This window comes from Plutella xylostella, chromosome 3 (genome assembly GCF_932276165.1).
Source record: "Plutella xylostella chromosome 3, ilPluXylo3.1, whole genome shotgun sequence".
Classification (NCBI taxonomy): domain Eukaryota; kingdom Metazoa; phylum Arthropoda; class Insecta; order Lepidoptera; family Plutellidae; genus Plutella; species Plutella xylostella.
Genome location: NC_063983.1, coordinates 5,690,162 through 5,978,519, shown reverse-complemented (window position 1 = coordinate 5,978,519; position 288,358 = coordinate 5,690,162). Strand labels below are relative to the sequence as shown.

The 288,358-nt window shown below is 38.8% G+C and overlaps 23 protein-coding genes and 3 long non-coding RNA genes across 39 annotated transcripts; 15 read left to right on the top strand and 11 right to left on the bottom strand.

Annotated features, from left to right (window-relative positions):
- Positions 1-3,175: 3,175 nt before the first annotated feature.
- LOC105383238 (protein 5NUC) lies at positions 3,176-33,188 on the top strand. 4 transcript variants are annotated; one of them, XM_011553265.3, is made up of 4 exons: positions 3,176-3,391; positions 17,851-18,059; positions 21,913-22,066; positions 30,957-33,188. In XM_011553265.3, the coding sequence occupies exons 1-4, from the start codon at positions 3,389-3,391 to the stop codon at positions 32,376-32,378; spliced, it is 1,788 nt and encodes a 595-aa protein (XP_011551567.3). In that variant the 5' UTR covers positions 3,176-3,388; the 3' UTR covers positions 32,379-33,188. The 4 variants fall into 4 exon arrangements, with proteins under 4 accessions (XP_011551567.3, XP_048479673.1, XP_048479671.1 ...); XM_048623716.1 differs by lacking the exon at positions 30,957-33,188 and adding an exon at positions 29,013-30,788 and having other exon boundaries at positions 3,235-3,391; XM_048623714.1 differs by lacking the exon at positions 30,957-33,188 and adding an exon at positions 26,142-27,746 and having other exon boundaries at positions 3,235-3,391.
- On the bottom strand, positions 12,043-28,560 carry LOC125489130. Its single transcript, XR_007266760.1, has 3 exons — positions 28,550-28,560; positions 25,665-25,668; positions 12,043-12,326 (listed from the first exon to the last, which is right to left on the bottom strand). It is a non-coding gene; the product is annotated as an uncharacterized LOC125489130 (long non-coding RNA).
- A 215-nt stretch (positions 33,189-33,403) lies between the features above and the next one.
- On the bottom strand, positions 33,404-37,510 carry LOC105383239 (SET and MYND domain-containing protein 4). Of its 2 annotated transcripts, none has more exons than XM_011553267.3 (3): positions 37,382-37,510; positions 34,834-36,317; positions 33,404-34,679 (listed from the first exon to the last, which is right to left on the bottom strand). In XM_011553267.3, exons 2-3 carry the CDS (start codon positions 36,252-36,254, stop codon positions 34,286-34,288), a joined length of 1,815 nt encoding a protein of 604 aa, XP_011551569.3. In that variant the 5' UTR covers positions 36,255-36,317; positions 37,382-37,510; the 3' UTR covers positions 33,404-34,285. The 2 variants fall into 2 exon arrangements, with proteins under 2 accessions (XP_011551569.3, XP_037972966.2); XM_038117038.2 differs by lacking the exon at positions 37,382-37,510 and adding an exon at positions 37,131-37,316.
- A 195-nt stretch (positions 37,511-37,705) lies between these two features.
- LOC105383240 (SET and MYND domain-containing protein 4-like) lies at positions 37,706-40,100 on the bottom strand. The gene is made up of 2 exons (XM_011553268.3): positions 38,325-40,100; positions 37,706-38,102 (listed from the first exon to the last, which is right to left on the bottom strand). Exons 1-2 carry the CDS (start codon positions 39,737-39,739, stop codon positions 37,712-37,714), a joined length of 1,806 nt encoding a protein of 601 aa, XP_011551570.3. The 5' UTR covers positions 39,740-40,100; the 3' UTR covers positions 37,706-37,711.
- Positions 40,101-40,339: 239 nt separating this feature from the next.
- Positions 40,340-41,966, top strand: LOC105383242 (protein OSCP1). The gene is made up of 2 exons (XM_011553269.3): positions 40,340-40,872; positions 41,036-41,966. Exons 1-2 carry the CDS (start codon positions 40,761-40,763, stop codon positions 41,839-41,841), a joined length of 918 nt encoding a protein of 305 aa, XP_011551571.3. The 5' UTR covers positions 40,340-40,760; the 3' UTR covers positions 41,842-41,966.
- A 472-nt stretch (positions 41,967-42,438) lies between these two features.
- On the top strand, positions 42,439-43,453 carry LOC119693678. Its single transcript, XR_007266759.1, has 2 exons — positions 42,439-43,062; positions 43,207-43,453. It is a non-coding gene; the product is annotated as an uncharacterized LOC119693678 (long non-coding RNA).
- A 1,200-nt stretch (positions 43,454-44,653) lies between these two features.
- On the bottom strand, positions 44,654-63,145 carry LOC105383243 (nuclear pore membrane glycoprotein 210). Its single transcript, XM_048623877.1, has 30 exons — positions 62,862-63,145; positions 62,632-62,782; positions 62,431-62,551; positions 62,185-62,272; positions 61,754-61,853; positions 59,921-60,051; positions 59,193-59,664; positions 58,906-58,991; positions 58,418-58,600; positions 57,982-58,113; positions 57,554-57,639; positions 56,946-57,109; positions 56,216-56,344; positions 55,702-55,838; positions 55,042-55,249; positions 54,567-54,686; positions 54,069-54,269; positions 53,389-53,479; positions 53,035-53,186; positions 51,868-52,011; positions 51,276-51,386; positions 50,725-50,911; positions 50,252-50,352; positions 49,746-50,033; positions 49,269-49,444; positions 48,168-48,307; positions 46,613-46,785; positions 46,114-46,306; positions 45,531-45,998; positions 44,654-45,422 (listed from the first exon to the last, which is right to left on the bottom strand). Exons 1-30 carry the CDS (start codon positions 63,023-63,025, stop codon positions 45,202-45,204), a joined length of 5,118 nt encoding a protein of 1,705 aa, XP_048479834.1. The 5' UTR covers positions 63,026-63,145; the 3' UTR covers positions 44,654-45,201.
- Positions 63,146-63,240: 95 nt separating this feature from the next.
- LOC105388863 lies at positions 63,241-71,711 on the top strand. Its single transcript, XR_007266754.1, has 4 exons — positions 63,241-63,687; positions 63,933-64,803; positions 64,899-65,090; positions 71,508-71,711. It is a non-coding gene; the product is annotated as an uncharacterized LOC105388863 (long non-coding RNA).
- Positions 71,712-73,294: 1,583 nt separating this feature from the next.
- On the top strand, positions 73,295-90,167 carry LOC105386069. 3 transcript variants are annotated; one of them, XM_048623682.1, is made up of 9 exons: positions 73,295-76,023; positions 76,419-76,580; positions 77,946-78,164; positions 83,213-83,367; positions 84,941-85,166; positions 85,426-85,600; positions 86,903-87,009; positions 87,471-87,587; positions 89,535-90,167. In XM_048623682.1, the coding sequence occupies exons 1-9, from the start codon at positions 73,471-73,473 to the stop codon at positions 89,637-89,639; spliced, it is 3,819 nt and encodes a 1,272-aa protein (XP_048479639.1). In that variant the 5' UTR covers positions 73,295-73,470; the 3' UTR covers positions 89,640-90,167. The 3 variants fall into 3 exon arrangements, with proteins under 3 accessions (XP_048479639.1, XP_048479636.1, XP_048479631.1); XM_048623679.1 differs by lacking the exons at positions 86,903-87,009; positions 87,471-87,587; positions 89,535-90,167 and adding an exon at positions 85,635-85,880 and having other exon boundaries at positions 85,426-85,494; XM_048623674.1 differs by lacking the exons at positions 86,903-87,009; positions 87,471-87,587; positions 89,535-90,167 and adding an exon at positions 83,587-83,662 and having other exon boundaries at positions 73,296-76,023; positions 83,213-83,291; positions 85,426-85,620.
- A 3,925-nt stretch (positions 90,168-94,092) lies between these two features.
- On the top strand, positions 94,093-101,374 carry LOC105386070 (homogentisate 1,2-dioxygenase). Its single transcript, XM_048623780.1, has 10 exons — positions 94,093-94,237; positions 94,635-94,807; positions 95,883-95,979; positions 96,285-96,462; positions 96,832-96,952; positions 97,322-97,452; positions 97,849-98,003; positions 99,334-99,460; positions 99,834-100,015; positions 101,125-101,374. Exons 1-10 carry the CDS (start codon positions 94,226-94,228, stop codon positions 101,257-101,259), a joined length of 1,311 nt encoding a protein of 436 aa, XP_048479737.1. The 5' UTR covers positions 94,093-94,225; the 3' UTR covers positions 101,260-101,374.
- A 1,523-nt stretch (positions 101,375-102,897) lies between these two features.
- On the bottom strand, positions 102,898-109,911 carry LOC105386071 (chromatin assembly factor 1 p55 subunit). The gene is made up of 10 exons (XM_038117198.2): positions 109,725-109,911; positions 109,426-109,603; positions 109,233-109,348; positions 108,735-108,939; positions 108,466-108,540; positions 107,659-107,841; positions 107,126-107,243; positions 106,604-106,734; positions 105,966-106,143; positions 102,898-105,139 (listed from the first exon to the last, which is right to left on the bottom strand). The coding sequence occupies exons 1-10, from the start codon at positions 109,744-109,746 to the stop codon at positions 105,047-105,049; spliced, it is 1,299 nt and encodes a 432-aa protein (XP_037973126.1). The 5' UTR covers positions 109,747-109,911; the 3' UTR covers positions 102,898-105,046.
- Positions 109,912-110,181: 270 nt separating this feature from the next.
- On the top strand, positions 110,182-111,939 carry LOC119693502. Its single transcript, XM_038117202.2, has 2 exons — positions 110,182-110,332; positions 110,412-111,939. The coding sequence occupies exons 1-2, from the start codon at positions 110,221-110,223 to the stop codon at positions 110,996-110,998; spliced, it is 699 nt and encodes a 232-aa protein (XP_037973130.2). The 5' UTR covers positions 110,182-110,220; the 3' UTR covers positions 110,999-111,939.
- A 598-nt stretch (positions 111,940-112,537) lies between these two features.
- Positions 112,538-114,542, bottom strand: LOC119693501 (transcription factor A, mitochondrial). Its single transcript, XM_038117201.2, has 5 exons — positions 114,371-114,542; positions 114,061-114,268; positions 113,700-113,858; positions 113,328-113,521; positions 112,538-113,235 (listed from the first exon to the last, which is right to left on the bottom strand). Exons 1-5 carry the CDS (start codon positions 114,442-114,444, stop codon positions 113,124-113,126), a joined length of 747 nt encoding a protein of 248 aa, XP_037973129.1. The 5' UTR covers positions 114,445-114,542; the 3' UTR covers positions 112,538-113,123.
- A 2,341-nt stretch (positions 114,543-116,883) lies between these two features.
- LOC119693500 (frizzled-4) lies at positions 116,884-145,389 on the bottom strand. The gene is made up of 3 exons (XM_038117197.2): positions 144,305-145,389; positions 120,691-120,866; positions 116,884-117,874 (listed from the first exon to the last, which is right to left on the bottom strand). The coding sequence occupies exons 1-3, from the start codon at positions 145,210-145,212 to the stop codon at positions 117,255-117,257; spliced, it is 1,704 nt and encodes a 567-aa protein (XP_037973125.2). The 5' UTR covers positions 145,213-145,389; the 3' UTR covers positions 116,884-117,254.
- Positions 145,390-147,779: 2,390 nt separating this feature from the next.
- Positions 147,780-152,724, bottom strand: LOC105388183 (ralBP1-associated Eps domain-containing protein 1). Its single transcript, XM_038117027.2, has 5 exons — positions 152,366-152,724; positions 151,737-152,144; positions 150,339-150,492; positions 148,929-149,115; positions 147,780-148,794 (listed from the first exon to the last, which is right to left on the bottom strand). The coding sequence occupies exons 1-5, from the start codon at positions 152,513-152,515 to the stop codon at positions 147,816-147,818; spliced, it is 1,878 nt and encodes a 625-aa protein (XP_037972955.2). The 5' UTR covers positions 152,516-152,724; the 3' UTR covers positions 147,780-147,815.
- Positions 152,725-153,584: 860 nt separating this feature from the next.
- Positions 153,585-155,818, bottom strand: Gapdh (glyceraldehyde-3-phosphate dehydrogenase). The gene is given in 2 exon segments (NM_001309122.1): positions 153,585-154,794; positions 155,755-155,818. A coding segment is annotated over 1 exon segment (999 nt). The 5' UTR covers positions 154,790-154,794; positions 155,755-155,818; the 3' UTR covers positions 153,585-153,790.
- A 574-nt stretch (positions 155,819-156,392) lies between these two features.
- On the top strand, positions 156,393-161,409 carry LOC105388171. The gene is made up of 7 exons (XM_048623686.1): positions 156,393-156,566; positions 156,732-156,855; positions 157,074-157,189; positions 157,680-157,782; positions 158,151-158,311; positions 158,566-158,726; positions 158,802-161,409. Exons 1-7 carry the CDS (start codon positions 156,483-156,485, stop codon positions 161,332-161,334), a joined length of 3,282 nt encoding a protein of 1,093 aa, XP_048479643.1. The 5' UTR covers positions 156,393-156,482; the 3' UTR covers positions 161,335-161,409.
- An 858-nt stretch (positions 161,410-162,267) lies between these two features.
- Positions 162,268-166,117, bottom strand: LOC105388170 (PI-PLC X domain-containing protein 3). Its single transcript, XM_011559036.3, has 7 exons — positions 165,899-166,117; positions 165,538-165,651; positions 165,119-165,281; positions 164,745-164,874; positions 164,478-164,636; positions 164,012-164,208; positions 162,268-162,640 (listed from the first exon to the last, which is right to left on the bottom strand). Exons 1-7 carry the CDS (start codon positions 165,978-165,980, stop codon positions 162,391-162,393), a joined length of 1,095 nt encoding a protein of 364 aa, XP_011557338.3. The 5' UTR covers positions 165,981-166,117; the 3' UTR covers positions 162,268-162,390.
- Positions 166,118-170,221: 4,104 nt separating this feature from the next.
- LOC105388169 (6-phosphofructo-2-kinase/fructose-2,6-bisphosphatase) lies at positions 170,222-192,631 on the top strand. Its single transcript, XM_011559034.3, has 9 exons — positions 170,222-170,721; positions 175,556-175,902; positions 184,050-184,184; positions 186,026-186,186; positions 186,914-187,303; positions 187,791-188,009; positions 189,193-189,427; positions 189,790-189,917; positions 190,868-192,631. Exons 2-9 carry the CDS (start codon positions 175,566-175,568, stop codon positions 190,973-190,975), a joined length of 1,713 nt encoding a protein of 570 aa, XP_011557336.3. The 5' UTR covers positions 170,222-170,721; positions 175,556-175,565; the 3' UTR covers positions 190,976-192,631.
- A 5,513-nt stretch (positions 192,632-198,144) lies between these two features.
- Positions 198,145-223,165, top strand: LOC105388166 (NAD kinase). 8 transcript variants are annotated; one of them, XM_048623756.1, is made up of 9 exons: positions 198,145-198,282; positions 213,186-213,269; positions 214,425-214,554; positions 215,971-216,165; positions 216,667-216,769; positions 219,932-220,129; positions 220,636-220,793; positions 221,099-221,181; positions 222,267-223,165. In XM_048623756.1, the coding sequence occupies exons 1-9, from the start codon at positions 198,149-198,151 to the stop codon at positions 222,475-222,477; spliced, it is 1,296 nt and encodes a 431-aa protein (XP_048479713.1). In that variant the 5' UTR covers positions 198,145-198,148; the 3' UTR covers positions 222,478-223,165. The 8 variants fall into 8 exon arrangements, with proteins under 8 accessions (XP_048479713.1, XP_048479717.1, XP_048479724.1 ...); XM_048623760.1 differs by lacking the exon at positions 198,145-198,282 and adding an exon at positions 198,995-199,262; XM_048623767.1 differs by lacking the exons at positions 198,145-198,282; positions 222,267-223,165 and adding exons at positions 202,449-202,891; positions 221,577-221,661.
- Positions 223,166-225,974: 2,809 nt separating this feature from the next.
- Positions 225,975-226,637, top strand: LOC119693552 (39S ribosomal protein L41, mitochondrial). The gene has a single exon (XM_038117363.2). The coding sequence runs from the start codon at positions 226,056-226,058 to the stop codon at positions 226,545-226,547; it is 492 nt and encodes a 163-aa protein (XP_037973291.2). The 5' UTR covers positions 225,975-226,055; the 3' UTR covers positions 226,548-226,637.
- Positions 226,638-227,888: 1,251 nt separating this feature from the next.
- On the top strand, positions 227,889-233,831 carry LOC105388164 (1,4-alpha-glucan-branching enzyme). Its single transcript, XM_011559025.3, has 14 exons — positions 227,889-228,122; positions 228,888-229,057; positions 229,364-229,581; positions 229,802-229,946; positions 230,037-230,127; positions 230,204-230,413; positions 230,525-230,596; positions 230,785-230,956; positions 231,237-231,446; positions 231,724-231,895; positions 232,160-232,344; positions 232,626-232,763; positions 233,103-233,216; positions 233,544-233,831. The coding sequence occupies exons 1-14, from the start codon at positions 228,010-228,012 to the stop codon at positions 233,586-233,588; spliced, it is 2,055 nt and encodes a 684-aa protein (XP_011557327.3). The 5' UTR covers positions 227,889-228,009; the 3' UTR covers positions 233,589-233,831.
- LOC105388165 (glutathione S-transferase C-terminal domain-containing protein homolog) lies at positions 233,822-235,721 on the bottom strand. Its single transcript, XM_038117040.2, has one exon. The coding sequence runs from the start codon at positions 235,658-235,660 to the stop codon at positions 233,849-233,851; it is 1,812 nt and encodes a 603-aa protein (XP_037972968.2). The 5' UTR covers positions 235,661-235,721; the 3' UTR covers positions 233,822-233,848.
- Positions 235,722-237,330: 1,609 nt separating this feature from the next.
- LOC105388163 (vesicular glutamate transporter 1) lies at positions 237,331-252,789 on the top strand. Its single transcript, XM_048623738.1, has 8 exons — positions 237,331-237,572; positions 245,591-245,717; positions 249,012-249,114; positions 249,621-249,863; positions 250,133-250,438; positions 250,620-251,141; positions 251,430-251,657; positions 251,699-252,789. The coding sequence occupies exons 1-7, from the start codon at positions 237,545-237,547 to the stop codon at positions 251,622-251,624; spliced, it is 1,524 nt and encodes a 507-aa protein (XP_048479695.1). The 5' UTR covers positions 237,331-237,544; the 3' UTR covers positions 251,625-251,657; positions 251,699-252,789.
- Positions 252,790-257,268: 4,479 nt separating this feature from the next.
- On the top strand, positions 257,269-262,026 carry LOC105388162 (arginyl-tRNA--protein transferase 1). The gene is made up of 8 exons (XM_011559022.3): positions 257,269-257,461; positions 257,558-257,684; positions 257,873-258,162; positions 258,492-258,566; positions 258,697-258,890; positions 259,252-259,407; positions 260,023-260,204; positions 260,444-262,026. Exons 1-8 carry the CDS (start codon positions 257,365-257,367, stop codon positions 260,850-260,852), a joined length of 1,530 nt encoding a protein of 509 aa, XP_011557324.3. The 5' UTR covers positions 257,269-257,364; the 3' UTR covers positions 260,853-262,026.
- A 1,288-nt stretch (positions 262,027-263,314) lies between these two features.
- Positions 263,315-288,089, top strand: LOC105388161 (uncharacterized transporter slc-17.2). Its single transcript, XM_048623727.1, has 9 exons — positions 263,315-263,524; positions 268,589-268,718; positions 282,102-282,186; positions 282,977-283,219; positions 284,482-284,653; positions 284,985-285,130; positions 285,452-285,672; positions 286,200-286,500; positions 286,923-288,089. Exons 1-9 carry the CDS (start codon positions 263,500-263,502, stop codon positions 287,139-287,141), a joined length of 1,542 nt encoding a protein of 513 aa, XP_048479684.1. The 5' UTR covers positions 263,315-263,499; the 3' UTR covers positions 287,142-288,089.
- The last annotated feature ends 269 nt before the right edge of the window (positions 288,090-288,358 follow it).

The following is a 288,358-nucleotide window of genomic DNA, read 5'->3' as shown; positions in this document are numbered from 1 at the left end:
GGTGGTAACAGTCATTGAGTATGGGTACGAGTCCGCGTTGTTCTATGGTAACAGTATACATTGGAGCATCATGAAACTGGAGATATTGTAGGGTTACCACCACCGAACATTAGCAATTAACATTCCCTTAGCAGCGTCGCTCGTTTGTCAAATCTGACTTAACTTGTATGGATCTGCATAGTTATCACAAGTGCTGAGGCAAGTCTCTGAAATGCGTTTCATTAGTTTCTAACGTTACCGACAGGGGCGCTAATCAAGATGTCATACAAATTTCTATCGAATTACGCTATTTTGATGGTGGTACAGTAAGGGGCAGATAAATCTGACCCCCCTCAGAAGCATTGTTAGTATGAGAGGGGGGCTAGGTTTCTTTGCACCTGACCGTACGGTAGCAGGTGGTTTTCAGGAAGTTGTTTTCGCGATTTTAAAGTTTGTCCTGTACGTTGATTGAAAGCCACTCTGTAGGTTTTGTACATTAACCAAACGACAGGAATTGGTACTTACACTATTAACATTACGTAATCCTGTAACTATATCCATATTTCCATATATGTATACATATATGTATTTCCATATATGTATACATATATGGAAGTAGGTAGGTACGTATCTATGTCTTGTGAAGGCACCACAATCACAAGTATCACACATAGCTGATCTTGCTGTAAAAATATGAAAACTTTTTATAAGTACCTATTCACGTAGGAATAAAATGTAAGTTTATTCCATTACAATGGATCAGCCTGTATCGCACATTTTTCCGCGTATTCCTTGATCCCGTGTGATCAATACTGTCGGAAACTAATTTAGGAAATGGAATAGCCTTTTACGCGCCTGAAATGTCTTTTATGTTGGGTAGTAATCGAGCAGTTACTTAGGTACAAGGTTTTATTCTATCGATTGGGTTATTTGTTTATTAATTTAAGTTTTTTTTTTTTAATTCACTCTCTAGCAATGAAAAAGTTCCATCTGCCATTGCCGTTCCATATGACCTTCATATGACACTGGAACTTTTTCATTGCTCGTGAGCTTCTCGTGAGTGTATTTTTATAGACAAAGATGAGATTCAACTTATTTTGTAAGTTAAGTTCAATTTACACACCCAGAACGGTAGTGGCATTGAGGTGTTATTTCACTAAATATCACACAAATGCCACTTTTGTTTTGAGCCACTGCTCATATCTAAATTTGCAAAGTAGGGTTACTAACACCGACCGAATGGCGTAGTGGTTAGTGACCCTGACTACTGAGCCGATGGTCCCGGGTTCGATTCCCGGATGGAGCAGATATTTGTATAAACACAGATATTTGTTCTCAGGTCTTGGATGTGCCCGTAAAATGGCAATAGGCCCGCTCACTATTACATTGGGACTAACATAACACTCTGGCGAAAAGTGGGTGCAGCAATGCACCTCTGCCTACCCCGCAAGGGAGTACATTAGTACAAGGCGTGAGTGCGTGTGGTTACTAACAGAATTACAAAAAAAGTACGGGTTTTATTTGTGTGTCGTATCGTACCTATGACCTAGACAAGCATAGACATTAGACAGCTCGCTGAATAATCTAAATCGTGTCTAAATCGGACTGCCACGCCGCCGCCGGTGGGGTGAACGATCTCCAGTTGAATCGAAACAGATCGACAGTAAAAAAGGGGAAAAAGTAGTTCATCAAAGTGATGTGATGACAGAGATCCTGTGTGTCCACCACGTGTTTTATTATAATTATTATTAGGTATTACAGCAGCTTGTGTGCACACTCCACATAGTATACCTCTACTATTGAGTAATATATTTTTTAAGAAACACCGTTACTTTCAATTTTAATCGAAGTTTATGGAAGTAAGTAAATGACAATCTCTGATAGGCCGTAAAACTTTTTTTTAACAGAGTCGCAATCATTTCAAGAATATTCGACCCACTCGTTGCCGTTGATCTCTTTATTTGAACAATTGGTCTAAGAAATGCTATTTTTACCTCCGTTTTTACCACTTCTTAATGAAGTTGAATAATGAACACTGCTGCTGTTGGTTAGAGAAGCAAATAATAAAATATGCACCGTTTAAATATTTACATTATATACTACAACGATAATGTTTACATATAACATTACATAGGTGTCCCTAAACTCCCGAATGTCATTGTCAGAGCAGATATTGGGATCAGCCCAGGAGTGAACAGCAGAATATCGACAACCGAATGGTGTAGTGGTTAGTGACCCTGACTGATATATAATTAATAATGATAACATATAATAGTAGAGACGTAAGCGGTGGTAGCTCAGTCGGGTAAGCGACCGCTCTCACGCCAGAGATGCGGGTTCGAATCCCGGCGCTGACATGTACCAATGAGTTCTTTTAACTTAAGTACCTACAATGTATACCATCGCTCTTACGGTGAAGGAAAACATCGTGAGGAAACCTACATATCCAGATTAAGCACATCAAGATATGTGAACCCACCAACGCCCACTGCGCACCAGCGTGGTGGGAAATGGTCCAAGCTTAGGAAGGCAGTTTAGACCTCGGGGATATGCACAACGGTTCCACTCGAGAGAGCCAGGTGCAGGTACTTACACCCCCACAGAGAATAGAATAACATATAATAGAAACATTATACATATAAATATGTATCTATCTGTAGATATAATAAGCTTACCGATACCCATATTACAGGAAGGAGTTTCAGGAAATTAATAAAAGAGTCGTGCTGGTGTAATGTATAAGGCTTCGTCTTCATATTTGAAAAGCTTTATGTTCCAATCTTGTTCACCAATGAAATGAACCAAATTTTAAGTACCTATAAGTGTCATAATCACACCACGAAAGTACTCTTACGTTGAATAAAAACTGAAATCTTTTATCCCATTTAATTATTACCCCCTATTAAAATACTTATTCCGTATTACATCGATCATACATTAGCCGGTCTTCCCAGTTTATCTAAGTCTGCTCCGCATAGTCAGGGTAATGTATAATTATAAATCTTATATACTTACTTAATTTATAATCCTTAATCTCAGGGTTAGCCGGCTAATCTTAAGTTTATCAGGAGACCTAACAAAAGTGGCCAAATACAGGGTGAGTCTATCGTAGACGCACCACCATGCACGCATGGCAATGGCAAGTGAAGTAACTCACAATCACAAAGTAACACGACCAAACAACAAACGAGCCTGACCGGCCCGCGGCGCGCAGCCAGCGGCAGCGGGCAGCAGCGGTTTCTTGTCTTATCATTATTATCACATTATCATCAGGACTGCGCCGGCGCAGGTCTTTCCTCAAGAGTTCTGCAGTCGCGTGCCGACCGCCGTCGCAGACGCACGTGTCGACGTCACGAACAACACCGCTCATGATAAACCCTCGTGCCAATCCGCGTGTTTTTCAATAACAATGGTGAGTTTTTCCTCCTTCTAAAACCGTTTTTAGTGCCATTTTGTGATTTTTTGCAGTGTTTATAAATTTAGGTTCTAGTCTACGTAGTTTTTTGTCGATTTCGCTAATCGCTTTTGAAGGAATTGATTATACGTATTTTTAATGATAAGTAGGTATAGTAATATTAATTCATATCTATAATTGTCACGTGCAATAAAATTGTTAATTAATCAAATTTACTTGCAATTTGAAACAGGTATTAAATTTATGATTATGCAGAACAAAATTCCTTAATTCGGACATTGCAAGATTTGCAAGTGCGTCATAACATCATAGAACACTTTATAATAAGTAGATAGATAGAATATTCTTTATTTTTGTTAAGTACTTACTTACTTATAACTTTGTAATAAATTGTATGTACTTATGACCAAAACAACAGCACATAGGTATAAATTGTACCTAAAGTAAATATCTACCTAATTAGGTAATTAAGGCTTAACTATTTTAGTAGTGTGTTTTTGACGCAATCTCCAAGCTAAAAGAACAGACTTGTCTAAGAACAGGTTGGAGATAAGAAAATAATCTAAACGTGCAAATACATGCCCATTAGGTACACCATGCTAGCTGTACAATTGTATTGTATTATTTAAATCTATAATTACCGATGCAGTCTCAAGGCTTGAAGATTTACGAAGAAAAGTGTGAAAACCATGCCTATTACACTTGCGAGCACTGAAAAAGTTCCAGTGAGAAAAGCACCAAATTACTCGTAATCGAAAAAGGCAACCTTAATAAAGCTGTTTGCAATATTGAAGTAAGTACATTTAACGGCGCATCAGAATATTTACAACTAAAAACGTAAATCATTGTGTTCAATTTATACTTAAATGTTTTTAAAAATTAAGGCTATTTGGTTTCGGCATTTTGTAAATTGGACTTTTTCATTGCTCGTGAGTAATTGAGTATACAAGTTGCCTATCCATAAACCTATCCATCACTGCAAGCCCAGCAAAAGCAAGGAGCCAATTCTCAAAATCCGCCACACGCATTTAGGGGCGTGTGTCACAGTCATTGCAAAATGATAATTATTGTCATGGCATCATGAATTTTATGAATATCACCTAATGGTTATGATATTTTTAATAATTCTACCTAGAATCATAGTTTCCATAAATTCTTGAGTATTATTAAGTCTGAATACAAAAAAAAACTTATTCTGAAAATAGTGAAAACAAATGGTATCGCATGAGGCTCTTACATCTGAGGGCTTTGCACTGTGACCAAATTGTATTTTTTTTCATTTAGACCACAAAAATACGAGAGGTTTTGAGGTTCCGTTAAAAAAACTTTCAGTAGAACTAATGCGTTCGCTAGTAATCTGTTGCTGTTTGCAAGTTAACGTTTTTAATATACTTAATACGCCTTTTATTAGCGTTATTTAAATATTCGATATTGATAATTACACAATCAGGCTTTATTCGCTATGAAATGGCGTGAGCGTCGCGTTCGTCGGAATTAATCCTGTTAAAGGTCAAAACGTCCATTTGACTGTTTTCATTATGTCCCGACTGTCCCGAGAATGATCTTCTATTGCTGAAATCCAATTCTGTCGGCCTAGTACAGGTTTGATAGTTTGTCGAAAACAATAAAAGTTTAAGTTTTCTCGCATTTTCTCTAATGGAAACTATCATGAAACCTTTGACTGATAATGTATGCAGACAGGAGAAAACGTAAACTTTTTTCGTTTTCAGAAATAGCAAAACCCGTACTTGGGGGTCTGTACGAGTTTTGTCAAACATACCAGTCCACCATTATAGTGCCTTCGGGAATCCCACAGCTTAATACTAAAATAATCTTTGCTAATGAAAAGGAAACCAACTCAGCTTTGAAAGTCAAATGTAGTTCACGAATCATAAAACAATAAGTAGGCAAATAATAAATTACACCTAACTAATAAAACAATTACGCAAATATAATAACAATGCAAGTTTTGACAGCCTTAGATAACGAGGTATATGATACTTAGGCTTATTTGGTATAACAACACATTTTTTTTCTCTATACGTAAGTGTTGTAGTCTCTAATTAATTAAAGACAATTTGTTTTATGATAAGAGCATTTGGAAATTGCTAATAATTCAGGGGCTAATTTGTGCACAATATTGACAGCCAACAAGTATGCATACAGTGAAATACAGTCATTAAATTTCTATTCAAATCATATGAGAATGAATAATATGGATCGTAGACTTTAAATGGTTGAATTTGTTGACTTCACACGTTCCCGAGTTATCCCGGAGTCAGTGTTTGGTCCGGGAACCTAAAACGGAACAATCCAGCTCATCATCCTTAACAATTTGTATTCTAACCCCCTTATTCATAGAAAAGTTACAAGACGTTTTAACTAATAAACTGTTTTGTCCCTCTCTGTCAAAGAACAAATTGTTCTTTGTCGGAGAGGGACAAAACAGTTTATTAGTTAAAACGTTCTGTAACTTCTCTATGAATAAGGGGGATTGTCTTTGGATGATAAGCAAAATACCTTCAATAACTTTTTAAAACTTATATCATCATCCCAGGGTGTAGTAGTAGTTACCATCTATAAAAATATAAATGATTAATTTATGATTTTGTAACTTGGCACAAGATAATTATTAAACCTATATGTATGTAATATGGGTCTTTGTAATGGAAAGTGTAAGTACTACGATTTTTTGTAAGCCAGTGTAAATACATATGCACTCACGACTGTAATCCCCGAAGGGGTGGTCAGAGGTGGCTCACAAGCGAGCCACCCACTTTTCGCAGCACATTTGTACTCACGTGATAGGTTGCGATTGCGAACCATATCGCCGTTTTGGAATAAGTACAATGCACTTAGGTTAGGATACACATTACACATCTATATGTGTAAATAATTGTTCAAAAAAAAGCTATTCATGCAAATTTGAATCGTTACAGATAAACTGTTTATTGTTGAAAATAATGTGACATAGCCCGACTGCTATAATAATTATTACGATAAGATAAGCACAGGATTACCGGAAAGATTAAAAAAACGAGACCAAATATTGAGTAAAAATTATACGAACAATCAAAAAGCTATCTCTTATTAAGGTTATCTATCAACGGGAGTAAACTTACGTCATAAAACTGTTCATGACCATTTGATCATGATCAATATACTTAATTATTCTTTATCAAACTGCTGCAGAGATCACGCGGAATGATTCGGCCTTGGCCCAGTTGACGATGACAATCATCAACATCATCCACTGACTCTAGAGGACTACATTTTTATTTCCCCCATTACGTGCCACAGTAATGAATGGCTATAAAACTAAAACCCACTAATACTGGTCAAGGTCCATGTGAATTAATTTTGAAACAAGAAGCCTAAAATTAAGACAAATTTCTACTGCCTATAGGATCAAGTTTCTTTTATTTCGTTCTATTGTACAATTTTAATTTATCACTCACATAGACACTCGACTCTCGTGAGCAAAATGTACAAATGCTGTATTAAATTTTAAATTGAATGTTTGAATAAATTAGATCATTTGGTGTCGGTATTATGTGGATGGAACTTTTTCATTGCTCGTGAGTATTGACAATGATAACCTAACTAACATTAACAACATTTGAAATTCAACACGGTGCATAATTTTGAAATGGCTAAGTCGATTTTGATAAAATATGCCTACAAACACTCGTGGTAAACTTTATCTATAATCCGAAAAAATCTAAACGAAAATCGGTTCAGCCGTTTGGGAGCAGCTACGTTATCATAGACAGATACACACTTATACAGATAAAAGTACATTAAACTTAACTTAACTTTCCGTCGTGGGTTAAAAATGAAGCTGACTGTGACAAAAATTGTGAAATTAGTAGGTATACTTGATTAACGGTACGATTCAGCCAGGTAGGTACTTATTTAATAATCATAATTTAAAAAAACTGAAACATTTTGCATTTAAATAAACTTGGAAGTAGATATGTCTTTAGTCTTTACCAAACAGAAGATAAGAAACTATGTACGTTACCATAAAACTAGGGTAAGATTAATCCAAATAAAACTGCTCAGAGCACAAAAGATTACTTTTAAATGACGCCATTACGTAGAGTCCGTTAATTTGGTCAATAAACGTGGACTTTTCCTTACAAAAATATGTAAATTCTTCTTCAATCATAACATTGAAATTTTAATTAAAGTGTAGATAAAACCTACATTGAATTTGGTATTTGGTATCATCAAAATTGGAGAGAGAATGCGTATGTAAATTAATTATAGTTCGCTGAAATTAATAAATGAAAGCCAATGAATCCGTGTACAGTTTCACACTTTTACAGCTACCATCAAACACGTATAAACCACGTTTAACGGGTTTTTAGAACGAAGCTTGAAATCCTATTAAAAGTGTTATGTACCTACCGTGTACCTTATGTACCTGTACCGATGTGTGAAGTACTTACCTATGTTACTTTTTCAGAGGTAAGAGCTGGTACAATTTTGGATTTTCTTTTTTTTATCCCAGAATTTCCACAGGAAAACTCTTGTAAAAGCTAGATATTTATAAGGCATTTAAACTTGACAAGTGTTTCGAATATGCCCCACAAGAACCTATCTACCAAAATGTTTCAACAACAACCAAAATTTTGTTACTTAAAATTAGTATTTAAGTATATATTTTGTGTCGTTAAATATGTGTTAGCTGTAAATGAAGAATGGTTCGTTGAAGACCTGTCAACAATCTAGCAAAGTCCTAATTGCACTGACTCTGCATAACAATTTCTTCTAGGCATTGACTTATCGCTTCTAGGTCGTAGCGTTACATAATACTAAAGTGCCTCTTTATGCGAATCAATCAGCTGTCGAACGGTCGTTGCAATTTGAAACATAAACCCCTGCAGTTAGACTATAAATATGAGTCGTTAGTCCCAATGATAGAAAATAGAATAGTGAGATGGTCGTCTCAAACCAACAAAGGGTACAATAGCACGCAATCCGCCTCATTTACTGAAGGGAATATCTTATTTAGTAGGTAATAATAATCTTGATGGGATCTAACAGAAGAAACCCTCATTGGGACAAAATGAGTGGCAGTACAAGTATAAATTTTGAAACGGTTGTTCTGAATTTGATACTAGGTAGTTATATACAGGGTGTTGCAAAATTGGTATACTAAGCCGAATCCTACGTGTGCACCATGTTATATCTAAGCCCGAAACTGAAATCAGAATTTGGCAATTCGCGAAAAAGAAATATTTTTTTCCATAGTAACAGTCACGTGACCAACAAAGTTTCTATGGAAAATGATATTTTTGAAAAATTATTATATAATTATTTTTCAGAAATGGTATACTAAGCCGAAACCTACATGTGCAGCATGGTATATCTAAGCCCGAAACTGAAATCTGAATTTGAAAATTTGCGAAAAAAAAATATCATTTTTCTTGTGAGGTGCTTATAGCCGTATCAAAAATCCATCCCCTTCCCAATGTAATATACCTTCTAGTAAAGTAGATAATAATGAAGGTGGGCAGTTTTTCTTTTTAACCTACATAATGGATAAAAAATTATCCCGAATTTGAAAAAAATAACTTTAGCTTTTTGGTGAACTCTTATAATTTTTATGATAGCTACATTTCTATTCTATCGAAAAAGGTGGTTGGCCGCGAAGTTTAAGTATTTTTTCAAGATTTTCAGAACATAATACGTGGGTAAGGCAAAGAAAATTACACCTTCGTCACAGAATCTTTTATTTTATTTTAACGAAATAGTCTCCGTCGATTAAAATGAAACTTTTTTGATACGTTAATAAACAAAATACCATTTTAGAAAATATATGAAAGAATGGATTTTTAGTAATAACAAAATATTTATTAAGTAGTTATTACCACTCTGTCACAATTTCAGCTAAAATGGACCTTGTTTTTGCTATAAATATTTTTTCGCTACTAATTACAGTCAAAAATTAACAGCATAGACGTTAACATCAATGACTAAATAAAATATGATTTTTCCAAAGTTGCACTATTTATAACATAACATATAAACGACCAAAAATAAGTTGTCTACCAGGAGACACCAATCGTTACAGAGTGGTAAACGATGTGACATAGTTGTTATTCTATTAAATATGCGGCAGAGTTTTGGAATAAAACAGTTTTATTTAAAAATAATAATTTAGTAACTTACTTATAAATCATTATGGTTTCAAGTTAGTCAAAAAATTTACTGGAGATATCTTTATTATTAGTATAACTAATGAAATCACACTTGAGAACCTCTGGAGAGTGAAATATCCGTATTTCAGGAACTTAAAGGACAAATTTGTTCCAACTACATAAAATAATGTTTATCTGCACAAATAATGTTTTCGGCAACCTAAAATTTAAGTAACATAATGAAAAATTACGTAATTTGTTAAAGTTTTAATCAGCCATATTTCGAAAATACAGCAGTGGCTCTTAGAACTTGAAAAAAATACTCTTTCCTTTTTTAATTACCTTAGAAGCTGGAAGGACTTTAATGTTATCATCAAACATCCGATAAATCATTCTCCACTATATTAAACAGTCTACCACATTCATCGTCTGTTCTTGAGAACAATAGCACGAAATTACCTTTTTCACTAACGAAACTTTTTATTAATGCAGCGCAAGTGTATTGGACGTTCCTTTCGCTTCTTACTTTAACCAAAACGTGCAGTTTCTCTTAAATTTTTCTTTGATGAATATCCTCAGGTTGGAGTGTTTGGTAAGAATGTGACAGATTTGTCGTGTGACAGAGGGGTAAAATGTGTTGCAAAGTCGATTAGCATTTAAACAGTAACATAAAGTGTAATATTCACATGTTGATTGCAAAGTAATTGTTATTACCAATGAGTAAATAACAAAATAATAATTTAATTGTATTTTATTTTAACAATTACCTACGTGACGAAGCTGTCGCCGAATAAACACACGCACCTCCTGTCACACTTTGCGGGTGGCCGATACGCGATGTCTGGATCTCAAAGGGGAAATCTTACCAAGGGGAAAAGGAGACCTTAAACTCTGATCGATGGCAATAAGGACGAGTGGCTCAAACAAATATTTTAAATGGCAACCTACGTGACAGAATGTAACTACTAAAACATAAGGTAGTAAGAGACAAATTTTCAAGATTTTTTTTAAATATTTCATAAATTATTTAAAAATATATATTTTGTTTTACTAAATAGGTAATATCTTCTGGAGTTTAAATAAATTTTTATATTTTATGTCGACATATATATTTTTTGTAACACTATCGAATATGCGCAGGATGAAGTGGCGGGAGACAGCCAAGATTCGTATGAAATACACCTCTGTCACGCGGATTAACCACTCTGTAACGTAATTTTAAATACAAAAATATAAATTTATATTTTTGTAAACGTGCACAGCCGTTGTGTTTTTAGTACAATGTACGCTGAAATATAAATACATAAATAAATATTTGTAAAACTCATGATTTTTTCTTCACAACTGATGGAGACTAAGTTATGTAGGTTAAAAAGAAGAACTGCCCAGGTACGATTCGCACCTTTTACGGCGTTTTTTTTTCATCTAATAATATCCCAATCAACAATGGGCACTAGGGACGTACCCACCTGATAGAGATCCGATCACAGATCACGCACTCGTCAACCATTCGATGCGATTAGCGATAAGATACCGCTCAGGATATCGACACGCCGTATTAGGAATACTCATATCCTATGTGCTCCCATACATAGCTGTGCTGTATTACTTATTCGCGGTACATAGCCTATTGCTGCATTCTTGAGACACGGACTTTGACTAGCATTGGTTCTGAACGTGCCCTTAATGGGAATCTAATCTTCAATCTACAAAAATAACAAAGGGAGGGGAGTGTCCTGCGCGTCCAATATAATAACGCATTCAGGATGCTGCTGGGGCTGCGTTGGCGGTGCAGCGCGTCAGGAACGTTTGCGGAAGCGCGTAGGGGAGACCGGGGACAAAAGTAACAGTTTGTAGATTCTGTCTGATTTCTCGTAATTATTAACATTTACGATAAAATAAATATAGTCACATAAAACTTTCGTATATAGTCTACAAAAATCCATTATTACTTTACTTAATACATCTCGAGTTTTAGCATTTCAGAAGCCTCAAAAAAAAAAGGGAAATCGTTACTTTCGACCCCATGGTCAGGACGAAAGTAACAAGGCATGGGTCGAAAGTAACAACCCATTAATTCTGCCCAATGTTATAAATACGATACAAAAGAAAGAACAAAAAAAACAAGCAAATTATTTAGTTAAGAAAACTTCTTAAAAAACTATCTAAACTAAAAAAACTTATGACTTATTGACAAAACTAAAAAAAACTTCTTAATATAAACTTTAAATGAGATCCATCATTTAAACTGACTAACTGATAAGAAGTTGTTTTATTTGTGCCATAATATACAATATTATGACACAAATATCTAATAAAAACAACAAAAAATTAAAATTTATAATGTGACATGGCAAACTTACGTAAGTAATTCGTTACTTTTGTCCTGCCGCGAGCTGTTACTTTTGTACCCATCCCCATTTTTGAAATATCAGGCGACATAACTTTAAAACAGCACGTGTTATTCGAAAACAATTTATGACATGCTACAGGCAATCTTATAATGAATCAATGAACAAATAGTCATATGGTTCTTGGCATCTTAATTCTACGTAAACACTAAATGAATAAACACCAAAAAACTTACTTTGGGTGTGTAAAATCACGAAATGCTCACTAAAACAACCTTGCACCGCGGCACGGGCGCGGAAAATGATATCATGCGTGGGGGGCATCGCATGCTGACTACCAGCTGTCGCTTGGGACGTTAAGGCTATTGGGGAAGTCCACAGAGTCTTTGTTACTTTCTACCCGCTGTTACTTTTGTCCCCGGTCTCCCCTACCTCCGATCACTATGGCATCATGAGGGCCAGAGCCGCGTCGCTGCTGCACCGCGTGAGATCCACCTCCAGCATCATCCTGAGCACGGTTGTAGACAGAATGGATAACCCTTTTATTTAACATTGGGTGCGGTTATCAATTCTGCATAATTGTAAATTATACTAAATATTTTTCAAAAAATCTCATTAGTTAAGGTAAGGACTAACATTAGAAATAAGGTAAATTGTATACTAACACGTTGGATGACTTCCCAAATAAACAGTTTATTATTATTATTATATAAAACCTATACGAGTAGGTGCGGTCAGCTTCTTAAGTAGATAGTTATATGCTTTTGTACCTCGTCACACTGGGTAACTAAACAGTAACTAACCGCCAATGTTTGAATGAATAAATTGCGGATGGTTCCTGAAACGGTCTCATCGGTCAACATTCAATCTTTGTTTCCGAGAACTAAGAACTATCACGATCACGCATGTCCATTTGGCCTATCAACTACATAATTATGGGCGTGAGCGTCTGAGGGGTCACTCTAGCTTATGGAAATCATAGTTTCTGAGTGCTGCCGAAGCCGATCGAAATCCCACTGCTGAGGAGCGCTCTCTCGTTGACAGTAGGGCATGCAATACCGGTAATATTTTCAATACCGGTATTGAGTTCCGGTATTAGAACTCAATACCGGGATCCCGGTATTAATATCGGTTTTTGACTTCCTTGTTATAAATGGCATTATATTTTGTTTAAAGGTCGTATAGGGCCAAATAAAACAAGAAAAAGCAATCAAATTCTGTCTTATGTAATATTTTTCTACGAGAATTGAGTATTACAGTTATAATTTTATAACGCATGGACAAATAGCAGGTTTCCAAAGGCCAAAAGCCGCATGTAACGGTTGAAAACAAGTGCACTTTCATAGTATATAGCTTTCATAGTAGGAGCACAAGGCTAACTATATCTTAATCGCTTGATTTATAGCCTAAAAAATTACCGATTCCGGTATTGCTTCAATACCGGTATTAACTTTAAATACCGGTATTGAAAAAAGCGTGGATTTTGTCAGGGATCCCGGTATTACGCCATACCGGTATTGCATGCCCTAGTTGACAGCTCATTCGTTTGTAGCTAGAGAAACCCCACGAATTGAGACTATCAAAAACGCTTTTTAACATTCGTTGTTATCGTCTGTGCAATTACTGTAGATTAAGGTACTAATCTATGTTTGAAGATTTAGATAGGAGATAAGGAACATTAACTCTGCTATTATACATAGATAACTACCGTGAACATGGAATGGCTTGTGCCTGTTGACCACTATCAAGTGCATGTAAATAGATTGCTAAAAAATATATTGTTTACTCGCATTGATAAGATCACCTTTGTACCTATACCTAAATATTTACATATTTGCAAAATGTTGGTGTTTGATTGACACAACTTTTTTATGTAACATTCTTATTTCTTACTGTACACTTCATAATTATGACTAAATAGGTACATAGAATAACGAGTACTTGTGATTCTATGCTAAGTAGTAGTCAGCATTCGTTCAATGTTGAAGAACCATTCAAGGAGTTTTCGAAGAGGCTTGCGGAGCGTGGGGCGCCCTCCGTCCTGCTGGGCCGACGACCTTACATAAGTGTTAGAGCTGTGGACTCTGCCGGGCTGATGATGAAAGAATATCATCAATGTGAAGAATATTTTAGTATATAATAATTTGCGGGATGGCACTGTTGCCTATAATATAGCTTAGGCATCAGTAACCAAACCAGAATTTTATGTTTTCTTTTGTTCAGTAAATCCAATTGTTAATTACTTTTACTGTTTACACGATGTAAAATTCTTTGTTGCAATTTTTTTATGGCCAATAAATAAATTATTATTATTAAAAATATTTTATAGAATTCACTATCACATACAATCTTTGGTTGGCAATATATTTTCCCTCTCATCATCAGATCATACAGTTTTAAAGTTCCCCATAAATACAGGTTTGGTTGAGATATTCGTTAATAGTTTCTTCCTTACATGCAGGTTCCCCTGTATAATTTGCCCCTGTGTTTTTTGGCGAGGGCATCGGACGGCTAAGTGGCAAATTTGCCTGCTTGTGGCCTGTGGGAATGCGAATTAAAGGTTCAACATGTTCAAAAAACTTTATAAAGAATAATTATTAAAATGTTGTTGTGTCAGTACTTTAAAAATAAAACTACATACTATAATTATGTACTTACTACGTAGTAACTAACATACTTACTAGGTGTACCTAAACCGAAATTAAATGTTTTTTTGTGATTGAGTCAAAGTACTTATTGTTACGTTCAATCGCAAAGAGTGAAATTCTTTATTCTAAAATAATTTACACTGCTGAAGTTCTGATAAGTAAACGTTAACATCGATAAATGTTTGTGACGAATTAATGATCATGCTGATATTCATTGATTAGCTAAGTATTAAAATACACGTAAACACCTCAAAAATTATGAAACTTACACTATGAACGCCGCGCCTGCTGAACTAATCCTTATGATTGTGATGAATGAAACATTACTAATTAAGGGCCCGTTGTCCTACTGATATTCCCATGGTGGGACTACTCATATAGCAAGGAAAATATACCTATGTATACGATTCGGTCCAGCGTGTTTTGAAACTAAACAAGGCCAGAACGCAGAGGGTGGGACTGCTCACGTATAGTTTCAAATTAAAATGGTGCCATAATTTACTTGAAAGTATACAAGGCCATTACGCACTAATCGCGTATATTTTCAAGTAAGTTGGGCCAAAATTATGGCTTGAAAATATACTGCAGCAGTTACCACTGCGTACTAATCGTGTATATTTTCAAGTGCCAAGCGGCAATGCGAGCACTTGAAACTATACATGATTAGTTACCAGGCAGTTATTTTGAATTGTTGCTCTCTCTTTCTTTCATGCGAAATAGTAGTAGGTATAAGTCTATTGCTTTTTAAATATTGCATCATCATTCCGCACTTGGCATTGTTTTCGTAACGTGTTTTTTGTTTACATCGTACAGTTAAAAAATAAATTGATTTAAATTAAACTGTAGAACTGTTGTAAATAGTAAAAATTATCTCAGAAGAGGGTGTAGAACAGTTCATAAAAGACAATTACGGTGAATGCAAAACTTGATGAAAAATATGTCTGTAATAGGTCTATAGGGCAATACCTATCACACTCACGAGCAATGAATAAGTCTAAAAAGCAAAAAGTTAGTTGACACCAAATGACCCCATTTAGAATTTGATTGAAATTTACGCTTTTAGTTAGTTATAATAATATTTTGATGCGCTGTTAAATGTACTTTAATATTGCCGACAGCGTCACTAAGTTAGTTTTAATTCATTTTATCATTCAAATTAGAGCTTGTTCATCTTTATTTATCAACATTCTATAGGTATGACAGGCAAAACAAGCAAATTGTAGTCATGTACTAGATGTACCGAAATAGTTCAGTAAATCAGAATTAGCATGTATGTAGGTATAAATTATTTGCGACAAGAACGCCAAATCAAATCAAATCAAATATGCCAATCAAGCAATGTGCGTAATGGCAATGTATATTTTCAAGAACGATTCAGTAAATCCCAACTTGAAAGTATACGCGATTAGTACGCACAAATCGTGTATATTTTCAAGTAAAATATATATTTTTTTCACTTGAAACTATACAGTGCTAGTACACTATGGGTGCGTTCTGGCCTTGTATAGTTTCAAAACACGCTTCGGTCCACCTATTTGGATCTACACGGCCAGAGATAGACACACATAAAACTTATTAGACGCTTTTTCCGTCAGGTGATAAAAACGTAGGAAGAATAGGAAGACAGGTAGGTAGTTAGGTACTCGTATACATAAACGACAAGCAAACTTGAATACCAAGTGGGCACACAAAAGGGCGGCAATGATCCGATTCTACTCTCAATAAATTCGGGAATGCGATAATAAAACCTACGGCGAAGATGTGACGAGAATGAAACCCAACTCCGATCCACCGGCGATTGATAAAAAAACATGCCTTGACTTTGACTTTGTGCGCGAGACGAACCAAATACCAATGCCATCACAATGTAGTGCTTTTTTCTGAATTTGTTATGGATAGATAGTTATTGAAGGTTGATTCACTGTAGGTATTGTATGGAGTAATTATTTATTTTTTGGTCTAAGGTCTATTACAGATTTAAAAATACGTTTCGTGATCAAAACTCGTGAACAACGGCAACGCCCAAAAAACACTTGTAATAGGCAGGTAGGTACCTACTTACACAGATATAGCTCAGGCTTTGCTTTACACCCTGTTGAACCTTAATTTATCTCAGGTATTTTAACGGGAATCAATCAATAGCAGATACGATGGTTTCATGAATCTTTACGAGACACCGACATACCGACAACGATAAATGAACGGGAACGAGCAAAAAAGCGTCTATTGAAAGACTGGAGGTCGTAAAATTCATAAAAATCTCTAAGAACCGTCCAGCCATAAAAATACAGCACCTTTGAAGAAGCGCATCACTTAGGTAATGAATTTATTGGAAGAGAGGCTTTGTGAGCCCATTCACTTATTCACAATAGATCTAGGAAGGTACTTACTTCATTCATTGGAGTCTCATTCTTTGCATAATTTAAGATATGAATGACCCACCGAAAGCGTCGGGTATTTAAATTTAACTTGTTTATTTTTTCCATTTACCTACTAATATACAAGTTGTTGTGAAAGTGATATGCCTACTAAGCCGAAAAGGGGTGACTCAGGGGGTCATTCTAAACAATGAGAGTAAGTATATAGATAGAAATGCGTGGCACGACGATAGTATTTCGTCGCGATTTCCTCGCTAATTAATTTTAAAACACGTTTTTGCTAATGTTTACCGAATGTCAGCCGGCTAGTCGCTATTTTTAGGTGTTTATTTATTTATTACCTATTATCTACATAGTAAGTCTACCTATACCTAGTAAGCAGACCAGAGTCAGCGTTGTTATACCTATGTATTAAGCTAATATCGAATGAGTATACCTATCTACTGTCACATTCATCGGTTCATTTTAAATTATTCTTAGCCACCTGTATGTCCACCAACCCGCACTTGGCCAGCGTGGTGGACTAGGCCTAAACCCTTCCTTCATTGGAAGGAGACCCGTGCCCCAGCAGTGGGGACGTAATGGGTCGTCATGATGTATGTGAAATTACCTAGTGTATCCTGGGTCACTGTATGAAGGGCGGCCGTGGAATTGGCTGATGGAAGGCCGACAGAGAGTTGTGGCGCTCTTTGGGAGACGCCATGTCCAGCAGTTGACGTTTACTAGCTGATGATGATGATCATCAAGGCCCTGATAAACCCTCAGTTGATTTCCTTATACCTTAATTAGATTTATATACCTACTTACATTCTCGAAAGCTTTTCGCTAGTATCGGATAATTCTATAGAAGAGATAGACGAAAAACCTCATTTCCTCTCTTCCTCAGAAGTCAAAAGCAACTGCTCACAACCACCCCCCTTTACCTTCCAGGCGCTCCTCCTCACCATCCTGTCTCTGACCACACTGGTGACCAGCAGCGTGGTGCACCCGTCCCCCGGAGACAGCTTCGAGCTGCTGATCCTGCACAACAACGACATGCACGCGCGCTTCGAGCAGACCTCGCAGCTGAGCGGCATCTGCACGCCGGCCGACCGCCAGGCGGGGAGGTGCTACGGAGGGTTCCCGAGGGTGGCGCATGTGTGAGTATTGTTTCTGCTTCTGTCTGTACCTGAGCCCCATGCGTGGTATATTCCTACAATGCATAATGGTGTAGGTCCTACGAATCATTCATACACCAGCTGCCGCTGCACGGGTTAGTTATCGACGTCGATAAACTCTTCGCCAATCACAGCATCGTATTTATGACAAATCGCGATATAGTGAAATTTATCTACGTCGATAAAGAACCCGTGTATCGGCGGCAGTTCGTAGTTTTATTTAATTAATATCAACAACTATGATATATTTTTTATGAAATTATTTAAGGCAACATCCTTTACTATCAGTTCCAGCCTATTAGCAATATCTACATAGGTAGTTGCTGGAAGCAATTAATTAGTTTTTGGTACCTAGTTGGCCTAGTCACCTAGCTATAGTTTCATATTGGCATTAATTAATCCGTACTTGCATTTCCGACTATCCATTTAATTACGAATCACGATCACAAACAATAAAACGACATAATTAGGTACACTACACTAGTTGCCTGTGGTGACGATGACATCAGTAGATCTAACAAGTAGGTACTTAAAATCTATTTTATCCATCTCCACTCCACTGCTGAACATAGGTCTGCACTAATGTTTTCCACCTTGTCCGATCGAAGGCGGCGCGCATCCAGCGCTTCCCCGCGGACTTGACTAGATTGTCCATCCACGATCTAGTCAAATCCGCGGCCTGTACAAGACTTTCTACAAGTTTTACAGATCGAGGCATTTATTACCAGGAACCAGAATGAACATTGCAGTTATACCTAATTCTGCTGATTTCGCTTAAGTTGGTAAAAGACTCTGCTATGTGTTCTAAAGCTGCAGGAATTTTATGGAATTCTTGGTATTACGGAAACTAAGTATTGCTCTCGGAATAACTAGAATGACAAAGTCAAACTTAAAATAGCCTGAATGGAAAACTCAAGCTTATTACATAATTATATTTATTCTAATGATCACGCTGAAATTTAAATAACCGCATTACAAGCGTAAAATTTAATGCGTTGCTTTATAAATAAACAAAATAACTATTTATAATTTATGCTAAGCCAAAAATTACAATACTTTTATACAAAGACACCATCTTAAACAAAATCTTAGGCTTTGTACAAAATCAATAAATAAATGAATTATGTAGTTATTCATAAATATCTATATTCCATTATAAAGGTAAGTTTTAGGTAAAATAAATTCTAAGCATTAGCAAGTATGAAGTATTTACCTAGTTAGTACAAAAAGACTGTCACTGCAGACTATTATTTATGTTCTTACGGAAAATCACCACTTGGTGTTTTTCCATAGCTAGGCTGAAGGTAAGCGGATGGATGTGTGTTAAATTTGCAGCTTCTCTTGTTTAGAGACGTAGAGTAATCATCCTTGTTTCAGCTTTACAACTCCTCCCCTAGATTATCAAGATGCGTTCTTATATTTCAATCTAAGACTCCACCTAAAACCCAATTTACGTGACGTTCATAAAAAGAAATACGATGAATAAACTTAATTAATTTACTGGCTCAATGATACTAGGTTCGGAAATCCGGTCTTAGATTTCCATACTCCCCAGCCACCTACCTTCCCTTCTAGTTAAACGATGAACAAGACGCATCTTTCATTAATTGGACAACGACGATGAATAAAAGTGATCAGTAGGGTTAAGACCGGCAGCGATCACCGACTCGTAAGAGGCACTTTGAATATAAACTGCAAAATAGAACGCTCCCGTCTAATGAAGTCCACGCTCCGTCCTACTCCTGCTCAAATCCAGGATCCCGAAAGCTTTCAGTCTGAGCTTTGCGACCGCCTGATATGTTTAGAGAATTGCGTTACAGTTGACGATTTAAATAATAGGTTTGTGGAAACTGTCCGAGAGGTAGGATCGAAATATTTTTCGTCCCGAACCAACCGAGGACCTCAAAAACTCTCAGATGGGACTCTGAGTCTCATAAGAGAACGGAGAGAAATGAGGTTGCAGTCTTCAGTTGATATGGTCGAATACAGACGTCTAAACAGACAGATCGCCAAAGCAAGACGTTGCGATATGAGACGCTACAATTGCAAGCGCATTCAAGACGCAATAGAGCAAAACAAGGGCTCCAAAGTCTTTGCTAGAGATCGACCTGTTCGGCAGACTCTGTTGACCCAACTGAAGACCGACACTGGCAACACCGTTTCATCAGTGCCCGAAATTCTGGGAGAAATTGAGAGATTCTACGGACAGTTATACACCACAACACAAAACCCTATTACCAGCGGTGCTCACGACAGCCGAGCGCCACTCACCCGACACTATACCGAAGATATTCCGGACGTCAGTCTAGACGAGATTAGTATAGCTCTCAAACAGCTAAAAAACAACAAAGCTCCGGGAGATGATGGAATAACGACAGAACTTCTGAAAGCCGGCGGTAGACCGATTTTAATAGCACTTCGGAGGCTGTTTAATTCCGTCATACTCGAAGGCACAAGCCCGGAGGCATGGAGCAGAAGTGTAGTGACTTTGTTCTTCAAGAAAGGCAACAAAGCCCTATTGAAGAATTATAGACCCATTGCACTTCTGAGCCATGTGTACAAGCTGTTTTCGAGAGTTATTACGAATCGTCTCGAGCAAAGACTCGACGACTTCCAGCCACCCGAACAAGCCGGGTTCCGAAAAGGCTATAGTACCATAGATCATATACACACGCTTCGGCAGGTTATACAGAAGACCGAGGAGTATAATCTACCTTTATGTCTAGCGTTTGTGGACTATGAGAAAGCCTTTGATTCTATTGAGCTCTGGGCGATGCTTCAATCCCTTCAGCGGTGCCATATAGACTATCGCTATATCGAGGTGTTGAGATGTATGTACAATGCTGCCACAATGTCAGTTCGATTACACGAACATAGCACAAAACCGATCCAGTTGCAAAGGGGCGTGAGACAGGGAGATGTTATTTCTCCGAAACTGTTCACCTGTGCACTGGAAGATGTTTTTAAGCTTGTAGAGTGGAAAAGACTGGGCATTAACGTCAATGGCGAATATATCTCTCATCTACGATTTGCTGATGACATAGTTATTATGGCGGAAACGCTGGAGAAGTTAGGCGAAATGCTCACAGACCTCAATGATGCCTCTAAACAAGTTGGGCTGAAAATGAACATGGACAAGACAAAGGTCATGTCGAACGAACATGTTTCATCATCGCCCGTAACTGTAGGAGGTGTCACCATCGAAGTTGTCGATCAGTATCCCTACCTAGGACAAGTGATCCGATTAGGTAAATCCAACTTCGATAAAGAGGTAGCTCGTAGAATCCAACTCGGATGGGCAGCGTTCGGGAAATTACGACACATCTTCACTGAAAACATACCTCAGTGTCTGAAAACAAACGTTTTCAATCAGTGCGTGTTGCCAGTGATGACTTACGGAGCCGAGACGTGGTGCTTCACCAAAGGGCTTATCCACAAGCTCAGAGTTGCTCAGCGTGCTATGGAAAGGGCTATGTTAGGCGTGTCCCTGCGAGATAGGATTCGTAATGAAGAAATCCGCAGGAGAACTAAAGTTACCGACATAGCCAAAAGGATTAGCACGCTGAAGTGGCAATGGGCTGGCCACGTAGCCCGCAGAGCCGATGACCGCTGGAGTAGAAAGGTTCTGGAGTGGAGACCCCGTGTCGGCAAACGGCGTGTCGGTCGCCCCCCAACCCGTTGGTCTGATGATCTGCGGAAGGTAGCGGGAAGCCGCTGGATGCAGATGGCGGGTGACCGTTTGGGGTGGCGATCGTTAGGAGAGGCCTATGTCCAACAGTGGACTACAGAAGGCTGAGAGAGAGATGAATAAAACGTGACTCTCATTATTTTCCAGTGTGAAGGAGGCGCGCCGGGCCGCGGCTTCAGGCGAGGGTCCGCCGGTGCTGTACCTGAACGCCGGAGACACGTACACCGGCACCGCCTGGTTCACCATCTACAAGTGGAGGATCGCCGCGGAATTCCTCAACGCTTTGCAGCCTGATGCTGTTGTAAGTAGTTGTTTTATTCTGTTGTGTGTCATCTGTTGTGATGTCAGTGTCTGTGGCTCTCTCGAGTGGAAGCATTGTGCAAAGGGATATACCCTTAAGGTCCAAACTGCCTACCTAAGCTGACCATGTCCATCCACGCTGGTCCACTGTGGTGCGTTCTGCGTCTGGTGCGTTCACAGGTAGACGTGCTTCCTCACGATGTTTTCCTTCACCGTAACAGCACGTGTTATAAACACAGCCTCTCGAATCTTATCCGGCCACGGTTCCGAACATAAGTGATGTGTGTTGCTTTTAGATGTTGCTGTTCCTTGCTTGTTTGTGTGTGAAATAAAAATTACGACACTGTTATGTGTGAATAAACTGTGAAATGTCAGCGACTCTTGTGCTGAATGTTTCAGGTCTTGCTTTGTGGCGTGTGTTTTTTCATGTCTCGTGACTGTAAAAGTATTCGTTACGATCCTACTTATACAATTTAAAAAACTCTTATTTTATAACTGAGAGCTTCGCGTCGCTTTTAAGTACTTACATGGCTGATTTTCTGGACGAAACAAAAAAACCAAATCCGCTACGTGGCCACCCGGCCACAAATAGAATTGAGACTCTTCAGGAATTATTGTTCATTGAGACAAGTTTTTAAGATTTAGTAGGTATTATGCTTTTTAGTTTCCAACTTGAACCGACTTTACCGAACAACTGCCGAACCATGTTTTTAAGCTCTCTGGCGGCGGTATCGTGCGGTTGTGTTCACTGGAAATAGGCAGCCGGTTTCAATTTGCAGTAGCTATACTACCTAGGTCTAGCTAGATAGTAATGTCCAATAACGATTTATAGCTGCATATGTTGTACCTACCTACAAACGTATGTGATGGTTTATAACCGAAGGTAACAGTAAAGTGGTAACAGACAATATGGTTATCATCATATTGATGAACATTCATACATTTTTGTTATGTAATAGGAAATACTAAAAAAGCCACTTTAAATCAAGAGGTAGATCTACTTCAAAAACGGTATTGTAAACCTTATAAGTAGGTACACCGAGAAGCGGATAGCTACCGTGAGAGTCACTTCAGATTTTTCAACCTTCCAGGCATAACAGTCTTGTGTTGAAATATAAGAGTAATCGTAAGTGTTATTTACAGTAAATTTTATACTAACGAATTTTAATTTGTACTAACACCATTACCTACTAACATAACATGAAAATCTAACTAACAAATTAATAACTACCGCCGCACTGCTTCAAATTCAATTAAGTGTTAGAGCTAACCAACTACTTTTCAATTCAAATAAAAAAATTTAAAGAGTTTTAAAATTGCTTATAAAAATTCGAAATTAATAACCCATACATTTTGACGGTCGAATGGCGTAGTGGTTAGTGGCCCTGACTGCTATGCCGAAGGTCCCGGGTTCGATTCCCGGCTGGGGCAGGTATTTGTTTAAAGACAGATATTTGTACTCGGGTCTTGATATTTATATTTAGTACCTATCTATCTATGTATTTGTGTAGATATATCAGCTGTCCGACACCCATAACACAGGTTCTGCCTAGCTTGGGGTCGGATGGCCGTGTGTGAGATGTCCCCACATATTTATTTATTTATTTATTTTATACATATAATAGGTGATTTTGAGTGGGGCCTAAAATGGTACCTTCAATATTCTACATACACCTTGATGTCAAGGTTTTTGTTGACTTCTACTACCTACTTACCCATATACATAGAGACTATGATGGAGTATCCGGCAATAGAGGAGGCTCATATCAAACAGTGACTTAGGGGTGTGATTGCGACATTTTGTCATTGCAAAGCTTAATTTCATGCTGGTGCTTTTCGAAATGTTTCTATGTAGCAAGCCTTTGTTTGCAAACGCTTAAATGTTATTTTATAAAAGCATATCATAAATTTATTAACAGCGCTTTCTAATGTATCAATATAGTTTTTTATTTAGTTTTTTTACATCTTAACATATATTACAGTCCACTTAGTAGTATTATATTTGTGCTATAAATAAATATATTTTTACCTCACTAATACTCATATACCTATAAGAATGCATTTTAACACCTATGCAACCAACAAAATTTTAATGTTGTACTTACAGACTTTAACTTATTTTTTGGATCATTTCAGGCACTGGGAAACCACGAGATAGACCCAGACACTCATGAGCTATCGCCTTTTGTTGAACATCTCAACTCAACAATCCTGGCATCCAATATAGTCCTCAACACAGATGTTGGACTTGCGAAAATACACAAATCCGCCATATTTGACATAAACGGTGTCAAAGTAGGGATCGTGGGTTTTCTGCAATTAGAAAGCAAAGCTCTCGACAAGACTGGAACTTTAGATTACATTGATGCAGTCATCGGCGTTAAAGAGGAAGTAGATAAACTAAAATCTGAAGGAGTTAACATTATACTAGCGTTAGGACACAGTGATGATAGCAAAAATGAGGAAATAGCAAAAGAAGTAGACGGCATTGATTTAATTATCTCAGGGAATAATAACAATTTCTCCTGGAGTGGCCGAAGTAATTATGCTAAAACTAGTAATCAAACTTCGGAAATATCTCAGACCTCTGGAAAACGTGTCCCTATTGTTAAGTCATTTGACTACTCAGAATACTTGGGACAGTTAACTATTCGATTTAACTCAAACGGAGATATTACTGAATATGACAATAACCAAATAGTCCTTGATGATCATATCCCACAGGAATCAGATATTACAGACATCATCAAGAAATATAAAAATGAGATAGCCAGCTATGCTGAGACAACCGTAGGTGCTACTTCCGTAGTACTTGACGGCGATTCCTGCGGCTCAGAAGAGTGTAATTTAGGCAATTTGGTTGCCGATGCGTTCACGTACAATTATGCCCTCAACTTTGACGGAGACAGATGGACAGACGCTCCGATTGCCTTGGTCCCATCTGGGAATATTAAGGCTTCCATCGCGCCAAGTAATAGACCAGCTGCTGTAACTACACGCGATTTACTAACTGCACTCCCTTCAGGAGACAATATTGTAGCCGTCAACATGACTGGCGATATTCTTCTGAAGGTACTTGAACACGCAGTTTCAGACTTTAAGTCTAAAGCTAAAAACGACAAGTTTCTGCAACTGTCTGGAATAAGAATCGTTTACGATTTGTCTCAACCTGCTGGGTCTAGAGTCCAAAGCGCAGTAGCTAGGTGTGGGTCTTGCTTCGTGCCTGACTTTTTTGATATTGAAAGCCAGGGGTTCTATAAGGTATTGATGCCAAGGTCTATGGCTGCAGGTGAATTTGGTTATACAATGTTGTCAAGCTTAACGGCGCAAGTGACTGGAAATGATGAAGTGACAAGTGTATCTCAGTATATTACCAAACGTAGTCCTGTATACCCTGAAGTAGCAGAGCGTGTAATTTTGCTGAATTCTGCTGTTGCACTAAGCAGCGCATTCACTATTGTAATTATGGCATTTGTAACTCTTAACCTTATGTAATTTATTAGTTTTAATAGATTTAGAATTATACTTTTTTATTTTTTTACATAGGTATGTTGTTTTATTTTTGAGTAAACTATTCCTTTAGATATTAGGATACTTACTAGGCTATGATACCGAGCTTGAGCACCGACCATCGTTAAAACAAAGAAAAATATGAAAAATGGTCTAAAGTAAGTTACACAATTGAATTGTTATGCATGAAAAATTTCGATGATGTGTGGAAATTATGAATACCTATATACATAATATATAACTTTATTCGCATGCTGTTTATCATAATAACATTGTACCGTTTATAGGTGTATAAATATGATAAAAAAAACTTTATATTATGTATTTATAAATAATACTTATTAACAATTCCTTTATCTAAAGATTATGCATGGTAAAATATCTGATAAATGATTCTTTTTTATCTACACGTAATAATATTTATCTAGAACCTTATCTTTTTTATTCACTTAATGCATGTTTTTCTCAATTACCAATCATTGCATACGATTTACTTGATCATCTCTGCATGCAACATAATGCACCTATTTGTTGCTGTACTGACTTTTTGAAATTATTTGTTTCAGTCTTTGGGAAATCACGAGTTTGACAATGGCGTGTCTGGACTAACTCCATTCATTGAAAATTTAACGTGCCCAGTCCTCGCTGCCAACCTGGTCCTCAACAAGGAGCCCGCCCTGCAAGCCGAGACCAATCTGAGGAACTCCGTCATTTTCCAAATAAACAGCACTAAAGTTGGCGTAATCGGATATCTCACTCCCGAAACGAAGGTTCTAGCCATCGGAAACAATGTCGAATACATTGACGAAACTATAGCGATACGAAAAGAAATTGTCGAACTAAAAAAACAAAACGTTAGCATATTTATTGCGCTTGGCCATTCCGGATTTGCTAAAGATCTGGAAATAGCGAGGGATGTAGAAGACATCGATCTAGTCATAGGCGGACACACAAATACTTTCCTATGGAACGGAACAAGTCCAGATACCGAAAAACCTACGGGACCCTATCCTCGTATAGTCAATCAAACTTCTGGTCGTCTGGTACCGGTGGTACAAGCGTATGCTTACACAAAATACTTGGGTAAACTCCATCTTGTCTTCAACTCTGCAGGTGAACTTGTTAGTTACGATGGAAACCCTATCCTTCTTGACAAAACTATTCCACAAGACCCTGAAGTTTTATTGATTATAAACAAATATCGAGATTCTGTATTGAAAGTATCCGAAGTTCCCGTTGGTAACACATCAGTTGTATTAGACGCTAACCCTTGCCGATACAAAGAATGTAATCTAGGGAACATGATCACTGATGCTATGGTGTTTAGGTACGCTTCCGAATACGTTGGAGATGGTTGGACTGATTCTCCTATTGCCATAATCCAGCGAGGAGGAATCAGAGCGTCTATTTCACATATACATTTACCGGCACAGGTGACGTATGGGGATCTACTGAATGTGTTGCCGTTCGATGGCAGCATGATGCGAGTGAGCATCAACGGGTCAGACGTGATGAGGATGTTCGAGCACGCGGTGGAGCGGTACAATCCGCAGCGCGCGCCCGGAGAGTTCCTCCACATGTCCGGGATTAAAGTCATATACGATTTTAAAAAGCGTCCAGGCTCAAGAGTCACTAAAGTATCCGTATTATGCGGTAAATGCAAAATACCGGAGTATTTCCCTTTGAATAAAACAAAGGAGTACATGATACTCATGTCGTCGTTTATTCAAATGGGCGGTGATGGCTACGCACTGTTCAAAACTTTGCCCGCAGTGAAATTAGAATACAACGAGTTAGACTCCTTGACTGACTACGTTCAAAAGCACAGTCCTATATACCCGGCCGTGGAGGACAGAATCACAATGCTCCACATAGATAAAATTAGGAATTCAGCCGGTTTCCTCACAGTTTCACCACTAGTTGTGATAATTTTCCTTGTGACCTTTATTAGCAAGTAAGCATGTTTTTTATTGCCATTGATCAAAGAATCTACTACCAACGCAGTATTATTTTATTATGTTACTTATACAAGATAAATATTTATATTAAGGATGTTACTTATAAGTGAATCTGTTGTACTTAAATGTGATATATTGTAATTTGCCCAGTAAGCGTTTTAATTGTTGTATTTTATTTAAAGTACCTACTTATAATATAATTATGAATTGTTACATTTCTATGTTTCTTACCCCTTTTACCCTTTCTACTTTGAGTCATTAGTAATCTATCAGAAAAGTAACCAACCAACTCATACAGCTAATTATTAGAATGGCAAGAAGAGACGGTTATCTACGCCCTGATGCGAAACCGGTTACCAATACCAATTGACAGGTAGGTATATCTAGATCACTGCAATAGTGGCGTGACTTCTGGGGAAAATATTGATTTTAGTTAGTTACCGGATCAGGCTAGGGCCTAGCCGCTAGGCTGATGCTTTCACCACGGAAACCTTTTGCTGACATACCTACCTAACCGATAATAAATACGGATCCCTGCTTGTACCTGTATCTATACATTTGATGGACAAACGTACATTTTACTATCCTGTATATTATGTACTTGTATTTTGTGAAAACAAAACAACTCGAATTTATTAAGTAACAAAAGACAGCAGATGTGTGTAATGTGGAGTTGTAAACACATGAACACGCTAGTATTTCCGTTTGTGTAAATTATCACATAGTGCCTGTTTCACAATTGAGTGAGTGCTCGGTAGTTTACAAAGTCTGTCAAATCTCTTTGCATTTATTCAATGGCCATCGCTATTCAATGAATTTGAAACGCAATAAAAGCTTGTGCGACAGGTTGGTTACCTGACATTTATGCAGACGAGTGAAACTGGCCATTACAATCAGCATACCTAATGTGTGTCACAAATTCGAATCAGTTATTAATTCACATTTGAAGAATTTTGATTTACTGATAACTATGAAAGAATGTGTTTTATGCTAGGGTTTCAGATTTAAAATAAAACTTATAGGTAACTAACTAGCTGTTCCCGCGCGCTTCGCTTCGCCTTAAAAAGTTTTCCCGTGGGATTTCCGGGATAAAAAGTAGCCTATGTTCTTTCCAAGGGTCTAGCTAGACCATATGTATACCAAATTCCACCCGTTCAGTGGTTTTGGCGTGAAAGAGTAACAGACAGACAGACAGACAGACAGACACAGTTACTTTCGCATTTATAATATTAGTTAGGATTACAACAAATAGAAGTAGGCGAACTAGGTTGAATGAAACAGATCAATTAATCAAGATAAATTATAGACGAGCGTCACTGACTTTATAGAAGCATACACAATTACACAGATGGTTAGTTATAATTATAACATAGTAAAATGATAGGTGAATTTTTAAAACCAAGTGATGTCGTTAAATTAAGATAAGTAGTTGCTGAAGTGGACAAAATGCAACTATTAGGTATATATTTTTTGTTTCAGTCGCTGGGGAATCACGAGTTCGACCAAGGCGTCATGGGCGTCACTCCGTTTATACAGAATTTAACTTGCCCTGTGCTAGCTGCGAACCTCATACTCACCAAAGTACCAGAATTAGAAAAAGAGAGAAACTTAAAGAAATCCATAGTTATAATGGTCCATGGAGTCAAAATTGGTATCGTTGGATATTTAACACCAGACACCAAAACAACAGCGAGACCGAATGACGTAGAATATATGAGAGAAGTCGATGCCATAAATGATGAAGTTAAAGTCCTCAACAGCAAAGGTGTTAAAATTATTATTGCACTAGGACACTCTGGCTATGTGACTGATATGGAAATTGCCAGAGAAGTCGAAGGAGTAGATTTAGTTGTTGGTGGCCATACAAATACCTTTTTATGGAATGGCACGACCCCTGATTCTGAAGAGATTATTGGCCCCTATCCAACGTATGTCAAACAAAAGTCTGGTAGGATGGTTCCAGTAGTTCAAGCTTATGCTTATACAAAATACCTTGGCAAATTGCTTATAAAATTCGATCATCGAGGAGAAGTACTCAATATTAAAGGAAATCCCATCCTACTCGATAACACTATACCTCAAGACCCGGAAGTATTGACAATTATTGAACGGTACCGAACAAAAACATTAGCATACGACGAAGTTATTGGAAACACTTCAGTCATACTTGACGGACGATCTTGCAATCAGCGGGAATGCAATTTGGGCAATATGATTACAGATGCAATAATTGATCACTATGCTAAACAGTATACAGGGGAACACTGGACTGATACTCCGATTGCCATTATGCAGGCAGGAGCCATAAGGAGTTCCATTGCAAACACTAAACTACCACATGCTATCACAAAAGGTGATATTTTACAAGCAATGCCTTTTGATAAACCGTTAGCATTGATGACAGTGAACGCGTCAGTTCTGTTAAAAATGCTCGAGCATGCTGTTGCTGACTATCACAACATAGACGGGCCTAGAGAGTTTCTGCAGTTCTCTGGATTAAAAGTAGTCTATAATGTGAAACACCCACCCGGTGACAGAGTGGTATCGGCCATGGCTAGGTGTTGGAACTGTGATATTCCAGCTTACCGACCGATAAAAATGGGAGAAATTTACAAAGTAATAATGCCAGATATCGTAGCGTTAGGCGGAGATGGCTATGACATGTTGCCGGGATTACCTACGGAGATATTAAATTATAACGAGCTAATTTGCACGGAGCGGTATGTGAGGCGCCACAGCCCCGTATATCCCGAGATAGAGGGCCGAATTATTATAATAAATGAAGATCTCCACAAGGACACGGGAACTAATATCTACCCGTCCTTACATTATTTGATGTTAATTAAGTTAGTGATGTATTTTGTTTAGACTATTAGTGCATGCAGCTATAAATCATCCTAATCTTAATTGAAGACGCTTTTAGAATTATTCTTAGGTAATTAATAAATTGTCTCTCTTTTTAATGCATTTAAAAGTATTTTAGGTATATGTTAGCTTGAATTAGTTAGTACATTGAAGTCATTAGTTATACAGTATGTATCATGGTCAAGATGGCTCTACCTCTCCCTGTTTCACTAAAGTATTTTATCCTGTTTTTACACCTAACCGTAATTAGTATTCAGTATAACTTAATTATAATATCTATAATATGCACATTGTAGTGGTGGGTGTAGCTAGACTGTCAGTAGTTTCTAAGATGAAAATGTTTTATAAGTACTTATAGAATTTTAAATAAAAACCTTCAGTAAAATGTAACCATTTTCCTTCTGTATACCTCTATTATTTTAATACAGTTTACTGCTATTTACCAATCCTTCGGTAGTACCTATTTTCTTCTCTCAAGGTAATTTATTTATCTGTGATTTAATTAGAATATTATCGTTAACGCTTAAAATGTTTTTTACTATACACTTTTATTTGCAGTCACTTGGCAACCATGAATTCGACGAGCGGGTGGGCGGGCTAGTTCCCTTCCTGCGCAACGTGACAACCCCCGTGCTGGCTGCCAACCTCGTGCTGGACCGAGTGCCCGAGCTGCTACACGAACCCAACTTGAAGAAATCCATAGTCCTAACAGTAAAGGACACCAAAATTGGCATCATCGGCTACCTGACACCTGAAACCAAGATCCTAGCGCCAAACAACGACGTCGAATATGAGGATGAAGTTGTAGCTCTCAAAAGAGAAGTCAAAGTTCTACAGGAACAAGGAGTGAAGATTTTAATCGCCCTCGGACATTCTGGGTTTTTGGAAGACATGGAAATTGCGAAAGAAGTCGAAGGCCTAGACCTGGTTATTGGAGGTCATTCGAACACCTTCCTGTGGAATGGTGAAACTTCGGAGCAACCGGAGCAAGTGGAAGGCCCGTACCCCACTATGGTTCAGCAAGCGTCAGGCAAAATGGTGCCGGTGGTACAAGCTTACGCCTACACCAAATACATGGGGAAACTTCATTTAATATTCGATGCTGAAGGGGAAATTGCTCACTTCGATGGGAATCCCATTGTTCTAAGCCAAGATGTACCGAGAGATCCCGAAGTGTTGGACTTAGTGTTACGATATCATGAAGACATAGAACGTACAAACAGCGAAGTGGTCGGCACTTCTATGAATGCTTTAGATGGGCTATCCTGCCGCATCAAACAGTGCAACATAGGTAACCTGATAACAGATTCTATAGTACACTACAGCAAGGACCAAGGAATGTGTACTAATATAGCTATCGTTCAAGGGGGAAGGATCCGAGCTTCTATCAGACACGAACAGGGGCCGATAGATTTGACTAAAGGTGATTGGTTCACAGTTTTACCGTTTTCGGATACTTTAACTGTAGTAACTATGAATGGATCGACATTATTGCGGGCTTTAGAGCATTCAGTGGATACTTGGCGTACGGTGGATAGCACGGGCCAGTTCCTTCAGTTTTCCGGAATGCAAGTAATTTATGATTTAGCAAAACCTCCAGGGTCTAGAGTAGTGTCAGCAAAAGCAGTGGAGAGTCGGAATACATGTGAAGTGTCTGAATTGCAAGATATAAAAGAGTCCGGAGAATACAAAGTGATAATGCCTACTTTCTTGGCAGAAGGTGGTGACGGCTATGCTAATTTTGTGGGACAACCGCGAGAAATGCTATCTTATAATGAGCTAACGGCAGTCTTCGATTACTTAAGAAAAAATAGTCCCGTTAACCCGCTGATAACTGACCGCTTGATTGTTCGCAATGTGGATAGAATTCAGAAAACTGCTAGAAAAGGAAAACATTTGCCGTCAAGCGCGCATACCTTAAGCATCTATTACGAAGTAATATTTATATTCAACAGTTTTTTAATATTAAGTTTATGGTAGATAGTTATAGTTTTTAGTATAATTTAAATGATGATAACGTAAATATATCTTGACTTGATGCAGTGTCCGGAAATGAGTCGAGACTCGAGAGGTCGAGATCGAATCCTGGCCGGGGCAGATATTTGTTTGCAGATATGTAGGTACTGTTTATTTTACTTATGAAAAGGGGTCCTCGTCTTCAATGTTCCTACTTTCATTCAAACATTTTCTCATCATCAGCCAACAGATGACTGTTGTCTAGTACTTAGAAGATGACTTCTAAGTACTAGACATTAGCCTCTCTAAGCGTGCTTACATAGAGAATCGGGTTGCTGTATCTACCTGTACCGGTAACCTGATTATGCGAAAGGCGCGAAAGCCCTCATGACATTAAAAAATCAGGGAAATGCTCCGTGAGTGAGCGCTTTCGCATAATCAGGTTACCGCTACAGGTAGATACAGGGAACCCGATTCTCTATGTAAGCACCCTAAGGCACTATTGTCTTAAATAGGTACACGCATTAGTTCAGAACAGAATAAGTACATACAATTTAAATTACATAATTATAATGTATTCATAAGTATTCCTCAAGTATGCATTCCTTTACTTGTTTAATTTAGATAGGGATTTTTGAACCTTAATAATTAAGGTTTTTATTTTACCAGTACGTATTTATTTTTACTGATAATATGGAACTAACGCTTGTTTTTAATATTGATTTCATTGTAATTATTATAAGTATTGTAAGTTATAACAAATAGGAACATATAATAATGTGTGATTGTGAGTCACAGGAGAAGTTTTTTTTTTAAATACATTGTTTTAATAATGTTGCTGTTATTAATTTTGCATATTCTCTTATAACATAATTGCTATTTATTTAACGAGATCTATATTCCTAGATAAATTGGCAATCTTTGTCAACCAAAAATAAACTATGTCCTCGGGTTGCTATGATGGTAATGTACTAAAGTTCGTTAGTGCAAAATTATATTCATTTTTTTATAACTACATGTTAAGGTTTTAAAGAAAGCAACATTTAAAATAGTTATAAGCAAACATTTTTTATTTTTATTTTGAAAAAATACAAAACTTAATAATTTATAATATATAATTATGTTTAACCCTATATGTTTAGTAAGGCACTATATTGGTTAATTTTACGTAAACAGTATATTAGTCCAACTAAATAACGGAAAGTTACTTTTTTCATCTGAAATTCAGTCAGTGATATAAAAAATATAATAATTGTAACGTCTTACGCTACCTATAACTTAATAAACTTATAGGAACATTCAATACAATAATATAGGTTCATATCTGAATTTAAATAAAATTGTAGTAAAGTAATAAAATCCTCAATTTAATTAACCCAAGAACCGTCACCAATGCTATTTGACGGCAGTTGCCATCGGTAAACGTAGTGTTCAGCAGTGGCCTGAGGGCAAGAGCACACGATGCGTTGCGGCGGCGGTGCGGCGCCGGAGCGGTGTCGCTGCGTCATTTTACATAGAAATATCTGTGGCGTGCACACGATGCGCCCCGGCGCCGCACCGGACTTGCAGCTACCAAGACGAAGCGGAGGGGGGCGGGTGAATGCGTTGCGACGTCGGAGCGGCACCGCTCAGTTCTTTTGCGTCACGAGGAACGACACACGGAGCGGTATAACAACGTTGCGACGCCGCTGCGGCAAAACAACGTTGCGGCGCCGCACCGCCGCCGCAACGCACTGTGTGCTCTTGCTCTGACTGGGCTATTTGTTTCACCAATAACGAATGCAATAAATATATTTTTAAACTTTTAAAGAGTAATTAATTACTTAATTTCTCTTTTTAGGGTGGCGGTAAATGGGTTAACCTTAAGCCTCTATAAAAATTAAAATCAATTTAGATGTCAATAAGTTGAGTAAAACAAATATAATACCTGTTTAACTCAAGGATGGGATTGCATCCCACTGGATCTCCCTGTTGTACCCGTAGGGAGTGACGCCACTGAATATAGACAGGCACTGCTTGAGGCACTCCTGGCACTCCGCCAGCTCCATGCATGGGGCATACGACTCCAGTAGTTCCGCTAGTGTACACAACGGCTTATACAACTCTATGGCAGTCTTCTTATCGCCTTTCTGGAGCTGCTCCATAGAGTCGCCGTTCAGGAGAGATTCTTTAAACTCCTTCAGGGTGGATGTCATGGATTCGGCAGGCTTGAGGTGCGAGAACAGAGGCCAGTTGTTGACGCAAGCCTCGCACATGCAAGTGAATTTGTACTGTTTCTTCAGTGCCTCCTGCCGAGATTTACGGTCTTCGACCGCATGGTGGCATCTGGAAATGGAAAGAGTAAGTTAATTAATAATTAAAAAGGTGGTATGTGGAATGTAATTTAATTTAATACTCATTACAAGATGAAGTGTCTGTTCAGCTTACTCTTTTCATACCTGCTGCCTGAACAGGCACTTCATCTTGTAATGTTACTTACCCATAGTTATCAAACAGTTGCTGTCCTTTCTTTATAGGTCTAAGTGCTAATAGCACCATAGTTCCAGTGCCTAACTTGCTGTATCGGACCACATTCGGTGAGCATGAGTGGTTCAAGAGACTTAGAAATGGGTATGGTGCACTTCCAATGCACAGCTCATCAACAAAGTCCCCTTCCTTGGACTGCACATTGGTGTCAATATTGTGCATGTTGGTCGGGCTTGTCATTCCGTGCAGCAGGAGAAGACCAGCAATTGTTTCACGAATTTTCTGTGAACTGACTACGCCATCAGTTTTGAGGAAAGGGGTCATATTAGACAACAAGTGAATGAATGCAGCAGCTGTCACACATTTCTGGAAGATATCAGATATGTTTCGTTTCTCAATATTAGTGGCCAGCGTATGGACAGATGCATAGTGTGTGGAATCATAAACCCACTTGCCAGGCTCCACCTCCACATGGCCCCTAAGTTCAGAATTCACCAGTGACTCTGTGACTTCAATTGTTTTAAACAGACTAGTCCAGTCTGGATGATCAGTTCTTGCTTTAATTGCGGTTCTCAATGAAAGTAACTCCAGCTTGGAAAAGCTTTGGTATATCAAAGTGGCCATCATAGGACATTCAACAGAATGATAGGAATTCCATGCTGCTTGCTTGCATTCTTGGCTGCAATACAGGACATAGCAACAGTTCTCACATGGATACAGGTTCTCTGATCTTGACAGGCAGTGTGCACATGTAAATAGAGACTGGTTTCTCAACGCCAATTTGAAATATGGCTTTTCTTTAACTATAACTTCTCCAACTTTTATGTCATCTTTGGCCACAACATGCCTTCCCATTTTTTCAGTACACTCCACTTCTAATTTCCTGCTGGCACACAGATATCTAGGATGCCTTTGCCCAAACAGGCAAAGAGCCAATGTTACATTGTAATCCTCTTTTTCATCTTCTTTCTCAGTGGATAGTATATCTTGACATTGCATTTTGCGGGACATTAGCTTTTCTTTTACCTTAGGAGGGTAGTTCATGGTGAATATCAGTTCTATATCTTTGAGACATTTCTTATATTTTTTTAAGGCATAGAACACTGCTGATCTGTTAGCTAGAGCCACAATATAGCTCTCAGAGTATAATGGGGCATGTAATAAGGAGAGATTGTAGTACTGCCATGCCTCATAATCTTGTTTCTTCTGAAAACATTTGTTACCCTGATTGCGGTAGTCGTCAGCCACCTTCTCACACTTAGCAACTTGTTTAACATTTGGAAATATATTCAAAGATTCCATAACACCATAAACATACAATACTCTCTCATCATTTGCATTCAATGAGTTCAATTTTGATGAAACTCCTTTAATCTTTTCCTGGCTGACGAGGTTTTCAATTACAGAATCATAAACTAAATCAATTGAACTCATTTTGAATTTGTAGTTTGTACTCAGCCGAAAGTTATAGGTTGTATTTGTATAGCCGAATCTTGGCTGTGGAAAACAGTAGAAGTAAATTAATTAATAGGAAAATATACAAGAAAAAAAGTTTGATTGAACTTTACAGAAAGACTGTAAGGTGAGGTGCTAGGTGCTATATATTCTATTCTATTCTATTCTCATAGGGGGTGAAGTTCCTGTACGTGGCTCTCTCGAGTGGAACCTTTGTACATATCCCCTTGGTTTCAGCTCATCCAGCCTAGCTCCCGGGTAAACTGGAGTAGCAGGCCTGGGTGTTGTAATAGCTGAGGTAGGCGCTCTGTTGGTCCAAGAATAGATAATCTTGTTTCTGTAGTAGGTGGACAAGCTAACAGAATATGTTCAACCGTCTCATCTACTTCCTTACATGTCCTACATAAGGGACTAGTTGAGTTACCTATGGTATATAAGTGTTTATTCACGCAACAATGTCCTGTTATTAGTCCTACCATTAATGATATATTACTACGGGACAGGTTGAGTAAGTAGCGTGTAAGTTTGTGGTTGTGTGATACAATAAACGCTTTAGTTTGTCTGCAATCTACACGATTTTTCCACTCCTGATTGTGTTCAGATAGTGTTTTATCGGTGAGACATTGCCTTATTGCCTTTGATGACAGACTAATAAATGGTTCTGGCCCTATTGGTAGGGTATTTGATCCCATTCTTGCTAGTCGGTCAGCCTCGAAATTTCCTATGTTGTCGTTATGACTTTTAATCCACTGTACTGTTACATTATTTGAAATGCTTAGGTTTTCCAGTGTTCTGTGACATTCTAAAATTAATTTAGATTTTGTTACAGTTCTGCCGGTGCTATATATAAAATACCTATTGAGATTTGAGCGAAAAAAATTAACGCAGCATCTTCGGTGATATTTGAGCAGATGTTTTGAGCTAGCAACATGGCAATTTATAAATAACTTCTATTTCAAGCTCCTATCCAGTGGAACTAGAAGTCGAATAGGTTATGTTTATATCACATCCAGTATCCATGGGCAAATAGGTAATATAAATAATAACTGGGTCCGGTTCCACTACAATTTTATTGTATGTATGAATAATAATCATGAATAATTTACCTGTATTTATTGTATTTCACATAATTTTAGAAGAATGAAAAATAAACAAAACAAAACAAAATGCTATTGTCAATGTCAAAGACAAAGGCATGAATTTGACAGTTGACTTTCACTGACAGGAGGCTCAATGAAACAGCCACCAACACTATTCATTGTTCCGAGGTTCAACGCCGATTCTTGGTCCGAAAGGTTCCGGGCTATTAAAGCGATATTAAGTATATTAATACTGCAGTCAATTTCGATAAATAGGTAAAATACAAGACAAGGCCCGTACACGTAGGTAACTACTCGACGAAACAAGCATGCTATTCCAGACACGCTTCCATTTAGTTACATAGACGGCACAGCATCCCACTGAATTTCTTTATTGTATCCTTCAGGCATAAATCCATTAAATATGCTCAAACAGTGCTTGATACACTCCTGACAATCATCAAACTCCAAGCTCGGTGCATATTGCTCTAAAAGCTCTGCTAAGTCGCAAATCATTTTGTAAAAAGCACTGGCAGTTTTTTTGTCGCCCTTTTCCAACTTTCTCATGGTCTCTTTACTGAGGAGAAGCTTTTTGTATTTCAGTAATGGCTTGGGGATGTTTTTGGAAGGTTTAAGGCGGGTGAAATGCGGCCAGTCGTTGACGCATGCGGCACAGTTGCATGTGAACATGTACTGGTTCAATAAGGTAGCTTGACGTGATGTCCTGCTGTCTACTGCGTGGTGGAATCTGTAGGAAGTAAAATGATCTTTTAAATTTTGATTTACAGTGGTCCTAGCTAAGTCTATTCTTCTAAACTAACAAGGCAGTTTTGTAGACGCATTATACTTAGTAGGTAGGTACTAAGACTACTAAGCAAACGCCTTATGGAATACATAAATGGTAGGTACTTATAGGTTTTGCTTAAGTTGAGAAATATTATGTATAAGTACCTACGCACAAGGTACGCACCCATATGTATCAAACAGCTGCTCGCCTTTCTTAATAGGTCTGACTGCTAACAGCGTGATTTCCCCTGAGCTGAGCCGGTTGTATCTGGTGACGTTCTGAGAGCAGGAGTGGTTGCAGAGGCTCAGCACTGGGAAAAAGGCGCTGCCGATGCGCAATTCTTCCTCAAAGTATCCGTCCCGGGTTTGAATGTACGTGTCAATAGTATGTGCATTTGTGGGGCTCGTCATGCAATGCAAACAAAGCAGCTCAGCGACAGTTTGACGGACTTTATCAATGTTTTGCATGTCTTCGGATTTAAAGAATGTGGTCATATTTGTTAGCATGTAGAGAAACACTGCAGCCGTAACACACTTGTCCATCATATCTAGGACGTCGCGCTTCTCTATGTTAGTACACAAAGCATGCACGGAAGCGTAGTGCTTGGCATCATAAACCCACTTTCCCGGTTCAACTTCCACATGACCCCGAAGTTTCGTATCTGTTAAAGCCTCCGTGTCTTCTATTGTTTTAATTAAACTACTCCAGTCCTTATGATCGGTTCGAGCCTTGATTACTGTTCGGAGAGCTAGCAACTCAATATTATTAAATTGTAGGTCCACCAACGAGGCCGTTATAGGGCACTCAACAGAGTGAAAAGCGTCCCAAGCGGCAGTTTTGCATTCACGACTACAGTAGAGATCAAAACAACAGTAGTCGCACGGGCTTATGTTATCCGCCGTTGCGAGACAGTAACTACAGCAAAATAATCTCTGATTTCTCAATACAATCTTACAGTATGGTTTTTCTGTGATAAGAACTTCTCCTGCTTTGATATCTTCTGATGCCACAAGATGCCTACCCATTTCTTTACTACACTGTACATGAACTTTTTCGCTAGCACATGGATATCTAGTATTCCGTTGGCACAACAACCGGAAAATATGAGAATAATCCTCTTCTTTATATTGATTTTCCGAAGGTAGCATCTTCTGACATTGCAATTTTCGATTAATTAATATTTCTTTCACTTCCTTAGGGCAATTCATTGAGAATATGACTTCTATATCTTCGAGACAAGATTTATATTTCTTCAACGCACAAAATACGGCAGATCTATTAGCTAAAGCAAGGATATAGCTTTTCGACTCTAATGGAGCATGGAGCAGAGAAAGGTTATAGTACTGCCACGCCTCATAATGTTTTTTATTCTGTAAGCATATATTTCCTTTATTTCGATAGTCATCAGATACTTTGGAATTCTTTTTAACTTCACGTATAGGTGGAAAAGCTTGTATTGACTCCATCAAGTCATAAACATACATGACTTTCTCATAAAGTGGTGTTGTAGACATCAATTTCAATGTTGCATCAGCCAAATTATCGTCATTAATAACTTTTTCCGTTACTATGCTATAGCATGCCATGATTGTAGTCATTTTCAACTTGTTCTTGAGTTTTTGTATACCGTTTAGAAGATCGTTAAGATTGGTATTATTAAACTGTCTTGCTGGGACCTCACAGTAAATAAGGAATACAATTAACTACTATTCTGAAATCATTACACGAAGGCACAGAAAGAAGGTAAGTTCGTTGTTTCCTTCGGTCGTTACATATAATATAAGTATACCTACGTCGAACCAGCTCGTCGTTGAATCTTTATTTTTATGTTGAGGATAGCTTTATTGTGTAGGTAGTCGAGTTGAGGCCAGTGGAATAATTATATTGGTGTTTCCTCTATGAATTCGTGAAGGTTTTGAGCGAGTAGCCTCAATGCTGCTCATAGACTGATTAAAATATTGTGTTTAGTTTAGATATAGGTAGTTTAGATTCATGGTTTTGTTTACTGTGGGTGCTGTGGTTTGAAAATGTCTAAACATTCTTTGACAAACACGCAGGTTCATTGAGTATAGCTTATAGCACAGAGAAAAAAAAACAAGAGTATAATTTTTTCCTCGGAATAAATTCCCCATTCGCGGAACAAAAACTCGAGGGAAAGGTGGAAAGATCGAAACTTTAATCATCATCAGTCCTCATTGAGGAAGAAATTTAAGCAAAAATCAGTCTGCTCTATGTATCGTCCACTAATAAACAGGATAGGCAGCGCTACAAAAACTGGATTAATATTGTACCTATACACATAAGTACAGGTAAGATCAGTATAATTAACTACCCCTTCTAATACTTTCACCCACCCTTCCCTCGCGCCTCGTCCATTGATGGTGGTTACTAAACACTAGTTGCCTTGGTTACGAAAGCCTACCCCATTCTTTCTTGGCCACTGGGCAAAGACGAATAACTAACTTAGAACTTATGAAATATTTGTTTAAATATTGTTTTGTTTTCATAGACGGATAATCTAGAACAAGACCATTACAAGATTATCGGTAGATCTAGCACATGTAGACTCTGACCTTGTGTGTAAGTTATCGATTTACTTTGGAGTGCAAATCCATCAACATGTCTCACTTTGCCACTCCATTTATAGTGGTAAATCTTGGATGTGAAATGATTTATGTGGTCGAACAGAGATTAAAAGCTCAAGATATAGCCCCTGATAAATCCGACCGAGGTAAGAAAAATACTGAAATGTTTTTAATATATAATCTATCCTCTTCTTCTACTGATCTTTCTATCTATCTATTGAAATAAGCCAGAAATTAAAGTCTGTCAGTCTGTCTACTGCGTCTTACTGCTCATATTACTAACTTTAATATTTTCCATTATCTTTTCAGTGCTTACAGACATAACCACAGTGCTTCTTCATCCCAAACTACTGGACGAATTGTTTGTTCCACAACCTGTGGCTACCCACGCCGTCATCAAGCAATTACTACGAGAGATTTCCGCCACCTCCATCATGAAACTAGACGACTATTCAATGAGCAAACTATGGGATTTGATGACTATGATTTTTAAATGGCAGATGTCTATAACGACGAACCAAAATATGTTCGACATCACACAACGACACTTGAAAAATGTTTCGTTGTTATTACCGCAATATTTTCCGAAACCGATCATCGAGCAAGCGATGAGGAGGTTTGAGGCACTGTCTCAACAGTTCTCCGATGCCGACTACAACTGCCTCCGCAACACCATGATATTATGGTTTTCGGAATACCATACAAAAATATCGGTGCTACTGCGATTAGGCCTGCAGAGGAAAGACGGCACTTTCAACTTACCAGCTTCTATAAATCCACGAATTTTAGAAAATCTAGGCGAAAATATCTACAAATATGATAACAAGAAGAATCCAGTTGAGGAGTACGCTAGTAAATGTACCGACACCCAGGAAATAAGTTGTCTTCTAGCCGCCATAGAGAGCGTAGCTACTGACAAAAAAGTTATAGAACTACAGCTTCCTATTGAGCTGGGAAATTCTAAGAAAAAAGTATTGGAGATTAGCAGGAACACCCAGTTCGCGAACATCAGTACGAGTGTGAAAGCCAGAAATAGCGATCTCACGTTCACTCCTGAAATAACAAAGTCTCCACAGGAAGACCTCTTAGATTTATTAGATAAAGAAATTGAATAAACATTTAAACTACTAAAAACTATACCCTTTTCGTCTGATCCTTTAAAAACGTCTGTACGATTGTTTTATCTGGTCGTAAAGCACCAAATTCTTTAATTTAGAGGTTTTAAAACCTTACCTTTAAATTTCCTGGGTCAGCAAGTTGAAAAGAAGTCATTGTCGCTGCCGATGCGCCCCTAGAACATAAAAAACGAGCTTTACAAAACATGTAAATAAAAACTGAAATAAATACTTTTTTTATTAATTTACTTACCTACTTATTGTCTTCTACACTTCTTCTTCTTCTTCTTCTTAAATAAATCAGTAAAATAATATTTGTTGAGTTGATTAAGTAGGAATAAAATAAAGGGTTGTATCACAAAAGTGATTTTGTTTTCAAGTGAAAAAAGTTCTTTGAATTTACGGACAGAGATCTTATAATACCACTACCACTTTCGGATCACATTGTATTTTGTTAAAATTAATAATAATTACTTTAGTCATTATGTATGCCAACATCTGTTTTATTGTTACCAAACCTTCTCTTCCTCTATACCTATTATTTACAAAAATAGAAAGGCTAACACAATATTTTCTCATGACAATAAGGGCGGCTTGCAGAAAAGAACCCCTAAGCATAGCTTTATTAAACGTTTCTTAAGACTAAACTGATTTTTATTTAAAACGACTTAAAACTGTCTTGCGCCATGGTTTTTCTAAAGCGATTTAACAAAACCTAGTTTATGATATCATTCAATTTCTCATTCGGTCTATACGATTCGTTATACACTATTTGATTTAAAATTTGATAGTTTCCAATGAAGTGGGCTAATATTTTGGGTGAAATGAAATATACTTGTCGTCACATGTCAGTCCAGTCACCGAGTGTTACTGTCACTTGATAAACAAACAACCGTGTGCAGTTACCGAAATATAAATACCTAATTGATAAATTATAAAAATGGAAGGTAAAAAACACCAACGGGCACCCAATTTTACATGTGACGAAAGTATGCTTTTATGTAACCTCGTAGACACATATAATTTCATAATTGAAAATAAAAAAAAACTGATGGTTAGACCGTAGCCGAAAAACAGAAGGCTTGGAAGATGCTGAGGAAAGAATAATATAACGACAACACCACTTATGTACCCAGAACTACTGAGAATTTACTGGTAGGTACAAAAACCTGAAAACAAAGACGAAAAAACAGCACTCAAGTGAAAAAATGCAGATCTCAAGTAAGTTCTATTATTATATCTAGCCATATGGCTACTTACAAAATAAAATTGGCAATAAATTGTATAATAGTAGGTAATAAAGTATGTAGGTAGCTAGAGTATTGTGATTTACTCAAATTATTATTTGGATTTTTATGTTTGCAGATATACCTACCTAGATAGCAAAGTTTTAAACGCGTCTGTAGTTCAGACAGTGGAGCTCCATGGACAAGACTGGGAAACGGTGTCGGCTGATGTTAATCTCCCCCCAGAGGAATGCCAAAACAACATTCAATATTTTAAGTAAAGAAGCGAAACAATCATCAAGCAAAATAAAACAACAAGCCATATTTTAAGATTTAGATATAATATACAGTGGTAATTAATAATAATAAACATGTTTTTAAATCAACTGGTGTTTGGTACTGGTGACGCTATAACCTTGCAAAATAGTTATTGATCAGCAAAGTTCTTGCATTGTTCCCAGACTGTAAGGCACGAGGAGGTTGGTCTATATAGATTGTTGTGGTATTTTTTGTAAGACGAAAGCTTTATAAATTCATCATCTCGATAAGCACAAAACAAATCTGTTATTTTGGTAGTTAACCCTCCTATAAAAGTAAGGGGTATTCAAATATTCAATCATTTCTTTATCGTCGTCTGAATAATGTTGTCCTAAGGTACCCCAGTGGTACAGAGGGCCTTCACGAGAGTGCGCCACGCCGTCCTGTCCTCAGCAACCGCTCTGGCCTCCGTCCAGCTCAAGCCTTGCGCTCGCAGCTCGCCGTCCACTGTGCGTCGCCATGTGTGCACAGGGCGACCGCGTCTCCGATGGCCTCCTAGCGGTTTCCACTCGAAAGCGATGCTTGCCATGTTATCGGCTCCCCTTCTTATAGTGTGACCGATCCATCTCCATTTTCGCAATGCGATTTCTTGCTCTATGGGCGACTGTTTGCACACTTTCCACAGGTCAGCGTTCCGGATTGTGTTCGGCCAGAAGATGCGGAGGATCGACCTCAGGGATTTGTTGACGAACACTTGTATTTGGTTCATCAATCCCTTAGTCACTCTCCACGTTTCACAACCGAACAGCAGAACCGACTTCACCACGGAGTTGAAGAGGGAGATTTTCACGCGACGCTTGAGTACGTTGGAGTCCCACACCGATCTTAAGTGTGCGAAGGCAGCTTTCGCCTTATTTATTCTAGCTGCGACATCTTCGTCTGCCCCACCCTGGCTTGTGATCGTGCTGCCAAGGTACACAAAGCGAGGAACAGACTGCAGGCTCTCGTTATCCAGTACAAGTGGATCGGTCTCGGTCTGAATAATACATTTTTGATATTACCGAGTAAGTTAACTAGAAATTCTAATTACTAACAACAAAACAACCAAAAATAATACTTCAAACATTGCTTTTGACATTTGACAAAGAAGTTAAATCTCGATTTACGCGTAAAACCGAGATTTTGCCGGTTTAATTTTGACGTTTCTCTAAATCGAGATTTGACACTAAATCGAGATCGTGCAAGAGGATTTTGCTGATTTACGCTTAAACTGAGCTTAAATTGAACAAAATCGAGTTTTAAGACGTTCTTGCAAGCCGCCCTAAGACGAATAAGCACTTATGTACCTACTCGCGATTAAAATCTAATGCAAAAAAGAAACTTAGCTTTTTTAAAATGGTATATGCTTTTCCTTATACACAGTTTATTTATTAACAAAGCACGGAAGTATTAATAAGTACCTACTTATTATATTAAGATCAGGATTATGGACTAGAATAATTAGTAAAAGTTACATCGTCAAATGAAAAATGCAATTAATACTCTTTATAGACTTCCGCGAAATGGTGAAAGACGCTATAAACAAATGAAGATTTAAATTGAGTCCATAAGTATTTTATCAGTAGGTCAACATTATAATTATTAGAAAGAATTTAAGACAAAGCCTAACCTTATGTCCAAACTTGATAACGTTAGTATCACTTTATGTCCCTTACTTATACCTACTAGCAACAATGAAAATGAACATTAACAAAAACACACACAAAAGTTCCTTGAACCGTTATTAACTAACACTTTGAACTTCGATTAACCTAACACAACACTGTTTTGTCCATAACGAATAGACAAAAAGTCATATTTATCACGAAAAGAGTCGCTACAAGAATCTGGAATTTGTTCTTGAGTTGGTAGGAGAGAAACTGCTATCGGGTAGCATACTGGCATCGCCGTATATGGGCGCCGCCGGGCCGCTTGCGTAGGGGCTTCTCGACCACGTTGATTGGTGGAGAGGCGTCGACGTGTTGGCTGGCGGCAACACTGATTGGCTGGGCGGCATGGGCATCTTTATCGTCGCTTTTCTCTCCAATTTTGATTGGACTGAAAAAGAAGAGGAATAAATGAAGTTTAGTTTTACGTTATTTTGCTAATCAAGTGATTTAGTATTAGGAGTTAGTATAATAACGATATGTGAAAAACAATACTCACTAAACAAATAAGTTGCAAACACCAATCCAATGGTGACCAGCGTTGACAGATACGGCTTGATCAGCGAAAACAGGGCGCCTAGCAGTGTCCCGCACGCCACGTCGCACTCTTTCTCCACCTCCACCCGTAACTCTTGTCCCGTCAGCTTAGAGACCACATTCACCCACCCGAAGCCGCAGGTTAAATCCTCACTTTTCACTTCCACTCTTATATCTCCCGATTGTGCAGTAGTTTCAAGCTTCAGGCCGGGAGATGGCGTTACTTTCACATGTTTCAACGCGCGCGGGTGCCCAGAGATAGAAAACTCTGTTGGAGGGTTCAGTAGCGATACTTTGTGCGTGGAGACGGATATTTGCGGTAGTAGAGTGACTCGGGTGCACGTTTTTGCGGCGCCCGATTCTGCGCATAGTTCGACGTCTGCGGCGTCGAGAATTGGGAATCCGGGGATTATGGTGCAGCCGACTTGTCCTGTGAATAGAATACGTCTTTTTAATACATATAACGACAGTTTTTTCATGTTTTTGTGGTTAAAACCGCTATGTACACATATAATATATAATTATGTGAATGTACGACCACTAACCTTTAACAAAATCAACGATAGGCTCAGCGGTGTGCGGCGCGTGCGTGCGACACGTGATCGGTAGCTCTGGAGTTAGCTCCTCGGCCGATAGCCGCTGTTGTTCAGTACACACTAGCAGGTCTGGAGATAGGCCTTGCGCGCGGGTGGTCAGCGGCACTAGGGTTGAAGGCCAATCGCCAGGCTGGAACTCCAGCTGAGGAAGAAACGGGGGATGAGTATGCAAAAAGACCAGCAATTAAATTAATAGTGGACTATTTTATATAGCTTCATCTTGCACTAACCTATAGTCAGGATCTCAGGTAGTCGGTAGCAGTGGTAGTAGTTGGATGAGAAAGAGTTTAAAGCTAGTCTACCATAAGAGCCACACACTAGCATTTTCCAAAACAACCGACTCCGTTACCTACTACACCAATCAGAATAATGTTACAAACCAGCCATCCAACTTCACACAAATAGCAATTTGCAAACCAACCACCCAACTTCACAACACAATACTCACATTAGCCGGCACAACCCTCAAGCTAACCGCTCGCGAGGGTCTATCAGCCCTCAGAGCCATCACTCCGCTGGCCCGAGGTACGGATGCACTGACTGCGGACCCCGGTAGGACTCCGGCTGAAGCGGGCCCGCGCCACCCGGCTCCTTCTAGGCAGATTACTGAGCCTACTGATGCTGTGAATGGGAATAAAAAGACGAAGGTGAGTGAAAGTTGCGGTATTGTGACAGTAGGTGGCGTTTGGGAAACCAGGAGTGCCATGATAAAGATCTATAAATATAGTGGACCAAACACGGCGCTCGCTTGTATATAGGTACACAATAAAACATAGATTGTTGAAGTATATAAGTATGTAGGCCCTCAATGCCGAGGCACCGCCGCGCTGACGGCGGAGCCAGCGAGGACCCCGGCTGATGCGGGCCCGCGCCACCCGGCCCCTTCTAGGCAGATTACTGAGCCTACTGACGCTGTGAAGAAAGGAAATGACGTTGTGAATGTTGCGAGGTTTTGACACTAGATGGCGTTTGGGAAACCAGGAGTGCCATGATAAAGATCTATAAATATAGTGCACCGAACACGGCGCTCGCTTGTAGGTACACAATAAAACATAAATTGTAGCCCGGGAGGACCCCGGCTGATGCGGGCCCGCTCCACCCGGCTCCTTCTAGGCAGATTACTGATCCTACTGACGCTGCGAAGAAAGGAAATTACGTTGTGAATGTTGCGAGATTTTGACACTAGATGGCGTTTGGGAAACTAGGGATACCTACAGATAAAGTACATAATAGATTTAGCTAGTCGCTGCGGAGAAAGTAAATGACGCTGTGAATGAGAGGTTAATAGTGAAAGTTGCGGAATTGTGACACTAGATAGCATTTGTGAAACTAGGGCCATCATAGCAACGTATCTATAAAGTGGACCAAACGCGACGCTCGCTTGTCGGCACACCAGGCTGACTAATAAAACATAGATTGATGATGAAGGTATATAAGGTCGGCGGATTAACAAAACATAGATTGTTGAAGGTATATAAGCCCTCAATGCCGAGGCACCGCCGCGCTGACGGCGGAGCCCGGGAGGACCCCGGCTGATGCGGGCCCGCGCCACCCGGCCCCTTCTAGGCAGATTACTGAGCCTACTGATGCTGCGGATGGGGTATAAAGAGAAGGTCAGTGAAAGTTGCGGAATCGTCGTGACACTAGATGTAAAGTAAAAGTAAAAATCATTTATTTGCGTAATAGTGGTAATAATATGGCGTTTGTTATACTAGGGACACCTAAAATGAATAATCGATTTAGCTAGTCGCTGCGTAGAAAGGAAATGACGTTGTGGATGAGGGGTAAGTGAAAGTAGCAGAATGGTGGCACTAGATTGTGTTTGCAAACTAGGGCATCATAAAGATCTTTTGCTATATAATAGTTAGTCAATCACAGCGCTCGCTTTAAGGCAGACCTGTCTGCCTAACAAAAGATGGATTGATGCAGATGAGGGGGTATATCAGTCAAAGATGGATTCTTGAAGATAATGGGTATATCAGTCCTCAAGATGAATGTCTCACCAACAATCCGTTCAGTCTGCTGGTCCGGGCCGGCGACCCACACCTCGTCCTTCACCGTGACTCCGCTGACGGAGCTCTCGAACGTCATATACGTGCCGCCGGCTTCTACGTTTGTGAGGATTATTTCACTTCCGAGGGCACTGTCAACAATATACAGGGTATTGGTATAAGGAAAAGTATACAGCATTTAAGGTATTCCATACATTTGTCTGCTGTCCTCAAGAAAGTATAGTTTAAAACTATATGAAAATGGCGGCTCTTCTAAAAGTGGTTGTAGGAAGGAGTATGGGCAGGGCTACAAATAGCATAAGACATGACGCTATAGCATGAGTCTGTCCGCCATTTTCATATTGTTTCTTTATCTGGGCTCTTCATAACAATCAGTAGTTAAATACAATACCTATGTTGAGCTCGCTTCACTATCCCGACGGGCGGGTACACAGACACATTGGCATCAGGAGCCAGCAGCTCGCGTCCCACAGAGTCGCGTAACACGACGCGTATCACATGCTACTATAGTATACCTAACCTTGGCTGTAGCTATGTATCATACCTATGTTGAGCTCGCTTCACTATCCCGACGGGCGGATATACAGACACATTAGCGTCAGGAGCCAGTAGCTCGCGTCCGACAGAGTCGCGTAACACGACGCGTATCACATGCTACTATTGACTCACTATAGTATACCTAATCATCACTAGCTGTAGCTATGTTATTCTATTAGCTCACTATGGTCATTGGTATACCTAACTATCACTATTCACTATCTGTAGCTAAGTATCATACCTGTGTTGAGCTCGCTTCACAATCCCGACGGGCGGGTAGACAGACACATTGGCGTCGGGAGCCAATAGTTCACGTCCCACTGAGTCGCGTAACACGACGCGTATCACATGCTACTATAGTATACCTAACCATCACTAGCTGTAGCTATGTGTCATACCTGTGTTGAGCTCGCTTCACTATCCCGACGGGCGGGTAGACAGACACATTGGCGTCAGGAGCCAGCAGCTCTCGTCCCACCGAGTCACGCAACACCAGGCGTATCACATGATACTATAGTACACATAACCAGTACTAGCTCTAGCTATGTATCATACCTATGTTGAGCTCGCTTCACTATCCCAACAGGCGGGTAGACAGACACATTGGCGTCAGGAGCCAGCAGCTCGCGTCCGACAGAGTCGCGTAACACGACGCGTATCGCATGTTCGTCGTCCGAGGTGGACGGTTGCGCGGTCGAGTAGTGCGGGACGGATACTTGCACTTGGATCACCTGGGGGAGTTAGATAGACATATAGTTATACGGAATTGATTACACACAAATGGCGGACTTTTTAGATAACTGTGCATCGTAATTTTAGAAGCAAAAATGAGAAACATACAAAAAATATCCTTTGTAGGTATAGTGTCAAAAACAAACAGCTCTCCATTCGTTGAAAAGGTTCTTAAAATCAACGGGAAAAAACTGGGGAAATAACGTTAAAACGAATTAAGAAACATTAATGAGGTCCGTTGTTTTAAGATTAGGCATTAGTATTCTCAAAAATGATACAAACAACGAAACAAAATCATACCTGCTGCCGATTAATATCATTCCTTTCGTCTCGATTCTGCGCGACTGCTATTCCAAACCCTGGCTGCAAAGCTCTCAGCTCCCCGCTCGGAGACAGTTCAAACACCCCTTCGTTATTATAAGCACTCCATTCACTCCTCGGTGTGGCCTTCAGTCGGATTGTCGACCCTACTGCTACGTCAATACGGTCCCCTGGCGCCAGGCTTTGTGGTGATCCTTCGACTGCGGCTGAGATCTCGGATATGGCGAGGATTTCGATTGTGCTGTCCCATATTCGGGTTTCCGACCACTGCGAAAAAGGTCACTCGTAAATATTTAGTTTTGCAATAAATCTCACTATATTTATAGGCACCTACATAATGAGCAACTTTCATAATGGGACCAACTCATAAATCGCAAAACAAATTGCAACGTATTTAAATATATCTTGACGCAGAATGTCAACTCCCAGTGCAAGTGGCATAATTTTTATCGAACCCTGAGATAAAGACGCAATATATAACATACCTGTCCCATATTCCGCACCCGACAGTTGATGGTGATGAGTCCCGGCTTCAGTGCCACTACACGCATCGTCAGCCCCTCCGCTGCAGATCGCTCGATATGATCTGAAATTCATCAAGAATATGAGTAAAAAGGGCATGATGTACTTATTTCGTTTGTTTGGTACTTGTTGTAGGCAATATTCAACTTATTGTGCATTGTGCAACTGTGATAAATTTGTCATCTGCTCTGTGGTCGCAATAAGTGAGCTGTCACATACCACTGCAAGGATGCTTAGGCCACTAGTCACGTATGCAGAGGGCAGTCTTGACAAAGCCATTGCAATATAAACCTTTTTACGCGCGTTGTTCAATTGGAGCCACACAATGCAGCGCCTTCTCACGCTACGTTATGCAGCGCTTTCTCACGCTACGGTGTAGGCTATTATCTAAGTAGGTATTAGTATCTTTTGTGATACAGTAGGTTTGTGCTATTACCGTCTCTATGTGTAAGATGCAGCGTGGCGTGGGCGGCGGGCGCGAGCGTGCAGGCTAGGGCGGGCGGCGGCCGCAGCCCGCTGAGCGCCGCGCCGCCCGCCTCGGCCGACACTCGCAGCGGGCAGGGAGCGCCGACTAATAGGCGGTCTGAACAGGCTAGCACGCGGAGCGATGATATTGCTACCACCTGGAAGGGTTGGAAATGTTCGGTTTCAATAACCTTGATTGTTGACAACTGGCGAATAACCATCGTGGTTGAAAACTGACGGACACTCTATTGTAGAACATGGGCCACCTGCTAGATTGGAGGATTAACGCCATAAAAATCGAGTTCAATCTTACAAAAATATTGAATAAAATAAAGTGTGTGTACAGTACACAAAAGCCTAGACTAGTATATGTTCTATTGCTATTATAAGTTAGGTATAACCAAATGTGTCTTTATGGGACAGCAGAAGTGAAGTACGATTGGTGATAAAAAATCCCAATAACTCGTTCTCATAATCATCCCAAAACTTTTTATTTAAGTCGTTAAACAAACGGGCACTAACCTCGACCACAGCTTCAGCACTGGTCATGTCGATGTTGTTGATGTCCCTCGCGGTCAACACTATCTTAGCTGTCCCGATGCTCAATCCGTGGACTACGCCGGATGGTGAAACCTGGGAAATACAATCATAATTATTATAAGAACAACCGGCTATGGCGTGGCATGTACTTTTATGATCGAAATATAAGAGAGCAGTTGAAAAGCATCAATGCCACAATAGCCGAAAAGCCGAGAGGCAAAGCCTAGCGGAGGGAACACCAGCATCTCTAGTAGACTAGTACCTTGACATGCTGGTCCTGTGTGACGTCATAGTAGTAGCCACCGCCTAGCGGAGGGAACACTAGCATCTCTAGTAGACTAGTACCTTGACATGCTGGTCCTGTGTGACGTCATAGTAGTAGCCACCGCCTAGCGGAGGGAACACTAGCATCTCTAGTAGACTAGTACCTTGACATGCTGGTCCTGTGTGACGTCATAGTGCCTAGTGGAGGGAACACTAGCATCTCTAGTGGACTAGTACCTTGACATGTTGGTCCTGTGTGACGTCATAGTGCCTAGTGGAGGGAACACTAGCATCTCTAGTGGACTAGTACCTTGACATGCTGGTCCTGTGTGACGTCATAGTGGAAGGTGGCGAGATGGGCGGGCGGCCCGCCCAGCCGCCGCGTCTGCACGCGCCCGCCCACCGCCACCACTAGCGGCGAGGGCAGGATGCCCAGCGGAGGGAATACCAGCATCTGGGGATAATATTAAGGGTTATTAAAGCTTTTGCACACGAAAGTACAAGATTTGTCTTCAGCTTCGGTAAATCGAAGTGAATCCAGATAAAAGACAATGGGCAGATTGGGACCACCCTCCAATAGCATTAAGACTAACATCGTTGGATAGGTCTTGTCAATAGGAATAACTTTTACTATGACAGCTTTGTTGTCACAGTTGTCCGTTCAGAGATATATGACTTATAAGTTCCGATACTCGTCAGTTCATCTTACTGCTATTGGATGCTGGACCACCCTTCAATAGCAGTAAGACTAACGTCGTTGGATAGGTCTTGTCAATAGGAATAACTTTTGCTTTGACAGCTTTGTTGTCACAGTTTTCCGTTCAGAGATACATGACTTATAAGTTCCGATACTCGTCAGTTCATCTTACTGCTATTGGAGGCTGGACCACCCTCCAATAGCAGTAACACTAACGTCGTTGGATAGGTCTTGTCAATAGGAATAACTTTTGCTTTGACAGATTTGTTGTCACAGTTGTTGTTGGAGGGTGGTCCATCCTCCAATAGCAGTAAGATGAACTGACGAGTATCGGAACTTATAAGTCATATATCTCTGAATGGACAACTGTGACAACAAAGCTGTCAAAGCAAAAGTTATTCCTATTGACAAGACCTATCCAACGACGTTAGTCTTACTGCTATTGAAGGGTGGTCCCAGCTCCCATATATTTTTGCCCATCCTCTTTTATAATAAATTAATCAAGAATGTATTCAATGCTGCGGATCAGCAACATACGTTAATGTTATTAAAGCAATCAAAATTTAAAGGCAATCTTTATAGAAGTGCTTCCAGTTCCTGGCTTGCGGTGGAAGCACTTGTATGAAGTTCCGTTCGATCCGCTCTCAATCAAATTTTAAATCGCAGTCATCATCTAAAATGTATCATAAGGTCTCTTATAACTAAATCTCTAGGCCAAATAGATGGAGCGTGGTATGTATTCTAAAACAAACCTTTTATCTACAACTCCAAAGTGTATACCTCAATCTGTTCGCTCCACACGTTGGCTTGTCCGGCGGCGACCCTCCCCGCGCCCTCGCGCACCCCGCACGCCTTGTCGCCCTTGATGATGACGTCACCGCTCGCCCGCCATTCCGTTGTGGGTGACGTGCGCAGGTAGCGGTGTGATGTGCCTGTGTTAACAAATACATGTTCAATTCAGTATCATGACAATCGCAAAAACATGTTTCGTCATTATATTATTATGATTAGAGCAAAGCATTTTGAAATAATGTAAAATACACAACACACCTCAAAATCTCTGAGCGAATAGTAATGTAGTATTTACTTTTTGGCTGCTTATAGTAGATTCAAGGTAATAAATGTTAGTTTTACCTTTGACGAGGGCTGTTATTGGCACGCAGCTGCCGACGCAGACTGCTCGCGGCGCCGACACTTCCACGCTCAGGATCTCTTCTATGTTCACCTGAGAATTAATATTAAGAATATTATAACTATGCTAATAAGCAATTATCTATTAAATTTGCAAAAAATATACTGTTTTTTCCAGTTAAAATTGAAATTTCAATGTTTTCCGATGTAACAGGTACTTTTGTGGTTCGCAAATATTGCACGACTATGAGAGCTATTGAATTGTATCACAGTATATTCTGCAGCTCTCCTATCTATCTATATATATATAATCTACCAAAACCGCCTGCCCTGTTTTCAAGGCCTATAAATATAATCAATGGTTTCCTCTCCTCAGGCACGCACAGAATGCTGACAACTACATCAAGAATACGCAACTTCCCTCACCTCAATATAAACCTTCTCCTCTGGCACGCACAAGTCACTGACAACTATGTCATACGTGCCCGGGCCGGGTACAGTCGCGTGTAGTTTCCCCTCATCCACTCGCAGCGCGACTCCCGGTAACCGCGGTATGTTATATTATGGAAAAACAGTAGCAACAAACAGCTCTACGCCGGGAATCGCTTCAGCATTCCATTCAACGTGACTAACCTACGAAACAATAATTAATCGAAGAATACCTTCTAAGTTATTTTCCTCACCTCAATATAAACCTTCTCCTCAGGCACGCACAGATCGCTGACAACAATATCATACGTCCCCGGGCCGGGTACAGTCGCGTGCAGTTTCCCCGCATCCACTCGGGCCGTGACGCCGGTGGGCGCGGCGGCGGCGTAGCGCCCGCTGCCGCCGGTTATTGTGGCTATGTTTGTGACTGTCTCGCCTTCGAACGCTAGGTTCACCTGCGGAAGGATTGGGGGTAAAAAGTAAAGTAAAGGTCAGTAGTAGTTTGTTCCGTTAGTAGCTATCGATTCGATACGTTTGATTAGGTACAAAACTGTATGTACATTTCTAACAATGAAGGTGACGAACGTTACATATACATTTATAAGATATAAAATGCATATATTATTCCACATGTTTTCATAACTTCTGAAGAAAAATCATTCATGATAAACTTTACACAACAACACCAACAACGGCACAACAGTAATAAAATAAGACACATCACACACATTAATTCAGATTTGAGTAAATACCTTGAGTGAATCGCTCATCAGTGGCGCAACAACTTTGGCCTGAATGCTGGCTGTGGCGTCGGGAATGGACGCCTTCAGGGTACCCGACCACCCCACCGCTTGCTCACTCGCCACCGCTATCTAAAATGTACAAATATCATGTAGTTAGTTACATACATAAGCATACATTTCCTTGCGCAATCAATTTTTATTTATTAATACACTGCACGTATATATCGAAAACGCGCTGTAAATAAACGATACTAAATTAGCAGCACTAAATAAATTATCTCCTTATACTCACACAACATATTAGGACTATCTAATACTACAATAATTCTGTTTCACAGACACCCCGAACTTTATTTACATGGCAGGTGTGACGAACCGTTATTTTAGATTCACCTAAATACATGCCATTACCGATATTTGCAACTGTCTGTATGCAACAAATTTTGGGTCATACATTCTTTAAACATAATTATTTTAGCCTCACCTGATAATAACTCAAAGGCACTGGAACGGGGGCATATTCCGGGTGCGTTTCAATGAGCAATCTGTCGACGGCTCTGTACTCTATGGCGACGTGTGTAGGGCTAAGTTCCCATGACACTTTCGGTCCCCTTTCGTCTAACAACTCTCGGCCTACCGCGTCAAAGAGCGATACTTTCAGCTTCGCTTCTTGTCCTGGACGAAGCCATAATCTAGAAAGGAACAGTTTATAATTTTGTATTAGATACAATAATAGCCAAATGCATGATAGTGGAACGATAAAATTATGATTTTTATCATGTCAACAGTGCATTATTGCACCGCCACGAAACTGCCTAAATGGCATCATTTACATGTATCACAAATATGTGTTGCGTATATTCATAACCGCTACTAGTTTGAGGCATTATTTATTGAAATATGAAATACTGGTATCCAAATTAGCGATCATGATATGCGCCGCAACGAAGATCTGATAGAGGTAAATGATACAAATGTGGACCAAGGTTTAGATCCCTCTCGTGGAGAGAGGACTTGCGCGGGGTAGTATAGCTAAAATAAGGCACCTATGTCATGAGGTTTACGTATGAAGAAAAAATTCGTGACAGGAATAAAGTTTGACTGAGGCTGCATGTATAGGTAGTTATAAATATCAGTAACATACCTGGGTCCCCCGGAGCAGTTCCCGCTAGGCACAGGCTCGAGACGTATCTTGGCGACCTGCGCGGCGCAAACCGTCTCTAGAACCGCTGACTCTTCATCCTCCACTTGAGAGCTTATTGACACCTTCGTCTCGCCTTTCTGTTGAGTAAGGTTAGTGTTGAAATGCTTTTCTAATATGATATTAGTTAGAACAAAAAAATATATTATAATTTGGTTAAAATAATATAAAGTATTACTTTCATTGTATTATAAATTGTTATTTGTGTCCTGTTTAGACAATAAAGTACTATTCTATTCTATTGTACTTTATTTATAAAACAAAACACTTATATTTAAATTGTATACAGTTGGAATAACATATAAACGACTTCATACCGACAACTCATGGATGGCTCAATGACTTGTACGCGGCATGTATTGTAAGTAAATATAGAAATTCAATTCTACCTTTATCATCAAAATTAGTACTTACAGCAAAGTAGCTCTTAAGTGAGGTCATAACATTGTAAATTTACCTTCTGGCACTTGACAGTGAACAGCTGCAAGTCGGGGTGTCGGTGCGGAGGCATCCCGTCTCTGTACATCAAGTCTGCGGTGCGGTGGTCGTTAGATTGAGCGACTAGCGACTCCCCTTGGGCTAGCACCTGAAATATTTGCATATTTAGGTTTATTCGCATGTCAATGTGTGATCGAGGACTATATGACTGTATAACATTTGCTAAGCAGTAAGGAATATTCTTATGCTGTAGGTACAGTGACTATTTATGCACTGAGATTTTTCTCCGGTTTTCTCTTAAATTTGCCAACAATTCATGGTGCATAATTATTTACCTACTCATTTGAGCAAACTAATCCTAACTAATATTATAAATGCGAAAGTAACTGTGTGTGTCTGATATTCTTTCACGCCAAAACTACTGAACGGATTTGAATCAAATTTGGTATACATATGGTCTAGACTCTGAGAAAGAACATAGGCTACTTTTTATCCCGGAATTCCCACGGGAAATCTTTTTAAAGCCGCGTACACACCGGCCCAACGAACGCCAACGAACGTTTTTCGTTGGCCTTTGTTTCTGCAATCTGCCCTGTATTATGTATGTTAATATCCATCGTTGGGATAACCGTTGGCGTTCGTTGGGCGTTCGTTGGCCCGGTGTGTACGCAGCTTTAGGCGAAGCGAAGCTCGCGGAAACAGCTATATGTTATAAATCTCTCAAAGAACAGCTTTAACTAAACACTCACCGGTAAACTAGCGCCAACCAGCATGGCGGCTCGTACGGGCCACACGACACTCGGCGCCTCGCGCACCACCACGCGCGCCGTGTCGCCCGAGCGGCCGCGCCACACCCGCGCCACAGACACGCCGCGCGCGCTGAACGACACCTGCAGCACGCAGCACGCGCCCTCTACAGGCAGAGACTAGCATTAGTTCACTAGAGCCATGTCGCCCGAGCGGCCGCGCCACACCCGCGCCACAGACACGCCGCGCGCGCTGAACGACACCTGCAGCACGCAGCACGCGCCCTCTACAGGGAGAGACTAGCATTAGTTCACTAGAGCCGTGTCGCCCGAGCGGCCGCGCCACACCCGCGCCACAGACATGCTAGAGCCACGCCGTAGTCGTGTCGCTTATTGCCCTCGTTAAAAATGGGCGTTCCTCAAGGAACTATTTTCGGCCCTTTCTTGTTTCTTATTTATGTTAATAATCATCATCCTTTCTTAGTTTATGTGTCCTCTATAGGGTAATTACGTTACAGTTCAATTCATACACAGGGGCACTTTTACTTTCTTTGGAAGTGAGTGAGTTAAATAACACCCATAGGAAGTAATCGTGCAATCGTAGCACTCACCAACTGGCTGGATCCAAGTGGCGGCGGTCACATTCTGTGGCTCGGGACCCTCCAGTAACGTCACCGAGAAGGAGGCGCAATCACATCTGGAGTGTATATAGATAAAAGTTATATTTAAAACTATGAATACTATGCCTAAGAGCGCAGTAGGCAGAATTTTTTAAGGTGATATAACAGGTTACAGTAGACCATGAGTATGACAGAAAATTAGAGGTATACGGCCATATAGCTGCTACGGGCATAAAACTTAATACACACATGCCAGCGGCAATGCGGCCGTGCCGCCGGCACTGTGTGTAGCAACCTTAAGAGCTGGGTTTTGTGGCGCTTCGTGAATTATAGATGATAGTCATAGTAAGTAGTCAAGTAGTCATATAATTATAGACGATAGGCCTATTTCTAGTAATAGATGATAGTTACAAACTCGCCTGTGAAAGTTGAACAGCTCCCCTGTCTCGGGGTGCGTGCCGGTGAGCGCCACGTGCAGGGGGTGGGGGGCGGCGACGCGCGCGCGCCCCGAGCCCGACACCTGCATGTATTCTGCTACTGCTGATAATACCCTGTAATAATATTATTACCATTAGACGTAACAAACTTGGGACGTGGAATGTTTAGGCTGCCTTCTAAGTTTGCAAAGTTTCGTAGAGTGAGCTCTAAACTAACAAAATGTGAAACTGTTTGCCTTCTGATATCGTACCCTTATCACGATTGAGTAAAAAAAATATACCAACTGATGACCTCTTTTAATAGGCAGTGGTGCATTTCTGCACCCACTTCATTAAAATATCACATTTCACACAAAACTTCACTTCCATGACTAATGGCTATTACAACTCTTCATGTTCAATATATGGTATATCTTACCGTCCATAAGCCTTCACATAAGGGTACTGCTTCAAGTGCACTTTGACTCCAATATGGCCGACACCGCGCACGGTCACCAGCCCGTCGTTAGACAGAGACAGAGCGTGCTGTGTTGTCTGCTCGTCGCTCTCGCTCCAACTCACTGCCTCGTCGCCTCCCCCGCGGTGTTTGAGGGCTACGTCTCTGGGGGAAAAGAAGGGAAGAAGGGGATAGATTACTTCATGGAAGTGTGAAATGTGAGTGGTATATTTTACGTGAACTTTCGAAATCGCAGATATTTATTTGGCAACTACTTGTGTTAAAAGTATTAAGTAATGCACAGTCAAGAATTCGGTAATGCACGTATAATTATGCAGACGCGGTAGCAGTTACATAATTTATGTTCTTTGGTCGCGGAAAAATGTATGGTCAGATGAATTGGCGTGAAAGAAGTTAATAATAATGGAGAAAATCATTCAGAGAAAATAAATGTTTAGGTATCGACTTACTGTGTGGCTTCTGTCCAAGCAACATATATTTCTGGGGGAACGACCGCTAGAGGTTCGACTGCTACACCGGACACGTGACCTTCCACCTGAAAAGTAAAACATTTTACTAAATATACATATACAGTTTGGAGCGAAAAGTGAAAGGAGACAGGAGGAAAATATCCTAAGGCTCTTCATACTCACGATATGACGTACAATATGCTTTTTTTTTGTATAAGAGGGGAAAGAGGCTATGCGATGACACTACCAATAGCACTATTCGTAATAAAAACGCAATAAATTCTCACCTTACGCGACAAAGACTTCCCAGCCACAGAAAACAGTTTAGCGTTGACCAATAGCGGGCCAGCATTTCGGGCCACCGCCTCCGTAATCGTCCCATTCTCCGTAGACCTCAACAAGTCCACATTAGCTTCGCCGCCGACCGTCAATCGGATCAGCATCTCATCACCAGCCGTGAACATATGTCCATCCTTGTCTAACACCACACAGTGTATGGTGAAAACTTCCCCACTGATCACTAGATTCGACGGTCGTAGCGTCACTCTTATGCTATGAGGCTCGGCCACAACTAAGACTGCTGATGCGACTTCAGTGACTCCAGAGTAGAGCATGACTTGAGTGGTTCCTAGAGCGCTGCCTCGGACCAGGCTGATGGTGTCTTCAAGGGAGGCGATGGAGGTGGAAGGTAATTTGATGTTGTATAGAGTGTCGGCTACGTCTTGAACAGTCAGGCGGCCTGCTTTTGCTCGTACAACCCTGGAATTATAGTCCAATGAATGGAAGTACAATGAAGGTAAGTATTATTGATTGTTCTATTCTGTTCTCTGGGGGGGTGTAAGTACCTACACCTGGATCTCAGGAATGGATTCAAACCAAAAATCTAAACTCCCTTCCAGCTTCCAGTACTAGGACCCAGGCTTGGGGCAGATATTGGCAAGAGTTCTGGGGACTTGTTACCATTTTTATATCCTCCTCCTCTCATTGAAAATTATACATATACTGAAGTATTTACCTATAGCGCAAGGTGTCCCCAGGAGCGATGGTGGCGACTGCAGGGGTTAGCACCACACTGGCCACCACATGCAGGTTGAAGTCAGTGCAGACATCCTCGAGGCAAACATGCACTCGGCACTCACCCATTGCCTGGAAAAATTTATAGTATTTATATGGTTTTAGGGAGTGTTTCCGCATATGCATTGCACAGATATTAAAGATTTATTGTAGATTGATACAAATATGAATTTTCTTTATAAATAATACTAAAATCCATGTAATTGTGTACTCTGCTGATACACCATTAGCAGAACTTTTGTTATAAAGTCACATTGAGTCGTTCGTCAAGTCGCGCGCCTTAGACTCGCGCGCCACGCGAGTTGGCATCTTCTGTTTTTTTATATCGTCAACTCGCGTGCCCATGTAAAGTACGGTCAGATGCAAACGAATTGAAACTAAAAAATATAGTTAAATATTGTCTCCCTGGCTGATTAGCACAAGAAGGTACTTTAATGACGACTAGACCGTCATCATTAAAGTAGATGCTTTGATTTTGGGATAAAGGTACAATAAAGCCTATGTTGGAAGTGCGGAATGAGACAAAAGGGGATGTGACCTATGACGCATGATACCCAAGTTTGCTATCTCTCTCATCCCGTGCGCAAATTTTACCTGTCATAGTCCTTCAAGTTTTTGTTGCAAAAACCGGTTTAAAGGGTTAAAACGTCATTGTTTTACTGACGTCGTTTTAGTGTTACTCCTAATTCGAAGCAGGGATGTACAATGCATTACTTAAAGTCTAAAGTACAGGGCAAAAATATTAAAATGTGGCAGTTTTTACTGATTTTGATGTGGGGGTAAGCCTATAATAAATTAACTTTACTATATTACCAAGTCTACTTTGCCGTAATATAAACACAGTGTTACGTTTTACGTAATAAAACTGCACATGAAATCATAACATCCCAGCGAGGAAAGTCGGTACTGCTTCGTGCAGGTTATAAATATAACAAAGACCGAACAAATAAAAATGGTTCCTGTGTTTGGGAGCGAGATTAATTACTGATTTTATTTTGAAGTAAAGTCCTATAAAATACCCTATACATTTTAAGTAGTTACCTTAAGTATAATAAATTATAACTTTTGTGGCTGACTTTACATATTTTCACAGTCGAGCGAGTTGACGACAAAAAAAGTAGGTAAATACGGGAGGGGCAACTCGCGCGTGGCACGCGAGTCTAAGGCGCGCGACTTGACGAATGACTCGTCACATTACAATAAAGCTATACTATATCTTTTGACTATACTGTAGGGCATGCAATACCGCAATACCGGTATTGCGTAATACCGGGATCCCGGACAAAATCTACGCTTTTTTCAATACCGGTATTGAAAAGTTAATACCGGTATTGAAGTAATACCGGAATCGGACATTTTTTAGGCTATAAATCAAGTGATTAAGATATAGTTAGCCTTGTGCTCCTATATACTATGAAAGTGCACTTGTTTTCAACCGTCACATGCGGTTTTTGGCCTTAAGAAACCTACTTGTTGTCCATACGTTCTAAAATTCTAACTCTAATACTCAATTCTCGTAAAAAAAATACATAATGCAGAGTTTGATTGCTTTTTCTTGTTGTATATTGCCCTATACGACCTTTAAACAAAATATATGCCATTTACAACAAGGAAATCTAATACCGGGATCCCGGTATTGAGTTCTAATACCGGTATTGAAACTATTACCGGTATTGCATGCCCTACTATACTGCAATAGAAGGGTAACATAATTAGTGGTTTGGTTATAAATAGCATAACATAAAATAAAATCAATAAACACTGCAAAAAATACCTGTCCATAAAGCAGGGTTGTGTATGACCTGAAGCCTTTACTCTCCAGCTCCGTCACTCCTTGTGGGGCTTCATAGTCTGTGTCACTCCACTTCACCAGCCTGAGGAAAAGAAAAGTATGGATCTATCAATAAATGGGTAGTTGATGTACACAATCATGGTGATGACATAAAATTCATCACACTCTATCACATTATGATGAGTATTCACATGTATTTGAAATGGCAATATGGGCTAGCAAACTGGCACAGTGTGTGATAGTTAATACAAAAATGTATTGGTGTGACTATTGCACAGCTTCAGCTTCAGCTTCAGCCCCACATAGTTTTTAACTTATCATCATGTTCATGTCAACCCACAGCAGGGTATATGCCTCCTCCATGTTATGCTAAGTTTTTACTATTCTTTTAATATTTAAATGTCACAACTTACATGACCAAGGGCTCCTCTCCAACATGTTTACCAGTATTCTCAATAGTCCACTTAAAACTAAGACCTTCCAATGTTGAGAAAGTATTACCTGAAAAAGGAATGTTTTTTATTAATTGATCCTAATAGTTGCTTCAGAAGTCAATATAACAGTTTGAACCTTACATTACCAGTCTGTAAAAAACTCAAATAGGTAACGTTTTTGAAAATTTGACTGATGAGAAAAGTGAACCTGAATATTTATCTTACCCTGATCATCATAAGCCACCACTTCAAAAGCTTCAGGTGCCTCCTCCAAATAGAGCTTCCATGTTGTGCTCATGACTTTCAAGGAGCTGATCACATCTATATCAACATCACCGCGCAGCACCTACAAACAATAATAATGATAAACAATCAACCATAGTCCATTCCCGCCATTTTTTGTTTACAAACAAAAATAGTTGTTACCTCCCCTGTGTTGGTCTCTTCGGCCAGGATGATGACCGAGCCGGGGGGCACGCATGTCTTGGAGACCGACACGCGTGCCGCCCGTGAACAATGACCCCACGAATCTTCGTAAAGAGGCTCAATATCGATGATGTCATCGCGAGACAAACTCCTAAAATAGAACAATAAATAAAGGTGAATTTTGATTCAATCGCACTCCAGTCTACTAGAATGAAAAGAAGTGGACTTACCAGGTATAACAACCACCTTCATTTATTTCAAACGTGAAATTAACGTACAAATTCGGGAACCATGGTAGTAACACTCTTGGCGTGTTAATTTTGGCACCATCACAAGAGTTAAAGTAAAGGTAAAGTATAAGAGCTAAGCATAGTTTATTCCGTAATGGAAACATAGTCACAGTTTATTATTTACATAGGAAAATACACAAATATTCATTGAAAACGAGTTATAACCTCAAAACAAGCCAAACCAAATTATTGCGGTTAAAAAAACTGTCACTTTATGACAGTAACACTGACATAAGTCAGAGACAACAGATTATCGTCTAGAAATTTTAAGAGTGGGAGTGAAATCTCAGTACAATAACTAAAATTATCCAGTCTTCGTCTCCGAGATTTATATTATTTTTAACCATGTAGTAGCTCTGCTGCTGCACACAAATATCGCACGTAGTTTTTAGCGCCCTCTAGTGTATAACTCCGAAACTAAAAGTTTCGTCACACCGGAGCGCCCCGCCCCGCGGCTCCCCCTGCCGGCAGCCTCATTCTGTTCTGTGCGCGCACGGCGCACGCACGTAGTCTGGAGGGACTAGACCGAATAATTTGAAATAAATCATATTTAAGTAATAGTGCTACCTTAATATAGTAGGCAGTTAAAAGTGTAAGTGAAGTTTTTTGTTAATAATGCCGAAACGCAAGAAAAATCATAAGGAATCAAGGGAAGAACGTTGGAGGCGGAAATTACAAAAATATGAAGGTAGATTGGAACACAGAATACGTAGCACAGTAACAGCGGTGGTGTATCCCACTGATGACGAAGATATTCAAGTTCAAGGTTAGTAATTTGAGGTTAACTTAGTGCACATGGCACAGAAAAATTTGTTTTTGTTTTTTCTTTAGGTAGTATCTACCTAACAATACTTTACCTCGGAATTATAATACCCAGCAAGGCTTTATTACGCCATTTATTGTAAGCTCCCGCATTGACACCCAGTTTCATTTGCATATTGCATTTGTTGGTTGATGGTTACTATGTAACCTTTATTATTCTTTTATTTATTAGTTGTATGATGGTTTCAGATATATTACCTGAATCATCGCAATACCCCGTAGACAATCCGGTGGAAAATCCAATCGAATCTCAATCAGTGGAAGGCTCACAAACAGAAATTCCGCCGTTACCGCCCCCGTCCTCCGGGGAACCTAACAGTGGATCCCAACCAGTAGAAACCCAGATATTAGAAAACGGGATCACAACGGAAATCAGACCGGAACAAAACAATAATAATGAGGATTTGTTTGATACTGAATTACTCAACATCTTGGGGGACTTTGAAGTAACATCAGAAGAATGGGGTGACGATCTTCAAGAAGGCGTAAGCAAGAGATTTCAACAAATCTTACAAGAAGGCCTTAAAAAAGAGGTGAAAGAGGAACTTAACAAGAAGTACTTGTTTCCAAAGAATACACCTTTTTGTAAGGCGCCAACTCTAAACCCGGAGATTAATACTATGCAGGCCATGACTGAATCCTTTAAGCAAAGAGACAAACACATGATGTCTAAGCAAAATCAACTCGGAAAAGCATTATCCGTGTTAGGAGGGGCACTAACTGCTGTTTTGAAAAAAAACCCAAACATTTCAGACGTGGTTCGTATTCTTAATGATTGCGGCAAACTTATCGCCGATTCACATTATATGGAGACATATACTCGCCGATCAATGGTTATACCATTGTTAGATAAATCACTTGTCGAACCGTTTAAAGAGAGGAAACGGGACCAATTTTTATTTGGTGATAACTTAATGGACATTGTAAAGACGTCCAATACTATGAAGAAGACAGGCACTATGATTCAATCACAAAATACCCCCACAACGAGTGGTTTAAACTTCCAAGGACCACCATTGCGGGGCCGTCAGCGCTATTACCAGTCTACTCCATACACAAGGTAATATTTACCTAAATGATGTAAATACTTCTATAATAATTATGTTTACGATATTCGTAGCACATACATTATATGTACAAATATTATCATTTCAGGACTGGGGTGCAGCGGGGCCAGCACATGAACAGTGGACGGCGCCGGGGACATCCTCTGCCAGCGCAATTACCGCAAACACGGCGCCCGCTGCAACCGCCGCCGCCGCCACTGCGGCGCCAACAGGCTCAAGCGATGACGACGCGTTACCGCTCGCAGAACGAACATGTGCGACGTTAAACCCCCACGAGCAGGTACATGCTGGACGCTTAAAGCATTTTGTTAATAAGTGGAAAACCATTACAAATGATGAATTTATTTTATCCACCATATCAGGCTATATCATTCCGCTTTTAGAGAAACCGAATCAACCATTAAACTACCGACCTTATAAGAAATTTACCAGCCAAGAATACATCGACCTAGACAGGGAAATATCCCATTTATTGAATATAGGAGCTATTGAAATATGTAACCCCGTGACTGATCAGTTTATCTCTGATATCTTTTTGATACCAAAAAGCGATGGAAGCCGCCGATTTATAATTAATCTTAAAAAATTTAATCAGTTTGTTCAAGTAAAGCACTTTAAAATGGAAGATATCAGAACGGCTATAAAACTAGTTAAAGAGGATGATTATATGTGTAATATCGATTTAAAAGAAGCATATTTATTACAACCAATACACGAAGACAGCCAAAAATATTTAAGATTTTATTACAATAATTTTCTGTTTCAATTTAAAGCATTACCTTTCGGATTATGTTCAGCTCCTTTCATATTTACTAAAATTCTTCAGCCAGTGTTTACATACTTGAGGTCACGTGGTTTAAGGTCGACTAGATTTCTTGACGACGCCTTGTGTATAGGGAGTTCAAAAGAGAGCTGTTTGCATAACACTAAACAAACAATAGCATGCCTGGAAAACCTTGGATTTATAATCAATTACAAAAAAAGTATATTAATTCCTCAGAAATCTTGTAGATATCTTGGCTTTATTATAAATTCAGAACAAATGACTTTAGAACTCCCTGAAGAAAAGCGACAAAAAATATATGGTTGTGTTTTAGATATGCTTAGCCAAAAAGTCATAAAAATTAGAGAATTAGCCCGATTTCTTGGATCTCTCACCGCAGCTTGCCCGGCATTAACCTATGGATGGTCTCATACAAAATCATTAGAAAGGGCTAAATATTTAGCTCTTCTAAAGAATGATGACTGTTATGAGAAAAACATGACACTTCCATCCTACATAAAAAGTGATTTAATATGGTGGAAAAATAATATTTTGACCGCAAAAAGATCTATAAAACCAAACAATTTTGTTTTAGAGATATTTACAGACTCTTCAACTACCGGTTGGGGTGCGGCATGCGGCGGTGAGAGAACTGGAGGTCAGTGGACACAGGTTGAGAGAGACAACCACATAAATTACCTAGAACTACTGGCGGTCTTTTTCGGCTTAAAATCTTTCGCAAAAAATTTTACTTGTTGTGATATATTGCTTCGTGTAGATAATACTACAGCTATCTCATCAAGGGCGTACCCAGGATTTCAGCTAGGGGGGGGCAGCTCTTGAGATGATGGTCGGTCGGGTATATTGAAACAAAAATCATGAAAATTGTCTTTTATTAAGGTCAACTAGGCCAATTGCGTCTACGGGCCAAATTAATCTTTTCGATCCTATTTGAAAACGGCTTTATCAATATTGAAAAATGCCATCTAGTTACGGTGGCTTAAACTAAATACTTTACATGAACTGCAGACAGATGGTGTTGTAGTCAACATAATATATCCAAGTATTCAGTTATTTTGTGATTTGCACATTTTTTTGAAAGTTTGGTACTGTGACAGGTGATTGAAAATGTGAATCTAAAGTTTTCTTTATCAATTGATTTTATTCAGGAGGTATTCTAAACAATAGTCATTGGGCTACTTATATAGACACAAATTTTCAATGAAATAGCTTTATTTGATGGATTAATGCTGTTATTTTTTTTATGTTTGATAAAAAAATTAACATCATCTTGGGGTAAATGCGTTAGGCGTAATGGGGCTATTGCGATTGTTGCAACGTATTGCCTCAAAACAGAAATCGTCAACCTTTTAATACATACATAATTATGCTCACGACTGTATTCACCCGCTTTTTGCTGTAAATTTGTATCGCCCTTTTTTTTTGAGTACAATGCACTAAAGTTGTCGGGTAAGTGTAAGTGTACAACCCGACTGTCAGATTTTTTCAAGCTGCCCGAAGGCTTCTGACTAGGCTTAACAACTGCTGCCGAAGCAGCAACCGGGACCCACGGCTTAACGTGCCATCCAAAGCACGGAAGCGTCCAGAAAAGAACAATCCAAGGCTGACCGTGCCATGTGTTAACCTCAGTGATCAGTTACGATCACTGAAACCAGCTCGATAAGGATTTTTACTATTTATGAACACTAAACTTATTGAAGAGTATGGGTTTTGCCATGCACATATTTTAATTGATATGTAAGTTTAATACCCGTATTTGATCCAATCTTACTATTTTTCTAAAGAATATAAATGAGAGGATGTATGGATGTTACTTTATTTTATTCACAACTGTCACTCACCACTATTAAGGGCCCGTACAGGGTGACGTGCCGCGCCAATTTTGGGTTTTCAATGCTCTTCACACAGCACACGCAGTGACACGCACACATGTAAGTTTGCACAGTGGGTCGATAAACTTTTACTCGCCAACTTTATTGACAATTATGTTCAAGTACATTTTGGGTGATTTTAGGGTAAGTAAGTAGGTATAATTCTTACTTACACTGGTAGGCACCAGGAAAGAGTAGAAATTAATAGGGGTGCCACTTTACTCTATACTCGGAACCCGATTAGCTTTCTCAAACAAATGTGGTATTTACTTATAGAAAGGTAACTACAAGTATTAAAGTGTAGATAATAAGTTTCGGGCATCCTCCAGCCAACTGAACCCCGACGACAAAGCAAAGTAAATACATAGTGTCGCAAAAGGGCTATACTAAGCCAAAAGGGGATGACTCAAGGGGTCATTCTGAACAACTTTTGTTCTACGAGATTTGCAAATTCGCGAAAAAAAATATTCGTTTTCCATGGTAAAAAGTCACATGTCCAACAAAGTTTCTATGAAAAAGGTTTTTTTTTGTTAATTTCCAAAACTCGTAGAGCAAAAGTTCAGAATGACCCCCTGTCTTACTCCTTTTTACCCGACTGCCGAAGGAGGAGGGTAATGTTTTTTGATTGTATGTATGTATATATGTATGTTTGTCTGTTTCTTTGTTCCCTCCTGTAGCCTAAACGGCTTGATAGATTTTGATGTATGAGGTATTGTTAGAAGCGTATTGATGGCGCGATGGCTATAGGCTATGTGACGTTCCATTAAAATGTACATAGCGCCCTCTTGAGGACATAACGTGATGATCGAAAAAATAATAATTCAACTTTGCCGTGTAAGGTATCAAATGAAAGGACTTGATTTTCACATTACAAAAATATGCATATTGAAGGTATTTAAATAACAACACCAAAATTATTGAAATAAAAAATGATCATGAACTACCTACCGACGTAAAATTTCATAAAATAAAAACAACTAAAAGTTACAAATAAAAAAATACAATTATAAAAAACTAAAAACCTGACTGTACGCTAAAAACATGAAAACGAGTCCCAATGTTAATGGAAAGTATCGCAGGCGGGGACCAACTTGACCGCCACTCAAGGCCGTTTTCTAAGTAACATTCAGCTAAATGGTGAACCCTCTGCTGGTATAATTTGTTTATATACCGCTTTTTCAATACCTGTAAGTACATTTTTTGGCAGCATAATATTTTTACTTAATTTTAGGGTTTCGAACGTCAAAAGAAAAAAAGCAACCGTTATAGGATCTCTTTGTTGTCCGTCTGTCTGACTGACTGTCTGTCACCGCCCTTTTTCTCAGAAACGGGTAAAGATATCAAGCTTATATTATATATAGATAGGGAGTACCCCAAAAAAAATATTATGGTACTCCCTGTCCCACACAAGTAAATTGGGGCTTATATTTTTTCCAGTTATTTTGATGTGTATCCTTTTTTTTCTTTGTTGTTTTGTATAAGTACCTATGTGTTTCTTTTCTTTAAATCTGTATTTTTTTGTTGTTGCTGTCTATGTGTCGAAAAAATGTATCTTTATCTTCAAATCACGCCATCTATCGTTTGTTTTTTTTGTGGCTACTGTCTATAGAAGAAATTCCGTCATTGACAATTTTACGTTACGAATTTATTTTTATTTATTTTATTTTTATTTTTACATTTTCGTGGAGAATCAACAGCATTTTGTTAATAAATAATTATTACTTATGAACACATAACAACTTGATGCCATTAATAGAATGAACTTAGTAAACCCAGTAAACCTAACACATCCAGAGGAAAAACAAAATCTCTTTCTCTCTCTCTGAAAAACATACTTAATAGCCCAAACTCGATGCTTTTAGCTATTAACATCTTTGAAATAAAATTGAGCCACCACCGTGTTACTGCCCTCATCAGATCCTCACGAGACCATACCTCAACCAGCACCAAGAGACTGTATTTTTGATCCCTAACCTAATGTTCGTGCGTATTGTCATCACTTAGATCCATTCGCTATATTCGTGCTCCCTATCAGACCTTTACGAGACTGTAATGTCACGAGAATATTGCACACTATCTAATTTAATTTAATGTATTGAATATACTGGAAGAATTATGCTTCCTCAATTTCAAATCAAATTATGTTGGTGTCATAAAAGTTGAAAAAGTGCAATGATAACCAATGTGCAGTGATTTTGTATCTGTACACGATAAGATCGCGAGCTGTCAGTGCTGCCTAAACCGACGTGACCCTTCTTTGGAGGCCAGCGGCCAACTGAGTCAAACGTCACTTGTGTTTATGATTTTATAACACAGAAAGCCGCCATAGATATTTGTATGAAGATTTGAGGGAAAAAAATTGCTCAAGTTTGGGATTAATTTACACAAAATAAGTGTGTGTTTATTAAAAAACAAGGTATTTAGCGCCTAGTCCAAGCCTTTAACTTTATAATATGATAAAAATCATATGAAAATTCTTAATAATTACGACACAGTTGTTACAATACGGGAGTGTGATTGACTGGTTTTTCTTGATATTCTGAAATTAATTTACAGTTATCCATAATCATTTACTTAAATTCGAATGATTCAGCACCTAGCTAGACTCTTCAACTACCTGTGTGATTTTTTTCAAGGCTGTAGAGCATCATTTACTACATAATTCTATGACAATGCCAACCCTCGATTCCCTATTGCAGACCCTTAAATCTACATTCTTACTCACTTTACAGGAGTACTTAGGTAGTTCTTTTTTCATAAAAATGTTATTTGGATTTATCATGGGGTAAATGCGTCCATGAAAATTAGACGCATTTTCCTGATTTCTACTAAATCATCTGTGAATTCGTCAATAGTTTCTTTTGGCTAAATTAACTGCCTAATGCCGAGTTGCAGAAAGGGACTTTAAGCTAATGTGGACATTAAATCTATGTCTGTCTCTTTCTGTCCGTATACTGTCAAAGCAAGGCAACAATACATTTAATGCCGACATTAACTTAAAGATCTTTTCTGCAACTCAGTGATACTATTGCACAAAAAAATTAACTGGATAAAACTCTCTTATTTTTTTCACGGAAAGCTTACCTATTGAATATTTACATATTAAAAACACATTTGCCTCAAACCTGGAAAATGCGTTCAAAATCACGATTTTTTTTAGACACTAAATAAGAAACTTTTATAAAATTCCAGCAAAGAAATCAATGCTTTAAATTTGTTAAGAAATAGTTGTTCAATAGTCGTTAGTTTCTTAAAGTAAATATCTCACTTTTACATTAAATTTTTCACACCTTTGCTCCCATTATTCCGAAAACTTTTAGTGATCTAAAAATACAACGTAACCCCAGTTGGCCTTAATTAGTTTGATTAAGATACAAAACACAAATAGGTAGGTAGGTAAGAGTAGATAACACGTTTTTAATTCCGACTTAGCAGGAAAATTTACGTTTATTTTATCTTCTAGGGGGGGGCAGCTGCCCCCCCCTGCCCCTACCTGGGTACGCCCTTGAATCTCATATGTCAATAGAATGGGAGGAGTTCAGTTTGAACACCTCAATTCGGTTGCCAAAAATATTTGGGACTGGTGTGAGGAAAAGCATATCTTTATTTTTGCAAGCTACATTAAGTCATCATTAAACGTAGAAGCTGACTCGGAATCCAGAAGAATTAATCTAGACACAGAGTGGGAATTAAATACTATCGAATATCTTAGTATCGTGCGAAGATTTGGAAATCCCGAAATTGATCTTTTCGCATCTCGAGTTAACGCAAAATGTTCCAAGTATATATCTTGGAAAAGAGACCCATCTGCCTACGATATCGATGCTTTCACAGTTAACTGGAACCATTTTTTCTTCTACGCCTTTCCTCCTTTCTCTTTAATTTTAAAGGTGCTTAATAAGATAATAGCCGACAAAGCAACAGGTATAATAGTAGTTCCAAATTGGCCCTCTCAACCTTGGTATCCACTCTTCAGATCATTATGTATTGACGAAGTAATTATATTAAAACCGGATAAAAATCTCCTTTCATCATCATTCAGGTCGACACACCCGCTACATGCCCACCTTTCCTTGGCAGCGAGCATATTATGCGGGAAGCATTTATCAGACAAGGAGTACCGGAAACGGCGTTAGACGTCATGATCTCTTCTATAACATCAAGTACCAAAGCTCAATATACTTCTAGTTGGAAATTATGGTGGAAGTACTGTCACGAAAAAGCTTTTGATTTTTATAATGCTAATGTAAATAATATTCTTGATTTTTTATCTAACTGTTATCGTTTAGGATCATCTTATGGGACGCTAAATTCTCACCGTTCTGCTATAGCATTAATTAACACCAATAACGTTTCTGAAGACGAAAGATTAAAAAGATTTTTTTAGGGGTATATTTAAATTAAGACCTACATTTCCAAAATATAACGTTACTTGGAATCCTAACATCGTGCTAGATTACCTAAGCGGATTGTGTAACGAAACAATTAACTTAGAACTTCTCACTAAAAAGACTGTAATGCTATTAGCATTAGCCTCAGGGCAAAGAATACAGACTTTGTCATTAGTAAAAACTCATAATATTAAGGTATATAGTGATAAGATAATAATAATAATTGATGATTTAGTTAAGACATCGGGGATTGGTCGTGCCCAGCCTGTTTTGAATTTGCCATTTTTTGTACAAAACCCTAACATATGCCCAGCAACCACCTTACAAGCTTATTTAAATAGGACCACAGACCATAGAACTGGTAACAAAGTATTATTTACTTATAAGAAACCATTTAGACCAGCATCGACACAAACTATCGGCCGATGGCTAAAGGAGACGCTGTCGGCAAGCGGTATAGACACTACAATATTCAGTGCCCATAGCACTCGGCATGCAGCCACTTCATCTGCAGCTCGAGCAGGTGTTAGCTTTGATATAATTCGTAAATCAGCAGGCTGGACCGAACATTCTTCAATTTTTGCCAATTTTTATAATAGGCCTATTGTTGATTCTGATTCTAACTTGTTGAGTAACAGTCAATTTGTTGAGCAATCATAAGTAAATAAAAATACATATTTTCAATATTCATCAAGACTTTTTATTTTATTTAGCAACATTGTTAATATTTAAATACTCCAAACATCTACATGGTTAAAAATAATATAAATCTCGGAGACGAAGACTGGATAATTGAAAGATCAAACGAACTTACCTGAAGTGAAGTTCGATCACAATTATCCTGTCTTCGTCGAAGAGATTTAAGGTCCCTCCCTTCCCATTATATAGTTCCCTTTACAGTACAATGTTGCTGGATCCTCTAAAAAGAATGAGGCTGCCGGCAGGGGGAGCCGCGGGGCGGGGCGCTCCGGTGTGACGAAACTTTTAGTTTCGGAGTTATACACTAGAGGGCGCTAAAAACTACGTGCGATATTTGTGTGCAGCAGCAGAGCTACTACATGGTTAAAAATAATATAAATCTCTTCGACGAAGACAGGATAATTGTGATCGAACTTCACTTCAGGTAAGTTCGTTTGATCTTTCAATTATAGGCAAGATCCATGAAATAGATAAAATTAATAAATGATGATATAAAATCTAATCTAGATAAGATAAAAAAAAAACTTTATCTTTAATCTACACTTTGAGGATTTTGAGACCGTTTCATAGAGTAAAAATTTTAATAAATCTAGTCAACTTTCTTCTCAAACCAATGAGCTCATCATTATTATTCTGAGAGTCAATGAATTATTCCCAGTTATTCCATAGACCATCAACGACTAATTTACTTCTGGCAAGGATAAAAAAAGAACAACTAAGACTGGCAACAAAAATTAAAAACATGTACTGTCAAATTTGTCAATAAAAAAAATGGCTGCTCATTCATGCATTGTTGTGAATTTTGCAAATTATTTGTTTTTAACTCAAGATGGGTGATTTGACCGCATTATTATAATTAAATAGATTTTTACCGCAAACATATTTTACAGAAGAAGTCATTGGCTTCATAATAAAATGTCTGCTGACAAGATTGATTCTAGGAGCTACGAGATCGATAAAAGTAAACGTCGTCAGAGAGCTGAGGACAGTGTTGCGACAGCGGCAATGACCAGCACTGAAGATACGTTACAGTGCGCGAAGATGGAGAACGCAAGCGAAAGTGCGGGCAAGCCAACCGAGCTGTGTTTACAAGCCAGTGCACACTTGATGTCGAGCACTACGAGTAGTTTAGCGGACACCCCTGGCGACTCTGGAGTGTTGTGCTTGGATAGTGAGGACTCTGAAGTGACGAGCCAGGCGCTGATGACGCACAGCCTGGTTGGCGCCGAGGAGCTGGCGTGCGACAGCCAGTGCGAGCCCGCGCCCGCCGCCGCGCACGACATGACCAAGAGCAGCACCAGCAGCCTCATGACTCGCAGTGACATCGACAACCAGAACATCGCAATACCCGACGAAATGGTCCCTGAACTAGTTGAAACACACAGCAAGTCACCAGTGTACGAAAACCTACCGGATGTAGTATTGAAGGCATTGGAAAGCGAAAAAGGATCTCCAAAAGATACAGATAAGTTGCCAAGGAGCTGTGAGCCCAAGAAATCCCTGTCTGAAGATATTGTGTACAGGCGGAGGTGCCGTAAAAAGTCACAAAATGCTGCCGGGTCACAAAAGAAACGAGTTTCATTCCATGAAGACATATTAAATAATACAAGGACTGACAATATTCACATAGAAAGAGGCTTTGTGTCATATGGCCCTGATAGCTCATACTGTGATAGATTTAGGCAGAAGAATAACATCCAAACAGACAGGTTTTCATGGTGTGCCTCCGGAGACAGAACACCCAAGTATGCTGCAGATGTGGCCCAGCAGACCATGTCTGACATACTCACATATGGAGACTCCAGCCATGACAGAAGTGGGGTGTTTGAATACTCGCAAGAGAGTGATCTCAAACGTTCAGAACAAAATGAACAAATAGACCAAGATAACAACAATGAATCTAGGCCACAGAGAAAGTTGTATGGGTGTGATTCTAATAGCTCAGATTCCAACTTTAGTTGTGATTCAGAAACTTCTTCCAGTGATTCCTCTTCTTCTCATTCCAACAAAACTGAAGCTTCTCCAGTGCACAGGAAGGATAAAGCTCAAAAGTCATACTCTTGTGACTTTGAGAATAATCTTGTGCCTTTTATGAGAAAAACTTATTTTTCTGAAGCAGATATTGATCAATCCCATGACAGGACTAAGGTACCACTAGAGGTGACACAGAGCCCAACCAGAGTAAAATCAGTTTTGAAAAAGAACAGATACATCACAACCAACATTGTTGAGGAAACAAAAAACAAAAACAAAGTTCTCAACATTTTGGACACCAACAACATAATAGGATCACTGAAAAGTTTCTACAAAAATTTCAACTTTAATTTTACAGCTGAAAAAGGGTTACCAGAAACTAGTTTAGATATGAACAATGTTGTAGAAGCTCTGCCCTGTGATGTTAATCAGAACAGCAAGGCTTTATCAAAGAGTCTGGACTCTGGTTTTCAAATTGAAGATGAAGATGACTTTGTTGAAATCAACCTGAATGATCAACCCACTGAGACTGATAAGCCAAAGGAAATGACAACTTCCCTGTGTTCTGTGGCAGGAGACAGAACTCCAAATGAAGGCTCACCAAGGCACAAACTCTCACTTAACATGAAAAGCCAACATGACAAGAAGACTCCAGAAATATTTCCTACAGTCAACAAATTTGTGGTTAACTGTGAGAGCACAGTCTATGAACACAAGGGTGTATCCTACAGCTATGTACATGACACATTCCAGACTGCATTTGATGCACCCAAGCAGAGCTTTGTGCCAATACCTGAATCAACACCTAACCAGGAAATGCCAAGCAGTAGCAAACTAGAGACACCTTCGAGAGCAGATGATGACACTTCTAGCAAAACATCTACACCAAAGAGACAATTTAATAAAAATGTGCAAGATGAGAAAGACTGCAAGAATGGTATCCCAAAGCACTTGTGTTCCCCTAAGAAACAGAATGTGAACAGATACAGCAGAAAGTCATCTTCAACTTCACAGAAGACCAATGAAGAAGTCCCAAAACCCCAGGGCAACAGTGATAACTGCTCCAACACTGACAACTCCACTGTAAAGGGGGATGACTTCAATGACGACTTTTTCGACAGCCCTTCTAGTCAGAAACTACAGTCAAACAAATCAGCTTTACTCAACAGATATCTGAAGAATGTATGTCAAAGGAAAGACCTTGAACAGAAAATAAAGAATAACAAGTTCTTTCAAACTAAACTTATATTGGAGAAGAGGTTCCCTAGCATCCTATTCCCCATGAAAGATGTATCTGATACATTCCAATCATCAGCAGCGAAGATGTCTCGCTTGATAGACAAAGAAGTAATAGAGAATAAGAGGTTATCAGTGAGACTGCTGACTGCTGATGAGCCATCCTACTTTGACAGCTTTGAGGACAATGTGGCTATTGAATGTTCTGAAAAGTTGAGGCTGCAAATATTCTCCTATCCCAATGAGAAACTAAACAGGGTAAGTAGATACAAAACAATAATTTGTAAAAACTAGAAGGCCATAATTGCAACAGTTGTTGTTTCTAGGTCAACTGAGTATGGCAGGCTACAAATGTACTTTGTTTAAGAAATAACTTATATTTTAGGCCACAAAGTAAGAAAAAACCTATAAGGAAGTTAGATTCATATTGCAACAACCATGCAAAGAAGTACCTTACTAAAGACATTTTACTTTAAACTCTTAATATTAATATGTAATGTTTGCAATAACACTGGTTCACTTACTTGATTTGTGTTTAATTGACCAATTAGGTGAAAGTGAATACATAAATGTCTCGTATATTTTTACAATTAATGTAGGTACAACATACTTAATTAAATCTCAATAATTACATAATGAAATCTTGGTTACAGATGATGAAAGTCCAATCCCCTTACTCAATGGAAGATGGGTCTTGGGCGCCTCTGCTGGTTTTCATCACCGACTACGCTCTATATGTCGCAGGGGTCAAGTCAGGGGGCACAGAGTATGATATTCTATGCAGACTACCCCACGATGAACTGGATGCTATAGCTGTAAGTATTCTCTATTGAATCATTCTATGAATACAGTCCTTGATATCCATTGTAACTTGGCGTAATTATTATAAAAATTATGTACATTATAATATAATAATTATTGCCAATGCCTTAAAATATCACCTTGTTTACTCATTTGTACCTATAAATGATAAGATAAATAATAGCTGAGAATGAATGAGGATTATGAACTCATGAACCAATTTATCATTTCAAATGACCTATCATTGCATTTGTCACTAACTTCTTATCATAAATGCACAGTTAAATCATCCATGAATACACAGAAAGACATCCTAAGTGTAAGTGCAGGGTTGGCATACTGCACACACCCAGCAAAGGTTATAAACCTTAGACTAGGTCAGTGTTCTAGGTTAGAGGTTTAACATTCATACATCATACATAGGTTTCAAAGAATTTGTCTGTTTATAAACATACAGATTATGTCTAGATTTGAAGAGTAGACTATCTCTGAAGCCCGTGAGACATATTATTATCATAATGATTAGGATTCATAAATTTCTTACTCTTTACTTTCTTTGTGAGTAAACTAAGTAAGATGTTTGTTAATGCTAAAAAGAAAGTGTATATTAAATATTTGAATAATTTAACAGACTCTTATTAGCGTACTTGAAAAATATGTAATACTACATTTTACTACGATACCGTACCGTACCGTCTATGACCGACGTTTTCACACTATTGAATGTTACTTTACCAAGATATTTGCAACTTAAGTATATCATTATGAGGTTGATTAATGATACTGTATTATGTTTATCAGTCAACTCAAAGGTATTGTAAGATTATGCAAAGTTCACCGTAATCATAATAAGAATCATACACGCTACAAGTTAAAGTTCACTTTGCATTGAATAACTATAGTACTTAAGCTATACTAAGCACGCAATACAGTACCATTGCATATGTTCGATGCAAATAGTATTAAATACCTGAGTTCTTACAAACTAGCTTGTCCCATAACTAGTTGACCTGAGTAAACTAGGTAGAAATGTAATTCGTGCATAAATCACTACGATTTAATACCTACTGTTGATGCTCAAGTTAAAAATGATTAATTCTGACGCAAACATTCTATTTGATTTTTAAGTCACGAAAAATAGCGCATAGACCAATAGAAGATCCGCAGCAAGGACTAAAACTAGAATAGAATGGAATAGAATATTGATAGCAGTATTGTATGCCTGTCTGATTGGGCCATAAAACTAGAATACTGCTACCAACAGCAGTATTCATCGCGTGTCTAATTTAGGCCATACCCATATTCATTACGCATTCCATTCCATCCCCAACTATCGTCCTTCAAAACCTTCCCTACACTAACCACCAACCCTTTACCAGGTGGGCCCAGAAGCGCAGTACATCCAAGTGCTAGACATGTCCGGCAACATGGCGTGTTCAGTGGTGACCTGTGAGTCGTCGCTCGGGGCGCGACTGGCATCCTCACTGGAATGGTCGGCCCGTACGTCGCCTCTACGCATCCAGAGACCACCGGCTATATTGCCGCTGCAGTGCAGGCAGCTAGCGGCCGCCGTGGCCAGGCTGCAGCATGAGAAACGGGTATGTTTGTGTATTGTAGTGTAGGTATTTGTAGCAGATATCCTGTGTAGGTAGAACAATTAGCCATTGGACGTCATCAATGCGACGTTTGAATCGCTGGGCTTATACGTCTTAGGGTGAATTCGACGAGAATAACTATACCGGAATTAAAATTATACGCGAGTAAATATCTAGGATAAGTACATTTGCATTCTACCAAGTTATACCATGATTAAATTGAATGAACGAAACTGTAATGCAACTAAAATAAAAATAGCTGCGTTTCAAAGCATGTAATAGAAATGACATGCCAACTTAGTTTGAATGGATTATAAAAGTATGAAATTGTTTATGTTTTAGGGCGGATTCGACCAACGTCGAGTAACTTTTTACTCACGAGTAAAGTACCAGTTACTCGCGAGTAAGCAGATTTTGCATTCTACCAAACCTGAAACCAAGATAACTAGCTTATCCCAAGAATAAAATGTTATACCGCCAAAATTGACCGTGTAACGAGCTTGTTGCAGTCCTATGGCACCCCAGAGGTGCAGAGGGTCTCCACTAACGTCCGCCACTTCCGCCTATCTTCGGCTGTACTTTTGGCCTCACTCCAGCTTAGTCCAGCGGCTCGCAGCTCGTTTTCGACGCTTCGGCGCCATGTTTGGACAGGGCGTCCCCGGGAGCGCTTGCCATTTGGTGGCCTCCAGTCAAAGGCTATAGTTGCGGCATTCGTAGCTCCTCTCCGTACAGTGTGCCCAATCCATCTCCACTTTCGCTTCGCAATTTCCTTGCCGATGGGAGATTGTCGGCACAGCTTCCACAGATCTTCGTTACGTATTGTCTTCGGCCAGAAAACGCGTAGGATCGACCTGAGGGACTTATTGACGAACACTTGCAGTTTGTTCGTCAGCCCTTTCGTCACTCTCCACGTTTCGCAACCAAAGAGCAATACGGACTTCACGATGGAGTCGAAGAGGGAGATTTTTATCCGCCTTGTGAGCACATTCGAGTCCCAAACAGGTTTGAGCTGGGCAAACGCAGCCTTCGCCTTCTTGATCCTGCTCTCTATATCCTCATCTGCTCCTCCCTGACAGGTGACCGTGCTTCCGAGGTAAGTAAATGCATCGACCGAGTCCAGGCGTTGGTCATCGAGTGTTAAGGCGTCCGAGGTTTTAGCCTTGATACGCATATCGACTGTTTTGCGTCGGTTTATTCGCAGACCCATTACTCTGGCTTCCTCCTGCAGGTGTGCGAGTTTCTCTTGTAATAGGTCGAGAGTTGGCGAAATCAGCACGATGTCGTCCGCGTAGTCTAGGTCCTCTAGGACACCTGAAGCCCAGCTTATACCTCTCGGGATAGTAACCACGTTCCTCATCACATCGTCAAGGAGAATAACAAATAGGAGCGGTGACAGGAGACATCCCTGCTTGACGCCAGCTGAAATGCGTATTGGGGCCCCAAGCTCTTTTTCGTGTACGACCCTACATGTACTGCCCTCGTATAGCGAGCGTATCACTTGGATGATGCAGGCTGGTATGCCTCTGCGTTGTAGACTTGACCACAACGCGGTCCACTTCACGGTGTCGAAGGCTTTTTCGAAGTCTACAAAGGCCAGAAATAGCTCCGACTGCCATTCGACACATTGCTCAATAAGGACCCGTAGGGTGTTGGTGTGGTCAGTGCAGGAGCGTCCAGGGCGAAAGCCAGCCTGCTCATCTCTGAGGGTCACTGCTACTTTCGGCGCGATGCGGTTTAGCAGGATCTTAGCTAAGACTTTGGCGGCAGCGGGCAGTAGCGTGATGCCGCGCCAGTTGTCGCATCGCGATGGGTCCCCCTTTTTTGGAACTTTCACCAGGAGTCCTTGTTTCCACTCAGCGGGTACTTGTCCGGCTTCCCAAATACGGGTCAAAAGGGGGAACAGTAAAGTAGCAGACATTGGAGCATCAGCCCTCAGCATATCTACATGTATATTGTCGATACCTGGCGCCTTCCCCGGCTTCAGTGACTTCACAGCCGCAACTACTTCTTCGAAAGAGGGTGGCGCTGTTGGTATATCCAGAAGAATGCTGTCGTTTTCCATGCTGGTGGGCTCTTGTAGGTCTGTGCCCTGGGCTTGCTCTAGGAGACTTGAAAAGTGCTCTGTCCATCGCAGCAGCTGCTCGCTCTGGGTGCACAATAGACTGCCATCGCTGGCTCTGAGTGGCTTCCTCGCAGGTCGTGTGCGTCTTCCACTGAGGCGTCGCGTCACGTCGTATAGCGCACGCATGTCTTTGTGGCGCGCGGCTACGTTGGCACGGTCCGCCAACTCGTCTGCGGCTCTTCGGCGGTCTCGACGTGCGGTCCTCTTAATTTGTGAGCGGAGGTTGGCGTATCGGCTTCTTAGGCAAGATGCGTCCGGCTCCACTGCAGACAGTAGTTGGCCCTTGACTTGGTGCCGATCTTCAATTGCCTGCCACAGTTCTTGCGACATCCAGTTCTCTCTTTGAGGCTTGGAGTAGCCGAGCACCTCTTCCCCTGCGTTTGTGTAGGCGTTCCTTATGCGCGTCCAAGATCCGTCCATTTCCTCGTCCTCGAGTTCTTCTAGAAGTTCGTACTGATTCCGAAGGGATATGCGGAATTTCTCCCGCCATTCCGGGTCGCGGAGTTTTCGTACTTCGAAGCTTCTAGACGTCTGCTCAGGTTTACGGCTTGGGGTACACAACTTGAGGCGCACTTCTGCTACTACAAGGTGGTGGTCGCTATCCACGTCAGCACCGCGTCGGTTCCTCACATCCAGCAACGAGGATCTCCAGGAACGACTGATCGCAACATGGTCTATTTGGTTGCGGGTAACACCATCAGGGGATATCCATGTGACCTTATGACACTCCTTATGTTTAAAAAGAGTGCCACCCACAACCAAATTCTGTGATGAACAGAGCTCGCCGAAAAGTTCTCCGTTCTCGTTCATATTTCCGGCAGCTCCTTCGGAGCCCATAAACTGTTCGCGATTGGAATTGTCATTACCCAGTTTTGCGTTGAAGTCTCCCATCAAGATGACGATGTCCTGCCTGGGGATGCTTCTGAGGGTGTGCTCAAGCTGCTCATAGAACGCCGTCTTAGCATCGTCTTTAGCAGAGTTAGTTGGAGCGTAGCATTGGACGATGCTAATTTTACGAGCGCGGGAGTCGAAACGTGCCGTGATTATGCGTTCCGAAACTGGCTTCCAACTCAACAGGCTCATCTTGGCACTGCGGCTTAAAAGTAGGCCAACTCCGAATTCACGGCTCGCATCCTCGTCTTCTTTGCCGCTGTACAATAGTGTGGTACTGTAATCTGCTGTATCTTCACCAAACCCATTCCATCTCGTCTCACTTAGTCCAAGTATGTGGATGCCGTAGTCGTTCATGACTTTTGCTACTTGGGGTAGCCTTTCAGGTCGAGCCATGGTCCTGACATTCCAGCACCCAATTCGTGTCCGTTTTCGAAAGCCAAAAGTCGTCGTATAAGTGGTCCGGTTATTATTGTTAAATGGAGAATTCTCAATCATCAAATGTTTTAAGGGTGTGCAGGTGATTAGCCCACAGCACCCCGATCACGACGATGGGGCTGCCATCTGTGCGTCCGTGCCCGCAGAGCCAGTCTGTTTAGGGGGTACCCCAAGGCTTCTGGCAGCCTGAGTGGTTTCATACGGAGTGTCCCTCTCCGGCCTGTTGGTCCGCGGGAACTATTTTATTTCATTCCTACCCTGCTACAGAAGTAGACGGGCGTGCCCCTATCCGCCACCTGGGGACGCGTCTCCTAGGAGTGAGGCTCTCCCGAAGACCTGTCGTTGGCATGTCATTTCTATTGCATGCTTTGAAACGCAGCTATTTTTATTTTAGTTGCATTACAGTTTCGTTCCTCGTTCATTCAATTTAATCATGGTATAACTTGGTAGAATGCAAATGTACTTATCCTAGATATTTACTCGCGTATAATTTTAATTCCGGTATAGTTATTCTCGTGTAACGTGATGTTTGGACGAATTCACCCTTAATATTTTATTCGCTGTTGTTATTCTGAGACTTTGCCTTTTAACGTACTTTTGTTTATGTTTTGACAGATGTGTTTATATGTCATTATGACGGTTTTCTAATCAGCTGATGTGCTGCCGCCATTACAAAATTACTCTCGGATAAGCTCGTTACACGGTCAATTTTAGCGGTATAACATTTTATTCTTGGGATAAGCTAGTTATCTTGGTTTCAGGTTTGGTAGAATGCAAAATCTGCTTACTCGCGAGTAACTGGTACTTTACTCGTGAGTAAAAAGTTACTCGACGTTGGTCGAATCCGCCCTCATTCTACTTTATTAATTTTTGGCAAACAGTTACAGATAAAAATGAACATTGTTTTATGCGTTGCAAAGTTAGCGTCGCGTCAAACTATAGATATATCAGCTGTCCGACACCCATAACACAGGTTCTGCCTAGCTTGGGGTCGGATGGCCGTGTGTGAGATGTCCCCACATATTTATTTATTATTATTATTATATAAACTAACGTATAACTACATTAAAAATACAGTAAGATTATTTCATTCACCCTCAATTAGACGGTTAAAATAATTACTGGAAATAAAAACCATTGGCTTTATAAAGGGGTCAATTCGTAAGGGTTGAAAATCCGCTGACTCATAAGTGTATTATTCATGTATGCATTGCACGCTAGTTGAGTGTTATAAGTGGGTAATTACTTTCTTCGTAACTTTCCCGAGACAATAAATCTAATTAGGCCTAGAAATTATACTATCCTATTATAATAATTACTGAGTTAGCTATATAAAATGTTCAAATGAACCAATATCCTACATCACGTAAATATCACAGTATCATCCTGCGTGCATCGTCTTTCATATTATAGGCTCTGCCTCTTTCTCCTCATTTACCTATTTATTATTTCTTTACCTACTTATTCATTATTTATGTATCTATTTATAACAACTATTTCAGAGTGAATTTCTGTCATAACTAATCTCGCTCAGTACGTCCGGTACACTCACACACTAACAAAAACCCCACCTGTATAAACCTTACTTTTCCACCCCCAGATCCCGGAGCTCCTATTCTACGGGCGAGTCTGCTCGGGCGACGCGTGCGACCGCCTCATCGACGCGCCCGGCGCCTTCGCCCCGCCTCTGGAAGGATACCTGATGTGCCGCACGGAGCGGGCTAAGCGCTTCGAGCCCTACTACTTCTTGTTGCGGTTAGTGATTAATATGGCTCTATTTGTAAGGCTGTTTTTAACAGCATGCGGATTTCATCAGCAACACGAGACGGCACGTCATTTTCCATGCGTGATGAATCCCGCACGCTGTTAAAAACAGCCTTAGTCAGTGGATTAGAAGTCTATAAAGATTAGCGATAGATAGATAGAATAGGTATGTGGTGGTTATGGTCTGATGGACGCGCCCGGCGCCTTCGCCCCCCCCGCTCGAGGGGTACCTGATGTGCCGCACCGAGCGAGCCAGGCGCTTCGAGCCCTACTACTTCTTGTTACGGTTAGTGATGAATAATTTTTAAGGCGCCATTTTTAAGGCAGTTTCTAACAGCATGGAGGTTTCATCACACAAGCGGGATGGCACGCCATTTTCCCGCGTCTCGCGAGCGGGTCTTACGTATGACCGCGTGCTCAGCAATCCCGTGTTGCTGATGAATCCCGCACGCTGTTAAAAACAGCTTTAGTCATCTTTATTGACTTCTAATCCACTGGGATTAGAATTCAATAAAGGTAAGTCACAGGTACATGGAGTAGGTGTGTGGGTGGTGGTTATGGTCTCATCGACGCGCCCGGCGCCTTCGCCCCCCCGCTCGAGGGGTACCTGATGTGCCGCACCGAGCGAGCCAGGCGCTTCGAGCCCTACTACTTCTTGTTACGGTCAGTGATGAATATGGCTCTATTTGTTAGGCTGTTTTTAACAGCATGCGGATTTCATCAGCAACACGGGACGGCACGTCATTTTCCATGCGTGATGAATCCCGCACGCTGTTAAAAACAGCCTTAGTCAGTGGATTAGAAGTCAATAAAGATTAGAGATAGATAGATATAGTAGGTATGTGGTGCTGATGGCCTCATCGACGCGCCCGGCGCCTTCGCCCCCCCGCTGGAGGGGTACCTGATGTGTCGCACCGAGCGGGCCAGGCGCTTCGAGCCGTATTACTTCTTGTTACGGTTAGTGCTGGATAACGGGCTCTATTTCTAAGGATGTTTCTAACAGCGTGCGGTATTCATCACGCACGCGGGATGGCACCCCATTTTCCCGCGTCTCGCGAGCGTATTCGTAATTCGTATTCTTTCATGCGTATGACCGCGTGCGGGGCAATCCCGCATGCGTGATGAATCCCGCACACTGTTAAAAACAGCCTTAGTCAGTGGATTAGAAGTCATACATAGAGTAGGTATGTGATAAAATGAACTTGAGGTTGTGGTGGTTATGGCCTCATCGACGCGCCGTGCGCCTTAGCCCCGCCGCTCTAGGGGTATCTGATGTGCCGCACCGAGCGGGCCAAGCGAAACTGAAAAACGAGCTCAATGTCAGTGGATTAGAGCAAACCAGCATGGTGTTCAATGACAAAATCATTAATTTTTATTGGCAGCGTTAAATTAAAATGTATCATTTCAAAATGAAATATCATATTGAAGCATAGTGTACGCTGTACCTTATATATTGAAGTCTTTCGATCATTCATTCATTCATAAATTTCTGTCTTCAATCAATCGTATAAGTACCAGGTAAATGGTCAGTTTCCAAACTAATCCTCCTATTTTCCTCCCACAGAGCGGGAGTCCTCCACTGGGGCGCACACTCACCAGACGGCTCATCCCCTCTGCCCAACAACATCAACCTACGCACAGTATTAGGAGTCAGACGACACGTAGACTCGTCCAACCGACCGCATTGCTTCGAGATTGCGCCAAGAGACTCTAGTAGACTGTTGCTAGCGGCCCCTGATGAGCCGACCGCTTCGTCGTGGCTGCAGTCGCTTCTGTTGCATGCTGCGCAGGTACTGAGGAATATTTTAGTATTTTACTTTGTTAGATGTTCAGTTGTCCTATAAATGGTGTAAGGCGTCACATGGGCGCGTTCAGTTGTCCTATAAATGGCGTAAGGCGTCACATGAGCGTGTTCAAACGCTTTGAGATAGGCCCCGGGGTGCTATTAAAGTTCCAGCTTACTTTTAATAAGCACTAATTAAAATATGGTTGATTCAGAAGCCCCAATAGCCAAAAATAACTCTACACTTACCCATCCCTCTCCCGCAGGCACTAGAAGAGAAGGACGGCGTGAAAGCCGCGAAGCTGACCGGCCCCCCGCCCGCGTGCTCCGTGCTGGTGACGTCACGCCTCGTGCTGAGCGTGCGCGAGACGCCGGACCTGCCGCTAGTGGCCGCCGCCGCGCCCTATCTACGAGACAAGGGCGCCGAGACACTGCTCACAGGTACCCCACTGTTGTGACGTCACTGTGCGTGCTGGTGACGTCACGCCTCGTGCTGAGCGTGCGCGAGACGCCGGACCTGCCGCTAGTGGCCGCCGCCGCGCCCTATCTACGAGACAAGGGCGCCGAGACACTGCTCACAGGTACCCCACTGTTGTGACGTCACTGTGCGTGCTGGTGACGTCACGCCTCGTGCTGAGCGTGCGCGAGACGCCGGACCTGCCGCTAGTGGCCGCCGCCGCGCCCTATCTACGAGACAAGGGCGCCGAGACACTGCTCACAGGTACCCCACTGTTGTGACGTCACTGTGCGTGCTGGTGACGTCACGCCTCGTGCTGAGCGTGCAAGAGGTAGACTGCGATTCACGAAAGATGATAAAAAATTGCGACCTAGTTAAATTCTCATCGAACTCTAGCCCGCTGTAGTGAGATGACTCTATTTGTTAGTGCGTGCGTCACGATGCGTGCACCTATATTTGATGGATTTTCAATGTTGAGGACGTCAAATTCAGATTCAGATTCATTTATTTGCTAGAAACATGGGTACAATAATTAGGTCTTACATTAATAAAATAGTGTCAGGCAAGTTTCACCGATTGTTCGGTATGCAAATTATAGGTAAGTATACTTACAAAACATAATATTTTCATAAAATTAGATTAAACAGGCAGGTATATAAATCAACAACAAAACATGCAGAAACATGCAACCATTAATAAAAAAATTGTAAGAAAGATTTGTGCAATTATAAAAATTATTATAAATATGTCAATCGTGCATTAACAATAGCAATGAATAAATAATAAAAATTATGATAATTTCAATTCAATTTTGGCATTAAAATTTAGTACTAAGATATTATTTATGCATAAAGAATTCGTCTAATGTATAGAAAACTTTTTGAATAAGCCAGTTCTTAAGTTTGAACTTAAAGTGTTCAACAGGTACTTGTTTAATGTCCATTGGTATTTGGTTGAATACTTTGATTGCCATAATGTGGCAGTTTTTCCTGTATAAGGCACTTTTATTAATTGGCATTACAAGTCTATTTTTATTTCGTATGTTAAAATCTACTACGTTTCCTACTTGTTTATATATGTCCGGGTTATTTTTAACATGTATTCCAATTTCTAGTATGTACATCCCTGTTAGCGTTAAAATATTAAATTTCTTAAATAATAGTCTACAAGAATCTGTGGGTTTCCTACCACAGATTGCTCGTACACATTTCTCAATGTCAATCAATGCAATACGTCATGGGATAGCAATTAAATATTTTTTATGATAATATTTAATTTTGTTACAGAATACATAGCGGAGATGAACACGGATGTGGAGATATTGGCGTGCGGCTCCATCAAGAACTTGACTGCGTTTAAAATACCCGACACGGATGAAAACTGGTGTTGTCTGGTGAGCGGTTGTTTTTTATTTTTTTCTGTTCTATAAGTGACGCTCCAGATATATTTTCTTGCGTGGTTATCATAATTACCCTTTCGTTCTATATGTGTTCATATGGTGTGTGTTTTAGCAGCTACAAAACTATTGGGGCTGCCATACATAATAACTGCGAATTCGCATCGCATCGCAAACACGTCTCCCTCCAACTTGCAAGTGTTCCATAGGAGAGAGCAAGACGTCGCGCGTGTTGCGAGCTCGTATCGCGCCAATAGGGAAGGAAACCAAGTGGAACTTTGGCAGCACAATCAATGATTCGGAGAAAAAATGGCCACTAAACCAAATTGGGCACAGTCGCCTAAGCCGCCATCTGTGTCAAGCTGTTATTTTTTCCCCATTCACAGTTTTGTGTATAACCTTTAAAACACTATATTTATGGAGATGACAGTACCTAAAACTGACTACATTTCTTCCAGGAGTGGAGCGTGTGCGAGGCGCGCGAGCGCGGCGCGGGGCTGGCGCTGGTGTTCGCGAGCGGCGCCGAGCTCGAGCGGTTCATCGCCGCCGTCGAGAAGGCGTTCTGCGCTCTCACTGTGAGTACATAAGAGTTATTGTCCTTTAGTGTCGCCACGGATTACCTAGAGATAGATCATCATCATCATTTTATATGAAAAAAAAACTACTCCGCCAGTGCATCCACCGTGTGTCCGCTCTGTGTGTGTGTAGGCCCTACTCATCAACAGCAGAAGCAATCTGTAAATGATGGACTAATGCTGTCTTTCCTAATCAGTGTTCCACTTATGTATCGGTCGCCTTTCCGTGTTGTTTCTATCTACACTGCTATCTCGCCCTGTCCTTCATACTCCTACTTATGAATCGGCCGCCTTGTTCATACAGCATATTAGTTTGCGGGCGTTATAAGACCTGCCCTAGTAACAACATAAAGTTAACTATAATAAATATAGCTGTCAAATTCATACAAGTTATTTCACTGGTTACAACAATAAAACAAAACAAAAACAAGGTCAACCGGGGCCATTGCGCCACAATACTTTGACTTTCATATTCATTTGATCATAACAAACAGACTATACCGCCCTATTAGGCTATAACTTGTGATACATAATATTAGGAAATTTTATCTAGTTTCATATTTTGATGCAATTTTGTAGAATTTTAAATATCTTCTACGTGTAAACGACGTTTCTACAAAAAATGACATTTTTAGGCGCATTAGCCCCTAGTAGGGCTAATGCCTCTTTCACTAGTTTTGTGTGCTTGGAAGAGGTTTTTACTAGTTTAAGTAGATATAATTTATAGAATTACTATTAACGTAGCTAATTATTAGCTTGTAAGCTAAATACTGCGCTTAGTTAAGGAGAATCAGTTGATCAAAAATTTTTGGGGCTATGGCGCCTACGTAGCCTAATTTCTTGCAGTGGCATTTACCCCACCCAAGATTCTAGGGGTGCTCAACATTTTATTAATGAAAATTTTATAGGACTTAAAAAAGTATAAATACTTACGTGACAAATTAAAATACAGTATAAAAGCATACAAGGGCATATTTTTTATAATTTGCAATCAAACCACAACTTTAAATTAGTAAGTATACCATTTTTAGAGTCTGACGTAATTTTAATCATTACAAAACTATTTAGAGTTTTAAAAACAAGTGAGATCATTCTGTTAAAATGACTATTTTTTATTTATTATATGATTATCTTTTATAAACCGTGTTAACAACATTATAATGTCGACACCAAATGACGCCAATTGTTTAAAATATTTAGTTTATTATATATTAAAATTATTTACGTTTTAGTTGGATTACCAATCTAAGAATGTTAATTCTGATACGCCGTTAAATGTTCTTCAATATTGCAGAAGGCGTCATTAACCTAGTATTTTTCGTTTAGGAGTAATTTGGTGCTAATGTCACTGGAACTTTTTCATTGCTCGTGAGTGTATTAAATACATTTATCATAACATAAAATGTTTAGAACCTCTGAAAATGGGGCTATTGCTCCGCAATAGAGGCAATAACCCCATCAGCCCAGAGGCATTTACCCCAAAATAAAAGCAAAACCTACAATTTTGTAATTACATATTGTGTCCGAATCTTACGTTATTTCAATAAAATAATCAAAACAATATATAAAGCAACAAAACAATAACAGTATTTACAGTTAGGAAACATAGATTCTTTTAAACAAACACACATTTGGAACGATTCAAAAAAAAGGTGTCAGGAAACCTAAGGTGGCCGAAAGAGGTGAAAAAATTAAAATGGCAGATTTTTTAAGAAAATTAACCCGGATACGACATCTATTGGTCAGAGGTAAAAGTTTCAGTTACAAAGATAGATAACAGATGACTCCAGTAGTTCTAAAGTATGTGGTTCGGAAGATAAATGGATTCGAGGCATTAGCCCCGTAGGCGACTTGGCCCCGGTTGACCTCATCTCAAGATTTTAAGAAATTAATTTTTTTAATTAATAATATTTGTCAAGTTAACAAAGATTGTAATGTTATTTCCAGAGCGAGCCCTTCCCTCTGAGCGTGGTGGATGGGTCGAAGTCAGCTTGCAGCGCCGCGCACGCCAAGTATGAAGCCGCCTGGTCGCACATGCTGCCCAATCAGTAGATTTTCTGCCCAATCAGTAAATTTGCTGCCCAATCAGTGAATGTGCTGCCCAAACAGTACCTGTATCGCAAGCTAACTACTCTAGGTATCAGGTATACGGCGTTATAGCGTAACTACGATTATGTAGATGTAGGGATAAAAGGTCACCAAAGGCTTCACTAGATATACTTAATGCTAAAAAAGTAGCACATATAACATGGCCGCATGCGTAATACCTAAGTACATATACTCTTTTGCATTCTGTTCAATAATTTTCTGATATAATTCCATCTAGTTTAGTCTATTTGGTACCCAGACATTTTGCCACATTCTTCATAATCGTTGTAGAGCTATGATGTTCGCTAAATATCTTGCCGTTTAATATAAATATACGATAGATGAATGATTGAATTTTATTCAAAACTTCATTCGTTCATTTTAGCTGAACTTAATTAAGATTTAGATTCAGGGCGGGTACCGGAATAAGTAGATATGAAATGGAAATAATTCTGATTCCACAGATGTGGTCTTATTATAGACAAGTTTTCCACAATACTTACTTACTCCGCTGGCTCAGCGACCCGAAGTAGATCTTGGCCTCAGACACAAGAAGTCGCCACTGGTCTCTATCCTGCGCAGTCGCTCTCCAGTCGCCTGCCTGTAGTTGGCGCAGGTCCTTGCCGACTTCATCGCTCCAGCGATATTTGGGACGGCCAACTGGTCTACGACCGCTTGGTACTCCAAGGTAGGCCCTCTTGGCAGCCCGATCCTCCCCCATCCTTTGCAGATGACCAAGCCAACGGAGTCGCTGGGATTTAATTTGACCAAGGATGTTTGGCTCGGAAATCAGGTCTTCGATTTCCTGGTTCTTCCGTACTCTCCAGCTACCATCTTCCCTCCTCGTTGGTTTCCACAATAATACTCAATATTAGCTGCATGCGAATAACTTAATGTATTTAGTCGAAAAATGTATCACGTAAGTAGTTAATTCATACTTATCCATTGTGGATGATATTCTATGATACATAATTATTAGATATTCATCTAGTAGTCCTATTACTATATAAGCATAAGATTCAAAAAAACATTTAAATATTTGCCACATGTAAAGTATTTGACACACTTTCCATGGGAAGTGATAGACATAGCATAAGCCTCGAATATTGTAATGAATTAATGATATGACAAGCGTTGGTATTAAAAGCAAGGAATAATATTATCCCCTGGTTCGAAGAGAACAGAGTGCATAATTTAGATACGAGTTTCAAATTTATAACTTAAAATTTGAATGTAAATATTTTCCCTATTCAATCCGTTATATAACTGTGGTAAATTCAAGATAAATTAGATTATCAATAATGCCATGCTTACATGCATTGTAGTATATTTGTCGGTCGGTATAGTTATGTGAACGACTATATCTCATTGGAAACATTTTAAACTATGTACTAAATCGAGTTGATTTGTCTAATTATTTATCTATTTTTTGTGTACTTAATATAAAATTCTACATACATAATATCGAAATATATTTATCTAATTAAAATGAGGACAATCTTGTTATTATACTATACTGAGAATATAGCAATGGTAGATATATTCCAATGTTACCTATAAAATTTGAATAAATCTTTCCAATATGTATCTATAAGAATAATACTACATATTACTATGATGATTATCTATATTTACTTATGTGCTTTGATTATATTTTAATATTTAAAGTAGCAGTTGTATTCAATTAAGTATTTTACAAATATATACTAACTTGCATAGAAAGTTCTTTAAATAGGAGAAGACAAAGTGCATTTTTGTATGGTATTTGTATTGGCTTTTTATAAAATAAGAAAAATACTTGTTGCTATGAACGGATGTGGCCGGTGGCAAACAGATACTTAGGAAACGTGACTGTTGCAGCTATTCTGAGTTTAACAACATAAAACTTAAGGGTGTTGTGCACCAACATTTAAATACTTAAAAATTAAACCAATTGCTGTCACTTATTGTATCCTATCACAAGTGACAAAAAAATATTTAATCTCGTTTTAAATGTTGGTGCACGCCGTATTGATAAAAAATGATTTTGCATGATAAATCAAATGCTCGATAAATAATCGTTCACCAGCAGAACATAAAGATTGTTGCTACAAAATTATTCTGGTGTTAAGCACAGAATACGTTAGCTTATTCTGAGGCGCGATGCTTTGTTGTTTTTATACTATTCAAAAGTTATGCAGCGGACCTTTTGTAGCTTTATGTGTTTTAAAGCTAATTTTAATGGTTACGTTCTTTTTGGTCTTCTAAATTCGGAAAGATTTTGATTTTAATTGAGATTTAATAGAGTTGGCAATTATCTTACACTATCTTTACCAGTTAAGTTTAAGTTTATTCAGTCATTATTTATATTCATAATTTAATTTAATAAAATCAATATTTTGCGTACTAATGAATTATTGTTTTCAGCAGGTCTCAAATGTTATATTTTTTTTACATGAATTACTAATTATTTTTGTTACATATTTTTAGAACAAGCTATTGTCCCAGTGGTTGTTTTGCATAATAGTTTAATTCGTTATTATTATTAAGCATAATATCAATATATAATAATATCAATGTAAATGCATATTGTAGGCCGTTGTAAGGGCCGTGTGATATTAAATATATTAAGGGTAGGGGATAGTGGAATTTTGTGTAGTTATTTACTGTATAAAGGAAAAAAAACTGTTGCTTCTCTAATATTTCTGTGGATATTCACAAGTAATTTTACATAGAAACAAGTTACAATCCACTATAGATAATCATTCCCTCTTTGGTCTCATACTGTGGATTTAATAATTATAATAATATACTCAATAAACATTATGGATAACTAACGCTTTTAGAGGTTTACAATAGCATGAAACTACAAGCTGTAAAATATTATCAAAACCAAATTATTCTGTCGTTTTGTAACCTACGGCTGCGCTTAAAACATACGTGACTGTGATTTTCGTTATTTATCATTAAGTTTGAAATGTTATAAGGCATTATATAGTTACTGAATGTTTTTGGCTTATAAATGTTTCAATTTTAAAATTGTATTAGCGACTTGGTGAACATCCTGTATCTGTGTGCAATGAAAAATGATTATTTTCTTCATTTGATTAGTTCTTTAGGTTAATAATTACTGATTTTACCAAGTTGTTCGCTTATATTAAGCTAAATATTTTAATGGAAATTATCCTAATCAGCTATGTTCATTTATTGGTTCTCGTTTACTGTGAAATTGTATGACAATATCTTCCGTTCACATAACTTCTATAACTATAGTAAGAGTTATTTTAACAGCTGATATCCGATACATCCATGTTGCTATGACAAGAGGCTAAGACAAAATATGATCATGTTAGTGCTGGCGTGTTTCAGATATCAACTGTAAAAACTCTAAAAGTATTATAAGAACAATAATAATGTTAGTATACTGTGTATTTTGTCACTGTAATAATTTTAACCATCACCATGATGTGGCATTGTCATTCATTCATCATTAGATTCATTAGTTATGTGTACCTATAACAGTTAAAAGTGCCTATCGTTATCCTAACTAATGTTACTGAACTTAGTTGGTCTAAAAGTAGGTAAAGTACTGTAAATTCTTGATATTTCTGTAGAATAGTACCTTGATCATTGAAACCATTGCTTCACAGTACAGTTTATGTAAACGATATATTAATAAATTTTGCGAACGTAATTTATGTATTTTCTTGAAAATGCCATTTTACTCGATGTAGTTGGACCAAATTTAAAGCACTTATTCACAATAAAATAGAATAGTTATTATTAGGAAAGAGTGATATTTATGGTAGTGGTATTTTGATATGTTGTGTTCAATCAGAATTTGTGAGGAACAGGAATGTAGTAAACAGATAGGAAGGTACGAATGTTATCTATTAATATATTATGTAGAGTGGCAACTAGTAGGTTACTTCACAAACAGGCTAGATTAGTGATTACCATACCGGTGACCGCGCCTCCCCCTACTAAAACCGGCTACACAAAGATACAACGTAAAATATATTGATCGTATGGACATGTTTACTTATATTGCTTAATATGGCGTAATAATTATTATTTCTGTAATAAAAAGTTAAAACCGTAAACGTAAGCAAGTTAAAAATATATATAACATAAATCGTTTTTCATCTTTCAGTAAAATTCTTGGCTGAAAAGAAAAATAATTGACGCTATAGGATTGGACTAGGCTCTCTCCAGTCGAATCCTTTAATATTTAATAACATCCGTCCGTCATCGTCGTTATGATTATGAGAGTAATTTAAAAGGTAGGGTATACTGGACCACCTTTAACTAAGGTAGCTCGCTGCTCTTATCAAGCAACGAAGAGAGGCGATAGTTTACCACTTCCTAGATGCAACCGAATGACATTGTGATTCAATGATACTAACAAAAAACAAGTTGATCCACAAATAAAATTCCAGTAATTTCTGTATAAACAAACCGGCTCCATAATTTGAATAGATAATGAAGCTGACTGCGGCCGCCGCTGTAAACAAGGGCTTACTTCTGTTACATCAGTGCCGTGAGATAAACGTGGCAGTCATTCAACTAAGATGACTTTGAAGGTAAGTTCAACATGACATAATTATTTATCATTGATATGATATGCACCGATCACATATATTGTGTTGTAAATACGCGACATTACTCTACGAGTGTTCCATAGTCTGCAGGCACAATATACCTAATCATAAAATGTAGATATGCATAGTTATGTACCTAACTAGATAGATACATAATATATGCAGGAAAGGTATATTATTATAGTCGTAAAATCTCCATTAAAACAAGTGCATCTATGTACATATAATAATATGGTGCAACTCAGCATATCTCCAAATGTTACACCTATTTCATTTAAATTAAAATTTAAATAATTATACCTTCTGGGTTTGGAAGTGCAGCCTAAGTTTCAATGCATAAAGATTCTTGACACCTCTCATAAAACCCCTCCCCTCCCAGTACCTGTCAGGTTTCGGCTCCGAGTTCGCCTCCGAAGACCCGCGGAGGCCGGGCGCGCTGCCGCCCGCGCAGAACAGCCCGCAGCGCTGCCCGTACGGACTGTACGCCGAGCAGCTGTCTGGTTCCGCATTTACTGCTCCCCGGGCAGATAACAAGAGGACATGGTTTTATAGGTGAGCTATGTAGGTTCCACCACATATAGCAGAACAGCCCGCAGCGCTGCCCGTACGGACTGTACGCCGAGCAGCTGTCTGGTTCCGCATTTACTGCTCCCCGGGCAGATAACAAGAGGACATGGTTTTATAGGTGAGCTATGTAGGTTCCACCACATATAGCAGAACAGCCCGCAGCGCTGCCCGTACGGACTGTACGCCGAGCAGCTGTCTGGTTCCGCATTTACTGCTCCCCGGGCAGATAACAAGAGGACATGGTTTTATAGGTGAGCTATGTAGGTTCCACCACATATAGCAGAACAGCCCGCAGCGCTGCCCGTACGGACTGTACGCCGAGCAGCTGTCCGGTTCCGCATTTACTGCTCCGCGGGCAGATAACAAGAGGACGTGGTTTTATAGGTGAGCTATGTAGAATAGTCAGGAAGCACAAGTTTGTATGCTCTAGCTGGCTCTTCTAAGGGTGTCTTAATTCATGAGGTGCAGTATACAAATACATATGGTACGGAACAGCCCGCAGCGCTGCCCGTACGGCCTGTACGCCGAACAGCTGTCTGGTTCCGCATTTACTGCTCCGCGGGCAGATAACAAGAAGACGTGGTTTTATAGGTGAGATATGTAGAATAGTCTGGAAGCACAGAGCTAAGAGGCCGCTTCCACCGTTTCTATGCTCTAGTATAGTTGAGTCTTCTCATGGATGTCGATTAGATGCATTAGGTCTCTACAAATAAAGGGCAGATCAGCCCGCAGCGCTGCCTGTACGGCCTGTACGCCGAGCAGCTGTCTGGTTCCGCATTTACTGCTCCGCGGGCGGATAACAAGAGGAGCTGTTTTTTAGGTGAGCTATGTAGGTTCCACCACATATAGCAGAACACCGCCTTCACTGGGCCCCGGGCAGATAACAAGAGGAGCTGGCTTTATAGGTGAGCTAGAAGTAGAGGGACTTATTAAAGCCTTATACAAATTTAAGTCCACGATACGATATTGGAAAGTGAAAACTGGGTTAAAACTACACAGCTAGTTTTCTATGAGTTATAAGTAGAACATGATCCTACTAACAAGTTGGTTTATTTTACAGGATTCGTCCATCGGTGATACATAAACCATTCCAACGTTACAATGAGGTCAAATACTTGACCCATAAATGGGATGAAGAGGACCCAGATCCCAACCAGGTATGCCTTGACAAGCTGTTTGGCCTTCTCTATAAATCTTAATGTCCTGGGTTCGTTCAGACTTTGTTGTTACTACTTGCCTTGTAAGACCAGCGATAAGGGAGTGCAGCAATGCACCCCTGTCTCCCAGCAAGAGAGTAGGGAGTGTAACATCTTTGAAATTTTCATATACTTACCATATTGAATAACCAGTACTTATAGTAAGGAAGTAAGTTAAACCGAGCTAGGAAAATAAGATCCTTTCTAAGTAACTATATTTTCCTCATGTAAACTGTATCGTACAAACATATTTTTTTTCTGACCAGTCCCGCTGGCTACCCTTCGACATCCCCTCGTCTCCCACGGACTTCGTCTCCGGCCTGCACACGGTGTGCGGCGCCGGCGACCCCCGAGCGAGACACGGCATCGCCGTGCACGTGTTTACGTGTAACGCTGACATGGTTAATAGCGCTATGTATAATAGCGACGGCGACTTTCTTATTGGTGAGTTGGTTTTTTTTTTGTTATTTAGGGGTACCTAATCAGTCTGGACAGTATGAAATGAGAACAAGTTTTCTAAGTAGGTGTACATAGGGTAGGAACAATCAGGCATGCAAGTATCAAGTAATCAGGCAGGCAAGTAGCTATACACTTTTTTACCTTGTCAATCTGAATCCGCTACACTCATGTACCTGTATAGCTACTTATGCCGCATACTGACCGTACGTAGGTACCTACGCAGTAGTGCTAATAGGGCTGGCGATTCAGCAAAAACGCATTTTCATTACTATGCAAGCTATAGCAACAGTCTAAAAAAGTCAAATCTCCCCATTTTCCATTATTTGTTATTAACTTACAATTTGTCGGTTGCAGTCCCTCAACAAGGCACGTTGAAGATCACGACAGAGTTCGGCCTGATGGAAGTGGCTCCCAACGAGATCGCAGTCGTGCAGCAGGGCATGCGGTTCTCAGTTGCCGTCAGTGGACCGACCAGGTAAACTGTCACTCAGCTTTATAAAGCCGTATACTGAGGAAGACGGTTATTCGCATTCACCGACTATTTTCATAGATTTGGTTGCTCTTACGGTAGAAAGCCTATAATGATATGATGTTTTTCGTCGCTTATATTGTCAGAGCTAGCGCTTGATTCGGCATAAGCTAGCTAGCATATTATCCTACCTAGCTAGGGCCGGGTAGAAACAAGCCAGCTGTCAACCTTAACTACCCCCCAGAAGCCATGAAAGCATTTCCTTAGATGAGTCTTTGTATATTTAACAAGTAAGTACCTAGTCCATCAATCAATATTATCTGAACACATCAAACAAACAGCACCTCATTTACCTACTAACTTGTCTATGGTCAGGGGCTACATCCTGGAAGTGTTCGACGGTCACTTCAAGCTACCGGACCTCGGGCCCATCGGCGCCAACGGACTCGCCAACCCGAGGGACTTCCTCACTCCTGTCGCGCACTACCATGATGAGGAGATACCTGGTAACATACAGCTCACACAAATGCACATGCATAGATCTTGACAATAGACCACTGCTGCAGGATATGGAACCTAGTAAAAAATATATAAGTAGGTACTCTATGCGTGGAACTCCTCAAAGACTGGACGGCTATTATTTCTTCCTTCGGCATTTGGCAGGTTGTAGAGATGATAGATAGGAGGTAGAGAGACAACACAACACAATTTGTCGGCATCACCCATAAATTCCTAACAACTCCCCTTCTGACGAGGCTATCTTATTACAAACACCTTTCCTCTACCTATATCAACTGTTCCATCACGATAACCCACGAATACCACTAAAAACTCTCAACTGAATGATTACACCTTCTACATAACTTAGCTACGAAGATCAACCATATTATTACCCTTCTCAGGCTTCAAGATAATCAACAAGTACCAGGGCGCGCTATTCGTGGCGGAGCAGGGCCACTCTCCGTTCGACGTGGTGGCGTGGCACGGCAACTATGTGCCCTACAAGTATGACCTCAGCAAGTTCATGGTCATCAACTCCGTGTCTTTTGATCACTGTGTAAGTGAACTGCTTGTTTTGTGTCTTGCCTTGTGTTATGTTAGATCGCGGCCCTATTGGTGCGTTCGTGTCGACGCACGCAGCGCAACGCACCAGATGGGGCCTCACCCTTAGGTAGGTCATACATATTATGAAGTCATGGGCTAGCATAGGCATGGTCTTAAAAGCGGCCTGAATACTTATTCATACGTAAGTACCTACATAGTTAAGTGTAGTTCCCAACACCTTACATAAATAACAATTGTTTGCTTTGTTTAAATAAAATTTTGTGTAGTTACAGTATACTGAAAGCCTAAAATAATACATAAGTATATAGGGGGTTACATTGTCCATAAATATCTTATTTGTTCAGTCCTAACGCGTTGTTTGTTCGTTAAACGCGACATGTCAAGTAGCGAATCGATAATCCCTTACTTATTAATGTGACATACATCATAGGATTCATAGGTCACAGAGGTGACTATAGTGAGGTAGGTTGGTAGGTACGGCTACTTAAATATTAATTGTAAAACATAAGTAGGTAACTGCATGGCTCCTTAAATATTAATTGTAAAATATCAGGAAGGAATAAAGGAAGGAAATTACAAGTAGGGTCTACCTGTGTAATTAAAATAAATTAATCAGTAGTTGTTAGTAGTTTAGTACCTACCTAGCTGAGTTAGGTAAATTCCTAATATGTTTATTTACCTACTGATAACAGAAAATTAATTCACAAAATGAGTATAAGTAACGTCGTTCAGCACGTCCAGCACAAAAAAATAACTTCGATTTGTAATCATCGTCCTATCTAGAATCATTAAGAACGCTTCCGTTTCACGACTTCCGCTCACGAAAAGTGAATTTTGCGTGAGGGCCAAGGCTAACGCCCTCGCGTGCGTAGATAGGGTTGGTCAACGTCTACTACCCTCCGCTCCGATAACTTAACTACTAAGTCAAAGTCAAAAATTTTTATTCATCGTACAAATATAAAATTTTCTGATGAACGTCAACGTTTGGACATTAACTAAGCTGCTAATAAGTGTAAAAGGTAGGTACCTAACTACCTACCTACCTAGATAATGTTATTTAAAATGTATTTTGTTAAGGTAGTGTTAGGGTGCTTACATAGACAATCGCATAATCAGGTTACCGGTACAGGTCAGTACAGGGAATCTGCCTCTCTATGTAAGCACCCTTAGTTTTAGCTATTTAGGTTTTGGGATTTCGGGTGACAATCCCAAAGATGACTCATTCATAGCATATCTATCTTAACTTACCTGATAACAATATTACATTTAACATGGTAAGGAAAGCACCCCTCTAACCCCCTATCCAACCTCCCTGTCTCCAGGACCCATCAATTTTCACGGTGCTCACATGTCCGTCGGTGCGGCCCGGCGTGGCCATCGCCGACTTCGTGATCTTCCCGCCGCGCTGGTCCGTGCAGGAGGACACCTTCCGGCCGCCCTACTATCACAGTTAGTGGACAATTGTTGTTTTTACGGCTAAAGAACAAGAGGATAGGTATTTAATAGGTTTATAATCATTTTAACGCAGTCTGTCTCATCATGATGCAGATTTTATCAACGTTAATTTTATTTCTGATTCACCCTTTTAATTACGAAGTAATGATCGACCCTGCTCAATTACTCATGTAGGTATTCTTCGTCGAAATCGGTAGGACCAATAAATGATTTGTCGGTATAATCTCAACAGATTGGAAGAAATCATTTTTAATCCTGATAAATAAAAACTACTCCCCATTCGCAAAGACAAAGGGCTCTTATAAATAAGTCTTCTAAACCACTCATGTTTCAAAACAACCTCATCACACCCCTACCCGTCCACCAGGGAACTGCATGAGCGAGTTCATGGGCCTGATCCTGGGCGCATACGAGGCGAAGGAGGGCGGGTTCCTGCCGGGCGGCGCCTCACTTCACTCCATGATGACGCCGCACGGGCCCGACGCCGCCTGCTTCGCTGCTGCGTCGACGCAAGAACTGACGCCGCAGAAGATCGCTGTTGGGACGCAGGTAATGTACCACCATCTTTATCGTCCACTGCTGGATGGCTGCACATACTTCTAGGAAGCAGCGCCAAAACACTCTTGGTCTCGGATTTCCTGATACAGGCACAAGCGGCGGCCAGGTCTAGGTCTTTGAGACTTCATGCAAGTAGTAGTGTCAAACCCTCAGGTACCTACAATAAAGCCGATTGAAACTGCTATAAGATTAATTTGTGCTCTTACAGTATCGTTGAGACGGTTCTGATACACTGGGTAATGAACTGAATGAACTTTCGAATACCCCAATTTTTCATAGCTACACACTACTAGATACTAAACGGGTCACTGTTAAAGTTATTTTATTAGTTACGTGCAAGATAAGTAGAAAACAGAAGTAAATATTTTGTTTACGGAATTCGTTTGTATACTATTCACGTACAATCACGGAAAGTTGTTTTGATGAATTGATTATCACCCCCAAACACTTATGCCCGTTTTAATAAACCATCAATCTCTTTTCCTGAATACGTAAGTCCATTTATATTCCATTAGATAATGAGTTTTAGCTATCCTGAGAGGTGTGTAGATACCTACATTTAAAATAATGAATTGCCACCGAACTACTGTATGTTTTCACGGAAACAAAGGAATCTGTGTTATGAAAACTCGGATACTCAAAGGAAAGGTTAATCTATCAATTATTATTAATAGATTCCTAGCAACGTCTTGCTACCTGCAACTTGCAAACTAATAGCAATACAGCGGCCAGAAAACTTTATAATGCACCGACTTGGAAACAAATAATTGGACCGATTCCCGGCAAGGGGTTGGGTCGTGCGATCTATGCCAAGCTACAACTGTGGTATACACGCACTTAGCCTTATGGGGCAGACTCTATGTCGCCTGTCGCTTCTATCGACGTTCCTTACATCATTACCCTGATTTTTTCCCAGCTTTTAACTTTTATACGCCAGACAAGAACCACGTTAAATTTTATGGTATTATGGATTACTGACTTGTGTAGTGGAAGGATGTCTTTTGTCCGACGGAAGAAGAGATGTTATACGTTGGGTGTGGTTGTTTGAAATTTCATGTCAATACGGGGACATTATTAAAGGCTGAAATATTAATTTTCAGGCTTTCATGTTCGAGTCTTCCCTGAGCATGGCCATCACCAAGTGGGGCGCGGAGACGTGCCAGAAGCTGGACCCCAAATACTACGAGTGTTGGCAGAACCTGCCCAAACTCTTCTCTGATAAAATTAATGTTTAATTTTGTACTTCTTTGTTTATGTATAAGTTACGTGCCGTCCATAGGTGCTCCAGTTGAATTATTAACGTGCCATGTTTTATATTTTCTAATAAATGTTTACTTTCATATAAATTAATAAATATTTTATTATTAGAATACGTACACACTAACAAAATAACTTGTGAGTAAAATTTCAAACGGTAGATAAAAACAAAACACGTACACTTAAAACATTTAAGTGCGATAAAAACGTTAAAAAGCTTGTAAAACGAATAAAGGTCATCACATTCTTCCAATTCCATCACATTTTAAAGCGTAGGCAATTTTGACCACACAGCCAATTACTATTCTTAATTAGTGCTGTAAAAGTTAGCTACAAACAAGTGAACGATGAGTGGGAATAGGATTTCCCCGTAGGGCTTCAGTCGGGGCGCGCTGTTGCGTCGTAGTGAACTTCGCTCGTAGGTTCGTAGCAGGCCACACTCCACCTCCTTGCGCCGCGTGGACGACCGCGTCATGTGGATGATGAAGCAGTGCGTGTTCGGAGTCAACTGGATCTCCGGGCCTTTTAACTCTAGCGCATCCACAGTCTTATTCGCCGCGGGGACGGTACTGTTGTCAGCGCCCCCTTCTAGCGTCACGACAGAAGTGTCGACAGGCTTGGACGCGGCGTCTGCCACTACCGGCGACTGCGGTCGCGTCGGCGGCGCGCTATCCATGTCGAAGAGGAAACTAGTCATGAGCTGGCAGTCCACGCGGGTCTCCTCATAGTCTCCGTTATCCTTCTTCACAGCGAACATGCATTTCTCCCCGGGATTGGGTCGGTAATCGCGGTGATGCGAGCCGCCGGCAGTCATGCGGCCGAGGTTGTACAGCGCCAGCCCCGCCAGGAGAGTGCCGAAGGGGCTGCCCGACTCGCGGTACTGGTACACGTAGTTCGGCGGCTGTCCGTGGTACACGGGGTGCGAGGCCGAGCCGTAGCGCACCTGCTGCGGCGGACTGTAGTGGTAGTGGTGGTGGTGGACCGTGTTGCCGCCGTAGTTGCCCCCGCCGTAGCCAGTACCAGACTTCCCTGACGACGGTGGGTATCCGTGCCCGGTGCCGGTCCCGGACTTGCCCCCGCTCGCGGGGTAGCTATGTCCGCCGCCCGAGCCCGAATACCCCGTGTTGCTATGAGGGTAACTGTGGTCGGTGCGCGGAGGACTCCCACCGCCATATTTTTTCGCAATAGTTTGCGTGACTAACACTAGAACCAGGCAGAGCGCGGGTCGCGTCGTCATGTCCGCGGGCGTCGCGTGGGACTGCCGCCGCCGCGACTACTCACTTGTAGCTTCATATCTACATCTACACGCGGGGACGGTTTTTTCAGCGCACTTATTACTGTGTAACACGATTCTGATGCTTTGTGTGCGGCTAGCTTTTACGGTAAATAGTAGGTACTCACTAATCCATTAAAAGATGACGTCATGGAGGGAAGGGGTGACAATGTAAACATGATAAGTGGCAAGGGGCGGAAAGGGCATTGTGTTATAAAGAGAACCTACGTATGTTCTAGTTTATTTAATCCTATTAACTTTCGAGTACTAGATTACTCATGGATTGCAAATAATTAGATTATGTTTGTATTGAAAAGTCATGCTATAAGGAATAAGACAGAAATACGTTCAATGTTTTTTATTGTAATAATTAGCAGAGCTTAAAATTACATTCCATTACTGCATTAACATTATAAAATAACTCTCAGTCGCGTCTCCTTACCAACCTACATACATACAGAATTGATGAAAATAACATTAATGGTTTCCTGTCGAATAAAATAATAAATTACACCGCGATTTTTGGAATTTCGTTAACTCTAGGTAATCGAGAAATAACGTTGAACAGACGATAATTATTCTGTATGTATCTCGATCCTACGCCTTCACACATCAATCTGGGATTCATTTGGTTTATATGCATGCGTTACTAAATACAGATATAAAAAATAAACATAGCATCTATGACTTTGTTCGTAAAATACAGCGAAAATAACGTCTTGGAATAGGTACCCTAAAATAGTAATATAATACTTAATTTTGATTGGCATGCATATAAACCAGTGTGACCTCCGTATTCTTAGTCCTCCGGGCAAGAACATTGAGAAGTATTTTAATTAAAATGGAAAAGTTTTTAATTACTATTGTATATTTTACATTCATTACGGACTTCACATTAATTTAACGTTAACACAAAACCCCCTGTAGTTCATAACTGAGCTAGATTTTGAAATTTAAGATCATTTTGAGATCGTTTTGAAAATATTCCATTTTATTTTCAACGTCAAATGCATAAATTACCATTACTTTGCAATACTCATGCTTTCGCTTTTGAGGTGGTTATTACAGCCCGAGTAACGTGACTTCATAAAAAATTGAGGCAAAAAATACAAGCTTTCGTGCACACAAACTTAGTTTTAACACGGCATGGCCGAGGGAGCTACTGCGACACAGTCACGATACTACCTTATTTTATAGTTTATGTACTTCCAAGCAGGGGGGCTTGACCGCTAGTATATTACACGTTACAATGACACACTTACATACAAATCTGCAAATAAACTTGCATTTCATCAAGAAATCTTCCTCGAGGTGGTGGGGGCAGGCTTAATTTCAAACATATACAACTAAATATAAAACTGCCGATCACAATATAGATTATACTGGATTAGTTTCAACTCTAAGAAATACTTGCAAGATCTTATCGCATTTGTATTTATGCCGTTTTCAAATAGCAGTCTTGTGAGTTATGTCTATTGTGAAACAGTATGTCAGAATACTAGAAAATTTGCTATGCAGAGTGTAAAATGTATGAGAGCTTATTATTATGCTATGAAATACTTAACTATGGGATAAATACATCAATATTATAGACACAGAAATGATTAATACTTCACAACGCTTTCTTAGGTAGTACACTCAGTAACTATTTAGAATGTAATTCGGTAAACAATTAATATTGCTATTTCGGATATTTTAGCCGCCGTGGCTTGAGCAGAAAGTGGCTTGTTACAAATTGTTTTATAATGATTTTACACTCCGTATAACTTTAGTTGATTTCGTGTGGTTTAATTAAATTTGTGCAATTGTTTTAATGCTGGCATATAGTGGATAAACGTACAAAATATTCATTGGTAGAAAACTAGGAACCATAACTTGACCAATAGTATTTTGAGAAAAACATTCAGATACATTTTAAATTATATAAGAATAAAATCTCGTGTAGTGGAAAATTCATACTTGCAACATTAGTCAGATACACTATATACCAGCTCAGATAGACTCGTTACCGAAACAAACACTTATTTATCATCCATGAATGAGGCTGAATTTGATGGAAAGGTCTTGAAAGATTCGAAGTAAGCTATACAGATGAGCTCACTTCGACTCGATCTAACATCCTTAGCATACAGTGGTACGATCACAAAATAAATAAGTGTTCAATTATATTTTAGTGTAAAAAATAAAACACATTTCCAATACATTTATAAGATCGCACCACTGAACGTTATATCAAAACATAGAAATTGAAAAACAACCAAACGAGAGTTATGATGCAATCAGCACGCTTAGTACAACGATATTGAGTCGCAGTTACCGTAGCGGTCCGAAGTTTGCAGCCCTGCTTTGTCAACCACGACTCTGTATCGTTGTTTTAAACATGCCGATTGCATAACAGCTCTCTTAGTATATTTTTCGATGTCTACAGTTTACCTCTCTATCAAGCAATGTGTGTGGGCGGTGACAGTGTGCATGTGCGTGTGTGTGTGTGTTCAGCCGTGGTTGACGTTGACGCCGGACTCGAGCTCGCCCGCCGGCGTCTCCGGCTCCTCGTCGTTGTAGATGTTCTCCGCCATCTGCCATACCTGCGGGGAGATTACATATTGTTTAGTGCTTGTTCCTTCCCGCAGGTTTTCCATAGGAGAGAGGGAGAGAGCGTCGTGTTGCGAGCTGGCATCTCGACATGCCGATTCTAAGTTTTGTGTACGCGCCCAGTATTACCAGGCTACAATCGTCAACTGATGAAAATAGCACATCCGAATATACTCTGTCCTGTTATACCTTCTTTATCTAACCACTACCCATCTAAAATCGTCGGTCCGGCAAGCCGGAGAGCACTCCATCCAACACTTTCCATAGAATATAACGTTATTGATAAAACACATAACATAAAAGGTAGTCATCATCATCAGCCTATAGCAGTCCACTGCTGGACGTAGGGCAACATAAAGGTAGTACATTTTTTAAATTATGATAAAGGTGGGTACTGATCAACATTACTAGGTGTAATGTAACATGTTGTACAGCGAGCATTCGTGCACTCAGTACGTAGTGTTACGGGGAAAACAGCGAGGAACGAGCCTCATCTTAGAACCCAGCATAATACAACAATAGGTCTAATCATGGCAACCCTACCCAACCCGTACCTGCATAATATTGTCCTCGGACACGGAGCAGATGACCCACGGCTCGTTGGGGTTCCACGAGAAGTCGGATATCTTGGCCGTGTGGCCGCCGTGGATGAACAGCGACAGAGACGGAGATAGAGACGTGACAGAGTGCAATAGAAGATTTCCCCCCCTGCCTCGCCGCTCGCTTACCTCACGAAGTGCACAGCACTGATGGTCACACCATAGTATATTTTGTTAATTTGCGATATTAGGTACAATAAGCCGAATTTCCAACCCGTACCTGCATAATATTATCCTCGGACACGGAGCAGATGACCCAGGGCTCGTTGGGGTTCCACGAGAAGTCGGAGATCTTGGCCGTGTGGCCGCCGTGGATGAACAGCAGCTCGGGCGGGCCGTCCTCCGCGTCCTCCGCCGACTGCTCCTCGCCGATCTTGGATAAGTCCCACACGTGCAGTCTGGTGAAGGGGAATGACAGTTATATGAGTGGGGCGTATAGGGCGTAGTAAGATATAAGTAGAACTATTTCTTTAATCAACTTCAAAGTATTGTAAGATCAAAGTTGTAGAGTAGTTTGTAAAAAATTTGCGTACATCAGAAAAAAATATATTTATACGATGAATAAAAGTATTTGACTATGAGCTGTGCCGGAATGATAAGAATAATGCTTGCGAACTGTGCTATTTGAAGATAATTCGGAAAGGACATCTTAGCGTGTTAGTTACAGAGAGTACAGTAGGAGTACACTGAGTGGAACGAGCGTCACCGTGGTGAAAGGATTAGCCAAATATATTGGTTTTCACTCACTGACTGCCAAGGGTCATCAATAGCCTGCTTTTAACTGTCTTCGTTTCGACACTGTCAGGGGGAAAGTTATATTAAATGCTTCTTATATTCATAGAAATAAGGTCGACATACCTGCGGTCGGTGCCGCTGCTGGCCAGGATGGTCTCGTTGTGCGGCGACCACTGCACCTGGAAGATCTCGTCCTTGTGCGACTCGAACGAGTGCAGCTTCAGCTTCAGGTTGCGCAGGTCCCACAGCGCCACCTGTCGGGAAAACACGAGAGTTTAGTCAATGATGCATGGAAATAAACATAGTGGGGATGGCGGTCAGTATACAAAGCTTTGATTCAGTATTACATAGGAGTGGAGGCAGTAGCATGATCTCATATTACACATCATATCACGACCCATCACATCCCCACTAATGGGGCATGGGTCTCCTTCCAATGAAGAATGAATGAATGCATGATCTCATTCTGGATAAAACAGTTGGGATGGGTACAGATGCGGGGGATCGCGGTAAATGGAAAAAGCCTGTGTTTTATAGACAAACAATACATCGTTTGTAATCCACATAGATGGAGACTAGTGATGACGATGGAGTAGTTAGAAGTCTTGTTTTGGAGAAGTGTGTACTCAAGAAGGGTATACTCACAGTTTTGTCAGCGCTGCCGGTGGCGAGGATGAACTCGGAGTAGGGGTTGAAGCTGAGGCAGTTCACCTCCGCCGTGTGCGCGTCCACCGTGTGCGACGGCTTCGACGTGTTGTTGGACCTGCAGGACACACATACACAGTTTTATACAATATCACTTTATTGATTAAACACACAACATATAAGTAAGTATTTCTATTTAAAAAGTTGAAATAGACAATCGTATCACTAAAAGTGGTCTCCTCCAGGCAATCTTTGGGTGAATGACTTGTGGAATTAATGAAGAGTACTGGGTATTGTATCTGAGTGACAATGTTATCCACTGTAGGATGATTGACATGAGAGTTGGCTAGGTGGCACTGGCTGGCTAGAGTATATTGATCACCACTTGACATGACATCTGGTAGAGTCTACATGGTAATCCTATCCCAGCAATTGTCAACAATTGTAAAAACCAAGTATAGGTAACAAGTGATTTGTCTGTTTCTACTCCTCCCCTCTTTGACAATATCAAAGTAGCCTTGTAGCAAACTCACCTTGTGTCCCAGATCATCAGCTTCTGGTCATCAGCGACAGATCCGAACAGCGACTCGTGCAGCAGGTGCCAGGCCACGTCCTCCACCACGGCCGTGTGTCCCGTGAACACGGACTTGGCCTCGATCACGCGGCCCTCCTTCGGCGTCGCGTTGATGTCCCACAGGCAGATCGTGTGGTCGTCACTGGGTTATAAAATGTGTTTGTCGAAAATCTCTGTCAGTTTATGATGATCTCACTAGGTTACCTGAACCTCATTAGGTTATCCTTAGTAAGTATTTTTACATCTAGCTCTGAAAATTTGTGGTGATATGAGCTCAATAAAAGCTTAGCTTAGAGTATTGAAAACTTCCACAGTGTATGGCTCCAAATAGGCTCATCATAAGCTAAGCTTAGCTAATATTTTTATTTTGAAAGTTCAATAGCTTTTTAGGTACCTTACATAAGTTAAGTTGAATAAAGATGATAAGGGGCCGTCCATTAATCATAAAATTTGAACGATTTGTAGTTTGACCTTGATTGACTCGCCCGCTATATTTTTCGTTATACTTTCTCTAGTCGAAAATGGCCTTTACATAGAATTCCAAAAAAATACACGTGATCCAGTGGGGGGGAGGGGGGGTTGATCCCAAACCTCACCAAATATCACCAGGGGGTAGGGGGGGGGGGTCAAAAAATGAGAAAAACGACCTCACTTGATTAATGGACGGCCCCTAAGACGATTGAAGATTTTTTAAATTCTATTTTTGGCAAGACCTATTAGAGTTAATATTTTCAAAGAAATAGGAAAAAATTAATAGAATATTTACCTGGCTGATAGAAGGTATCCATTGAGATTAGGATTCCATGATAAACCATAACCTTCTTTTTGGTGTCCTCGCAATCTGGGAAATGAAGCATTTCATTAGAATATGTACAAAATAAACTACTTTGTAGTCAGTGTTTAATATGGGCTTATAAAGGTCTATATCCTAATTACTTCATCTATCTATCTACTTCAGATTCTACCATGCTGAGTACAATGTAGATTTTTTTTGACTTTCCAGTATCTAGACAAGTGTACACAATGTTTACTAACCTGAGATCTGGATGGCACTCCCCAGAGGACTCTGGCTTAGACGGATGTTTGGTGTAGTCAAACACCAGCACATCTGAAGATGGGGTCTTGGTGGCGATGACGCAGGGGTTCTGTGGCATGTAGCGAGCTCTGTTCACCTCTCCCTCGTGGTTGATCTTGATCTCTATGTCTATCTTGCCAGATACAGACCCGAAACCACCAAATTCTGTAATTTGAAAAAGGTGTTACAGCATGTGGGACCTCCTGCCTAATTAGTGGCTTTAGTTTAACAGCTTTTCTATACATATGTATTCTCATCTCTACAGTGGTAATCATGCTCTAGCAATAACAATTCCATGTAATCAGTTGAGCTAAGGCCTACCACATACAAATTATAATTAAAATATGATGCATGATCAACAAATTTTGTTGTTCTTCTTGAAGGCAGATTAACATCACTGTCCATAAAATAAAAGCTGAATATTTGCAAATTTATTAAAAAAAGAAACATTTACTTACCACCTTTGTCATTATCATAATGACTGGCATCAAACTGTGCATCTTCATTCGGGAGCTGGACGCTCGCGATGAGGAGGTGATTCTGCTCATCTGATGTGTGGGTCCCCAGGATTAGCCTGGAGGTGGGAACAAAGAGGTCAGATATGGCCTGGGCATAAGTAGAGGTAGGTAGTGAGGTGGGCAGTTGTGGTACCTGTGCACGGAGTAGTCCTTGCCCTCAGGCCGCGTGACGTCGGGCAGCCACTGCGCCGTCAGCGAGGGCCACTCCAGGGCATGGGTCATCACCAAGTCGTACAGGAACGGAGTGTTCTTCTTCCAAATCTTGTACTCCTCGTTGATAACCCTCTCCTCCACCGCATCATCGAAGGTTTCTGAGGACAATAAGCAACTTACAGCAAAAACAATAAGTCACATTCGATAACCAAAAAGGCCGTGACACTTTTAACTAGACGGGCGTTAGATGAACTGAAAATCAATCTAATATACAATTACCTCCATCGCCTTTGTCACCCATTTTGTCAGCAGATCACGAATTAACTTTTCAATAGCAAATAAACGACGAATTTATGATAAAAACCGGCCCCGCAAAGGCGCCAAACAATAATTCTTCGTATCGTTGCGTTGCTTTTTCGACAGCTCGCATACAAACTTCCGGTTAAGCTATTTATTAATTTTCAGTGTTAAATGCGAAAGAGAATGTGAATCAGAAAATATATTTAGCCTCAGAACATATTTTACATGATTAAATATATTTAAATGTATACTTAAAAAGGCATAACTGACGAAATAAACTGAATATTACAAAAAATTAAACGCCAATTTGAACGGAAATGCTTTAGCTTTTAATTTTATGTTGCCATACAAAAGTATAATAGCCAAATACCGGTTTGTTTTTGGTAGACACATCACTATTTATATGTATTTTCTAATAGCAACACTTTCTGGTAAATGTCAAAATCATAAAAAAAAATAATGTCAAATTGCTAATATGGCTGATGCTGCAGCAGCCCGTCGTGAGGCCAGGAGAAGAAGAATATTGGAAAACTCTAACAATAGATTGCAATTAATTGCGGGGAAAAGCGGCGACGAAAGCGCCCGAGGTACAGCATAATGCAGTTTCGGGAAAATAACCTCAATGTTCAATGACACGAATAAATTTTAATGTTGTTTTCATTTCAGCTTCTCCAGTCAAACCATTTTTTTTGGAAGAGAACAGCAGCAACAATACTCCGGCACCAGAATTAGTACCTGACAGTCGGTGTTCCAGTAGATCCTCTGTGGCCAATGGTGTTCCCGGTTTAGAGGCAGAGTTGATTGGATTACTGTCGACTTTCAATGCACCCATAGGAGCAGGTGACACTGAGGTAGACAATGACTTGGCAGCTTTCACAGCTCCTACGCCGGAGCCAGTCAAAAACCCTACACTGTGGGAGAAGCTTGTCACATACAAATATGATGTGGTCATACTAGCCATAGTGTTGCAAGTCCTGTACAATGTAGCGTCTGTCCAGTATGACAATGTTTATATCTTTTTGCCAGTAGTTGTTTATGTTCTCACAAAGCTCCTTTGGGCGCCTGAAAAGCAACAATCAAGTATAGCAAATGCACTGTTATTAATGAATGGTCTATCACCGGACAAAGTACAAAAAATTATGTTTGTCTCACAGTTAGCCATGATGGTCACACAAGACATTTCATTGTTTCTATTCACAACCATTTGCATACAATCACTTTATGTGACAATATCAGATAATATTTATTCATAGTGAATTGTTATTTTACACACTTTCACTAGTTATGGCATACAGACTGAAATGTTTTCCATATAGCTGGCTAGGCATTTACTAATATATTTTATTGCTTGTGCCTTTACATAAGTGAGATAATGTAAAATGTGTGCGTTTTAGTCACATATTGCCATTTTAGTTGATAAAATAAGAGTGACCATTTGTACATAGAATTCAACATTATCCTTTCAGATTGCTATTGAATATTAGGTAACATTTCATTCTATTATGCATTTAAATTTTTAAACTCAGCATTTGTACTTTAATGTTATGCTTTTACATACTATGACATAAAAAAATATTTTTTTAGACCACAACAAAATGTTTTGTAAGAGGTCTTGGTTTGCCAGCTTTAATTTAATTTCTACTTTATTTTGCCCTTATTAACGAAGGCTGATGCTATTTAAAATTTGGTACCCATGCCTAATGCACTCATTTGTAAATCAGAATACCTACTATGTTTTCTATGGCCTAACATTGCCTTTTATTTGGTTGTAGAAGTTATACATATTACATACTTCTTAACATATTATATTGTACCTTTTGTTCTACTTCAATGATTGTATATTTATTTTTTATTTATAATTCAACTTTGTAGAAGTTTAGTTGTTCATTTATATTTTAAATTGTTACCTTCAACTAATAAACGAAACAATTCAAATTATCGTGCAGATATTGAGTGGTGCTAAAAATGTTAAAAGTACCTATTATCTCAGCTCTGCATGACTACAGTATAATAAATTTGATCTTTAAATATCTAGAAGAATCTATTTTTAATTTAGAAAATTAAGGAAGTATATTTTAGTCCAGCCCATTATTTCTGTTGATAAAAATAGCAAGAAACAAAGGATCAGATGAATTTATTCTTTTAAATTTTTGTAAGTATGTTAATGTTGGGGATTAAAAAACGGATTCAGTAATGATGTTGTTTTATTTGTTTCTGTAATGAATGAGCAACCTTTGAATAGTGTATGTAGTTGTGCCCCAGATGTTGAAAGAAACTGTAAAAAATAAATATAAGTTTATTGACATTGAGATATCTGTAGGTAAAGCACCTATCTTCTGTTCATCAAACAGGCTCATTGAGAGCTAACTGGGCCTCGAGTGCGTCCATTGATAGCAAACTTCCTCTGGTTGTGCCTGTTAGTGCACAATGCACATCCTAAAGGTGATCACCAACTCCTGTTTGTGGTCCAACTAGGTACACCCGGTATAAAGGCTGGTTCACTCACTGCACCAGATCTTTCATGTTGTTGATGTTGAGCTGATAGATTAGGAACAACTGGTACATAGGGGTCGCATCCCCCATAACTAATTTTCTTCGATAAATTTCGAGAGCTGAAGCAGTTGATACATACTTACCTTTGATAAAGATGGTGCTAATTTGATGATCATGAACTCATAGAAACGAATGATGGTAAAGATATATTGCAAGATAGTGTGCTTATTCATCTCAAGTAATATGCAGAATAACAAAAAAGAGGAAGACCTGTGCAAATAAATAAAAAATTCGGTAGGTACATTATGAAATCTTTATGTTACTAAAATGGAATATACACTGAATGCTTTGTGTAAATCTATGGCATCAAAATATCCCATACATACATCAGTCATGTAAAGTAAACGCGACAAAAACATTAGCAAAGAAATGCATACAAGCTAAACAAAACTATGTCAAGATTATGAATCTACTGTACAAGAAAAGGAGACAACATCTAAAGCAAAACTTAATTCGAGATAAAACTACTTAGAACTTAAAAAAGCCTTTAATACTACTAAAGATTGTCTTACTTTTATCCACGTTTTTGGTGTTATTTTTATCAAAAGGATCAGTCACTTTCGGCTGAGCTTGTTCACTCGTGCTCTGATAATTTTCTGACTCTTTCACAACATTTTCCTTAACAGCTGCATGTTCTTTATTACCTACTTTCTGGACTTTAGGATATTTTTTCGTAATCTGTGCAACATCCTGAGATGCTTGTGAGGTAGATACAGGTTTGGTTTTATCTTCAATTGGTTGTTGAACAAATACTTTGGATATTTCTGTTTGTGATGTGTGAACTTTTACATCTGAGTCAGCAAATTCATCAGAGCACCCGAGTTCCTATTGTTTAGTCTTCTGGATGCGGGGTTTAGGCTCGCGTAAGGTTTTGCTGCGAACTAAATCTGATCTGCCCAGTGATATCATCTTAAGCTCCCACGTCTCCATGTCTTTCCTGAAATTTAATTTAAATTTATTTATAACAATTTTTTACTCAAAAAAAAAGTTTTATTTTACACAATGTTTAGTTCTACAAAAGAATCTTACTTGTATTTGGCAAGGAGATCTTGGGCTTGCTTCTCAAACTTCACTTTCTCGGCAGCCGGTAGACTTGACCACTCTTTTTTTAGTTTCTCCTGAAGTTCTTTCAAATTCTTCACCTGAAATGTTTCTTTCCTGGACTGCATGAACAGGAAATATGAAGACATTGGTTTCTTGGGCCGGCCCATTTCTTTGTATTCCTGAAAATGAGATGATTTGATTGATTAATTTATTTATTCAAATGTAATGTGCTAACAGTTTTTAAATGATGGTAACTTTTTGATCTGATGATATTTATGGGACAGTCACGCAATTATTAATATGAGTGATGTTCTAAAGAATATAATATGCTAGTCATCAGGATTTAAATCTACTCACTGCTTTAATTTTCCTCTTTTCTTTTGCTTCAGCCATTTCTTCTTTAAGTTGTTTAATTTCTATTTTCTGTTGATCTGTGAGTGAGGCTTCATAGATAGCTTTGATCTTCTTGTAATCCTCCCGGTCCTTTTCATATTCTTTGGCCATTTGAGCTTTGGTCTAAAATGTTGCAGTAAGTTTATATTGTGAGTCTTATCTTGCTAAATGAGTAAATACTTGAGTCAATGAATTTAATTATTTAATTACTGTATTAATTTTAGCTGGTTCTGTCAGAAATGAGTCCAAATATTTCTATAAAACTTTCATTGTCAACACTAACAACTCAAAAAGTAAGTGTATGTATAATATAAATAAGGTTTACCTCAGCATCGAGCTGCTGCCAGTGCTTGCTGCTCCAGGCGATGGCCTCCTTGGCGCTGATGCCGGGCTGCTTGGCGAGCAGCGCCGGCCGCATCTGGGTCATGAACTTGAAGAACGGGCTCAGCGGACGCTTCGGCTTGTCGATACCCAGCTTCTGTTCCGCCGATTTCCTCGTGTAATTGCATACTGAAGACGGCTGCCAGTTCACCCTTGAAATATATTTTAGTGAGAATTGCACGAATTGCTAGTAAATAGTGGATGCGAAATAGATAAGCATTGTGTTTGCGTAGCGTCATAACCTAGAAGCTCACCTTCCCTGAAACACTGTTTTGTATCCGCCGATTACACTATTACCTATTCTACATAATTGAGTAATTGACGCCATTATTAATAATGTAAAATAATGGCCAGAAGCTATAAAAAACAATGGATTATTTTATAAATAGGGTATAAATAGCTCCGCGCCTCCGCGGTGTTTGACAGTTTGTCGTTTGTCAACAAACCACAGACTATACAAAAACACAGATCTTCGTTGGCTGTCAGATGAAAAATTAACCCATTAAAATTTAATCTGTGAACTATTTAATCCTCAGAATAGTGATTCATTCTTATAAATAATAATCTCAATAAGGTGAATCATCATCATCATCATCAGCCTCTAGCAGTCCACTGCTGGACGTAGGCCTCTCCTAAAGCACACCACTGGATGCGATCTTTAGCTTTCGCAAGTCGTCACCCCATCTAGCCGGAGGGCGTCCCACACTACGTTTGCTTAGTCGCGGCCTCCACTCCAGAACACGTTTACCCCATCGGTCATCGGTTCTTCGACAGATGTGACCAGCCCCCTGCCACTTAAGCTTACTAACACGGTGAACTATGTCGGTGACTTTAGTTTTTCTGTCGGATTACTTCGTTCCGGATACGATCTTTCACAGAGACTCCAAGCATAGCTCTTTCCATAGCTCGCTGTGACCTTCAGTTTGTGAACCAGTCCCACTGTAAGTGTCCATGTTGAAAACGTATGTTTAACTGTTTATTGTCTTGGTCCACCAGCTATGACTGGATAATCCTTTCTCCACGAAGAAAACCCGCTAGTCCATTTATAGCTCTAGCTCTTGAAGATGATGACCTTATCCCATATTCTACCCTCAGTCTACCATAGGGTCTGAATGGTCTTATAGGGTAATAGTGTTTAGCTAGATTTATGGTAACTCCATAACTCATCTGGCTGAGTCGAGTGAAAAAGATGCGGGCTTGAATCCCGGCGCTGACTAATTGTACTAATTAGTTCTTTGGAAATTCATACATAACTACAATGTATACCATCGCTCTTACGCTGAAGGAAAATATCGTGAGGAAACTCAAGGAAGAAAATTTCCCTGTTTTATCGGTTTACGAATGGGTGTAGGTGTAATAAAAAATAATCTAGTATTTTATGGGTAAAGTCGTTTTATTACTAGAACATTTTGTGTACCTACATCACTAGAATAGTAAGTGCCTATGTAGGGTACAGATATACCAATGGATAGACCAATGAATATAAGTACTTATCTTAGTATAAACCGTTGAACTTGTTTAAATTACCTACTTACATTTTATTTTACAATACAAGATAGTGTATTACATAGGTTTTTACAGTTTCGTTGATACAGTAATTTGTATTTCCATAATATTACTTCAAGGCAATGCCACTCCCAGGTGTAATAACATCTCTGTAGATGCAATAAACTAACATTCACACCCAAAGCCATAGGAGTAGTCAGTAGGTTCCCACAACTTCACTTGGCAGTGTCAGTCAAGTCAAGCTTGGCCACAGTCAATAACTAAGAAAGGGTTTCAAACCTTTCTCGTTTAATTATGTAATGTCATCAATGATGTAAGTAACTAGTTACTTAGTTAAGTATTTAAGGAGTAGGCAGGTCATACACAGCATTTCACTATAGTTAATCGAAGTAAAATAATTTATTTACAATTATTTACAAATTAGAATTAATAGGTCAATGTTACTCTTTTTACATAGATGCGGTAATTACATTATGTAGGTGCAGTTTATACAGGATCTTGCAAAAGTGGTAGACATATTTAGCTGATAGATCAAATCATTTTATTTATTTTATTAGGTTCTACCTTTTTTGGCATAAGATTTATTTGCCTAATCTCGTATTGCATAGTAACGTTTGGTCAAAGTCTCGTTACGCCGAAAATCGTATGGCATAAATCTCGTTTAGTAAAAAGTTATTTCGCATAATTTTGTTTAGCCTAATAATAGTATGGCCAAATCTTGAATAGTCTAATAATGCTATGACATAGGTTATATAAAGTAATATAATATTCGGGCTTTAACTTGGATGGGGCGTCTTAGCGCAACTGGTACCTTGTATTGTTTCCAAGTTTTGACGAAAATGTGCACCTAACACGCTCCTCCTCGCTTTGCTCGTCGTCGCACCTATCTTTAGTTTTCGATCCCATGGGGTTTAATGGCGTTTGTAATAATTATAATGGTCATTAACTTTCAATATTTTGATAATTCAATATCGTGATTTTCGGGATGTAGGAGAAAAATACCACAATTTGTACATTTACAACATACTTAATATATTATTTATTAAGATAATATTAGAAGAAACAAGATTATACCTATACGAATAATTTGAGCAAACGAGACTTACGTGTTTCAAGATTGTGCCAAAAGGGTTTTAGGCGAAACGAGCCCTATGCCACGTAAGACTTGGCAAAGTGATGATTCGACCAAAAAAGTTTAGACCTTACGAGTTATGCGAAACGAGTTTTGGGCAATAAAGATTAGGCGAGATGAGGGGAACCGATTTTATTATTATGTCCCTCTTTAGTAGCACCCTGTGTAAATGTTATCTGTGAGGTAAATATACATTAATGCAGTCTAGGTCTAGTTATTTCGTTTTCTGATCATAAAATTTAAACAGTTGATTTTTACACGGTCATAAAAAATAAGGCAAAACAGCAGGCAAAAACTTATCAGTTATTTATAATTCAGTCTTAATAACCATACCTTATCCTAGATAAACCCTCGAACAATGGCACACGTTAGGTCGGTAGGTATGTAGTCCATATAATCAGTCCACTTGAACACTTTTTCAAGTCGAGTCGAGCAAACTATCTAAATGCAGTCTGGAGGCAGACGTAAATTGAACTCCGTATTGTAGCTTATGTCTGCGGTCATAGTATGGTCTCCCCGGCGGAGTAGTGGTAGTGGCGCGGCTTGCGGTACGAGTAGTGGTGCGAGGGCGGGCGGTACGTGCTGTACTTGTGCGTGTGGCGCGGCAGCGTGTGCGCGTGCGCGTAGCAGTGCGCGGGCAGCGCGAGCGGCGCGGGCGGCGGCTTCACGGGCTTGCGCGGGCCCACGGCGCGCCGCCACAGCGCCTTGAGCCGCGGCGTGCCGATCCACACGGCCACCATCACGCCCAGGATCTGCGACGCGAAGATGCGGAACAGGAACACCCAGAAGGCGGGCTGCGGGCCCGACCCCTGCGCGCCCGGCGCCGCCAGCCACGCGTCGCGCCACAGGTACTCGTACACGTAGGTGGCGAGGATGCAGGCGGACGGCGCGGCGTACAGCGCGGCGAAGGCCCCCAGCCGCAGCACGCTCTGGTCGGGGCGCGGCGCGGGCGCGGGCGCGGGGGCGAGCAGCGCGGGGGGCGGGGGCGGCGGCGCGCGGCGCAGCACGGCCCGCAGCCCCGACGCCAGGAACACGCCGCCCAGCAGCAGGCAGATCGCCTCGGGCACGATCACCAGCGCCAGCAGCGACTTGCTCGACTGGTTGCCCACGAAGCACGTTCCTGGGGACAAACAATAACAAGCGGTCATTATTATAATTCTTTTTATGATTTCGAGAGAAGAAGACGTATGGTCCTTGATCCACTGTCTAGGTTTATTAACGAGGCAGCAGTTCCTATGTAACATGAATTGAATGACATTCCAATTTCCAATGTTCTAAGTATTCTCAGCGCTCAAAGGGACACCTACACAAACAGACGTAGTCGTGCAGTAAAAAGGATTGCATTAATAAGGCAGCGGTTAAAAGAGCCGATTTAAAATTGAAATACGAGCGTGCGAGTGTGAAGAGGAAAGGTGTCGTATTTAACGGCTCGCATAATGGTCGCGCATTTCTTTCGCCCGCCATGCCATAATGGAAGTGGGAATAATAAAAATAAAGGGCATTATAGTGCTCAAGGTATGATTGAAAGTGCACCAGCCTGAGAATCTGGCCGGCTGCCGGCACTTCGCTCGCTGCGGTTGGAAATAAAACAAAAAAAGCTCAACGGCGCAACTGATTGATTGGCTTTACGCCGGTAGGATTATAGCTCTACAGTTTTTAGTCGGACTCATTTTAATCCACACCTTAAACCAGTTAGGCAAACGAAGTATTAAGGTGGGTTACTTAATCCGAGTCACGATAAAGTACCGTGTCGAAGATAAAAGTCGCTAACAAGCCAATGTGAGGTACGATAATTGTTGGAAACCGGACACGTGGGTCGTGCACCGTACCCCGTACCTACATGGCCGCAGCGGCCATAGCGTGCAGCGGCGAAAAAAAACCCCATAGTCCAAGGGAATAAAATTTTATGGGGAAGCTTTATTTAAATAACGTTCCACTCTTTCGTTGCCGGAGCGGCGGTGGTCATGTTGCGAAAGTCGCTGCAAATCCGAATACGAAATTCACACATTTGCACGAAGCTATAAATTTTACTCGAGAGACAATTTACTGGAAGGATATTTAAATTAACCTGGGGTTTTTGTTGGAGTTCCACCTTTATGTACAGTCTATCTACTAGTCAGTCTACCTGCTTAGTTCTAAGTAACTAAACTAGGAGTCCGAAAATAATTTAAAAAGCTTTCCAAAGATACGGGCAGCGGGCACTCTCGGTAACTCAGAAGTAACGCGTTACGTAGGTAAATATCAGCGAGTGCGCGGTCGGTCGGTGGTTCAAAGCCCAATTATTCGGCTCGTTCTCCAAACAAGGTAAGCTTTGTTGAACAATTAATTTATATATCAAACAAACCTAGCTAAGTAGGTAGCTACCTATAAGAGTGCGGTGCGACAGAGCTACTGGTATTAGTGCCGACAACACATTCATAATACTTATATCTTATCGTACACTTGCTTTCATGATAATACGTAGCGGCAGTAGTAGAAAGACCCATCACAAAATAAGCACCACTGTTATTTGACCTGTCACTACAGAGCGGTCTTCCTCCACAATGAATAAGCTGTGTTAACACTCGGAGACCGCCATAATTTGGCTTAATCATAATTCTTTGATTAATTAGGCATTCCTGTTACATTATCAGTGCGGCTTCCTTTAAACTAACATCTGTCGGTTCATAAGCATTAAAAGCTAACGTTACTACTTAAGGCTATAATATTTTACTGATAGCGGAATTTTCTGATATCCTTACGTTTTACTTAGGTATTTTAGGATGTTATTTGTCATTGTTTTGATTGTAAATTTGTGTAGGTAACTTGTAATGTTTTTTGTTGGTTCAGAGGTTTACCTCAGTCGGTAGAAAGAAGTACAGTCCCACACAAGTCAGATGTAGCTGGAGCATATCGCGAGGTGAGTGCAACAATGGGCGGCGCGCGGCACAAAGACTGCGTTCCATTATCACGGGCTCAATGCGTGCTCCTGCGCACTTGGGCCAGATTTAATCACTTTGAAAACGCCGCCGCGATCAAACAACGATGAAAGGACTATTAAGAGACGAAGAATTGCCAGCATTATTATACCTTTCCGATTATTTCGATACGGATATTGGCATTGATTGCATCTAAGGCCTAAACAATGGCTCTTTTCTTGGTGTAATGCTTCAAGCGTACGATTTTTTTAATGGAACCCTAACCATTTATTTTTATTGGAGTAGTAACAAGTACACTGGCGTACCTATAAGGAGTCAAGGAGTGGTAGTGGCCCTTTATGGGCTGGCTCCTTAGTAGCAGAACCTGTTGTTTGGCTCGTTAAAATGATCTATAGGCCTATGACAAGTTCTTGCTGGTAGTTCACTCGATTTGGCGCCGTAATGTTAATTATTCTTGTAACTTGCGAGTCAGAGTACTTTAGACGAAACATGTACGAGTAGGAGGATAAAAACTGAAAACCTACGCTTGAGGTAATTGTAGTGACTTATTTGAAATGTAAATGATTGTTACGATGTACTCAATTACTCAATAAGGTGTTGAATGTAGTTGATTGGTTCATGGAAATAATGAAGTCGTGAATAATGTATGAGTAGCAAAAAACTATGGAACACCCTTTTACATCCAGGACAGCTCTCATTAGCCAGAAACCAGTGAACCAGGTGACGCTAGTTTCTTTTTAAAACCAACTTCAATAAGGGCGGTTTTTGGTCTTGTTATATTCGACATTATTTTACCATAATATGATTACTGCGCTTATGGTGAGGAATTAGACCGGCTCCTAACTACACCGGCTTACGGAGTAGCTATGGGCCTCTCGTAGTACCAACAACGTATATATAGGCACCTATACATCAATCTTCAAGTGCGTTATATGGTGCAACTCCGTTCACTGCCACCTCTATCCACCTATACCTATACTCTCTCCACAAAGCCCACCAGCCTATCCTCTCCTCTCACCTGTAAGTTCATCAGCGTCCACATCCCGGGTGACGAGCACGGCTGCGGCCAGGGCAGCCGGGACGCCCCAGGCCGCGAGCTGCAGCAGCGAGGAGTGCCGGTCGCGCCGCGGGGCCCCCGGCAGCGAGGCCGGACGCAGGACCGCGGCCCGCCACGCGCCCGCTACTACCACCCACCTGGAATAGAGGGAGATGGTTAGGTGTGGACGGTAAGGATGCAAGAGTCTCTCTCTCTCTCTCAGCCTTCTGTAGTCCACTGTTGGACATAGGCCTCTCCTAACGATCGCCACCCCAAACGGTCACCCGCCATCTGCATCCAGTGGCTTCCCGCTACCTTCCGCAGATCATCAGACCAACGGGTTGGGGGGCAATGCAAGAGTAAGTTTTGGAAATTAGGTGTAGAGTAAATGGGTAAAAAATGACAATATTGTTTTGTTTGAAAATTAATTAATAAATTTAAATGAAAATATATAAATGAACAAAAAGTAAGTTATGGTCGGCTTTCGCCATCCTGCGTCATGCGTAACATCACGTTCAAAATAAGCGAACAAGAGCTTTCAAACAGAACAATATTGTCTCTTTACTTTAATCAACTTGGTAACTTCTTAGAAAGTCTAGATGGTGGATTTGGTCCGATATATGAGAGGAATAGCCTAGTTAGAGCTTTTTTTCTTTGGCGATTATCAGCAATGGCGTACTGCAGTCATTGATATCCATGCCATTGCCCAACGCATTAATAATACTCAAGGGTGTGCAGTAGTGCACAGTACACTCTTTGTTCCATTCACTCACTCTCATTACTAATAAGTAAGTCAACATAATCCAACGGGTCCGATGACCGACAAGTGACCGACATGACTGAATTCATTGCTAATATTTGCCTGATCGAGGTGGTAACTCAAGTGTATTTTCTGACAGCTTATTTCCGTCGTCTGCCTCAAATGTTGTTCTTCCAACTATGGTAGTCCTGTGAGAATGCTTTGTTTGGGACAATGTAGCCTATGTAGCTCATGATGCACCTGTACAGATTAAGTACCTACAAGTCATGTACCTAGTGATCAAGTGTACAAGGGGGCGTCTTCTCGACTCGCATAACTACTTTAATCATCGCATTTGCGAACACGCCACGCATTTTCACGTAACTAAATGTTAAGTTGTTGATGTGCAGTTAACGTAAGTATATGTTTTAGTTCCATAAAAAATTAACTACTTAGGGGAACCCGGGGTAAGATGGGGTCGCGAGGTAAGACGGGGCCACCCACATATATGCAAAACTATACATCTTAGGAATCTGAGTAATTTGCCAAAAGAAAGGCTTAAATGACCTTTAGTGCGCCAGTGACTGCAGGTGTGAGCGCGTGTGTTTTTTGTGATAGCTCAATTGTTTGTTTTTGCGTAGTGTCCATGTTATTTTTGACCAGTAGAAACAACGTCACAACTCAGTAAGTAAAACAGTGGCATTTTTGGTAATTGTATGTTTTTATTTAAGGTTTGGTACGCTTTGTTTAGATATGTGCAAAATCACTTTAACATTGAAAGTTTTTTTTTTAATGAATTATTTTTTTAAAAATATAACGTGGGGCAAGACGGGGTAATTTTGGAGGGGCAAGATGGTGTATGGATCAAGCTTGGTGAAGTTTTTTTTTTCTCCAACCCGACATTTGGCATTGGAAAAGGGCTCTAAAAGGGCTACAGGGAAGTTGGCTAAAAACACAAAGCAGATTCTGCCTACGAAAAGAATAACAACGAAGATAACTGTGTCTACCTCTGCTGTGAGGATATCAACAGTCCTACTTTAAATCTAAGGAAAACTGGGTCGGATGTCAAAGGTGCAGGCGTTGGGCTCACACTGCAGGTGCTGGTGTTGACGATAAAAACACAGAAGAAGCGTTGTTTATATGTTTTGTGCCCCACATAGTATACTTACCCCATCTTACCCCGTACACCGGGCAAGATGGTTTATTTCCCATTTTTGACATTTATTAAAATAAGTCAATTGTAATCATTACTTTTTTGGCAAAAGCTGTGCCAAAGTGTTCGTCTTTAAGTTCCTAATGAGCCATAAAAAATTGATAACGTTGTGGTTATAAATACCTGTTGTTTTTTTAATTTTCCCTTAGCGACCCCGTCTTACCCCGGGTTCCCCTATAGGTACAATAAGTTACCAGCTATATTAGGGCATAAGTATGTGGATATTAAGTTATAAACCTTATATAGGTACCTACATATTTAAATTATTTTAACAAGAGTCTACGATGTTCTACAGTATAGGTTGTTGAATGTGTCTAATATATTTATTTTTATCTATCTATAGGAGGCAGTCCTTATAAACATACCTACGTAGCTGAGGAATTGTAAATTAATTAATCTATTAAAATATTTTAATATACGAAATATAAAATATGTGGCAAAAGCAAATTTCATCACGGAACTCTATTTTTACTAAGTTCAAACAACTTATCAGCTGTAACTGTAAGTATTGGCAGGTGACTCAAAGACAAATTGGACTGTAGTTAAACACCGTTGAAACTTAATTAAGTAATGTCAATAAATAACTGTTATAACTACATTATTATTACTCAACATATTAAAGGATATATTGGTGAAGTGGCTATAATAAAACTATTCAATATGAAAACTAATAACTATTTTAGGTAAGTATTCTGAAGTACACCTACCTGAGTTGGTATGCTATCATTTTTTAATACACTTTTAGGAAGTTTAAATATTATCTGATGCGGGATTAATCCGGAAATCCAAACCTAAACCACAGGCTCACCACGAAAGTTGTAATACGACCCGCGGTAATGAACTTAAACACCAAACTTCCATAAAATTTAGATCCTTGAGTCCTTCTTTGACCTGTGAAATATAATCCCTGGCTCTGGTTGTCCGCGCCTGCCACCCTCCGTTAAACCTTCTTGTTTTAACCTCCGCTGACAGGTAAATCTTACGACACACCATAAATGGTGTCAGCTTTTAAAATGGCGGCGGCGGGAATCACCATTGTCCCGGAGTTTGCCTAACTCTTAAACAGGATACGTGAGTTGAGCCACTATTTCAATCGCTGTAAGGTCTTCTTTGGCGTTTTCTTGCACTGTGTAAACTGTAAACTATCCTCGGCTTTCTGAGACCAGGGAGGTCACTCTATATGACGAAAAAGGAAGTTTCGGAGCGCTGCTGCGTGAGCCACGACACTATCTGGTTGTATTAAACGTACCGATTGCACGGCAGATCTTGTTCGTTCGTTTTTCGTCAGTATAGAGTAACCCTCCTGAACCGGGTTACAGAGGTAAAGACAACAGACGCGGACACCGCAGTGGCGCGGCTACAGTTGTACAAACATGGCCAAAGTCCACACTGGGAGAAGTGGCGATAGTTCAAACACCGCCTTGTGTTTGCTCACTTGCCCCAATGTTTGATCCAACTACCGACATGTGTTGGTCTATTGACTAACATGGCTAGCTATGTTTATACGATTTGCATTCTGGTGATTAGGTGCTACTTCTCATGATGCAGCGGTAATTACTGTTTGTCTTTGAAAGCCGCGTTTCGTTGTATCATTTGAATTGCTAATAGGCGTTTGCGTTTATATGGCGGCTATTCTATTGAGGAGGTAGGTACCAAGGTATTTTTATAGTTGCCTGTCGTATCTATGTGTATATGTACCATAGAATAAGGAGTACAGTAGTATCATTATTCAATGACCTGTACATAGATTTAGACATTTTCGCAATTAATATTTCAATTACATTAAAAAATGTTTTTGGCTTTTTGTATGACTAGAGCCAGATGACTATTGAAAGCATGTGATTTACCTACATAAATATAATATAACAGTGAGTTAGCCTAGGTAATTTTTATTACTTATATGCTGGGAAAATATTTCTCTTAAAAAAAGCTACGTCGTCAAGATGCAAATGTTATTCTTGTACGAATGTGCAGACGCTTTTAAGCTCGTTTTATTGAAGTCTAAAGTGGCCATTAAAAGGATAGGCTTATCTCTGTTGGAACGATTGGTTTCACACGAACCTTGTCAGGCTTGTCACTGCTAAAACGTTTTTTTAAATAGTTTTTGTAAAAAAAAAAAAATTCACAATATTGTGGCTGTAGCTTATGAAAACCAACTAAGTACTCCTTAATCGCGATAGTTATAAGGCTAATGTTAAAATTAACTCTAGTTTAATGGGTTTGTCAATAAAATTGTTGTTTTATTAGCAAACCGGTCGGCGGGACCACACATGTAGTTGGCTAATACAAATTGTATTCTTATTTCAAATCATAAACGTCAAGTTGACATGACGTGCGCTCCAAGGCGGGCGGGGCAGCGGGCGTTTACAAGAGAAGACATTTTACATTGTTGCTGACTGTACAATTTGTCGATCTACCTTGTCCTGCTTATATGAATTATGCATCTTGTAGATTCATAACTGTTTATGGACTACATAATATATCTCAATGCGGTTAAAGTCACATGGCACTTCTCAACAACACATTGCGTATTTTTACCTAAGTACGATCAGTATACTCGAATTCACACCATTAATACATATAAGTAAGTACTGATAGTTATCATACGTTACTTTACAAAAAACGCCGTGTTTTTTTTTTAAAAAAGCTTTTTTGTTTTGTTGACGGTACGCGCGCGAGAGTCCATTACGCCGAGAATTTACGTCGTCGACATACTTCTCGCATGATTTGGATCTTGTCTCGCAAAACGGTTTATATTTGTTTTAATTTAAAATAAATGAGGTGCGATATTATTGAGCTGAGTGGAATGAGAACATTTTACGATCTTCAGTTATTTATCAAATTCTCATGAAATCCTTTATGAAAAATACATACAGACGAGTTGAGAACATTCAATTTTTTAAAATCGGTTAAAAACTAACTAGGTATACCAATGATTTCAAAAGGAAGGATACACCCGTCAGAACGTTTTGTCAAAAGAAAATGGCACCCGCGCGCTGGCCCTAAATTCATACAAATTATGACAGATTTATGAGGTTTTAGGGCCAACGCGAGGGTGTCATTTTCTAGAGCGGTTGGGCCTGTCCTTACGCTAGTAATATATAAGTCAATGAGGTATACTCATACTCTGTCCATTATATTATTGGTTTTTTGACATTCGAAATCTCATAAATATTTGACGACTGCAAAGGAAAACCAACTTTACTTACCAGACTTAAGGAAACGTCTAAAATACAATAACAACCTCTATAGACGTTTTTTAAGACAAAATGAGAGCCATTGGGCAGGGTGGTCGAAAGGTATTAACAATGCCATAGATTATCCAGTGCAATGCAATGCAATGGTGCGTTTACCTATATGGTCTCTCAGATCGGTGGCTACAAATGCTACAAGGCGGCTTGTTAAAGTCGTAACAATAAAAGCTGGTATCAACCCACACCCACAGCCTGGACTATTTAGGTGAATGGCCCCATTTATCGCTTCAACCGCAGTGTACCCGGAATATAGAGGGATTAAAATTAACAAAACATCTTTTATCGAATTAATATCGAGCATAAATTCGTTAGTTCGACTCTTTGTCTTAGTATCATAAGAAGCTTACTATACACAGCGCTAAAAAACGTACATTCCGTTATTGTAATAGGGGGCGTTCCGTTATTGTATTGCCATTTTACGGGCACATCCAAGACCCGAGAACAAATATCTGTGTTTAAACAAATATCTGCCCCAGCCGGGAATCGGACCCGGGACCTTCGGCTCAGTAGTCAGGGTCACTAACCACTGCGCCAATCGGTCGTCTTACTATTAACCAGTTTTGTTGAATTCTGTCCTTTGCAGTTTTTTTTAATTTAAATCAATGCCAGGATTGATTTAAAAGGCCTGGCTACAAATTGTATTAGTAAAATTAATACGGAAGCAACAGAACTTGCATGACTAATGTTTAGTTCTATATTGACCTACTAGATCTGCCATTAGCTTTCGTAAACTATAAAATATATTTATAGCCCTCACTGTCTTGCACAATACTCGCTGCTACAGGCGAGAGATTCTGTTCCATACAAAGTGTGAACGTGTTACATATAAACCGTATAAATTACACTTCAGATCAAACGTAACGGGTCCTGTATTGCATTCGATTATCTACTCGATATAAGATAACGTGTTATGCCTATAAATAATATGTATAAAAGCTGAAACCTGCAGTGCAGTAGGTAGGTACTCAAGAAATGACATTTATGCGAATAATAGGATATTTATTTAGGTATGTATACCTAAGAATTCTTCTTCTTATCGTGTCGACGACAAACAAACAAAGTCGCTAAATAATACATGCCCAGAACCTAAGTATGAATAATGTTATTCGTCACAAAATCGACGTAATCTTTTGGGAAAGACTTTCATAAGATATTGTTAAAACATATCAGAAAGTCAGTTATGTTATAAGTCAGTTATGTATAGTATAGTCGTATAATAGGTATAAGTAGGTATTTAATTGATACACTAGTATTGCTCTACCTCATGGAGTTACGATTCTACTAACAGACGGATTGCTGAGGTGCTTGATAGCTTGAGACATTTTTAACCTCGATGAATTCCAAGTAACAACTCCTATGGTTGAAAAACTAGCAGATAGGTATTATACGATATTAAAGTTTCTATAAAATTGTCGCGGCGATGAAATGTTGCAACCAAGACATTTAGACATTCAATAATAAGCTGCGACTCAAAAGCACGTACACTGTAATTGGTGTAAAGGTTGTAGTTCCTACATCGACGGTACCGCAGTCGTTCGTGAGGCCATCTGCCGCAGATTATCTCCGAAGAATCATTAAATTTCACAATAATCTAAATAACATCAATATGACTTGTAACTTGTTACTCTGTACTTGTACTTACAGGTACTTTTGTCGATTGCAGTTTCTACTTGTAAGTACTATCAGTTGTTTCTAACAGGACTATAGGCCCTATCGTGGTTGAGTTTGGTAGTTTTGATAAGTCGGTATTGTATAGTCTCCTTTTTTGCCTAAAATCATTTTATACTTCTTATAGTGTTTTTCCTGTAGACCTATGGAGGTAGAGGTGATCGCACCGTCTTTTGGAACCCGTAATATACCTTCCAAAATGAAACACACTATAGCGGATTCTCGTTAAATAAAAAGGGATATTTCGACAAACGCAGAACTCAGTGAGGACTGTGTATTGATGCATGTTGCTGAAGGGACGCGAGTTATTTCGGGAGTTCGTAAAATCGATTATCCGGTCGATTCATGCGAACGCTCGATCCGAGGACTTCTCCAGTCTGCCTCCAACGCGGCATCATTTGTCCTTCTCACGGCCTTGTTGTTAGAGCGTGACGGACAAAGTGGTACGATATAAGAGTGAGTGCTAAATCGGGTGTGGCGCTCAGACGGTCGGGAGGAGCTGCATTCGGCGTCTGCGCTCGCGCATCGAAACAGGATGCACTATTTTTGTTACGCGCCATTTCCAGTCCTCTGTTTATTTGTTGTGCCAGTGGAGATAAACGAGCCGTATAGATCGGGAATATATCTAATCATATTTATTTTATAACATCATTGATGATTATGCTCCGTTCCTAGAGTCATATTATTATAGTGGTCATGGGTAGAAGCTGTTATAGCAGTACCTCTAGATATAGCGGTTTTAAAACTAGTTTATGATCTATTCTAGGGAATAACGTGTCCAATTAGGTATATGTCACCCCTTATAAGTGACGTTGAGTTCTGCAAAATTGCAGCTTTAGCTCGCACTCCGAAAATGGCGAACTCGCTCGCCGCAGGTGTCTAAATACGGAGCTAAAGTTGAACGGACTTTAACACTAACACCACTACAATTTGAGCTACCCTCCAGTTTTGATCTCCTGCAATCCTCGACGTCAAAGGGGCAACTTGATGTATTATGACGGGTCATGATATATCGGTCCTCGTTATGATTAAGGGATTGGTAAATGTCTGGAGTGTTGAGATCATGTCTGATTGATGTTTCGAGCTTGAATATAAATGAGGGAGAACCTGACAAGGTGATATTAGAGCTTACTGAGATTTAAACTGCTGTTGTGAATAAAACTGTAATATCAGAATATACATTCGTAAACATAAACAAAATTTTGCGTTTCTAAGCTTAACGATCGCTAATGACATAAAATGATATCTAATAATATGTTTCTTCGATGTAACTATCAGAGCAATAAAGCTGTTGACAACAATTTCTATGTGAAACTAGTCTATCCTGTATCTAAGTTGCTAATAAATATTGATCACATCCATTCTGCTGGCGGAACCTTCTGTCATGCTAGCTACGTAATGAGTAGTAATAACTGCTTGAACCATTAGTGGATTTACATATTTTCTCTACAAATACCTATATACAATTCTACTAAACAAATCCGTCGTCGGAGTGACAGTGAAGTGCTCTTGTTCGAGATGAGTCGACAGTTTCATTGTGGCGAGTAAACGTCGCTTTAAAAAGCCTTTCCGAACGTTTTACTGTCCGCCTCGTTTAGAAATATTTATAAAGTACATGCTGAGAGAGTACTTAGATTGAGGAATGAGGAATCTAAATCGTTGCCGCGTAGGAGTTTGTCTATCGCTTTCCGAGTCTCAACAAGCGTTCTGAAATGTGATTAACAGTTTGACGGATTGATGCATCGACGCAGCGCGTGTTTATTTTATTTTTGTACTCACTGACCTTTAGACGCACGTATTATACAGGGTGTTGCAAAAAAGTTATTGTATGCAATATGCCCAATATTAGCTAGACGCAGTACAAAGTATTACTTTGAAAGTAACATTAATTTGAAAAAGTATTTAACAGAAAGAAGCAACTGGAATTATTATTCAGACAATAACCTGACCAGTTTACCAAGAACGGAGCAAATAAAAAGTTTGATCGACTGGCCATAACGAGGCTTCGATCAGGCGGTCGTTTTCCTAAGAAAAGTGACTTTTTTCTCGACCGCCAGTATTTTTATTGAAGATCGGCGCGGGAGCAATGGTCGATATAAACCTGTAGGGTTAGTAGGGTGACTATTATGTGGTGGCGTTATAAGGGACTACAAAATATTTTTCTTTGGTAATCCCGAAAACCCGAATAAAGCAAGTTCATAAATATTTTTGTTTACATGATAACAGACAGAAAGGAAACATTAAATATTTATTGAAAAAATCTACAGGATGGATTTTTTCAGTGAGCTACCCTTCAGTGGGTAAATGAACCATAATAATGAGCCTTCTTCAGGCCAACTCGGAAAACGCGACGAAAAAAACAAATACACTGAATACTCGTAGATGGTGTTTCTACACCATGATATTAAAGTTCCGTGAGAGGGAGACAGCTATAGCTGCGCATGCGCAGGTGTGAACGAGACACGCGCGGAACATATCTCACAAGCCTCCGGTACAGTTTCTCAAACTTTATGATAATATAAATATAGGTAACTTTTAGAATTCACTTAATATACTTAATTATTAATTTTAAAATATATTGTTTAAACTGGTTTATGTACTTTTCGATGTTAGAAGAAAAAGCGTGAATATTTGACACGTAAACTTACGTTAGTACTAGCAAGTTGCATTATCATTACGAATACCTCTCTAGGAAAAGTGATGTAGGCGTGGTCGTCAGGATATAGTATGGGATCTACTCCAGAATTTTAGAAAAAGGCGACTACTAACAAATAAACGCAAACAATAGTCGTATAACATTTGAGAAGCTTAAGCAACGAGCTTTTCCTGCACCTCTCGTTAAAGAACTTTTAACAAGCCAAGTCCGACCTTGCTCTTACGAGTAGAGCGAGACAACAAGACTCCGCAAGCTATTCCACCATAAGCCAGACAAGGACAGACCATCACACGGCCAACAATAAGCTTACTAACAAGACGAAGATCCAAACCAAAATGCTGTAACCGCCTCAATTACTTACTGAATTATATGACCTGATGCTAACAAGGTAGGGTGTAATTTTCTTTATACAAACACGAGCGCTTGTTTGACAGCAATCAATTGACGTTGTAAAGTTAACGAGAATGATTCAGGCACACTCCGGCGCTGTTTTTTTGTTGCCTTTCAAATATAAGCCTTTATTGTGGATGGGAGGGCTTAAATTTGATTGGTGGGTGGAAAGTAGTTATGACAGTTACAAATCTAAATGCGTTTAGGGGTTCTGGTGATAATATACTGAAACGGTGCTAGAAACTTTTGATTTTATTTGATAATAGTTTTAATACTATTTACATGTATGATATGGCTCTATCTTTGAGAATGCAATCGCTCAAGGGTTAGTTACAAACATATTGTTACGTAAATAATTGAAAACTACAGAACCACGGACGTATCATGCGTTCACACTTGACCACGTTTCGTTTAAATTTATTCAAATTGGATTTTCGTTGCAGCAGGAGGCTTTAGCTATAAAAATACAAGTTCGTTACGAGTATGCCTTACTATAATATCTTATACCATCTCATTATATTCCTAGGCAGAATGTTATTATTATAATTATGACGATTAAGTGTGTGTATAAAATAACTTTAAACCACTTTAAATATCACATTTTCTAAAGTTTACTTAGTTACATAGGAAGAAAGTACATTCATTTAAGATTTTGTAATTGACATTGGAAGATACACACAATACCAATAAATAACATAATCCACATAACTTAGTATTTAGTTTATTGAATTAAAGCGGTTGCCGGGTCGTCCGGTCGAAGTGAACACTGATTGTCGCTCGCTACGCGCTACGAGCGAGCGGTAGCGCCATACAAAAGAGTTCAACGCGCACGCAAATTGTATGCGCTGAACTGAAAAGTTCTTCACATCTATTAATTAACTTACTGAATGTTATGCTGTTCGTATTCACATTTTTTATATAAATTAATTTTATAAGTAAACAATGAAAATGTTTTTCAATTAATATTTTTTAAGTATCATGTAATTAACAACATTTACTTGGGGCGTGCTCTGAAAAGTTTAGAGGAGAGTGAAAATTATGAGGGTAACTGTAAGTGATGGAGTTTCAAACAATAATTTCGTATCACTCTTTGGATACCCTCTTCAGACTTTAAGTTTTTACATCCGTTAGAAGCTTCGCCTCTTGTTATGAGACTGACGTGAGGCAGCTATGATTACATACTCTTTGAGAGTACCGAATGCCGATGCAAAATAGAGATCAAAGGGGCCGCCTCGTTACCGCGGTATTGGCCACGTCTTATTTTGACGTTTCTCGCCACGACTCGCGCGCGAGACACAACTCCACTCACTTGTATTGACAGGGCCGGAAGGTTTCAGTTTTTAAGCGCTTCTGCACTAACCACGATTCTATCTTGTTTTATTATAAACACAGATTGCATGCATGTATTTGTCTGTTCCATTTTTGTAAACTCTCGTGCACTTCTAACTATCGGACAGCCTTTAGAGGTCTTGAACTCATGATAAAATAAAATGTAAGTATAGGTTAATTTTACCTCCTGGATCTTAAATTAGATATCCATTCGAATAAAGATGGTCTAATATATAGTTAAAGAATTGGTACATAATAATATTACTGATTCACGTAAGAAAATATCTTATAACACTTATACCTTCAACTACACAGCGTGGATAATTCATGAATCGTTTGAGTAATATAGAATTTTACAATTAATAAATAACTAGTAAGTAATAATAAAACGGACACCTTGCCAGCTACGGCGGCCATTTGTTATGGTCATCCAATTTAACGCGTCCGCCTCACACGATTTAACGCTCGACGCCGCACATTGAATTATTCACTATACACACATTAATTTATCTCAGCAAATTGCAAATTACTGCACGCAGCGCCACCATTTTGTTTTGCATGAACTGTCAAAATTTTCCCGCCCGATTTTCAACAGAACCGTCAAAATGTGAGGCCGCTCGCTCGTCAAAGCAATTTCAGCCAATTCATTTCAGACTCGGGTAATTTACACAGCTGATAAGGGATACGATATCTTTACAGTAACGGCCATGCCTTATTTAGTTTCTAATTTTAAATATAATTGAAACTGATTAAAATTGTTCCAATCTGTTTAAAATATTCTATCTGCGATCTTGATGGAAAGAAAATTAATGAAAGAATGATATTAGTTGAACAATGAGGATACATACTTATCCATCGCGATACTAAACAATCTCGTTAACTGAAAATATTATAGTGTTGTTTTGCATACAATTGGGCCCTGCCTTTCGCATGTGATGGTAATAAACTGGTTATGCTTATTGTAGCAAGAGCAAGACCTTCTATGAAATTTAAATCTTATACATAATAATATACCAACCCATGCTGACGCTGAAGAACATGACGTCTTCATTGTATCTCTCTTTTAATTTTTTTTACTAGGTTATTCATTTCTTTAGGAATATCACGATTTTTCTGTTGTATCTATCCGATAGATATTTTTTTATATGAAACTTAGTATAAATTACAAACTTTTAATAAAACTGAAACCACGTCACTCCGACACTTTTAAAGCTTATGATCACAATAAATGCCTACGTAGTCGTAGACCCTAAAATATACAGAAACCAAAATTATAATAACAAACATAAGACTAAATTATCCCAGTGTATCCATAAATAACACAGCTTGAACTTTGAGAAAGCATTGAAACTAATTTTGAGAGTCGTAACGTAAGATGTTGGAACATTCCGTGGCTGTCGGATTTAAGAGTAATGTTTGGTGTTTTGTCTCTATCACTCTGAAAGAGGATGGGTATAGTGTGAGGAGGACAGCAGCAGGGATAGATAGCAGGATGCAGGTACCCCGCGGTGAAGACATGTGCATCTGCTTAGCGGCCGAGCGTAGGTTTCTTTTAGAACAACGATCCTTGGTTTTAGTAGTATTTTGATTTTTATGGAATTCTGAAGTTACTAAAATAAAGTTACTTACGTAGGTAAAACCTACCTATCTGTATCATCTATGTTATGTGATGCCTGTAATATGTAAAATATGTATAGCATTGGATGATATCAAAGCCCATTACAGGAATTATTATGATATTTTTGCAAGTAAAAAGTATATTTACTAAATCCAAGTCATTAGTATGGAAGTGAAACTTCTAAAGTTCAGTTCTAAATGGCTTTCTTCTCCATTCCGGCCTTCCATTTAGTCGGCCCAGTTGTGTTTTTTATTTGTTTCCCCGCTCTCGCCTGTTTAAATTACGGCCAGGATTTCTCCTTACGATCAATAAATCAATAAATATATACAGCCGTGTGTCTGTGTGTCGGTCCCTAGCTGCATATTTAATGGAAATGGTTGTTTGTTTAGGACGAGCGATGCCAGTGGTGTGTTATTAAACGGAAGTTGAATTCGAAAGTTTCCCCCGAAAATGCAATTTTGAAAGAATATTATATCTATAGGTCTGGTATAATATTATATGTAGAGCCGTAGCCGTTGTGGTATAACGGATGAGCACTCGAGTTTCATTTGTGAGGTCGTGGGTTCGAGTCCAGCCATGAAATCTTCAGAAATAAGAAAGTATGTACTTATATTCAAATTTTAATCCGAAAGAATTGTGACAGTTATCAATTTTTGATATGTCAGAGATCACAAACCTTTTTTGGCTGGGTACTTTTTTCAATACAACATCAGTTGTATCCGGACAATTTATAGTACAAATATATTACGTATACTCTTATGGGGCATCATCTAAATCTAGTTCGTCATCTAGATGTAGCATATTTAGTGTGGACCGCGCTAAGACTTTTGGAAATTCATGAAAAAAACCATAATACATAGTAAAAATCCACATGACCAACAAAGTTTCTTTTGAGAAGCTAGCCCCTGTGCCTTTTTGTAAAATCCTGTATAATGTACAGCTAGTACCGTTTTAAGTTACGCCAAACGCCGCAGCCTACTGTTGAAAGGACGAAAACAACCGCAGCTGGATCAATAAATTATGCATTGGTTAATGCATTTTTTTTCTCCAAACCTGACGTCGGTACCATCAGCAAAAAAGTATACCTGCTTTCTCGGCACCCAGACAATAGACCCGCACCCATTTATATTCGAAAAGTCGTAACATTTTACGTTTTGAAACGAAAAAAGTATATAAGAGTACGAGAACAAAGAATTTTTGCATTTTTGGAAAATAAAAAGACTGCAAACTGACCTTGGTCACAAGGATTCGCATAATAAAATATAGGTTCGGCTGCATTTTACAACCATCGTATAAAATGTTAGCGGTACCGGTACAAATGATACCTAGCTCTAGAAGCATATAAATGGTATGTAGACGTTATTGTCAGAAAAAACACAACAAGCATTTTTTCGAAAAAATTAAACAAAACGGCAAGAGAGAAATTAAGGAGGTAAATCTTAAATCAATATGTCCCATGTTCTTACAACTCAGAAAGTCGTCAAAACATGGTCACGGAGAGCCAGCGCGTCGGTTTACGCTGAGCAAAGCAAAGATACGAACCAAACCAATGTAAGTGCTATGTCGCTGTGTCAGCCTCATATCACACTACCAGAAAACCAATAGTAACCTCTAACACCTCAAGAATAAAGCTCCAAATAACTTCAGAGAGTGCAGTATTGAGAATATGGGACTACTATTCCGTGTAGAGCCTTGTTTGTGTTGCTCGTTGAATGGATTCGAGGTATTTTCGTTGCCTGTGCCGTTTACTTCAAAATGTTTTGATTGTTTGCCCTCTTTGACTACTGCCCTACATTCGTCTGCAGTTATTCTGGACATCAGCAGTAGGTAATAGTAGGTATCGAACAAGATTCGTAATTTACAGCGTCAATGTTATTTACTTAGGTCCTATGTTTAATTTTTATTTTATTAATTTTTTTCATATTTTATTTGCCAACATTAATTTTTAAATTAGAGCCATTATGAATATACTTACCTAACTAATTTGTTGCCATGGTAACGAAAGATAATTTAGGATGAGTTATTAAAATCAAATTAACTGCATCAGCAAACTCGATGTCACATCGAATTATATACAGTTACCCAACAAGTGCGTACGAGCATGTCACTAATTATAATTAAATTCGACGTGTACAATTACAAGCAACCACCGATCGGCTAGATGTTTATCGAAGATAATTTTAAAATTCTTGTTAAATATCAGTCGTTTGGAACGGTCCGCCGATAATCGCCCTTAATTACATGGCTATCCATCATGGAGGGTCCGCAGAACAAACAAGGATCAGAGTGGAGCGGCCACCCACGGCCCGGGTCCAAAATGCCTTCTGACCTTCCCCGTCCACCCGAGGGCACGCTACAGGGCGAATGCAAACGTCCGTCTAATCTACTTTCTAGTACAACTCCAAGCATTCCAGTCACAGGTAGCCTATTATATTGTTATGTTATTACGTTGTTTTCAATTGAAAAATACGTTTACGAGAGCGTCTCTCTACAATTATCCAGCCATTATTTTATTAAAAGCAATCAAGCCTTAACATTATAATTTCTATCATCTTCCACGTCTGCAAGATATTTTCAATTAATTTTTCTGCCTTTAAACGTTCAAATAATTGAAGGGTGTAGTGTGAATGTAGTACCTACTTATGCCATTTGATGCTATTACTTTCAGTCATGACAATTTACTTTACTACTTTTTTAATTCAATCGTACTAAGCCGGTCAGTTTCCATGTGTATTTGAGTATATTCCAAGTAGATACAAACAATTTATGAAAAATTAGATATACCTATATACTTAAAACGATTAAAGCTTCATGTAGTTATTCAGCATTCCGTACACATCTTCGCATCCAAAACAGATTTATTTTCGCAAAACTGTCCAAATACTTTATCAACACCAAAGACTTATGGTTATGGGTGTTGTTGCCACATCATAGGTCTCAAGTTCATGAATCAGATGGTAGTTAGGCCTGGAGGTGGCGGCACTGCTCGTGACGTGTAGCGGGGGCTATCTGTGCCGTGGATCGCACTCCACTCCACAATAAATAACGACAGACACCTCTCCGGACTGAAATTATCTAAGGGATTTATCGTCTAGTTTCGCTATAGTGCTTCTCGGAATTGTTAACTAGACTTTGTGGAGGAAACTTGGCGACTGGGTGTTAGGAACTGTTGCCAGCTATCAAAAACTGATGTGGAATAAGATGTTACACCATGTGACTTCAGTGTTATCGAAAGCATACATAGCCATAAAAATATAGTTAATAAAAGCACTGACAGCATCCATAATACAACAATTTCGGAATGTAAACGAGAGATGAGAACACAACAAGAGGCTTTAATAAATCATCATCTTCGAATTATTCATATACCTCTCTATCTCTACAGCTACATCCATAATAGCTACACATCCAACAAAGGATGTAAGTACCGAATGCTTGTCTAAAACGCATTTTTCTCGGTACCATATAAACTAGCTGCGTCCAAGAAAGCGTGTTCCAATAATGAGCATGTTCGATACGATCTCGGCCGGCCCGCCGCCGCCGCCGCCGCCGCCAGATCACAGCCGCAGATATGTAGCCTGCATGCGCCCGGCTCTCCTTTGTGATCCGCCGGGTAAACAGCGCATTGTTATCGCATCGCGCCCTCACACTGCCCATTTCTTCAAAATATGTTTAATCCCCGCGAACGTTTTCGAAATTTCAATTCACAAATTTAATGTCTTCGCGTTAAATTTACCCAAACGAGGCTTTATTTTAATTTCATACCCCGTAATTGGCTGCAAACAAGCAGAAGAAACATTGGTACGGAATATAAATACGGTGCCGGTACTCGTTATCGCACTGCAAGCGATACCTTGTGAAACAAAAAACATCAAAGAAAAAAGGCTCTTCCGATCCATCTCCTCATTTCGCAATATTGCTTCGCTGGGTGGGTAGGTTGTTAAAAATGAAAATTATTCTGCGAGCGCAAACTACGATGATTACACATCGGACGGCCCGGGGGAACGAGTCTCCTGCTTATTGCCGCATGATTGAAGACTCCGCCGCCTTCGGAACAGGCGTTCTGGCGGCCGAGCGAGACAGCAGATCAGGCATGCGGCCCGGAGAAAGGGATGGAGAGAGCTCAGCATCTGATTAGCATCCCAATTACTGCGCGGGCGCAGCGGGATCGAATCTTCGGTCGTAGTGTTGTGGTTGTGCCGAGGCATCGAGGTGAGGTTGTAATTTATCGATGATTTTTTAAATGGTACGATATTATAATATTTTGATCGTTTGATGTCCATTTTAACAAAACAAGGACGAGTCATCCGGTATCTAATGCCTGTTTATGACCTGACATTAGAAGTAAAGTAAGTCTTCCAATAAAAAATATGTTGTATATAAACGGACAAAAATACATTGTTAAAATATAAATGTACATAGATATGCAAGTGCATATTTTCTTCAATATCTATAATTTCAAATTATCCTATCAGGCATCAGTCAATTCTATCAGATAGTGAACTTTATATACTGTTTAAGAGGAACGCTAATGAAAAGCTATTATTTATCTTTCTTAAAATGCTGAAACGAAAATTACTGAAAGTTAAATTAGAGTTTAAACCCTGAAATCGTCCACTTGGGTGTCGATGTTTTGGACAGCCCTAGTAACGAGAATACCGACCACGGCCCTGCGAGGCGGAGCGCACGTCGTGATTACATCGGCAGCGGGAACAAAATTTAAAATAAACAAGAAATTATGAGCCAACACTTGATTATAGGCCGCGGACTGCACAGAACCGACCACGGCTAAACGTTACTGCATCGATAATTGGATGCCTTGACGGTGGAAAAACCTTCCGATTTAGACTACTAATCTAGTGCTATAGTTATAGGTCGCGGATTTTATGTAGTTGACACCAGTACCCGTATTACGAAAAACCGCAGCATATTCTATTCGATAGTCTATTCGAAAGTGCTGTCAACCTGTCAACAACAAAATGGCGGTGTATAGATTTGCGAAAGTTTGACAGCTATCATTCCATAGGTCATTGTCAGAATAATATTATGTACTCTGTGGTCATTCTTTTCGAAACTCATTCGAAAGGTAAAAAGTGTTCGAAAGTGCTGTCAAGTTGACAGTAGTCGCACTCGCATTCGATTCTATTCGTTAGCTCGAATTTTCATGATACGGGTACAGAAATGACATCTATGTACTTAGTCTTTAAAAAAACAGACAAATAGGACATTCTAATGTTAGTAGAACCACCACCACCGCAATACTTAGGTACCACCCGAAATTGTGTATTTTTTCCTATCTATAAATCTGCTACTAACCCTTTGCAAGTTCCGTGAATGCTGGATAAGTCTTTTAAGGAATAAGTGTAATTTCTCGAGAGTTAAACTAAAACAATTACGTGTAACGGAGCGACAAGGCGCAGGCGCAACGCGGCATGAATACAAACCAATTTGACGTTTCTCATTACAAGCCGACCACAACACCGGTAACTAGTTCCGTGCCGCGACTCACTCATCTATTATTATGGTAATACACCCGGCTAGGACCAACTCAGCCAGAGAAACACGTTAATAGTTGTAATAAGCAATCTGTGATTGAAAAAAATATATAAATAATCTGTCAATTTCACTTCCTGTATGCGTGGGATTTGGGAACTAGTTGCGATCTTAGAGATCATGTAAAAGGTGTTCAAATTGATGAGGATGACGACAAGATTCTGTTCGCATGTTGACATTACACCCTGTTTGATTAGAGCTTTTATCTTGTGTTTCCATTTGGAGTCTATTTACAGCACCATAGCTGGATTTTGTACCAATTAAAAGCTCGATAACAGGCTAATAGAGTGCCATAAAGAAGATCGGCAGACGGGTATTCGTTTTTATTATCAATAGTGATTATAACGTTTATAGCGTCGTTAGATTGTTACGGCTCTGCCAGTCCCCTCAGACGAGTTTTGGAAATTGATTTATACTTCTTTAGGAACTACAAACTGCAACTATTTAGTTTATTTCAAATTGTATCAGCAGAGTACCTATACGTATCTTGTTTACTGGCAGATCAGCAGATATCCAGTAGCTTATTACACTCGTAAGCTATGCTGGAAATGATAATCACTATGATTAGATTATCTATAAATATCAATACGTGGTGGAAGATTCGTAGATCGTATCAAAAGACGCCGCCGAACCATAAATCTGCTGGAAATTATCATAACGAGTCTGTTTTCGGAGGAAACATTGCTTTCTAAGAAATAAAAGATGGCTGCCATAAAGTTTAATTTAAACGCACATGGACGCTCCACGGCTTGTATTTGACTTGGTTATTTTTTCGTTCCCTGACGAAATTTTAATTGGGTGTTCTTGCTAAAGTTATAGCCGTGGTTTGACATTTTATTCTAATGAGGCGCAGACGTAGAGGACGGAAATGACTCCATTTAATTATAGAATAAGTATAGGATTATGTTTCTCTTTTCATACTGATCCTACTTTGGCGATCCATGGATGTTAGATGACGGATGAGGATGGCTTCAGAGACCCTAGTCGGCGAATTATGTATTAAACGAGTACCTAGGTGGGTAGGTACTAGTAGATAGGTAACTAAACGTCCTCTTAATGTCTCCCACCCCACCACCCAATTGTTTCGGCACTCCATATAACCACAGAAGCAAACAAATACAATAGGATTTCAGTAAAAGTTAATAATAAAACCCGACATTTCTGTCAAAAAATAAAAAAAATGCTTGAGTTGACATAAAGTCGTGGGTAACAACAACTCAAGCTGTCGTTCCACTGCAATCTAACTCTGAAATTAATTATGTACCGACCAACCGACCCTTTAATAAACTAGAATAGGTGCACTTAATGTCAGTCGCGTGGTTAAATTACAACGTTTAACAAACAATGCCAAGAATGAGTTTTGCTTTCGCAAACGTGTTATGATTTCAGAAAATGTCTCATTTAGTGCATTCACTCGGTTCGTCGGAAAAAACGGAACGCGTTTCAGGAATTAAAGAAGGAATCTCGACACTTTGCAAGGCTGACTTTACCTTCATAGTCCGCATATTTTCATAAATTACAGCGCGGCAGCGTTAAAGCTGGCAGAAAACCGACAATGTGGAAATGTGGAACCCTTAGAATTACTAGCTGTGAATTATTGAATTTATTTATTTATTAAAGACAAAACTCTAAAGAATTGATAATGGAATACATTTTAAGTATCGCTTTCATCAAAGGAGTACTTCGATATGTTACGAAGCTTCCACGAATCGATTGGCTTAATTTAAGCCAATATCGATGTGCCAATGCGGAGTGACAAGTTTTTGTCTCAGGCACTTGGTGTATTGAGGTCCATCTTACTTGGAGCGACTTTAATACAGAGTTGCATGGGTTAAAATGGAACGATAGTTTGTTTTGGGCTAGTTTTTGTTATCCTCGTCGTATTTGGTTACATTAACGTGCGGCTTACAGCTGCATCGTTGGTTTTTATTGCACCGACCCGTGTAAATCTTGCGTGTCGTAAAAACTTGACAGTTTTGTGAGAAAAAATATTATGTGAGATGAGGATTTTACGGCGCGGGAGGAACCTGAGCCCGAAACAAATTTAAATAAGGAGATAAATAGTTTCATTAAAACCAGTAAATATAAATTTCATCGGTAGACATTTAAATAGATTACTTTAAAAAGTATATCCAATTTAATTAATCTTAGTACTACAATATCAGATGAATAGGTAATAGTTATATCATTACAGCAAAACTTTGAAAATACATCATATAAATAGCTAAGTTCATTTATAGTTCATTTACATTTTATATATTTTTTCGATTAAAATAATAAAGAGTTATAAGATATCACAAAAGACTGCCTGGTAAGCATTAAACTTATTTCGCACCTGCTTAATAAAACTTTACAACTTCAACACCAGAGTGTTATAAAATAAATAGTTAGCGGTAAAGTAGGTACGGGTAAACGAAACACATTAAAATATGAAAAAAGACTAATCATAAATTATGATATAAATATAATGAAAGTAATTACTGAAAAGGTTAAGTATAAACTGTGAAGGAGTGCTGCACATGAGTATAGGCTCTGTAGCACTTGGAAGCATCTGCATCCTATGGACCACTAAAGTGCATTCAATGTGGGGACATTATCTTTTACTTTTCAATACTACCGAGTTACAACAAAATATTGAAAAACCGTGGCAAGACTTTAATAATCTGCATGTATATAACTAGTTTGGTTTCAAAACTTTGTTCGTACTGTTAGGTTAGCATTTTGTTCTAAAGTTAACGATTAGAAGCGCTAGGAACAAAGCAAACTAATAGGTTTTAGTTCTTTGAAGCTCGAACTGGTTTATTACGAAGCTATTTTAACACATTTAACGATCGATTTTATCGATTTTCTAAGATATCATTGACACTAGAAACTGTGTTTAGAAGTAAACGTAGATTTGCTTTGATTGGATCGCTTTAAAATTCCTTTAGACATAAACATCTGTCGCTGTGCGATTAACAATCGGTACCATCACAATACTAATAAAAGTAAATATAATTTATTAATCTTCAGTTATTTGAGGTGTATATTACGAATTAGAATGTAATGAGAGTGACATGTCGTGTGTGGAAGCGTCCATGGGCGTACCCAGGTAGGGGCAGGGGGGGGCAGCTGCCCCCCCCTAGAAGATAAAATAAACTGAAATTTTCCGGCCAAGTGGGAATTAAAAACGTGTTACCTACTCTGCGCAAAATGAAGACAAGTCAAGAAGAAGAATCAAACAAGTGTTGGAAAATCAAAATATCTTTTATTTCCAGTCAGATATTTTGACGTAATATTCCTTTATCTAAGGTAAACGCAGCGATCACCGCCACCTTCAAGGCTTCAAGAAAGATCAATTTACTGAGCTAACCAGTCGGTTTTAGTCATAGAACGGATTCAAATTACCTGCGTTTGTGTGATATGCATCTAATAAGACATTTATTTATTTAATTTATTTATTTACTAGCTGTTCCCGCGAGCTTCGCTTCGCCTTAAAAAGTTTTCCCGTGGGAATTCCGGGATAAAAAGTAGCCTATGTTCTTTCTCAGGGTCTACACCATATGTATACCAAATTTCATTCAAATCCGTTCAGTAGTTTTGGCGTGAAAGAGTAACAGACAGACAGACAGACAGACAGACACAGTTACTTTCGCATTTATAATATTAGTTAAGATTATTACACACACACATTGTAACATAATAGGAACACAAAACCCAAATCGTTACAATAATAATTGGTATGCATAGCTTTTCTAGAAAAAGAAATACAATAATTTCAATAGTTTCCCGGGTTTACCAGGCTTTTGACAGTTTTAAATTAATACATAAAAATATCATCAAAGGGGGCTATTTTCAAACTAAATCAAGTAAATGTAGATATGGTTTTTTTGCGTCAAAAAATTAGATTAGGTGCTTTTAACTTATTTTATGTACCTATTTAGCAGTTGTGGATATTGTTATTGGATAGAAATGACTATTTGCGGATAAAATTATTTTATTTCATGTCCGTAATGCGTTAAATTAAATCTCGAGATATGATTTTTTATGACAAAGAAGAAAAAACTAAGTATCTAAAACTTTAAATTGGCCGCCATTTCTAGAATATTTAGATTTGTTTGACCCCACACATGGGGGTTTTTTTATCGATGAAATTACTCGTAGAATCCCTTAAAGTTTGTTGGGTCCGAAAAACAACACACTGTATAATCGTATACGAAAATATTATATTTAATGATCAACCAAAACCCTTTCTATTCGATCTTCAAAGTAAAAAAAATGGCTTAAGGATGGCGGTAATACCTGCGTTTACGTTAAAATATTGTACAACATTCGATATAGAAGGTATACTGTTAGCTACGCACAATATATTTAAAGCTCCCGCGAAACTAAAATATTAACTCTAAAATTGTATACTATTAGCAACTAAATTACTATTAAATTTATATTTTGTTTTGAAACTTAATAAAATTCAATTTTCATGATTTTTTGCTACAATCGACCGACCATCATCTCGAAATAGGTATGAGCTGCCCCCCCCTAGCTGAAATCCTGGGTACGCCCTTGGAAGCGTCGGTCGGTCGTTTGAAGCCGTCTCCGAGCATGACTAATTGCCGAGCAAACAATACTGGCTCTGGTAGCGGCAGTGAGGAATGTCTTTCTGCTTTAAAGTATTCTCTTTTAAATGTGCCATTGTGTTAGCGTTCCCGACTCGGCCCCGGACAATCGCCTCACTCTCGTAACTCATTTGGACGAAATACTCTCGACACTAATTTAGGAAGCAATAAATTATCTACAAACGCATTGACGAGACATTTTCTATTCCTCAATCCATTCCAATGTTACCTGAGCGGTACCTGCGTATTGTTGGGGAGCTTTGTGCATCAATATCCATAAAAATAAGCCCAGGAAATCGAAGGACACGAAAAGCTCTTTGAGTACAAGTGACAAAACATAATTGATTGGCGACAAAGTTAAAGCTAAGACCCTGCACAAAAGAATAGGTATCAAACCCGGGGCATTGTCCGAAAAGTGCATTGTCTGCATCTTCTTTCTTATGCGTAAATTTTTCTGTCGCGAACGCAATTTTTTTGCTGATACACGTGTTTGTTTTGCAAATCCTTCTGTTGTCGGGTACACCGACGGCGACGCGACACCTGGAATGTTAGCTTAAATAATGAGGAGTATGAGGACTCACCATACTGAAGCGGCGAGACCGAAGTAATAGAGCAGCAGGAAGACGACGGCGCAGTTGGGGTTGGCGAGCCCGTCGTGAGCCAGCAGCATGCGCGTGGAGGCGGGGTCCTGCGCGCAGCCCGCCGCCGCGCGCCCCGCCGCCGCGCGCACGCCCCAGCCCGCCGCCGCCGCGCACCGGCACAGCGCCACCAGCACCAGCGCGCGCTCCCCCGCGCCCCCCGCCCCCGCACCCCCCGCGCCCGCCCCCGCGCCGCACGCCAGCGCCGCGCCCGCCGCCGCCAGCGTGCACGCGAAGCTCAGCGCGGCCCAGGTGGCCAGCCACACCTCGGCGGCGCGGCGCTCGCCCGCCTCCCACAGCACCTCCGCGTCGCAGTACTGCGCGCAGCGGCCGGCGCCGCGCAGCCACAGCCAGGCGGGCGCGCGCCGCAGCCGCCGGCACGCCGCCTCGCCCGCCGCCGCGCCCGCGCCCGCCGCGCGCTCGCCCGGGCCCTCCATGCACATGTGCTCGTGGTTGTTCTCGGCCGGGAACAGCTCGCAGTCCAGCTCGGCGGGCCACTGGAAGCCGAAGCCGCTGAGCACGGGGAAGCAGCGCGCGTGCACCGCCTCGCACAGCGAGCGGCACGGGCCGATGGGCAGCGCCACCTTGTCCGTGCACATGGGCACGTACACGGCGCACAGGAACAGGTGCAGCTGCTCGGAGCAGCCGTACTGCACGAGCGGGCTGAAGGTCTGCAGCGTGACGTCGGCGTCCGCCTGCAGCGTGTGGCGCGCCAGGTTGGGCATGCCGGTCTGGTTGTAGCCGATGTCGCGGCACATCGCCACCTTGATGGGCTCGCAGGTGCGCACGGCGGCGTCGGCCAGCGCGCGCGCGCACACCGCCAGCACCACCGCCAGGCACCACTTCATCATGACAGTCGGTATCACACAATGCACAACACTAGTAGAGTCACAGGTCGCCAGCTGACATCGTTGTTTGTTGTTGTCGGACGGAGTCGCGCGAGCACGTGCGTCGCGGCGCGCGCGTGGAGCCCGAGTGCTCGTGGTCGCGCCCCCCCCTCGCCTCGGACTCGGGTCGGGGAAGGGACAAAAAACTCCGGCAGGTATGTGCGGCGCGGGGCGGGCGCGGGTGGCGGGCGGGGCGCGGGGCGAGGGCTTGTTAGCGCGAGGGCCGCGGCTCGTTATCGCCTGCTTATCATCGCCGCTGTAAGCTCCAGCCGATACGCGTGAGCCCTCCGTATCAAACATCGATTTTTTGATAGCGGTTGATATACAACTCTAATAGATTCTGATCCTTGGGTGGAAAGATAACGGTGAAGCCCCATTTCTGCGGTGCGGTGCAGTTTTCCATAAAGGCCGTTTTAGAAAAAATCTATAAGAAATGTTTCGAAAAGGATTTTGATATGTTCTAACTAACTAGTCTAAACAAAGGTACGAAGGAAAAAATAATGTTCTATCACTTTCCTTCAAATTTTTTTGTTTTACTGGTCTAATATGATTTTTAACTAAGTATCGCAAAAGTTTAACATATAGGACATAGGTATCAAAACTATCAAAGAAGAATATACTTCCCATTAACCCTTCTCGATAGTCTCGTTCTTGTGTTCCTTGATCTCCTCTATCAACAAAAAAAATATCTTGTTTTGTTTATCATATAAAATCCAAAGTTCTTCTTTTCATAATGAGTACAATTAAAAATATATTATAATACTAGCTGTTCCCGCGAGCTTCGCTTCGCCTTAAAAAGTTTTCCCGTGGGAATTCCGGGATAAAAAGTAGCCTATGTTCTTTCTCAGGGTCTATACCATATGTATACCAAATTTCATTCAAATCCGTTCATAGTTTCGGCGTGAAAGAGTAACAGACAGACAGACAGACACAGTTACTTTCGCATTTATAATATTAGTTAGTATTAGGATGTAATGTACACATATTGTATAATAATAATATGTATGAATTAAAATAGGGTAATATATCATCTAACGAATATAAACTAACATCAAACATCGTAGATAAATGTTGAAATAAATTTATTGTACATAATTTTACTACAATCATGTTTAAGCATAACTGTATATATTTAAGAAACATATATAAATAGGTAGGTAAATATAATGGTGAATATTAGTACAAAATTGGACCGAAATATAGATTAGATCTGTGGGGTTAAGCTTTGACAATCGATGAACGCAGTTGGAGTAAAATATTTACACATTAGCTGGCACGAATATAATATAGGGAGATAAATTCCTTGATTAACAATAATAATTAAACTAAAACGATAAATACTTTTACAGTTATCTTAATATAATACAAATAGTTTTCACACACTTTGTCTATGCTAACATCGTCATTTCCTTGTTTAATAACTCTAGGAAGTCCTATAGAGGTACCACTACATACAAATCGTTTCGTCTATTCATATACGCTTATATGCATCAAGTCTTTTTCATATAGTCTTCCTGTCAAAGTTCTTATATCGTGCCCTTTATACATTCATTATATTAATTTATATACTTACAACATTCACAATTAAAAATATTTGGACTTGAATAGCAACGAATCTAGGTCACAAAATGTCCTTTTTCGTATTTAGTAATATTTTTTTACATTTATAACGAAGAAATACATCACATTGTATTAACAAAACTCGTAAGCTTAGGGAATGCAACATAAGCAACGTTATCGCGGCACGCGGTTCTACGCTTTATTAATCTATTAATAAGGATGCAATTCATCATTATTACATCACTGACATTATCCTAAAACATAAATGCCGTATTTAGATACTTCTATACACAATAATAACTATTAAGGTTGGGGTGGAACGTTTTTTATGTTAATTGGATATTCAAATATTTATATTTTAGTCATATTTTCTGCAATAAAATGTCTACATTATAATATTATTTACGAGACAGTTTATCCATTTTTTTTACACGGATTTATAACGAACGCTTTACGTCACACGACCATGTGAGATTATTATGTTTTTCGTTTAAAACATGTTTCAACACAACCATATCCTGAGAAAAAACTAATAATTTAAAATTTCCATAAAATTTTGAGGTAGCTTTGCCCTGAACTATACCGTAGAAACTCTATGGTGAAAATTTGGCCAAGAATCAGATTTGAAAGCTCGATAGAGCTACTGCTACTGACACTTCATAAGCGTCAACGCAAATTTAGGCCAAGCCTAAACAAAACCTAATTATTACACTACGGTGATCGTCAGACAAGTCACTCATGCAAATAGATGCCTATAAGATGAAATAAGTTTGATACCAATATAACCAACATGTTAAAAACTTATGTCTGGACCTGAAGGAAATGTAACTACGAATGTATGAATTTAAGCTTCAATACAGAAACAAATCGAAGGCACAAACCTTAAAATCTCGCCGATATTACAATGGGTTGTACGCGTGAGATACAGGGATTCAGACGGGCCGGGCGGGGGTGCACTAGAGCGCGGGGGAGCGGTGCGGGGGGGGGGGGGGGGGGGGGGGGGTGCACTAGAGCGCGGGGTCGAGCTGCGCGCGCAGCGTCTCCTTCTCCTGCTGCGTGTCGGCGAGCTCGGCCAGCAGCGCGCGGCACACGCGCTGCAGCGCGGCGTTCTGCTCCTGCAGCGCGCGCAGCCCGCCCTCGCCCCCCGCGCCCCCCGCCGCCGCCGCCGCCGCCGGCTTGCGGTACACCTCGAAGGCGCCGTGCATGAGCGGCGGGTCGTCGGGCTCGGGCGGCGCGAAGGCGGGCGCGGGCGCGGGCGAGGTGCGCGGCGGCGGCAGCGGCGGCGGCGGCGGCGCGCTCTTGAGCCGCGTGAGGTCGAGCGAGGAGGAGCGCGCGTGGTGGCGCAGCGGGCGCGGCGGCGGCGGCGGCGGCTCCTTGCGGCCGGGCGGCTCGTCGCGCGCGGGCGGCGGCGGCAGCGCGCCCCCCCCCGGCTTCAGCGGCTTCTTGGGCTGCGGGCGCTGCAGCGGCTTGAGCTCGGCGTCGCGCTTGGGGCTGGTGGAGGCGCGCTCGTCGCCGTCCGGCGTCACGCGCAGCGCCACCGGGTGGAAGATCTTGGGGTCGCGCTCGACGGCCGCCTTCTGGAAGTCGAAGTTGACCGGCTTGGGGCCGGGGCTGGACACGCTGGACGTGGGCGAGTCGACGAACTTGGTCCACTCCTTGAGCGGCTCGGGCTTGGCGGGGGGCTCGGGGGCGGCGGCGGCGGGCGCGGGGGGCGAGGCGGGCGGCTCCAGGTTGAAGTCGGCGGAGGAGCCGGAGCCGAGCATGGCGGGCGCCAGGTCGCGCAGGTCGGTGGCGGCGGCGCGGGGCGCGGGGCGCAGCGCGGGGGGGAGTACGTCCGGCACGGGCACGTCGGCGCGCCGCAGCACAATCAGGTGCATGGCGATGCTGAACTCCTCGAGGCTGAGCGCGCCGTCTTTTGTTATGTCCGCCAGCTGCCAGATCTTGCGCAGGTCCGCCACGGGCAGGCGGGACTTCTCGAAGAACAACCTGAAAAATGGATTTATATTGTAGAAAAACCCGTGTAAACATTTCGGAAATATAAAGAAATTCAGCAGTATAATAGGTACTAAAACACCATGACGACAAAGTCAGTCCATGTCTTCAATCAAGCTAGCAGTTACCTGGCAGTGTGTCCGGACAGCAGGCCGCGGTCGGGCCGCAGCTGCGCGAACTGCGCCGCGTAGTGCCGCGCCTGCGCCTCGCTCACCGCCCACCCCCCCGCGCCGCCCGCGCCGCCCGCGCCCCCCGCGCGCCCCGCGTCCGTCTCCTCGTCCGACGAGTGGCGGTCGGAGGACTCCTCTTCTGTGCCTGGGGTAGTAAACGGTTTAGGTTAGAGGACTTAGGTTTGTTGGTACAGTGGATTTAATTCTATAGGGTGGCGAGATTTGTTTATTGGTGGGGATATTGGGATTAAAAGTAGCATTATGTCACTCGCAATGTAAAATCTATCGGTTCGCTAAACGGTTGAATAATTAGGTATTACTACTTAATTACATACTTTATGACTAGACACAAACAAAACACACCGTGATACACGTGAATAAATGTGAGTGAAATCACTTTGTGATGTCATGTTGAATCATACATTCCTTCATGATTTCTAGTCTACTTCATGATCATGATACTTTGTCTACATTATTTGGGTTACTGGCTCATCAGGGACTGATACCCTGTGTTCTGGACACCTAAATTGCATTGGTTTTGCGGGGATAAACCTTGATCCATTCAAAACCATATTTGTATTACCACATAAAAGGAAGGTTCAACAGGTGTTTAGCAAAGGAATTAGGTACCTAGTTTTTGATAAGACTGTGTATAAATATGTGTTTTAGAAAAGAAAACCATTACAGAAAAAGCAGTACCCACTCAAATCTCTGAATTGCTGCAATTTGACTGAAATTGGGTAATCATTCCATTTCTATCCATCATTAAATAATTATGCTCTGGGTTTCAATATTAGAGACCAAGGCCATACTGGCAGACGAAAAATAATTGCAATTACTCATACATAAGTTGGCAAGGTTAACTGACTACTGATATTGAAATTATATAATCAAATTACGCGATCAGCATAGTATTGAATACATCAATATAAATAGGTACATTATGGGCAATAATACAGCATGACTGATTCACAACCATACACTGTTTACCTGTTTGTTCAAACGTCTATTGCTACTGTTCTAAACAACTCTTTGTAATCATTAAATGCCTCACTAGGTTTTCTACGCAAGATCACCAGTTTATCAATATTATGAACATCAAGACTGACTAAAATGATGGAAAGTCAGCATTTCGCTTGCTAATAGTACATAACAAGTACATCATTTCAATAGTTATGCTATAATCTCCATCATTGGTGGGAAGGTTGCAAGCTTTTCACAAAATTTTAAGTACTTACATATAAACTTCTGTAAACTGTTCACCTGTTTTTTGGATTGATTATGTGTATTGGTTGATATTCAAAACAAACTAATGCTATTTGGTTGTCATCATGCCTTACTTGATCTTTTTTCTTATGCTTAACATACCGAGTAGTTGTGTATGCTCCTCGCCGGTGTTCACCGGCCACACCCCGCGGCCGGTGGCGCTGTGCTCCCACACAGGGTGCCTCTCCGCCACGCTGTTGGTGGGCGTCGGGCTCTCACTCGCCGTGCTCCACGGGGAACCATTCTTGCCTCTTCTCTGAAATGGTGGAGGTGGATGGATGAGTTGGGGACTGAACTTGTCTTTTTGTGGATATAAATAAAGGTGTGTTTGTAAAAATGGCTGACGAATTTTTTCTAAAAAAATAAAAAAAAAAAAAAAAAAACACGCACTCACGCCTTGTACTAATGTACTCCCTTGCGGGGTAGGCAGAGGTGCATTGCTGCACCCACTTTTCGCCAGAGTGTAATGTTAGTCCCAATGTAATAGGGGGCGGGCCTATTGCCATTTTACGGGCACATCCAAGACCCGAGAACAAATATCTGTGTTTAAACAAATATCTGCCCCAGCCGGGAATCGAACCCGGGACCATCGGCTCAGTAGTCAGGGTCACTAACCACTACGCCATTCGGTCGTCGAATTTTTTCTCTATGTCAAAAAAGCTAAATTTAGTGACAGCAATTTGTATTTTTTGTAATTATATTTTCACCAAATGAGCAGGTTACACATTACCTACTACTGTAAATTAATTGGGGCTAGTTCACAGAGGCAGCAAATTTAATCATTGTATACAGATAGATGTATTCAAAGTGTTTATTTTATATCTAAACATAATAATATATTTGTAGACATTTGAGGCTAAAAAAACAAGCTTGTTTGAATAAGAAACTGTAGTAGTGTTATCAGTCACAGCAATTTAAAGATAACTTGAAACTACAACAAGAAACAGTTTTTTTAATTCAGTGAGTGACGCACAGTAATATTATTTGTGTGCAATGTTAACAGTTACATGTTATTTTTATATGGATCGAGATTTCAACTAATGTATATTGTACAGAATGATGTTCAAACCAAATATGCTTATATTAGCATAAGATGTGTATACTTTTGTTTGCTAAAATGGTTTTTAGATACAACTTAACATTTTATTTGTGATATCCTGATGACTGATCTTAAATACATGGATGATACCACTACATGGATTAAGCATATGGCAATACTTTGGAATGCAATGAGAAAAGTTTTTTACTATAGAAGATACAGTAGATATGTAAAATGGCACTCTCCAAACATAGTGAAAAATATAGGCAAAGTCTTCAATAATCAAATAAAATGTTGATGATATGTTTGCACGCCCTACAAGGGTAGAATGTAGCAGGTCTTCTCTGTTTTTCGGTAACATCTTTGTGTACCTACGTTCATGCAAATAAATGATTTTGAATTTTGAATTTCAAATTAAAGCTGATTTTGAGGTTTTTTTAAAAATTTATTACAAAACTTACCCCACGGGAATGATCTGATCTCTGTGACATTGTTTCAGATTCTATCTCCGAGTCGGTGCTCACACACTCCGTGGCATCATGTGACAATGTTTGAGGGACATCACTATCTGATAAATTTGATGAAATTCTAATAGGCTCATAAGTTCCAAGGCTGACAAAATTTCTGTCTCTCTTGATGTGTTGCTCCTTGGGTGAATTAGATAATTGTATTAAGTCTGGGCTTGCTTCAGAGTTCAGTGCCCAAGTAAACCTTGGCAGCGGGAGGTCTATAGCCGTAGACAGAAGCTCAGGTTTTAATGCCATATTTTGTTGGTGTGCAGCAATCAGCTTTAATGAAGAATAAAACTGTTTCCTATTCATGTGATTTAATGATGCACAGACATGTGGAGCTACACTTATGTCCATTATCTGAAAACAATATGTTTTACTTGATTAATTATGAACTTCTTGTGTGACTTTTGAAGGCATATAGGTATGCATCATGCGAATACAAATTTTTAGAGGTAATGAATGATTGTTACACTGATCTTTTCCATAAGCTCAATTAGAATATAGAGCAGAAACAGCACTCAACCACAATCATAATAGTGTTAATAAGCTTTCAAAATGTATGGTAACAAATTAAATACCTGTTTGAGGACGTCATTAGGTACATTAGAAGACCTGAAGAGTTCTGTAGCTTTTAATATAGGGATTTTCCCATTAGACTCCTCGTCGCAACATAAAAACAAATCACCGAAATATCTCATTTCGGTTTCTGTCAAATTGAGATCCTCCATTATAACCAAAACACCACAAGCTACTGCCTTCTCCTAACTTTTACAATTAAAGAATATAATAAACAGTAAAAATAAACATTATCTCTTGATGTGCACCATATTCATTGGCTATTAGACGGATTTGAAACTCCTACAACTACAATTTACACGAAGCCAAAAGTTAAAATTTGTCAACCAACTGACAGACAGCTGCCTGATGGATAGCGCCGCCATTATCGCTAGTGATGGAACATACTTTCAGAAAACCGGTAAAATATATCTTTATGCTCGAGACTTGGCTGGGGCACTGCCGTGCCCCCAGATAAAATGGAAGTTTGTAGGTATTTATATATAGCAAATTTCAGCAAATATAAGAAAATGATATAACTTGACAGTCGATCAAATTCATACAAAAAAACGTCAAAAGTATAAACTGTCACTGCATATGTATGTGTTGTACCTACGTATTGTATTGTTACCTTTGATTATATACAATATAATCAAAGATTGTTACCTCCACTAATAAGTAGGTACCTAAGTATAAAATTCTTTTGGATAAAACCTTCCCATTAGAGAAATTTAATACCTAGTTGTGTTCTTCGGAATCTGGCATTTATAGATTATCTAACTATACATACCCTAAGGTTGTCTTGAAAAAATCGCTTAAGCGATAAGACCGCCATTTTTGTACATATTTGTTAGTATTTAAGTTTTTGTAAGTTTCTTTTATGTGTACAAATAAAGAATATTCTATATATCTATCTATCTATAAAATACTTAGGTATTTGATATTTTTCATACCAATCATAAAAATTGTTAACTGTAATGAACTATCTGTCTGATCTCACAACTTATATTATTATGGGCAGATTTTTATCTTACCTAAGTTAGGCAAAGATTGCTTCGTTTGGTTTTCCAGTTCAGATCTACTGGTTTTAATTTGGTTACCTACCTACCTACCTATAGTTTATGAAATATGTGTATATCCATAGTTTAATCATTTATTTCAATGGAGTAGCTAAAAGAGTTAATGCAAGATATCAATAAGACTAAAAATGGCTTGTAGACTAATAAATAAAAATCTCATACAGCTATATATAATAATTTAATTTAAAATAATGCACTGCAATATATTTATCATTTTCAGCACAAAACTGTATTATTGATATAACATGTTTAACAGACTACTCGTCAAGTAGCATAATAATTTAGATACAGAATTAAAACTTATAACATATACGCGCCGATAATCTCGACAAATTAAATGATACTTCTAATGTTAGAGAATAACTATGTTTAGTCCTTGGTCTGGATGTATTTGATGAGGTCGACGACTCTGTTGGAGTATCCGTACTCGTTGTCGTACCAGCTGATCAGCTTGACGAAGTTGTCGTTGAGGGAGATGCCGGCGGCGGCGTCAAAGATGGACGAGTGAGTGTCGCCGATGAAGTCCGACGATACAACCTGGTCCTCGGTGTAGCCCAAGATTCCCTTGAGGGGGCCTTCAGCGGCCTCCTTGACCTTCTGCTTGATGGCGTCGTAGGTGGCGGGCTTGCCCAGCCTGACAGTCAGGTCAACGACCGAAACATTCGGGACGGGAACACGGAATGCCATACCGGTCAACTTGCCGTTCAGGTCGGGGATGACCTTGCCGACGGCCTTAGCGGCACCAGTAGCGGCGGGAATGATGTTCTGCTGGGCACCACGTCCATCACGCCACAGCTTGCCGGAGGGACCGTCGACGGTCTTCTGAGTGGCAGTGGTGGCGTGAACAGTAGTCATCAAACCTTCAACGATTTCGAAGTTGTCGTGGATGACCTTCGCAAGGGGAGCGAGGCAGTTAGTGGTGCAGGAAGCGTTAGAGATGACCTTGGCAGATGGGTCGTAGGATTCAAGGTTAACTCCGACGACGAACATAGGTGCATCGGCACTGGGGGCAGAGATGATGACCTTCTTGGCACCACCTTCCAAGTGGGCGGATGCCTTTTCAATGGTGGTGAAAACACCGGTGGATTCTACCACGTACTCGGCACCAGCCTTGCCCCATGGAATGGCTTTGGGTTCCCTTTCAGAGAAGACGGCGATCTTGTTTCCGTTTACGACCAGATTACCATCCTGAATTTCAACGGTGCCCTTGAAACGTCCGTGGGTGGAGTCGTATTGGAAGAGGTAGACCATGTAGTCCAGACCGATGAAGGGGTCGTTGATGGCAACGACTTGTGCGCCCTTCTCGACGGCGGCGCGGAGCACCAGGCGACCGATGCGGCCGAATCCGTTAATTCCGATCTTGGACATGTTGACTGTAAAAAATGAAAACAGATAAAACTTAACTGTAAACAATAACGTAAGATTGATAACAATACGAATTACAGGGAGACTTTGCAAAACGATAGTATAAAGTTACATCAGAAATGTACCTACTACTTAAATTTACCATTTTTAAGTAAAAAGCTATCGAGAATAGGAACAATTTAATGAGAAAAATATGATCAAGTTTATTGTCATGAATACTTATTATATTTATTTTTTGCAATTAATAACTTAATTAAGTATTATGTCTAGGTTTCATCATAATAATTTTCTAAGTCAAATCAACTGTAGACTTGATTACTTAGGTACATAAAGGTGTAGGTGGATTGGTAACTGTAGATAGGTAAGTACCTACTCTAAGATTGTGTATTAGTATCTATCCAGTCACCTTGAGATTACCCCTATATAATTCTAAATCCATATAAATCTGAACTACCTACTTCATAAAATCACAAGCTACTTAAATATAACTAAGTAGATGCCTCCATCTTATCATGAAAAGTCTTAACTATTACCCTAAACTAAAACAGTTGCCGGTCTTAACCTTGAACACATACGAGGTCATGTCTATAAACCTATGAATCAGATAATAAATTAATGTAAACTCTTAAAAACTGACACAGACAGTCGGGATGCCGATGCCGGTGCGTGGAGGACACGTAGAGGTCAAACACTATCCCATGAAATATGGGGTAAATACTAAGATATTGTGCAAATGAATGTATTCCAACGTACAATAAATGTAAATAAAACTTTAAAAATCACTGAACAGTACAAATTAAGTAGAAATTAATTAAAATTGCTAAAAAATATATAATACGGAACTAGGTGGCAACGTGAAATTATGTTGAAATTTGTCGTTATGAAAGATATTAGAATATAATGTAAAACAAATGAAACAATGTATTAATTTGAATATGAATGAATAAATTAATGCTGAGTATGCTTACCGATGTGTGAGCTTATGAAGTCTACGTAGATATGACACCGGCTGCGAATGCACTCCACAAATAGGGAATACAAAATGTCAGATGAAGGACAAGGCGGACACTTTCTGGAGAACCATAGACAATCTACGAATTGACTGATCAATGAACCAAAGAAAAGTCACTTTCTAGATAAGACAGTCATTTGATATTTGCAGTGTGATTATGATTAGATTACTAAAATTTTCTTGGAGAGGCACTAATAGAAGAGTCTAGTTATAATATTTATCATTTGTAAACTAAATATTTTTAATAATTTGTACCTAAACTAAAGTTGTGTATTTTAAAACTTTAACGAAGGCTCCAAAAATGCTATTATTTATGATTTAGGAGAAAATTTCCGGAAAAGCGGAAACTTGGGCTTCCGAGAAGTGATTTTTTATCACGCATTATAATAATTATAGTCCTTTCACTCAATACACAAAAGTATAATGTGTAATTAGTCCCTTCTGCATTTTATTATTTAATCTATGTGTATAAGCATTGAGTACTTGGGTACATTGTCTATGACAGTAGAGTTGGGATAAGCAAAGTTAAAGTGAAATATTACCGATTCAAAAAGTAATTATTCCGAGATCTGACACAACAAATATATTTTAAAAGATTTACGGAACACGGAACGTTTTATTTGATTATTATTTTATTACAAATAGCGGTTCTTTTAAAATAAATCTTGTAAAATCTTAGTAAAGATGGTCGTAAAAGTTGGAATTAATGGATTTGGTCGCATTGGCAGAGTAGTTTTTAGAACTTGTCTAGAAAATGAAAACATTCAAGTAAGTAAGAGTAAGCTACAATTTCTTTAACTTCTTTCTAAACATTGAAGTAGGTATTACTTATACATAGTTAATGTAAGCTAGTAATATTCGTTCAATGTTTCTAAACTACTTTTTGTTAGGTACACCTAACTACCTACAAACCATACCTATTCTAATTTACAGATCGCAGCTTTAAATGATCCTGCTATAAACGTAGAATATATCGCATACCTCATAAAATTTGATTCCACCCACGGTAGATTTAAGGGCACTGTAACTCACACTGAAACGGAGGTGATAATCGATGGTAAATTCTATTTAAATTACTTGTATTGTAGTTTACTTGTTTGCAGTGCACTGAATAAACGTTTTCTTTCTTTCTTTCTTTCTTTAATGTTTTGGAATATATTTTACTTGTACTTACCTAATTAATAGTTACTTTCATGGTACCTACGCAAAATAACAGGTGAAGTAGGTCTATTATGTGTTAATGATTATGGCGTCTGGTTAAATACCTATCTGCAGGAAAGAAAATTAAAGTTTACCACGAGAAATTACCAGTGACCATACCATGGGCGGACACTGGCACGAAGTATGTTGTAGAAGCTTCAGGACTGTTCACTACTCTCGAGAGAGCATGTGTAAGTATTATTAGTAAGTATATTAATATTTTAGTAAGTATATTGGCAGTATTGGAATTGGAACCTCTCACCTCCCACAACTTATATAATATGTATAAGCTAGCGTCCAAAGTGTTGTGGCATCATGCTATCATCGCAATACCACCCTGCGGTGTACGAAAGGATTAACTGTAGGTACCCTGTACTTATGTATTGGAATACATAATACGTCTAGCGCACCCTGGGTTGTCAGAGCTTCACAACTAGGTACTTATTCTGACTGGTTTATTTTTTACAACGCGGTGCAACCAAGGTGCAACCGACAGCCCCCCCCCCCCCCTAGTTCAGCGCTATATTTATCACTGACAAACGGAGAATATGAGCCCTGTGCTTTAAGCTAAGTACCTACTTATAGGTGTACTTACAACACAGTCCTAATGACTGTTCTTGTACTGTATCCTGGTGTACCTACTACACAGTCCTATAATGATTGGTTGTGTGATTGTGTCAGGGCCACCTGCGCAGCTCCAGCGTGCGGCGAGTGCTGGTGACGGCCCCCAGCGCCGACGTGCCCATGTTCATTGTGGGCGTCAACGAACACACCATGAGGACTGGTGAGGTTACTTAGCTTTGAGCAATAATACCCTACTACATAGGGTGTTGCAGAAGTAGTATAGTAGCTAAGCTGAAAGAGGGTCACCAAGGATGTCATTCATGTGCCGCACTTCCGACTGCCTAGGTAATGAGTGTCCGATGTCCTCACCTACTCGGAAGCAAACGATAACTGTTCAGACTCAAGTTGTTAGTTGTTGGATACAATAGGTACCTACTCTTCACGTGATAGTGTTTCGAACGCATCACATTCATCTGCATGTAGATTTTTACGAAGACACTGACCTAGGGACCATATTATTAGTCAAAGCCTCTGTTAATACCCATACTTACCTACTATGTTAGGTAACCAATATACATGGTGTTGCAGACCACAAGGTGGTATCTTGCGCGTCGAGCACCCTGTACTGCCTGGCTCCCATCATCAAGATCCTGCAGGATGTCTTCGGCGTGGAGGAGGGCTTCGTGACCAGCATCCACGCCATGACACCTTCGTTGAAACCCCTGGATGGACTGTGCTTGAGGGGAAAGGTAAAACTGGGAAGTATATCTAGCCAAAATACCCTAGAAAGCAAGCTAGATATTTCAGAAATATAATAATGGAGTTATAGAACTCTTCCCATATTTGTTGACTTAAATATAGGAGATTTTTTGAGAAACTTAAAGTACATACATACATACACGCTCACGCCTGTCTCCCAGAGGGGTAGGTTAAAAGACAAAAACAAACTTAAAGTATGCTGAATAAAAATACCTATCTATATAAGTATCTTACATATTTTCAGCACTGGCGAGACCACAGAAGCATTCTCCAGAACATCATCCCCGCGAACACGGGCGCTTGCAAGGCTCTGCCCAGGATCATTCCTCAGATCAAAGACAAGCTGCAGGGAATAGCGTTCAGAGTGCCCATAGTCAATGTGTCCGTTTTGGATATCTCCGTCAGGTAATTCTTACTGAGCGATTGTAAAGTGTATAGTAAGATCCTTCGTTTTGTGTTTATTCTTTATAAAATTTTCAGACTATCATCAGATACTAGCTTACCAATTATCGTCAAACATGTTGACCTGGCCGGAAGAACAACAATGAAGAACATTATAAAGACATCGTCGGAAGAAGCAGTGTCCTCAGACTTCATAGGAGACAGCTGTTCCTGTATTGTAGACGTCAATTCTTGTCTCCAACTCAAATCTAACTTCTACAAAATAGTATGTTGGTATGAGAACGAGTACTCCTACGCATGCAGGATCGTTGACATGATACTTCTATCGGAAAAATCTGGACAGAACAGATTGCTATCCAAAATGACTATCTTACGACCGCTTCTATCGATGAATCAAAACTTTTTGCAGCAAACAGAGCTCAGTGCACGATCTATTACTGTTTCTGATCAACTATCTCAATACAGCGATGATACCTTTATAAGTGTAAATATTTCAGAATCTAACAAAGCTTATAGAAATATAGCTCTCACATGTAATCGTTGTATGAACAGCACTCTAATGAAATCTAACATGTTTCCAAAAGTAGAGCCTGAAAAATCATTCAACACGGTTAAGCAATCTATGTTTGATGCAGCAAGCAATTCTGCTGAGGCTTTAACGGATGATACAAAAGAGCACAGTGTGAAACGCGGTGATAAAACAACTGAAACGTACTCTTATAGCACTAATAGCAAAGATAACAGTGCCGAATTAGTAGCGAAGAGAGTGAAATCCACTATGGCAATTAAAATATGGAATGACGAACATAAAGAAAAGCAATTTAAAGAGGCTGGAAATTCGTGTTTCCAACGATACGACGCAGAGCGTAGTAAAGGTTTAAATAGTTACTCGAAAACGCAAGAACGTTTGGAAGCTGTTAAAAAAGAGTTTAATAAGATGGTTAATATAACGGAAGATTTGCTGAGAAAGTCATTTAATAGCAAGATTAATATTAGTTCCGTTGGAAAAATATCAGTGCAAGAGCCTGAACCATCCAACGCAACCGTGACTACTCAGTCAGACGCAAGCAGCAAAATTTTTAACGCCATGGTTGTGACAAAACATACTTCATCAATGATATCAGATCCTCCAACTGCTCGAGAAGAAATGGCTGAATGCTCTTCCCATAAATCTGCTACTATGAAAAAAAATAAAACAGAATCCATAGATACAGTATCGTATGGAACAACTGATATAAGCAGTATTGATGATACTATCTTGAACCAGCAACAAGGCGTCACGGAAATCCAATATAAACATTCTGATACATCAAGCGATTTAGTTGACATACAGGCGTTGATATTTGACCCACAAATGTTTATCAAAGAGATCCTAGTCACCAGACCACGCGTTAAAATGATACCAAATTCATTAAAAAATACCGAAATAATCATGGAAAATGTCCTTTCCGAAATTACTAATTATCATGATAATGGCGAAGATACTATGAAAAAAGTTCATAATTCAAAGAATGGTCTCAGTGACAAACTAGTTGAATCACCTAAACACGATTTAGTTATAAAATCAAAACATGAAATTTATGAAAAAAGAAATGTACAAGTGGAAGAAACCACATGGAAACACCACAACATTGATGAAAAGCTAGAAAATTCGGATAGATATGATCAAGAAAGTATACTGAATCCAACAGAAAGGGGCATAGAGCTATGCAATAATTCTGTTTCACTTGTCCTTTCAAAACTAAAGGCTAAATCACAGGAACCACTGAATGGGAGTAATCCAATTGAGCAAATGCAATCCTCTATGAAATCAATACATAGTATGAACATAAAATCACAATCTCATGAAAATATGAAGAGGAGCCTTCCATCAACTACCCGCATTATAAACCACAACACGCCCGTAGCTAACCCAGTAAACGTGGACGAAAATAACGACCATCGCACCAAATACACAATAGATGTGAAAGAAGGCAACCACAGAATAAACCCAAGTAATTTTGGAAATATAACAAACTTATTTCGGAAAGATAAGAAATGGGACACACGCACGATTGAAACAATTTTGGAGGAATTACGGAGACGTCGTTCTGAGTTGAACAAACGTGATGAGAAACGCAACCACGATGACGAGAAAATGCGAGTCGTTGAAAGTAAACATTGTATTGCAATTAATGATTGTAAAGAGGGGAAAGACAAATGGTGGAATGACATCACAAAAATGCGTCTACATGGGACCTCTAATGTTAGCAGCGGTCGACTTGTAAGTCCTCCTATCACGATATACGAAGACCGAAGACCAAAAGAAGACATTTATGATAAATTGGACAGCATCAGCCTTACAGATTCTGAAAACTCCTTTCACATGAGAGAAAGACAGTCTGAAGTTATAACAGTGAGTGATCTGTCGAATTCGATGGACGATTTTAAGAATTTGGAAAAGGTTTGCCAAATATTAGAGATCTCTGATGACTTATCCGATAGACTCCTGGCGTCGTTGGACAATGAACCCAACACAGACTCCGCAAGTCGATGGTCCTTTAAAGAGTTCTGCAAAAGGATCAAGTTAGATGAATTCTGTAGTGAAGTGTTTGGAAGCTCCGAAATGTAGGGTTTCTTCTCATAAATTGTGAATGTTAGTAACTTAAACACGTTTGTTTTTATAATAAAAGTATTTATTTATATATTTATATTATTATTATTACTTGTGTGTACTTTTAAGGCACTTAAAATATTTATATACTTATCAAATAAATGTATGTATTTAAGAAAATATAAACTTTTAATTATGACTATTATGGATCGCAATGAATGGCAGTACTGAGTTTCATGAGGCTCAAAATTCTCTTTAACAGGCGAAATATTATTAAGTAGGTAATAATTATGTTTATCTTACTTCAAAGGTGCAGTAATGGGTTAAATCACCAATATGGCTTACATTATACAAACAGTGGTTATGGTATTTTGAGAGAGGTGATTGCATGATTCGCTTATCGTCAAATGCAAGTTAGCACATTACACAACTTTGATTCTTCTTCTTATCGTGTCGACGACAAACGAACAAAGTCGCTAAATAATACATGCCCAGAACTGGGCCACTGATACTGCACCGAGTCAGAAATCCTCGACGACCTACACCGTACAACTTTGATTGAAATAGGTCGAGTATTTTACAAATTATTTGCCTTTATAAAATGGCCTATACAAGAAACATTGAATGTTACAAAACATTGAGACTATTGGTCGAGCATTAGACACGCTCTTTTGAGTATATCAGAATCATCAAAATTAAGGTCTACAAAATTGCATCTTTATCACAGTTATATCTTGTAAAAAATAAATACGAGTAATAAATGTAACTTTAAGCTTAACAATAGGTTTCATTTCGTTAAAATAACATGTCAGGTACAAAAATATAAAAAGTAATTATTATGTAAAATGTACTTAAGTATGCTATTTTGAAGGCTGAAGAACTTCGATCATATATACCCGAAGCTGAAACACTTTATCTAGCAATACCCGCATAAAGCTAAGTGTGCGTTCCTTATAAGTTTCACTTCACAACATTCTAGTCGAAAATACCAATCCAAACACGTCAATTTCGAGTCAACCAGCTTTAAAAATTACACTAAAAACCATGAACATAAAGTACAACATACCGTATAAACTATCCATAGTTTTCCGATAGTCTGTATTCGTCGTTGCCCAATAGTTCAATTTCATTTAGGATCTTACTATTCATATTGATGATGGTCCTGGGGAAGACAGCGTTGTCGAGGTCAACGAAGTCAGCTATGACTACGTTGACTGTGTTCTGGACGTCCTGACGCGGCATGCCTGGGGTCATTTCCGCTATTCTGGGTAAAGCCTCGTTCTTGATGGGTATCGCGCATTTTGTCCGAAGATCCGAGATGAACCTGGAATTGGAGATGTTTGGTTTGTATAAAACGTTGTTGTTGTGTTGGTTTGTTTCTGGGTGTTCCACATATTAGGCAGCTTGTGTAGGTAGGTACCCTATAATTGTGAGCAATGTGCCGAAATGTATACTTGCCTAAATGCCGTAAACCGTAACGTTGTAAACACAGTAAAGATACTAGCAGAATAACATGGAAATGCGGTCTAGGCTGTCCCTAACTTTCCACCATTTTACGGCAGATGCAGGTGCTAGATGGCAGCACTGTGCAAGATTATTCTTCTAAAATCACAAGGTTACTGTGCAAATGTGAGGGAACTATTAGGGTCAATTCAGACGTACCACAACCACACCACAGCCACAACCACACCACAACCACAACCACACCACAACCACGCCGTGTGGTCGGGCGTATATTTTGTATTGACAATGAATAATCCAATTCACACGTGCCACATTTTGCCGTTGTTATCGACCACCTGTGTAATACGACCACATCGCAACCACAACGCAACCACATCGCAACGGCAACGCCGCCACGCGGCGGCGGCACCGCGGTAACCTGTTCTCCGTATTAACTGCACACAACGACGTGGTTACCACATCGCAATGACTGCGACAACGCAACCACATCGACATTTTGTCGCTGCCACAACGCAACTGCAAAATGCCGCTGTCATACTATTCACACGTAACCACAGCTTGACCACATTTTGTCGCTGCGACGTGGTGTGGTTGTGGTACGTGTGAATTGACACTTACTGTGCGCGTGCGACCGAAACAAATAAGTCTATATATATAAATAAAGTTAGGGCAATGCAAGTTAGACAATATGGGTACTGCATTACCTGAAATAAATGACTATTTATTTATTATTTTATTAATGCCCGTTTTTCGCTGTGCTGGGCGACCGTGCTTTATTACGCTTGGTTTACACGGGCTTCGTAGCTAAGCTCTTAGTACTTGTCACTATATTAAAGCCTCATAAGACAAGTGAAAAGTAATCGTTTACACGTTGGAGCCAGTAGAAGTCATTAGTGACCAGACATTCGAAATGGAACGACGCCGACTAACTAACTTGTCAAGCTGTTTACATGCGGTCAGCAAGCGACAAGTACTTAGTAAATCGTGGTGGGGGTATCGATATCGGATACTTGTCGCTTAGTAAATAGGATCGATCTCTATTCACTTGCCCTATTCACAAACACTAATACTAAGCACTAATCAGCGTGTTTACACACGAGGACTTAGTATTAGTGACAAGTACTAAGCGCTTAGCTACGAAGTCCGTGTAAACCAGGTATTAGAATAGTTCGGCAAGACACATGAATTTTTGTGTCCAGTCATTAATCTATAATACTAAACAAATACATACCTGAGCACAATGAAGGTGGGCGTAGGCGTGAGCACGGCCTGGTGCACGAAGCCGGCGCCCGGCCGCCGCCGCACGCGCCGCAGGAAGCCCAGCAGCCCCGACACCGAGTCCTGTCTCGGCCACGGGGACGGCAAGAACGAACTCGGCCAGAACTCGGCGGAGGCGAACATGAACTCGTTGCGGTATACTACGATTATCTGAAGAAATAAGGAAAATGGTCTATTTTATACCTTTGAGTTCTATTGTCTGTCGGTTTGCTGCGACTTTAAGAAACGCGCCTCAAGAAAAAAATAAAATTTACTAACACATATATATGTACCAACCAAAATAATACAAGAAAAGTAATATAGGTACAATCAATAATGGCTTTTAAAAATAGCTGATTTAAAAATTACGTGTATGGTGTGCATTTCCTGTTATTTCTGTGTTTGTGTGCAATAAAGTATTATTTATCTATCTGACTAACCTGCTGTCCCAATCTCTTCATGGAATTCAGTGTAATGCCCCCAGGGTTCAATGTTCTGGGTACAAACTTCTTCCCGAAAATATTGTGGATATTGAAAATAAGCCTGTGATGGTCTTCTGGCGTGAAGCTGTAGAAATGCTGGAAGTCCAATATCACTACCTGGAATAATAGGATAAATTGTAAATTAGTATTAAGTACTTAGTTCCACTTAAGAGTTTAAATTCCAGTTGCCATGCATGAAAATACTGATAGCAATGAAAGTTTTACCTCATCAGGGTGGTCCTCCACAAACCTGTTGATTTCTTTCAAAGGTTCTGTTATTTCTGAAGCATACAGGCCGTGGGTGAAGTAGAAGTTTTGTGTCCCCTGTTTTGTAGCAAGCCGCAAGTCAAAGTATCTGTTAAAATTAAAATATTTATTAATTGAAACTTATCATCCTGCTGTTTTATTTTATTTTAATTAGTAATTTTTTTTTATGATTTTGCAAACATGCGATCATTACGTGTACTATGAGCAGTTGTGTTAAGAGTTTGGCAAATTAGAATTTAAAATAAATATAATTTTAAAATTAAAATTAGTTATTTAAATTACATGAATGGAACAAGTCATCAAGTAATTTTGCTATGGGATGGAAATTCTACCTAATGCCAATTTGTAGCTGTTCATATGCAGATAATGCTTGAGTTACTGTCCATCTAATGATCGAACCTCGGAACAGAGGATACAGTCTTTTCAGTGCGGGCTCTGCATCAGGTGCCAGACCGCTGGATCTGTCAATGCCGTATGTCATTGAGTCATGGCTTCCTGAAACATTTATTATCAAAATATTATTAATTATAAAATTATATGTTTATTACAAGTTATTTCAACATGTGTTTTTTTTGGTGTATGGTGTGAGACTCCAAATTATAAGATTATTTCTATTATCTATTTATCTTTAAAATTATTAGGAACAAGGACAAATAAGCAGTAAAGTTATTTCTACCAAAATCACCACTGAATTAATTCATACTAAGAAAATTTGTTAAGATAAGAAAGGTGAGAAAACAAATTAGTTTACCTGGTATAGCAAGATAAATGAATGGCACATTTTTCAATACCTCGGGCAGATCCCGCATCCAGTTTTGTAAGTCTATGCTTTGTGATAGACATGGTTCACTGTTTATCGCGATAGCTGAAACAAAGTAATGATGACTATTCTGCTCTTCTTCAGGATAAATTAATCATCATCGGGCGTTGGTTATAGATGAAATCATCAGATCATTGTTAGATGAGTCACTCATTAAAGTTAAATTTAGTTCATTAATTAAACAGGCTTGAAATGAACAACCAGGCTCAGCTGATTATCCGAGGGTAGGTATATTCGAGTGAACGTCTGGGAAACTATATTTTCTTCTTGTGCAAGAAAATATAAATTAGACCTTCAAACTCTGCTTCATTTAGTTTGGAAGGAGCAGTTTCCGTCGCCATGTTATCAGAATCCGAACAGCGCAGGAACCTCATTTGCTTCTAAGTACCTATCAAGTAATACAGAATTTTACGGATTTGTGTCGGTAATAACAACAAATAACACAATAATTTAAATTTGTTTACAAAAGCAGGAACTTTTTGAAAGAACGAACCATAGAGAAAATTGATCGGAAATCACAAAAGTCAAAAGTTTTGGTCTGTGCAACAAAATGACAGTGGACGGCATGTGAAAGTTCTAAATAAAATCTCAGAATAAGGATATAATAAGTGTGCAAGAAATGAGTTTGGCTACTCGACAATAGATGGCGGTAATCAAGAAAATTATATTTATTAAATAAAAAATAAATGATATGAAATATTTTACCTTCCCGGCTGAACAACAGCAACAACTATACTACTACTAACTATTTTTTTAATACAACTTTTGCACTCTCTATTATTTATTTGATTCTTAGCCGGTAGAAGCTGCACTCTGAATGAGGAGTGTATGTGTTCATGTAATACCTACCTACCTACCTCGTAGCTCGATTAAATCAGCGTCTCGTATTATTGCAGTAGGTCTAGGTTGGAAGGTATGTAGGAAATTATGAAGTAGGTATAAATAAGGTCAAAAACAATAAATGAAGCATGAATCCATTACATGATTCATAGTTCATAAATAACTAACTACATATTAAAAAATAAGAACATAGGTATTATAAGTAAGAAGGTAGGTAAGATTATACTTACGAATTTAAAGAAGTTTAGTTACTGTGAATAGGTAGTGGTATCAATTCGTTGATCAGCAATTTTCATGAAGTTGGTTGCTAGAGGCACCATAGCATGGGAACTCTTGGAAGGAAAATCATACAACTCCCGGTCAAATGGTCCTAATGTTTGTATTAAATCATAGGTTATTAATTAAAAAAAACACGGTTCGCTAAATGAAAAATTGTAAACTAAAACAGCTAAAATCTCACGGGTTAGAAGATTCGACGGCACCGTAGCTTAGGCGTTAGTGAAGCTGCCTGCGAAGCTTGGGGCCGCGGGTTCGAATCCCGCCAGCCAGGGCAAACATTCGTGTGATGAGCACTTGTGTTTGCCTTGTGTCTGGTTGTCCTTTATGTATTTAATATGTATCTATCTATGTAGATATATCAGCTCTCCGACACCCATAACACAGGTTCTGCCTAGCTTGGGGTCGGATGGCCGTGTGTGAGATGTCCCCACATATTTATATCCCTCACATATTTAAGATGAGATTTGGGAAGGTTTCCACGGTATTATTATAAGTACCTACTTAAACAAAAGGCCTTCCCTTTAAAAATATGCAATCGGTTTTAGATAATAGATAACGAAGAGTTGGGACTGGGACGATGACCTCAGTCAAGGAGCCGGCAGCGGCAGTGGTTGGAAGTGCTAGGAGCGTAGGAGCTAGGACAGTGTTAGCTTATCATCATCTTATCATTATACTGTTCTACTAAACTATGGGACTATGAATACGTAACTATGGGACTGCCTGAAATAAAATGATTTTATTTATTTATTTATTTAACTGTTTGTACAGCAGTCGACCATTGCAGGGCAGCCTGATGATGGTGAATAATAAGCCAAGTTAAATCTAAATGATACGGAGTAGGTTCTCAGGTAAGTCCCATAATAGGAAGTTTTATGAATGAATTAATATCTCAGATACGTACAACCTAGATCTAGATGAATAAATTATTACATACTTACATAAAAACTTATAAATTATTATTAACGATGTATCTAACTCTATACTCGTATGTAGAATTTATAACTTTCCTGTTGGCAACATGACGTATCACAGTCGTAGGTAACCTATGTAGCTAGGTAGGATTAATTCATTTTGAAATTATGTACCGTGGCCTGCAGGGAATCGTAACCACTCTTGAAGGGACATTACTAAGAGGGGTCAGGTTTCTCTGCAGGTAGTGTTTATAGCTGCTCTTAGATTCTCTTAACACATTGACAATATACGATACTAAAATATCGTTTTAGCTGACCAACCCATAATAAGTAGATAAGCACCTACTCTGATAGATCAGAGATCACTAGATAACTTGCAGTTGTAGCTATCTACGTATTAATTAATAGCAAGAAGTGAATGAAACTTTGGACCTACCAATGAGTAGCAGTCGTTGGAACTTCATACCGGCAGCTTCCTTCAACCAAAGAGGTGTCTTCAAAAAGTGTCACTCGTAAACTTTGCAAGTTAAACACAACCGTTATTCTTTGTTTATTGTAATTCAAGTACACTGCCCCGAGAATGGACTTCAAATGAGGTTTATCACGGATCAAGTATGCTGCCGATTACATCGCGGTAAATCTTACGAATAAAAAACAAATCAAATCCACCGGCTAACTCCTGGCGTTACGCGCTCACTTGTTTCAGTTTTCAAAGTTTTCGACTGACTATTGTGTTTGGTGCCAAGTTATGTGAAAGGTGGTTTACATAAAGTTTTTTTTGTACTTAATTCGTAAGTATTTGTGGTTGCTCTAAATATAACGGTGTGACCTTGATTTTTTTGCCGGTTTTTTCCATTATTACTTACTTGGAGCTTGCAGTCAGGAAATTTAATTAGCGTCCGCGACAGATACAGGTAGGTACCTCGCTGCGTACAAAGTTTTTGTCGCTTTCTCCTGCTCGTATGCGGTTTCTCCGAGTTGCTTTCTGGTGTATTTATATATCTACCTACCTATCAAACTAAGCAATTTTTGTTCCTCGAAAATTGACGAAATACGCAAAAACTATATAATCTCCCATACTAAATACCACCAACACAATTTATAAGGAAAACTCATAAGAATATAATCTTTTGCAAGAACAAAATAAAATCTCCTTTTGCCGACATGACGTTGACTAACGGGACAACCTGTATATAATTATGCTATTAGCCAGCATAGCACAGACTCATTGTTTCAGACCGAAATTCAAACCTCGTTTACGTAGCGACTTTGTGCTACGAAATCGTAGCTCAATCTCGCGCGTTGAATTCTTTTGAACGTTAAAGTGAAATTGAATAAAAATCTGTTAGAAAGATATCTAAAAATACTTTAATGAAATGGTAGCTTTCAAATGAGCAAGCAGTCTACGTAAGTACATGAAAACTTCAATAAACTCTGCGAAAAATGTTAAACAAATCATCATCATTTTTACTAAACTCTCAAATCTTACTGACATAAATTTCCTTTAATCTTGATAAAACTTCTAATGATTATTGATTTCAGGAATCTCTTCGTATGATTTTTATTCATGATCGATCTTGAAACCTTGACTTGAATGCATCGTAAGTAGATACCTCATTACCTTCATGATCATTCAAGCGAAACCGAAAAAATACTTAACGTAAGTAATATTATATCATACATACATGTATGTCTAGATACTTTTGAAGTTTTCCTGACGCTGAGGATATCCCTGGATGGACCTACGGCGCGGCAACGTTGCCGAGCCGGCCAAAGCTTTGGCATCAATTCCAATAAAATAACTTAACATTTTATTAAAACAATATTATGTTATTGGGTGTGTTATAATATAAGGTACTTGAGTATTCGCACATATCTATACAGGGATCTCAGAAAAACGTTAACCTTTAGCGATATAATACAAACGAGCTCGCTAGAAGCAGCTTCTAAAAGCTTTATTTCACCTTTCAGTTTACAGACAATAACATCTACAAATGATATAACTTTGTCTTATCTTTGACCAAGGAAACTACCTACATACATATATAGCTAGGTCTCTGAAAGTAACACTGGTAAAATACTTACCTTGGTGGGATGCAAAAGAAGAAGAGAACACTATAATTATGATGATCATATGGTGATGGCATAGATCGGCTTGAATAGCAGCCACGCCAACTGCATACACGGAAACAAATAGGATACCATTTCTAGATTTAGGTCACAGCAGCAGCAGAGTCATTAACTTTATAAATAAGTACATCTTAAAATCTATCTGTGCCAAGACGCTGCCAACCTATAAAGTACTTACAGGAAACATGACGTTGTTCATTTAATAATTATCCTCATTTCATTATTCTAGCCAATATTGGAAAAATAACAGACAAAGACCGTTCTTCATTGAATTCTTGGAGGACTGCATTTCACAGAATGCGTTGCTGCGTCGGTGCTGGTGGCGGCGGCGGCGGCGGCGGTGGGAGTTGGGTGGGAGTTGAACGTCGCGCCAAAACAGACCCCCCTACTCACTGCCCCCCCTCCTGAGCCGAAGCTTCCCGAACGAGAATCGATGTCACACGAAGCAGACGAGTGACTGCCCGAGCCGTATCTTGCTTTCTCTCGCCTCCGCTACGACTCAAATAAACTATACAACACAAGTTGTTGTCTCCGCGCTCCGGTACGATCGCCTGTTCGAAATATTTGCGTTAAAACTCCATCAAATAATAAAATTAAAGTCAAATTTTCAACTTAAACTTGTGACAATGAGCAAAATCCGATCAGGGGTGAAATAAACGCCGAGTTAAGGTTCATAGTTGAAGTTGTGTGGAGCGGTGTTATTGGACTGGATCCAGAAAGGGTGCACTTGCATAAAACTATATATTTTGGTGTTGTGAGCCCTCCCGTGAGATGTTGGGGGTATATTCCGGTTAACAAGTTGGTTGCAGACGTTCTCTGGGAACTATCGCGAATGTGTATTGAGACGTTCATCGCCATACACGGGCGCACGGTTATGCGGCCCGACCTGGTGCACTTCATACGACACACCTCCTCGGACCATTTCTGCGAAGGAATGCTTTAGTTCTTGGTGCAGGTAAGATGACAAAAAAAAACGCCCATTCCACTTGGTAATTTATGTCACTGCAATATCCTGCAGTTTTTTGTTCACTGCATCCAACTCCATCCGTCATATTGTTGTTTTTGTAGTGTCAGACTGTCAGTCCTCTGTCTGGTTAGGCAGCTGGATGGAATGAAGAAGCTCGCAATAATTATTTTCTGATCAATGAAATACCCATGATTCATTCCATAATAAAGACGTATTATCATGTAGTAAGAACGTGTACCTTCACAGATGTATTTCTGTTGACATAACTCCATGCCATGTGGTCTGCTGTGATGTGGCAACTCTTGGCGCAAACCTGCTAACACGTGTACCATGTAGGTACCTACTTAAGTACAGTAAACTTACTTCCTTCCAACTTAACTTTTAACCAATGAAATAAATAAGTAGGTCATCTCAAATTATTAATTCATCAACAATTGTTCATGTTTATTTTGTTTATTCATCAACATCATTAAAGTCATCATTTAAGTTACAGAAACCAAATGTGGAACAAAGCCTATTCCAGATTTTCTTTAAATAAAATTGTAGGTCTAATAATAATTTATAATAATTATAAATAATTGTAAATTAAATATTTTCCGCCATTGCAGTGCTACTGATAGGAGTAAATTCTGCCTGTTATCTGAATTACAGCTAAAAAAAGATGTCATATTATTTTTATTAAAATATACCTAGGTACTTACCTAATTATCGAAATGGCAGTAATATTACAAAATTCTACTTAGGTAAAGTAGATATCGATATCGGCTCGCCTTGTAGACATCTTGTAGATCGGGTTTGGGATCGGTTCTATCCGGTGTTATCCAGTTTAGAGCCGGTATTAACTTATTATTTTGACAGATAGAAAGCTCAGGAAAACCACCAGCTTACGTAATACTTAGGTACCTACGTGGTAAATACGGCTATGTTATATTATATACTCGTTTCTAGTTCATAAGTGGACTTTTATCCCTAAATAGCTTACCAAAAGGCAAAGTTACAGATTGCAATTTAAATAGGTACTTACTAACATAACGGGTACTTACATAAAGGCTGTCTATGGTGAGTTTAATTACACGCATTATAAGTAAGTTAATTAATCTTAATAGATCTAAAACAGCTATACTCAAACTGCGGCCCGCGGGCCGCATGTGGCCCGCCGGGCATTTATCAGTGGCCCGCGTGCCATGAGAGATAATAGAGAATATACATTGTGTGTAAAAAGTATCGGGATTATATCCATAAAACAAAAGTGTTTGTTATGCATCCAAATTAATTTTATCACCTTCAAAATTTGCTCCTTCAGAAACGATACACATACGCCAACGAATTATCCAATCATCACAACATTTTTTTAAACGCTGTTTTAACAACTCGTGTTTAGTAACTACCCGCGCGATTTTTCCTTATTGTCTTCTATCGATTGAAAACAGTGCCTCGAAGTGGTAATTTGAGATGAAACTAGATCCGTGAGCTGCAGCCATATCTGCTTAATATGGTGGATGCTCGATGGTATTTCTTGAGTGTTAGCTCAAAAATTCATTCACAATGATGATCCTTGTGCGAATGGCGCGATATCGTGGTGCAAAATATTACTCGATTTCTTTTCCAAAAATCTGACCTTCTTCGTCGAATTTGCTGTATTAAATTTTCACATGACCCGCAAATAATATTATCTTGCTACCGTTTGACTTTCTGGCAAGAATTCCGAGTGCACAACACCACGATCGATAGTTAAAGTAAACAGTCAACATGACTTTTAACTAACAATCGATAGAAGACAAAAAGGAAAATTTGCCGCGAGTAGGTACTAAACACAACTCTGGAAACAGCGTTTAATTTTTTTTTGTGATGATTGGATAATTCGTTGGCGTATTTGTATCGTTTCTGATGGAGCATACTTTGAAGATGATAAAATAAATTTGGATGAATAACAATCTTTTTTTTGTTTTATTGATCTAATCCCGATACTTTTCACACAGAGTAGTATAATGCATGAATGCATGTGTTTTTAAAAAATTTGCTTGCGGCCCGCGACACCATGACTTAAACGTGTTTGTGGCCCTTATATAAAAAAGGTTGAGTACCAATGATCTAAAACTATTCAATGAACAAAGGCACAGCTATAGTTAATGACGACATTATCAAACAAATAGATACCCTCTTACAAGAACAAGAAGAACTTATAGACTATGAATCTTCGCTGACGAAGCATTGATAAAATATGCTCCACAGTAGTAAATGCCCTGAGTAAACATTTACAAAGGGGATGATCCACAAATGCAAGCATGCATACCCGGTGAGCCTCTTAAAACACGAATTGCATGCGCAAAGAATGGGCCGGATATGGGCGAAAAATAAACAACAATTAAATATAAATGACAGTGGAAATCTATCCAAAAGCATAGCAGATGAGGTAAAACGTGTTATAGAGCCAAGAAAAAACAAGTATTGTGACTCCGGTTTAGGTGCGGAGAGGTCTTGTGATGGAGTAGTGAGGAATTAATAAGACTATGTTAAAATGATAATAAAGAATCAGTTGGCGTATTATTTGTATACCTTATAGCTTATAGGATGTCTCCTAGATTTACCTTTTTAAGGAAAAATTTGAATGTTTATAATATATATAATTATGATCAACACCACCAGGTACCATAATCAATTATAAATGTTTATTTCAGGAAAAATACAGAAACATGAAACTAATAAATTAATATGCAAGCAGTTCTAGCATTATTTACACACCACGCTCGCCAATGGTCGTTCTGACGTAGGTACGTAAACCGATTTTTCCACTCGTTAGCAAAAGCCGCTACAAAAAATATAGGTACATATCGAATTAGTTAAAAATATTGTAGACACTTATAAAGATCTCGTCCTCATTCGAGATATCATAAACATACCAGTGTATACTTTCAATATAGGAATTGAAGTACAATTATACCACGAATACGCTCTTACGGTGAAGGAAAACATCGTAAAGAAACCTGGATATCTAGTTAAATCTTCTAGGATATATATCCTAGATCCTAGGTGCATTAGGTTTTGTTCAAAAACTGGGATACGGCTAACGACTGATGACATAGGTACTTAATCAGTACAAATGTACAGCGAAAAGCGGCTGGTTCGCTTGGGTGTCACCTGGGACTACCCCTTTGGGGTTTAGGAAGTCATAGTTTAGCATCCTGCTATTCAACCCCGCCTCTTGAGAAGTTTATCAGCAACTAAAACAACATCATCATCATCATCATCACGACCCATTACGTCCCCACTGCTGGGTCACGGGTCTCCTTCCAATGAAGGAAGGGTTTAGGCCTAGTCCACCACGCTGGCCAAGTGCGGGTTGGTGGACCCCAACACAAGCAAGCTTGTGCTGAGAGAGTTGTCGGGTAAGTGGCCAACCCGACTGTCAGATGTTTTCAAACCGCCCGAAGGCCTCTGACTAGGCTTAACGACTGCTGCCGAAGCAGCAACCGGGACCCACGGCTTAACGTGCCGTCCGAAGCACGGAAGGGTCCAGAAAAGCACCACTTGAAATTGGTCACCCATCCAATGGCTGACCGTGTCAGTTGTTGCTTAACCTCAGCGATCAGTTACGATCACTGAGGCCCAAAACAACATGCTTAGGTTTATTTCTTACAAGAATTTCGGGCATTTACACTCCCGAGCAATGAAAAGTTTCCACTGAGAAAAGCACCAAATTACTCCTAAGCTAGCTTGTTAACACCGTCTGCAACATTGAAGTACATTTAACAGAGCATCAGGATACTACCAACTATAAAAACAGTAATATTTTGTTCACATTTTAAATTATATCTTTGAAAAAATAAGGTTGTTTGGTGTCGGTATTTTGTGAATGGAACTATTTCATTGCACGTGAGTGTATTTCTCGAGGTAACGGCGTTAATCTTTTTATCATAAAATGTAACCTTTAATCTAAATTTAAATCAGTTTGGCTTTCAATGTATGACCGCTGTGAGGGTTATGTTATTGAGTTTCAATCAAATCGATATCCATTGACCGTTCAGTCTTTATTTAGTTCGTTCCTCGTTAGTTGGTCACGAACAGCAGCAAACTACATTTTGGTCTTACGTAAGTTATATTTGTTACTTTATGGTACTACCGAACAACATCAAAGTAATATGCTATTTTCAGTAGGAAGGGTATCTGCGGTAGGTACCTCAAGTAAGCCTTATTTCCACCGGGTCTAACTGCTATGTTATTTAGTGCTACGTACATCATACACCTTCTCATATTCATCTATAGTTATTTGGCTGATGTCAATTATAATGGCAATGGTTACCAGAAACACGGCTCTTCAGACTATCTATGCGGTAAACAATCTAACTGGAGGTATTTCAGGCGCAAGAGAGACGGTTTGTAAATAAGCCCATCCGTCAGCATCATCAGATCATTCTTGATTTCTATGTATATTCTAGCCATTAAGACAGTAGAAACAGAAATTGATGGTCCCACAAAGGACTTGAAGGAGATACTGCTTGGTGTTCATGAGAAACTTGATTTAGACTAATTATGTTTGTATCAAGTTGAATGGCGTGTGCTAATGAGTAATGACACAAGAACACTTTTGTTAATTAATAAAGGGCATCAAAATGCAATTCACTTTTGCCAGTAACGTATATTGTATTAACGATCCCACCTAATTAAAACCACTTTCCTACACAAAGAAACAACTTCTACTTCGACTGCGACGCTTCGTAAACAAACGACTGCCAACATTACAATCTCCAGTCGCTATCAACTTAACCACACACCCTCTGTGACGTCAGCAACTGTCATTAACATTCACAACGCGTTGTTCCAGCCCCCCTCCCATGGCGCTACAGAGCATCCATCAAGACTGGTATTCCTACTTGTGGCTGATTACTTTGAAGATCTACTCGACCGTGATCCGGCTGATCGGCGAGCACTGCCGGCGCCCAGCTGATAAGAACCGCCTCGTGATAACCGCTGGAGGCTCAGTCCAGTCGCCTGAGACGCTTCACCGAGTGCGGACGTATCGCAAGCGGAAACCCGTGTCGCCCCGTGTCAAGCACATAGTTGCCTTAACCAGGAGACCGTCGCTCAGGAGGATCGTGATGGCACCAGGAGCTAGCACCGCGCACGCTATGATGGAGGACAAGGAGAAGGCGCTGGGACCTATCGCCACCGGTGAGTCCTACCGAATACTTCCTTACTTGTGTGTTTTTAGTCCTTAAGTCTATACAATTTCCTTACCATTTATACATTTTATGGCATATTGACAGGACCAAACTTAAAAATAAGCGTTTCTGTTTTCCATATCTTCAAGTTCAAATTCGGGTCTGTAAAAAGCAACCTCGGCGCGAATGTTTCGCAAACTTGGAATGTTGTTGTTAAGTTTTTTGCGATTGCATTATGTTGTTGTGGTTTATTGTAAACGGAAGTGAGCCTTACAGTTGGATGAAGGCTATTAAAAATTGAATGTAGACACATAACAACTTACTAGTTTTAGTCCGTAGTTAAATTAAAGTCAAATGATGTAAAGATAAATTAAGATAAGTTACATACTTAACTAACAATAGAAAGTTTGTAGGACATGTTTAGAATAATCCAAGAATGTTTAAACCAACTAACACTGAGGTCACGATGTAACATCACTTTCCCTAAATTTAAAAAAAACAGTCAAATAAGTAAGTATTATCTTACTTGGGAATCGTGTTATATTTACGCTTAAAATTCTCTACTAAACTTATTACTTATCTGTTTGACAAAATATGTATGTGGTATGCCAAATAGGTGTGGGGTTTAAATTAGCTGTTACCGCAAAACACTGTTAATTTTCATTTCAGTAATGTTTAGGACTCTTTACTCTGAAATAGTAGGATAATTCGTATTATATTATCAGAAATTATGTAGTTGTTTTAGAGGAAGTCCCACGCTACGTTACTCCCAGGTCGAATGTATCAAGTTTGTTTAGTATTGGGTAACCAATGCAACTTAGTAGAGTGAGAAAGGAGTTGGATTGCCCGACCGAAGTCCAGCCTAAATATAGAGCGAAGCAATCATGAGCTAACAGGCTACTGGCATCAGACCAAATGAGCTCTCCAGACAAAACGTAGTCAGCATGCTTTCTCAGAACTGTAACTTCTGTAAAGGTAAAATGTAGTACAAAGTCCTGTATTTTGTTCCCAGTATTTCATGGCACACATTCAAAGATGACTTATTTTTTCTAGTTATCTCACTAATCCATCATCTTATGAGTTTTCATGTCAGGTATAATTTTTCTATCTTCTTAATTGCACTTTTCTATCATATTGTATATTTTGCATCTGTTCTTTTTTTAAGCTGAAAATTGTGTATTTTACTTCCGGCAGGACATGACACTTGTTTCCATTACGTTTTAATTCCCATTCAACAGATCTGCCCTTCCCGTTACCCGCTTAATTGTTCAGCATTGAAGAGTTAATTATACACGAAATAGACTCTGTACCGCGACTAACCCTGACCGTCCCTGACCATGGAGAATAAAAATTTAATGTAGGAGTAGATCGATATCTTTGTTTCATAATACCTACTAATCCTAATCCTAACTATCCTAAACTACTGAACGGATTTGAATGAAATTTGGTATACATACGGTCTAGACCCTGGGAAAGAACATAGGCTACTTTTTATGCCGGAATTCCCACGGGAAAACTTTTTAAGGCGAAGCGAAGCGCGCGGGAACAGCTTGTATAATATATTTTGAACTTAAATAATGCCAATGAAGATCAAAGAGGGAATCGAATTTCAACCAGAAGTAGGTATCCAGTTATATTAATCGGGCAACAACAGACATTTATGTACATATTTTTCCACAAGTCATCTGTGCGGGCACAATGGAGATAGCAAGAGATCAACTGTGTATCGACAATTACGTGATGAAATGCGATCGTGTATTGCTCGAAGGTTCGCGACCTCCTATTTTGCAAACCGAGATTTTGCAAAATTAGTTAGGGCTGACAGTTTTCATTACTTTTCTTACGCAAACGCATCCATTTCATGTCATACAATAGTATTTACATATTTTATTGGTCGATAAAGTAGTTTTGCTAACAAATATTGAAATGTTAGAAACAGTAGGTACCGTTTAAGTTAAAACTTAGCTACTTCGGTAGTAAATTTTATCTCGTCGTAACTTGATTGGTCCATAATAATTCACAATCAGTAGTCGATAGGCAAACATGACTATGTGATGACGTCAAGAGTGAAGAGACACACCTCCGCTCCGCCATTGAGGCCACACTCGACTCAGCAGTTGGCTAATAAAAATAAACTAACGAACTGCTGATGTTCTTCTAAACAAACTACATATTTTACGATAACTCGGCTTTGAAATCACCGATGAAGAAATAGTGGTGTGACTGGATGATGTAAAACGGAAACTATTACTAGATTATGTCCTAAAAATAATAGTCCTTGAATGATTTAAGAAACTCGAAGTGATTGTACGATAGTTGTTTCGACACAGAGCTACAATAGATAATCGGCTTAAGTTCGTATCGTATTTTTAATGAGTACGTTAACAATCTTTGGATTATTATCGCTATTAGTTTTCGTTATCGACCATTTGTTTTTGTACTTTTAAGACATTGAAATAAAAGTCCTGCTTTTGCTTAGTTGAAATAATTCATGTGAAACGAAGTCCGGCACATAGAAGTTACAATATAATTTGACTTTAAAAAACCGAAATAGCAGCATCTTGGAAATCCTGATAAAACAGTATTTTCCGTCTTAGAGATTTCTCCGTAACAGTGCACTAACATCTTCTAAGTATTACAAATTTCCCTGTAATGTTATTCCCATTTGTTGACTAATAAGAGAAGATTAGTGACGCGCAGGGGTTCACAGTTCATTTCGGATACGCCCCAGACTGAAGATAAAGATTGTTTAAAGGGACGGTACAGAATACAGATCATGCAAAGACATCGTGGATAATGCACATAATGACCTAAATGATATCTATTTTATTGGACGTCATCCATTGAAGATTATGTAAAGTTTCTCTAAGCGGTCACCCAGTCTCATTCATAGTTTATGTACCAATAGCTACATTTATCTATGTATTGTAACTATCCCATAAAAGACAGTCCTCCCGTATAGGTATGGTCTCGTGTCGTTGTTGTCGTCAACTAGGTATTATGCAAGTATTTATTTATTTATTTATTTATTTATTTATTTACTAATATTGTACAACTTTACAGAAGACTAATTCGTTATACAAATTAAACTAACACTAATAAAATAAGAACATAAAACATAAATCATAAACTCTCAAAAAGTAAGCAAAACATAAAACATAACTAAGTACTTATCCATTTCTAATTGTAACAAATAATGCCTAATGTGACTGTGGTGAATTCACCCAAACCACAACTGTACAAATCTACTATTTCACTTACTTTATTAAGCACCCTCAAGGCTCTGGTCATTGGCGCCTGCGCTAAAAGGTTGGTCCTGGCCTGCGGTATGCTGAACAGCCGGCCCGCGCGGCGCCGCAGCCCCCGCGCGCCCTCACTCGGCACCACCAGACTTATGTTTTCTAGAATGGCAGGGTTTATCAGCCAGCCCCTCAGTATTTTAAAAAGGGTAACTGCTAAGGTTAGGTCTCTCCTAGCCGCTAGAGTTGTGTACCCTACCATCCCAGTAACAAATAAGCTCGGATATAATAAAGCAGTGTTTTTCAACCTTTTTCATGACGCGACCCCCCTGGTCTAAAAAAATATTTCGCGACCCCCTTGACCGGCTTGACCCTTTCGGTTTTTTATCATGTATGTATGTGTATGTTACAGTATTCCCAATATTCATTCCATACGACGTATTGATGGTCTCCATGATTAGGATTCAAAGTAGTACATACTTATCGGATTTAAAAACACATTATTTTAGAATTACACACTTAGAATACGTGTGGCCATCTGGCCATGTACATAGGTATGTATGTACAAATAATGCCATTATATATATAATCGTTTATTACGGACCAACGATCCAAAAAAGTGTTAGTATTACATTTATCTTAACCTAATGTTAGTTATAACTACATAACACACATTGCGACCCGGAATTTCTTTTTCGAAATTAGCTTTTTCTATCTGACTTTTTTGAGCATTTCAATATCTTGGATAAAAGTTTTCAATGGTGAAATGACAACAAACTACCTGGCTTTACTAAAAAATAAATACTTGTGGTCGTCGTCTTTGAACCAGGCAGGAAGGCCTACCCACACTACGTTTGCCTATTCGTGGTCTCCACTCGAGAACTCGTCTACCCCAACGGTTATCGGTTCTTCGGCAGATATGACCAGCCCACTGCCACTTCAGCTTGCATATTTTGACAGCTATGCCAGTAATCTTAATCCTCTGACTGACGGAAAACCTCATTTCCGATACGATTTATCAGAGAAACCCCAAGCATAGCTCTCTCCACGCTGAGCGACTTTAAATCGGTGGACTAGTCCTACCATCAGTGCCCACGTCTCTGCACCATACGTCATTTCTGGCAGGACGCACTGGTTGAAATCTTTAGTCTTCAGGCTCTGAGGGATGGCCAAGGAGAATATGTGCTGACGAAGTTTTCCGAATACAGCCCAACCCAGTTGGATGCGCCTTGCAGCCTCCTTGTCGAAGTTGCTTTAGCCTAGCCGAATTTGCCTTTTGTCAAGACATATCTTGCACAAATTCGAGTGTTGCCTCACCAACGATCATCGGCTCCAGTTCGATGTGAGCATTGTACCTATATGACTTTCGTCTTGTCCAAATTTATACCCCGAAGCCTACACGTTGGGAAGCAGCATTTAGGCCACTTCCGTCATCCAGCTGAGTTCCTGCAGAGATTCTGCCATAATAACGATGTCGTCCGCGAAGCAGAGAGGTGTGTCATGTACACATATGCCAAGTCCGGCGGCATCGTACAGACTCCTCGATATAGCGCCAGTCGATTTGAAATCTCTGCAACGCTACCAAAATTTCCCATGTCTCGATGGAATTGAAGGCGTTTTCATAGTCCACAAAGGCTAGACACAGAGGCTGATTATACTCTTCGGTATTCTGTGTAATCTGCCTTACTGTGTGGATGTGGTCTATTGTACTAAAACAGATCCACGATGAGATAATTTAATTAATAAAATACAAGCCCAGCCTTCCAATTTAAGATTTTTTTATTTTTAAAGTATGAGTATTTCTAATAAATTAGTACTAATTGTCTTTATTGTTTTTGTACTAAAGGTCCCAGTTTTTTCGCCCTTTGGCGACCCCCCTACAGAAGCTTCGCGACCCCCCAGGGGGTCGCGACCCACAGGTTGAAAAACACTGTAATAAAGGATATCCTGGATACACTCCATATAATTTAAAATACAAAAAGCGAAGAAATTTGTTTTGTATTTTCTCCAGCATCAAACTATATTTAGTTTCATGCGGAGCCCATATGATTGCGTTACATTCTAATTTACTCCTTACTAACGCGTTGTACAATGCCTTCACAGCACTTATTTCTGTGAAACCATGGCACCTACGGAGTACAAAACCTAAAATTTTGAAAGCACTCATGCATGTGTCCACAATGTGATCACGAAATGACAAGTCCGATGAGATCCGCACTCCCAGATCCCGCACCGAAGTGACCTGCTGCAGCGCGGCGCCGCCGGCCAGCGTGTACTGGCGCTGCCGCGGGGCCCGCGCGCGGCTGAAGGAGATCTGCATGCACTTCGATGCGTTGAACTGGAGCTTGTTGTCGCTTCATCTATTAAAGGGACAAAGTCCAGCTTATCATACACACTCTATCTGTCTCATTAGATGACTCACTCGGGCTATAGATTGTGATCTTCTAAAAACAATATATCCCATCTTCTGTGAATTTATTAAAAAAATCAATTTTCAGCCACATAGGCTAAAAAATCGGATGTTTGATGAAAAAAGTTCAGAGTTCATGTTAAAAAAAGGATCCTTATTTTTATTGATGTTTGTTAAGATATATATACATGTTACATATATGCTAATTTAAGGAAAAGTGTATGAAAATAGCTAGTTGGGAATCGAATTGTAATATGTACAATAAACGCTTATCTGGAACCATACCATGTTTTTGACCTGATAATAATCACAAAAACTCACAATCACAACGGATGTTTTCTGTGATTATTGGTATCTACTAGATAGCAGGTAACTAACCAAATCGGAGGAAATTCCCATCTTACGATGGAACTTTTCATAGCAGCATTGGAAATTGGAACTAGTATGTAAACATAGTTATATACTCAAGGTAAAAAAAAATCAGGCTTATGATTATTATAATTTATACTTAAGTAAAGATGAAAAATTATCAAAATTTTGATAAATAACCATAGCTTAATTAAGCATCATCTATCGTCTACAAATCAATAACGATTTGACATGTATCGATCGAGATTCGAGCGGCATCGACGCACCACGGTCGCTGCAACGTGACCACTAAGTAGATAAATTCGTGACCTGGATCGTTGAAGGGCCTATTACCATGTTGATTTACTACTCGATGTCATACGAAATTTACAAATTCAAGTAGATATGAATTTAATGGATCACTTGACAACTTTATGGCTTTAACTGTAAACTGCTTTCACTTAGATAGGCACATTTATTTAGAATAAGAAGGTACATAATAACTTAGATTTTAAGTAGGTGCCACGTGTATTTGGATGATGTATCAAGCTTCAGACAACTTATTTATCTATTACTAGTTTGTAGTTATATGAATTTCGAATTAACTGCAGTCTTACTTATCCAATTTGAGGTCGTAGATGTCATGATGGCTGCCTGTTGGCAAGCGTCGTTGAGATCATGATACTAAATATAGAGAGTTCATTCAGACTCCTGGAAAGTTCATGGAAACAACAGAAAAGCAAAGCATGGAAATGTGCAGCTTGCAGTATGGTTTAATAGCCTGTAAATCATTATAAGTCCAAGGCTGAGAATCCATACTTTTGAATTTGATAGAATAATGAACTAATTTAAATTAATAGAATGGATAATGGACCTGTGAATAAAAAGTTGTATAGGTAATGTACCTACATTATTATCAAGCTAATTCACATAATTATCAACTATTTTCTAAAGCTAAAATCTGTTCGCAGGCAGGCCAGAAACCAGCCTTACAAATAGTCCGTTGTTCATTACGTAATCAATTCAAAGTAAGTTGAAGGCTCGTCGAAAGAAGCGCTGCGATTGGTCCATATAATTCTAGCTCACCATTTGATATCACACTTGTTGTTTTACAGGTCATTGTTGCTTAATTTTGCTATCATATTTTGGTACAGATAGCTTACGAATCGTATGACATCGCATACGATTTTAGGCCTTGTTGCTAGAGGCGGTTACGACATTCATTTGTTATCTTTTTGTAGTTGTGTACTCAGTTGCTTGATAAGATGTATGAGTATTTACGTTGCCATATGGTGTTTTCTAAATAATTAAGTATTTGCTGTTTTAGTGTTGTCTACATAATCCCCGATTTATTCTTTAAATACGTATTTTTCAGTCCGATTGTGTACGTACTTTAATTTAACTACCACGTCACTAATTTAACCTCAACCTTTCGGTGACTGACTTCATAGCAGGACACTTTCTTTATCCATTGTTTTGATAGTTTTTCATAAATATTATTTGATATTATTATTTTCATATCAATTGAGCCTTTCGTCCAATGAAAATCACTTTCATTATCAGTTTGACCCGGATAAGGCGTGTCTTTATACTCATAAGGTCAAAATTGATAATTAGGTTCTTGTTATTGAGTTTTCCAGACTGATTGCTTGGCAGTATTTTATAGTCAGTTTGAATGTGCAACACATGTAGAGAGGTGTGACGTCACGTCATGAGGCACGCCGCTTGAGTTATCAGCCTTGCAGCAGACAAAGATATTGTGAGACCACAAAGGCCGGGAATAAGTAATGAACGAGTTTTATGGAGACTGCAGTATTCATCTCATAAAATATACAACAAACAAAGGAAATAAATTCAAGATGTTGTGCTGACTGCGTTTCAAGCATTGTATTCTTCATCATTAGGAATTTATCGTGTGAATGCTAAGTACTTAAAATGTTAATAATTTTGCAGACGTTCATCTCTTCCAATTAGAGACTACTTCTGTCCTCTTTCATTTCATTTGTAAAGAAATATGATTTAATCGTCAGAACAGAAAGCACTTCAGAACGATCTTCATCACAAAAAATATTTCTGCAGCTTCCTCGACCGTCCTCATCCAACACCACTCACTACCACCCTCAATCCTCTTATCAATAACATCTACATCCATTGTTGCAGTGACGATGCGGTCGCGCAGGATCAGCCAGTTCGCGCCGCTCATGATCGCGCTGGTCGGGCTCCCGGCGCGCGGCAAGAGCCAGGTGGCGCACCGCCTGTCCCGCCACCTCAACTGGAACGGGGAGAGGACTAAAGGTTAGTTGGGAAATGACACCTGCTACCGGCGCTGATCAAGGCCAGCCCGAAGGGTATCGTCATGGCGCCCGTTGCCATCGACACGCAAAACACAAGAAGAACGTGTCATTATAAGTGTTAAAGTGTGCCTGTTGGTTGGTCTTTGTTAGAGGTACAAAAATTTGATGTTTTATTAGAACTGATAGAGTTTTTTTTTTCAGTTTTCTAGTAAAATCTTGCCGGTTGTGCCTATCGTATTAGGTTCAACATTCATAATGAATGGAAGGTCTATAGGTAGGCAGGTATATTTTGTATTGCACATGCAAAAAATGCAAGTTTATAGGTAGCTGCTAGGTACTTCTATGTAGGTCAATAAATTACGTACTTAGATCTAGAAATATTTACATTTATTTGTAGAAATGTACGAACTTGGCAAAATATCGTGTTTCATGGATTCAATTTGCACCAGGTTGCGATTTCCTAACATAGCAACTTGAGTAGGTGAATTGCATAACTTCCTTCAAAACATTGGACTCAAATACTGCTAACTAAGTATTAAGTAATACTTATTGGTTTTTTGTATGTTTTGGTTCTAAAATAAGTATGTACTTACATATCTATTTATTAACTATTTCGAAAGATTGAATGAATTCTAAGGCATATGGCATTCCCATACACATTTTATTAATCGCTATCGTATTCAAGGCGGTTGCTGTCGTTTTCATTGGTCGGTCTATATCTGGGGTTCCGCTCATCTGGCATAATCTTTATTGACCAAAACTCATTTCGCATAACTCGTATGGTCTAAACTTTTTTGGCCGAACCATCACTTTGCCAAGACTTATGTGGCATAAGGCTCGTTTCGTCTAAAACTCTTTAGGCACAATCTTTAAACACCTAAGTTTCGTTTGCTCAAATTTATGTTCGTCTATGCCTATGTATAATCTTGTTTCTCCTAATGTTATCTTAATATATAATTTATTAAGTATGTAATAAATGTACAAATTGTGGTATTTTTCTCCTACATCCTGAAAATCACGATATTGTATGATCAAAAAATCGAAAGTTAACGACCAATATAATTATTACAAACCCCATGAGATTGAAACCTAAAAATAGGTGCGACGACGAGCAAAGCGAGGAGGAGCGTGTTAGGTGCACATGTTCATCAAAACCAAAGCGGAGCGCAGCGAAGCGGAGCGGAGCGTTTTCCAAACAGCGGAAACCAAAAAAGGCTCCAGTTTTCGCTATGTAGGGAGAGACTCCGTCAAAGTTAACGCCAAACGAATATTATTACTTTGTATAAACCTATGCCATAGCATTATTAGGCTATTCAAGATTTGGCCATACCATTATTAGGCTAAACAATGTTATGCGAAATAACTTTTTACTAAACGAGATTTATGCCATACGATTTTCGGCATAACGAGACTTTGACCAAACGTTACTATGCAATACGAGATTAGGCAAAAAAATCTTATGCCAAAAAAGGTAGAACCCTATATCTGTCATCGCCCTGACCTATTTCCACCTTGCTAGTTATTCTAGAGCCATTGTACTCGTAATAATATCTTTATCTTTTATATCTTTGTTACATAAACTTTGTTTCTAATGAAGTTATCTACATTGTTTTTCTTTGTTTCTTCATTACTCAAAATCCATACAAATTTAATCAATTCTCAAAATAAGAATCGTCTAGAACGTTTAAAAAGAAACAAAATAATCTCATAAAAGGTTCCGAAAAAGTATTCCTTTAAAACTAAAATAAACTTTATTTCCAGCCAGCATTCAATCCATCCTTAACCTTTTTAAATCCAACCTCATTTCTCCAAACAATAACTCGAACCTCCTTTCGCCCTCAGTGTTCGACTGCAGCGAGTACCGCCGGCGTCACATGGCTCTGTACGCCACTCACGACATCTTCCGAGCTGACAACCAGCAGGGCTCGGCCATCAGACGCCAGAGCGCCAGGGAGGCCGTGCAAGACGCCATACTGTGGCTCAAGGAGGGGAATGGAGTCGCTGTGAGTGTGATACAACATGTTACATGCTGACTATGCTAGAGGTACTTAGCTCAATAGAACTGAATACACCATTATGAGTTTAGTGCAAGCGGATCGAATTAGACCTTCTTTTGAAATTCTTATTTTAGAAGATAACAGGGACATAGATTAATAATGTTCTGCTAATGAAATAATGGAAGACGAAGGCTTTTGAGCTGTAGCAAGTATCTTGCATTTAAAATTGCATAGTAAAAGACCAACATGGTTGGTCATCACCATCACATGAGTGTCATGACATCGATATCATGTTATTTTCATTTATTGTGTACAAAAATAAATGAACCCTAGGTTGTCACGTAATAATGATGATGATGTAATTAATGAAGCTAATTTAAAATGGCTTATAAATCTAATTATAATTATATGAAGTACTAACGGATGAAGGAAACAAACATGTTTACACTAATTTAGAAATGCAATCTAAGTGATAAATATGTAACAGGTCACCTTTCGAGAAATGTTATTCAAACAAACCTTGCATGATTTCTAAATCAAAACATACACCATAATTACCTCCATAACAACGTATCAATATCAACTAACTATGACCGGATATAGTATATGCAAACATGCTTAATTATTGACATAGATCTCATCTTAAGAATAATTCACCATCTTAGTGTAATTTAAATTCTATCTCTTCCATAATTTCAAAATCAATTTCTAAATCTTCATATTTCGTCCCCAGATCTTCGATGGCACCAACATAACGCGCGAGCAGCGTCGCGACCTGAACGACTACTTCATCGACGACCTCGGCTTCCGGATCCTCTTCATCGAGTGCGTCTGCGAGGACCAGGACCTGCTGGAGAGGAACATCATCGAGATCCTGCACTACTCCGCCGACTACAAGACCATGAGTGAGGAGGAGGCCGTTGACGACCTCAGGAAGAAGCTCGAGCACTATATGCGGCAATATGAACCTATCAACGCCTCTATGGAGACTATAAGCTTCGTCAGAGTCGAGAATATGGGCGAGACTGTCACAGCTCATAAGGTCAACGGGCAGAAGGAGGCCGGAATTCTCGGGTACCTCTCCGGAATGAGGCCCCTGCCCCAGACTTTGTACTTCACACGTGTAAGTATGCGAGCATTTGTTTACACTTAACTAATTGCGTGTAACGTATCGATTGCAGATAAACTTGTTATTTACGCCAATCGCTAGATAAGCGTCCGGTTAGAATTTTCTAGTCATCGTGAAAATGTCGAGACGGGAAATTGTAGTGAAACTGGAGACTTTGAACAGCCAATCCATTAAGATCCATTCATAGACAAGCTCAATTATGCCTGCTAAGGCAAATCTGTTATCTTCTATTACCACAACTATCACTACATAGCATAACGCAAATTAAGTCGCTTCCCGCGTTTGTCTGTATCGATGTATATGTACGCATGTTTAAATATCCTTAAATCTACACAACGGATTTTAATGCAGTTTTTTTATATAGAGAGGGATTTAGGAGGAATTTTTTCAAGTACCATTTATCCCCAAATTCCTCCGTAAATACCTTTTAAAACGAAGTTTGCAGGAAAAACGAGTAAACATAAAACTTTATCTCTTTCAGCATGGAGAAAGCGAATACAACGTGCTCGGCCGCATCGGCGGCGACGCCTCACTCTCCCCCCGCGGCCAGCTCTATGCACACGGACTAGCTGACTACATGAACGCACTGGGCCAGGAGCCGTTGACCGTCTGGACCTCCGAGATGAGGAGGACCAAGCAGACTGCGGCGGATATCAGGGCGGCGAAGCGGGCCGTACGCGCCTTGAATGAACTTGATGCTGTAAGTTTTCTTGGCTTTTCGATTCCGTTTGTTGCATTTGTTTTCGATGGAAAGGCAGATTAATTTAGTGTTTTACCCGAAGATCTGAGAAATTTTACTAGAATCAGAAGATGAAGTTGTTGTAGTTGGACATACAGATACACCCTCATGATATAGAATAATAACAAACTTTGTTTTCGCTTTCACTATCTTTCTTTGGCTTACGTTTATAAATGTTTCCAAATATGAACTCTGTTGAGTTTTGAGGCTTAAGATATTAAAATATTTGTTATCAGATTTGGAAACCTCAGTTTGGGGAGTGGCGTTTCTATGTGAATGTTTTGTGGATAGCAATCTCTCAACCATATCTATGAGATAAAAGCTTCCAATTCAAATAGACATGAGGGAGATAATAAGATCAATACAAACAGTAATATGCAGATAGACTAGGTAAAAGGTAGATACTGTGTGTTATTCAGATGTGCTATTATGATGATGACCAATGACCATGCATGGAAATGCAACGCCTGGGTATAACCACGGTATAAGTTATACCGTGGTTATACCGTATAACACACTGTGCAAGCAAACCATAAACAAACTAGAGCAGTAGGGCTGGCCACATCACGCCCGACACGACTCTTCCATTCTATTTCTAGTGAGCAAACAGTTTCAATGTATGTAGGTCGTTACAGACTTGTTGGCTGGCCTCTTCAGTCGCCCATGCATGTTTATTATTTACAAACATTAGACTCGTGCTTCTTATAGTTATGGACATAAGGAACAATAAGGGTTTATGAGTTCACAAGCCGACCTACATCAATATTTAAGAACTACTTACCTATGTATATGCGCTCTCTTGAAAGTATTTGCTGGTAATTTTTAGGCAATCGATGCCACTGATGCAGTCATCGATCACAATAAATTTCCTATCATTCTTATCAACACTTGACTACTATAGGTACCATTACCATTGAACATCACAGTGACTGTGACTCATAGTATAAAAATAAACGATATTAGCATTTATTTATAAAATTTCCTTTATGATAGCATAATAAAGTTTCCGTTGTACACTTATCGTCCATAAAATTGCGGTAAATAGCTGAAAGCCACTCTGCCACAGACGCCTAACTTTATGCACCCTTATTTTCCTCCAAGAAGCCAACCCTCAAAACCTAACCAAACTCTCCCAAACCCCCAGGGCATCTGCGAAGGCCTAACCTACGAGGAAATGCAAGAGCGTTTCCCGCAAGAGTTCGCGTGGCGCGACCAGGACAAGCTCCGCTACCGCTACCCGTGGGGCGAGTCCTACATCGACATCATGACGCGGCTGCGGCCCGTGCTGTCGGCTCTGGAGGACGAGCACAATGTGGTGGTGGTGGGGCACCAGGCCGTGCTGCGGTGCATGCTGGGGTACTTCCTGGACGCTAAACTTGGTGAGTTGCTGCTCTTGACTGTTCATTTTTCTTGCGCGAGGCGTGGTAATTTGGCTTGAAAAGAACCAGTTCGTGATTGAATTGAAAAGAACCAGAAGTCGGCTTTACCCCTGACCATTTACCTCACGGCTCATATCCACTCGTTTATTTGTCAAAAAGCTGTAAGATTTGACAGTAGATAAGCAATGCTGCTGACTGTTGGAATGTGATATGCACAGAACTATATCGAGAATGTTAACTCGACAAGCTCCGCTACCACTACCACTACCCGAGAGCCGAATCTTACATCGACAGAAAGTTATACCTATAGTTAATTGCAACAAGACAGATGTTTAATTTATATCTATTTTTCCTCCCTGCAGACGAGCTGCCCTACATGAACGTGCCCCTGCACACGATCGTGAAGCTCACGTCGTATGGGTACAAGTACAAGTGCGAGATGATCACGCTGCCCATCGAGTGCGTCGACACGCACCGGAAACAACCCAAGGTAATGTGGCAACCATTTCTTATTGCTACCACTGTTTTTGGCTATTCGTATTTGCCAAAACTTCCATTGGCTGTATTTGCCGCCACTGCAGCCTCTTGAGCCATGATGCAATATCGTAAAACGTGACACATGGCTATCAATCATGAGACCACTCGTTAGGGATAAGCCAAGGGTTAGAATAGAACATGATTGTGCCTCCTACATAAAGTATAAATCGTAAATCACCACCTCCATGTACCATAAAATAAAGAGTCTCTGACTATATTTACGTAAGTACTTATAAAACATCTGCAAAATACCAGTGATGATAATGATGGTATAAACTTAAAAAAATAAGGAAAATTCGGTAGTTAATTTTTAATTATGTAAGTTTCTATTGAAAAGAGTAGATACCGACTTATATAAGTCTGAAATTATTTACTTACTTACCACGAAATGGATTTCTGGGTCAAAGATAACAAACATAACACAGTACAGTATGCAACCTTAATTTAGTTTTCCTTATTATTATGTAGCAGTATTATTTTAGTGACCCATTAACTATACTTGGACATAATTTATCTTAATCCCAGATTAGCTTCATATCGCAAGCAAATTTAAGATTTGACAGAAGAAGGTTGCAGCAGATAATAGATTACATTGTTTAAATAACCTTCTAAATCGGTATGCACCAGTTCAGTGACTTAGATGGTTATATTATAGCACGTTATAGCCTGTGACAATCGTAATTCGTGACTTTACTTTATCGCGTGTTATCTTTTACTTTATAAAGCACGACTAGTGCGCAGTCAGCAGCCAGAAATATAGACTCTATTAAAATGATGAAATCAAAAGCAACACCTAAACGGCCCCCTGTAACATAAAACTAAAATATTTACCCGACTGCCGAAGGAGGAGGGTAATGTTTTTGTCAAAATAATAACGAATAACTATATTTGTTTTCTCCACAGAACTGCTCCATCAACCGTACGACAGCGGACGCGCTGGTGACGGTACCATCCCACTACGACACGCTGCCCTCCAACATCTGGCAGAACCCAGCCGAGGCGCAGCTTTAGGCACGAGGGGCGGCCCGCGCGGCCTCGGCAGCCCCAACACCGCACCAGCATTATTAGCACCCCGGCTAACAGCTGGCCTCCCCCGCCACACGGCTCAACCCTGACTGGCCACACGAGTCCACGGTTGTGAAAAACCCTGGACTGCTCCGAGCGAGCTTGGCATAACGTGCCTTCGCGCTGACTTGGCGGTTAATCAGTACGTGTGATACCGCAGTGAATTGAAGTTTGTTAAACTTAAGTTTAGGTTTAGGAGTAATTAAGTTATGGAATTAAATCTCCAAGCAGTGTTTCCTCCATAGGTAAATGTATTCAAATATGGTTTCCTCAGTCTGTAACTTTCAGTTTCTGTTTCCAGCATTGTGGAGCGGTAAAGACGTGTTATGCCTATTATCACTATCATGTCATCTAGATAGTAGGATTACCTGGAATTATCTTCGTATTTAAATACGTAAATTATATTTATACTGTAGGTAATGTGCCGTACATTTCTCTCTAATAATAATGATTTAGTGTTATCCTTTTACTATCTAAATGTTGACATGATAGTGAAGAAGCATTTTGTACTTACTTAGAATGTAATGGCTGACTGTTTCGATGAGAATGAAGTAAACACTGACTTAAAAAATAGCTCAATGAATTTGTACAAAGAATGAACTTGTGGTTCTTCCAAAAGTTAAATGATAAGACTGAAAGGGGCTCTGCCCAATATCTAACGATGATGTTGATGATGATGCGATGGTGATGACTGTGTCAATTCATAATCATTTTGTGTTCTTTTTATCACCTATGTATACTAATGTATTAGATAACGTCATATGAATATTCTCTTTCATTTCCTACGCAGGTAAATATTTCTGTTTCATTTGAAATTTATAACCATTGGGGTAAGCGATTATTTTAAAGTTTAGTATACTTATAGCAATAAGATTATGTAGGTTTATTGTACCTTAATTTGAGAATTTCGTCAGATCAGCCTTAGTCATCTTGGTAATAACTCTTGCCTTGTTTCATTTTTTTTATAAACAAATAATAAGTTCGTGGTTAGATTAATTGCGTATCTATTTCATAGAATTTCATAACTAATTAAGATTTTGTTTTACTTTTCTTAGATTTATTGGAGAATCAAAAACATTATTTTAAAGTGTATCAAGCCATAAGCCATGCTTGATACACTGTAGATTGTATGTATACATGTGTAGATTTCATAGAGGTGGAAGTTTCTCAGTTTTACTTTAGACTTCGTATTCCAATAGCCATCAACATAATTATGGAATTATCTTCTATTTTAGTAAAGATCTTTCTACGTCTACGTATAAAATGTTAGTTAAGTATATACATATTTAGTTTAGGCCTCAGGTTTAGACAATATTACCTTCCCTACCATGTCAACGTACAAATACGAAAGCTCTCAATGGAAGCAATGTTGTCAGAACAACGACACCCTAGTGTAATATATTAGTCTGTCATGTGTAAATTAAAGCTACCATCCTGCTACCTACCAGCACCAAGACAGTATATACATTACCTACTTAGAAATTACCTAATACACGATAGCTGATAGTCAACCTATCTGTCTCATGATGACGGTACAATAAATGTGTTTTTAACAGGCATTATGAATATTCTTTTTAATAAAAAATATAAGTTTCATTTTAATTGTTGTTTAATATTTTATATTCCTCTTAATTTCAGGGCTACTCGAATAAAGTCCCTAACTACCTACATAAGTACTTAATATGTATTTAGCATTTACCTTATACACTATTTCATAATTTAAGTACTTATACTTATTTTCAATCTGGACCAGTGGCGGATTTACAAATTTGCCGCCCGTAGGCCATTAATATTTTGCCGCCCCTACGGACTTTTGAAATTCAATACGTTAGTTTAATTCCGTTATTAGTACGAATGTGAACTTAATCATATTTCTGTCGTTTAATTAGATTATTTTTGCAACCCGCTATGTACTGAAGAGTTTAATGTTAACCTAAAAAGTTTAATTTGACAGGCAAATAAAAAACGTAAAAAGACTTTAAACCGTAAAACATCTGTAACTTTTAAAAATCGATTTTCAGCAAACTTATTGTCCAAGAACACTCTCCCGTAGAACACATGTGATACAAAAAAAACTAAATCGGTTCATTCGTTCAGCCCCCCTACTCTTGAAAGGCAATGTAATGCGTCTGTCTTTCGTTGTCAACATTTAAAAAATCATAACTTCTCTTCAAAAGCGTTTTTACAAAGGGGCCGTCCATTAATCACGTGAGGTCATTTTTCTCATTTTTTGACCCCCCCTCCCCCCTGGTGATATTCGGTGAGGTTTGGGACCCTCCCTCCCCCCTGGATCACGTGTATTTTTTTGGAAATCTATGTAAAGGCTATTTTTGACTAGAAAAAATAGTAAATAATAATAATAAATATCACACACGGCCATCCAACCCCAAGCTAGGCTGAGCCTGTACTATGGGTATCGGACAGCTGATATATCTACCCAAATACATAGATACAAATGTATCGAAAATTGCGTTTTGAATTGGAAAACATTTATAATGTGTATTTGCAATAAAATTTATTATTGTAGAAAATTTTGCGCCGTTCAAAAAATTTATACACGTGATGTGTAACAAGACCCCCCCTCCCCCCTCGTGATGTTTCGTGAGGTTTTCCGTACCCCCTCCAAGGAGGGGGGGCCTTTGAGCCTCACGTGATTAATGGACGGCCCCAAAGACTAAAAATACTTATGTAATCAGCTAGGTAATGCCTATTTTAAGAACATAGAAACAAGAATATAATGCATACAATTTAGAAATTATTTTACAAAAACGCCAAAAGACTTTTTTGGCCAAAATCTAAATGTTGCCAACGCAAGACAGACGCAATACATTGCCTTTCAAGAGTAGGGGGGCAGCGGTGTGCAACGCGAAGTGCTATCCAAGTTTGGATAAATAATAATATGCTCCAAATTCTGTTTTCGCAGTAGCAAAGATAGATATAGTATCTAATGATCCAGGATCCGGTTTTATCGAAATATTACAAAGCGTTTATTAATCGTTTTCGTATTTTATAATAGTAATTTATACATGGATGGTACAGATGATACACGTATAATTAATTATAAAAAAAAAACTAGGTACTTATTTGCCAAATTTGCCGCCCCTCTCAATCTGCCGCCCTAGGCACTGGCCTTTTTGGCCTATAGGTAAATCCGCCACTGATCTGGACCATACTCGATATAAATCATAGACTTAGTATGTACTGTATATACTAGTCTATGATATACATAAATATTAAATTTGTACAACCTTTAAAATATAGGTAAAGCTTAAATTGATTACGTAGTACTACCCTAATGGCCTGGGAAATCCACACCCACTTACCTATCACATTTCTAACTTGAGTAGGAACCTACTTAAGGGCGCTTGTAGCTAAAGTATCACGCTATTTGCATTGCAGTCAAAAGATTTTTTTTCGTAAAAAACGTATCGGACAGTTTTTATTTTACGTCATGAATTTTGAATACCTTTCCTAGTTACACTTTAATAAAAGAGGACGTAGGTTCTTATTATATCTCCATAAATAAAATCTCTCTTTTATATAAGTATGTCAATAAACAATAACATTAAAAATATAAAGACATAAGTATCTAAGTACCTACTACTACGTAGGTGAACTGTAGGTAGACACATAAATGTCACGATAAAATCTCAATTTGATTGATAGTTAAGTTGTATTTAAGCACGTCCATTACGACGACGTAGATACCTATTTAAAAAGTCCATGGCTATTTATCACATTGAGCAGTGTACGAAGAGTGAGAGGTTGTGACTTGTGACCGTGGCTTAGTTAGTGACGTGTGGGTACTGGGTATGGGTAGGCTCAGCCTCCCTGCACCACTCCATAACCCCCGAACGAAAATAGCTCTCGCGTGTACTCAACGCATTGTCATACAAATCACGAGCCAGTGCGAGCCACGCCGCAACAATAGCGGCCGGCTTACCCGACAAACTTTTTGTGTGAATTAAAAACTTTTTGGTGAACGTGAATTCTGAAATTCGAATTTGGAAGGATTGAATTTCGAAGAAGTTCATTGAAATTTACTGTAAGTACTTACCTAACTACCTTTAATTAATTGATCATCTTCATCATGGAAATAAAAGTATATACCTAAGTAAATAAGTTAGTAGTTATAGGTAAGTAGGGGAGACCGGGGACAAAAGTAACAGCGGGTAGAAAGTAACAAAGACTCTGTGGACTTCCCCAATAGCCTTAACGTCCCAAGCTACAGCTGGTAGTCAGCATGCGATGCCCCCCACGCATGATATCATTTTCCACGCCCGTGCCGCGGTGCAAGATTGTTTTAGTGAGCTTTTCGTGATTTTACACACCCAAAGTAAGTTTTTTGGTATTTATTCATTTAGTGTTTACGTAGAATTAAGATGCCAAGAACCATATGACTATTTGTTCATTGATTCATTATAAGATTGTCTGTAGCATGTCATAAATTGTTTTCGAATAACACGTGCTGTTTTAAAGTTATGTCGCCTAATATTTAAAAAATGGGGATGGGTACAAAAGTAACAGCTCGCGGCAGGACAAAAGTAACGAATTACTTACGTAAGTTTGCCATGCCACATTATAAATTTTTATTTTTTATTGTTTTGATTAGATATTTGTGTCATAATATTGTATATTATGGCACAAATAAAACAACTTCTTATCAGTTTGTCAGTTTAAATGATGGATCTCATTTACAGTTTATATTAAGAAGTTTTTTTTTGTTTTGCCAATAAGTCATAAGTTTTTTTTAGTTTCGATAGTTTTCAAGAAGTTTTCTTAACTAAATAATATGATTGTTTTTTTTGTTCTTTCTTTTGAATCGTATTTATAACATTGGGCAGAATTTATGGGTTGTTACTTTCGACCCATGCCTTGTTACTTTCGTCCTGACCATGGGGTCGAAAGTAACGATTTCCCTTTTTTTTTTGAGGCCTTAGAAATGCTAAAATTCTAGATGTATTAGGTAAAGTAATAATGGATTTTTGTAGACTATAAACGAAAGTTTTATGTGACTATATTTATTTTATCGTAAATGTTATCAATAACGAGAAATCAGACAGAAGATGCAAACTGTTACTTTTGTCCCCGGTCTCCCCTACCTACATAAGTAAATAAAAGTTTTGTTTCTGAGATGTACTTAGGTGGGTAGACCTATGTTTTATCAAGTTTTATATTTGTGAAACCTGTGTCACTCACCCGACTCAACCGAGTCTAATGTTTGTTTAATGTCTAATGTTTAATAACTAATGTTTTTCTTTAAAATAAACAGCTTCATTTTTACACCAAGTCGCTGACGACTTACTCATTGACACAGTCATAGTGGTATGGTTTATGGGATTCTATTTCTGTTAAGCAGATACCAGATACAAGTCTGTGTCCTAAGGATATAGGGCTAGGGCTACAGTAAGAATATAACAGTCTCTGAAATAGGTCTGGGGTCCAGGAGAAGACGTTAATCTCTCGATGCAGGTGTCATGAAGTCCATCCATATACTGCCTGCATTAGCAACATCAGACATTTATTAATTCATATAAATTTTCGTCAATTACCTATCTAAGTACTTACTTCTCACCAGTGGAGACCTGAAGGTCCTGAAGAGATCAATCAGACTGATTGGTAGCAGGTGGATGATGATGATAATAGCCAACGATACATTACATTCAAGTGGGGCTCGTTCGGAGAGGCATATCCCTGTAATGGCTATATAATGTGATAATGTGGTTTCATCATTTCATCATGTACCTAAGTTACGAAACTTCTTTCAAAGATTGACAGTTTGTTAGTTTGACAAAGCACAAAAGTGTAATCGCAGCCAACTTTAGGTACTATCAAGTTTGTTTGGACCGAATTGTGTATAGGTACAATTCGTCATGATCTAGTTTCACGTCCGTGCTGACACTGCAACACGAACTAATATATCAATCACATGATAATCTTGTTTCGGTCAAAACGTGCCGCATTTAGAGTGGACATTGAATCGAAGAACAATCCATGACATAAATGGCCTCATTACCCGCTTGAGATGTTTGCCTTGGGCCTACAGACACACAGGCGAGGTCCACACGGGTCCAATTAAGACCCCGATATAGTTTAACGTCGTGTAAAGTATACTTTTTTCAAATTAAGAACCTCCGATTGACATTGACAGAAGTTAACTGGCCACTTGATAAACAAGATTTTTATGAGAAAGTTTATTGAAGGAGGTTTTGTTGTGTGTCGTTTTAAATTATTGGTTTCAAAACGATTACAAGGTACCCATTAAATATTACTTCCAGTTGTGTAAGTAAGAAACCACAGCACTTCCTACCTATGTCTATGATCATTCTTATTACATTTAATCAAACTGTAAATATCTATGTACACAATACAATCTAAATAACTTATTCTAAACTTAAGAAAAACTTATTGTTATCAGCCCTATAGTCTTTAAAACTGAGTCAATCAGTGTCACATTTTGTCGATGACGATAGTCACCAGCTGACTTCTAGAAATATATTGGTAACTATAAGTACTTACCTATCTGGGTTAATTTGATGTATTTTATACCTACTACTAAACTAAACTTCGATCATGAAATATCAAATAGATTATGTGTGATAGATAGGTAAGTACTCGCTAACACGTGCAGTAAAAACCTTGATTTTGCTGAGCAAACTTAACCTTTGTTCACATAACATTACCAAGTGTCAAGTTTGTGCAAACAATAAGATTTACCTGCACATAAGGTTTTTAAATTTATGTCTCCGCCTAGACAGTGGCTAACTTATTTTCCTAATATTTACCAAGCACATAGGCACGAAACACCATTTTCTGCAATGTTTTTAATAAAAGTCACCCTACGTTTCATGCATCGTGTATACCTGCTTGCAAAAATTGTTTAGGAAGTCGGAACACTCGGTCAACACATTCAGAAATTTGAAAAAACAAAGCCTACATACCCAATATTAAAACTTCACGTCACCAATAAGTTTCTATGAAGCTACGTTTTTTTTGGAATTTGTCTGAAGTCATAGTGCAATAGTGGATTAGTATAAGTGGTATCACCGATAACCCTCTGACTCACCTCCTATCGACTACTACACCCATCATAACACCCTGTATAAATTAAATTCCAGGATGATAAACGAGCAAGACCTGGCGGTGGCGCGCGCGCTGGCGGCGGAGTCTCGGGACAACTCGCCCGGGGGCTCCCCGGGGCCGCTGCGGAAGACCGTGCTCACCAACATCGCTGACAGGCTCAACACTTTCAGGTATGTCCGCTACGAATACCAAACCATCCTGTAGGGTGCTTACATAAAGAACCGGGTTCCCTGTATCTACCCGTACCGGTAACTTGATTAGATAGCGAACTGAGAGATTTAAAACCGGGAAATGCTCTAGCGCACTCGCAGAAAGATAAACAGCAGGTTACCAGTACGGGTAGATACGGGGAACCCAGTCTATCTATGTATAGGTTAGGGTTCATGCCGACTGTACGCTTTGGTCGGCGGATATAGGCCCCCAGTGCAGAATGTTATGGCAGTGCAGTGTGTGAGCGACCTAGATCCGTCCCGCCAACTACATAAGCATCGGTACTATTTCGACCCGTTAAAAAATCGGGTCGTGTAAAAACGGTGTGTGGCCCCTGAGTTTAGCTTAGGTACCTACCTACCTACATGAAAAATTGTATAGAATGGAAACCCCAAATCTAAAATCATGATAACCACATGCAGCTACCTAGTCTCTCTGTCCAGTGCTTATCTCTTGGAAGAGTGTTAATTTTATGAGTACCTATAATACTATACCTATCTTTAATTTTTATGACTAGCGCCATCTAGTGTCGAGTAGCATGACTATTAATTTTTGAATTATTACCAAAATGTTGCCTGATGAAAAAACAAGAAAAAACTTTTCTACTCTGTGTAGGATTTATCTGTCACTGTCATATCTGTCAACTGTCAACCTCAACGGCAATAATGCCAAATGTCATTTGTTGTCGTCGCGTAAAACAACCTATAAAATTTGAAAAACTGAAATATTTACATAGTTTTCATTTATAAACATGATTAAAGTGCTTGATTAATTGTAAATGTGATAAATGGTTTAATTTTCCTTCACTTCTATGTGAAATGGCAACGAATGGAGTAATTATAACTGAAGTTGTAGACACTGAATCCCAAACTTTCTCTGATGCTAACAAATCTAAACTGAAACCTACAACCAGCAAAGAAACAGCTGAAGAAATTGAGAGGTAAGTTCCTATGTGTTTATCAATAAAAAATGAAATTTATTATGTATGTGCCATTTAATATTTATCCAGACAAAGTACAATAGTTGTAGGTAAGTACATACATTTTGTACTGTGTTTTCTTTGCTATCATGTGTCCTGAATTTCTTAGTGGTAACTAAACTAAACGTAAAGTGGTGGATGGCCCATTTACATCTCAGCCAACACTGTGCTAACCCTGGCCAACCTTCCCTGTTTCAACTGTTGAAATTGGAAATATTTGCATCATCTTCATTAATTTAGTGTTGGATTTATTAATATTTATTGGATATGGTTGGTCTTGTTAGCCAGTATATCAATTACTTACACTGTAACAATAATCTACCATGGCAAAGACTTGAAATTTGGTAAGTACTTTAAATAAATAAATAAGTCTCATTACAATTGGCTTAATTCTATTTCCTCTTCTATAATTTATGATAAATTGACTGTATCAAGTTAAGGTACTTACTTGCATATGGAACAAATTAACTGAAATATGGGTTAGACCTCTTTAAAAATTTATGTTCTGTGCTAATTGGTTTATTTTGATTGCCATTTTATTGTCCTGGTAGACTTAGACTATCTATCTGAAATAACACACTATTGATTTATTTTATTTATTTATTGAATTATAGGTAATAATACATAAGAAAAAACAAGCTTAAGGATACTACAATAATCCTCGCAGGATTGTGCGCAGCACCTTCATTCTGCGTTATAATTTATATACATATTACACAATACAGTACACTTAAATACTAAAATTAAAAAAATATGCTGTTGAATAAAGAGAACTTTGTGTAAAAGCCAAGTAGTTTACTAAACTCTAAAAACTATTTAGAGTAAAGAAGAACTGGCGAAATCTGACCCGCTTTGCGTAAGTTAGCAGCCACTAACCAAACCTATTTTAAGTTATTGATAAAAATGTCTACTATCAGGAAAAAATATTTAAAAAAATCTAAACCATGGGGTTCTTGAGATATTAGGGTTCAAAAGTTAATTAATTAATTTTAATTTTTTCGTTATATATGATTTTGATGAATATTACACGCAAAATAATGTAAATCATGGGATTCCCAATACATAGTGCATCGCAAAATGTATAACATGATTTTATTTATGCAAATAATATTATAATTATTTTTGCACATTTCACACTCAAAAACCTATGTTTATAAAGATACGAATTTCAAAAATTATTTTATTCTATTCAAGTTCCCGTTATCCTGGAATAAAATAGGATACTTTTTATCCAGGAATTCCCACGGGAACACTTTTAAAAACAATTTTTAGCTCGAGGGTAACATCTATTACAGTAGAAAGACTGTTTGATCTTTCAGCACTTACATCTTCGTTCTCCCATGCCTCATAATAATAAAATTAATACCAGTATATGCTGTAGTCACGGACTACACATCAGTGTATGTTTCATCAATGGCCGCTCTGGGTCATGGCGCCATAGAGAAATGGCCATTCTCCTTTGGCACTAATATGGCAGTAACCTTACCACTTACCACAATCATTTAAGTAAATCCCTTGACAATCATACCTTAGACTCTAAGGTATCATTGTCTAAGGCTTAGAGAATCAATAATATCAGTCATGACTAATACCCACAACCCATTTTCAAAGATACTTATTACAATTGTTGGAAGGTTTTCATTCTTCAAATTATTAGCAGGTAGAGCATTATTGCATTCATAATTTGCATATTGAATAATTTTAAGAATGAATTATTGTAGTGTTAAACAATATACATTTTCTCTTTCAAAAATACTATTAGTATTATATCTAGATGACGTTAGTGGCAACTAATGATAAATGGCTAAATATTTATGAATCATCAATGGCTATAAGTACTATAAAATTCAGATAAAACACTATTTTTTATTTCCTTAAATAAATAATAGAACTTTAATGCACATGCATCACCATCATCTTTAGTTTTAGACTGAGAGATTATGCTGAATTTAAATTAAAATTTAAATGCCTTACAGTCTCCAATAAATCAGGCATCTTTCTTAAATTTAAATTGTAGTAAGTATCCTAGCTTCAAGCTTAGGCGATGTCACCTACCTAGATTTCGCAAAAGTACCGTTAGGTACTTTGTACCTAACACTGATATGTAGTGGGCTTCGGGTCGCCGGCGCCGTGAATACAAACACAGATAATACTCGAATGCACATTTGCATAAGCGCACGCGCCGATCACTCGATCAAGTTTCTTTAGTTATGTAGGATCCATATTTTTACTTGTACTTTTATGTTAGGTTATCTGTTTAAGAGTAAGACGATTATTGTTTATTATGTTGAATAGGGTTCGAAAGACCGATTACAATGTAGAGGCTACTTTCACTTACCCCAAAAAGCGAAACAATTTAAAGCGAAAAATATATGTAATACGTAAACATATCAAAATTGGGCCAGATACGCTAGACAACAATTACTCTTGAAGGGTTAAAAATAATAAAAAAAAATTGAGTACATTGGATTGGAGTACATATTTTCAGTTTATCTGTTTATGAAACAGAGATTCTTCACTTTCGAACAATAACTCACATTACATTCACGTTAATGTTTGTATATTCATACTTTCTCTTCTGAAGAAATAGCATGCGAGGTTTCAGTTTCAGCATACATTATGTGAAATGAATGTACGTTACATAATGTCGTCCGCGGGCGATTCATCTCGAGATGAATGCAATACTACTGCCGTTTTCACAACTCTGAATATAACTTAAGTATGATATGGAGATCTGCGATTGGCTGAATTGTTATTAAATAGGTACTTAGATTAATTAATTCATTCTTAGTTAGGTTTATTCAAATACGAAAGAGTTCTCGTCTTATTGAAATAAATTCAGTCAAAAATTCTATGAAAAATGTCTATGCCGATGATGATGATATAAGAAAGTTTCTGAAAACAGCCTGAAAATCTTTGTTCTAGCAGCTATCATAATTATACTATCAACCTTTACACCATGTCGTTACTTGGTGGACTTCGTGGTGACAGTCCATAGTTAATCAAAGACAAGGCGGACCCGGCTATCTCGTGTGAACGGCGCATCTGCACACATGGGGAGTGGACGTGATCGCCGCGGCCCGTGAGCCGCTCCACCGCCCCACACTCGCAGTAGTCGCAGTCACTCCTCGCGCGCTCGCCACCACACACACACGCGGCACTTTTACACCCGCAAAAAAAAAACAACTGATATTATACCAAACCACCGTGGTAACATTTTCGCGCGCAAACCTAAAGGCCACATTTTGCAACGCACGTTCTAAAATTCCAGTCGAAATTCAAAGTGCTACTAAACCGAAGGTCCGCGTAAACCTGTAGTTTATTCGGTTTCGGCGTGTCAGAATTGCAACACCGGCAAGGTTGGATTGTGAAAGTTGGGGAAGTGATGAGTTGTGATCTGTGATGCTGTCGATGGAGTCTCTGTGGAGTGGTTGTGAGGGGAAGCTGCGGGGGAAGGGCGCGGCGGAGCGGGGGGGGTGCCGGCTGGCGCGCCGCAAGGGGCTGGCGAAGAGCCTCATCCCTCAGGGGCTGATGCACCAGCAAGACCTGCAGCCCAAGAGTCTGCGCCGCTCGCGCTCCGGGACTTGGCCGTGAGTCCGCTACTCTTATCATATGAACGTACACATTATGTATTCACTTGTCAGTGCGGTTTTTTGGCGAATATTGGTTAGACAGCAAGGGATCGTAGTGTCCTTTACAGGATCTGCCAAGTCCTATCTCATAGTATCTGACTTCGCATGACTTGGATGGCTCATGCTTTGACCTTATTATCAAATGACAATATTGACAATCGCTCTGGTAGTCATTGCATTGTATACTCGTACTATCCATGTCCATCCTACTTCATAAATTCCATTACAGTTTAGCAAGTTTGCACAGCCGACATTATTTTGTAGTGGTTATCTCGAAATGGAAGAGCTAGTTATGTATTTTGGAGTAGATCACCGTTTCGCAAATCCGTATGTCCAGTGTTCGTTGCTATGCCGGTTGGTTCGTATACAAATAGAAGTTCTCTTATGTAAGCTAGAAAGAGAGACACAACATACAAACTTTGTAGGTAGCATCAAAGAGATAAGGCCAGTGATAAGGAAATGCCGAATGTTTATGTAGGACAGAAATAATAAGCAACTAGATATCATTAACACTTTGTTAACACTACTCACAGGTGTGATATTCTTTTCAAAATATTCCGGTTAGCGAATTAAAGCTGGTCTCCTCATTTACTATTATATGACATTGTTTTTAAATACTTACATAAATACTATCTAAACATAGCATAGCCCTTAATTGAATCCAGCAGTGGACTACGGTCTGATTATAGCAATATTTAATGTATATAAAAAAAAAAAACGCTTATGCCTTCTTTATTATGACAACTTACGCCGGAATACAACCAACGATTACTTATCCCTGAAACTAGAGCATAACATAGGTGGTTGACCTACATCGGTAGGTAGTGGGCACATAACTACCAACAGCCACTCTCTTTAAACCACCCAGTTCCTAGTCGTAGTATAATTTTGTACCTATAGTAGGTGAAATTAATACGTATTAAACGTAGTTACTACCTTATTTAATGTCAGGTCTTGATTATATCCTTGCTCCGTTGAAAGTAAGTACTTACCGTTTATCTTAACTGATTGTACCTATAGCAAAAAAATACTTATTATTAAGTATATCAGTGCGTGTTGTAGAAAAGAATAAATTCACTTAAGTACCTATATTTTTTGCACATCTACAAAATAATCATACTTACTTACCTGAAATATTTTTCAGTATACTTATTCCGTTCGTTATAGCGTTACAAATCCAACCAGTGTTTTAACCCTATGATATTATATTTCAGTTTCATTGTAAAGCTTGGCACTTATAGGATTTCTCTAAGGTTTTTGTAAGCTTGGTGGATACGAACTTACACAACTTAGGGCCAGTTTCTCACTTGAATGAATGTATCGACGGAATCTCCTAAACGATAATTCAGCTTATCATACTAAACGGACGGTCTTACTAAACGATAATTCAGCTTGTCATAGCTTAGCATGTCATATTCAAGTTCTGCTTAACTTCATGTTCTCAGGTGTGAAACTAACTGACTTAAGTATAACTCAGTACAAACATGGAATAAGCTTCGATATCAACATATGAGGCGTAAATTATGTTAAAGTCGTGTGAGACGCGTGTAAAATTATCATTACCGTTCTCGTAAAGTCTAACAATTACCAATTCAATACTATTTTAGTGCCTCACTTCTTGTTTCCTATACATATAGTACTATAAGTTATTTGTCCTATTCTAAACTATTATCAATAGGTATGTTAATTGAATTTTGCATATTTTATTACAAAACTTATGTTGTTGTAATTGAACCTATTGTAGTGATTGCTGTGAATGTTTTATAGCATTTATCAAAAGCGTAGGTATGTTTGTATGCTCGGTTATCAATTTAGATTCTAGATTTCAATTGGGGCTAGATATAATCAGCGTTCTTTTACTCAACAATCGCTACACATCAGAATCTTTTGTGCACGTCACCCATTCATCTATGCATTAACATTCGGGTTAGATGGCCATCGGTGTAGAGACCTAGAAATGGTTAACACTTATTATGGTGCGTGTAAATTATTAGAGGACGACACGACATGAAGATGCAGTAGACGACGCGCCTTGTCGCAACATTGCTACTAGGGCATGCAATACCGGAACTATTTTCAATACCGGTATTGAGTTCCGGTATTGCAACTCAATACCGGGATCCCGGTATTAATACCGGTATTAGATTTCCTTGTAATAAATGGCATATATTGTGATTAAAGGTCGTATAGGTCAAAATAAAACGAGAAAAAGCAATGAAATTCAGTTTTTTGTAATAGATTTTTACGTGAATTGAGTATTAGAGTTTAAATTTTATAATTAATTATTATTTTTACATCCAGTGTCCGTTTACGCATGGGCAACAGTAGTATCAAACGGCCGAAAACTACATCAAACGGTTGAAACAAGTGCGCTTTCACAGTACATAGGAATACTATACCTTAATCGCTTTATTACAGCCTAAAAAGTCCAATTCCGGTATTACTTCAATACCGGTATTAACTTTCAATACCGGTATTGAAAAAAGCGTGAATTTTGTCCCTGATACCGGTATTACGAATACCGGTATTGCGGTATTGCATGCCCTAATTGCTACTGTCCCGGCTGCATGGTACCTTAATCGACGTATATAAACGTCAGTATATCGTGATTATCGTTAAACATGACGAATAACAAGCCAGCGACATGTCGCTCGAAACGTCCAAGAAATACACCGAAACCAAAAGTGCGAAATGTCGCGGAGCCAATTGGCACCTTTAGTGCCAATTTCTCCATATTCGGTTAGAGCATAACCAGGTATTAATGGTTGAATTTTGACACATCTGTCAAGAATTTTATATGGAGATGACGTATAATTGATAAACCAATCCCGGTCGGTTAGATAACCGACTATGGAGAAATTGGCACTTAGCTGCTATTTATGTTTTTTTATTATACATCGTAACCTGCTTACCTATTTTGAAATTGCATTAGAACCGTTTAATAAGTATAAGATAAGAACCAGAATTAAAATACTAGAAATACTTGAAACCTAGAAAGCTGTCGTGCTTAGATTTCTTACTTACAAGTAAGTACACTTAAATACTTTGTAAGAGGCCACTGGTTAAAAGAGCGAAGCAAGTATAATTCTGTTGATAATGTTACCTCTAGTACCTTTTTAGGTAGCGTTATCAAAATATTTTGTATAGGAATAGTCACTGGAAAATAAACCTTGCTAAGTATTTTTTCTATTGCCTATTCATAAAATGTATACTTACCATAAACCTTATAGAAATAAATAAGTATATAAACTGATATATATACACCTATGCATTTGCCGGTACTTACTTTTCTTCACAGTTCTTATTGCAATGTTAAATCCAATACTGTAAATATTGGCCGTGCTGGATAAGTTTTCAATATCAATACATATTTAATATGTTTGCGCTCAAGCGCTACCGGAAATCATTGTTTTATTCTTCGATATTCGTAATAACAGCGTAATTAAATTACTAATTATCCGATTTATTTCGAATAGCCTTCACTTAACTTTCGGTGAACAATAACATTCAGTATTTATAATTAAGATAAAATGATTTGATTAAGTATTAAATCGTTCATCGTCTTCCTTAAATACAATTAGATAATACACTGGCCAAATTCAGCTCAAGGCTACGCTCTTATCTAATTTACGTGGCTTACTGTGTGCCGTAACACATTGGTATAACTGTAGGTATACACACTTAACAGTAGACATAGTAAATATTGGTATTGAAATAAAATAAAAAGAAAATAAATGTAAGTACTTATTTATTATTTGCGTTTTTTCAATCGCTGTTTTTTGCAAGTTCCTTTCGTATTGATTACACCCTTCCTCGAATACCTCGTTCTATCGTGTTGAGTAGGATACTACAGAGGGTTGCCGGTTGGTATGTGGCAGAAAAGCAGACGATACCTTACACTTAGGATGATTTACAAGGTGACTAATAATGCAAATGCATTAGAGGTAGACATAATTGACATCCAAAAGACACCGTTCTTTTTCTTCTGCTGCAAAAATACTATCTATATTGAGATTTCCAACATCTTTGCCGCTTAATATGGATGTGGAGACTATAGCTTAGGGTCATTGCATATTTCTATGAGATGACGACCACTTAATCTGGCAAGTTTAATTTCCAAGAAAGTTATTTTAATGAGTAGGTACCTAGTAGGGCATGCAATACCGGTAATATTTTGAATACCGGTATTGAGTTCCGGTATTAGAACTCAATACCGGGATCCCGGTATTAATACCGGTATTAGACTTCCTTGTTATAAATGGCATATATTTTGTTTAAGTAAGTGTTATAGTATGGGTCGTATAGGGCAAAATACAACAAGAAAAAGCAATCAAATTCTGTATTATGTAATATTTTTTACAAGAATTGAGTATTAGAGTTAAAATTTTAGAACGCATGGACAACAAGTAGGTTTCCAAAGGCCAAAAACCGCATGTAACGGTTGAAAGTGCAAAATTGAAAGTGCACTTTCATAGTTAGCCTTGTGCTCCTAGCACAAGGCTAACTATATCTTAATCGCTTGATTTATAGCCTAAAAAGGTCCGGTTCCGGTATTACTTCAATACCGGTATTAACTTTCAATACCGGTATTGAAAAAGCGTGGATTTTGTCCGGGATCCCGGTATTACGCAATACCGGTATTGCGGTATTGCATGCCCTAGTACCTAGGTACCTGTAATTAGTTTCAGAGTTTCCCATAGTGACTCATGACTTCTCAATTTCTTATAGGGCACCCGACCCGACGTACATATTTAACTCACCCAGTACAGCAGTTATGTTTTTAACTGCATACCTTATTGAGGACCACGTCACAGTCACAGCTCGCTTTGTTGACGGTTCCGTTTCCATCGCGAACTATTCATGCATACCAAATAACTGTTGCACAAGTATGGGTAATTGGGTAGTTATGTTATTTGAGTTTATTTTATACAGGCTATCGTAAACAGAGAAACAAAACGGTATGATTTTATTGGAAGAAATAACTACTGTAGGTTGGTGTATGCAATAGATATTTATCAAACATGGAGGATGAACCATTTGGTCTTCTTCTTAAGAATAAGGTACCTAGAGTTTGTAACCGTTGCCGTTGCGAGAGGATTAGTCATTCGGATCAGTTGTCACCTTGCTGAATCCGAAACACCAAATTGAAACCCAGTTCCTCCTTGAATATGCTGTGGTATAACTTGCTAGCGTCGCGTCTGTTGAAATAAAAAGCGATGCGCGGCTATGTCGGTCAATGCTAGTGTTGTGTTGTCATCTAGGTAGCGGCCGAACCTTGAGGTACAGCGGAAGCGGCAATGGGGTAACTACAAGATTTTACATCTCCAAATTACCCCATCAAACATTTGCTGTGTCGGTAATATTGCTTTCCAGATCGTTGCTTTGCTTTCAGATTGAACTGTGATAACAGCACTGTAGCATAAGTAATTTGTCTAGGTCGGGGATAGATAAAATCGTAGGTCCACCCAACCAAACTGTTATGTTTCCTAACTATTGCAAAATTTATAAACGGTAGATACATTTTCCGTTGGTGTAAAAGATAAAACACAAAGATTAAGAGCAAAATGGAAATTGGAATATTCCGCATCCAATTTCCGGTATTCAGCTCATTGATTTTAAAACTTCGTATGCTTGTAAATGCGATCGATTCTTAATAATAGACTTGGCCTTGTATACTGACCACACTAATTGTACCCTGGCCCAGTGGCCCTAGTAGGTAATGGGTAAGCACCTTGGTACCTATGTGACTCGGTGTTTGAATGTAAAATGTATGAAAGTCTAAACACAAGCATATCAGCTTTACGTGGTCAGATTCTATCTTTTGATTCATTCATAACTTTGGAAAGGACAATTGAATATTAATAGATATTATGTATATTGAATAACTCAAGTGTAACGCAGCGTAATCAAATCCACGTAGCTGTAGTACAGTAACTGTGCAACTGTTACGCGTTCGTTTGACCCAATTTTTTGTGGGTCAAATGTCTAATAGTCAACTCGCCCTTAATGCTCAGCCGCCGGCGCGGTAAGAACTATCTCATCGACTTTTATCTGCAAGCAGATTTAGGAATAGAAAATATTAACATTTTCTCTGTAAGTTTCCGATAGTGAAGCTGTTAGTCTGGTAATGTGACTAAATAAAACTTTGATGATTTGCTTATTTTTAGAAATCATAAACATGATGCATGTGCAAAGGCATTCTTGAAACAATACAAAATGTATGACTTATCGTCTTATTCGTCTTCACTCGCCACCGTGATCATGACCGATGGTTTTTGTCGCGGGGCAACATCACACCGAATTTAAAAAAACATAATTCAAGGCTCTAAAAGTCAAAACTAACTAGGTGGATACAGCATTTAAATTCGCAGACACTACCATTGACCTCTGAAAAGAGTTATTAGCATACTGCCGTGCCAAAGTGCGATAACATTCTCCCTCCAGTGCGCGTTTGATGTCAGCTGAACACAGACTAATGACATGGGCAGAAACGAGTAATCTCTGGCTGTCGATCGGCGGAGATTGTCCGACACATCAAGGTCGCGCTCGGTTGCGCGGGCGCAGGCTTCCTCGTGCGCCTGCGCACTCCGCACGCGTCTCGCCGTCCACCACGTACCCCCACCTCGATCACACCAACATAATGACACCGAATCACCCCCCGAATGTACTCCAACCTAAGTACAAGAACCGCCAGTCAGCGCCCACTGTGCAGTGATGGAGCAATGGTTTTGTGAATGAAAATAGTGTTTTGTGTTTGTTACCATGTTGCGAAGGCAATTCTCTCACGAGTCCGGCAAAACCGCTTTGGTTAAAGCGAAAGAGGAGTCCGATAGAAGGTTGGTTGTTTTTGTTGGTTCTTGTGGGTTTTCTATCGTATTCTAATATCTATGGATTTTTCTTAATTCACTATTTGTCGATTTTACTCCGGCTTCCCATCCGGTTCTACCTTTTTTGGCATAAGATTTATTTGCCTAATCTCGTATTGCATAGTAACGTTTGGTCAAAGTCTCGTTACGCCGAAAATCGTATGGCATAAATCTCGTTTAGTAAAAAGTTATTTCGCATAACATTGTTTAGCCTAATAATGGTATGGCCAAATCTTGAATAGCCTAATAATGCTATGGCATAGGTTTATACAAAGTAATAATATTCGTTTGGCTTTAACTTTGACGGAGCGTCTCCCTACATAGCGCAAACTGGTGCCTTGTATTGTTTCCGCTGTTTGGAAAACGCTCCGCTCCGCTTCGCTGCGCTCCGCTTTGGTTTTGATGAACATGTGCACCTAACACGCTCCTCCTCGCTTTGCTCGTCGTCGCACCTATTTTTAGGTTTCGATCTCATGGGGTTTGTAATAATTATATTGGTCGTTAACTTTCGATTTTTTGATCATACAATATCGTGATTTTCGGGATGTAGGAGAAAAATACCACAATTTTTACATTTACTACATACTTAATATACTTATTATTTATTAAGATAACATTAGGAGAAACAAGATTATACATAGGTATAGACGAACATAAATTTGAGCAAACGAAACTTAGGTGTTTAAAGATTGTGCCTAAAGAGTTTTAGACGAAACGAGCCTTATGCCACATAAGTCTTGGCAAAGTGATGGTTCGGCCAAAAAAGTTTAGACCATACGAGTTATGCGAAATGAGTTTTGGTCAATAAAGATTATGCGAGATGAGCGGAACCCTTCCCATCCACCTAATATCGTTGTTACTAGAGAGATGAGAAACCAGCTTCTTTAATTATGTTTATTGCAAACGATACAACTTGTTTAATGTTTACGTTTTTTAATTAAACATTGGATTACTTGTATGTACTTATTTTATTTATTATTGCAATCGTATTACGGTGTTTGTCCTTTTCTGCGTCATTGGCATTGTCCAGTAGCACAAGAGTAGCACCTTTTTATCGTTAAATCTTGTCATTTGAATCATGTCGTTCTTCTTTATCTAATCGCTAATATCTACTATATTTTATCGAAACCACTCAAAATGATACGATTTATTTTTCTGCGTTTTACAATTACTTACTACCTGTGTAGTAAATAGCACGTACCTCAACAACTACTATGTCTGCCACTTCTACTTTTTTATGTAATTTGAATAATATTATATCTATGTACCATAGGTTTAGGTACCTACTACCTACATGTACCTATGCATAATATCCTCCATCGTGATGGTATCGTTATGTTATGTACGCAATTTGTTAATCGTCGTGACACAGTTAAATCGCTAATCACTATTATAATAATAGCCCTTTACTTTGGTTTCCTTAATTACCTTTTGTATTTAGTTTATTCGTCATGTCTGCCACCATCATCAATTACATTATGATTAGGTACCTGCTAGTTATCAATTATTCAATTGACTTACTAGTTGAATCCCGCCACTTCACTTGGAGGTATCCATTTCCGTGTTCATTGGTTCAAAAATTCATGGTGAGTAAACATACTCACCATGAATTTTTCGATTATTTAAAATTCAAGGGTTGATGTTACGTGCAGTCATTAAGTGTAGACTATGATAATGACCATTATACATTTTTCGTTGTAATTAATTAAGTATAAGCATCTTCTTAGACCTTAGACTCTAATTAGGGCTAAAACCCTTCCAGTGGGGACGTGATGGGTTGTGATGATAATGATGATCTTCTTGGAAATTTCTAGTCTTCATTAATTTACGAAATCATTTAATCTGCTTACATCATACATATAATTATATCATTTATTTGATCATAGTGACCGCTAGAGACGGTGCGGTGGTTTTTATTTAAGAATATGCACTAGTTTTCGTCTGCGTAAAATATCTAAACCCACTACGGGCAAATCCAGAAGTCCTCTACAGAAAGGATTGCTTTTGTGGTCTACACTCCTCAAAATTTAACCCCTTACAATTTAGGCAAAACGTTCTGTGATGGCAAATTCGAGGGCAAAACATTGGAGGATTATACCTTTGTACATTCACTGCCAGTGATGGCTTACGGATTATGAATAGTGCAAAGTCTAAAGAATTACGATAGCTTACTATCGACTGTTTTTCAACGAAAATCTCATCGATCTACTAATTAAATCAAAATATTTAAAGGCTATGCTATGGACTTTGGACTTTTGTACCGTTGATAATTTCATGCATCCAAGTTGTTTGAATTATAAATTATTAATGTTACGTTTTTAGACTATTTTCGTTTTCGATATCATGATACATACATATCACGCTTCGTTGGTTAGCTCATTTGCAAGGTCGAAAGGTTGTTGAATTAAATTACAGGGACACAAAATAAAACATACAGGGTGATTTTCATACATCGACTTCTGTCATGATTGATGACTACCTACCTTATTTTCGGTATTTTTTTGTTTATTTCACTGCCTGGTTACCTAATATTTATTCAAGTATATAAGGCAGTATGATAAATTCATTTTAGCGATGTTCACTTCCTAGTGTAATAATAAATAATAAATAATAAATTTATTTATTCGAAGTAAAGTGATTACAGTAAAGTTCTTATGGCTAGGATTTGGATGAAAATACATAATTGGTAGACTGTTGCCGTAGCGTCTGCTCTCATAGCTAGGCTATAGAATAGCCTGTATTAATGAGAAGCAGGCCCCTGACATAAATAGTTTTGGTACAGTGTTGAAAAAGAATTGATTACTTTAAGTACAGTTATTGTAAATAACGTAGTAAAAATTTAGTGACAAATAACATTTACATTTTAATCTTATTAATATAGTATTATATATGTGTGTGTGTGTGTGTGTGTGTGTGTGGAACTGATAACATATGAATTGGCTCAAAAAATATTTTATTAGCACCTTAGTAATGAACCTTAATATCCTAATAGGTACATAGTAGGAATACAATACTGTATTGACAAACTAAGAATATAAAAAAATACCCAGATGTAAAGATAAACAAGATCGTCCTGTATCTACAATACAATTCACTTTACGTGCATAATGAAATAATGATGTAGTAACAGTCAGTGGTCAGCGTGACGTCCACCATGTTGTGACCGCCGCCATTTTAATTCAGGTGCTTTAAAAAAACCTTACAGGTTACAAATAATTTTTATTAAGAAAAAACAATAAGTACTTATAAAAAAGTTTTTTTTTCGAGGACTACACTTGTGTCATATACTTACCTAGTGTTTTTGATATTGTATTTTTTGTCACGTTACGCTAGTTTTTATTAATGGAAATATGTATGTAATTAATATTTAAAATAATCTGTTTCAGGAGGACAAGGTCCCTGAATGCGCCGTCCCCCATACAACAGTTCGGACCATGCGGCAGGATAATGAAGAATTCAGCTATGGTTATGTAAGTACTTAGTTATTACTTTTTATATCAACACAATAACCTGGCTTGCTAAGCCCAGTTTCACCATACTCTGTCAGATTATAACAAGGGACTAGCACCTAGTTGACTTTTGACACATCTGTCAAGAATATAATATGGAGATGATGTATAATTGATGACATTATAATGTAACAGGGGTGTTAATGGTCTAACAGACTATGGTGAAACTAGGCATAATCCTTTGACCATGGTGACAAACCCTAAACTGTTAGAAGAGTGCTATCTTGTTGTTTGTTTGTCACACGCTAAGAAATAAAAACCATAATATTATTTATTACGTTGGACTTTGTACTAAATATGTACATGTTAATTGATGTTACGTTTAATGTATTTGCGATTCAAATGAACGTATAACACGCGCGCATATAAAGATAAAAAATGCGTAATGGCGACCGTTACATAAGTGCCAATAGGAAGAATAAGTGTTGACAAACTTACAAAGAGGGTGAAATGGTAACTTGTTCTTCACACGAGTCTGTGCTCCATTTTGATAGTCTTTCTTTATCTGCGCACTGTATTACTTATTAGTACCTACATTTACATCAGATATTGCAAACCTTTATTATTACCCTAATACACCTACGCGGTGAGTCACGGTTTGGAATCCCCAAATAATTAATTTAATGACCGTAATTTAAGGAATTCAGATAAGTCATCTTCATAACTTTGTCAGATGATGTCGTGTCATCCCAATATCACCCAAACAGCATCATCCTTATTTAAACACCGGTTTTAATAATGAGTACAGGTTATAAGTCGGAAGAGGTGACTCAGGGATTCATTCTGAACAAAACCCATAAGTTCACCCTTTTGGCTTACTATATTCGTAACACCCAATTCCCCAATAGTACGTAGTAGTTTTAACCCTAACTCAGGGCGTATACTGGGATAAAGCTGGTTACCAGCACCGCTAGCTAAGCCGAAAGGGGGTGACTCAGGGGGTCATTCTGAACAACTTTTGTTCTGCGAGTTTTGGAAATTCGCAAAAAAATATATTCGTTCTCCATAGTAAAAAGTCACGTGACCAACAAAGTTTCTACGGAAAAGCAAATATTTCGTTCGCAAATGTATGAAACTGACAGTATAGGGCCTAACAGTGCACGATGACATTTGCAGGCAGATCCAGGACCCGGCGTCGCAGCGGCTGACGTGGTACAAGCCGCCGCTGACCGTGCTCGTCATCAAGAAGGTGCACGACGCCGGCATCCTGGCGCCCTTCGTGCAGCTCGTCCATTGGCTGGTGCACGTGAGTACCGTTGTCGTCAGCCAATCATCGTTCAGTGCTGGGCGTAGGCTCGAGTACGCCACCAATGGAGGAAGGCGGGCTTCAACACAGACCGTCTTTCATAGGATAGAGCGTGACGATTGTGTACTTGCTCCACTGATTAGGGTAACTTCTGTTGCCACAATCTCGGCCCTCTATTCTATTCTATTCTCTATTCTATTCTCAGCATGGTATATCAAAGCCCGAAAATGAAATCAGAATTTCTATATTCGCGAAATAGGGCAGGTATCAGGACATTCGGCTGTCAAGCCAGTGTAGATAGAACCGCTGCACTGTAAACCAAATACCTACATAAATATATCAAGTAACTATTCGTTGGAACTTGAAACAATCAATAATAACTCAGGAGATATCCCTCCCTAATTATAGCCCACAAAGTCACGATCATTGCAGATTCTTACTAATCTCATGTGATTCATATGAATTGAACTGAACATCACAAATTATATTGTGGCTGCGGTTAGGTCTGTAACTAATCATTAAAATACCACTGTTATGTCCTGGATCCAACCATTGTACCATAACCATTGTATTGGTGTTTAGTTATGTATTCATGATAAGTCTTATGAGCTTATTTTTAAAGGGTCATGTAAAGCGTCATCTTAGGTTGGCTATCATTAATGACTTGACCCCTACATAGGCGCCGGATGGTGCATCTGTAAAATAGCTGTGTATGTATGGTAGCCATGTCCGATACATCCAATTCAGTTATTTCAAACGTTCAATCCAAAAAATAGTACCTACTTATATGTAGATACAATGTGTAACAGCGTACAGTAAATTTTATAAGAAGTTATAAAATTTCTACACTAAGTATATTTTTTTACAAGGTACAAAAGTTTATACCGCCTTATGAATCTGAATGTACATTTCCTTCCTTATTTTTTTAACATCAGTCGCTCATTACCATTTTACTCACTATATTTAGACGAAACTGTATTGTGTGCCGTGTGACGCAGAGGTCGTTGACTTCTAGACAAAGACCCACGATACCTACTCCCAATCAGCTGTTGATTGTGTGGACTTGCTTCTAAATATGGATCGTTTATTTACGTTTTGATTATTCTTAAATTGAAACTGTAATTTAACTAATAATTATTACATTTTAATAGCTATATGACTGTGTATTGTATGGCCCGCCTGATGGACTAGGCCTATACCCTCCCTTCATTGGAAGCAGACCCGTACCCCAGCAGTGAGGTCGTGATGGGTTGTGATTGTGATGAATGAATGACTGATTTATTTTTGTATTTCTTTTGATATGGGTGTCATCCTCAGTCACGTTCAATGCTTTTCCGTATTTTTCCTGTTATAACGAAATTATAACCTAGATGCTTTCACAAAATTTCTAACAAACAACCCATCCAACCCTTCCAGGAGAAGAGCATGGTGGTATTCGTCGAAGCGGCAGTCCTAGATGACACTCTCCTCAAGGAGTACGGCGACTTCAGCCAGGTGCGGGAGCGGCTGATGACGTTCCGCGCCGGCACCGACGAGCTCACGGACAAGATCGACTTCATCATCTGTCTGGGCGGGGACGGCACGCTGCTGCACGCCAGCTCGCTGTTTCAGGTACGTTGATGCTGTCAGCCAATAGCCGTCTATTGCTGTACGTACGGCACCGTTATCAGCCAATAGAGGAACACCTCTGGACATATCGCGCTGTTATCAGCCAATAGCGGAATACCGCTGGACACTTCGATGTTGATGAGCTTCTTAGCATGAATCATCCATTATTCTTATTGGCGTGTCGGTATAAAATACTAGCTGTAGATTAAAATTTGTCACCGTGGTGGAAGGATTAGACAGTCAGATAGGACTGTCATAGGCAGGACCGAAGACCTTTGGCAGGTAGCCAGGTGTGGTGGATGAAGCAGATGCTTGATTGCAGATAAAGGTGATTTTAGGGGTTTTTTTCTGAATCGTATACACAAAGAGAAAATAAATAATGTCCTGATTAACTTATAAATGCGCCATTATTGATGATTGCATTATTTCATTTAAACTGTGTCGTTATACAAAACATCTAAATAATTCTTACATTTTTTTAAGAGTATCGTTATTTATTTCCAGCAATCAGTCCCGCCGGTGATGGCGTTCCACCTGGGCTCGCTCGGCTTCCTCACGCCCTTCGAGTTCAACAACTTCCAGGACCAAGTCATGAATGTATTGGAAGGTAAATATTTTAAATATTCATAAACTTTTAATAACCTCTTGAGAATATTTAAACATTCATGTTGTCATCGGCATCGGTATATTCTTGGAAATATTTATATTCATGTCATGTCATCGGTATATGAGAAATATAATTGTTGTATCCTAAATAATATTCTAAATGCGAAAGTAACTGTGTCTGTCTGTCTGTCTGTTACTCTTTCACGCAAAAACTATTGAACGGATTTGAATGAAATTTGGTATACATATGGTCTAGACCCTGAGAAAGAACATAGGCTACTTTTTATCCCGGAATTCCCACGGGAAAATCTTTTTAAGGCGAAGCGAAGCTCGCGGGCACAGCTATATTCCATAAATCTTTATAATAGATAAATATATTGACTATATTAAAGCTATTGCCAGCCCTCGGACACACTGAAATCGAATCAAAAAATCTGTCCCTTCCAGCAATATGGCACAATAGTCAGCATTACTAATCATAACCACTCAAATTATCAACATACTCATGGTATAATTATATTCTTAAAAACAATCTCGACTTGATCCTTACTTCCGATAGCTCCCTCGTCGTTAATCATGGCCAACATCTAGCCCCCGGTTTCTCTCGGCATGATCTCATCTTCTGTTCATATTTAATACGCACCCCAAAAACGAAACCAGTGGTATTGTTACAAAGAAATTTTGCGAAGATGGATGTGGAGAAGCTCAGACAAGATGCTTCGTCTATCCAATGGAGTGATATGCAGGACCTACCTAGCATTGATGATAAGGTCGCTTTCTTATGCTCCAATGTGATAAGCATCTTTGATAAGCATGCCCCAGTCCGACCGGTTAGATTAAAACACCGTCCCTCGCCATGGATCACTGACACTGTCCGCAAGGCTATGGCACATCGCGAACGTTTATTTCGTCGTTTTAAAAAAGACCGTACCGATGAAAATTGGTCCGCTTGTAGAGCTGCAAGGAATCGGTGCAACAAGCTGTGTAGGAACGCCAAACGCCGATTCATATTTGAACAAATTGAACTCTCTTCGCCTGCAGGTACCTGGAAATTCCTCAGGACTCTTGGCGTGGGCAAACCTCCTAACCAGGATACACGTATTCCCTTTGATATCAACGATCTCAACCTCCACTTCACTTCAGTTTCATTACTTGATCCTGATATCAAAAGGTTATCTTTAGATAATATTAAGAATTTTACAATTCCCACGCCGGACATTGACTCCTTTAATTTCGCACCAGCAACTCGGGACGAGGTCAAAAAGATCATTCTTTCGCTGAAATCCAAGGCTGTGGGACATGATAACATAGGACGTTTTATGATCACAACCCTTCTTGACATCCTACTCCCCGCTATAACCCATATTGTTAACTTTTCCCTTTCCTCAGGCCAATTTCCTAACCTTTGGCTCAAAGCCTACGTCCTTCCTCTGCCAAAAGTCCCAGCACCCACCGCTCCCAACGAGTACCGTCCTATCTCCATACTACCCTTCTTATCCAAAATCCTAGAGTCTATTGTGCATCGTCAGCTGACTATGTTTCTCTCAAATGGTGGTCTCCTGAACCCATTCCAATCTGGATTTCGTTCTGGACACAGTACCACCACAGCCTTGCTTAAGGTGACTGAAGACATCAGATGTGCCATGGAGGATCGGCGGGTAACAGTACTGGTCCTGGTGGACTTTAGCAATGCGTTCAATGCCGTAGACCACGACCTGTTGCTTGCCGTTCTTCGATGTCACAAGATCTCCGATCCCGCTGTTAGCTGGTTTTCTTCATATCTTCGTGGTCGCCAACAGGCAATTCGTTGCGGTCCTTCTGATATATCAGACTGGGCTGACTTGTCTGCTGGTGTTCCTCAAGGCGGCATCCTCTCTCCTCTACTTTTTTCAACCTTTATTAATTTAGTCACCTCAAATCTTCTATGTTCCTACCACTTGTATGCCGATGACCTGCAGATCTACAACCAGGTCAAATTAGACGATTTAGATGCTGGCATTGCTAGGGTCAATAGTGATCTCGAGGAGATATTAAGATAGTCTCGTAGCTTTGGCATCTCCGTTAACCCTAGTAAGGGTCAAGCCATCATTGTGGGTGGTTCAAGGCTGTTATCGGGTCTCGACTATGCTGCGGTGCCACCAGTCAAATTTGATGGTCGTGTTGTACCTTTTTCTGCAACTGTGAATGATCTTGGTCTGATCATTGATCAAAACCTAAGTTGGGATCAGCAACTTGATAAAGTATCCCGTAAAATTTACGCATCACTCCACTCCTTGCTTCGCTTAAAAAATTTCCTTCCCCAGCACACTAAACTTGCCCTTGTTAATTCTCTTCTTCTTCCCATTTTAGACTATGCGGATGTGTGCTATCTGGACCTAACTGAAGCTTTGCTCAATAAGCTTGAACGCTTATTGAACACGTGCATTCGTTTCGTTTTTGGGCTGCGTAAATATGATCACGTTTCACAGTACCGCGCTCAATTGAAATGGCTCCCCATCCGTGACCGTAGGAACCTGCGTATCCTTTGTCTTCTCTTCTCTATCCTCCACGAGCCCAATACCCCACCTTATCTAAAGTCTATGTTCCAATTTCTATCTGACACTCATACCAGAGACTTGCGTTCTTCTCATAATTCAATTTTAGCCCTACCCTCCTTCCACTCTGGTTTTATGTCTGACTCTTTCGCGGTCACGGCTGTGCGTCTATGGAACGATCTTCCTGATTCCATTAGGAAAGCTCCGTCTCGCAACGTTTTTAAGCGTCTTACTCGAACTCACTACCTTAGTAAGATAGTTAGTTGATAGCTCTTTCCTGAACCTCTAAATTAATTATTGTTATATAATATTAATATAATAAGAAAATTTTATTATAAGGTGTGCAAAAAGAAAACAACACTATTACTACAAAATTAAAACAAGTCACTTAATAATAATTACCTATATATATATATATATATATATATATATATATATATATATATATATATAGGTATATATATATATATATATATATAATATATATATATATAATATATATTGCACCTCCTGTGGGTTGACTGGTAGAAAATGCTTGTAGCATTAAGTCCACCCTTTGTACACTTATTTTTATATTTGTGCAATAAAGGATTAAATAAATAAATAAATAAATAATCTCTCAATTCCAGGCCACGCGGCGCTAACCCTGCGCTCCCGCCTGCAATGCGTGGTGCTCCGCAAGTGCACGGACGACGGCAAGGAGAAGAAGAAGCCGACCACAATCCTGGTGTTGAACGAGGTGGTGGTGGACCGCGGGCCCTCGCCCTACCTGTCTAACATAGACCTGTTCTTGGACGGGAAGCATATCACCTCAGTGCAGGGTGATGGTAAGAAATACCGATATTATTTTTTTCCGCCCTTTAGCTTTGAAAGGGATAGACTGATTCGAATGAGGTTTATTTCGTCTTATAGGTCATGTAATGGAGAGTGTTTTAAGCTATGTTGCATCAAAATCGCTTCAGTCGTTCAAAAGTTACGGCTTTGTCACCATTGTCTTCGGTTAAGTAAAGACTACACTAGCTACACGGCTATACTAACTAAGCCTACACGGCAAGAAGAATTGTGGGTGTGTGAAGTTAGGTATTCCTAATATTGTAGTATATTGTTTATAACACTTTTTGTCATCGCCTATGAACATTTTCACTTAATCATGCCCCAGGTAGCTCTTACCCTATACAGGATGTTGCAAAAAGGGTATACTAAGCCGAAACCTACATGACCTGATTTCAGTTTCGGGCTTAGATATACCATGCTGCACATGTAGGTTTCGGCTTAGTATACTAATTTTGCAACACCCTGTATAAGCAACTCAACACGCCCTCTCTTCTTCCAGGTCTAATAGTCTCAACGCCCACGGGCAGTACAGCATACGCGGTGGCGGCGGGCGCGTCCATGATCCACCCGTCCGTGCCCGCCATCATGGTGACCCCGATCTGCCCGCACTCGCTCTCCTTCAGGCCCATTGTTGTGCCCGCCGGGGTTGAGCTTAAAGTGAGTGCAATAACTAAAATGTCAAAAATCTAAAAACTACGATGAAGTTCTCTTGGGACAGATCTGTCACTAGGCATACAAGGGGGGTTGGGACAGATCTGGGACAACGGCATACGAAGGGGCCTGAAATGGCTTCAGTCATGCTGTTCATCCCATTCAGTTGTATTATGAGAGTAATGAAAAATAGATGTCTGTGCACAGTGTGCACCTTTGTCAATGATTACAAAAGAAGTCTATGTTTATTCTGTAGGTGCCTTGATGATACTTGATTTTAAACATTGTCTAAACTGTCACCTCATATCTAGATCGCGTTATCGCCAGAAGCAAGAAACGCTATGTGGGTTTCCTTCGACGGTCGCAGTCGACAAGCGTTGCAACACGGAGATAGGTACCAAAGTGAACCTTATTGCGACTTCCGTAGAGCATTAATCCGCCTAACAGCCGCCTAATGTAATGTTGGATGTATTGTGATGTAGCATGTACTGTATTTATTTAATGTAATGATTGTATTTAGTGTAAGAATGGTTTTAGAATTGGAAAACATGCATCGTGCCTATAAATGGGAAGCCCTGAAATGATTGGCTAGAATATTGATAAATAACCAAATATTGACCAGAAATTTAGAAACAAAAAGAAACACGACCCATTCTATATTGTCTATGAATTATTCTTATTTTGTAACTTCGATGACACTAAGCAAAGATAATAACCAAACTATATACAGCCGATGTAGTTGCAATATGAAAATATAGAGTACAGTAGAGAGTTCTGAACTTGTTTCAGATAACACCAAGCGTAGACGCTCGGTGCCCGGCAAGCGTCTCCTTCGACGGACGCAACCAGGTCACGCTCAGGCCGGGGGATAGGTAATAAACACAGATAAAATCATTCACCGGCACTCAGAATAATAATCTATTTGTGCAAAATCTATGGTTTTCATAGCACCATCTATACTTTGTGAACTCGCGCGCTTTTTGGTTTATCTATTTTATACAGTAATCCAGTAATTACATTTAAATACAATAATCAATAAAATAGACAGTATTGTATTTATTTCATTGATCGCACTATAGTGTTTTTAATCAAACATAGATGATTATGGGCAACAGATTGTATGTATTGTTTGCTTGCATGCTTGCTTTTCTGCTTTGCTTTTTAGAATATTATACCATAATATCGATATCTATTCCGAAGGCACCTAATTCTAATTTGAATGCACTCATTCTTTTTTTAAATTCGACTTTATGAGTGTTCCCGTAGATCTCATTTCGCTGGCAATATTTATAGTTTGACAGCTCTAAGTTTAGAGTTTATGCCTTCAGAATTGACATCATTACCTATTTTTATTAAAGTTTATGAATGTTATTTTATCAATTATATCGTACCTATTCCTAGAAACGTGACAATATCTGTGTTAGAGATCTACTGAAGTCCGATAGTTGAAATTTTAACATTATCCTATAAACATTTCAGTTTGTACGTGACGACATCAGTGTACCCCGTGCCTTCAATATGCGCGCAGGACCAGATATCTGACTGGTTCGACTCGCTGGCCGAATGCCTCCACTGGAACGTCAGGAAGCGACAGAAGAACTTCGACGAACTCAGCGATCTCACCTGCGTCAGCGACCAGACTGACGAAACTGACCACAATCACCAAGACGAAAGACCGACGGACACGTGACCGGCGCGACAATAAGATAGGCTGTTTGAAGATTCACCCGTGTGCGTGCTCGTGAAAAAATTGTGGTTCGAATTTCGAATGGTAAAGAATGAGAGCGATTGTTTTAACTTTTTATTGTTTGTGGACAAGATCATTTTGACTGCCAACAGTTTGGGTGCTTATTAAAGAATAGTTGTAAATATTTTTTATTAATTTCATGATGAGGGTGTTTTAGGTGTACTTATAGTTTGAAGTTGATATTTTTAGTTCATTGTTATTGTAAAGTATTGCGAAAGTCTGTTTGTATTGTTGAAATAGAGCATTTATGAAATCCCTTTTATAAAACTTGTCTGATAGAAAAGCGTGAAGCCCCAACATTATTAAGTTGTTGTTAAATGCGTGTGTCTTAATGAAAGAGATAATAATTATGGGCACAACACTACCTACATCACGAGATATTGAAATATACGTAGAAAGGTACGTATTAAAGCAATATAAATAGGAACAATTTCATCATAACTTTTTTAGATAAGTATTTGATTTAAATTGTGATATAACTAATTAAATTTGAAAATACATATTGATGTAATGATTTTTCTTATCATTCCCACTATTATATCTTCTATATGTATGCGACGGATACACTTAGCTTAGATTCCATGTATTTTTCATTTGGATATAAGTGCAATAAAATGTATAAATCAAGTTATTTATATTTATTTTTTAAATATTAAATCTGTGCCAATACCGATTTTGGTTCTGAGAATGTGTGTGTGTGTTTACCTAGCAAAAATTTATTTAATGAATGTAATCTTCCAGAATCGCTTTCAAAAAGGATAAAGATAAAGGTGGTACCTTCGTTCTTGGTTTTTACACCTCAAATACTTTGGTACGGCCAGGTGCAGAGAAACCTGACCCCCCTCTCATACTAACAATGCTTCTGAGGGGGGTCAGGTTTATCTGCCCCTTACTGTACCATACTTTGGTACTTTGGTAGCCATGTTTAAAAATCAATAATTTATAATAAAAAAGCTGCACTTCTATAACTTTGTTTACTTATTTAAAATATTTTGTCTCCCTTCAGTCAAAAGTCCTATTGCTTATCCTATTAGTGCAATTATTTTCTGATGGTGGTGGAATGCGATGTAACCAATGATGGTATATTATAAGAGTAAGAGGAGGTTTTAGGTGTCCACCCTTCAGTAACATAAAATGGTGCGCCTTGCATAAAATATGTAGGTACTTATTACAGAGGGTGAATTCATGCATACAAGGGAGAAAGAACGGTCAGCTACGAACAAGAGAGGAACAATGGGACAATACAGTTTGGAAGGACGGGGTGGCCACCTTATTCATATTCAAACTCACTAAGAGCCACTTGCACAAACATTTAATTCTAGATTTAGTGTCAATTCTCGATTTAAGAAACGTCAATCCATATAAAATTTGACACTAAATTGAGATTTAACACTAAATCTAGATTTAATATGTTGGTACAAGTGGCCCTAAAAGTTTCGATACTTTACGATTCTTTTTTTTTTTTTTTTTTTAAGATTTTATTATCACTCCACAGACTTTATGTCCGTGCCTTTTTGAGAGATCAATATATTGTGAGAGTTTGGTTGTTTTTTGTCTTCATCTTTTAACTACTCACTACTCAATGTGGAAGCTTATAATATATATATTTTATCTTTTATATATATATACCTATATATTATTAATAATTTTTTTTTTTTTTTTTGCACTCCTGGAGGAAAATCTACACAGACACCTGGGAAGGGGACCCAGGTAGTGTCGGCCTTTAACCGACTAAAAACCCCCAGTTGTGCATTTCTTGTTTTTTTTTTTTTTTTTTTTTTTTTTCTTTGTTTCACACAGTCACACTTACAATTATAATGGCAACAAACATTTGAAGGGTAGGACCAGTGTCAGCTGTCTTCAGAGAACTTAACAGACGCCTGTCAGTGGCCACACACTCCTTTTGTCATCGCTGTTGTTTTGCCTGGTGTTAATGTGTGACAGTGTTCTTAAAACTATCTTAATTTTATTGGTTAGTTCTTATACAGATAATATTAATTCATGATATACTATACAATACCTACATATCAAAACTATACAATACATGCTATATACTATACATAACAAAACTATAAAATACATGCAATACGGTTTGGCCGTCAATATAAAATTAAAATCAAAATTCTCCTATTCCGCTCCATTTTGCGTTGCCAAAAGCCTTGATTGCTGGGCAACGACCTCTTTGTCCCGATTTTTTATTGCCATCTTTAGGTTGTACTCGAGGATCCGTTTCTTCGGTGCTGTTATTGCCGTTTTAGCGAGGTTGCCGATAGCGTCCTCGGTGTCATCCGCATAGTAGGTGCAGGCGGAGGTGTGCCTCGACAGCGCCACTACTGCGTGAGGTATGCTATCGTGCAACTTTATTTTATCTTTTGTTTTTATGATAATGACGGATTCGTACGTCAATCCCTGTGCTTCGTGTATGGTTATGGTTTCCTGTATTCGTGATCCCGTTCCTTCTCCAAACCCTTGGCTGGTCAGGGTCTCTTTTTCTTCCTGTGTATGCGTCAGGAATAGAGTGTTGGTTTGGGATTTTGGAATTGCTGCGTCTGTAAACCTTTTCAGCTGCAGGGATTGGATACGCGTTGTGGCTGCGTAGGTATATGCCTGAGTATACTTCTCTTAGGGCGTATGCAACATCCATGGGGTTTCTGTATGAGCACAACAGCTCCTGGGTGATGTTTGCTACCAGTGTTGGGCGACTGTACCTTAGTTCGAATAGGTTCTCTCTGTCTATGTACGGTAGCTGGTTGATGTCTCCGATTAGAGCAATATCACTGGCACGGGACAGGCGGGCGGCAATTACGATTGCCCCGAAATGGTTCATCAGGGCCTCGTCAATTATCAGGCGTTGGCATCCGACATGTTCTCTAAAGCCGTTTACTAGGACTGATGCCATCGTACGTACCCTAGTTCTAACCATGTCCCCGATCCTATGCGCTAGCCTGTTTCGTATATCGACGGCCGCCTCAGTTGTCGTGGTGATAATGGTGTCTTTGCTCACATCGAAGTTATTTACCACCCAGGTTGTCTTCCCACATCCAGGTACCCCGTTCACCCAAGCGATGGTGGGCATCGTCCAGCTATTCCAGGTAGCGTTAATGGTTTCCGCTTTTGCTAGGATTTTGTCCTCTAGCATAATCCTGGTACACTGAGCTACGACCACCATTTGGTATTGCGGGTCGGGGCGGGGTATGGTGCTGTTTCTCCTGGCTGCTACTCTGAAGACACGATCTGAATAAGATAGAAAATGAGGTCTATGCTTGGTGTCTGCCAGAATATCTTTTAATTCTGACTCCACCAAATTCCTGTCTATCAATGTCTCCAGATCTTGTCTTGCAGCAAGGAAACGGGGGCAGTCGAGAATTATATGCCAGACCGATTCAATGATGTACTTTACGATTCACAACACTAACTGTCAAATGACTAAAATCTATCTTGTTTTTGACTTTGACACTTCTAAAATAACCTAAAAATCAAGAACACAAATATTGTAGTAAATACTGAAAATCTATTTCAAAATGTCCAAATACTCTAGTTTAATTAACTTTGTATCAAAAAGAAGCATATCGCTGACTGCACCATGTGAAAGCAAACGGAATTTCAGGAAGTTTATGCTTATTAACAAGAGGGGAAGCCGTCTTCATAAACAACAGCAAGCGAACAATCCCAATCCTCAGTTGGAAATAGATCACCGAGGGGTCCGCCCTACGGGATACTATTTAAATGGGCGATTTATAAAAGTTCCTGAAATGGTGCCTGAAATCATTGTACCAGACCTTAAAGATTGTGAATTTAAACCATATGTTTCTTACAAAGTTACCGATGTGGTACAGAGTGAGTTCACCTCTGAGCAACTGTTTAATGCTATTTATAGTAAGAAGATAATATCTGACTTTAAAGAGGGCAAGTTGGACGAAAATGGCAGTCCTCTAGAGCCTTCCGAAGATGAGAAATTAAATTCAGAGGAAGCCATTGCCAGAGCTAAACGAACAGGATCAGACATCTTCTAATACTGTTTCTAATATAATATAGTTATTGTGTTAGAAGTCTTAATTTTATAGCTTTATTAGTTTGTAATGTAATATAAAAATGCCATTTAATATTGTCTTTTTATTAGTTCTTGGGTGATTGATCCGATTACATTATGGGTTAACTGAACTGTTTATTTATATAATTGATAATGGTCAAAAATATAGTCAACCAGGCAGCGTAAGGAAGATGAGGATAGGTATGTGCTCTACAACTGATAAGAAGGTTGTTGTTCTCATTTAAAATTACAGGTGTCTATTTATTACAATATTATTAAAATTATATAATAATATTATATAAATACAAAGAGTCACCAATAAGTAATTTAAAAGTATACCTACCTATGCAAGTACCTATTTTACAATTTATACTTTTGATAATATTGTATGAAATTGATCTACACGACTTTCCTACTCGTCAATAGATGGCGCTGGTAATATAAGTACAGCAATGACGGAAACTCATTCAATATAAATTTTTAGAACCACAGTTTAAATAAGATCTAAATTCAATTCATGATCACAGCAAAATCTCGATAATCTTAGATAGATAGGTATACCTACTTCGATAGTAAATTGACAGGTGTGTCCTACTCGTCAACAGATGGCGCTATTAATGTCAGTGTTAAATAAAATTAAGTAAATTATACCTACCTAAATTACCTACCTAATATATTAGCTTGGCCAAATAGAGGAGAAAACGGGAATGAATACTAAGTAACAAAAGCCAGTTTTTAACTAATTTATTAGCTTTACTTTAATTTAGCACAAATCTATTATCACTTAACTAGTTAGTTAAATAGTTACTTATGTAGGTAGGTACCTACCTACAAATTATTACTGTAGTTAACACATAGTACCTATGGAATAGGTAGGTAGGTACTTATAGGCCAGTTCAAAGGAGTAGGTAGTACCAGGTACTAGTTATTATTCTGTAGGTAGTAGGTAGGTTGTAAGTACCTATATGGATATTACTAGCTGTTCCCGCGCGCTTCGCTTCGCCTTAAAAAGTTTTCCCGTGGGAATTTCGGGATAAAAAGTAGCCTATGTTCTTTCCCAGGGTCTAGACTCTAGACCATATGTATACCAAATTTCATTCAAATCCGTTCAGTAGTTTTGGCGTGAAAGAGTAACAGACAGACAGACACAGTTACTTTCGCATTTATAATATTAGTTAGGATAACTACTTACCTAGGTACCTACACTTATAATTTTTAAAAAGAGATAAGGGGGTAAGCCGCAATTAAGTTCCAAAAGCGATAAATAACTAAATAAGACTCGACACGAATGACCTGCGTTTATCTAAATAGTTTACACGCATTCAATGTAAAACACAGTTATTGTGGAAATCATTTGAATAGCAGATACAGTTTCGCGCGGTTGTCAGCGCTTGCGCATTTATAAGCCGGTTCTAAGATATACATAGATATAGGTAACATAAATAATGGGTGGTAACTACTCTGCAATGGATCCGATGGACATCCCAGTCCCTGATTTGGAGCAATTATTTGAACGTGACGGCTATTTAAAGCCTTACGAGAGGGAAATACGGCGCAGGTATGTACGTTTGCACATTACCTAATTAATTATACACCTAAAATGCCCTATTGTGCACCGAAAACAGAAAATAATGAGTTAACTCTGCTCTTATCACTTCAGTTTGAGGTTAGATTTTGTAGATGTCAAGCGAGCGATGTTGTTATTGTTAGACAGCGTTTCGCTGCGCTTGAAGCGCTTTAAAATTTTAGTTTCGTATAAAATTGAACTAAATCAACTCATACAAAAGATAAATTGATTTGAATATGTAAAATATGACTCAATATAGTTGATTACTAAGTTATTTTAATTCAATACCTACGCATGCTAGTCACGAAATATTTTTATGCTAGATACGGATAGTATTGTAGTGCTTTATTTGCTACTTTGATTGCAGGCAATGTCAAAGTCAAATCAAAGGTCATTGGAATAATTTGAAGGAATTAAAAACAACAGTCTTTTTGCAAGAAATAAGTATTATGTACCTACTTAGATAACTATGTTCTAATTCTAGAGTCAGACAAAATTAAACTTACATATTGGGATAAATTAAGTCAATTTTATTCTCTGAACCCAAGTTTTCATTTAAGTAGTTAAGTATTAAGTACCTGGGTATAAAGTTGATAAAGTACCTATATTAAATAAGCTACTAGCTAGGGTAAATTCCACGTAACTTGCTGTAGTTCGATCTGTAGGAAAGCTAGAACATAACAATATTAGTTAGGTAGGTACTTACTTTACCTATCAAAATAATGTACCTATTGGTATCTCCATTCATCCCTTCAGATATGGCTGCTTCAAGGATCTGTGGGATAAGATCCAGTCGTGGGAAGGCGGCATGGAGGGGTTCACTAAGGGGTACCAGTACTACGGGCCCCAGTACAACCAGGACGGATCTGTGACCTGGAGAGAGTGGGCCCCAGGGGCGCACAGCATGCATTTACAGGGAGACTTTAGTGAGTTTAGTTTAATTGTTACCAACTTAGTAGGTTACTAGGAACAGATTGGAGCAAAGAAACTTGACCCCACTATTACTGGCCATACTGGCCGTCTAAGGTAGCTATGTCACTCTTGAGAGGCAGGATCCTTTGCCCTACGTTCCTACTATGGACAAAGGAAGGATGCATAAAATGGACAAATTATGGCACTGAAAATAGGCCGTGGAAATATTGATTTCTAATCACAGCAATATGGGTACCTCTAAATAAAATTAGAATGTATATTGCTTTAATTTGTGGACAGTAAAATATATTTCTTTCCAGACGGCTGGAACAACAAAAGCCATGCATTCAAGAAGCTCGAGTTCGGGAAGTGGGAGCTCCACATCCCCGCCAACCCCGACGGCTCGTGTCCCCTGAAGCACGAGAGCCGCCTGCAGATCATCGTCAACGACAACTTGTACCGCATCTCGCCGTGGGCCAGCTACGTGAAGCCGTTCGAGGGGTTCACCTACCAGCAGTTCATTTATCGGCCTGAACATGTACGTGGTTTTTGTATTTCATGGAGCATAATTGGGTTTTCCCAGACGGTGATGCGTATTTGATTTTTAGCTCATATAGGTATAGTTACCTACTGAGGTATATTGGATAATTTTAGGAGATATATTGTGGACGCAGATGTCAATGACCAGATGACCACCCATGTAGTAAGAAACAAAAATTGACACGAGATTGCGCTAAACAAAAGCCCTTTAATTTCAGCCATACCAGTTCAAACATCCTAAAGTGAACCGGCCCGAGTCTCCTCGCATCTATGAATGTCATGTCGGCATTGCCACTCCCGATGGCAGAGTCGGCACTTACAACGAATTCAAGGATAATATCTTGCCAAGGATCAAAAACCAAGGCAAGTTCCACTTAAAAAAATACAGTTTTTATTAATGTTGTTCATCTCATGATATATTTTCACTGTTAATTTTCCTAATTAATGTTTCAGGATACAATGCTATTCAACTCATGGCAATCATGGAGCATGCTTACTACGCATCTTTCGGATACCAAGTCACCAGTTTCTTCGCTGCAAGCAGGTAACATTTAATCTAAAAACTCACTTGTTTGTACCGCTAGATGGCATTGCCATTAATAGCTCACTTCAAATTCCAGTCGCTACGGCACTCCGTGCGAGCTGAAGCAGCTGATCGACAGAGCCCACGAGCTGGGGCTCTACGTGTTGCTGGACGTGGTCCACTCACACGCCTCCAAGAACACCCTGGACGGCTTGAACGAGTTCGATGGAACCAACGCCGGGTACTTCCATGACGGACCCAGGGGCACGCATCCGCTGTGGGACTCGAGGCTATTCAATTATTCTGAGTAAGTTTCTTCACAGTTTATATTTAATAATCTCGATAAAAGCACAGGGCATCTCATAAGTCTGTATCGAACTATCGGTAAATTTAATAATTGTCTTATTTTGTATTGCAGGACTGAAGTGCTCCGGTTTTTGCTATCAAACCTGAGATGGTATCAAGAGGAATATCAATTCGATGGATTCAGGTAATAAAATAAACAAATAATAACATAATTAAGTGAAGATAAAACGTAATTGATATCCACAACATACCTAGAATGAAACTCACAATGTTTCAGACCTTCTATTCTATTTTCCCTGGCGATTTTTGGACTTAAAGTAGGTACTGTCAATAGCTTCTTACCCTAAAACGCCTTCTTTTTATCACCATCAGATTCGACGGCGTGACCTCAATGCTGTACCACAGCCGCGGCGCCGGCGAGGGCTTCTCCGGTCACTACGACGAGTACTACGGACTGAACGTGGACACCGAGGCGCTGGTCTACCTCATGCTGGCCAACGAGCTCGTGCACTCTATCGACTCACGTGCCGTCACTATTGCTGAGGTGAATGGTATACTTTATAGCTTAACCAAAAGGTCCCCCAGGTTGTGAAGATGGCTTGCCATGAAAGATCCTGAAATTATCTAACACATGGGACAAGTAGTGAAATAAGCACTATTGGACGTGATTCAGCACTGTGTGTAGATTTTGATCAGCCAACCATATTTTCCATGTTTCTAAAGACACGTTTCATCGCTTGAAGCGATCTCTTCCAGACAACCGTATTCTTATTTTATCAGTAGACTTAACTTACCAATGTTTAAATCTTAATCCCACTCCATAGGACGTATCAGGAATGCCGGCGTCATGCCGTCCGGTGAAGGAGGGCGGCACCGGGTTCGACTACCGGCTGGCGATGGCCATCCCGGACATGTGGATCAAGCTGCTCAAGGAGGAGAAGGACGAGGACTGGAAGATGGGCCACATCGTGCACACGCTCACTAATAGGCGGTGGAAGGAGGGCACTGTGGCTTATGCTGAGAGTCATGACCAGGTATTTATAATTTGGTGCTTTTTTATAAAACATCAATGGTCCTCTAGACAATTCATACCTAGATACCCCAATGCATATATCAGTTCTTCAGCATTCAAAAAATCACTCAGGATTTAGTACTTGAAGGCAGGCGGAAGTGGCTGTTGTTAGTGAAGGCCCTCTGCATCCTCTGAGCCGCCGAAGGACAACACACAGCCGCCGAAGGACACATCCATAACAGTCGTTCAGCTTTCTTCTCCGACAATTTAAATTACCCATCTAATTTCGCCATCCACAGGCGCTAGTAGGAGACAAAACCATTGCGTTCTGGCTTATGGACGCGGCAATGTACTCGCACATGAGCACGCTCAGTGAGCCCAGCGCCGTGGTGGAGCGCGGGCTGGCGCTGCACTGCATGATCCGGCTCATCACGCACGCGCTGGGCGGGGAGGCGTATCTTAACTTTATTGGTGAGTAAAAACAACAAGGCGCTTTTTACACATTTTTTTTTATTCTTCACTAGGAACTGTCATTTCTTGTGATTTAGAGAGGAGGTGTGTAGTTACTATTGACTTCGAGTGACTTTTTTCTTGCACTGTTTCTTTGTAAATGAAAAATGACAAACTTACATACCTATTTAGCTGAAGAAACTTACTTTGTGTAAAATAACTCCCTAATCAAATGGATTTGAGTGTGCATTAAATCAACCAACTACATCAATCCTCCAATACCAGGCAATGAGTTCGGTCACCCCGAGTGGCTGGACTTCCCTCGCGCCGGCAACAACTCGTCGTACCACTACGCGCGGCGCCAGTGGAACCTCGTCGACGACCCGCTGCTGAAGTACAAGTTCCTCAACCAGTTCGATAAGGACATGAATTTACTGGAGGAAAAGTACCGCTGGTTGAGTGCAGACCCGGTTAGTTTTATTTCTCCCTTTAATATTTAAAGGGTACCTACTACCTAATGCAATTTGCTTGACATAAATTTTCGAAAACGCCCATTGACCTAATAAGGTACCTAAAGTACCTATGCTGTTACTTTGATACTGTAAAAATTCATACGTAGAATTTTGTTTTTTTTTAATTAAGTATTATAATTATTTAGGTATCGTATAAAACAATTTTGCTATGCCTGCTTATAGCGCCATCTATCGGCATCGTATGCAAAATTAATCAAACGCCAACTATCACTTTTCAGGCTTACGTATCCTGCAAACATGAAGGCGACAAGGTGGTGGCGTTCGAGAGAGCTGGCCTGCTGTTTGTGTTCAACTTCAATACGACGCAGAGCTTCACGGACTACCGAGTGGGCGTCAATGTCAACGGAGACTACAGGGTAAGATTCATTGGAAAAATTTAATAGGTCATTATTTTGAATATTATGCATGCATTTGCAGCAACACGTGACATTGGCAGAATTTACTGCACAAAGTGGAAGTGCCATTTTTCGATCTTCATTAACGACGGGATTCTCATTAAAATTATGTAGTTACGTTTAAAATAACTATAAGAAGAGATATCTACAAGGTGATTAAAATAATCATAATGTATTATGACTACTTAATGTAATGTAATGCAACTTTTTCCCAAAAGCTACGACTAGCGCCATCTAGTGTTGAGTAGCAACATTAGAAACTAATTAATTGATTTCGTTGAAATAATTATAAATTTTCAGGTGGTCCTAAGTACGGATAGCAAGGAATATGGCGGATTTGGTCGAGTGGAGCCTGGCAACCATGTGCACCCAACGCAGAGCATACCCTGGGGAAACAGGATCGATTCTATACAAGTGAGTTAAATTATCAATAGGTTTTCTTTTCTTAAATGTAGGTAGGCAAAAACCAACACGTAGGCACTATTGATGTAGCACTTGTTAAATAACATAGACTATTCTCGATGCATATAGGTGGTACTTACACGTTTCGCAAAAAGCACTATATGACATTATCACTCTACTGTCCACTGTAGAACTTCATCCCATCCACATCTTCTGCAAATAGTACCAGCTACTGCCCCTTCAGCCTATCAATTTTAACAGCTGTTTCAGTTGCGTGATTGTCATGACGGATAGTCTCACATACACCTACAAATAGTAAACCTATTTCTTTTTTTCCAGGTGTACTGTCCCAGCCGGTCTGCCATCGTCTACGCTCGACAATAAGGACTCTCAATACTTATTACTGTTAAAATAAGTCTGAAAATATAACTATTCTTTTAACTAGTTTTTAAGAGAATGAGTATAGCCATATGCCTAGTCTGCGATTTTATTTTTGTTACTTGTATTGGATTTGAAAGTAATCTTATTTTTTATAGCAGTATACTGTTGAGTTTTATATTATCATGTTGCAGAGTTTAATGCTTTGTTTTTAGTTATGTAAATATTAAAAACAAATGTATATTATAACATGTTCATTTATTTTGTCATGATGGTATTCCAACAAGCAAGTTATTCTTAGGTGTACATGACAATGGTGTTAATTTGGATAGGGTGACTTTGTATCCTGATTCAAGTGCTAAGTGTCCTCTGTCAGAATCTATGACTGCCATGCAGCGAGCACCTCTCACTGCTAACGGATGATCTTCATGTGTTTGGTCAGCAGCGTGGCCGATACATAGATACTTGTCAATTGGCAATTTCTCATATTTGCTACTTCTGGGATAAACCAACCTGTCTGTAGCATGCAGAGAGCCATAACAGCATGGACAGAGCACAAACTTAGCATTTGCTTTCAAACACTTATCTAAAACTAAATCACTAGCAATACCACATGCATGAAGTCCAATACCAACATCAAACTTTCCAATGAAAAAGTCTAAATTACATTGATAGAAGTAAACATTTTTCAACCCCATTTCATGCACTCTTTTCCTTGCTCTCATTAAAGACTGTTCTTTGTTTTCTAGTAGAATTATTGTGCATTTAGGTAGTAGGTAAGCTAATAGTATTCCTAGATGGCCACTGCCACAGCAGAAATCAACTATTAAGTCCCCATCTGCTGATATGCTCATCACAGCAAGGGCTAAGTTTTCAAGCTGCTGAGTCTTTCTAGCCATTCTGTCATCGGGCAGGTGACCTGCTGTTGGGTTGGCTCCTTCTGGTATATCATTCCACTTGATTGTTCCTATTTCCAGATCATTACTTTGAACATTCAGCTCCATCCCGTCTACAAGTGCACTCAGAGCATTTTCTATGTCATCCTCCTTTGTGAACAATCTCTTTTTTGGATTATGTCTCTTTGGGTCACATTTGTAAAGACTAACATCACTCATTTCTGGGCAGGATATATTTTCTACACATAATGGCTTGCTGTTTAGTCCTCTCAACAAATCTAATGTAGTTTTAAATTCTGGGATGCTTGTAATAGTTTTATACCATTTATGGGTCAGAGGTAGGATAGATTCTATTGTACTTTCTGAGACTTTACTAGTTATAATGTAATATAGTGGTAGCAATATCAAGTCAGCTAATGTCAGGAAAGGCCCTTCTGCAAACTGGTGATTGACATCCAGGTCTTCTATCTTGGTGCTGCAATCTACTTCTAATTCCTTCTTTGTATTTGATTTCCATTTTCTAGTTTTGGGTTTCCTATTTTCAACCACTTTCTCTTCCTTGCTTTCAGTGTTAACATTTTCATTATCTTTAGTTTTATCTAAACTTTCTTTTTTAATATTTCTTGCAACTTTATACACATTGTGTATTCGGACAGGTTTGTTCAAGTGGTTTTCAAATCTGACGAGATTGCTTGGGATTTCCTGAAGCGAGGTTATACTGAGCAGTTCTGAGACAGTTTTGAAAAGGTCAACTTCACAAAATTTCGTCCAAATGGATACTTCATTAGGAGCTTGAAGACAACTCTTGCGGAATCCTAGGAGACCCTCCTCGTGTTCCTGTGGGCTCGGGCTGGTGGTCCTGTACTTGCAGATGTGCCGTGCTACGGCGCACAGCCCTGTCACAACGGTATCTTCGCAAAACACCACAGGATACGAGCATAATGCTACTGACCACGGTACGTCTTCCGCTGCTATAAAGTCGACAATTCCGTCAAACTGGACACTCAGTTCAGTCGTATCCTCATCGTTCTCGAAGGGTATTAAAAACAAATTCACTTCTTTCGGAGAACAGCTAGTGTAAATACAAAAAGTAACCAATGATTCCAGTCGCAATTTCAAAACACCCTTTTCTTCAAACTCCGTCAAATCGGAATATGACTTCAAGTATACTGCATTATGCATTGTTGCGTGTATTAAAAGATGAAATACCTAATATGTTTAATAAGTTTAATCATTTACTTAAGACTGATATATGATAGATAACCTCAAACTCAGATTGATGTTGTTGTCATCATGTTGTCTTTGTTGACATTTAACTGTCAAATCACCCGCATCTGTCAAACTTTAGGCGACACAGATAACCAATGACGAAAGAAAAACAGATAACAAACAGTACTTGTTCTGAGAACGCGCCCATTTACCTATAGGTTTTACGGACTCGAGTCTTTTCAATATAGCCTTTTTGTGGTCATTACAGAGTGAGACCACGATATCTCTGCACAAGTTATAAACTGTCTCAAAGAAGTAGTGGATATAATTGATACACCACCGCTTGCGCCACAACACTCTCTCCTTCCGCATCCTGCCCCTAGAAGTGGCGTCGCGTCGTAGGTGATCGGTTGTTACAACGAACCATAGGCATGTTGTTCGTGGTCTCTATCCGAAAACTGATGACGTATGGTGCAGAGACGTGGACACTGACGGTAGGACTGGTCCATCGATTTAAAGTCGCTTAGCGTGTTATGGAGAGAGCTATGCTTGGGGTTTATCTGATGGATCATATCAGAAATGAGGTTATACGTCAGAGGACTAAGGTTACCGGGTTACCGACATCGCTGTCAAAATATGCAAGCTGATGTGGCAGTGGGCTGGTCATATCTGCCGAAGAACCGATAACCGTTGGGGTAGACGAGTTCTCGAGTGGAGACCACGAACAGGCAAACGCAGCGTGGGACGCCCTCCTGCCCGCTGGACTGACGGTGACGACCTTAGGCGGGTGGCGGGTAGTGGTTTGGATGAGGAAGGCCGAGGACCGAGTGTTGTGGCGCTCCTTGGGAGAGGCCTATGTCCAGCAGTGGATGATTATTGGCTGATGATGATGATGATTATCCGAAAACTCATCCACAACGATATTAGGTTCCTCGGCAGATATTGCAGCCCGACTGCTTGTTGATCTCAGTTGTCCGAACCAGTGTATTTTATACAATTTATATATTTGTTCGGACAACTGAATCCATTTATGATGAGGTCCTTCAGGGGAACCCCGAGCTAGCGTCTTCGTCAGCTAAGCAAACACGCAATAATTAGGTAGGTATGTAAGTACATGTACTATTTTCAGTCTTACATTAGCATTACATATTTTTTTCTATAATTATAACCTACCTTATCTCAATTCTCAATTCTGGCTATTGAGTTTTCCTTATTTTTAATGCTATTGATATTAATATAATTTTTCAGAACTTGATTTAAATAACTTTGTATAAATTGTAGGTACCTACCTACTTATTAGATTGTATTCCTAGAAGTTGAGTTAGAAGGCCTTCACAAAAAGCAATATTTAGGTAAGTGCTTCACACAAATATAGTAAACTAGCCTAAATATGAAGAGCATGTGCCTACAACACAAACTATACATAGACATTTAGATAAGTATACATTTTCTACTAAGACTTCAACGGAATCCCTGTTGTAACGAAATACCTACTTATTGATAGAACTTAGGTGATCACACCAAATATGAAATATTTTGAATGTTCTAATTTTCGCACAGCGGAAGTGGGTATGTCCCACGCCTGATGTTGACGATAGAACGTCCGTTGGTACTGGCTGGCTGGTGGTGGTCACAGAGGAAACAATATGCGGTGGTCAGTCGCTTGCGAATCTCAGCGGCAGCGTGGCGCCGCAGCCATCTAACGACAGACTTGCGCACGCGCAACACATACAGACGAACTCGTAAAACGTAGCACTAGAATTTTTAATAAAAAATGAAATTGAAAGCTAAGTAATATTGTTGTTAAAATTTAAATTTTTGACTAAATTTATTATTAGTAAAGATTAAATTGAAAATATGGCAGTGATAGTGCTAAAATTTTTGGGTGAGTATTTTGTTTTGATTTTTTTCCTCAGATTTTTTTTCAGATTTAAAAGTTAATTAGTTAGGTAGTTACTTTAGTATTTATTTTTGCGTATTTTCTTATCTACTTTACTATCTTTCGTAGGTCGTATTTAGATCAAGTAATTCTTCTGATTTAGCACACGTTTATTACTGAAAAGGATATTGCCGAATTGCCTAATTACCTTCTAATTACAACTACCGCCTGCCTGCATCGAATTCCTATTTCCTACTAACGTTTTTTTTAAATAAATAAGGACTGCTTCGATGTATTATTATGTAATTACTTGCGTATTATCGTTTTCAAATACACCCATGTCGTAAAAGCAGAGGTGGTGCATTACTTAATGTAAATATTATCTCCGATCGATCATCAAAAAAGAATACCTATCTCTAGCCATCTGCCTGGCTGGCAAACATACCTACCGGGACTCTCGATACTAAAAATTAGCACCGCGTAGCGTGAGTTACCAACCCTCAGTAAGTACCTATGTAAATAAATAAATAAATAAATAAATATGTGGGGACATCTCACACACGGCCATCCGACCCCAAGCTAGGCAGAACCTGTGTTATGGGTGTCGGACAGCTGATATATCTACACAAATACATAGATAGATAGATACTCGTACTAAATATAAATATCAACACCCAAGACCCGAGTACAAATATCTGTCTTTAAACAAATATCTGCCCCAGCCGGGAATCGAACCCGGGACCATCGGCTCAGTAGTCAGGTCACTAACCACTACGCCATTCGGTCGTCTGAATGTAACAACTGCGTCAAGTCAAGAGACTCAAGAATCACTGTATTTTTTTGGCGGTGCAATTTTTTTGTGTTTACCTACCTATGCAGTACTATACACAATGCACATAACTATCACGTAAAAATAAGAACTAAGTATAATGTACTATAAAGTACCTACATAGGTTAGCTAAGCTACGTACGTCTATCAACATAGGTAAGTAATATTTTTTACTGATAAGTAATAACGCGTTTTGAGATCATCACGTACACAATGATCACTGTAAGATAGACAATTGCGTTATAATAACATGTATGAGTAGGTCTACCTCCTTACATTTTCCTCGTTTCATAACTTGGGTAAAACAGTAAAATCGATTAATAGAATGAGTAATCAAATCAAAGTAAAAAAAAAGATAAATCAGCTCAACTGAATTTAAACGGATTATTCTAGTATTAACCTACTTAATATATATACTAACTAGTATATAGGTATATATTATGAAGATTAAATTTCTGAGACTGACAATATTTATTCACATAATTTGGGTAAGCAAACTGAGCGCTACCTAAGTAGGTACGCAAATTGAAAGTAAATATTTTGTTGGAAAACACTGAAAATATTTTATGATCTTCATACATAGGTACCTACACGTAATTTATGGTTAATATTGACTTTAATACTTAGCAACTTGTTAGGATAGGTATAGTATTATATTATCTATGATTAGGTTTAAGTTCCAATGAGAGCGTAATTAGAATGAGCTATCTAGTGACTACCTATACATACCTACATAATATTTATAAATCATCATTTCATCATCAACCCTTAATAGCTCACTGCAGGACATTATAATATATGTAAGGCCTCTCCCAACACACTGTCTTCGGTAATTATTTGCAGAAATTGAATAAATATGGATGAATTAAAACTTTAGCTATTTGGAAAGATAATAATTTTATAATGTACCTACAATAGACTTTATTTGCACCAAAAACGAAAAATACAATACTAACTTAACTTAACAAAAACTTAAAAAGAAAAGAGTATAAGGAGGTGGCCTTATTCGATATAAGTAGCATAGAAAATCATAATATTAAAAGCTTAAAAGTAATTTCACCTAAGATTTTTTATTAATAAAAAAACCATAACTAATCCTACATAATATTAATAACGTAACTACCCATGCACAAGCAGAGCACAGTAGGTACTTATCCTGTTTTGTGGTTACATTTGTCTTTAGTTGATGTAATGAATCTACACGAGTTTTTCAATAGTTAGTTAAACAGCACGGAGTGTCAATTTTAACAACTTCACAATAATATCTACTTGCAACTTAGTACCAGCGACTGGAGCTAAGTTAGCACTTAAACATATCATGGACCAAGATGATGAGAACTAGCCGTATTCGACCAGTTCCTGTTTTTACCCTGTCACATAAGTGGTCAAAACCAGAACCAAAGGAACAAGTGAAATAACAAAAAACCGGCCAAGTGCGAGTCGGGCTCGCGCACAAAGGGTTCCGTAGCAGCAAATAGTTAAATCAACCTATCTCAAAAACTATAAGAGATACTTTGATCAAACCAAAAATCGTTGAAAGAGTTAATTAGCATGCATCACCTCTATTTTTTTTAGAATTTTATACCCCGTAGTTATAAAAATAGAGGGGGGGGACATACTTTTTACGACTTTGAGAGCTGATATCTCAAAAACCGTTCACTTTAAGAAAAATGTTTTTTAGAAAACTTTATATCATTTTAAAAGACCTTTCCATTGATACCCCACACGGGTATGTACATCGAAAAAAAAAAATTCATCCCTCAGTTACATGTATGGGGGGCCCCACCCCCAATTCTTTTTTTTACTATTTAGTGTCATATTTTTGTAGCGGTTCATACAACACATATTCCCATCAAATTTCATCACTGTAGTACTTATAGTTTCCGAGTAAATCGGCTGTGACAGACGGACAGACGGACAGACGGACATGACGAAACTATAAGGGTTCCGTTTTTGCCATTTTGGCTACGGAACCCTAAAAAGGCGGTGTTACGTATTTTTTTTGTGTGTTTTTACATAATTAGTCTTTCTGAATTAATATACTCATTACTTAAATAAAATTGATTAATTAAGTAAGTGTATATATATATATATATATATATATATGCTATTAACCTAACCAAAGTTAAACAGTCCCGACATTCCTCACTAAAGGCATACACTCGGGGTAACATTATCCTATCCCATTATTATATATAAAAAAAAACAAAACGAAAAAGACGAAACACATACATGATAAACTTATAACACCTTTCTTCCGCGTCGGCGCAAAAATAACTTACCTACTTTCGTTGTAAATTTTAGTTTCCAAACTAAATGAAGCAACCCTTTTTCCACTGTGACTTTTCAGGTTGAGTTTATAAACGTTGCAGTTTTAATAAGTTTTCCACCGGTAGTGCCAGACGATGCGGGACGAGAATTAAATTGGAATTTGTATGAGTAAAATTATTCATTTCTGTCACATGCGCTAGGAAAGAATTTCGATTTTTTCATACAATTTTAAATTCCATTCTAGTCTTGTCTCGCACATATTATTATAACTTTAGGATAGGTGCCCACATTTTAAACTTACAAATCTTAGCCAGTGTTCAATGTCAGCTGATACTGTCATGTCATGTTGTCTTACGAAATGGCCAGTATTAGTAAACATTTGGTTCTGGAACAGTCGGCTGAGACCAGCGACTGACTTTCACTGGCCGAGCCGTGGAATCCTCCAGAAGTTTTTGTCCGCTTATGTGAACATTGCCAAGTTCTAATCCGGTTCCACCGCCGATAGGAAACGGGACGAGGGACACTGAACGGACCACGTTTATCGAGGAATCAAATTCCCTGAATACCTAGAGTGAGATAAAAATAATACTGTTCAACAAATACTTACTACATTATTTTAGCATAGGTTTCTCAGTATAGCAGTTTATGAAGTAGGTAAGCTATGTAAGTGAGTAGATATAATAGTAATTAGGAAAAAAAGCGATAATCCGCGTTTTGATTTTCATGGCGTACGGTCCACGACTTAAACCGGAAAAAAATTCCAAAATTGGTTGCGATATAAATCACTGTCGAGGTCGATTTCGGAACTCACCATGACATTGATTATGTGAGGATTTTAACCATAGATTACACCCAATCACACTCGGAAGTGAATAGAAATGTAATTCATTGGCCATTTATACAGAGTGTTTTAAAACCGGCTGCCGGACTCATAAACATATGTTTTGGTGCTATAGTTTCAGTACAAAGAGGAAAATATTTGGACTAATACCTAAGTACCAAATTATTAAAACAAGCATTTTGATTGTACTGTATGAGTTTCTACTTAATGAAACAATTTACTTAATACAGTTTTATGAAATATTTAATCATGTTAAATAAGTATATTAAATATTAAATAGGTACGTTCTCAAAATACCTACCTAGATTATACATAAGTAGGTACATTATTTTTATTGTATTGAGTAGTATTTTTGACTTTGCATTTTTAAATTATTCTACAAACCTGTTGCAGCTAAGTCAAGATATTGCTTAGACCTGGCTCAACCTGGTTTTATTATTAGTCGTATTTTTGTTGTTTTTGAATAAAATATCTGGTTAAAGGTCATTTTAGTGATAATTTTATTTTATAAGGATGTCCGTAGGTTATCTGTAAGTACGTACTGGAATAGGTAATTTTCATTGAATTTGTCACTTTTACGGTCAGCAGTAGACCCTGAACTGTAGTGTATGTATGCAGGTGACACTGACATTCCAAGTTATCCTTAAGTTAAGTTTCCGTAGTTTCAATAAAAGTAGGCACCACCACCACCTACCTACCAAAGGAAACCCTTAGGAATACCTACAGGCCCTACAGCTGCATATAAACCAGTGACACGATAACTTCTGCGTCCTCATGCATGTAGTTCGCCCTTATAATTTGCACCATAAGTCCATAACCCTTGCATACTTATTAGTTTTTTGGTTTGACATGTCTCCGCATAGTAAGTACAGTAACAACATAATGTGTGCCACCCCAGCGCACAACGCAAACAGTTTGACCCTGCCTGAGACTCATGGGTGGAAGATATATGAAACAAATAATATTTTATCGATACAGCCTACACACAAATATTTTTTAAAAGTATAGCTCATGCATCACCCGTCATAAAATTTAAATGTTTACGCTGGGGTTGCCAATGTATCTCTTTGCTGGCTCTCGTACACAGAACGTTTATTTTAGTGAGTACCTATAGGCTGGTACGGATCATTGTGCGCTCGCGCAGATTTAAACGCATGTTTTCGCTTCAGTGAGTTTCCCGTCAAGTTGGATTGAAGCTGACATGATTGTCACAAACACAATAATGGAGTAAATGGTCGCGTCATGCTATCGCTGGTAATAAAAGATACTTAGGGTCTGTTTCACAATGTCTGGATAATGGCTTACCTGTGGGTTAAAATACAAGCTGCCACACCCTGTCATTATTTTTTAGACAGTGACAACATGTCTTTTAACCGATAGGTTGCCATTATTCAGACAAAGTGAAACAGGCCCTTACTGTATCCACGTAGATATACGTGTATGTTAAAAAGTAAACGCGAAATTTTACACTAGGTAGGTAAATAATTCTGTAGCGATTTTGTCGTTGATTGAAGAACTATTGTATTGAAAGAGAGTATTATTATTGAAAATCAACATGATTCTTACTTTTTTAGATTGAAATTCAATGTACCTACCTTCTTATCTTGGTTCAACGTGGAATTCAAAGTGGCATAACATGAAATATAGTTTGGCAGCTTGGGCGATAATAGCATATATATAGTGGTAAGATAGGCAGTAGCAGTACCACAAAGTCACAGCACTCACAATATAGGAAGTGAGTTTGCCGAGGCCGCCACCTATACAGTGCATCATGATTTGACATCAAAGATATCTTTGTATCATCTAGGTTATAAAAGTCGCAAATCATGATTGTTATGTCGTTACTCTATCTGATGGCGGATCACGTAGAATTAGGCATGGGTCGGTTGCCGCTGTAATGCGCAGACATAATTATTTCAATAACGCGAACACTTGCACTTGAAACTCCATGATTGCACGTGTTTTATAAACTTGGCATTCGATCGCGATGTTTGTAAAATGGAAATCAATCAAGATATTGTACAGCATGGTACTTACCTAGTTTTGTTTGATAACTTTTACAATTTCTAATAGTCTTTCTTTGAGTTTATTATGAAAACAGCTATAAGGCAAATGCAATTTTTTTTTGATAATTATTTTAAATAGTAAGTATACTTAGGTACTTACCTAGCCGTTGTTAAAGTTGTAAAAACAATGTCCTTCTTGATAAAACCAAATACCTGTTTAAATAATAAAAAAATACAGAACCTTTGTCTTTGAACTAAGGTAGCTTTCCAAAATAAAATAAAAGTACAAGTAAACAAATTAATAAGATCATAAATGGACAGGATAAATTTTACGAGCCATCCGTTTTTTGGTAGGTTAATTACGGTATTTACAAAATTAAAAAGAAAACCAATTATAAATTTGTAAAAATTTGTTACCTATGTAGTTTTCGGATTCAAAATTAATTCTATAATTTTAATATAATTAATTCGTAAATGTCATTTACTTTTGACTTCGCGATAAGGCCCCCGACTTAAACATCATAATACTTAGTTATATTTAACTAATTGCGATAAGAAAGTAGTCAAGTAATTAGTAATTACTTACTCTCTTAGAATCTTTGTTGTAAGTATACCTTGTATGACTCGTAAGTACTTATCTTAATTTTATGCAGAAAAAGCAATTCAATAATTTGTTAAAATTTGTTTACACTATCAGATTTCACTCTCTCTCTCCTTTGAGTGCAATTTTTGTAGCACCATAAACTTGTTCAGTTTTAACTGCTTTTATACATCATGTATATACCTAAAACATAACAGTTTTAAAGTTGAATACCTAGCCAGGGTGGGACTTTAACTTTAATTAAAAACAGTGGCTTTTGTACGCTTACCTTCCATCCTTTTAGTCTTGGTCCATAAAATTGCCAATATCATACCATAATATAATATACCTTACTTACCAACTTACCATGTCATTGCTGCACCGACGACGCCACGCCGATGCCACGCAACGATCCTGACACAATTTCATCTCCTCACACATGTAGATTATACCGCATTCATTTTCTAAATGTAAATCACCGTCACATTGTCGGAATACTTGCGCCGTACCGGGAAACACCTAATACGGTTAAGGGTCATCGGAGCGGCCACCGCCCGGTGTTTACTGCATACCTATCCCATATGAAACGAACGACATAATGATAACTTTCGCTTTCAAGACGTCATATCAATAATTCATATGAAGTAAGTGTTAAGTTATGTATAAACGTGATGCGAACACGTGTGGCACGTGCGGGCCCCCAAACCACGGAGGTCAAACGTTTGAGACCGGCCTTCCGAAATGAGGAAAGAAAATGAAGTGAATTATAGCAAATGAAGGCCTTTAAAAGTAATAAAATTTAACAAATTTTTAAGTAGGTACACAGGCTGACGCAATCGCTGAATGAAATTCGCAAATAAAACTGCGTCTTCCTTCCTTCGTGTAAATTTTATTTCGCGGACACACAAGAGAGAATGCATAGATAAAACAACCACCTACGACACATCTAAGTACTACCTATTAAGTGCAATGTCTTAAAGTTATGTGGTTATAGTCAAAGTTACATAGCATAGAGGAAAAGATTGATTGGTGCTAAGTAATTTAGGAAATGAAACTGTAAAGAGTCATGTTAACTGGTGCATAGGCTTTCCTTAAACTTGCCGCAGCGTTTGTGTGGGTTTTTTCATTAGATAAGATACTTACTTATAAGGAATTGTCTCTTACCTTACTCAGTAGGTATATCTACTTTATTAACCGACTTCAAAAAAAGGAGGAGGTTCTCAATTTGTCGGGATCTTTTTTTTTACTTCTATTGGTAATAATGGAAATTTTAAAGATGTTTTTTTCTGTTGTTTTCAATCTTTAAAACTTTTAATAATAATGCATCTGCCTAATGCATAACTTCCAAACGAATAAACTAATTTTAATTATTTTTTTTGAGTCACAGGTACCTATTGTTACCCCGAATGTTCTTTAACTGTTGAATGTCGGAGTATTTAAACGTTGGTTAGGCTAGGTTATAAAACCCACACGACTAATTCCCCTCTATTGTCTCAGACGTGGTGCCGGCGCGCCTCAACCTGTGGGTGATGATGTTCACGGCGTGCTGGGCCTCCTACATGCTGCGGGTCAACATGAGCATGAACATCATCGCCATGGTGCCGCAGCTGCCCAGGAATGACACGTAAGATATCCTGCAGGGCTGGCACGGGGCGCAAGTAAGACGTGACAAAAGTTTTGCACCGCGCGATGTGATCGCCGAACCTCAAGAGCAAGCGCGATGGAGAACTTTTATCACGCCTTCAATGTGCCCCGTGCTAGCCCTTCTGAGGAGAAGAGGAGGGTTACTAAGTACATATATACTGACAAAAAACGAACGAACAATAGCTGCTATGTCGTGCAAACTTTTAATACAACGAGGTAGATTCGTGGCTCGCGCAGCGAGTGATTCAGTTTTTCGACTAACCACTAAAAAAACACTTTTCCGAATGGGGTGGATAAAAGAAGCCTATATCACAAACCACGAGGTATAAAGTTGATATTCGTTGTGATTATCCACATAAGTACACACGGCAACGTCAAATAGTTGGCAGGGCACACTAACGTAGTGTATGTGTGCACACTAACGTGGTCTATGTGTGCATAAAAGTGGTTTACACACCAGTAACAACCGCACACACACACAACAGCACAAACGAGTTTGCGCGTAGGCAAACGCCCGTACACCAGCTGTGACATAAACATATCAACCGGTCGTGTAATTTAAATAGTTATAAAATTGACTTGAAGCTAAATTTCACTAATTGTGTCTATACACTTCGTAGCTAAGTGGTAGAATGTTAGACTTATGAAACATAGGTCGTGAGTTCGAGTCCACTGTTGGGTATTTTTATTTTACTTAATTCTTTTATTTTACTTACTGTCTGATGTTTATTATGATTTAAAACTGCAAATTTAAAATTTTCTTTCATAATATAAACTAGAACTATGTTTTATAACGAAAAACAACAAAATCGTAACATCCTTAATGTCTTATATTACGGCAAGAATAAATATGGTAATTTTAACACTTAATAACTTGTTTCATTTACTTTCTGTGTTGCTTTTATTATTAACCATCTTGAAAGATAAATTAAATCTATTAAAAAAACAAAAAAGGAATAATTAAGGTTCAATGGGATTTGAACCACCGTATCCGGTTTAAGTGAGTCTTGTATCATACCAACTGAGCCATTCAATCTATTAGAATGCCCTGCAAAATTTTGCTTCATATCATAAAAACAATGAATCATTGTCACTGGCACAACTACATGTTTACAATATCCGTGTGTTGGTACCGAGAACTAAATAATTACGTTGACGTCGACATCGCCGACACACACACACACAATACACACATACACTACGTTAGTGTGCCCTGCCAACCATTTGACGTTGTCAAAGTCAAAGTCAAAGTCAAATTTTTTTATTCATCGTACAAATATAAAATTTTCTGATGAACGTCAATTTTTACAAATTACTCTCCGTTCGGATAAGGGGGGGCTCTTTCTGTCTAAGGAGAAGAACGGAGGCAAGAAACTCCTGAGCCATCTTTTCAAAAAAAGACTTAAAACTAGTTGGTATACAATACATATAAGCTTAATTATTATTATTATAATAATATGAGCAGAGCTAACTACTTATCACAGCCATGCATTAACGTCCTCTAAGTAATCATCAATTCTATAATAAGCTTTTTTACTGAGTTTCTCTTTAATGTAACACTTAAACTTATTCTCTGGCATTTGAGCAACTTCTGCTGGAAGCTTATTATAAAATCTAATACAGTACCCTAAAAACGATTTATTAACTTTCGCCAGACGCATCGCTGGAAAAGCCAGCTTATGCTTGTTCCTAGTATTAATGTCATGATTACTGCCAATTGTATCAAAAGTTGAAATATTCTTTCGTACATACATTAAATTGGAAAAAATGAACTGACATGGAACTGTAAGGATGTTAATTTCTTTAAATAGTTCTCTCAATGAATCCCTGGAACCAAGTTTGTATATAGAGCGGATGGCTCTTTTCTGTAATACAAATATAGTCTCAATATCAGCGGCTCTACCCCAAAGCAAAATTCCATACGACAATAAGCTGTGGAAATAACTAAAGTAAACTAATCTGGCGGTTTCAACGTCGGTCAGTTGTCTAATTTTCCGTACAGCAAAAGCTGCCGAGCTCAACCTTCCAGCCAATTTGGCAATGTGAGGTCCCCATTGTAACTTTGAATCTATAGTCATACCAAGAAAGACAGTATCATTAACTAGGTCCAATTTATGCCCATCTAGAATAATGTTAGTATCGCATTGTCTAACATTCGGCAGTGTAAATTTAATACATTTCGTTTTCTTAGAATTCAATAAAAGATTATTTACGGTAAACCAATCGTGTATGTCAGATAGAATAGAATTAATTTCATAAAAAATATTTTCACTTCTTTTAACTTTAAAAAGCAAAGAAGTATCGTCAGCAAATAAAACTATATTAGTCAATTTTTCAACCATGAAAGGCAAGTCATTAATATAAATGAGGAATAAAAATGGTCCTAGAATAGATCCTTGAGGGACGCCTATCTTTACATGAGCCCCCTGTGATTTAGTATTATTAATATCGACCCTTTGTTGCCTCTTGTCTAAATATGAAGCTATCAAATCTAAAGCCTTTCCTCCTATTCCATAGTATCTCAGTTTCGAAATTAAAGTCTGATGGTCCACACAATCAAACGCCTTCGACAGATCACAGAAGACTCCAATAGCATCGTGATGGTCTTCCCAGGCGTCAAATATGTGCTTAATTAACGCAGTACCGGCATCGGTTGTTGATTTGCCTTTTGTAAAACCATACTGCTGGCTATGAAACAGTCGAGCTTCATTGAAATGCAAAAGCATCTGACTGAGTATGATCCTCTCAAATATTTTACTCAAAACTGGAAGAACCGAGACAGGCCTGAAATTTGCAGGGTCCTCCATATCCCCACTCTTGAACAGAGGTATAATTTTACTCAATTTCATAAGATCTGGGAACACACCTTCAGCGATACATTTATTAAAAATGTTAGCCAAAATTGGGGCGATTTTATTAATAATAGAAAGAACAAATTTAACTGACATTCCCCACAAGTCTTCAGTTTTCTTCATATTTAAGGACTTAAATGTTTTTATAATAGTTAATGTATTTATATATCTGAATTTAAATTCCTTATCGGTTTGCCGTGTGTACATTGGCTCCATTGCAAAGCACCATCACTAATTCTAAATGCGTAAATGGCTCTTTTTATCACTAATAGTAAATTGTACCTGATAGACATTGAAATCGTTCTTCCTTATGTAATTACGAGCCTACAGTAAGCTCCATTAAGTTTTTACGGCCCAATCCGTACCTACATACTTATTAACAGCAGCAATGTTTTAACTTACATACTTCCTTAATGTTGTAGAGCTCACGCGTCGCAATGTGGGACGCCCCCGGATGCACTCATCTCCAATCAGACCATTATGCTCCACGAAGACATATCGGATGTGAGACAGGCGCCCAGACCGGTAAGCTAACACCTAATTACCTAGTTATTCTTCTTCTTAGCGTGTCGGTGACAAACACTAGATGAAACTAGGGTTTGTCAATTTGGAGAAAGGATCTAGAAAGTCCAGGAGCTATTGTCGTTATAGTAACTAATACCTATGTATTCACTACTACTAGTTACTACTTTGAAGAATACCACAATTTGTTGATTATAATGCAAATTAGGTGGAAGTATAATGTAGTGTGTAAGGTTAGGTTTTTTCCTCCTCATTGAATTCTTTGAATAGAAACAAGTTTTGAGGGTACACAACTAGGTAAGTATATATATCCAGACAAAAACCAAAAACGATTAACACGGCCTCTCGTGCATGTTTTTTCTCAAACACAGACTTTTTGCATTGCCTCCTAATCCAGTCTTTAGAACTGGTTTTCTTTGTTTTAGCTTTAGAGCTTTAGGATGAAAACGGTTCACTGACATTTTAAGCTATGCATACGAACTGTTTGTCTGAATGTGTGTTGCTTGCAGGTACCGCAACTGGCGTCGTTTAACTGGACGGCCGACCAGCAAGCGTTGATCCTCGGGTCGTACTTCTGGAGCTACCCGGTGACGTCGCTGCTGGGAGGGCCGGCGGCGGAGCGCTGGGGTCCTCGCTATGTGGTTCTCATCAGCATGGTGGCCGGCTCGCTGCTCACGATGGTCAGCCCGGCCGCGGCGAGGCTACATTATATCGCACTCATCTTGGTTCGGTTCCTGATAGGAATCACTGGTGTAAGTCACTTTTAGGTCTGTTAAACATTTCATGAATATACTGTCGTACTAATTTGTGCGTATGGATGTTTGACAGTTTCTCACGGGCGGGATAACGGCTGGATAAATTTTGATGAAATTTGGTATGTAGGAAGCTGACACCTGGATTGACATAACTATAATTATGCTTATTATCCCGGAATTCCCATGGGAATATTTAAATATTTGTTTTATTATTAACTATCAAGTTTACTTTTTAAATCCAATTTGACATTTCCTTCACATTTTAGGGTTTCATTTACCCAGCCCTCCACGCGCTGGTGGCGCGCTGGGTGCCGCCGGCGGAGAAGGGCAAGTTCATCAGCGCCATGATGGGCGGCACGCTGGGCACGGTGGTGACCTGGTCTCTAGCCGGCCCGCTCATGGAGCGCTGCGGCTGGGCGGCCGCCTTCTACGTGCCCGCGGCGCTCAGCCTGGCCTGGTGCGGCTTCTGGTGGTACCTGGTCGCGGACACCCCCGCCGACCATCCCAGGATCTCGGAGAAGGAGAGGAATTATATCGAGGACGCGCTCGGCGGCAAGGTGCAAAAGTCCAAGGTGAGTTTTTGTGAAAGATTTGTATGTTGAGTTTGCCTTATCGAATTGCGGGCGGCTTACTTTGTTATCGCGAACAAAGCAATTATTTCGCTACACTGCGAAATTGAAATTTTATGCCGGTTTATGTACTTTGTTAACCAACTAATAAGTACAATATCTAATCGTGTTATGTTATTTTCAGGGACTCCCGCCTCTAAAGAGCATCTTCACCTCGATCCCGTTCTTGGCCATGACAGTTCTGCACTACGGCAACATGTGGGGCCTCTACTTCATCATGACCGTGGGCCCCAAGTTCGTCTCCAGCGTGCTAGGCTTCGAGCTCAGCGCCGCCGGAGTCATATCTGCGCTCCCGTATTTAGCCAGGATGCTCTTTGCTGTCATGTTCGGGTTTGTCGGTGACTGCATTCTGGGGAGAAAGATGATGACTAATACAGCTATTAGGAAGTTCTTCTGTACCTTCTCGCATATACTTCCTGGCGTGTTGCTGGTGCTGTTGGTATACAGTGGGTGCTCTACGGCTCTGTCTGTGGCCCTGATTACGTTGTCGATGGGCTTCAACGGCGCGGCCACGCTCACCAACCTGCAGAACCACCAGGACCTGGCGCCCAACTTCGCGGGCACGCTGTATGGCATCGCCAACTTCGTTGGCAGCACCGCCGGCTTCTTCACGCCGATGATCACCGCTGCTTACACTAGACATGGGGTAAGGGATAAAGTACATATTACATTATAGTTACGATTTATAAGAGTTATGACCACGTTATTACTATGCAGAATTACTTACATTCTGCCTACTATGCGAGAATCTGCTTGGCGGATTGTGCTCGGGTAATTGATATAAAATCGAATAAGGATGGATTTTCCCGATGGTACTTCGAGAATTTAAAAATATAACTATAAAGTTAAATAAATTAAATACATAATTAATAAATATTTGATAATAAAAGATTACAGTATGTCTTGACCTTGACACCCGTCTTCGTATTTACAGAACGGCTATGAGCAATGGCGTCCAGTGTTCTTCATCGGTGCGTCAGTGTACATAGTATCGGCCATCTTCTTCATAATCTTCGGAACAGCCGACACACAGCCCTGGAACACCGTCCCGGACAAGGCAGGTGCTACGGAGAAATCCAAGAACGGAGAACTGAAAGAAATTAAGGAAACCTCGGTCACTGTGTCATAAATTAAGCAACTATAATAAGTACCTAGTAGCTAAACGGTTAGAAAGCTAAGCCTACCTACAAAGGTAGGCGCTATACATTTTTGTACTTTTTCAAAATCATGAATCAACTCAATGAAAATGGTAGTGGTTTGTGCTACAAAAGTGTATAATTACTAAAGAAGCTGACTGTCCTTTGGGTTCTTGTAGGTTGAGAGGAAACCTCGTAGATATACGTAATTAAGAATATGATTCCAATACTATGTGCATTATTATAATTATGTAGTGTAGGTAATTTTGGTTAGTTTTAAGAAATATGACTTGTTTTAAACTGATTATTAAGTATGTTAAATAAGATATTATATTATGTTATATAACTATATTGAACATTTGAATGACTTCTTATTTATTTTGACAATTGGTAATTTTTCAATTCAGTAAAAGTCTGAAATTTAAAACAGTTTTGTCTCCTCGCATTTAGACTATTGTGGGAATCTGTGATTTTGGTTACCAAACAAATGTTAGTTGGTAAGTTACTTTTTTTAAGTTATAAATTATTAATATAATTATGATGTATATTATGACTATGCTAAGTACTTGTACACATTCGGTATTAAACTATATTTTGTATAACAGACATACAGATAACAGAAAAACCCCAGTATTTTGTAACGTTTACTAGGTACTACTTATAATAAAATATCTCGTGTGATTAAGTACTTACTTACTTCAAATTCTATGTTTCACTAGGTTGCGTTTATCCGCACAAACTATACAAATAACAGGCTGATACGATATACGTAGGTATTAAGTACTACTCAATGCCCTTTTATTAATTTTTACATGATTTTCTCATTAGTTAGGGAATCATTATTTACTATGTGTGTTTGTGCTATATTACTTATATTTTTTATTGAATTTATGGAAATTGAATAGGGGCTGAAGCTATATTATTTTTGTCCAAGTTCATGCCCCTATAAGTTATTGGTATTATGTATATTAATTAGTAGGTACTTAGAGACAATGTATTAGACTATGACAGATTTTATGGTATTGTTTTGTGATGAAATTTTGAAATGTATGTAGGTAACTAATAATGTATTTTATATGAAAGCCATGGTACTTATTCTATTTGTATTAAATATGTGCTATATGTTTGGTGTGAATATAAATATGCCTTTTATAATTATAACATTTGTCGTATTTGTTAACCATCCTACTGTAAGCTCACTATAGATAGTATAGAACCTCGCTAGATTTAGTGGTTATCTATGCGTAAAACTAGGAATCTCATAAATATCATAATCATTTAAACACAACATCATACCTCATATACACGTCAGATGGGTCCGCACCACGGGGTGGCATAACAAGGTAGGTAAAAAGAAAGAATAAGTTCTGTGTGATATACCTGTTTTTTTAAGTATATAGTTACATTTCTCAATACCATCGCTATTGCGGTTAAGGAAAACGTCGTGAGGAAAGTCGCAGCGGATATGTTGGGAAATTCGGACCTACTTACTCAGAAACAAACCACAAAAATACCTAAGTATGTTTTTTTTCGTTGAATAAAAATAAGCGCTAGGATTTACCTAACTGCATCTGAATTAATGTTGACCGTAGCTGGGTTATGCACCTAATGATGTACGTAGGTAGGTTGGCGTGATGCAGAAAGTGACTGTTTGAGGAACATTCTATCCAGAAATATCCTAGGTATGAGAAAATATAGATGCAGTAGAATAACGGTCGCACCAGTACTACCTACGTAAGTAGGTCCATCTTTGTTTCCTTTATAACAACCGTATTTTTACGTAAATGCTGGTTTTACAATTTCTTTAAAGTACTTATAATGTTTTAACCTGATTTTCTTTTCGACTAGGTCAGGCTTATACTCGTACTCGTACAATAATGTATTAACTGTAAAATGTGTTGAGACTTCCATTGGCGAGAAAGTATTGTTTCAGATTTCAGTCCTAATTTTGTGCAGGTGTAGGTTTTTTTTACTTTGAATGAAAAAGTTTAGATTTTGTTGTGATTTTGAGAATTTTTAGGCAAGAATAATGATTGATCTTTAAATCGCTAGGCTAAATAAGTAATTGTAGTAATAGCTAACTGGATAAACAAGAAAGTAAGTACCTATATATGTACCTACTTACCTATATACCTCTGACAAGATAAGTCAGATAACTTGAAAAATAAAACTAAATGCACCTACACACCACATAAGTGTACCTATAATTACTATGCCAGCAAAAAAAAAACTAGATGTAACTCAGTAAGAGAAAGGAATTTATGTAGTTACAGCAAGTAAATTCATCATCCCCTGACATCATCAACATTAGCAGCAGCTGTCTATCCTGTAATGTATGTAATACATTGCAGACCTTAAGGGAATTAAAAAAAAAACTGCTCGAAGAAAATGTGTTTATAATCGATTTACGTAAAGTGAAAACATTAACTTACTACGAGTTATGAGTAGAAGACTGATATAAGGGGTTACTATATCTATACAATAATGTAGATTTAGTTGCACATAACGCTATACTAAAGTAGGTAGTTTTTAAGTAAGTTGAACATAACGTAACTTAACCAGAAATAGACACAGGTTACACCTCACTGAGGTATATTTAAGTTAATTTCCTGGCGCCACGATTGCAGTTGTAGAAGTGATGGTTACAAATTAGTTTACCTAGAGCGACAACTTCTAGGCGCGTACGCGGGTTTGGAGTTGCTAAGCGTGGGTAATGTACTAAGAAAATGATTCTATATTTATTACTTGAACCAGCAAGTCTTGCTAGAAAGTGTTGTAATTGCTCCTTAGAAGATACTAAAGATAATATCGGATCCTAATCCGAACGAACTTACATTTTCATCATTATGTTTCATACAAAAGACATCAACGCGCTGCCTCTTCATGGCACCCCGTTGAATTCTTTTGTATCAATTTTTGTGAATTGGGGTGCATTGCTCGAAAGGAGCCTCCTCGAGTGACCTATATAATAATATCTGTTTTTTGCACATAATACATCCTTACATCCAGTAGTCAACGATTTTTTACAAAATGAGTGCTCCAGGTATGAGCGAATTTGGGGTATAGTCACGGCTTGATGCAAGGTATTTTATTTATATTTCTCATATTATTTGGACAAACTCACGTACAACCTTGGAATGCCATCACTCGCAGGTAATTTTGAATATACTTAAGTTGCTATTTATATTACGCATTTTAGATATGCTTCCTATTTGATATCCGAATAGGTAGGTACAATTATTATTGAAGCATAGTAGTAATTATGTAGGTATACGCTATAGTCAGTAAAGTATATGATGTATCCATAATATTAGTATGTATTTGTAATTTACCTACTCTTTAGATAAGTTCTACTATACCTACGTATAGACCATTGGTACTCAACCTTTTTTATATAAGGGCCACAAACACGTTTAAGTCAAGGTGTCGCGGGCCGTAAGCAAAATATTTTTTTTACTATTATAAAGCGATGTAAACTATCGAATAATAATATAAAAAACTCATGCATAAATACTACTCTGTGTAAAAAGTATCGGGATTAGATCAATAAAACAAAAAATTGCTAAGATTTTGAATTAATAGAAAGATTTTGCTAAGACTTTTTATAATTTTCAGTTATTTATTTACATTTACATACATTTTAAAAATAAAATACCGAATAAAGGCTTTTTAACACATTTGTCCTAAAATAAACTTAATGGATCGATTAAATACGGTCTTAAACAATTAGTTATAATTTACTCCCATTTTCAGGACTTTATAGGTAGTTGTACTGTACGCCATCACAATTTTTTTTAAACGCTGTTTCCAGAGTTTTAGTACTCGCGGCGAATTTTCCTTTTTGTCTTCTATCGATTGTTAGTTAAAGTCATGTTGACTGTTTTTTTCTACTATCGTGGTTTTGTGCACTCGGAATTCTTGCTATAAAGTGAAACGGTAAGGAAAATAATATTATTTGCGGATGTGTGGAAAAAAAACGAGAAAAGATTTTGCACCACGATATCGCGCCTTTCGCACAATAATCATCATTGTAAACGAATTTTTGAGCAAACACTGAACAAATACCATCGGGCATCCATTCCACCATATTCACCAGATATGGCTGCAGCTCACGGCTCTAGCTTCTTTTTTTCCTAAACTCAAATTACCATTTCGAGGCACTGTTTTCAATCGATAGAAGACAATAAGGAAAAATCGCCGCAAGTACTAAACACAACTCTGGAAACAGCGTTTAAAAAATTGAGATGTTAGTTGTGAAAATTGGATAATTCGTTGGCGTAGGTATGTGTATCGTTTCTGAAGGAGCAAACTTTGAAGCAGGGGGGAGTCAGTGCCTTAATGGCTGAACTTTTAGTAGAAGGTAGTGCCATCTCTTTATATTACTCTTACTACCAAAAAAGATGTAAGATGGCGTTATCAACAAGACCATAGAACAATAACAAGACACATAGATAAGTAGTATTTGAATGTTAACATTGTCATGATCTATGGCTTTTATGAAGAAATTGCGTGTCAGTGTCAGTTTAGTTGTCTTACAATGTCTCGCAAATAACATTTTTGTAATAAAAGCCTATACTCTGGGTATATCGTTATTTGTAAATTTTATATACCTACAAATAAAAATAAACATGGTGTGTCAAGAAAAAGCATCTTTATCCGCAAAAAGTGTTTTTATGAAATTCTTGTGACCTGACAGATTCCATATGGATCCAGGTTCCATGTGGTTCCACGGGAACCGAGCTGAAATGGCGGCACTGGCAAAGAGCGATCAACATCTTCATATCCGCTGAAGATTAAAATACTATGTGTACCAAACTGATAAATGTCGTCAAAAATTTGCCTCGCGAGGATAAATGATGCACTATTGGACGAAATGACTTTATCACCACAAGTGACAAGATTTGCTTCTCTTGGGAAACATAAACTAGCAAAACATGAATTGGTTTTCATGGTGAAAGTAATACACACACCCACTCGCATATTATTTTACAAGTGACATGAACAAAACTGAACTGAAACATTGTTATATGCGAGGTAATAAAGAATTATATAATAATTTGTTTTTTATTTATTGTTGCATGTAGGTAGGTAGATTGAACTTAAATTTAGCTGATAAATGTAATTACTGTTGTGTGGTGTAACTACGTTAACGCAAATATGTCTTATATCTTTATAGATTGAAGTTAATAGCCGGATCCCCACCAGACGATCCAACGCGATCCGATCGCGCGATCCAAGGAATCTTACATACTAAACTTCTTGGATCGGGCGATCGGATCGCATTGGATCGTTTGGTGGAGATCCGGCTATTAACTTGTGATAACAATATCTATATATACAGGGTGTCCCAACAGGGCACCCTGTATGTATGTACAATGAGGTTGAGCAATATAAAGAGTATGACAAAAAACTCCTCGAGATGCCACTCTTTTCACAATTGTTTATTTTTTCTCTATGCTTTGAAGGTGATAAAATAAATTTGGATGAATAACAATCATTTTTTGTTTTATGGATATAATCCTGATACTTTTTACACATAATGTATAACTATTCTCTATTATCTCTCATGGCACGTGGGCCACTAGTATTATTATATTTTGTATCTGTGTGTGTTGTTTGACAGCTGACAAGTGACAATGACAATGACATTTTTGAATTTGGTTTTTCAAACTTGTATTGAAAATTAAATTTTATAATATTTTCTGTATGGCGTGGTAAAGTCTACATAAAACAATGAGTTCGAACTTAAAAAGTATTGTAGAATATCATGGACCGCACGACAATTACAAGTGTGGATATTGCAAGAGTTCAGACACGAATTTCAGTGATGGTAAGGTTATTTTGATTACGAATTGTACCACTATAATTTAAGCACCTCTAACAACTAAGATATACAATTACAATGAGATGTACAATTAAATTTCAGGTATGTGGGCTCATGTCCTAACTGTTTCCGATTACCAAGACCTCATAGATAGAGGATGGCGGAGATCAGGGCAGTATTGTTACAAACCAACCATGAATGTAGTTTGTTGCCCCATGTATACCATAAGGTGAGTGAAAATGCTTTTCAATTCAAATATAAACCTACCCAAAATAAATTTAAACGATTTATTTAAGTATTTTTTTTTCTATAATTTGATACTGAAAGATTTACAGGCAAAAAAGATTGGTTTAAGTATATTGAAATATCTACTGATAAGTTTCAATACACATAAAATGAATTTCTCCCAATTTACAGGTGTGCAGTGTCAGACTTCAAGCCCACGAAATCCCAGAAGAAGGTTTTAAAGAGGTTCAACAAGCACCTCACCAGGGGCAGTTCTTCTGAGGTTCAGTCCGGTGAGAGTCGCAAGATGTCAACTTGCAGCACAGAGTCTGACGCCACCAACGATGCGGAGACTGCTGCAGGGGAAGGTGGAGAGGTCTTTGTGGAGAGCAACAAGACCCATCAAGATATAAATGTAGGTGATGTTATAGCAAGCTTTGAAGAACAAGAGAAAATGGATGCTGATACAAAAAATGAGACAGGTGTGTAAGTTTGTACTTATTTTATTAGCTAGAATTTATAGTTGGATAAAGGAATATAGGACAATGAGCCCCAAGAGCAGTGTCTAATGTGTAAATAAAACTAATATAGAATTACTGATATTTGAAGGGAGATATAAGTTATATTTTAAAACTATAAATTTGTTGATGAAGCATTGTTCTTGGGACCCATACCTAGTGCAATAACATACAATTATTTGTATAATATCAACAACAAACTATGATGATTCATTCATGTTAGTGATATGATTTTTTATAAAAATAATATTACTTATTGTCTTTGTTCTACATTATCCTTATCATATTTACAGAAAAAAGTGGAACTAGTAATTCAAGTACAGAACAAAGGACATCTGATGCAATACAGCACAAAGCATTGAAAAAAGGTTTGTTTTTTACAATGCATTTTTATAACCTGTGATATTTATACAAAGGTAGCTTTAGTTTTAATCAGATTCTGTAATTTCAAACACAGTTTTATAAAGACTATTTCTTATTAATATTCATCATTTTCAGGATTAGGCGCCGATCCAGAGAAAGCACCATGTAAAAAAGCCAAACAACTGAGAAAAGAAAGAAAATTAGAGAAATTAAAAGAAAAAGGCATTGATATTAGTACATTACAAAATGCCAATAACAGAAAAAATAAAGAAAAGCAAATTGAAGACTTCATAAATGATTTACCTGAAGATCTCAAAAACAAAGTAGAGGTGAGAATGATTATATGTTCAGTCTATGGTACCTAGCAGTGAATTAGTAAAGTGTAGAAACTAAAAAAAAATCAAACTGATATATGAGTAATAAGAGTATGATAAAAAGCAATACCCAGACTGTAGAACCTAGACAATTTTACTTATTTGCCAATATATTGCTTTAGTCAGCATATAAGGTGGCACATCGTTATATTCATAATTTTTCTTCCTCATGCCTCAATTTGACCTCTTATCTAATGCTATAAAAATGAATTAAGTACTTATAGTTGCATCCATTAGTATTCAGAGCCTAGTACTGATCTTAGGATGATTAATATTACCAAATACATTTAAGAAGTAACTTTAAACATATTTTCAGGTAAAGTTAGTTAGAACCAGCCCGCCGAGTCCTGAGTGGGTTGCCACCGCTAAAGAGACCTATGCAGTATATGTGAAGTACCAGACTGTGGTGCACAATGATAAGCCGGAGAAGTTCTCTCAGTTTAAGAATTTCCTTGTGGAGAGCCCTTTAGTGGTATGTGTGAATGTATTTTATAATGTCATTATTATTACAAAATATACATAAAGACACGGTCGCCCCGTGCACACATGGCGGCGCACAGTGGACGGCGAGCTGCGAGCGCAAGGCCTGAGCTGGACGGAAGCCAGAGCGGTTGCTGAGGACAGAACGGCGTGGCGCACACTTGTGAAGGCCCTCTGTACCACTGGGGTACCATAGGACAGCAACAACATACATAAAGAGGAATATATGACATAGCCTTTCCAAATCTGAAGCATACAATGATATAAGCAGAAGACAATCCGTGCTACACCTGCACGAGCCATACATTGACGTCACTATGTCGCGATTCGCCATAAATACCGCGCTATAAATTGTGGAACGACTTTACGAACAAACAAATCATTTTATTGACGTCGATAAGGACCCGTGCAGTGGGGACAGATATATCTTCCTTCACTATTTCAGTTAGAAAAGTAGAATGTTTTTTTTGGGCATATGGGTAATTTATAATAACATCATCACGACCCATCACTGGGGTGAACCCCAACACAATAACATAACTGATCTTATTTTATTTTCTTTAAGTTTTGTGAGCTTATGGCTAATTCATAATGTTTATCTCTCTAGGAGGAGTACCGCGCCAACGGCCCCCCCTGCGGCTACGGCTCGTTCCACCAGCAGTACTGGCTGGGCGGCTCCCTAGTGGCGGTCGGCGTGGTGGACATCCTGCCCGCGTGCGTCTCGTCCGTCTACTTCTTCTACGACCCGCAGTACATGCACTTGACGCTCGGGACTTACGGCGCTCTTAGGTGAGAGATTTATGCCGGTATTGTATGTATTGTAAGCATTGCTGCATAAATTTTCAGTCAAAAGTTTCATTATACTTACCGTTAGAGGCGCCACTTTCTATGCGGGCAACTGCTATTTAAAGTTGGGTTTTAAAAACAAGTTATGCCGAATTTGAATGATGGTAAAATGAAATTCGAAACTATTTCTATTATAGGGTGTATTTCTTAGTGCCATTATTGACAGTGCCCTTTTCTTTCAGAGAGATCGCGTTCACAAGGCACCTTCACAACGTTGCACCAGACCTGAAGTATTACTACATGGGCTACTACATCCACTCCTGCCGCAAAATGCGGTACAAAGGAAACTTCACCCCCTCCTACCTACTCTGCCCAGAAACCTACAAGTGGTTCCCTATCAAAGACTGTATACCCAAACTAGAGGCGGCAAAATACTGCCGGCTTAACCCAGACTTAGACGACATTGATGAAAACTTCCCTAAGGAATCAGACATTGGGTATATCCCCGTCTGGGTCAACGGTATTGTGATGCACCACAGAGTGTATAAGAGAAAGTTCTCGAATAAAGTTATTGAAGAGGATGAGGAACTAATGAAGTACGCTAAGCTGGTAGGCAGCAAGAGCACTAAAAGCCTTATTTTAGTTAAATAGTTTGTTTGATATGATAAAGACTTCTTCTTCTTAAGCATAAGCCAGTCAGAGCAGTTGTTAGTAGCTAACTACCCAGAGTGAGGACAAGTATATAAATGTGGCTGTGCTGGCTCCTTTCATACACCCCATAAAGAATTGTGTTGCGCTTTTAATCCCTAGCTACCCTAGATGTTTTCAATGGACGTTGTGCAATGCTGGTATACCATGATTATCTGAGTTTACTGTCAGTGTTCCACCCAAGTATTTTTTCTCTATGTATATCTTTTTCTTATTCTCAGTCTTTATCGCCAGAGAAAAACGGTACAACTAGATCATATGCCTCTGGTGAAAATATTATATCATCAGACTAGTGTCAGTTGCTGACTGTCCAGAATGCGTCTGATGCATATAAGTTACAGGTGGATTGTCACCGGGAGAGGTTCCTTTCGTGCTCTTTGTATTTTTGCTAGTCATAAAACAATATATCCACAATAAAAATGCTTTGAAAGACTTTGAGAAAAATGCAAATAAGTTCAGTCTATTTAGATCTTTAGGTAGTAAATTTTGCCCCACAATACAAATATATTATGATTTAATAAATACTTAGTCATAAATGTCTATAATAAATTGTAAATATAGCGGTAATTATTTGTCTTTGGTCGCCAGACGTCTACTAACCTAATATGACAAAATTTACAATAAATAGATATGAATTAAATTGCAGGCAGCTATGATACATGAAAACCTACTTAATAAAACTATATGTAAAAAGAATATTGTAATAGTAAAGTACCGGGTACCTTGTAACTTTCTTGATATTCCCACGTCTTTTTTAAGACTGTCTATGTGTGAGTCGCGAGTATTGTTAATATTATTAAAATACATACATATTCGTTATCTATACCATAATAATAATACATACTATACTTACATAGCTACATACTTCAAGAAGCATGCTCTGGCATACTTACTATCGATTATGTAGACGTTTGGCGCCAGTAAAATTAGTTTTAATGGATTGTCAGTTATTATGTGTATAAACTTTAATGATATTGGCAAAACATTTAATAACTTACAATAAAAAAATACTTAGGTATACTTAGATAGTGTCCAAAATTCCAATGGAATAAAAATAACTTTAGTAGGAATGAATGTAATTTTCTCCCATTTGTGTTGCAATAAAATATTAAATATATTTTCCCTTTTATTGTTAAGTGAAGACTACTTAGTCCCTATTTTTCTGTAACCATCAGGCATTAAATTCCGTTTGTATATTATATAGTGTAGGTAGGTAGTAATTTTACTACTACCTACCTAATTCTTTCTCTCAGGTCACAGTAGTGCTTTTTACTTGATAAGAGTACACTCGGACTTAATGACCACTCGGATGCTATTCTTGATATTCGATCCGAGCGCCATCGGACACTGAACAACCATCAATCCGCACTATCAGATCTTGCTCTATGTTCATACGAGTGTCCTAGGACCAAGCATAGGTACTCTTATTGCGTAAACGCCTTATAAACGTCTAAAAATACTGCAATTTCCATTAATTTACACCTAGATGCTACCATGGAAAGACAAGAGGTTGATAGTGATAGATATCACGAGATTCACGAGATTAAAAAACGTCTTCGTTTTTCAAACTGGTTTGCTTAGTTAGTTGTTAATATTTGTTTTATTTTCCTTGTGCATTTAGTGAATCTACTTTGTTATTAATTATGCCTAATTAACTTCTGCGTAATTAATTAGGTAATAATTACTAAATTGTATTAAAAAATATAAGTAGAGATAGGCCTTTCATCACAATCGGATGTCAGGGAGAAGTAATCGTAAAAAAACAGATACTTAAGTAAATTTTTAGAAACTCCCTGGGAAAACCAGCCAATTTCTACCTATACCAAAACCCTCATACCATAGGTATCTAATAAGTATTAGTACAATCAACCCTATTTCAGTTTAAAGCATAGGTACTGTTATCTGAGTACAAATAAATAATATCTATAAATCTATCTAATATTTAGGACATGAAATAATTACTTATATCTTATGTAGGTATGTATGTAGTCCTGAATTTTATCGTAAGGATGAAGCTATCTATGTAAGTACCTATAGTTAAAGAGCCTTTTACATGAAGTATGATGTGCTCTATAAATCTACAATGTCTGGCAGCACACCTACCTCTTATGTACACAGCTGAATCTCATTCAATAACAGGCGTTGCAAATTGCAAACAGATTGTTACGTTCGACTGTCCCATTCATGTTTTTGTTCCACCGCAGCCGGGGTCACTCTCTTAGACGAAAATCGATGTTTCGGAGCGCTTCTGTGCGAGCGACGTCTCTATCTCGTTGTATCAAATGTGCCGATCGCACGACAGCTCTCATTCGTCGCTTTTCGTCAGTATAGAGTAACCCTCCAGGCTCCTCATTGAATGTTTGTTGTGGCACGCAAGGCCTCCGAACTCAACACAGAATAGTGAGCAGTGGTGGGCAGTGCATTCGAGAGGCTCTACCGGCAGTGTGGGGCAGCCTTGCACGGACGCTAGCCGTCCGCGTACTGAAACCGCGGGAAAAACGTTGCGCAGGAGTGACAATTTAATTAACTTTATTTATGTGTGATTCAGTGCTGAATAAATTTCCAAGGGATATAATATAACGGTTCCACAATGAAGATCCACATAAAATTCTTGGGTAAGTAATTTTATTACTTATTTTAGTGATAAGTAATTAAGTTTTTTTATTAGTGTGGTTTAATGAACTTAATGGTGGGTAACTAATCGTTTCAGTGATGGCATGTCTGTGCATAATAATGCAATAGGTACATTTTCATATGAGTTATAAGTACATAGCGCCATTGACTCGGTTTATGTCTCAAACTCTCAGCCCCATGTGAGGGGTGTTATAAGATTGGCGTTAGAGCGTGAATAAATCAGTATCTGCAGATACGTGGGTCAGTCTCATAATTTATTGTAAGATTCGAATAGGGGTGTTGGATTGTGGGTATGGGATGGGTACTAAATCGAGAGCGTTCCATGGCATTTTCACCCATGATATATTCGTTTAAATTTTGCCCAATTCATTAACTTCGCGTCGGTTAAATTACATATTTCACCTTTTGTTGTAAATAAAATAAATAAACATAAACTGAGTTATAGAATAGAGATGTAAGCTGAATAAAGGTAATTAGCGAATCCTTGAATGAACATAAATAATTATTCTTAGATAATTGTCAATGTAAGTACCTGCAAAGTATTAAAGTACCTGAGTAAAACCTAGGTAGGTAAATCTACAAGTTACCTACTTTACTGAGATTGGCACTTGTTTAGTTCACTGGCTATCTAATCTGAACTTGTGCAGAAGAATGAGAAACTTAATTGTCTTGGCTCATTGTAAAACCTTAAAGTGCGGTTTCATTGCGGTTTAACATAACACTTAAATACTTAGTAGCTATATAATTTAATCCAAGATGCTACGTTAGATAGATAGGTATTACTTACCTACTACACACCTATCTACGTAAGATGGGGCATCCCATTGTAATATATAGTGTTGGGATCAAGTGACTACTAATCTAAAAACACATAAGTTCCGCGCTTTTCCTTCTTCAGGTGGAGAATTTTATTTTTTGTTTCATAAATTTAAGACTATAGAACCGAATAATAACTATAGGTAGAGGTACCTACATAACCTATTCATAGTGACTAAGATGAAGTACTTATCTCCAAGATAGGTACTTAAGAGTAATGAAAATTTAAAAATCTAAAGTCACGTCCCCATAGTCGAAAAAACTAACTCTATGCACGTACCAACAAAATAAAGATTCAATTAATGTTGCAATCATAGGATATAACTGAGTAGGTAATGAAATAAAATCCTAAACTACAATGACTCAATGCTAATAGGAACTTTGTAAGTATGTTCAATAAACTCACGATCAATGAAAAAGTTCCAGTTACAAAATGCTGACACCAAATTATTACTAATATCCCCAATTTTTTTACTGATGCACAGTTAAATGTACTGCAGACGACATAATTAAGCTGGCCTTTTCCGTGTGTAATTTAGTGCTATTGTTACTGGAACATCTTCATTGCTCGTGAGTGTACTTATCTATAACTTCCTGTTTCCTGTAGATACTTATAGTATCTCAAATACTTGATAGGACTTTCTTATTTTGTCACGCAAATATTAAACCTCTATGTAGAAATATGTAAGTATATTACTTCTTTCGGGCAGAAATATAACACAGAAATATTTAGGTTGGCATCATCATTAACCCGGGGTTTCCCACTTAGACAACATAATGAAATAAATTATGAAAAATTTAATCAACAGATATTAAATTATCCTTGTATCAGCAGCGGTCTCTCGCTGGTAGTACCCATGAACAGGCCTAGGTCTATTTATAGTGAAACCTGCCACTTAATTGCTTGCCTCGTTTAGGAGGGCTAGACTTAGGCTATTTTTAGGGCACAGCACTGGCCGGTAGCTGGTGATAAGCGAGTTTTTGCCATGATCCCATAATTATAATTGATGTCGGATAATCCTTGCGGCGCCGGCGGTCGGCGCCAGTGCTGGCCCGCGCCTGCATTCCTGCACTTTCACCACCTACACCCGACACACACCTTAACACTTGCAAGGAAGGTGCAAATTCCAACTTTACCCCACCGGCTATGTTTGTAAACAGAGCCTTCCAGAGCTCTCACACCGTTACGTAAATGTTTCTCTCATTAAAATTAGCCAGCATCGCCGCCGCCGCCGCCGCTGCCGTGGCAGCGCGACAATGTCTCGATCGATCATCAAATTACCGTTACTTGCTGGGTAACTGCTTGTCCTTAATCACTTGGCACTCGGAATTTGCAGCCAGTACAAGATTTCATATCAATAAACATTTAAGACCTTTAAATGTGAGGAATCCCCACCTCGCAGAGTTTTTGACATTGGATTGCGGTGACGCCTTGGCTTGACCCAAACACGAATATTGTTTGGTTTTGATTTCTACGGCGGCTGTGTGGGCTGTGGGCGTTTCGCTCTCGCGTCACCAGCTCGAAAGGTCGCCGACTGCAATAGAAGGCCGGCCACATTTATAATTTAAGGAATTTGATGAAGTGAAGGTGCTTACTTTAAGTACCCATGCAGTTTGCAGAGAGGCAGATTGCAGATTGTTTACTTCGCTTTTGCATAGTTAACATTTTTTTACATGAAAAATTTATATTAGAGTTGATAAGTGTAATAAAGGACACGAGAGAAAGATACAGACCTATTGTGCTACACTAATTGGTATTTTCAGGGATTATAATTATGTAAGGATAATCTACATTTATTTTTCTTCTAAATACAACGGTAGTAAACGTGACTATAATATAATATAGAGGTAGAGCTATCTTAGGTTTATTATACATAATTAAATTAATTTGAGCACGTCCGGAGCACCTCACCAGGCACTAAAATAATAATAATCTTAGCGCCAATCGTTACTTTGGTTAGTGCAAAAAATAATAATTGAGTACTTATTTTATAACCTACCCAAAGGATAATTATTTTTGTATTATTAGGTGTATCCTGATTGTTGTTTTCAGTGAGTTGATTAAAGCTCAATTTATGTAGAGATTATTGCAGCTTCAAGCCTGGACATAAAATATTTTGAATTGTAGGTAGGTATAACAACAAAAATATTCTTCGTCCCACTAGTAAACGCCGATAAACCTTTTTTTATCATCAAGTCATTGCTTCCGAGCCAACAATCTCTGCTGCTGGGATCTGAAATGCAGCACCACTGACGCTCATTACTGAAAAGTACTTTTCAGTTATGACAGTAATGGAATAGCGAGGGATAATTTTTATAGTTTTACCTGAGTGTGTTTGTTTCGAGTAAGTACGAGTATTATAACAGTTATGAATTATTAATTAGGTAGTAAATGTTACTCAAAAGTAGTCAACAGGTATGTGTATGCTCGGCCTATAGCTACTCAATCAATCAATGTATAATTCATTGCAATCATAAGTTTTAGAGGCGTTAAAAGTACCTTCCTATTTATTAAATTCGTGATCATGATGATGAATTTTATGATCTTATGATATGAACTGCCACACAACATAATATAGTTTGAGGGCACCAAGCGTACGTACCTAGAGTCCGTCAACGCTAACTTTGCAACTGAAACATGTGCCAAGATAAAAAAGTGTATTTGACGCTGGTTTTCCTCTTAACTTAACTCTTCTTCACGTTGCAAAGTTAGCGGACTCTACAATAGTCATAATTTAAACACATCATATCTTTCAGACTCTGACTTAGACCGATTTTTACATACCCAAAATAAATTATGATAACATTTAAGGTATTAATTAATACTAAGACCCAAGTTAACTTTGGGCCTTTGGCGACGTGTAATTGTTTATGGCTAACATTACTAATACTTACTAATAAAATGGAATTATTAGCTATTCTATGTATAAGACCCGTATAAGGGTAATTTTATAGGTTTTATACCCTATAGGTACTATAAGGCCTATAGGTTCCGGTTCAGCTATTATCACTTGTATCACATCATTATAACAACTTTTTTTATGGTTTATGAGCAAGTTATGAGATATACATATATAAAGTTCTGTTGTGACAGATTTTCTTCCTCTTCCTTACTTCTGCATCCTTGTGGCGCTTATGGAATAAGCCTAGAACACCATTTTAAGGTTCTATAGAATGCCCTTAATATTCCTTCATCTCACTCATCACGACCCATTACGTCCCCACTGCTGGGGCACGGGTCTCCTTCCAATGAAGGAAGGGTTTAGGACTAGGCCTAATATTCCTTATTATTCAATAAATTTATTTATCTTATAATGGCCCTAAACCACTACAGCAGGCATCAATGATGGAGTTGTTCAATTGTTGGAGTATAAAATCTGGATGGTGGTGTGGTGTAGAGAGAAGCAAAGAAAGATACAAATACCTATCTGTGAACATAGATATTCAACGCGCCTATGACAGGTAGCCATAGGTAGGTACCATGTCATAGTCATGATCTCACCTAGATCTTTCTAAATAGTGAAAATCGTGTCAGTCACTTTCCATCGGCATCGGTCTGGATTAGTTTTTGTACAGTTAATTAGTAAAGTAGGTACTGACAGTGACATGTAATATTGTAGATTAGTAAACATCGGCCGATCCTCCTTATTATACTTGTACCTACCTACACAGAGATGTTCGAAAGTTACCTTCCGCGAAAAATCAGGTTTTGACGCAGAGGTCGACCGCTTCTTGTCGACATTCTTCGACTCAAATCATTATAAAAAGCTTTGTTTTTGTATGTTTAATAGATCCACTTGTATATCTAGGTATTGAAATCGTAATTCGGTCTTCAACATAATGTAGCCGAACACTGTATTAAACATCGAGGGATTAAACTATAATCGTAAATAGCACGTTTAAATCATTACTTAAAAAGTATGTATGTAGTTGTTTCAAGGTAAAGATGCAATTTGACGAGTCACACGAGCCATTGAAACACGTTTAGAACAAAAGTTTTTTAGAATGACCCCTTCAGTGACCCCCTTTCGGCTTAGTATACCCTTTTTGAAACATCCTGTAAGTATATAGGTATTACATAAATGCCATATAAATGCGCCTGCTGCCGAATGGTGGACGCTTACTTTAAACAATATTTGACTTGATGATTCTGATTCTGTTGATGACATTATAGACAAGGGACGTTTACTAAATATTTGAATTGATTCTGATGATGACGTGTCTTTCAGAGCTGGTGCCGGCGCGGTTCATCGTGGCCATGATGATGTTCTTCGCGTGCTGGGTCAACTACATGATGCGCGTCAACATGAGCGTCAACATCATCGCCATGGTGCCCGGGGACTCCAGGGACATCGCCAAGTAAGGCAATGTTTACATCTCTCAGCTATCGATAGTAGTAGTATTGAAACTGGCAGTTACTAGGTAGATTAGCCACCAACCCGCACAAGGCCAGCGTGGTGGACTAGGCCTAAAACCCATTTTTCATTGGAAGGAGACCCGTGCCGCAGTAGTGAGGACGTGATGGGTTGTGATGAGGTAGATTAGCTAGGTTTCCCGTGGAATTCTCTCAACAGAACTAGACCTAGGTTGCTTCAGAAAAAGAAAGACGAAATAATATCCAATTGATTAGAAGGTTTTCGCCACGTTTTCTATGAAGTGTAGTGTGTATTATACCTAACGTTACCAAATATAACAATCCTCGAAACGATTAATGATCCATGCTATTCTCAAGCATTCGAATACTAGCACAGTAGAAATAGATACTATTTACATGCGTTTTCATTACGCTCTCCGCTGGCTCCTTATTTGCAACACCTCTCTTTTCACCCAATGATTGAAGGCAATAATCGCTATTCACTGCGATTTCTATGCGACACGAGACAAGTGACAATCGTGCAAGCAATAGCGGTCACTATTACGAAAACATTATGTAGCTCTACCTACTAAATTGCCATAATAAAATCCAGTCAGGAAGATGCTTTGAAAATTAAATGGAACCTTGACACATTGATGTTATTATTATGTACTTACATAACACGAGTAGGTTATGTTAAGCGTTCGTTTATAAGTGACGTGAGATTTTTTTTGGAATAAATACATTTTTCTTTTACTTATATCAGACGGTAGAGTCAATTATCCGAAAAAAAAAACTATTTAGTACTCAATCCGAAACGAAATGAGGTGCACAAGCATTTCGTTCGGGGGATTTCCCAAAAGACGAAGTTAAAGGAAAGTTATGTTGGAGATAAATAAAGTACGATTTATATAAACGATAATAACGACCAAAATTCAGTATTTTTATATTAAATTACAATAGTAGAGCCATATAACCCATTGTATGACCTAAATAATTAAAATTGATATATCGCACATGACAATCCGAACCGTCATATCTTGCAAAATCGCAATTTTTTAAAATTACATTTTTGCATTCTACAGATCATTCTCTACAATCTGGTAAAACAGTCATATCTGTAGCTCATTTCTGGGCCGAGATATGGACCTATACGACTGTCTAGCCTGTTGTGATGCACACGCATTGTCGATGGACAAACAGTCATATTTTAGTTTAATACGGTGACCATGTCTGATGCGCGGGCTCCGGTCGTTTTATCGTTAAGACAAGTGTAGTTACGAAATACGCAAAATGTGATGAATCAAAACGTATTATAATGTAAATAATACTATTTTGCTTGTTTCGCACGTAGAATTTTTATTGTATTATTTTTAGATAATACTATCTTGCCTGTTTTATTATTGAATTTTTACTAATTTGATTGTTGTATGTTTTTATGTGACGGTTTAACTATGGGATTCGTCAAGATAATACTGTTTGTCCAGTTAAATCAATAATTTTTCTATGTCATAAAATAAATAATACGGTTTGTACGGTTTTTAATGTAATTACAAAATACAAAAAAAATACAAAATACAAAAATATTTATTTCTTTAGCCATAGGTAGGTAATCAATTACAAGGTTGGAATCTCCTTTTAAGTGCACTAAGCACCTGTGCCAGAAGAAACCGCTCTTTATTAACATAAAGGTGTTAAGTTTAGGCTAAGAGTAAAAATAACATTTTGTGGTAAGTACTTAATTAAGTATATAGTTAGCTAAGAGAATAACAGAAACACTTATCAGGCCTATGTAAATGATTTTGGTTTGAGTTTAAAAGTGAGTACTGTGTGTGTGTGTGCGTGTGCGTGTGTGTGTGTGTGTGTGTGTGTGTGTGTGTGTGTGTGTGTAAGTGAGTGTTTGTGATTTTGAAAATTAAATATTGGTATAGTATTATATATTATATATACTTACTGTTTATAAATACATAATTTTATACATATAGATACTTATTACTTGTCATATTCAAGAAGTTTTTCAGTTTCATTATAATTTAGAGTTTTTAACCAATCAGTGACTGTGTGTTTACACTCATGATATAACATTGGATATATATTAAGGTGTAATGGTATAATAATATATATTAATGGGTAATTATTCATGGAATATTTGAGTTGTAGTAACATCATGAAGCTACACAAACGTGCTGCTAAACTAGTTTTGACGGCAATTCCTCCGAACAAAAGGCTTGGAACCTGAAGGGTATTGCAGCTAAGGAACCTAAAACTCCAGACAAAGACTTTGACGATGATTTGGTTGACCCTACTTACGTATAAACCCGTCGAAGAAATAGTGTATCTGTCCAAGTTCTCCGAATCTTCCAGAGCAACAACAGCAACATTGCGAGCACGCCCATAGCAGTTCTGAAGTCTGATGTTTGCTTTAAATTTTTGGCCCACTGGCATTCCAGCTTGAGGTAGATTTTAAAAGCTTGGTTGAGATCTCTTACGAATTACCTTATTTCTGATGTAGTTCTTCAGACAAACGCCGAGCATCTGTTTCTATTGTTCGATAATCGATAAGCGACTTTAATCCGTTGGAGGAGTCCAACAGTCACAGCCGTTTCTGAACCAGATGTCATCACTGGCAGCGTGCACTGATTGAAGACCTTTGAGTTCAGACTTTAGAAACGGCCTCAAGGTGAATGTGTGACGAAGTTTACCGTATGCAGGTCAACTTATAGTATGCTTGTCTTCTGCCTAGTTTAATAGTCTGCCCAAGTTAGACAAATTCCTGAGCAGCTTTGATCTTTGGCTTCCCATACAACTACCACCAGATTTGGTTTAATGTAAGCATTCAATAAAAAAAGACTTATTTCTTAAATACATATTACAGTGCACTTCTGTTCAGTTTAGGCGATATTAAATCCCTCTGTTGAACTACTCTTTGCAATTCAGTCTTGATTTGTGGTCATAGACAAGCACACAGTCGATGCTATGCCAGTAGCGGCGTTTTACAGATACCTCAACACATCGATAAAGCGACATTCAATTTGACATCTCTGCAAGGTTTCCAGAAGTGTCCACGTCTCGATGAAATATGCTAAGCTTTTGGTCAACCAAGGCCACCAAGTTTAATTGTAATCTTTGGTCTTCTGTATAATCTGCCTGAGGTTGGAAATAGTGCTGCACCGACGGTACGTCCTGACCGTACCATCTGAATGTCAGCGCTTACCGTCGCGTCGGTTGCAAAATGCATTCAGTGCTTCGCGATACGTGTTGAATCCATGCGGTCGGTCGCTCCGTCAGCGAAGTACTGAAAGCGTCCCTACAAGCTCATAGCTCATCGGCGACCGACGTACGCTGACCGACGAGCCCGACCGACAGCTGCACCGAAGTGACACGAAATCACGCGCGTACCGTCAGCGTAGCTGCACTCATAGACTTGCATAGATATAGCTACGTCAAACGACGGTCAGCGCTGACCATCGGTCGAGCACTATTTCTAGCCTTACTGTTTGATGATCTATGGTGATTAAGAATTTTCTAAATGTAGCCTGTTCTGGGGGCTGGAACTCGGCAAACTAATTAGTGAAACGGTTCTAAATGACCCTTGAGAACGTTCATAAATCTCACTTATATAGCCTCGGTATATAGTTCCTTAGAACGGTTTTTATTTAAAGTTCCTTAGAACGGTTACCATTGTTGAAAAATACCACGACACTCTCGTACGATGCCTCCGGTGTTATACCAGTTCAAGCAACCGACTTGCACTACTTCTTGAGCTGTCCGAGGCTTCGAGACTAGTGATACCTCCAGGTTTCAGAAGCTATGAGGTAATGCTGTCTGCACCAGGATTATTTTTGATTTATAGCTGCTCAAGGGCTATTCAAATCTTGTCCTTAGTTTTCAACTCCGTCTGGTGGTTCTCCCATGCTTCTTCTTCTTCTTCAATCCCGCTACTCCTCCGAGGAGTCTGGGGCTGCCCCCCGCGCTTCTATCCTTCTCTGTCGTGGGCCAGCAAGTTGAGCTCTGGCCACGACTTCCCTTTCTCTTGGGCCTCGCTGAATATGGACCGCTTCCAGGTATGAGCTGGTCGACAGGGTCGCCTTGAACCGCCCTGGGGTTTCCATTGGAAGGCCACTTTTGGGATATGATCATCAGGTCTTCTCAGTGTGTGGCCCAGCCATCGCCATTTTCGCTCTTGGACGTCTATGTCTATAGGCTTTTGGTTTGTAACCTTCCATAGCTCGATATTGGTGATGGTGTTCGGCCAGTGTCTTCGTATGATACTTCGTAGACAGTTGTTGACGATCTCCCATGCTGCTGAACGAATACTTTCACCCGCGATTTAGCTCTATAGCTGCTTCTATTACTAGTGTATTTTAGCAACGAAGGTCTTTTCGTATCAGCTTCTTTATACGCTTGGTGAGGGCCTGTTATTCTGACGAAATGTTACTCACAATTAGTTCTCATAGTTCTATTATGGAAAGCAATAAATAATAAAATTGTTTTGTATCATTCTTCGCTACCGCTTAAGAAACTATGCACTCTACTAAGTTCCTAATAATTTCATTGAAAGAGTACATTGTATTTAGATAATCAAAGGTTTTAATGCTGTTTTTTTTGTAATTAAGTCTAAAAATATGAAATATTGTTCTAAAATTGAGATTTCTCGTTTTTAAAATTCGTGTTTAATCAATAAAAGGACCGATTTTCCATATAAAAAAATATATCAAACGCTTTGTATTATTTAATCCTAACTAATATTATAAATGCGAAAGTAACTGTGTCTGTCTGTCTGTCTGTCTGTCTGTCTGTCTGTCTGTCTGTCTGTCTGTTACTCTTTCACGCCAAAACTACTGAACGGATTTGAATGAAATTTGGTATAGATACGGTCTAGACCCTGGGAAAGAACATAGGCTACTTTTTATCCCGGAATTCCCACGGGAAAACTTTTTAAGGCGAAGCGAAGCGCGCGGGAACAGCTAGTTTTCCATAAAAGAAGATAAACCGTATGTATTATCTCGACATATGACAAATTACCAGCAAGTATGGAAGCAAAAAAACGGGCTATACAGTCATAAATATGAAACTCGAAAATTTTGACAGGCAAGACCGTATTATCTTCGGACCGCCTCAGAAAAACACTTGTAGATATAAAATGAAATGACTTAGGCTCAACTTAACTATATGTTTTTATTGGCAAAGAGTTAATCTACCAATCACAAAAGAAATATATTTATTTTATTTATTATTCTTTAAATTATGAGACACCAAACTTTCAAAACGCGATATCTCGAAACTACGTTTTTCAAGATATGACGGTTCGGATTGTCATGTGCGATATATATTAATGCACGAAACCACAGGAAAGGAAAAAAACTTAAGTGGAAAACATCAACTGTGACTGTAGAAAATTAATGTATTCACAACTTTGCTATATTGAAGCCGACAGATATACAATGGTCACCAGACTGACACTAACATAATAAACAGAGACAGATACATAATAATGCAATGTCCTTGTTGGGTAGGTCAACACTACCTGCTTATCCATAATAATATGTATAGGTTAGATAGGTAACGTAACATTATTATCGAGTGCTTGCCACAAAATAACAAAGTAGTTAAATGTTATATTAAAATAAGCAATGCGAAAACCAGTCAGCTAAAGTTAATAATCTAATTAACTTAGTGTTGCCCAAATGCAAGAACAAGACGAGACTTAGCCAGTCTTGGTCTTGGTCTTGCGCCAATACACCTGGTCTTGGTCTTGGTCTTGGTCTTGCGCCAATACACCTGGTCTTGGTCTTGGTCTTGGTCTTGCGCTCCCAGTCTTGGTCTTGGTCTTGGTCTTGCAGCAAGAGTCTTGCAAGTCTTGCAATTACCTATTAGTCTATTACTATTTATTAAAGTTTACTTTTTGATTTTAATAGATATTTTTTTATTCGCTATGTTTATGGTATTAGTCGTAATGCGCATAGGTCCAGTTTTTCATTTTCTTTGATACAGTTTTTTGCATCTCATAGAATTCCTAAGCGTACTTACCTATACACCGAACTGTTACACCTAACTACTCAGTGAAATAGCGCTCTGCAAGACGCAAGAGTCTTGCAGGCTATGTCTTGTTCTTGCTCAAGTCTTGCACGGTCAGTCTTGGTCTTGGTCTTGCTAAAAATACGCGGTCTTGTTCTTGGTCTTGGTCTTGCAAAAACGCAAGAACAAGACCAAGACTGCAAGACCAAGACTGAATTTGGGCAACACTAAATTAACTATTTTATTTTAGATTCTGTCGGTTACATGTAAGGGGACTATATGAAGTTGGTAGATGGAAAAATATATTTTATGAGTAATAATACTTAGATACCAAGGTATTTCTCATATTAGGAGTGAAGTTATACCAATTAATTTTATGTCCTACAATAGGATTTATTTTATTTCTGACGCAAGTAAGATACCAGGTACTAATTGGATTCAGTAAATTACCAGCAGTCGTCCTAGAACTAGATCAGAGTTAAAAATCTATTGTGATAAAAGTTTCCATAACCGTTTTTATTTCATTGTTTATTATAATTAGATTGAAGTTATGGTATAAATTAATAGGTAAATTGAATACTTACAAAAAGATTTGTGATTTGAATTTCGCTTGACTTGAGGGGTTTCGATGCTCCATCATCCCATATTCGCCATATGGGTATGATAATTAGGTTTTCCATAGAATGCTGAACATTTTAATTACCATCTAGGTATATTTCAGATACTTATGTAGCCTTACCTTAGGTTAGTGCCTAATATAATATACAGGGTGGCCCAAAGAGTGACGTCCAAAGGAAAATGTTTGATTCCTTAGGTCAAGGGGTAGCCAAATCACCCCCATGTATGTTCAGCAATTTTTAGTAGTTTAGGAGTTATAATTTTTTTTCCTAATTTTCTACGAAAGTCGACCTCAGTGGATTAATTATGTTTTATTATTTTTTGGATAACTTTTTTAAAGCATTTTTTATTTTTGTGTCATCCTCTTAAGTTGTTCTTTTAACCATAAAAGTTTCAGCTTCCTAGCTGTAATGTAAGTTAGTTATTTTTTTATCGAAAGTTCGAATTATATCATCGAGCTAGACTGCTCTGAATTTTCTACTTGAAATTAAAAATTGAAAAAGATATTCTCATGGTGCCTTATTAATTTTAAAAACTCAGCAAGGTTCCAAAATTACATGAAAATAAAAATAAACTATTGCTTAATAGGGTATTATTTGCAGGAAAAAGCCTTCAAAGGTACCTGGGTGGAAATTACCTAATTAGTAAATTGTTTCAGAAAGTTGAAATATTCCTGTTATGTCATTACTAAGGACTAATTAAGTTAGAAAATGTATAAAATTAAAGGGAAAATTAAATTATTTACTTTTTTTTTAAAAATTTACGCTACATTTTTGAATGTAAATTCTTAGAAAAATGTTTTAGTCTGAGTAGTAAGATTTATGAAATAATTTTTTTATTAATAATAAGTAAATAAACTCTAATAATTATTTTACACATTTACTCACAATAAATTTTCAAAATGGCGACCTCTCATAGCAATACACAGCCTACATCAACGCAAGAAATTTTCTTTAAGGGTCGGCAATAGGCAATCGAGGGTTGGCATTGTCATAGAATTATGTAGTAAATGATGCTCTACAGCCTTGAAAAAAATCACACAGGTAGCCGAAGAGTCTAGCTAGGTGCTGAATCATTCGAATTTAAGTAAATGCTTATGGATAGCTGTAAATTAATTACGAAAAACCAGTAAATCACACTCCCGTATTGTAACAACTGTGTCGTAATTATCAAGAATTTTCATATAATTCTTATCAAATTATAAAGATAAATGCTTGGACTAGGCGCTAAATACCTTGTTTTTTAATAAACACACACCTATTTTGTGTAAATTAATCCCAAACTTGAGCAATTTTTTTCCCTCAAATCTTCATACAAATATCTATGGCGGCTTTCTGTGTTATAAAATCATAAACACAAGCGACGTTTGACTCAGTCGGCCGGTGGCCTCCAAAGAAGGGTCACGTCGGTTTAGGCAGCACTGACAGCTCGCGATCTTATTGTGTACAGACACAAAATCACTGCACATTGGTTGTCATTGCACTTTTTCAACTTTTATGACACCAACATAATTTGATTTGAAATTGAGGAAGCATAATTCTTATACCATATTCAATAAATTAAATGATAATGTTTTTTATTAGTTAAGTCCATGGTACTTCTTGATTAAATTATAATTATTAATGCCTAACTAAAACTCACTAATATAAAATTAAAATTAAACTAAAAAGAAGATGCTGGCCAGATCGCTGCCACTGTCGGGTAGGGTACCCAAGACGCTGGCCGCGTTACCCCGCTATATAGCGATGCTTAGCCTTTGTGATAGGTAAGTGCCAGCCCTAGGGTCCCTTGAGACTTCTATTAGTCTGCTGCTGATGTCTTTAAAAAGCTGACGTGCCTCCCCACGGCCCTGGGATGAGGAGCAGGAATATAGTGAATGGATCTAAGTGATGACAATACGTAGGAAGATTAGGTTAGGATTCAAAAACACAGTCTCATGGTGCTGGTTGAGGCATGGTCTCGTGAGGATCTGATGAGGGCAGTAACACGGAGGTGACTGAATTTTATTTCAAAGATTTAATAGCTAAAAGCATCGAGTTTGGGCGCGGTGGTAGCTCAGTCGGGTAAGCGCCCGCTTCTCACGCAAGAGATGCGGGTTCGAATCACGGCGCTGACATGTACCAATGAGTTCTTTTAACTTAAGTACAATGTATACCATCGCTCTAACGGTGAAGGAAAACATCGTGAGGAAACCTGCATATCTAGATTTAGCACATCTAGATATGTGAACCCACCAACCCGCAGTGGACCAGCGTGGTGGGAAATGGTTCAAGCTTAGGAAGGCAGTTTAGACCTTGGGGATATGCACAAAGGTTCCACTCGAGAGAGCCAGGTGCAGGTACTTACACCCCCACAGAGAATAGAATAGAATCGAGTTTGGGCTATTAAGTATGTTTTTCAAAGAGAGAGAGAAAGATATTTGAGGTTTCCTCTGGATTAGTTAGGTTTACTGGGTTTACTAAATTCATTCGTAACGTAAAATTGTCAATGACGGAATTTCTTCTATAGACAGTAGCCACTAATAAAAACAACGATATATGGCGTGATTTGCAAAAGTACCTATCTAGTCAACCTGCCACGGGGTGACTTCGGTGGGTAACTCAGAATAATACTAATTATATGTTATTGCATCAATAATAAAAAAATCAAGAAAATATTCAAAGTTTGCATCCTCGCTTTTCACGCACACAAATCACAAACTCATGCCTTGTTCTAGGAGCAGGGTCTACCCTGGTGCATTTCCATGACCACTTTTCATTAGCGTCCCACCGGTTTCGATGCTCAGCGGAATAGCACCATTAACCATTATTATTCTGAGATATCATCACTTCTTATTCTGAGTTACCCAACATAAAATCACGCTATCTATTGAACACATGGACGCGCCTAGCCCAGGAGAGGTCAAGCTGGAAGCGGTTGGAGGAGGCCTTTGCCCAAAAATGGGTACCCCTTCTTAATAATAATTAATTCAAATTAAAATTTAAGTTAATTAATTTAATATTTATACTTAATGACTTGTATATTTATTATTATATTGAATTAATTTTATTTAATGTGTGCATGTAATACTATTTAATTAATTTGATTATTTTAGTTATAATTATGAAATGTACCTAATGATTATGCATGTTTTGTAACCCTACGGGGAAATAAAGGCTTTATTATTATTATTATTATTATTATTGAAAACATTTTTTAAATTAGGATTTGTCTATGGTGTGGTCCCCAAATTTAAAGGTAAAAGCCAAATAATTATATTTTAACCTTTTTTTATACCTATTATATATTAAAAGACCTATTCAACGATACCCTACCTACACCATCAAAATAACCGGAAAAAATATCAGCCCCAATTTACTTGTATGGGAGAGGGAGTACCCCAATTTTTTTTGGGTACCCCTCATATCTATGCGAAATATCAGCTTGATATCTTTACCCGTTTCTGAGAAAAAGGGCAGTGACAGACAGTCAGTCAGACAGATGGACAACAAAGAGATCTTATAACGGTTGCTTTTTTCCTTTTGAGGTACGAAACTCTAAAAATATGAAAAAATATTATTCTGCCACCAAAAAATATACTTACAAACATAAATACATACAATCAAAAACATTACTCTCCTCCTTCGGCAGTCGGGTTAAAACAAGTGAGACTGATTCTGAACTTTTGTTCTACGAGTTTTAAAAATTAACCAAAAAAAACTTTATCATAGAAACTTTATCGTAGAACTAAAGTTGTTCAGAATGACCCCTTGAGTCATCCCCTTTCGGCTTAGTATACCCTTAGTATAACTTATTATCTACACTTTAATACCTGTAGTTACCTTTCTACAAGTAAATACCACATTTGTTTAGAAATCTAATCGGGTTCCGAGTATGGAGAAAAGTGGCACCCCTATTAATTTCTACTCTTTCCTGGTGCCTACCAGTGTAAGTAAGAATTATACTTACTTACCCTAAAATCAGCCAAAATTTACTTGAACATAATTGTCAATAAAGTTGGCGAGTAAAAGTTTATCGACCCACTGTGCAAACTAACATGTGTGCGTGTCACTGCGTGTGCTGTGTGAAGAGCATTGAAAACCCAAAATTGGCGCGGCACGTCACCCTGTAAGGGCCCTTAAGTCAAAAAAGTGACAAATGTAAAAAATATGACATTTGTCAAAAGTTACATCTGAATGAAACAGAGAAGCGTATAGGCGACTTAAAGAAAATTTCTTGCGTAGATGTAGGTTGTGTATTGCTATGGGAGGTCGCCATTTTGAAAATTTATTGTGAGTAAATGTGTAAAATAATTATTAGAGTTTATTTACTTATTATTAATAATAAAATTATCTCATAAATCTTACTACTCAAACTAAAACATTTTTCTAAGAATTTACATTCAAAAATGTAACTTAAATTTAAAAAAAAAGTCAATAATTTAATTTTCCCTTTAATTTGATACATTTTCTAACTTAATTAGTCCTTAGTAATGACATAACAGGAATATTTCAACTTTCTGAAACAATTTACTAATTAGGTAATTTCCACCCAGGTACCTTTGAAGGCTTTTTTCTGCAAATAATACCCTATTAAGCAATAGTTTATTTTTATTTTCATGTAATTTTGGAACCTTGCTGAGTTTTTAAAATTAATAAGGCACCATGAGAATATCTTTTTCAATTTTTAATTTCAAGTAGAAAATTCAGAGCAGTCTAGCTCGATGATATAATTCGAAGTTTCGATAAAAAAATAACTACTTTACATTACAGCTAGGAAGCTGAAACTTTTATGGTTAAAAGAACAACTTAAGAGGATGACACAAAAATAAAAAATGCTTTAAAAAAGTTATCCAAAAAATAATAAAACATAATTAATCCACTGAGGTCGATTTTCGTAGAAAATTAGGAAAAAAAATCATAACTCCTAAACTACTAAAAATTGCTAGTTAAACACATTTTTTTTTTTTAGTTAAACACATTTATTTACAAAAGCACAATACAATTTACAGACACATAGATTTGCCAAACCGTGATGTTTGTTGGCAGAAAATCCTCTCGTTTACAATACGAAGTTTACATTGTATTGAGCAAGTATGTAAGTACACAAATGAACAATATAAGAAGGTACAGATCAATCATAATCATCTTGATAAGGCAGAAGATAGGTAATAATACACTAGTTGTTCATATTTAATATGTCATGTATGAAAATATATTACAGGACAATAAGGTTCTTTATCTTCAACAGTAAGTACAGTAAACAAAGTCACAGTAATTCACCGGGCATGTAATGTAATTTCAACTTAGTTTTAAGCATATTTTTACTTGTACAATTCAGCAAAACATCCGTCGGCAATTTATTACATAATCTAGGAAGTAGAAACGAAATGGTTCTTTCTCCATAATAGTTATTAGCTTTTTTTGTTTGAAACATTTTTCTAGTTACTTTTCTTGTTTGAATTTTATGGCTGACACAGTCCAGGCTCTTTACATTATTTATATTTTCTATGTGAGTCACATATTTTACCTTCTCATGTATAGGTAGTATTTTACATATATTAAACAGCTTATCATATTCATGGTTACAACTCAATTTAGTTTTTTTATCAACTAGGAACTTTAAACATCTTATTTGCAATGACTTAATTTCATCAAGGTAGGTTTTAAAAGTGTGACCGTAACTGCTTAGCCCATAAGATACTACAGAATCAAACAAAGCATAATAAACAGATAACAGGGTCGATCGACTAACAATGCCACTAAGATAGTAAAACTTACCCAGTATACATCTTAACTTTTTACATACTTCTTTTATATGCGTTTTCCAACTCATATTAGTGTCTATTGTCAGACCTAAATATTTATATTGTTTTACAAATTCTGATTAAACCGTTTTTTTTATTTATCTTTATGTCTAAATTAAAAATAATTCAACTAATTAGTTAAAACACTTGATCTTAATCAAGTACTTAATTGATTAATTGTAACTGTAATTGTAATTAATTTAACATAGTTTTTATTTAAAAATACTTGAAATCCACTAGTATATTACTATAGTCTGTTAATTATGTTGCACATAATCTTTGTAAAATTTATATTTTGTATCCGCTACCTAAGTATGTACGTTTTCTTTTGTAAATTAACTCTAAAGTTCTCAATATAAGTATTATATAATGTTTTAAAGCGTGATACTTCTGCAATGTATAGCTTTCCTTAAATGAACTCTCTGATAAAAGAGCGCTGATGCCTGAAATACAGGTCTTTGGCCTAGTTCAGGCACAGAGGCATAATGTAATTAGTTATAAGCTTCTTTTATGAATAAACATATTATGAATAAAAAAAAAAAAAAAAAAAAAATTCTAATGCATCACATTTACAGTGCGCTAAACGGTTATGTAAACAGTCGTAGCTATGACCTATCACTTGCAGGCTCTGACTGTCTTTGCCATTATAGGGTGAGTGTATATACATGCATTTAGTCTTTTTTATGTTAAGTATTATTCCATTGTCATGCGCCCATTTTGTAATGCTATTGAAATCATCCTGTATCTTAGAATTAATAGCTTTTAAATCTTTACCTGCACTAAGTATACACATGGGGAACATACATGGGGGTGATTTGGCTACCCCTTGACCTAAGGAATCAAATATTTTCCTTTGGACGTCACTCTTTGGGCCACCCTGTATATAATGGATAGTATGTGTTAATAACCTCTTCCTCATACAATTTGTTTTGTTTTTTATAGATATAATGGTACCCCTTGTCCGCAGAGTGCAGAGCGAGTGCGAGGCCATCGTGGCCAACAGCTCCCTGCTCAACGACACCTCGTCTGTGAGCACCAGGCCCCTCAGACAGGTAACTATGCCAACTAGACTCTATTGTAGAGGCATTACTAATTAATCCAGCAGCTGAAACTAGCTCTAGCTGCCTGAGAACTGCTGCTGTATTATTATTATTAAATTCTTTATTGCACAATTTTAAATATGCGCATAGGCGAACTTAATGCTAACAGCATTCTCTTCCAGCTAACCTTAGGTGTTGTGGAGAAAGTGATAGGTAGTGCGATAGACTGAGAGGTAAAAGATAAATAATTTGTTAAAATACCTATATAAACACTAGAATATACTGTACTAACAAGGACTCTATCTCGTCGTATTTAAAGTACCGATTGCATGATCGCTCTCAGAATCCGTTTTTTTGTCAAGTTAGAGCCGACTAGATTAAAATGAAACTTGATCATTTAAGTATCACATTGCCGTGACGCCATGGTTATACTCCCACTAAATGGGGTTATTTGAAACAAATTATCTCTTAACAATTGAAAGTGCGCAGCTAAACCGTTTTACTACAATGACTATCCGAGTTGGATCTTCATTGTCGTCTGCTAAATAGCAACTTATTCATCATGCTACTTACAGCACCTGAAGTTATTAAAACAATGTTTTAACTCGATCGTGTCGAATCTACTTTAGAAGGACAACCGGTGTTAAATTACCAACAATAGGCGAAATGAATGTGCGAAATTCAGCAGCATAGACACCGAAAAAAATCCACGTTTCCGACCGTTGTTTTCTTTTTTCCAGCCAGTTCAGCAGCATAGACAAAAAGTTTCCATGTATCCGAATTTGTTTTTCTATATTTCCAGCCAGACGGGGTGGTGACGTTTGATTGGTCGACGCAGCAGCAGGCGTATGTTTTGGCGGGGTACTTCTGGGGCTACGCAATCACGTGCCTGGTGGGCGGGACGGCGGCGGAGCGCTGGGGCCCGCGCCGCGTGGTGTTCATCACGATGCTGGTGGCCGCGGTGCTCACCACCCTGTCTCCGCAGGCCGCCAGGCTGCACTATATGGTGTTGGTCGCTGTACGATTCGTCTCTGGACTGGCGTCGGTGAGTTGTGATTGCTGATGCATGTTTACTACTTACTACATTAAATGCTATGTTATTTTTAATCAAGTTTCTCCACAAGAGGGTGAAATGCGCAGCATAATCTCAGTTACTATAAATGAAAGTCATCATCACATAACAGGCCATTGATAGAAAAAACTACAATAGCTAGGGATCAGATATAAAGGAGGAAAACAGCAGTGTATCATTATATCGTATCTGACTACGTCAATAGTAGATCATTGATAAGAATTTCCCGTGAAGAAGTGTTGTGTTTTGATTTCGGCCGTCACCCACGTCACTTACCTACAATAAACTAGAAATTATTGCTATCTAAAAAAACTTGATTGATGATGAAGACTATGACGTAGGTAGGTATATTTTCAAAAACTTATGTAGAAGTTATAACGATAAAGTATGCCTCTCAGATAACTGTATACTTTGAATAATATAGGATTTATCTGCATTGACTGAATATAAATTTTCTGAGACTAATATTTCACATTTTATTAATATTTTTGCTATAAAATAATGTTTCAGTGTCAATACGATTTCAATATGCATGGTGTTATCACTTAATAAACATACATAATTTACAAGCTAAGTAGGTGCGTTAGTGCTATATTAGTCATACTTCAAATAAAGTGTTCATAGTACGTGCAAAAATGAGCATTTTTTTTATCGTTTAGGACATTAGCTATTAGCTATGCTACAGTTATACTTATAGGCAAATAAGTAAATAGCTTATCTAACTAATATATTTTAGTACATGCAGATATCCACATAGTGTTGTTGATTGACTATTACTAACACCATTACCAACAATTTGACACACCGAACTTCAAGCGTTCATCCTCCACAACATCCGTATCGGTGTCGATATTTTAACAATACAGGCTTCGGGGCAATGTAGCTATTTTCAACAAAACCGTACAATTATTATGCCTGTACAAATTTGCACCGTAACAATGCAATTGAATAGAGGTACGAAATTTATCAGTTACAAAAAAAAAGTTTAATTCTATTATTTTATCAAGACTTATATGTTCTTTTGAGTCCAATAAATATACCTATTCCATTCTAATGGGGAGTAAAAGAAAAAAATAATGCAGTATGCCTACTGTGCCCGATTCTCTAGTTCTCATTGGTTAGTTCAGTCGCCATTTTTTCTCCCCTACAATGTAACTGGTACTTGTTATTGTAATTGGGGATCCCACTCGAGTTTCACACCAATTTTCACTTGTTTTTCGATTCCGTTTTCCCAGGGCTTCCTGTTCCCGGCACTCCACGCCCTCGTGGCGCACTGGGCGCCGCCGGCGGAGAAGGGTCGCTTCGTGAGCGCGCTGCTCGGGGGCTCCATCGGGACCGCCGTCACCTGGTCCCTCACCGGGCCGCTCATTGAGAGCTTCGGGTGGGAAGCTGCGTTCTATGTTCCTGGTAATGAAGCTTTTGATATGCACTTTTAAATAACTCTTTTCTACGGTTACAATCCAGAATCCGAGACGAGATGAACTTTTTTGTAAACCTATCTCAGTTACACATAGAATAAACTTGACTATATTGAATAGGCTTCAAACTACTGAATGGATCCCATAATTTCCACGGGAAATACCTACTTTAAAAGCGAAGCGAAGCTCGCTCGGAAAAGCTTGCCTAAAAAGATTGCGCAAGACTAAGTATTGTTTTATGGTTGGTACAAGTACCTTCATTAAATTAACGTCATAAAATACCTAATAACTATCATAATATTATATTTATTTTCTTTCAGGTGCAATATCGATATTCTGGTGTGTGGCGTGGTGGTTCCTGGTGTACGACTCCCCGGCTCAACACCCTCGAATTTCAGAAGAAGAAAAAGTGTACATTTTGGAAGCCATCGGTGATAAAGTACAGCACAGCGATGAATTCCATAAGGTACCTATGTGGAAAATACCCTCTTTTGCTTTACATTTGATACTAGACTTGATAAATAGATGAACATTTAGAAAAGAGGACCTACAATGTCCAAGGGTTACAGCAGGTTTTCTCACACGATTTTCACCCTTTCATAGTTAAAAATAGCGTAGGACGCCTGATGGCCTTTTTCATAGAAAGGTCAGGGATGAAAGACGCTTATAAAAATAAAAATATAGTTCTTGATCATCAACACACAACATCCGAGACTCCTGCGTACCACATTCATCATACAACAATTACCTCCTCACTTTACTCACCCCCACCCTTTTCCACCCCCAGATCGTGCCCCCCTTCAAGAGCATCTTCACTTCGCTGCCCTTCCTGGCCATGCTGGTCCTCCACTACGGCAGCAACTGGGGCCTGTACTTCTGCATGACGGCGGCGCCCAAGTTCGTCTCCTCCGCGCTCGGGTTCGACCTCACGTCCACGGGCGGGCTCGCCTCGTTGCCGTACCTTGCCCGGATGATCTTCTCATTGATATTTGGGGCTATTGGTGATAGGTGAGAGACTTCTTCTTTTTAGCGTGTCTAGGGTCCGTGGTGAAAGTGTTAACCAGTCAGAATATCGTCAGTCACTAGCTGCCAAGGTTTGCCGAACGTACTGCTATATCACTCCAGGAAGCTCTTTTCGTGCACCTCGGAAAGAGAATTTAAGGTATGTGTAAAGTACTATTGATACGTCACAATTGGGGCCTCTACTTCTGCATGACGGCGGCGCCCAAGTTCGTTTCCTCCGCGCTCGGCTTCGACCTCACGTCTACCGGAAGGCTCCGTCGCTGCCGTACCTCGCCCGGATGATCTTCTCGTTGATCTTCGGAGCTATTGGTGACAGGTGTCTAGGGCAAACACGATGATTTGACACCGTGGTGAAAGAATTAGGCAGTCAGAATTGCGTCCGTCACTAACTGCTAAGGTTTGCCGAACGTACTGCTACATCAGTCCAGAAAGCGCCTTTCTTACACCCCGGTGGGAGAACTATAGACCTATAGACCAAGCTACGATCTAACCCAATTCCCTTTCACTTTCAGAATAGTGAAGCAGAACATCGTCTCCATAACCTTCATGCGGAAGTTCTTCTGTCTCTTCTCTCACATCGTGCCAGGGTTGCTGCTGATAGCGCTGGGCTACACGGGCTGCGCGCCCATCCTCTCAGTCGTGCTCATCACATTCTCCATGGGATCCAACGGCGCGTCAACCCTGACCAACCTGGTGAACCACCAGGACTTGGCCCCGAACTTCGCTGGAACGCTGTACGGCATAGCTAATGGGATCAGCAACTCGGCTGGGTTTATCACGCCGCTGGTTACGGCGTACTTTACTAAGAACGGGGTGAGTTGAGGGTTTGAACAGTGTTATTTTATTTTAAATAATTAGTTTCGCACACATAGAGAGGAATTCGAACAGACATATTTTTTGTTTTGTTAGCTTTCTAATAAGCCAAAATACCGTAAGAGAGGTGTTTTGAGAATGAAAGACCTAAATCTATCTCCCGGACTTGTGATTACGGATTACAGGAGACAGAGATATCGAATTGTAGAGTCTCTTAATAGAGGCCCATCTCTAGCAAGGGCCTATAGATTGATATATCTTATAAGCACTCCACTTATCATTATCATCAGCCTATGTCAACCCTGCAGTGTATTGGCTTCCTCCATGTTACGCAAAGTCCACAGTCCTGTGCCACACTCATCCAGTTTGGTCCAGCTACTCTCTTAATGTAACTCCACTCATAATACCTTTAAATTTTACAGAACGGCTTCGAGGAGTGGCGGCCAGTGTTCATAACCGGTGCCACAGTGTACATTGCGTCGGCTGTTTACTTCATACTCTTCGGCACTGCGGAGACCCAGCAATGGAACTACGTGGCGCCACAACCCCGTGAAGACCGAAGGAAGCGGCCCAGTGGAGCTTCTTCATCAGCTTCCACCGGATCCACGGATACCACCGTCACCATCCCTGCTAAGACATAGACTGTTATATTTTCCGATAGGTTTACAATTAATATGATCGAAGATCTACTTATCATCTCTTATAACCATGGTTTGTGAAAGTTGTTCTTTATAGATGGCGAGCCCTCTTTCTACAATGTAACTCGCTATGTTGATGGCATGGCTTTGATAGATGGTAGTGTGTGATGGTGTACGTGACAAATACTAACGCTGGATTAGCGTTTGTCACCGATGTCACAATAGATCCTGATGAATGGCAACAGTATTGTAGGTAGAACGTTGAACGTGCTTTAAGTTTTGTATTCAAAATATTTGGATTTAATTTAAGGAGTCGAAGGGAACCTACAGATATGTATTCGGAATCTCATCAACGCATGAAAGCACAATTCGTAAAATAATAATATGATGTTTATCTTACTTGGACTGGAATGTTTGGAACCATCACTCTATTAGGGGTGATTTAATATAAAAAAATATAAGAAACATGGTATATAACTATACGAGTATAATAGGTACATATAAACTGTATGGTATAATATGTTATAATTGATGATGATAATGTTGAAGTTGGTAATGAACTGCTAAGAAAAGCTCAAAGTATGAACAAGCGATAGAAACTTCACACTTATTTTAATCTAAAAAGGCGTAATGATGTATAAAATGTACAATAATGATTTATCTTAGTAAGAAAGAATTGCCAGCAACAAGTGGCTTAGTAATTTTAGAGTGATTGTATTATTTATATGAGTAGGGAAATAAATAAGTACTTATTTGGAAAATCTAAGTAATTTGGAATAAGTTTGCATAAGTAATAAGTAGCTATAAGATTAGGACGCCTGTTATTTACTGTAACGTTATTGTTGTATTTAATACGAATAAAATAAACTTTGTAAGGTAAAGTTAAGTATTCTCAATGGAGGAATTACTGTGATGAGTAAAAGTGGTATTTAAATAAAGTTTTAAGTAATTCATTATTTTATTTTAATTCTATTTTATTGTCAAGGCTACTTCAATAAGAAATGAAACGATTTTTTCTTATTTTAACTGCGCAAAAGCTACATCGCTTATAGGTGCCATATTAAGGCATCTACATATCTAACTACCGTACTCAGAAACTTTAATTAAATTGAATGGGTACTGAAGAAAAATATAACCACTGATGTTAATACAAATATAGTTAGATGATCAGTAAATTTTTAATGAATGACGTGTCTGAGTACGGCAGGAGCACCCTGGGC

Bases quoted from the DNA above. Each gene is read 5' to 3' on its own strand.
- LOC105388166 (XM_048623755.1), top strand. From the start codon at position 202,704: ATGCTGTCGATGGAGTCTCTGTGGAGTGGTTGTGAGGGGAAGCTGCGG. The intron at 220,794-221,576 runs GTGAGTGCAATA...AACTTGTTTCAG, and splicing joins CCGCCGGGGTTGAGCTTAAA to ATAACACCAAGCGTAGACGC. The intron at 221,660-222,266 runs GTAATAAACACA...TAAACATTTCAG, and splicing joins ACGCTCAGGCCGGGGGATAG to TTTGTACGTGACGACATCAG.
- LOC105388171 (XM_048623686.1), top strand. From the start codon at position 156,483: ATGGTCGTAAAAGTTGGAATTAATGGATTTGGTCGCATTGGCAGAGTA. The intron at 158,312-158,565 runs GTAAAACTGGGA...ACATATTTTCAG, and splicing joins GACTGTGCTTGAGGGGAAAG to CACTGGCGAGACCACAGAAG. The intron at 158,727-158,801 runs GTAATTCTTACT...TAAAATTTTCAG, and splicing joins GTTTTGGATATCTCCGTCAG to ACTATCATCAGATACTAGCT.
- LOC105388161 (XM_048623727.1), top strand. From the start codon at position 263,500: ATGAAGATCCACATAAAATTCTTGG. The intron at 263,525-268,588 runs GTAAGTAATTTT...CGTGTCTTTCAG, and splicing joins GATCCACATAAAATTCTTGG to AGCTGGTGCCGGCGCGGTTC. The intron at 286,501-286,922 runs GTGAGTTGAGGG...TAAATTTTACAG, and splicing joins CGTACTTTACTAAGAACGGG to AACGGCTTCGAGGAGTGGCG.
- LOC119693501 (XM_038117201.2), bottom strand. From the start codon at position 114,444: ATGGCGTCAATTACTCAATTATGTAGAATAGGTAATAGTGTAATCGGC. The intron at 113,859-114,060 runs GTAAACCTTATT...GCAACATTTTAG, and splicing joins GGCAGCAGCTCGATGCTGAG to ACCAAAGCTCAAATGGCCAA. The intron at 113,236-113,327 runs GTAAGATTCTTT...ATTAAATTTCAG, and splicing joins GATCTCCTTGCCAAATACAA to GAAAGACATGGAGACGTGGG.
- LOC105386071 (XM_038117198.2), bottom strand. From the start codon at position 109,746: ATGGGTGACAAAGGCGATGGAG. The intron at 109,604-109,724 runs GTAATTGTATAT...TATTGTCCTCAG, and splicing joins GGGTGACAAAGGCGATGGAG to AAACCTTCGATGATGCGGTG. The intron at 105,140-105,965 runs GTACGGGTTGGA...ATCTCCCCGCAG, and splicing joins CCGAGGATAATATTATGCAG to GTATGGCAGATGGCGGAGAA.
- LOC105388169 (XM_011559034.3), top strand. From the start codon at position 175,566: ATGGCGCTACAGAGCATCCATCAAGACTGGTATTCCTACTTGTGGCTG. The intron at 175,903-184,049 runs GTGAGTCCTACC...CCATTGTTGCAG, and splicing joins GCTGGGACCTATCGCCACCG to TGACGATGCGGTCGCGCAGG. The intron at 184,185-186,025 runs GTTAGTTGGGAA...TTTCGCCCTCAG, and splicing joins GAACGGGGAGAGGACTAAAG to TGTTCGACTGCAGCGAGTAC.
- LOC105386069 (XM_048623682.1), top strand. From the start codon at position 73,471: ATGTCTGCTGACAAGATTGATTCTAGGAGCTACGAGATCGATAAAAGT. The intron at 83,368-84,940 runs GTTAGTGATTAA...TTCCTCCCACAG, and splicing joins CCCTACTACTTCTTGTTGCG to AGCGGGAGTCCTCCACTGGG. The intron at 85,601-86,902 runs GTACCCCACTGT...ATTTTGTTACAG, and splicing joins CGCCGAGACACTGCTCACAG to AATACATAGCGGAGATGAAC.
- LOC119693500 (XM_038117197.2), bottom strand. From the start codon at position 145,212: ATGATGAAGTGGTGCCTGGCGGTGGTGCTGGCGGTGTGCGCGCGCGCG. The intron at 120,867-144,304 runs GTGAGTCCTCAT...CCTCTATTCCAG, and splicing joins GGTCTCGCCGCTTCAGTATG to GTGGGTGGTAGTAGCGGGCG. The intron at 117,875-120,690 runs GTGAGAGGAGAG...GTTTGTCCCCAG, and splicing joins GGACGCTGATGAACTTACAG to GAACGTGCTTCGTGGGCAAC.
- LOC105383239 (XM_011553267.3), bottom strand. From the start codon at position 36,254: ATGAGTTCAATTGATTTAGTTTATGATTCTGTAATTGAAAACCTCGTC. The intron at 34,680-34,833 runs GTAAGTAACATT...TTCCATTTCCAG, and splicing joins CAACTGTTTGATAACTATGG to ATGCCACCATGCGGTCGAAG.
- LOC105388165 (XM_038117040.2), bottom strand. From the start codon at position 235,660: ATGCATAATGCAGTATACTTGAAGTCATATTCCGATTTGACGGAGTTT.
- LOC105388164 (XM_011559025.3), top strand. From the start codon at position 228,010: ATGGGTGGTAACTACTCTGCAATGGATCCGATGGACATCCCAGTCCCT. The intron at 229,058-229,363 runs GTGAGTTTAGTT...ATTTCTTTCCAG, and splicing joins GCATTTACAGGGAGACTTTA to ACGGCTGGAACAACAAAAGC. The intron at 231,447-231,723 runs GTATTTATAATT...CGCCATCCACAG, and splicing joins ATGCTGAGAGTCATGACCAG to GCGCTAGTAGGAGACAAAAC.
- LOC105386070 (XM_048623780.1), top strand. The intron at 96,463-96,831 runs GTGAGTTGGTTT...TGTCGGTTGCAG, and splicing joins CGACGGCGACTTTCTTATTG to TCCCTCAACAAGGCACGTTG. The intron at 97,453-97,848 runs GTAACATACAGC...TACCCTTCTCAG, and splicing joins CCATGATGAGGAGATACCTG to GCTTCAAGATAATCAACAAG.
- LOC105388163 (XM_048623738.1), top strand. From the start codon at position 237,545: ATGGCAGTGATAGTGCTAAAATTTTTGG. The intron at 245,718-249,011 runs GTAAGATATCCT...TTAATGTTGTAG, and splicing joins CAGCTGCCCAGGAATGACAC to AGCTCACGCGTCGCAATGTG. The intron at 251,142-251,429 runs GTAAGGGATAAA...TCGTATTTACAG, and splicing joins CTGCTTACACTAGACATGGG to AACGGCTATGAGCAATGGCG.
- LOC105388183 (XM_038117027.2), bottom strand. From the start codon at position 152,515: ATGGAGGATCTCAATTTGACAGAAACCGAAATGAGATATTTCGGTGAT. The intron at 150,493-151,736 runs GTAAGTTTTGTA...CCACCATTTCAG, and splicing joins GATCAGATCATTCCCGTGGG to AGAAGAGGCAAGAATGGTTC. The intron at 148,795-148,928 runs GTAACTGCTAGC...TCCATTTTTCAG, and splicing joins CTGTCCGGACACACTGCCAG to GTTGTTCTTCGAGAAGTCCC.
- LOC119693502 (XM_038117202.2), top strand. From the start codon at position 110,221: ATGGCTGATGCTGCAGCAGCCCGTCGTGAGGCCAGGAGAAGAAGAATA. The intron at 110,333-110,411 runs GTACAGCATAAT...TTTTCATTTCAG, and splicing joins CGGCGACGAAAGCGCCCGAG to CTTCTCCAGTCAAACCATTT.
- LOC105383238 (XM_011553265.3), top strand. The intron at 18,060-21,912 runs GTGAGTATTGTT...ATTATTTTCCAG, and splicing joins TTCCCGAGGGTGGCGCATGT to TGTGAAGGAGGCGCGCCGGG. The intron at 22,067-30,956 runs GTAAGTAGTTGT...TTTTATTTGCAG, and splicing joins CTTTGCAGCCTGATGCTGTT to TCACTTGGCAACCATGAATT.
- LOC105388162 (XM_011559022.3), top strand. From the start codon at position 257,365: ATGAGTTCGAACTTAAAAAGTATTGTAGAATATCATGGACCGCACGAC. The intron at 257,685-257,872 runs GTGAGTGAAAAT...CCCAATTTACAG, and splicing joins TGCCCCATGTATACCATAAG to GTGTGCAGTGTCAGACTTCA. The intron at 258,163-258,491 runs GTGTGTAAGTTT...TCATATTTACAG, and splicing joins TGATACAAAAAATGAGACAG to AAAAAAGTGGAACTAGTAAT.
- LOC119693552 (XM_038117363.2), top strand. From the start codon at position 226,056: ATGTCCAAATACTCTAGTTTAATTAACTTTGTATCAAAAAGAAGCATA.
- LOC105383242 (XM_011553269.3), top strand. From the start codon at position 40,761: ATGTCTCACTTTGCCACTCCATTTATAGTGGTAAATCTTGGATGTGAA. The intron at 40,873-41,035 runs GTAAGAAAAATA...TTATCTTTTCAG, and splicing joins CCCTGATAAATCCGACCGAG to TGCTTACAGACATAACCACA.
- LOC105388170 (XM_011559036.3), bottom strand. From the start codon at position 165,980: ATGAGGTTCCTGCGCTGTTCGGATTCTGATAACATGGCGACGGAAACT. The intron at 165,282-165,537 runs GTAAACTAATTT...TAAATGTTTCAG, and splicing joins CATTTATCTTGCTATACCAG to GAAGCCATGACTCAATGACA. The intron at 162,641-164,011 runs GTATGTATTTGT...CTCCAATTCCAG, and splicing joins CCCACCTTCATTGTGCTCAG to GTTCATCTCGGATCTTCGGA.
- LOC105383243 (XM_048623877.1), bottom strand. From the start codon at position 63,025: ATGTTTCCATTACGGAATAAACTATGCTTAGCTCTTATACTTTACCTT. The intron at 58,601-58,905 runs GTAAGTCGATAC...CTTTTCCCCCAG, and splicing joins GCTTGGACAGAAGCCACACA to AGACGTAGCCCTCAAACACC. The intron at 53,187-53,388 runs GTAAAACTAACA...TTGTTAACACAG, and splicing joins AATAACAGCCCTCGTCAAAG to GCACATCACACCGCTACCTG.
- LOC105383240 (XM_011553268.3), bottom strand. From the start codon at position 39,739: ATGACTACAATCATGGCATGCTATAGCATAGTAACGGAAAAAGTTATT. The intron at 38,103-38,324 runs GTGCGTACCTTG...TACTTCCTACAG, and splicing joins CAGCTGTTTGATACATATGG to ATTCCACCACGCAGTAGACA.